The following is a 246532-nucleotide window of genomic DNA, read 5'->3' as shown; positions in this document are numbered from 1 at the left end:
GGTTGCATTTATTTAGGTGTCCACTTGTAAGTTGTTAATCATGAGACAGGGACACACGTCTGTGGCAACCTGGTTTGTAGCAGGAGACCTGCCCTTCAATGGCATAGTTCTGCTTGCTATTCACATTTACTGGTTACTCCTTCATTCACAGATAGTGCTGTCAGTGACAGATCGAGGAAGAGACTCCAGAAAGACATTAGGAGAAAGGCTTGTACACAGCCCCCTTAAACCCATGCCATTAACCCCTTATTAGTAGCCCTGTTTATATTTGCAACAATTCAAACGAGCATGCCTTTACCATTTTAGTTTACATATACAAACCTAATACATGTTGTGGTCCCAATAACACCCTCATCCAACCTGGCAAGGTGTTCTACACAGTAGCTTAAATTCCCTTACTGGCTCATAACTTATTAGTAAACTACTATTAGTAAACTGCTGCCTTATGTTCTAATCCTGTTACCGATACTGCTGTAACAATGCGTTATTTATTATCTCGACAATGATAGTTGGCACAGTGATACACACTCATACACGTGGCAGATGTCCAGTGTCTCCTTGCTGCTAATTCATCACAGCCCAGTAGAGCATTACACATATTTATTAGGTTTCATTTATAAAGCACCGGCATTCATATTTAAAGCACATTGAACACATCATACAACTGTTCACAAGCCCATAAAACACCACAAAACTAGGGCAATAGCATTTGGTATAACTAATGTTTAGTTGTGCATTAAGGGCCTGTAATTCCAAATTTGAACAAATGAAGAACTTAGGTGTCTTGTGAAAAAAGTCTGCTTTATTAAGATAAACTTTATTGTGAAAAAATGTGATGACATAAGAATGCTTTCAAAAATAGACATGTTAAAAATGTATTTTTATCTTTTAACAAAATGCAAAGTGTGTGAACAGAATATTTGGTGTGACCACCCTTTGCCTTCAAAACAGCATCAGTTCTGCTAGGTACACTCACACGCAGTTTTTATTAAGGAACTTGGGAGGTAGGTTGTTCCAAACATCTTGGAGAACTAACCACAGTTCTTCTGTGGATTTAGATCGCCTCATTTGCTTTTCTCTATTCATGTACTCCTAGACACACACGATGATTGTGACATCAGGGCTCTGTGAGGGTTATACCATAACTTCCAGGACTCCTTGTTCTTCTCTATGCTGAAGATAGTTCTTAACAATTTTGCCTGTTTGGGGTAGTTGTAGTGCTTCAGGATAAATTTGACCATTATTCTAACTAAATCCCCAACTCCATGTGCAGAAATATAGCCCCAGACTTGCAAGGAACTTGCACCATGCTTCACTGTTGCCTGCAAACACTCATTCTTGTACTGCTTTCCATCCCTTCAGGGAACAAACTGCCTTCTGCTTTCTGCACCCAAGTTTCTGTGTTTTCGTGAATATTTGATTTGCTTGGCTTTATTTCCACGTCAGAGTTATGGCTTTTTGGCCGCAAGTCTTCCATGAAGACGACATCTGACCAGACTTCTCCAGACACTAGATTTCAGGTGTTTCAGGGTCCCACAGTTTTCTGCTATGCTGAGGTGAGGGCACTGCCGGACATCTCCTGATTGCGAAGGGAAGGAGGCATGATGTGTCTTTCATCTGCTGTACTGTTTCCTTGGCTGACCACTGCGTCTGTGGTCGCCAGCATTGCCTGCTTCGTTGTGTTTCTTCAAAAGTGCTTGGACATAATACCTGGAAACCCCTGTCTGCCTTGAAATGTCTACCTGGGAGATATGCTGCTGATGCAGTATAACTACCTTGTGTCTTGTTGCTGTGCTCGGTCTTGCCATGGTATATGATTTTTGACATTAAACTGTCTTCAGCAACCTCACCTTGTTAGTGAGTTTGGCTGTTCCTCACTTAGTTTGATTCCTCCTACACAGCTGTTTCTGTTTCAGTTAATGATTGTATTTCAACCTACTTATGAAGTTGATGATCATAAGCACATTTTTGCTATAATTGTTTAATCTATATCCCTACAAACTCCCTGACTTTGTGCAAGTGCACCTGGAAGAATTGATGCTGTTTTAAATGCAATGGGTGGTCACACTAAGTATTGATTTGATTTAGATTTTTCTTTACAGCATTTTTTCACAGCTGCCATAAAACTTTTGTATGTATGTATATATATATATATATATATATATATACTAATGCATCTCATTATTTCAAAAAGGGTAAAAGGGTCAACTGCTTCCGTCTTTATTTAATGAATATTATAAATTCACAAACAGAAAAACGATCGTATATATATATATATATATATATATATATAAAGATGTTTTGTATTTTGTTCTACTGCGGCCAGCAGTATTGCTATCCCTCATTTTATGAACCGTTTCTCCCAAACGTTTATCGTTGAGATCTATTGTACCGTTCAAATGAAGCAGAGCTAAACCCATAGAAGACCGAGAAATATCAGTACGGATACTGTCGACAAATGAACGTATATTGGAAAAGGAGGGAAAGTCTTCATTCCGTGAGCCCATGAAATGCAGGACGGGTTTTATGTCTGGCCTCTTTAAAAAGCTATTTTGCTGCCAAATCCTGTCTTTGATTCTTGTTTTGGAATGTCAAACCATCAGATCAGCTTTTCAGATCCGCCAACCCCCCTCCCTCTCTCCGTTACAAAAGCTCCCCACAACAATTACTATGCTTGTGACGGATAACATTTTTGTACTCCGTATAGACGTTAACGCTGTACAATCCATTACACTTATATTGCTGAATTCCCTTTGAGTAATTATTCATTAGAAAACATTTAATGTCGTTGTGGATTTCACAGTGAGCAGTCTCCTGACAAAGACTCCGGGTAAGCCCATTACAGCGGGATCAAGGCTGCTTCTTTCGCTCAAGCTCTCTCTGTCTAACTCTGAGAAAGTCCAAGAAGCCAGAACCCACCCTTCGCAAGGTGGGGAGGGGGGGGCAGCCCAAATTGTGCAGTTAACGGTCAAAGCACCCCCTGTGTGATCTGACACTCATTTCAAGATGATGAGGAACAATAAGGAATTGTTTGGAGCCTTCCTTTCTTGTTTGGTGAAGATACAGACAGGGAGACAGTTTAATACAAGGGGCAAGTTATAGAGTACTAATCCACCTGCCAATAGTTGCCCTCCTTCTCAGCTTCCACCTCTCTTATGTAACGCAAAGAGACAGGTGAAAGCGTTCATTAAAAGAACACCCTTCCGGGCGCCAAAATGCATCAATGTCCTGGTAGTCCATGACTATTCTGAATATGTATATATATTGAGAAAATCTGATTTTTTTTTTAAAGTTTATTTGCAAGAGAGTTGGGTTTCACCTACTTGACTCCACTATGTATTATAAAGGACCAGTCCCGATACGGTTTCACTACAAGAAGAGTTTGTATAGCTCTGTATAATGTATAGTTAAAGAAGGGACATTTTCTCAAAGTCTCCTTAACTTTTGAAATATACATTATACAGGGTCAGCTCAACCCTTAACATCGAAGAAACCTATTAGTGTCGGTCCTTTATAACAAATAGTGAAATGAGAGAGTTTAAGCTACAACTCTCCTGCACCCACCACCTTTAGTGAATAGAGACAAATAAATTGTAAGTATGCCATCAAAATGGAAAAAACAAAATAAGAAAAAAGATTGTATCTTCTCTGTTCTAATTCATCAAGTGCAATCACTGTAAAACTGTATTGTAAAAGTATAATAATCAATTTTACAATTTTAGGACATTTAGGGAGTGCACATTATACATAATAATAAAAATAAAATGATATATGCAAAGTTTTTACCGGGGATTTTATGCTAAATGAAAATGAATGATTCGATTTTTATATCTTTAAGGAGAGAATAGGGAATATATTACAGGTTTTAATATACCCGAGGAGTATTTCAGTAAGAATATTGCCAGGAACGGTTTCAGCCGTACCGCTTTAATTGGTATAGCAAACACGTTAGTGTTTTTAATCTAGAAAAAAAAATTCTGACATTTTCCACAGAGACAGGTAACAGACAGTGAGAGTAACCCTATTACTGCCAATTTCACAAAGGAAATAGATGGCACGTTTATATAGATGAAACTGTAATTTATATCTGAACGCTATTTTCTCAAAAAATTCTGAAATTACATATACAATTTAGATTAACTTTATAATTTGCACATATTTTTTTTTTACTATGTTTGAATTGCAGAATCCTACAACTATTGGGGAAATTAAAGACATTCATTCTTCAACTATATAAGAACAGCATAGCCAACAAATATAAAAAAAAATGAGTTGCTATTACCTGCATGCCCAAAGAGTTGACAGCCAGAGGTGGGATCCCAGCAGGCAGCACTGTATTAAGAACTCATTGCATGGTCCGTATGCCCTGTCCTCCTTCGCTAAGACCTCTTAATAATTAATACTATGAGGCAGTGGCTCAGCCCTGTGGCTACATCCTGCTACACAAGTAGCCTGACTGCTGTGTAGATAAGAAGTGGTAACTGTACCTTCTTCTCGATTGGGTTTCAGCCATTCTTGATCCTTCATTAGGCCTGTTTCATTACATAGTAATTACTTTACTAAGGCAAGCGTAGAAGGCTTGCAACATAATGAGGGGTATGGTGTCTCAAACACCAACTTCACACGTTAGTAAAATGTGCAGCGTTATGCCACTTGTTCCACATCTCCACTTTACATTTCTTTTTTATATTAGACCACTTTTGCCAAGCCTCATATGTGACTAGCCCCAGCCCTGTTAGTGTGGTGGTGAATGGTCCATACAGGTTAAAATGTGGTTTGTTGCAACAGAGTAATTTGCAATATGCAGAGTAATAAAAGAAAATGAGCCTCATGTGTGAGGGTGATCCTTGTGCTCAATTTAAGAGCCGCAACGGAAGGTAGAACCCCAACCTCTTCTGAGGAGGTACTTCCTGTGGAGATATGCCTCTCCTTCCTCCACTCCCAGACATCTACGAAGAGATGAGAGCCAGAAGCGTCAACTGTCTCTCCCACCATAAAGCTGCGATCCAGCTCCACTGGGGCATTTCCAGTGTCAAAACCATTTGGTCTGTGCTACATCTTTCAGTACTTAAAAAACATATAAGGCCCCAGCCCTTCAAACGGTATAAAAATGTTTTCCTCACTAGGCCCAAAAGGGCCAGGGAAAATAAATCCATGTGGCATCTGGGTGATCTACGTGCACTTATTTGCTCCCCACAGTGATGAGCCCGAAGGGGCTCGAAGAAGGCACCTCGGGCTTCCAGCTTCCTCTGCCTTAAGGCCAGATACTGACTAGATTTTACCCAAAAGGATGAGAATTTACCCCGCTAATTAACATCACAGGTGAAAATATAGGTACAGAACCTAGTTCCTTACCATAAATAAATAAATACCCCAAACAATACACAAGCAATCCTGAGTCCCAATTGTTTATAATAAGATACCATATTAAATTAAACAGCCACAGTGTGAGTTTACAACTCGATCCAGGTGTAAGCAGCAGCTTTTCAACTACATTGCAAGTATTGTGCTGTTTAAAGTGCATCTATATTAGCTTTAGTCATGGCTTCCATCTTTCATAAACAACACAGGGTATTCTGAAATGATTTCAAATGTGACAGATGCCATTCGGAAACATCTGAATTAATCTGGCTTGGAAATGGGTCAGTTTGTGAGGTTATTTTCTAAAGTTAATAATGTATATTCCCCAGCATTAAATAGCACTTGTCATGTCTTAGTTTGGACACCGCATGAAATTTTTAAGAAGCAGACGGAGAACAGTGGGTAAAGCTTGTGTTTACAAGACATCAGTTTAATATTTCATGTACGTCTGGTATCATACCAAATCCCGTCCACCTATAAAAACACTTTCAATGTTTACAGCCGCCTATACATTATATTTGCAGTATATAAAAACAGCTTCTGATGTGAAGCGGCCTGAAAAAAAGCCCAGTAGGAGATGGGTGACATGATGGAAACTCAGACATAAAAATGGGTTCGAGGTAGAGCAGAAAGAAAGAAGACCTATAACAAGGGGTCATGCACTGTCCTTGGACTGTCTAGGGGAGGGGGATACACAGAAAAACTACTACATCCACTGAAGTGGACTAATGGGAGAGTCTTCATGATGAGTGGGGGGGTGTAATAAATTCTGCAAAGTTATTATTCTTACAAATAACTAATTAAAAAATAATATATTAGACCACTAAGGATCATATGGGATACATAGGGGAAAAAAGGATCTTTAGAAGAATACAGTGAGATGTTTCTAGTTTTAAAGTATTACAGCAATACAGTTACAAATTTACATAAGTACAAATGACACTCCAGCGCTCAATGGAATCAGTGAGTGTTTTCTGAGCATGTACAGGGGGGTCTCATTAGACCTGGTGCAAGTATGGACTGGCAAGGAAGGAGGCCTAAAACATTGAGAAGGTTATTGAGTCCGCTATGAAATGCATTCAAGTACATATGATAGTTGGAGTTCCTTGTAACAATTATTACGGTGACATTTTGTTGCTAAATACATTTTTTAAGAATTTCAAAACTGATGTTTTCTGGAAGAGTGTTCCATTATTGGGGAACACTGAAAAGGAACCTACTTGAAATGTGGAGCCATGATTAAGTTGCAGAAAGTGAATTAGTGGTTGTAGGAGGTGTAGAGATTCGCTTTACAGAGAAGTGGTTGTACGCTAAGGCAACTAATGAAGGATAGGTATTTATTAATTGATTGTAGGATCATTCTACCCTTGCTGGCCTTCCATGACATGGACTGCTTATTGCAAGCCTGATGCTCCTGAAAGAGGAAAGCACAGGTGGCTCAATGGCTTCCCAAAAATAAAATGATAAAAAAAAAACAAACAAAATAAATGATTGCCCCTTTAAATTTTCTTTAAAGAATTGGGCTAGGGTAGATGTACTGTAGATGTACACATTGTGTGACACTTTAATCTGCATTCATATTGGTGCTTTATGCTGAAGCGTGAAATGAATTGTTACTATGAGATGAGTTAACAATGAATACACAGTGAGCCATCTCCAATATTACACCTGTATAATTCACACAGCGAGGTTATTTACTGTATCAGGTTGCTGCTATTGTCGTTCTGTTTGTGAATAATGTACACAGAGGGGTATCACTTAACTGACATTGACACAAATGTTTAACTCTTTAAGAGAATGGGCCTGTTTTGCAGATAGGATGATGCAGCTACCAGGACATCCAATTTTGGGGCCATCACTGGACATCTCCATGCGGTCTGTATAAAAAGAAACAATTTTTTTTAAATAATTAAAATGCAACCCTTGTCAAGTTGTCAGCCTGGTGTGACCCTGCTGTAAATGTTTCATTTTGTAGGATGTAAGTTTTAAATATTTATCTTAATACTTTTTACCCATACTGTATTTATTGTTGTTACAATGTGCACATAAAAATGTCAATGGCAATATAAATGCAGACGCCTCCATTTAGGGCATTGGGACTTTATTGAGTCTTACCCGCCAGAGAGCTGGCTAAGACTAAGAATGACACTTTCTCTAGATATATATATCATAGCCTACAAACAAACTATATATATATATATATATATATATATATTGTTTGTCCAACCACTCCTTCCTACTACTGTATATATACCATATTGTACTGATCAAAATGCCCGTAAATCTGTGCAACAGAAAAACAGAAATATTTCAGATGAATCTAGGCGTGTTTGGGTGTGTTTGGGTGATCATTCCTTGTTTACTACTAACTTGTTTTAACTGCCAATATAAAAAAGTCATATTATTATGTGTGTAAGAGCACTTAAGAGTAAAAAAAAATTTCAAATAAAATAAAAAGGATTATTTGTACATCCTAAATTGTACCACATATTTAAATATGGCATGAAGATTTTAATAAATTTTTGTTATTTGATGAACTCTTTTTTATAGTATTACATGAAGTTTGTCTTTAGGAAAGTAACTTTTTTAACAAGCCCTTTAGAGTAGGTTAAATTGGCCACAATCTTTAATGATCTATTTTTAGCATGTTTCAAAAGGGTGGCTTGGCCTTGGGAATGTTCCAAGCCATCTCCTTTTCAACAAGTCATATCTCAACAGCGGAGTACAGACAAGAGAAGGGTGGCAGCATTCAGCCCACGGGGCAAGTCTATTGCATTCTGTAAGCCAGTGCTCACAAAAAAGGGAATTTATTGGTAAGAACCAAACCGACATAGAAAGTAGCACATAAGGGATCTAATCGGGATTTAAACTGTCTAAAGAAAGTAACTGAATCTTATTCTTGATCCATGGATGGTGGCCCATATTGGATTCATAGAAGCCCATTACTCCAGTCCTTGAAATGCTTCAAGGTGCATTATAAGGGTATTCAGTGTTTGTCGTATATCTTGCTGTTGCTTACCCCTGCTTTCGATATTGTATGCTAAATCCTGGTTGCCCTATCCTTTTATTGATCACCAGTGAGAGAGCAGGACAAGTAAAAGCTATAGATGCTGAAAGTCTTATGGAAATATTCTTACAATCAACATCTGCCATGATGAACAACAGACCTGGAAGATCTGGAGTCCTTCTACAATTATACAGTTTTTTTTTAAACAATAGTATGTACAAGTATGAGTTATGTTAATTAAGTGCCTTTTGCTACTGCAACTACTAAATGTAACCATCCCACAAATGGGGCATCTCTTGTGTCCGGGTTCAGCTGCGGCGTTCCACTCCCTGCATATTCTTTGGTTTGTGGAATGACATCAGCAATAACTTTGGGTAAAATGCTCACTGGGATCCAGTCTGCATGGCTAATAATAGGCTTTTCCATATGCAAACTGGTCAATGTTTTTTTTAAATTTAAGGTGAAAAGTTGACTTCTGTCTTATTATTCTTCTTTCCTGCCTTAGTTTACTGATACAGGCAGCAAATGTACAGTAGGCGCAGGGTAAGTCAGTTCATATCGCATTGAAATCAGCTGGAGTTCAACTTGCATACTTTCAAATGCATGCCACTCAACTCTCAACAATGAGGGCTCAACTTCCATTTATTTCAATTGGAGCTCAGCTTACATACATATTCTTTAGGCAGACATGTAGTAATGCGCATACACGGGCACCATGCTTAAGTAAAAGCAGGCATTTGAGAAGGAAAATGAGATATAATTCAACTCAATATAAAAATATGAACATGTACGTCTGGGAAATGCATAGGAATCCATGCAAAATTACAGTCTTTAGTCTTGCCATTTGCAGCAATAGTTTGCCTACCCCATCTTTTAATGTTTAGTGTGAGCAAAATGTAAAAAATAGATACTAGATAGAAAGAAAGAAAAGATAGAAAAAAAATCAATATTACAACCCCCCCCCATCTTTACCCTAGGGACAGATAGAGAGCTAGCCAGGCTATAATAAAGGGTTAAAATGAACAACTACGAGTTTGCTGCACGTCATCCGTGAAATCTTATTCCCTGCGAGGCAGTGTACACTTGACTATGCTTTGATTACAGCGGATGAAATAATTCAAGAGAAGGTTGGGACTTTATCTCTATCATGGTAATCAGATATCCAAAGGAAAGAGCTTGTTATCATCTAACCTAGCAACTGAGCCCAGCATCTGCTTGCGACACACCAAGCTACCATTATAAACTGTAATGCACTATACCTTAACACACTTTTTAATCAGCACAATCTGCTATATTTACACATAGCACTTCCTTATGCCTAGTTTGTATAGTGGCCATTTTTTTATGTTGTTATTTTGCTTAAACTTTACAATTAAGGAACCTTTTCTGATTATAGATTTTCAAAGAACAAATTATTCTACACAAAACTCAGCAGAATGACCGTAATGTATGTGAAGTGAATATTTCATTTGTATTGAGCCACAAAATGATAATTGATTTTACTAAAAAGATAATAAATAACATTGTAATAAAAAAAAACCCTTAAGTAACTGTTTATTAATTAATAATTCATAGCAGAAGTATAACCTGTAAGCTAATGCACAGCATAGTATAATTACAGTAATATGTTAGCCTTAATATAAACTGTAATTCTTTTATTATAAGGTCCAGCAATTTATTGCCTAAGGTCCTCTGATATATTTTTATATAATCATTGTTGCTGCGTATGTTGAGGCCAGACATGTATCTGTCGTAGGAGACTAATGCATGTTGTGTATAGTTCAGTTCTGTGGCCCAATTAAAAATAATGAGGACTGTCCACAGCTGTCGGCTCCCATTAGAAATAATAGTTGCTGACTGGTTTTGGGTGGAGGCGGTTTTTGTCACACAGGCAACGGGCCTAGCAGGGTATATAGGACAGAATAGCAGTGTCTTGTGGGTCGTCCGGCTCCAAAAACACTCACATTGTCAAAGACTTGACAGTGAACTGGTGTTAACATGCAATAAATTAATTTAATTAAGCCATATTCCGGACTATGACACATCTCAACATTTTTAAGTTATTTCGTAAGTGTGGTTAGTGGGGCATTTGTTGGTAAAGGCACAGGCATTAGGGACTGCTCGTGTTTTTAATAAATGTTTATCCATTTCGGTTGCCAAAATAGTTTGTACCACCATAGCTGATCATAGGTAGCAACTGTCATTACTTGTCACAGCTTGGATGCGTAAAATACCTAAAAATATGTTTTGATTTATTAGTATTATTATGTTTTTATTTAAGCATTAAAATGCTTAAGCATTAAAAGCTTTTGTTAAGACTACAATTTTTTTTTTTTAACATTACTTTTGGGTGACTTCATGTTTGCGGCTGGTCAAATATTACCTGAAGACTACAAAAATGTTCCGCCTTACATTTTTTTAAAACAGTAAGGCGGAAAATGGAAAGCACTCTAAATTTCTACTGTATAAATGTTTTTTCAGCAACATTTTCCAGAACGTGACAGCCACGCCAAAATATGTGAATATGTGGAGCAAAAAAATTACCAGTAGCGGTATTGAACAAGAGTATGTATTATGTCTGTCATCTATAATATTAATCATTTGATCTCTGACCCATGTCAAGCTTGCTGGTGGGACACAAACTGCTTATTACATTCTTGGGTGTTGATTATCCACTATAGTCTTTGGAGATAGGCTGAGGTTCTCATCCATCCTGCTCCTCACCTCAAGGCCACAGTTTCTCCCAAAAACACTTCTGCCCACCCTGTTACATTGTATCTTACTGAGTGCCAGCAGAGGATGTAGCATTAGTAGAAGGGAATAGTGAAAATGAACAATAGTATTAAGGTTATTTGTCAATATACACATTTGACAATAACATTAAGTTTTGTTAGGACAACACACGCTGCCTCTTGCCAGTGAATCCTGGCATATTCTTATTTGGTAAGGTCCCCGGCCACGAGTGAGTGAAGCTGTGACATTAAACTTGCTGGTGGACCACATCATATATTATGTGGCAGAATGTTATTGAAACGTTCTTACCAATGGAACACTGCCAGACATAGTTTATGCAATGTCATAGTGATATTGCCAAGTAACAACTGTGTTTATTTTACTAAGTAAACCTAATGAATGGTGTTTACAGATTAAAATAAGAAACAAATACACCTTATACTGTATGTATACCATGGGGAAAGGTATCTTATTAACTGACTTTTGGATCAGTGGGTAGGGAAAAGAGAGAGAACTTCAGGACAGGAAATAAATCAGATAATGTAGGTCCTGCCACAGGCTGCCGCTTATCTTAGCTACCATTAAGTAAATGGTAAAGTCTGCTAAACATGAAGCAAATCTATAAGTAGCTTCAATGAATTCATTTAGTTATGCTGAAAGCTATGATGGTTCCCCTTTAATCTTATGTTTTATTTCTATTTATGTTTTCAATCACTGGCATTCTAGCTTCTGTGCAGTGTAACTCTTATACTTATACTTTGAGAGATGGAAATTCACAGCCACATCGTTTTGGCGAGCAGTGGGTTGTCCATCCATGCATGGGAGGTTGGCCTTCGTTTCTCGATCTTCTGAGCTGTTGTCTTGGCTATGCCTCATTCTTGCTCTATGGAATTCCTTTGTGTGTCTTAAACTGTACTGTAAACTGCAGGCAGCTTGTCTTGTGACAGTACTTTTGTGTATATCTAAAACCTAATGGATGAGTAACGCCGCTCCCTATCAATGTTGCAAAACATTTGTTTACCTATTGCTTGGGTAAACTAAACTTAACCGACACCAACTACGAGTGCACATTCTTCCTTACTAAGAGGAAGATATTTGTTTTTTTCCTTTCCTAGTGTGGGTAGATGTTTTCTGAATGTATTCTCCTGCCCATTCAGAATTAATCCACTGTTTACATTTTTATGCAAACTGAGCCTTCCTAGGCATTTAAGAATAATGCTTCATAGGTCTAGTGAAAGATATAAAATGTGCATCAATTTTTTATTATTTTTTTATAAATATTCATTCTTCCCCCAACCTCCTTGTGCTCTTTCTACTGAACCCAACTGCCAGGCAGAAATGCTTTTGGGAGCCAATGCTCCATGGCTTAATTTTGATGCAAAGGTAAGCGCCGGCGGGTGGTAGTCGTATAAGCATAATATGCAACTACACAGACCTATGGGGCTCCCATGAAGCATGGAGGGGGGTTTCAGTGTAACTCTCAATGTTACATCAATAAAATGTAATAAAATAGAATCTGTATTTCATTTTCCAAATGTATGTATGATTCGGATCCTGGATTTTCTTTACACATTTTGTTAACACCAATCCAATATTATGACATAATAAACATGTTAAATCAACATCTAAATCGTGGTTTGTTAATCCCAACGGTCACCTCTTTTTGAACCAAACTTGTAAAGCATTTCTTGGTGTTCCAGTTTTAAGTCAGCAAAGGAGAAAATTTTTCCTGTTTTCAAAGCATAGTTCCCTGGTTCAAGCATACTTGAGATTGCAGCCTATTCCATATTTTTAACCATTATTAAATTACCTATGTGTTCCATACCTAACTTCTTGGAGTATTTTAGGTGCTTAAATGCTTGACCACAGATAACGTGTCTAGTCCATCATTGTTGCTTCTATCCTATCCTCTGTACTTGAAACTAGAAATTTATTTAAATGTATTTATTGAACTATACCTACATTCTGTGATGTTAACAAATGTATTCGATTAAGTTGGGTTTCACAGGGAAGTCCAATGCTTGTGAGGCTATTAATGTTATGTGCTACATGCAGAAAATGAAGGAGAGGACTGGCAAGGATGGCATTTGTTCATGAGTTCATCTAATTGAATGACTTTGGGCCACTACCTGAAGTATTTTGGATTTTACATCCAATTCCCATGCCCATGTCCATGCCTCTTTAATATGCCAATGGAGCTTCAATTTAAAGTTTAAATATTAAGTATTTTCTGTGGCGGTGACATTTTTAAGTAATGGATATAATTCACCAGTATATTACCAGCCTGACTGCCACTGACAGAAATTAACATGCTTTAATTAGCCATCATATGTTTACGATAGCTGAGCTGTCCCTTTAAATTCACATGATGCCTCCCTTGCAAATGCATAGGGGGATACTGCAAAAACCCCCATAAGCATTTGCCCCTCCAGTTAGCTTCAAGCAGCCAATCAGTGGTAAGAATTTTCGGACCACAGAGATGTAGGGGAGCTGCAGCATCTCCCTAAGGTGGGTGATTTATTTTTGTACAAATGCATACTCATAAAGTACTTTAATATGCATTCTTCTTTAAAAAGGCTGCCAGGGAGGGTAAACAGCCCCTTTACCTTAATCCTCATTCATGGTATGCTGTAGGTGGTTAATTAGGATGACATTTTAAAAGTATATTAAGATTGTATGTGGAGGTTTTTATTTAAGTACCTGCCACTGCCATGCTCCAAAGCAAGACAAATATGTTTCCAAAAGTATAGATGTTCAAGGGGTGATAAAAATGTATACATGCCTTGAGTTTCAAAAACGGTGACAACATTGCGACATTGTAAATTAATTATTGTATATTATTTATATATGAATACATTCACAAACTATCCTGTTTTGAACAAAAGCTCTACATACTAGTAAAAACAACTCCTTTTCAACACCTGATGAAGCTGGTTTGATATACTAAGGTTTAGGGGTAGTAATGCCTTTATGATTTTTTTTTTCCAGAAGAAGCAAAGAAATGAAGTTGATTCCGCAATGATAAAATGGCTCAGGAAAATATCCATCCTATGCACGTGTAATGCCTGTTGCCATAAAGAATATAATAGTTAAAGTATTCAACTATTAACTAAAAAAATTAAGTTAGCAAAAAAAAACATGTATGAATGAACAATTATATGCTAAGTAAATGTCAGCAGTAATATCAAGTATATCTCTCAAAGTAATCAAAAAGTCTGAATTCAAAGTTTGTTGAGTGTTCCACACAGTGTATGTTCACAATATTGAATGCATACTTTAATAAAACAGATTTAATGCATAAAAATTAGCTTAATGAAGAAATGGCCAAATTCTATTTATATTCTAGGTTTTCTAAGGTGAAACACCCCCCCCCCATGCACAGTGTTCAGGTTTATCTACAACGTTTTTTTCTCTTCTCTTTCTTGTCAACTTTGAGAAAGTCTTCAGACCTTCTTTTCCATGCAGAAATCAGGTTGGTCTTGTCTGGAAGTAACCCTCAAAAGCTGATCTATTCATTGGGGTTTTTGAACCTCAAGGCCCTGTAGGTCACTGAGCAAATCCTTCCCTGCTGAATTGTTGACAGGTCTTTGCAGGGTTCCTTACTAAACACCAATACTTAATTGACTGTCTTCCCTCTAACCATGAAATGATTCAGAAAATGTTCGTTTCTAAGCCTATTATCCATCACGATGAATAACTCAGTCTGTCCCCATGACGGTGTCTGTGTTATAATTACTATAAAGAGTGCAGAAGGGGATGAACAGATTTAAATGTTATCACGCAGCAGCACAATGGCCCTTGCCTTATCCAAACTCCTTTGTTTTATGGAGGCTGCAAATAAAGAGTTAAGTTTGCTTCTCCATTAGCACAGAGGTCAATGAGCCCAGTCTCAGTAATTACGCAGGACAAAACGAACTAATGTCACTGATATGATACGCAGGTAAACGACTGCCATGGAGGATTGCTCCATAGAAATAAAAATATTTAAGCATTATTAGGCATTTAACTAGTGTATTCATCCTAAAAAATAAATAGAAAAAAAACTATTACAGTTCAGAAACATATTGACACTATGATTGGCAACAGACACTGGCTGTTTCATAGGCAAGAGCTCAGATCTTATGATGATTAACATCTTTAATAGGTAATGACATTTTAAAGTATTGTTTTTAAGTTGGGTTCATTCCCCAATCATAAATACACAATGCTAGAGTTAGGATACACCGGAACACTGGAAATGGAGCAAATGCCATCACAATAATGAAAAAAATGCTTAATGTCTTATGTATTACCGGAGAAAGGGAAATGAAGACAGGTGGGCCAATAAGGTTAACCACAGTCATCTTACCAGCCCCTGTGTTTTACCATATGAAGTGTAGCAAGAGGCTGGCGATTTAACACAAATGAAGTCATTAGTGATAAATCAATTTTATGTCGGTGCCAGACCCGTTACATAACGAGTAATGACAAGGAAATTCATTAGCGAGGATATAAACGGCCAGCTTGACTTCTGCCCCCAAAACTCAGCCAAGCTTGATTAGTTCAAGGATGCCTTTTTTTTTTTAAACCGTGGTATGTTTTTGTTTTCCCAACACAAAAAAGACTCCAGGCTCATTGTTAAAATTTTGCAGGGTTTTCCCGAACCTGGAAATCCTAATGTTAGAGGCCAGCTGTAATTTTGTGCCAATGACTAACGTCAGCTTTCTGGTGCCATATTTGGTTTTATGCAAACTTCACTACCCTTCCGTTTCCATTTCTCACGACAAAATATTTTCTGCGGCTGACTGGTTTTGTAATGTGCGAGCTGAAGACGAGACAGAAGATGTCTGTGTGATAGGACGTTGAGTAATTTGATAATGGCGGTTACGGACAAGGCGCTGAATTTAATTTAGTAGAAAGAGGTGATGAGCCGTCCCAAGTATTCTAGCGTACAGTACACAGCCTGCCAAGCAGACATCCAATGATTCCATCCATTGGCTTTTTTTAATTGTATCCTTGTTAACTTATACTAAATTTGGAGAACATAGTGAGATATGTTCTATATGTATTAAAAATATATTAAGTTAATTTATCATAAATGTATGTACAATAAAGGAAATGAACCTAAACAAATCCATATTTCCCTGGGGTTGGTGGACCTTATTATTCCTTCTTTGATCCTGTATTTATGGTAAATAAGCATTGTCTGTAGGACACCGGAATGGGGATTTAATCCTCTAATTGAATAAACTGGGAAAAAAAATACTTAATGTTCACTGTCCTAGAAGTAGTTAAAAACTCAAAGCATATCAAGAAACATTTAAGTTAACCAAGTTATCAAAAAGAATCCATCTGTAAAGGATATATAATATTGTGAGTAATGGCCTTAACGTATTTGTAATGAAAGTATTAATCCCTGTATCTGATGTATAACATAAGGGGTTAAACCAGCACATTGTGAGAAACCGATGCTGAATTGTACCATGTCCATGTAACAAATTGTACTTAAAAACCATTTAGTGTGAAATTACAGATAGATCTCTCAGGGATAAGGGGCTGTTCCACAATGATCCCCCCTTGGGACACTACAGATGGTGCAAGTTAGTTTTACAATAGGCACAATCCAATGATTAAATAGATGGATGTAACGGAAAAAATCCAGTAAAAGAGAAAAAAAAAACCTTTGGGTCTTAAAGCCTGCAGAAATATGGTTCAAATGATGCACTAATTACCAGCGTACTTGAAAGAGCTAGAAAATTATGACTTTTTGAAGAAAAATACTCTATTCATCACATAAATTGCCGTAGCAACACGTATGTCATGCTCAATAAAGCCTTACAATCTTGGGAAACCTGGCTTTCATTTCTCAACTAATATGAATATGGTGATTTTAAAACCAACACACATATAATAACGAGATTTCGCCATCCATATATTGATATATTTAGAATTTGTCTAATGTGCTGCGCTAAGGAATACGATGGAGCTTTCTTAATCAATAAAAATAAAGGGACAGTCATGCCTTTTGATTTGATGTAACTGCTCAGATTTTAAAACATGAATTTAAAACATAAAAAAAAAGGAATTTAAAAAAGGAATTCCCGCCATCATTATGTACTTTAATGCATGAGACCACTACAGGGACCCTTTACATTTTTGTGGTGCTTCTTTTGTAAACGCATGAATCCCTCCATATGGATTTGCCTATTCCCCCACCCCAGAGCTTTTTTGCCAAACACATCTCATTGCACATGACATACTGACCCCAGTATGCATGCGCAGCAAGTGCTCTTACTGAATTTTTTGGGAGCTCTTTCCCGCCAACAGGGCTGCAGCTTCTAGGTCAATGAATGTGAAAAACCAGTTCAACAAAGGTTCTTCTTACCTCGGGGGCCACACTCCCCGAAGCGATATGTGACCCATTCCTTCCCTCCTTGGCCAAAAGGCCTACTTTTTGGTGCTATCCCTCAAGGAGAATTGACCACTGGAAAAGATTTTTGGTGCCGTTTTCATTGATTTATAAAGTCAAGTTACAATGCCAGAATTCCGAAATAATTTTATTTCACAACAAAAAAAAAAAAGCACACAGGCACAGCGAAAAAAAACAAGTGCATATACCAGAGATAAATATATCGCTATTAATAAAAAAAAAAGGCCTATAATTGTTTGCTGTGATAAAAAGCATCAGTTTTTCCGGTGCAATCTGAGGATTTGCTATTTAATTGCTTGTGATGTGAGTCATTGTCAACACTAAATTCAGTTCCATTATTCCACGAATATAAATCTCAAATCCCAGGTGTATACAAATATGTACGTATTTAAAATAGTTACACTACACCTTTTGTTACTATGTTTAACCCCTTCATGACCAGGGGTTTCACTCCCCTATGTGACTGGAGCTTTTTTGCATTTCTGTTTGACCATGTGTACCCACACAAATTATATCTTTCCCCCCCACCACAGATTCAAGGATAGGGCTTTCTCTTAACATCACTTATTTTTTGTATAGTCTGACGCTTATTATTAATAACTACAAAAACAGCAAAACTTTTTTAAACTTTTCTTTGCAATTTCACTTTATGATTGAAGTTCAGCAACATCCCGAGTAGAATAATACCTCATACATTTTAAAATTTTATAGGGGAGCAAAATGCTCCTTTACATACTACACTATTTTTTTATTTTTGAACTTTGGATTGAGGGCAAGACAGGGTTTTTAATTTATATTTCTTGTGGGAGGGACAAGTTTGGATCCTTGTTTTTACATGTTTTAATATTTTTTTCTATTTTTATTTTTTTAGCGCTCAGGGCTGCATTGAAGCAGATGGCAGCAAGGAAGAGATAGAGGGGCGCCCCTCTCTCTGCCCTGTTCCCTGGCATCTGAGCGCTATGCACCCCGCACTCCCGCCTCGGCCCTGTTCCCTCTCATTCCCCACCATTGACGTATGTCTCTGTAGAAGCACATGGGCTGTAGTCCTCCCAGTGAAATCAGTAAGAGCTGAGTTTCTGCAGAAGCTAATAGGAGCAGGAGTAGCCAATCACATCTGCCAGCTGAATGCCAACATGACCCACTGTCTGCCCACTTCATTACTACATAGTCCATGTGTTATGTATTTTACTGAACATTCATGGCAGAACTGTTGCAGTGCCTTGTGGTTTTTATATCTGTAAATATTTTTACACGACTTGAAACAAAAATAAAGAAGGCATGCATGATTGAATAGCTACTCGGTCACTATGGGCTGTATTCCTTTGCCTGTAATATTATGAAATGTTAGAAATACAGATAATAGATAATGATATGGTTCTCTTTCCTTTGATAACATTCACAGCTCAAATGGACAATCTACTGCCCCAAACTACCTTAGCAATGATGGATGTCTATCAAAGTATTTAGTAAGTAGTTTAATGTGAATTATTTAATATGGCACTGCAGCTCTAGGGCTGCAGAATAATGCCCCCTCCGTTCTCAGTCATTTCTTTAAAATATAAGGGGACACTCACATGTATTAAAGCCATTATGATGGCCGGAGTGCCCCTTTAATTTATTTTACACCTAACATTAAGAATAATTGCCATTACTGTTGTAAACACTAATTAAGGAATTCCCAACAAATAAGTGATCTAGTCTAGACCGGCTATTTGCAAGCACATGCAGGCTTTTGCCAACCTTCAGTTTTATCTCCAGTATGTAAAGCAGGGGCACATAACAATGTGACCTGGTTGGGCAATGGTCTCTATGTCATATCTTCATCACACTTCAGGTAGTCAGATCATGATCACTGAAAAATCTAGTGAACCATATTTTGCACATAGAAAGGTGTAGCAAAATGCACGATGAGGTATCAATGGTAGACTCTCTTCTTGCTCATTCTGTAATTGATGTGGTTAAATATATAAACGTGTTGCAAGGACACACAATATTGCAACATAATAATATAAATAAATAGAATTTACAGCCTTTATACATATTTATGATTTAGGATGTAGCAGATGCAATTACATGCCTTAGAATGTTGCTAAAATAAATAAATAATAAATGGGCCATTTTTTCATTTATTTTTTGCCTTTTTTTAACAGTGCTCCATAAATTGCCTCAATCAGACAATGCTTTTCAAAGCTTTTGCGCCACTTTATGCAAAACCTCCATGGAATCTTCTTATCAGCCATAACCATACCTAGCAGGCCTGGCCATGTGGGCAAATGCTTGCTGGGCCAGTGGTTGATATGATCTTTAACTTATATATATGTCTGTTCCAGCGGCACATCAGGTGCTGCAGTGTGTGGCCCCTGGCTTGACATGCGTGACTGCATGTTGTGTTTCGGCATAAAGATGTAACCTGCGTCCGTGGAAAATCCTAGGAGTTCCTGTGCATCAGAGCCAGACTGGGGGTAACTAAACAGTCTTGGCACTTTAAGGCCGGTGGTGGCCAAGACTGCCTAGTCACCCCCGGTGCATGGGAACTCTCAAGGTTTTGCCCCGAGTCCCAGGGTAAATGGGAAGATTCTTAGGATCCGTCTGGAGTTGACTCCGTCGCATTCTGCTCTTATCTAATCAAACCAAAGGATCCCACCCGCTGCTTGGGGAGAATAAAGAAAAGAGAGTGTTAATACAATGTATTAACATATTAATAAACAATTCAACTGCTTGCTGGTCTAATGCTGTACATATTGACTATTGTTATTTTTGGGTCCACCATTTGTGAGTCACTGTCACAGAATATTTCTCCAGGACTTACAAAAGAAACTCTAGGACTCCATAAAGTACTCAAATTATTCTTTTTTTGCTCTCATTCCCTAAAAAAATGATGCAAACTCCAGCACAGCAAGTATAGTTTTAATGAGCACTTCAGTCAATATAAAAAAAAGAATCATCTCTATTAATTTGAACCCAAGACAAGTGAAAGGGAATGTCTACAAATCACGTGTTTAGTAAGACTAATTAAACAAATAAATCACGTGCAGTTATAATAGTAATATATATGCCCGGGTATAGTTATTAGCAATCGGTAAGAAAACACCTCCCTGTGTCGTTAGACGGGACCTGCGGGAAGATGGTGTCTCTGTTATTATAGTCAGTTCCCCGCAGGAGACAATAGGGGTTTAATTATTTGTTTGTGTGAGCGCCGCCCGTGCCTCCCTCCAGTCTCCCCCTGCCGCCATCCCAGCAGCCTTTCCCGGGCTGAGGCGCGGGCTAAGCGGCGGGCATGGACAGCGCGAGCCAGGCGGGCTCACTGAGTGGCCAACGGCTATGCGTGTGTGAAAGAGGCAGAGGGAGAAGAGAGGAGGACGAGGAGGCCACACGGCTCCCGGACACAGACTGAGCCTGACACCTGTGCTGAAGACTTTATCACGACAGCCGGGACTGTATACGGCAAACCGGGCTCTAAGCCCTGCATCGCTCCGGGATGCTGCACCGACAAGCCGGGAATATTTAAACAAGACGAACCGGGCCGGCAGCTCCCGCCGCTCTGAACTCAACTTTCAAAAACGCAACGGCTGTCAGCTTGCTGTGGGCACGTACCACCCGTCAGTCGCGGGAGGGGGGCATATTTTTTAAAAAACAGAATCTCGGGGACCAAACGTCACCTCAGCCTTATTGCGCGAGAAATTAGGGGTCATCGGCGTGGCGCAGATCGTTCACCCCCCTGGGAAGAAAACACTTTGCTCTACCAGGAATGACTGACTACTTAATAGCGGCTGATGCTACAAAGCAACTCAAAAGAAGCAGGTGTCTGACTTCTCAGGATCTGCAGCTGGAACGCTTCTGGCACTCCTAAATCCGAAAACCAGCCTTCCGGTAGCCAACACAGGCAAACCTGCATCGGCTCATACAAAGCCCCACCAAACACAAAGTGCCTAAAGAGAACCGAGACCCCGTGCCGTTAAAACTAAAAAAAACGTTATTAAATTCAGTTTGTCGGTATTTAGAGGTAAACTCTCAGCTTTTCATCTGAGGAGACAATTAGTGAACCAGGGGCCACGGAAAGGGTATTTTGAGCGGGCACAAAGAGAGATCTGTTGGGGGCAGGGGGTTAATAGGGGAAGGGGGAGATAAGGAGCACAGCAGCAGCAGCAAATCCTGCCGGGGATGAGGGACGTAAAGAGTTGGCCGGCCCTGCCCCGTTAGTGACCCAGGCGAGCCAAGTGCGCATGCGCCGTGCTGGACAGCTCCTGAGAGGGAAATTTAAAAACGGTTTGGGGATCAGAGACACATCATATTACAAAGAGGAGAGCTGTACCCGGTCACCTGCCAAGCTGCTCACACACCGCAGGGACCCATCTGCACTCATCAAAGGTATACGTCCCTCTAGGACACCTAGGTACTTCACCATGACTCATTTTGTTTATAACAGTGCTTATTCGAATTATAACCCTAAACATTGTACCATTATTTGTCCTCTATTTATATATATATTATATATATATATATTATATATATATGATATATAATAATAATATGATATATAATAATAATATACCAGCCTTTTTGTCTATGTCTAGATATTATTTAAGATGTAAGGTATGATTTCTTAAGGTTTTATTTTTTTTTTTAACCAGGACAGGTAGTGCATATATGTTTTTTATTGTACATATACATCTATATGTGTCATATATGTAATTTTTTTATAATAACCAAGGGAATCCCAAGGTTTTTTTTGTCTGTTTTCTTTACAACAGCCATGAAATAAATGTAAAAAAAAAAGGAAAAATAATAGATCAGCCTTGGTTATGCAGTAAATAATACAGTTGAAATATAACATCAATAATATAATAAAATAAGAATCTGTATTAACATAATATTTTCTTATTCCTCCCCCCCTCCAAAAAAGGAGATGATAGACAGTGACATCTCAGCTATTATGTCTGGAATAATCAGGACATCAGAACAAAATCACCATCCCCCGAACCAAGACTACAGGTACTTTCCATTGATTTGTGTTTTTTTTTTTGCAAGTGTGTTAAATTGTGAAATCCTGATGGCTTCTAAAATCTGAAAAATAGGAAATTAATTTTGCTTTTTTTTTTTGCTATTTCGGATAATCACTAATTTATTTAAAAAATAGTTTTGGTGGATGGCAACTGCGGTTTGGTTTTGTAAAAAAAACAAAAAACTGCTTTATTATATATATATATATATATATATATAAATATTCATAAATGAAAAAATCTGATTATAGCGAATTCTTGATCTTATGTATTTAGAATTCTTATTATGTTATATTGTCTGGTATATTCAAATATTATCTAAATAAGCAAACAATTATTTTCCTACGTTTTTGATTTGAATGATTTTTGTGTTATAACTCAGGAGAAAATCTGGCAATGTGGAATATGTCAGGAGTGTCTTCCAGAATAATTTTCTGAACACTTGTGCTAAATCTCATTTTAATCCCCAAGGATCATGGGAGTTGTAGCTAGCATAACACATCTGCCAGTCTTTACAGGTGTTAGCTTATGAGTCTCCTTCCCTGCAGTATGCTTTCATTCTGTACTTTGATCGTTGTAGGTGTTTTACCCAGTGGTTTCTGGGCAGGTATACAGAATCAGCTTGATGAATTGTTTTAATTGTAATCATCATATTTATTTATTTCTAAATCCAGTTCTCCTTCTGTTGTCGCGCTTACCATTGTACAATATTAAGTGATCATGTGATGTATCATAACCTAGTATGTGAGCACCTGTATGTAGTTACAGGCATGCGCATGAATCTAGTTTGATTTCAGCAAACACTTGGTTTGAGTAATATTCAAGATGAAACATACAAGGATCCTTCACTCACTCTCGTTATTCATTGGTCAGTATTGGGTTGACCAACTGGGAATATCATAAATACCGGGAGAGTAAACCATAATTGCCTATATTGTAGTAACTGAATGGGAAATGCCATAAGGCCTGATGTTTCACCATGTCCTCCAAAGGTAATGACTTCAACTTGGGCTCCCTGAACCCGAGGTTCCCCCGGATTTACTATCATTGTGTTGTACACTAAGCTACCATATGTTTGTACTTTCAAGGGACCCCAGCAAGATAATCCCCCAAATGTCCGTAAATTGTGTTTGTGGATGTCCTGAAATTATACTTTCCAGTAGAAAGATATAGGTTTATCTCAGCCACTAGTGATCACCCCTCTTATGCTATGGTCAAGAGCTGCAGTGCGTGCCCCAGTATTTTTTGGCTAGTTGTATATGCTCAATTGATAAGGGCCTAAGTCTCCAACTGTAGGTTATGTTAACTTTTTACAGGTGTCAGTTTATCAGTTATCTGACAATCTAGTATAGAAACTGTTGTTGAAAGAAAATAAATGTACTTGCATGGGTTCCTGTACATTATGTGCCACTAATTAAATATGCTGTATTGTTTCTGATGCCGGTTGTCCAAGTTTTCTTGCCAGAATGATAAATATGTTCTATCTAAATTTGCTCTATACACTGCCAAATTTGAACTATACATGGGGGCTTAACAATGTTGGCCTGTAACATTGGGTTAACATTATATGATGCATTTGCTGCAGCTATTTTGTTCCTGTTACGATGTCACCCCTCTAACCCTACTGACAGACTTTAGCAATAGATGCTATTCCACCATGGTCCTTTACAAATAAAGGTTCAAAGCGCCCCCTGCTGTGCACGAAAATAATCATTCATTATCATCAATAAATTCATTTTGTTAGAGATACTTCAGTGATGTTTTTTAATATTAAGAATTAAGTAAGCATTTGTGATTTGTTACCAGAGTGGTTGTTTTTGATTAACACAGATGAGAAACAGCTGCTGGCACTCTGTAAATGAAATTTAACGTACATTAGAGAAATGCCCGGGTGCCTTATTACCAGAAAGCGAGACACACATGGATCTTCTTCACAATAACGCTTAATATACTTACTTAATTTTCTCTATAAACTCTTGGTCACAGCCCTTTTTGGAGTTGTAATTAAGTTCTGGCTCTGCAGGTCTTGTCGGGCATCTTTGCCATACCGAATACGAAATGTTCTGCGAGGTCGTCATGTTTCGGGTTCTTGTTCTCTGATTTGGCTTATGGAGATCTGGGGTCGTCTTAAAAATGATTCCATTTTTGAAAGATGACTTGTCTATTAATGTAAATATTAACCCCTTAATGACAAAGCCCGTACATGTACGGGCTCAAAATGCATTGTTTTCAATGGGTTTAGGGACCGCCCATTGTCCTTAAGGGGTTAAATGTTGTAGTTCCAATGCAATTTTTTTCTCCTTTTTGGAGAATCTGGTAAATAAATGCGTGCCTTGTTGAATACTTATTGTGTGTCAGATATGACATGTTGACGTAATATTTCACAGAAGGTCATTTGTAATTGATTACAAAGTAAATAAGGATTTAGTTATTGGTGTAGTGAATTTCCTATCCAGTTCCTATATTATTCTATAGGCACTCGGCATCAGTGGCATTTATCGCTACATCTTTCTAAATATAGAATAGCATAGGTTTGCTGCCTCTACTGTTATTCATATTCAGAATGGGTTAATTTAGACACATGTTACACGGCTATAAGAATTTGGCATCCCCAAATGGGAGTTTAAAGGGTTAATCTGAGAAGAATCTCCCCTAACACACTTACAAACGTTTATACAGGATTCCTTAAGTTAACCTATAAAGCATATTTATAATTTGGAACTATTGTGTGAATTTCTAAAAGACATGAGAAAGAGCTATATTACATAAATTACGGTTTATGTTAAACACCATGAAACAGTAAGGGAATGCGCTGGTTCTTGCCATAACACAATGGTTATTTCACATAGTGGGACTTATGAATAGACGATCATTCTGGTACAAGGTTTGAAGAGTGGCCTTATAACCAGTGAAATGATCCAATCAGCCGACCGTTTCATTGTTAGCAGCGGAATCACTCTTTTTAGTACGTTTAATTACGTTTGCCTAAGGCTTGACTGTCCGTGTAATCGGAAGCCTGCGATGGAAGGTCCATGGCATCCATCCTGAAACAGTTACCTTTCCATTTCCCTGCGCATCATCTCATCTGATAGGCACCCTTTGCCTTTTATTGTTTTGGTTGTTGAAGCTACTGCTCGACAATGTGCTTAAGCAAATGTATCAAAACACAATGAGAAAAGTCTATGGGAGTCCCTTGTCTTTGGCTGGCGGAGCCGTAACACTGTGACCATGCTGTGATAGAGATCAATGCGCCAGATGGTTCAGCGACACAAAATAAAGCAGTAGGCCATGTCCCCTAAAAGGGTACTATGTAAACATTTCCCCCGTATTTATTCATTTACCCCAGCATTAAAGGAAATAAGTATTAGCGGCTAACAGCCACTACCCATAATGGTTCACACCCCACGTATAGACGTAACTTTTCTATAATACCGCTGGCAAACTAAGATTGTTAGTTATGCATGCAATGCAGTGTGCTTTTTTATGTTTGATTTATGATTAAAGAGAAATTGCTAGTAAGTATTTATTTTTAATGTTATAAACCACCGTCATCCCATGATGTTACTTTATAGAGCACCAGCAGATTACTTTGCGCTATTACAATAGGGGGGGGTGAGAATTAAAATGTTTACAGTTACATTGGCACGCATTAAAACATAAGCTTACAACCTATTAGGGGGCTGGTGGGGAATAAGACAGAGTACCTCTGTAAATTTCATGGAAGAACGGCCATTGTTACACCTTACCGGCATCTCAGCAATAAAAATGAACTAAAATTTGCCAGATTCCCTGGATTGTAACCCTGCACACTATTTCAGGATACGAGCTGCGGTGTATTTACAGTACCCAACAGTCAACCATTGTAGTACTTCATGAGAACGCCGCTTAAAGAATAGGAATTGTTTTCTTTTTTTTTCATTCGGTCCGACAGAGAAAAGAATGGAACTGTCACTCTGTATGAGAGCTGTTTATACTTGCCCTGTCACTACAGCACATGACATGATCCCGTAGTCCTCGGGATCACTGCGGGAGTGCAGGGCAGTCCCATATAACAGGGGTAAGAGAATGGCTCCCAATTAGAGGGAGACAGGGGCCGTGCGCATTTGTCTATCTGCGGTGATGTGTTACGGAGCAGAGACTTCTGGGAGCAGTCAAGGCTGATTTAGGGTACATCTAGTGACGACTTGCTCCTTTCAGTTTGAGATAGGAACACTTAAAACCAAAGTTAAATGAATGAGGTCAATTGTGTACCAATACACACACATATAAATATATTTATATACCGATATATTATATATATTATATATATATATATATATATATGTGTGACGTGTGACTATATCTAGATACAAGTGGAATATAGTAACAGCCTTGTTTAAGTTAAATAGAACTTGAATTTGTGGCTGCTGCCAAACTAGTGTATTCATGAATATGTCCTGCCATCCGGAAATGTCACATTTATTACAACTTCCTGGCTATTTTTGTTCTTCCTGTGGTGAAGACCAATCATTTATAAAATCTGTTACCATTGGCTACTGACATGGAATGGGGGTGCCTGTTAGTCAAACATAGCAATGACTATGAGAAAATATAAGGCATGCACCAAGATACTGTTAATGGAAAAGAACACCCGTTTTCAGGTTTTATGAACCATAGTTTTTGTGAATTAGTGATTTTATGGATTACAAATCACTAGATGTCAATGAGATAACTGTGAAAAAAATTAGTTAATAAAGATCGTCGATAAGACTCTTAAGCAAAAGAAGAGACCAGAGAAAAAAGCAGTACCTGTTCACGTAAACGCACTAGGATGTCATATATGTTCTTATATTCCACAATGAGATCTCAGAGAGTACCTTATACAGTCCATGTATAGATGGAAATAAAGGATGTGTCGGCTTAACAATTATAATCGTACTATTAGTGAATACCGTGTACCAAGACGTGGAGCAAATGTTTCCAGAGTCACAAAGTGCCGTTCAAGCTATTCAGAATTAAGTGTTTTGGTCACAGGCATTTTGCACAAAGTGGTTGCTAAATACCCTGCCTTGTGTCTAATGATTTATTCACTGTTTGCGCCCACACCAACTCCTCCCATTTCCTACAAACCTGTTTACATTGGGGTCAAAAACTCTTTTTTTTTGTCAAGTGCCCCATAGCTCAACCAGTTATTGGCATTGTTACAACCACTTACCTACACAAGTTACATTATTATTATTTTCATTGATGTGGTTATATTTATGATATGTCATATATCTTTTAAGTTACTGCATTAACCCTTGTGTCTCCAGAATACCATGGGAAGACTGCTATGTTAAAAAAAAGCAGCAGGTAAAATAGGGTTGTGGGGAAGAGTTAAGCTGCTGCTCCTTCCTAAAACTGGTGTGTTTAAATGTTAACACATAGCATTTGAGGAGTCTGGATAGAGGTATGACCAATAACAGGAGGTGTGCGGGAAGGATTTGACTCTTAACACCCCCAATCCGACCTTTCCATTTGTTATAGAAAAGTCCTGAACTGCGCCTTTCAGACCAGTAGACACCAGGCGGGTGGCAGATGGCACTTTTTTTTGTACGTTGCTTGTCTCCTGTCATTTGGATAAATTAATGCAGGATCTGCAGGGAAAAAAAGAGGGGGTGTGGATGGAGCACGGTGAAGAAAAGAAAAACAATTAAGCAAAAAAACAATAGAGGCACGTGTCAGCCGGCTCTGGCCGTTTGCACACACAATGAGGCAATCGTCTTTCAATAACAGAACCAACTGTTGCAACCCCGCTAGGCCTGCCCAGCTTTCAAATGATGGTGTTTGATCCTGTTTGTTTATGATTCAGCCAATGGGAGAGCTGGAATAGGGGTCAGCTGTGCCCTCTCCCCCTCTATTACAATCCTTTACCCTTCAATTTCAGACAGAGCCATTGTGTGGAGACCCACAAACCTACCGCTCCGGCGCAGCTGGCAATAAAAGACAGTTACTCAAGAGCTTAATGGGTTAACGCTTTTTTGAGGGCTATGATGGGATTTCTGTTGGAGAAAGTACATCATTAATATTAAGAAAGACACAAAAGATTACAGTTACACAAAATCTGTCCCTGTGCAGGTGGTTACCTACAAATACTACTGTATAAAAATACTACCTAAGAATACTACTATATAACAATACTACTATATAACAATACTAACATACACTACTATATAACAATACTAACATACACTACTATATAACAATACTAACATACACTACTATATAACAATACTAACATATACTACTATATAACAATACTAACATATACTACTATATAACAATACTACTTAACAATACTAACATATAATACTACTATATAACAATACTACTATATAACAATACTAACATACACTACTAAATAACAATACTAACATATACTACTATATAACAATACTAACATATACTACTATATAACAATACTACTATATAACAATACTAACATATACTACTATATAACAATACTACTATATAACAATACTAACATATACTACTATATAACAATACTAACATACACTACTATATAACAATACTAACATATACTACTATATAACAATACTAACATATACTACTATATAACAATACTACTATATAACAATACTAACATACACTACTAAATAACAATACTAACATATACTACTATATAACAATACTAACATATACTACTATATAACAATACTAACATACACTACTATATAACAATACTAACATACACTACTATATAACAATACTAACATATACTACTATATAACAATACTAACATATACTACTATATAACAATACTAACATATACTACTATATAACAATACTAACATACACTACTATATAACAATACTAACATATACTACTATATAACAATACTAACATATACTACTATATAACAATACTAACATACACTACTATATAACAATACTAACATATACTACTATATAACAATACTAACATATACTACTATATAACAATACTACTAAATAACAATACTAACATATACTACTATATAACAATACTAACATATACTACTATATAACAATACTAACATACACTACTATATAACAATACTAACATATACTACTATATAACAATACTAACATATACTACTATATAACAATACTAACATATACTACTATATAACAATACTAACATACACTACTATATAACAATACTAACATATACTACTATATAACAATACTAACATATACTACTATATAACAATACTAACATATACTACTATAAAACAATACTACTTAACAATACTAACATATAATACTACTATATAACAATACTACTTAACAATACTAACATATAATATTACTCTCTAAGAATACCACTATATAAAAATACTAACATATACTACTACTATTATTATTATCTATTGTTTTATATGGCGCCATCAAATTCTGTAAAACAATACTACTTAACCATACTAACGTATAATACTACTATATAACAATACTACTTAACAATACTAACATAAAATACTACTCCCTAAGAATACTAATATATAACAATACTACTTAACAAAACTAACTGCTCCCTAAGAATACTAACATATAATACTACTACCTAATAACATATGATACTACTATATAATAATAATAATAGTGTATTTAATTCTATATATTTTGTGTTTGTAGGTCACTAAATATTACTTAATAGAACAATTATTTGAACAATTAGAACAAAAGTTTGACATGAATGCAAACTGTCTGTTTAAAGTGGAGCCACGCTTTACTTTTGTCCTATACATACGATGCCTACCATAACCCCTTGATTAGGATTGCTTATGAAGGATGCACCGTGTGGGGCATCAATGCAGCCATTCAGCATACATATGAGAACGTTTAAGCTTCACTTCTAGTAACTGAGGCAAATGCCTGTTTAACTAGGGTTACCGTCTAAAGAAAACCCCTATGAATTCTACATGAAGCAGGACAGTTGTTTGCCAACAGTATGTAGAGTCCATGCGCTGGCATCATTTCAAGTGTAGGAATTCTGGATGCTGCTGGACTGTGCTTTCCAAAGACTACCCTGCTGCACGGAGAATACCTTCATTCAAATTCTCTTAATTAACCAAACAACTGACAGCTCCAATTAGAAATACATTTGCCATACAATGATAATCCAACTGTGTTAGATAAATAACAAGACATTTCCTAATGAATTGAAATCCGCAATAACTAAGGATGTTTCTACCCACAGACTAATGACAACTGACCCTTCTCAAATGCGAGATGACGATCTCCCCAATGACCTGCAGTCGCTTTCATGGCTGACGTCTGTGGATGTCCCCAGGTTACAGCAAATGAGCAGCGCTAGAATGGACTATAGTGTCACCTCCCAGAATTCAGCTTTACAGCAGCAAGGTGAGCCCTACATTCAGCCCAGACTGGGGGGTACTTCACAATCATGTAAAAGCCGGATCAGAATCGCAAAGAACAGGATCCATGAACAAACAAAGATCATCTGCTTTTATTTGCTTCAACTCTGGTTTTAATCATTTCAGCTGACAAGTACCAATCTGACTTACTCCTGTGAAGTCAGAAGTCTCACTGATTGCTCAATGTATTGTCCAGGGAAAATTTGTTTGGGAAAAACTCACCAGAGCTGTCCTGTAGCGAATTTATTAAGTTAAAATGACCTGTCTATAAACATACAGTTTAGTGAGAGTGCACGTGAAGAACTATTATGTGTAAAGTAACCATCTGTAAATCTTCTGATCTTAGGTCATATGTCAAGTAATATACACTCCCCTGGAGCCATGATGCATGTACCAGAAGGCATGCAGCAAGGGATTCTGGGTCTAAACAGCATGACGTCTCATGGCGCTACTGTAAGTTTAACCTGCAGCATACTGCTTAACAATGACATACAAACATAACTGCTAATTTTCCATAAGTAACTTTATTAATATTTAAATCATGACTTTTCTTCCCACCAGATTAGCCAGTATAATATGGTTGGACATATTTCTCCATCTGTCCAGTCGCAACAGTCCGTGTACCCATCTCATACCCACCAAGTCTATGCACTTTCTCAGGGACCCCAACAGGTAACATACTTTACTTATTAGTGTTTTATTAATTCACAATTAACCCCAAGTCACTTGTTTGAACTGTAAATGTGACATACGGCACTTGTTTCTGGCCCATATATGTTGGCACAGAAGATGGAGGAAACCGAAGTAATTGTAATGACAAAAAAAGATTGCCTTTTGTGTTTAAATCCCTTTTTTAGAATGTGAAAATGTGACAAAAATGTTTCCAAGTTCCACGTCTTAAATTAAAATGTACTTTATGAAGAAATAAGGTCAAATATAGAGTGGGGAGGCAAAACATTAAGTTGCACATAACAAATAGTGTTTGAGGTTTTTCAGGCAGCAGGTAAAATGCAGACAAGACGAGATAAGTAATTCTTATCTCACGATTTCCTTCATTACAGTGTTCTGCTGCTGGGTTATACAGCAGCTCATACCGAGCACAACCTCAGTATTCACAGCCGCGTCTGGCAGCTCACTCTACTCAGGATGGACATCACAAGAGCTATCCCAAACCCATCTACTCGTACAGGTAACTGGCTGTCTCTCATATGGAAATGTGTATTAGATGCTCTCTGGCTCACCAGTGCTCAGCTGAACCATTGCAAGAATGTTCACTTTGGTACCCATTTAAACCCCCATTTTGTATTTTTTCTATGACAGTTGCCTTATTGCCATGGCCTTAAAGAACAGCAAGACTGGTAGCCTGCCTGTCAGCGAGATCTACAGCTTCATGAAGGAGCACTTCCCATATTTCAAGGTAATCCATGCAGTGACATAACAGTCTAACACAGTGGCGCTTAACTGTTTAAGGGCTGCATTGAGGCAAGGAATTTGGTGTATCTTTGCATGAAAATAGGCAATTTAATGAGCTTTTAATTGAGATGCCTGTGCTGAAGCTGGGATAACAAATAATTGTGGCCCTTGATGCATGGAGTGGAACACTACTGGACTGACATGTAGGCAGCGAGATGCATTTCCCATGTTTTATATCCCAATGTTATAATTAAATTATAAAATAATACAAGCCATAAAATGTTTACAATTCATCCCTATGTGCACCAACCTGTAAAGCACACTGGTTTGATCCTTAAGACATTGATTTGATCCTTAAGACTATTTTTGTGTTAGCAGCTGCTGGATAAATATTAACTTCACTTGTGCCTCCTTGTATGGGGTAATTATAGGATGCCAGGGCATTGTGCATAAAGCCCTTGAAGTGAGAGGTCTGTTTTGAGCAATTCCCAGTTATAGACATTTTCCTTAGCATAATACTGCAAATAACTATATTTGATGTTAATAAAAACACCATAACAATTCTGAGTAACTTGACATTCTAAACAGACTTATTTAATTTGTCAGCATCAAAGTCCTTATATGTAATGGTGATAGTATCTGTGTGTCCTGTCCATTTTTTAGACTGCACCAGATGGCTGGAAGAACTCTGTTCGGCATAATTTGTCCCTTAACAAGTGCTTTGAAAAGGTGGAGAACAAGCTAAGTGGGTCTTCCCGCAAAGGCTGCCTGTGGGCTCTAAACCCAGCAAAGATCGACAAGATGGAGGAAGAGATGCAAAAATGGAAGAGAAAGGACTTGCCAGCCATCCGCAGGAGCATGGCCAACCCTGGTAAGAAGATTTACTCTTACCGGGCTGTATTTATCTTACAATGAGTAGAATTTATTTAAAATCTAATGAGTTTCATGGTTGTGCCTTTTTTAAACCATGATCCTTGAATGCATTAGCACCATATCAATTATGTACAGACTGGTCTTCGCAGGAGTTGATTCTCTATATTCTGTCGGTTGTGGGTGTAAAGTTTAAGCAGCTACTATTACTTGACACACACGTCTTCAATGTTGTATTAGTCCCACAAGTGCAAATAACTTATTCTTTTTGTAGATGAGCTGGACAAACTTATTATGGACCGGCCAGAAAGCTGCAAGGCTCCCAGCAAAATGACAGATTCTGACCTGTCAGTGATGAGAAACATGGGTAGCATCCATGGAAGGATCCCCATCAGCCAGCTTCAGTCACATCCTGGAATGACCTTGTCTCTACAGTCCCTTCCACTACATAATCAGATCCAAACCCAAGCAAGAATAGCGTCGGGTTCGCCAGCTCCAGCCCAGAGCCCTCCTCTCCACACAGTTCCAGACATGACCCACAGTCCAATGCACCACCACATCATAAGCAGGGCTGCTTCTGACTTCCTCAGCCTCACCTCAGATATGAACACAGAGGTGGATTCCCTGGATCCCAGCATCATGGACTTTGCTCTGCAAGGTGATTAGGGATTGGTGGGTAGAAGGTCAAGCTGCATAAGATTGTTAAAAGGAACAATTCTTTACAAATCTCTGCATGGTGTTTGCATGATGAACAGTCGGTAGTCATCATGACGGTTTGAGATCTGTTCTAAAAAGTATTGAAAATGTTATTACCATAATATTCTTTCCTATTATCCATGGGCGTAAAGAACCCCTCCAGCTAACTAGCACAGAAAATGACATGTAGACACGTTGATGAGTCTATATGTAAATGGACTGTAGTTAAAAACAAATCAATGCTTTATATATAATGAGTGTATCGCATACCAAGAGTTTACTAATCACATGCTTTGCCTTTTCCAGGGAACATATGGGAAGAGATGAAGGATGAAAGTTTTAACTTGGAGACTTTAGGAGCCTTCGGCACTTCCCCTCTCCAGCTGTCCGACTATGACTTGGGGACAATTGGTCTAACACCAGTGTCTAGCAGCAGTGACCACTCCTTCTCAGACTTGCAGGTCACCAGCCTCTATACCACCTATGCCACAATGGACAATGTGCCTCCTTCTCAGTGTGTGGCAGGACCTGGCAACAAACCCATTGCTCTGCTATAGAACGTGATACATCTTCAACAGAAACCAGAGATACCTGAACTGGAAATGCATACACCAGGACCCGGCTTGTCATGGGCGAGAACTGCAATTGTATCCTGGTAACAAGCTCCTTAAAGCTACAGTTTAGCTTTATAAGCATAACCCAAAAGTAAGCCACGATTTCTTGACACCTAGAATGTTTTTGGAACTTTTGTCATCAAACTATTCAATGAAGGATCATCCTTGAAAGTTGATCCTTATTTCTAGTGCTGCCAATATTTAAATCCACTTCACGGACATGGTTTTGTGAAACCAACATTGCTTAATTTAAGGTGAAAGAGCCAATGTAGAATCTTGCATCGCATTTTTTTTTTATCAATTCAAGTATGATTTCCTGAATTTGCAAGGAGGATTAACTTATTAAATCGACATCTGACAAACCAGTGAGAAAGGATATTTTTTCATTCTTTTTTCTTCTTTGTTTGTACCGCAGATTTAAATGTTGGTCCAAGGCTCAACTGACAGGGTTGATAATATTCTACGATTTTAATTTCGCAAAAGAAAAGCCAAGATATCATGAATGTATCAATGTTGCATCACGTGTCAATAACTTATGTTACCTGTTTCCAGGAAGTTGACCAAACAACGTAGCTTTTTTTTTATGTGTGCCAAAGAGGAGTTTTTCCTCCTCGCATGTTGTTTACTCTTACCGGCAGGGCTTGTGTCCTGCTACCACTTCAAATATAAGCACTCATTCTCTTTGCTAGACCTCTTCCTTTCAAAGAACATCACACAAAAGCCTTGTGTCAGGCTCCTTAAACCGATGCAATACTATACTTTTTAACATTCTCCAGTAATATGGAGCTGGTAACACTTTAGAGCTCCATAAATACACATAGATCACCCGAATTTCACGTTATCCTGTATTAGTAGCCAAGCAATTTCTAGTTCCTTGAATTTATGTGCTTGGAAATAATGTTTTCTTCTGAAAAGATAACAGCGCCAGGAGAGGTCATCAATAAAATACAGGGGGTCAAAGAGAACTCGAATCTGAATTGTGGCTGTGTGTGAACTTGTGGAGGAATTTCGCCATTTTAAAATCTTGCTTATGATATTTCAGGTATTTTCAGAAGGAATTGTCACCTTCACAGCATTTAGCATAACTACGTTTATTCATTCCAGGTTACCTGTACCAACGTTTTCTCTCTAGTTATCATTCCACGCTTGCAAAGGCTGCTTGAACCAATCATCAACAATCAGCAAACTAAAAATAGGGGATAGGAATCATCATAGAGTTCTTCAGAACATGTAGTTAAGATGCCTGCTCCCATGGTATACACATATGGTAATATTTTAATGTACCAAAATATAAAATGTAAGATTTGGGAAAAGTGACATCTGAATATTTTAGTTGTATAAATGTAGTCATAAAACTATACGATTTTTAATACAACACAATAAGCGAGCGTTTTGGAGAAGTCTGTAGTAAAGAATTTTAGCCGACCCTTTGTTAAACTTATTATGCTTTGGGCATTCAAATAACTTCCCCATTTTTTACGCCAACTTAAGAAAAATGTAAACATTTTTTATATAGCATCTAGTCAAGAAGAGGGAGGTCAGGTGCACGCTGGCATACATCCGTATGTCTCAACAAATATTAACATCTTGGAAATATCAATGTGTTGGCACAATACAGGTTGTTTCTGAGTGCTCTATTGATTAATGCAAATGTTTTAGGTGACAAAATGATTTTAAACAGTTGCCAATTTTAACACTTGTATCCATAATCCACAGTTTTCTCTGAAGTGGCTGATGCACTGTTTCTTTAAGTTACAAATGATTATATAGGTGATTGAACAACTGAACCAATGCTACATTTCTCACATTCCCTGTAATTCAAAATAATTATGGTTTATAATTTATTTCTACAAGAAAACACTAAAGGCCTGCTACTTTTGCGTAGTTTTTCGCTGCGGCCAGTTTTTTTATGAATTTTAAATTACTGTATAAAATGTATAAATGACAGTTTTTTCTATCTGAACTTCCATTTGTAGTTTAATAAGATAGCACAGGTGTACTTTCTTTAATATATTTTTAATATTGTACTAGGCAGTATTATATGTACATGTTATTTATATTTATTACTGTGAAAACTCTGTAAATTAAGCAGTTAATTATTTTTTGTCAAAATGTCTTATTTGTATGTTTAGTAAAGGCATTATTCAGTTGGCATGGATTGGCATGATATATGTTTATTTTAAAATCACAATATGGAGACTTTACCAGTAAAGCCGTTGGAACGTACAACCTGGAGAATCCTGACGATATTCAGCCTGGGGTCAAGCTCATCCAATTGGAATAATAAATCAGTCCCAACCACATGCGGCAGACAACACTGAAAAAGTGTATTTTCCAATTCAATGCTGTGCACAGTGTAAATTAGCAGCCTTTATTGCGCCTACCCGTCCCCCTATGAATGAGCAGCCTCCCGCACTCCAACCCTCACTGCACCCAGTATGGAGTATGGGCTTAACTAGAAACCACAGGGCCCTCCAACTACACCAAGGAACATGTCCCATAGTGCCAACTTTGCCCCAGGCTTATTATTATTGCCATCTTATCCCTAACAGCGTGTCTGCCATCTTTGGTCCCAAACAGCTTGTCTATGCTATCTTTATCCCCAACCAAACAGTTTGCCTGTGCCCCTTCCTCTGTGCTGTGCGAAGAATCAAGCATGCAGGAAGTGGATGTTCTCCATACTCTCCATGCCGCTAGCTGCAGGTATTAGTTGCAGCTACTAGCTTTAAAGTTGCAGACAAATGGGGCAAGTAGTCGTTAGGCCCCCTAGAGTCGCAGTTGCGACCATGAATGTTCGTCCTCTGATCCTGCCAGGAGCACCTTCAATTTAACCTTCACCAGCATGGACGACAATTCCTAGGGTGATAAGGATATTATTCAGTATATAATTTGCTTTAAGCCAAACTGTTCTCATTCATTCACCTCTATTTGTACACACAAAAGCGACATTCCTCAAAGGCCTTTAAAGAGGCAGGAAGGGACCATGGAACATACCACTTGAAGCTGGGGGATGTGTAATCTATTCTCAGTTTTACCTAACCTCACCTACCTTATCTGCCTCTAATCATATCCTGACATATCGGTCTCTGATATGATTTTCTGTGAGGAAAGGGGACAGCTGTCCCTTTTGCCTTGTGGTAAATATGTCCCCTAGTTGTCCTGTGCACAAAGCAACTACTTGCAGTTGCAATTACTAAGTTATGCGTCTTTTACCTGCATTATCTATATAAAAAGGCTCTGGAAAGAAAATAAATTCAAGAAATCAGAAATCATACACATGATAATGTATTGTACATCGTTACTAGGATTATACTTCTGCAACAACTCAATAACAGATCTAGGCACATCCATACAGATTTTTTAAAAGTCTTTTTTAAAACATTAGTTCCCCTTTTAATCACTTCATAGCAGGTCTGACGGATAGAAGGGTCTGGTAAGACTTCCATTCAGTCCTGAGAGCCGAGTAACAAATAGCAATTGCCTCGTTTCCTCTACGCAATCAGGCTAAAAAGGTAGAAACTGCTTCCTGAGGTTTTAACGAGGACGAAATTCTGACATTCTTAAGGTATTGAATAAAACAGTGGTAGAGTCCTAACACATTCAACGCGACATTTCATTTGTGCGTATGTATCAGTTCCCGGAGCTTCATAGCCCTTAGACACATAAACTTTACAAGCACCTGTGTATTCTGGAGGTCATGATCTGGTTGAAAAGTGCATTAAAGCAACAATACTGAGTTTATAATAAGACTATACTCCTGAAAGGAAACTATTTAAAACAGCCAGTTGTTTAATGACGATATAAAGAGCGGGAAGCCAGTGGTGACCGTGTGGCAGCTAGAGAACAAGACACTGAGGGGTGTTTGGTTGGTCTTTATTAAGGCACGTCAGCTTGGTATATCGGTGGGCGGCTGTCCCAAGAAGCTTTGTGTTGATCACTATTAAAGTTCATGGAGATGATGCAACTGCTGTCTCTTCTGGTGTCAGCTGGAAGGAGTATTGTCCATGGTGGCTAAAAGCGTAGCCAGCTGGGCTCTCTGTGCTGGGGTGATCTGTTGGGTCATTTGTACGATACAGTCCATGGCTACTTCAGGATTGGCTTGGATTAAACTGCAGAAAGAGGACAGAAGTGAGTTATATAGCGAACGTCCACTTTTTTTGTTAGTAGGAAGGCATTCTGTAAGATAAAAAGGTTCCTAGAAAGAGAAAAGATCCTTGACGTATATACCGTATTTGCTCGATTATAAGACGACCCCGATTATAAGACGACCCCCCAAAATCAAAATATTAATTTAGGAAAAAAACAAAAAGCCTGAATATAAGACTACCCTATAGGGAAAAAGTTTTACCAGTAAATATTAATGTAAATTATTTTCATGTTTAATAAAAGCTATGATTGAGAAAAATATATTTTTTAAATTTCCTTTTATTTGCCAACCTGCCCCCCCAGTTATGCCACTCTGCCCCCAGAAATGCTTTATACCCCCCTATTTGCCACTCTGCCCCATGATATGCCTTATACCCCTGTATGCCACTCTGGCATATAGGGGGTTAAAAGGCATATCATGGGGCTGAGTGGCATATAGGGGGGTATAAAGCATTTCTGGAGGTATATAGGCATATCATGGGGCTGAGTGGCATATAGGGGGTTAAAATGCATTTCTGGAGGTCCAGAAATGCATTTTAACCCCCTATATGCCACTCAGCCCCATGATATGCCTTTTAACCCAGCATGTACTGGCTGCCTTGGCTTGATAGGAGTGTGATTGCTGTTAGCAGTTTGATATATATATATATATATCAAACTGCTAACAGCAATCACACTCCTATCAAGCCAAGGCAGCCAGTACATGCTGGAACCTGGGGATGATAGCAGTGGGATTACAGCCTCCATATGCCATGCTACAACCCCCACCCCCCTTACACATCCATGCTATCACACACACACTCACACTCATTCACAAACATTTAAATACTCATTCATTCCCTTAATCACACACACTTCACACATACTCAAAAACCCTCCCCCACCCCCTCACCTGAACTGCAGATCTCCCACTCGCAGACTTCTGCAGGGGACCGGCTGTAGCAACTTCTCTGGCCCCGCCCCCAGAGGAGGGAGGGGGGAGATAGAGTTCTGTGAGGACGCTGCAAGCTTCCTGCCCTGCTTCTAACAGAAGAGACGCTGCTCGCGACCGGTAAGCAGCATGGCGCCAGCATTTTTTTGGGGTCTGATTAGAAGACGACCCCGATTATAAGACGAGGGGTATTTTTCAGAGCATTTGCTCTGGAAAAAACCTCGTCTTATAATCGAGCAAATACGGTATTGGCTTATTCTACAGAGAGAGGAGGCCCTGGCACAGAATGGTCAAATCTGCAAATATTTCATTGATTTTGCTGCATGCGGGTGTCTCCTGTTTGGTGTCTTATTAACATGTACAATGCTTTGTAAATGGGTTTTTACACTCACCCTCGAATATGCTTAAGGGCATAGTCTCTCTTCAAATACTTTATATTCTCCCGGATAGCAGATCGTGTTCCATCTTCCTCTTGCAAGTGTTTCTCGAGCCACTCCACCACCACCTGGTTATTGTCCCACAAATAAGCCTAAAGGAATGAAGTACATGTCTTATTCGTGACCTATTACACAGTAACACAGGCTGAAAAAAGTTCAGCTCTTCCCACGTCTGTTAATTGCGGTTGATCCAAAAGAAGACAACAACATCCAGTTTGTAGCTCTTTCCAATCTTGCAAAAAAAATAGGAAAAACAATCCTTCTTGACCCCAGAATGACATTCAGATCTCTCCTTGGATCAAGAAGCCATTTCCCCATAATTTAAAAAATTATATCCCTGAATATTATGTTATATCAACCTATTCTATTTCATTTCCAAACACATCTTCGTCTCAAGTCACAGTACAGACGGAGGGTGATATTTTCAATCTAGCAAGATGCTGTTTGACATTTATAACTTAATGAGACCCAACAATATTACAACAAACGCCACCAGCTTCTGTTTGGACAAAGGTGACAATCACAATTCATCACCGTTGCATGTCATGAAAATCCTAATAGTATAGTGAATGTTGAATTTTTTTATAATTATTATTATTATTATTATCATCATCTTTTATTTATATAGCGCCAGTTTACGCAGCGCTTAATACAATACATATATTCAAGGGGTATGACAAGATGAGAATTGACAGACTAAGACAAACTGATACATTAGGTGGAGAGAGACCTGCTCGCAAGCCTTCAATCTTTAGAAAGATTATAATCACAAGTGAAAATGTGAGTACCTTTACAGCCCCCTCTGTTTCCATAAACCATCGACGGAGCATAGACTGGATGTGGATGTCACTGAGTTCACTATTGGCATGAAGGATCTCTCTTTTCACTACCTCTTCGAGAAGAAGGCGCCTTAGTCTCCAGTAGAGGAAGGTGCGTGCATCCTTCCACTCCAGGATATCCTGATGGTACAGTCACAGGACATAGGTTCTAGCGAGGGTGAACTATGCTGAACATTCTCCAAACACTTTGCATTCGCTGCTTTTTAAAAGCAAGGATATATCCTATACATTTATACCACATAATAAAACACACACAATTTTGTTGCTATATTACACACACACCAAACAAGAAAGCACAATTAAAAATGTGTACTTTACTACTCAAATCAGTAAGTTACTTTTGGGTGACATGTTTGGGTCAGTCACCAAAGCAGCCAACAAAACTATTGTAATAGCTCTATCAGAATCCCCCCCCCATAATTTTATGAATTAATGGTCATTAAATGGGTATCTCTTAACTGTGATGACTCCTTTTTCCTGCATTCTTCCCGGGGTATCATGTAAATCTGCAAACTTTACAGCTACTTGATGGTATATGGGGAGCAGCATCTCCTCACGGGCCTTTAGCTTCATCTCTAGCTGCTTGCACTGTGCATTGGATAGCTCTGGAGTGCCTGAAGAGAGAAAACAGACTTAAAACAGGACTGGTGAAAATTGGGCACACTTTCTGCCATGGCATTTGTAGAATGTGAGATTCTTAATTGTTAGATAAAAGTGTTATGATAGTTGATGACCCATACTCACCCAGCTGTTCCACAATACTAGCATAAACAGGGTCTATCCTCCTCATTGTTTTAATTAGGTCTTTTCTTCTGAAACGGATTTCCACTGTGCCTTCTGCTTCCAAGACCCCACCTCTGCAAAACAAAATGGAAGATGGGACGTTTAAAAAGCATGGTAGGAATGGGTCCCTTCAAGCTGCACTATTGTTCCGCCAATGCTTTTTTGCTATTCTTAAGGAGCAAATGGGTAGAATTGTCAAACAAGACACATCAGATTTTTTAAAATAATCTTTGTAGTTACCTCTGTGAAGCAGACATAAAAACTAACCTGCTTTCTTTGTCTGCATAAAGCTCCATGTAGAGAGGATTAATAGTGGGGTCAATAACAACCCACGATCCTCCTCTCAACTCAGCATAAGGTGGGATGTATACCAGCACAGGCTGCTTGAACTCCCTAAGGCTGTCTACAATATACGCCCCAAACTTCAGCACTTGGTCATACATGTCTAGAAGAGAGAGAAGCAAGTTTTGTAATTTGCATCTACACATTGAATCCATCAACATATGTACTATTTTATACACGAGTAATGCATTTCTTATTAAGTTTGTTAAAGGCACACTCTATTCATACGCACATATGCTTTCAATAAGATTGCCACATAGTTCAGCTATATGATAGGACCGGCCCTGCTTACCCTTCATGCCTCCAGAAAAGCCTCTCCAGTTCGCAAAAATAAGGAGAGGCAGACGCTCTCGGTTGAAGTCCTTTATTACCTGGGCAGTTTTGAAGGCAGAGTCTGGGAACCAAACCTGTCCTGCCTGTTGAATTATCTATAAAACAAGTAGATATAAAACAAAGTGAGTGAGTGAGTGACTGAGAGAGAAAGGGAAGGGAAGAGAAAAAGATGAGATACATGTTAGACAACAGAAGACTTTATGAACTACCATATTACCTTAGCTTCTGAATCCAGATTGGCAGGGTCAGCAGGTACTGCTATTTCCACACTCCGGGTTTCCACAGCAATAACTCCCACTGGAATTCCACCCAATCTGAAAAAGGAAGTACAGTATCTCAAAAAAGCAAATTCTGGAAAACCATAGCCTTATTCATATTTTAATTATGCTCTTATTTTTTGAAATTATCTTTTTCTTTTAGGGTAGCTTTCTAGGGCTTACCGTGCCCGTCCCACTACAACAGTCTGGGCCCAGCGTTGCATGATTTCCATAAAGCTTCCGTGATCAAAAAACCCTTTCTGCCATGCCCCTTTCACACCTGCAGAGAAGAGGCACACAGGTTCATTCTCAAAAGACAATCAAAGCATTAAAACAGCCAGAGACTGACATGACATGAACAGTTCACTTACTTGGATGAGGTCTTCCAGCCAACAACCAGCGGGGGTCATAAGGAGCTTTGGATGGCATGAAATCAATCTGTCTGTCGATGGGGTCGGTGGGTGTCATGACTGGCACCGGGCTGTATTTATCCTGCAGTAATCAGTTAAACAATGATTTATTTGTAGTGCAGAGAGGGAGAGGAAAGCATACATGTACTTTTTATACAAATATGCAACTGTTACTATAATCTTATCATTGGAAGAATGGTACAAGAATCAATCAACAGCAATGTACCAGACGACAAGCAAAAGATATATTGTAAACAGTTCATCAGATGGATTTTCATAGACTTGGAACACTACGATGTCCAGTCCAGTAGTGGGCCCAGACTTGTACATTAAAAGCTACAGATTATTGGGCCAGGCCATGAGTGGGTACTGGATACCCACGACACAACAAGAGCTGAATTAAAAAATAATTCTATGGAGAATGTACCTTTGGCATGTAGGAGAGCCATTGAAGAATAGTATAAACTCCCTCAAAATCATCAGGCACCATAGTGTGGGACACGCCATTGTTGCACATGATCTGTACCCCTCCTAGCTGGTTGTTTGATGTGTACACTTCACGCCCCAGGACCTGCAGCAACCAAACAATATGTCATTAGTCGTCCCGTAGAGGTGCTCGGACTGCATCCAAGGCCAAGAGAAAATACAACATACTTTGTTCAAAGCACTCGCTCCAGTCAGTATTATATGGGAATTTTCCACTTGTATAACACGCTGACCCAGCCTCACCAGGTAGGCTCCAATCCCAATTGCACGGCAGGTTACCTAAAAGTGAACACAGGAATCACTCAATAAACCAACAATGAATGCGAGGTGTGCACAGCTGGAAAGCTCTGTAATATCACGGTGAGTAGAAGATATATATAGATATGCAACTAGTGGACAGACAGAGCCTCTGACATGGAATCTGGACACTTTTAAGTCTTTGCTGTGTAAAGAAGATGTTAAGCATACCATGCTTATGGTCACTATCTCATCGTATGCCAGTGACGATTCTCCAGCTATTGTCCCCGATCCTCTCAGGTTCTCCACTCCAATTCCTTCCTCCTTTCCTATAATGTCAGTCACTACATACCTGTGAACGGACATCAGAAACCGATCAAAAGACATATTGCCATCGGCCAAGAAAGGAGCACATTTATTAATGACAGTAAAACCATTATATTTTCTCCTGGCTTGGAGGTTCAAGTTCTTTATATGTATATTACCTACAGAAACATGTTCTAACCATGTGTGGGTGCGTGGCGGTGGTGGCAGGGATGGAACAAGTTAAACAGTTCTGTGTGTGCAAATAATTTAATAGGAAGATTAATCTGTATAAATCATAATTTTGTGTGATCCAAAAGAGAGATATTTTCAATTAAATCAATAATGAACTATTGAAAAGTGTATGAAGGACACTATATGGGTTACCACTGACAGTTTTTCAACATCATGCATTAACAAGATAACACAAATCAATAACTTTTTAGAAATACCAAGTGTATACGATAGACAAAAGGAGAAGCCATGCTTGTAAAACACATTCAGTACATCACGGCTGGTAGATAATCAATGCCACTGTACCTCGATTCGCCCTCATCCTCCACATGCTCACAGTGTACCGAGTTCATAGAGCTGATTTTCGTATAATCTTGGGGGGTCAGGTACAGATATTTGAAACCCTAAGAGGAACAAAACCACACTTTTATACGTGTTGGACCAGTAGAAATAATCTAAATACTGGTAAAGGACTGTCAGGACACCTACAAAGTCACGCTACACCTGATAGAAAGTCCTTCGAAACTGGGACATCCATATGAACAGATGGCTATTGGGGCAAAGTTATGCTGTTGCAGCTCTCCCAATAAAACCAGGACTGCTGGCAATTATGAGCACAACTAATTTCATTTTCAAGCAAAACCATTTAAAGTGGATGTATAAAGGACCATATGTAATTTGTAACATCAGCCAATAAGTGTTGAACTAGAAATGTCATAGCATCCAATGTTGTGTGACATGGTGTTTGTAACAGCAGGGCAGCTATATGTGGGTTGCTTCTGCAATATAAGCGATATAGTACCTTTCCATTAATATATTTATTTTACGTTTTACCTTGTAAGGGTCTGTAGGGTCATTCCAGGCAACCTGAAACATGTGCCGGAGTTCCTCTGCCAGTCCTATTCGTGCACCACTGTTGGCGGCTATGTAGATTCGAGGGATCCCTTCCTTTCTAGCCAGTTCTGAAACTCTGAGATAAAGCAAGTCTTCTTGTGGTCCAAAGGAGCCAATCTTATAAGTGATGTCATTGCAGATTACGATGACATCACGACCAGATGGGTATTCTGGGGTTTTCAGATTCATCTTGAAAGCCACCATCCCAACCTAATACAAGTGCAAAGCTCAATTAAATTATGTAATGATTATAGGCCTATAATAAGCAACTTGAGGTTTGTCATGGAGTGGGGATCATCAACTAATATTTTAAAGCTAGGGAGACAATTACCGCAGCCGCCAACCGAATACAGGATAAATGGTTGCTTTTGTAAATAAAATGCTTCAGCTAAAAAGTTGATAATATCAATGTGTAAAAGGTTTGAAACACATGAGCTTGACAGCTACAGGCTGGCTTACTGAAACATGCATTGGAGACGTAGTTTTGTTAGTGTTATTATCAATAACCATTGTGGTACTGTAGGCTACTCTATACACTGTTTGTTGTAGATCTGCCATAAGTGGCTTAATAGGGGTGGTCTGCAGCAGACACAAACATGTAGGAATCACCATTCCATTTTGTGTCACTAGTAGATTTTGGGACTAAGGCTCACCATTTTTTTTCCAAAAAAACATATCACATTTCATTAAAAAGAAACATATATAAATAGTAATATGTATAGTAAACATTTACAAACATGTCAGGAAAGAGCAAAATTTAAATAAACTGGATCAATAAGAATATGTTCCCTACCTCATTACCACCAGGCAACCTGTTCAGCTGCACCAGCTGTCCCTGGGTGTCTAAAACCAGCTCAGTGTAGGTGAGAATATCTTTGGGGTACGTTTCTCCTGACCGCCATAGTTTGAACAAAGCCTTCAAAATGACAATATGTACCGTTACTGAAATCATGTTTAACTTAACAACATTTAAAACATACATTTTTTCACCTGCTAGTAGAACTGTCTACCACTGATTAATGGTTACACCAGATTTTTGCATTACTTAATTCATGAATTAAAACAACGCAACTTGTGCTTCATGTTTGTTAATCAGTCTAATTATTTTGGTGATATTTTGTTTAAAAGTTCTTGGAAGCAGAGAATGGTGGCAGAGGCACGGTTAGCTAATACTTTTTCTGTAGTGAAGTTATTACTGCTCTCCTCACCCACTTTTAAAGGCCACAGTAACAACAATCAGAAACTTGACATTAGGAGAGAAATAAAAGGAGTAGAAGAAATCATACATCTCCTAAGAAATAGAAACATATACACATAAGGTGGGTTTTGTATTACATTATATATATATATATATATATATATATATATAATTTGAATTGCTAACCACAGTTACATGACTTTATTTACTATATGGAAATACAGGTAGGTAGGATTTGGGACAAGTGACAGATGCGATCCCACTCACGTAGTCGATTAAATTAGCACTACTAATTACCAGCAAGATACCAAATTAAGGAGTTAAATTCTATTTCCTATTTATCCTAAGGGGAAAAAAATCAAGCTTTTCTTACAAAGCAAACTCCAAGCCATACATGATCCAAATCATCAGCCTCACCTGTCTGAACATCTCAGGGAAGTCGTAAACATATGTGGTCCCCAAGGACTGGGCCTGAAACCTCTTGGACTGCAGCAGATCTTTGGTCACGTATGGCGTGTTGATCAGCATTCCATGCATGTGTCCATGTTTATCTCCATAAGAATGGAACATGATCTGTGAAGACAGAGTCTCATTAGCATCCCAGCTGCCAACTTTATTTCCTAGGGGCCTAGAGATGAGGATACCCATATTTATTGAATAATTGACCTGTGCATGCAAATAATACCGTAATAGACAAATATTGATTAAAGAAAATCTAGATCTATTCTAATTTCTGTTAGTACAGTGCAAAGGCCCCTCAACAATTAGAAATAATGGTAATAAATATCACTGACAGCATTATTGTCTGCCTGGTTTCAATTTATTAGCAATGTCAGCTGTGGTACAGATGTTTCTAAGGATATAAACTTGGGAATAGTCAGATATTAGCATTTGATGAGATTTCCACATGGTACCATAATGTTAGATGCTTTATAATTTCACCATAAACATAAAACAAACTCGGGCGATACTCTTTGTCCATGTTGCCTAGTATCTAGCGCTGTGATCCCTTCCATTGTCAAGCTTTATTCAACACAGCTGTCCCAGTCTTTAGTCACTTTGTCATTTGTCTCACTGTCAAAGGGATCTAAAGTCACCATGATGATTTGTTCAATGGGTCATTACCGACATCACCCAGGAAGCCTTAAGGTTGTGTTAGATTTACTGTGGCAAGACAATAAGCTAATATCCCTTGAGTCTTTGGAGAGCAGAAGTCATCACAAGCTGCACAACATAACAGCAAGATAACAGGGGTAAATGTAATGGCCCTTCTTCCTTACACTTGTAGAATGGAAGTTTCCTTCTTCAACGGGACAAGGATAATATATGTCTCTTCTAAAATACATACTAATACTAGATAGAAAAAACTAAACACTGCTTAAAACCTGTTGTGGGGGGTCCATAGTTTTCTTTTTGTGACATTGAAAAAAAAAAAAAAAAAAGATAGTTAAAGCATTTTCTTACTTGTCTTCATGAAACCTAAATCTGCACCACTGACTTTATATCCACTTCTCTCAGCTGTGAGTAGAAGCATTGGTGCTCTTAAATTGGTCTTGGTTCTCAAACCCATATGATCTCATATCCATTGCCATATGAGGCCAAGATTTTCAACAACATCTATAGCATCATGTGTGTGTGTATATATATATATATATATATATATATATATATATATATATATATATATATATATATATATATATATATATATATATATATATATATATATATATATATTTAGTCTTCATTTGTAACTCTTAGAACATGGGCTAACGATTGCATTACTCACATGCCCAGTGCTAGGATCTGTCACTTCTTTGTAGAGGCTGATATCCAGATAGTATCCAGACTCATTGGTCAGGAACAGACGGATAGGTATTGCTTTCCCTGTAGGTGTTAAACGGATGTTTATCTTGACTTCAGCTTGAAGTACACGCAGCTTCCACAGGCGGCTGCCATATCGCATAACCATAGAGCGGACGGACTCCTCTATCTACCGGGGAGAAGAAAAAATAAAACAAACGAAATGAAGGTCAGCAGGAATTTAAAGGAACAAACTTTTATGGCTGGAGCAAAGACAATGCAATAGAGAGGTTTTCATCTTAAAGTAGGATATATATTTAGACTAGACAACTCTCTACAAGAAAGTTGGTCAGGTTTGGCGACAGCTAGATTTTGAAAATATCTTACTTGATCCAATTCTCAAGTGATTTTGAATACTTTCTGCACAATATCATACGAATGGTCCTGGGACATGGAATTATTAGATTTATGAAACATATGTACCTTGGAAGGGTCCATAATGACCGTGGGGACAAAGTTTAAGAAGATATGATTGCAGTCGGTGCGGACGCTGGTGTTGTTAAAAGCAACTTCTAACTCATCCATTGCCTCGAGCAAAAGACGCTCACCTTCGTTCTGCAAATATTCAAAAGAAGCCTCCTGGAAAGAGACAATTCAGAGAGAGGAAGGGATTAAGTAATCACACTGACTTGTAATTCCTAAATATTAACCTAGAAATCAACAGTGAATTATGAATCTGCTCCAGGGGTACAATCCAGACACACACAACGTGCAGGCAGGAGGTAAATACACAATTGCATTACTCTGATAACGAGATGATAAGATAAGAGATGACCCTACTCAATAACTCAACACCGTCTGACCCTGTCCATTTAATATGAGGTCAGACATGTCATTTTGTGAATCGTGTGATATAGCAGACAGACACCCAACACTCATATTTAGTAAACCATACAATCTCCTAATGTCTGAGTTATGACACCATTACGGTTACAGCAGGATATCGTTACTTGGTGGGAGTTTTACCTTTGTGATGAGATCAGAATGACGGATAATGGCTCGGACAAAGAACCTGTAATCTGTCACTTCTACTCCTGCTGCTACTTTTGCTGCACCCAGATAAAGATGCATTTTGTGGTTTGCACATGGCACCGCATTCAAGTCAAAGTTACGCATCCGGTTCAGCTCCAGCTGGAAGGCCAGAGCGGGTTCAAGGTGTCTGTATATACGATCTTCTGCAAACTGAACACGCGAAAAACAAAACACCTTCACAATCAACACAGATACATAATATAGTATAGGAATATAACAGTTGCTGTTTTGGACAAAAGAAAAAGCTGGTGTTTTATATTTCCAAACAATTAGTAGGTTTTTGGGTTTTTTACCCAACTTTAGTGCATCGATTTAATACATGTACATTTAAGTTGCGAAAATGAACTGCATAGAAAAAGAAAAAGAAAGGCACATAGGACAGTGAGAGGAAGACTTAAAGAGAGAAGAAAAAGAGAAAGAAGAATGAAAAAAAAGAGAATCAAAACCAAAACAAAAAGACGTGAAATAAAGCAGGTTAATCATTTTTTTGAAACTCCATAGAATATGAAAAATGAAGCAGCTATACCTCATCTCTCGCTCTGAATGTGAAGAACTTTGGAAACTCTCTCTGAAAGTTAAACAAATACAGGGAGTGTATTTTAGATTAAGGTAAAGACTTTCATCATGTCTTTAATTATATTAACAATATAATTATTTATACCCCATGTTGGACATCTATCCACCCCAGGATTCACATAACAAACCTGCTGGGCTATCAAAAAAGTGATTCTTCTAAGACCATAGTCCACCAAGATGTTTTTCTGCAATGAAACAGAGACATATGGATTAAGAACACACAATCCACAGGAGTCCTACCTGCCGTTCAGTATCAGATCACAATGCTTGTATAGGAAAATGGTTGCATTAAGTGTGCAATTCAAATCCTTTAGCTCTAACGAAATATCTAGTTACTTTATGACAACAGCATACTCCATGTGGAACGGCACTTGCGTTACTGATATACAAACCTTTGACTGAGAGAACGTTCGGAATACGGACACCAATTCTTCATCTTCAACGCGCTCGACAGACTTTATAGCCACATTTAAAATGTGGATGGGTTCCTCGCGGATGCTCTGTTGGAACATAATTTGCAAATTAAGTTTACCGTACAGAGCATAGTTTAACGCTCTTAAAGCTAGAAGGTGCGCAAAGTACTTTAAAGTAAGTTCCTCACCAGGGCTGTACAGGACTACACCAGAGAGCTGTTCTCAGGAAAATAAATATACAACTCTACATTTACAACGGAGTTAACCAGAGTAGTATACAAAAAATTAAGCGCTTAAAAATGCTCATTTTTACTCCTACATGAACACTGGGACCCGTTCTTTGATTAGTTTGGGCTACTTATATCTGGAGATTACTCTATGAAGTAATCTAAATTTTAACGTTTACAAACATTCCTCAAGTATTGTCCTTAAAACTACATTACCTTATCCTAAAAGCCATCCTCTGACCTGTAAGCTATAATACTCTCTTCTAATGTCTTCTCTTTACCCATAACCCTTATCATAGGACTGTTTCTAAAATACACAGCATTGATAAAAGTATGCGGACACCTGCTGAACATCTCATTCCTAAATTAATATGGAGTTGGTGCCCCTTCTCTATTATAACCGTTACCTCCACCCTTCCATCCACAGCTGGATGTATAATGGTACGTGGCAAATATAATTTAAACAGGTATCTGCCCACCTTATTGTCTTCTTCGTCATAAAAAGTGGACCGTGCCTCGCTGAACAAAGGGCTGTCCAAAGGAGGGTCTGCAAAGCAGGAGATGACCTCGTCAAAGTTCCTGGAATGAAGAGATATACACGCTGCCACAGTTTGATCACAAATCCCTTCCTTCTACTCTGATGAGGCCCACAATATGCATCAGGCATATAATGTATTTAAGAGACAAGAGCAGGGTCAAATTCTTCTTTAAGAAGGTTCTGTATTTGCATTTTTTTTTTAAATGATTGAGGGACAAAAGTGTTGGAGCAGCCTATTTTAGATCATTTTGAAGATGATTGAGTCTTGTCCACATACGACATGAAATGTTAAAAGGGACACACAAGTCATCATATGCAATTTAACGCATTTGATAGCTGATTGGGTGCATTAAGCCATGGAGGAAGAGGGCTGCTGCTGCAGCAGGGCTGCAGCCTCTGTGTCTGGTGAGATTTTTGTTCCTTTGGTTTCTTTTATTTCAGAAGGATACCCACGGTATACTTTAATATGCATTCTTCTCAAAAGGGTGTGTCAGGGACATTAGCCCCTTTACTTATCCCTAACAGAGTGCAACACAAATGACACACAGCAGGGTATTCAGGTTGCCCTGAACTAGGCCTGACCCAGGTCAGCACTCCCATGTGCCCACAGGTCTTTCCTCTTTACCCGAGATACTCCTTGATGAGTGCCGGGATATGATGTTATATCCAGGCAACTGACCTCAGAGAAATGCACTGCACCAGGTACTAAAGAAGCCCAGCTAATATAATCTGATCTCCCCAATTAACCCATGGAGCAGCAGTACACTGGGGAGCCCGATTGGCCATTAGTAAGCATAGACCAATATAAACTGCTGCTGATCCAAATATACACATTCTAAAAATAATATAAAATGGACTAAAAGATGGAAGATCATGCTAATGAATTACCTTGTGAAATCCTCAAACTTGTCAAAGGCTACCATAACCCCCATCCTCTGGCACAAAGGGGAGAAACCACTGTCCATGAAGAGTTCACTGCTTTGACGATTTAACTCTAGGTGTGTGGCACTGACGGGCAGAGACATCCTGCAGAAGAACAAACAGAACATGAGAGTCAAGCGGCACTGTCTACCATCTGCTTGTTAAAAAAAATAAAAAAAACAGTTCCACATCCATGTAAAAGAATGTCTGTAAGGGTATGCGGGGGTTCTCCATGTGGTATTTTTATGCCAAGGTTTGCCAAGCACTGCTATACCACCAGAAACTTTCTTGTGCAGCTTAGGAAGCATTGCCCATACCAAGTTGTTTTTGTCTAGCAAGTACCGCAGGAAACACCTGCCACTGCATGAAAGCATGTCTGTTTTGGTACTATTTAGAAAAAATGGTTATTTGAGACAAATGTACTGTAATGATCTGATCTGTCGAGTACTGGTAACACCCTTTCCTTGCTGCCAGCAATACTCCAGCAATCCCCATGCAGCGGTGCTGGCTTCTCAGTATATGTCCAATTTAGGCAAAACTTTATTTTTTTGTTATTTTTAAAAAACGCACTCTTACTTTAACCTTAGCGGGCAAACTGAGACCTATTCAAATCAACACAGAATAGGTCCATGAGATATAGAAAGCTACAATATGAGGCCTGAATTGTGTGGCGCTTTGATTTAAAAAAATTAAATAATAATGTAAATCAACCTAACAAAACTTTAAGGGATAAGTAATATATATATATATATATATATATATATATATATATATATATATATATATATATTTGTATCCTCTTACAAGGTTGATCTTAAACATAGAGGCAAATGTTTACCCTTTCGAAGAAAAGAGAGTATACTAACTGTACTGATACCCATGAGACAACATAATTGTATACATAAAGGAACATGACATACACTGAATTAAAAATTAAGAAACAGCATTTGGGCAACTACAGAAAGCGCAAAATAATTTAAGTGTATTAATCAAGCAATCGGAAGTACAAAAGAAACTAGTCTATCGTAAACAAAGTCTAATGCTTGTGTACATCATATCCATGACACAGGCTATTTTAATATTATTGGGCCATATAAAAACCTATAATCTATAAGAAAGACACCCAAAGTAGTCAACTTTTCAATGTTCTTGATAAGCTGTGGCTATCTATACCCCTAATTTGTAAAGCACCTTCCAAGAAGCAGGCAGCTGTCATCAGTAAAGAGAACAAAAATACTAAGACCCCTGGCAGTTTTCACCTATTCATAGAATAATCAGATATGGTCCCTGATCAGTACAAATAATTGTTTTAGCTTGTAGTAAAAGCACTGAATGAGAAGACCACTTATTTAGTACTAAATAACATTCCCATTAACACACTGTATTTTCTCTTCACTGCCAGAACGGTGATTGATGGATTGCCAAACCTTTAGCATCGAGTGTGAGTAGCCAATTTAATGGAGTTTTTTTTTTCTGGCAGAGAAGCATTTCCATTGCATTTGCTATCGAGGATGGAAAGAGCAGCTGTTAGAGCAACACGACTATATCAGTAAGGGGCAAACAGGACACAGGCCATTAGGAGATACACTTTTAAAGCGGTTTGCCAGGAGGCTTAAGGATGTCCACAGAGAGCTGAAAAGGCAAGAGACGAAAGCACAAACGGCAGCAAAATTGGAAGAGATTGCGTTTTGGATTAATGGAGATATTGTCCATGCTGTAGGATAAGAATTCTGCACTCATACCTGCTCAGTGTAGGGCTGATCTCTCTGTAATTAAATTAGCAGATAACAGGACAATGAGTGAAAAAAGAAAGTTGTGCAGTAAATCTACATTTCCTAAATACTCATTTTACATAATCCGCAGTAGGCTTCCCAGCTACGGAAACACTCTCTCCACAGTTATGCCGTCTAGTAGGCTAACACAGTCAAGCGCTCTATTTATCCAACGTAACCTGCAAGAAGAGCCAATGTCTGGAGACCTAAAGAAGATCTTACGTCAGATTTGTACAAGGTTTATAAGGTGTTAATCCTTAATAGCTGTACATGGTTTATGGACATCACCTCTACCGGTACTCATACAGGGTTTCCCTAACAATGGTGCCAAGGAACGCCAATGAAAATTGTCCCTGGCCCTGTAACATGTGTGCTGCATACAACGCTCTTACACTCCATCAGTGTGAGGCTGCATGTACCCAGCCAGATGATGCACACCAAAGCATCGGATCGGCTTCACGAGTAGTGAAAATTGTAAGTAGTGAAATTTGTCCCACTTCCTCTCTTCACAAGACGAAAACAATACACATTTCATTTGGAGAAAACTTTCTTATTCTTTCTGGAACCCCCATAACTTAGGCGGCACTATCGGCCTGCTTATTTGCCTCAAGTGATTAAGTCTTGTACTACCTGATGTATTTACATGGCTTTTAAATTAAACTTTTTGGCCAGCATCAGCATTTTCGCAGTATGATATGAATAATAAGTGTCACTTCAAAGCTGATGAAGCCCCTTCGTATCTAAATTGGTGCTGCCCAAAGCACAAAGCTGGATTCCATGCAGAGATCAGAGAAACATCCTATTCTCTGACTGGCAAACACAGCTCTCAATACAGCACAAAGCTAAATGGAGCAGCATTGGACTTTGGCTGAAAAACACCAAAAACAAAATAAAATCCTAAACTTTACCTGTTGGGATGAGAAGAAGGCAACATAAACTGGAACTCCACCACACGTGTCCCATCCTGGAGCTGGTGGTGGTGTAGGCTGTTTAGTTCATATGCAATGTAGCCCCTTCTTACATACACCTGGAAACAAATGAAATACGTTGAAGTCCAAGACCTGTGTAGAACCTTACATCTCCCACTAAAAATATCACCCCTTTTCTTATTTTCCTACTACATGACATTTCTTCAATGTACAACGTGACCAAGAAATCATAATTATTGCTATTGGCAGAGAATAGGCAGGTTCCTCTGAAACAAGCATGTTAAGTGTTGAACCTCAACAAGGGGCACATATCGTGATGTATACACAATTAGACTTTGTAGCTTGTTTTTAGTTTACTTTTAGACTTGAGTTTGTATAGCCTATTCAGGCCAGGTTCAGAGATACAACAGAAACCTATAACAATAAATAAAATAAATGGAACGTGCATTATCTATGACAAAACAAAAAGGAGTGTATAATACCATCATATTATAATACTACAAGATTTACAAGCACACATACATTATTCCTGGTTGTTATTGGTAAATTCTTAGGCAGTAGAAGGCAGTCTTTTATACCTTAAAGTTTACAAAAACTTAAAGTTGTCCAAGAGAAGTTACTTCTTGCCACAGGATTTAATAAAGATTGCAATGTAACAGGTAAAAATCTAAAAATAAAACTCAGAATGCGGCCAACATATAACATATTTTTCCTTTTTCTAGTTACTTTACAGTTAAAAGCACACGTAGCTGGAAAGGAAACCATTTACTACTGGTTCACAGGTCATGAATCTACACCCAACATGAGGACATGCATCAGTTATACAGGTATCTGGCTACTTTGAAGAACATCAGCTCTTACCTCTAAAGCAGCCATTCGAACCACCTGTTTGACGTGATAGAAGAAGTTTGGGAGGACATCAAAGATTGATGTTTCTGAAAGGATGAGTTTCTGAAATAAAAATATGGATTTCAGCAACAGGCATAGACGTCCAGCAGCGTCGATCTTCTGATAAAAATGTCCTGGTTAAAGAGTGGTTTAAAACCACAATGGAAGACAATATACAGAGTGAACAATATCCAGCTGCATCTAACACAGAATCAAAGGGAACTGCACAAGAACCAATAAAAGGAATACTATTGACACCCTGGTTATATTTGGAGATATATTTGGAAATGTAAGGGCCGCAAAACAAGACAGGAAAAAACATTTATGGCAGAGACCCAAAGTCTTCTGATCAGAGAGGACTGGAGGGGACTGGTCAGCCATGTCCTAACTACAATTTACCATATTTTAGTATGTTTTGTTTCAAAGGATCCTGCAATAAAAAGTGCATTAAACTGTCAGTTATTGATTACATTTTACAGGCTGGAGGGCTTTCCCCGATGTTACCCAAGAGCAGAGGAGATATTACATGTGATCAAGTACAATGTATTTTCTTGACAATGCTAGGCATAGGAAAACAGCTCCTTAACTTTCAAAATCTTACCTTTAGGTTCTCTGGACAAAACTGATGACCGTAAAGGTCTATGGCGGAGAGGAAAATAGATTCAACCTGATTGTGTCTCAGTTCGTAAGATGGGAGGTGAGAGGCAATCAGGACCTAAAGTGAAAGACAGCTTGTGAATACATGCAGCTTAACACAACATTATTTTATTGGAGCTGCTACCAGGAGGTTGCATGCCAGCTTAACAATTTAGCACCTGTTAGAATTGATAATAAATGCAGAATTCCTGAAACCTATTTCACAGATTCAATTATGCAAGAAACCCCATTTCTTGTTCTAGGAGATGCTTACTGGGTTTGGCCCTCCATAATACATATTGAAGACGCAAAACTTTTTCACTCAAATGCATGTTGGTGCCCACCCTAGTGTAGAGCAGTGTTTTCATCTTCCAAACCCCCATAACAAATACAAAAGCATTTACTCACACAGCTTGGCATATACATACATATATGTAAAAACCTTGCACCCATCCTATTTAATCTTATTTTATATACATATATGCAGATTAATCAGGACAGGTGCAAGGTGTCTGGTGGCTTCTCAGGTGGAATCCATGTGCTACTGCTGTCACTGTTTGTCACCTCTCTCTCATTATCTCCCCTTCTCTCCAACTCACTCCTATCTATTTCCCAATCTCCCTCTTTTCCTACTATCTCTCCTCTTTCTCACCATCTATCTCTCCCCTTCTCTTAGATTTCTTAATTCCTGTGGTGGGAGCAGGAGGTCTGTTCCTAAAGATCTCTGTTTCACTGCTCCATCATGGTGTGCACGGCTCCAGTGCTGGGTGGTGGGATACGACTTCATATACCATTGCTCAGCATCAATAGCCAACACGCTGCGCAAGGGAGCAGAGAAATAGGGCTCTCTATAAACAAACCCTTTATTTATAAAAGTTAACCAGTGAGCCGGCAGCCTGTTTTTTAGATAATAAAAGTTATAATGTTATATAGTTATAAATAGGAAACTTTAGAGATAAACAGTAAATACAAATGTTTGAATCCCTATGTCTCAGATAGTTAAGCTTGTTCTATTAATTGTGCTGTATGAATTTTCCTGGTAATTGTAATTTTAGAATCAAATTCAACTACACAAATAAAATGAACATTATGTCTACCGGGTTATTAGGACCTGGGGAATACACATAATGTTGCTTCAGAATGTCACACTTTAAAAGAGCATCTAGATCTATAGACTCACCTGTCTCGCCCTCAAGGCGACTTTGGAATGTTCCGTTTTGCTCAGCTGTGTCAGTTCATTGAGTATGGCCATTAATTCATCGGTGAGCGTTGGGTCGCGCCCACAAAGCTGGTCCTAGAGGAAATTATACTGTCACGGGACAAGGTTTTCTGATAGCTCATTCATGCTTTCCATAAAAATATTCTTGAGGTTTAAATGGAAATGATCACAAGATACTGTAATCTTTGATAAGGGAAAATGCCCGTCATTGGTTCTGCATACAGTTTTGACGACATGCTGATTTCCATTTAATTTGTCATCCAATCTCATTGCCATTTAATAATCTACAATGAAGCTTGTTATTTCTTTTTCTGTAAGACGTGCATGTACATATATAGTCAGTATAAGAAGGCCATTAGTATACTTGATGTGTCATACTTACAATCAACATGGTGACGAGCACGTTCTTCTTAGCCACCTGGGCATGTGAGAAGATGCACTCTAGCACAGGGGTCATGTCTGGCTTATATTGTTCCCTCAGGTTAATCACACATTTGTCATAGTGAGCTTAAAGAACAAAAAATACAAAAATGTGTCTAGATTGTAAAATTTATCACGTGCACAAGGTTAGAATAACCAGAATGCCATCTATATCACAAGCAGTAATGGTAAGTATGTGCTCAGTGGTGCCTCCTATCCTCATAGAAACGTCTATAAGAACACACAGCTTGTAGAGAAAAATAAACAGCTCCCAGTGCCTTACATTGCTTAACAAATAGATCCATCACTAAATTGCATATTTATCTAATATAAATCTGGTTTTCAGTAGTTTCTCAGCAGCAAACAATGAGGAGTAGCAGTAAGACACGGGTGGGAGGAATGCAAGATGAGGAGTCAAAGACATAGAACCTTCTAGAAAAGATTGGCTACAGTCCAGAAAACCTTACTTCTTTACTTACAGTGTTGGAACTGCGTCTCAACCTGTAGGTATCTTCTAAGTAAATCAAGAACAACCGACTTCATATAACCACGAATGCCACTGCGGTATCTGCCAGAGAAAAAGAACACCGGTCATGTATGGACAGCAAGGATTGTATAAAGGCACGTTCATGTGGATAACAATATTTCTTTCACAACAAACAAAAATACTATGCTTTGAGAGTTACACAATGGTCCAGAATGGATTATTTAATCTCTGAACAGCGTGTATGGGTTTGCAGAAGTAAGGAACCCATTACCACCTTTGTGGCCGTGCTACATGTCCTGCAGGCATCCAGTCACAAAAAGGTTTTTCATCACAGAATACATAATGAATGGCCTTCTCTAGTAAGACTTCATAACGAACAGGTTTCAAGCTAAAATCAGTTTCCCCCTCAATCTCACCTCTGCACCAGCTGCACAATGCTCTGAGTGTTCATAAAAAACACTTCCCGGTCTGCTTTCCTCTGCAAGGTGGCCGCATGGCTGTCTAAAATGTTGGCAATCTGAGGATAAAAAGTCACATTCTGCTCACTTTCAGTTCACATACAAATTAGAATACCAGTTTTTATTGAGAGATGGAAAACGAAAATCAGCTCTTCAAGTTGGTGCCGTCAGTAAACCCACCTGCTGGCTTGGGAATTGGCACAGTACAGAGGTAATGTTACTGGCATACTGAGCCATCACTTTGCGTATGGCTTTCTCCACAGAAGGTGGAATCCTGGTGGACACACTGGTCATGATCTCTTGGAGCTCGAGGAGAGGAAGGGATGGATCTCGTAGGGTCTTCATCAGTGTAAGCACCCATTCCTTCACCTGTATTGAGGAAGATGTGAAAAAGTATATACAGCATAAATAAAACCAAAAACATATTTTGGTACCGTGAAGCAATTTCAAGTAGATGTATTTGATATACTCATGCTACTCCCATGTTTAAAAAGTGTCACTCTGAAGCACGTGTGCAGACACGCTAAAATACAACAGTCACATGGAAAAGAAAGAAGATGCGGTAGGAGAATCAGGTTCACCTTACCTTGTTAGTGAAGTAAGGCTCAGGCAAGCAGTATCCATTCATTACATTGATCAGATTGTCCAGCACATTATGAAAAATCTGATGAAGTTTTTCTCCAATAATGGGAAGGGTCTGTTGTGGAAGGAGGTCTCCAGTGTACAGCTCTGCCTACATAACAATACACTTATTAATATCTGTACTCTTGGGAGGCAAAACAAAATGTCTTGTGCATCAGAGAGTCAATGTTTTAAGAAAGCCTGGTGTGTTCTTTTGGCTCCTTACACCAAGGTTAAGAAATTCTGTTTTGGGGAAACTCCACAGTTCTAGATGTACTTGCTATTGAAGTTTCATAAAAAACATACACAATCCATAGATGCTACTTTTTATCTATCTTAAGTATGTCATCAGAAGAGAAGTGGTGATAACAGTATTCACTAACGTGCAGTGCTAGTAATTACAGACCCCATTTAAGAACATATTAATACAATACCTGGTGGACCTTCGAGGGGTCATCTAAATCAAGACGCGCCACCACGCACCCAGACTCCAGGACAGCTCCAGGGCGCTTCACATAATGGATTCGACCAGGCTCCTGTACCACCAAGGCCATCACCATCTTCATTACCTGCAGAAAGAGGATTACTGTGTTTAAAACATCAAAGGTTTATCACTGTTTATTACTACTTAGATACTAATAGAAACAGCATGACCCTTCAGTCTGCTGCATACTAATACAATCCACCCCAACCACTGAATCAGTCAACATCAAAACCGCAGATCAGCCAAACAAAGTATTAAAACCAATAACATGCACTACTGTTCAAAAGTTTTTTAAAAAAACCCTCTAAATCAGTATGGCTAACAGACGAAAACCTGAATTCTGCTTACAGGCCTCAACAACATTATTGAGCATTTCTTATGTTCTTAGTTGTACTCCTTCGTACTATTTGTTCTGGATTATGCATAATGTATATGGGTGCGCGCATACACAGGCACACACACAACAGGGTCCAAAAGTCTACAATCTGCTTTTTGTTTCAACATTTCTGAAACAAAATTAATAATTTTCACCAAAAAAAACATATTAAAGTATTTCAACTAATGTCCTTCTTCAAAGGTCCTAACAGGAGCAATTGGAGGAGCATTAGTAAAACCACTAGCAGGACTGTATTAATAAAATGGATATCCAGCATTAATTAAAACTCACACGTGTGCCAGAAAGCAAATGGGGCTTGAAGAGGATAGTCATGTCAATGGCAATGTTACATAAAGATTTAACAAAGGCATAAACAAAGTGATTTGCCTCAGTGTTAAATAAATAAAACCAGATGGTGATAGTGGACAATAGGACAAATTATATTATATATATACACACACACATACATATATACATACATATATACATATACACACATTTACTTTGATACAACAGACTGTCAGAAGAACTCCCTAGATTGAGTTCCCATCTGCAATGGACATTTCAGCTTTTGCCCTCATTGTTATGAAAACCCCGAGGACATGACGTGTGGATAATGTCCTATTGTCAGTTTGCTGGGGACTTGACAGATGTTCAGTGTAACATCTGTTTTGCCAGCAACAGTTTACCAAAGTTTTCCTTTCGGCGGTCATTTTTTACCCCAGACAAGAGCAGCAGCCCCAACATACAATAATTCAAGTCACTAAATAAAAGTATGTCATTTCACAAATCCTGCATCTTACGATATACCCGTTGTACAGCGCTATGGAATTTGATGGCGCTATATAAAACAATAAATAATAATAATATATATAAAAAAAATGTACATAATAATCCCCTAAACAAATGAGAACGAGAGTAATACGGACACATAGTGGAAAGGTACCTCAATTTCAGCAAAGCACTCTCCTGCACAGACATGGCTCCCATCTTCCACCGTATACTGGAGCAGTTTGCCAGTGGAGGGAGAACGTAATACTGTTGGGTCTTTCTCCTTCTCAAACACACAGGTTTTGTTTCCTATGGTTATTCGGTACCTGTGGAGAAGTGAAAATTGCAACGTTTCATTACAGTTGGAGAATCAGAAATTTTAATTTTGGTTATTAGGAGAAAGAGTTGTTTTAATGAAAATATTAGCACACATAGCTGAGTCATCTATTAAATCTTTGCTAAGGATGGCGATTAATACTGCGTAGGAATTTATAGCCTTATAGGCCTAAAGGCTAAACATTAAATACAATCTTTGACACTATCTCAGTGAGTATACGTTCTCATCGTTCACCAAATCTTCTCATATTAGCCCAGGCTGAGAGCCAATAAGCGCTGAACACTGTTTAAGAAAACCGAGAAATGTGTTTCACTTTCCTCCAATAAAACTATTTTCTTCCAGTTTTGGAAGAGTCATGGTATACTGTTGTGTGGAAATAAAATAAGATTCACACCCATCTGGGTAAAAGCATGACAGGATATGCACAAAAGAGGGATCTCTCATAGTCCATACAGTGGCTCAAATATACAGTAGGATCTAAAGGATTGTCGACAGAAACCCATTCATACCTGTCAACTTCCTCCTTCATGTAAGTGGTGTAGCTATTTCCATCATAAGACAGTAGAAGCCCTCCGTCACTCAAACGGTGAACATCTATCTCTATGTGAGAATTATTCATAATGATTACATACGTGGTGAGGGACTGTCGGGCAACCTGGATCAGGAGGGAACAGAAATCAGTAACATGACCTGCTTGTGTCCATCATCATTTAAACCATATACTTGCCAGGGAAAGCTCAATGCACTTGTAGGATTTCAATGTATAGGTTCACATATAACAAAAGCAGCAGCACCGAAAAAAAATATTGGATTAACTAAAAAAACTATTTCCACTAATCAAATGTCATAGGGCAGTGATGGCGAACGTGTGGCACGCGTGCCGCTGTTGGCACGCCGAGCCGTCTCTGTGGGCACGCCGTGACCAGGGCCGGACTGGCCCACCAGGATACCGGGAGATTTCCCGGTGGGCCGGCAGATTCGTAGGCCGGGCAGCTGCCCGAAATCTAATCTAAACGGCCGGCGCTACTTCAATTCTTTTTTTATTAAAGTATTAAAGCAGCGCCGGCCGGCGGCATCAGCACTCAGCGGCCGTGTGCGATGGCCGCCTACTGATGGGAGCAGCGTGAGGGGTGAAAGCCCCGCCCCCTCGCACTCACCTTTCACCCCTCATGTTGCTCCCATCACTATGGGGCCATCAGATTAATGGAAATTTTATCGAAACGGCCGATGCGTGCTGACACCGCCGGCCGGAGCTACTTTAATACTTTTTTTATTTTACTTTATATGGCAAGCCGATCCAGCATATTCAATTTTTAAAAAAAAGAATTAAAGTAGCTCCGGCCGGCGGTGTCAGCACGCATCGGCCGTTTCGATTAAATTTCCATTAATCTGATGGCCGCATAGTGATGGGAGGAGCGTGAGGGGTGGAAGCTCCGCCCCCTCGCACTCAGACTGCTGGAGCACCAGATGTCCTGTCACTGACATCCTGTATACATAGAAAACGGCGGCCTGCAGCTACCAGAGGACGGAGGCCAGGATGAAAAAGCCCCAAAGTGGAAGAAGTAGAAGGTAAATAAACAAATTTATTTTTTTTAACAAACTGTATAATATTTTTTTATATAAAAGCCTTATGCCCCCCATATGCCACTCTGCCTCCCTGATATGCCTTATGTCCCTTATATGCCACTCTCCTTCCAGAAATGCCTTATACGCCTATATGCCACTCTGTTCCATGATATGCCTTTTAACCCCCTAAATGCCAGAGTGGCATATAGGGGCATAAGGCATTTCTGGAGGCAGAGGGGCATATAGGGAGTTAAAAGGGGGCAGAGTGGCAAGCCTGGGGCAGATGTCTGGCACTCCACCAGAATCGATCTGAGTTTGTTTTCTGGATGTACCCTGCAATACGAAAAGACATCAAATTCTACTAACTTAATCAGGTTCTATTAACTTAAGTAATTGAAAGCTCCTTGACATGGGGCTCTGTGCAAAAGAAAATAAAAAGGTGGTAGAAGGGGCTGTTGGTAACCCTATTAGAGGAACGGAAAGATTGCATCAGGTTCTGGGCAACAGCGACTCGCGTGATATGCCTTTTAACCCCCTATATGGCAGAGTGGCATATAGGGGGTATAAGGCATTTCTGGAGGCAGAGGGGCATATAGGAGGTTAAAAGCAGGCAGAGTGGCAAGTCTGGGGCAGATGTGCATAACTGGGGGGGGGCAGGTTGGCAAATAAAAGGAAATAAAAACAAAAACAAAAAACGTCTCAATCTAAAAATGTTTGCAGTAGTAAATGTTTTGATTCCATTATGTGTAATATATTTCGTTTATTAGGGCCTTTTAACAGTTTTGCTTTCTGGTATTTTAATAGAAATAATATGATAAAAATAATGTTTTATAGTTATTTGTACGGCAAATAGTGTGACTCCGGTATGTATAAGGGGTGCGTGTGGGTATAAGAGCTCAATCGCGAGATAAACTATATGGGGCTGCTCTCCAAATGTTTCCAGGGCTGCTTTTCAGTCCCAGTCCGGCCTTGGCCGTGAGTACAGTCATACACTGTAGTCACGGTGTCGGCTCCCGCGGACTACATCTCCCACAGTTCTCTGGGGAGAACCCTCCCCAGAGAACACTGAAGCCATGCCCCCCGCTCTCAAACATTCAGGTTTAATTGCAGTGTTGGCAGTTTTGGTTCGCAGTTTGGGCTCAAAAAGGTTTGCCATCACTGTCATAGGGGCTGCAGAGTATAATGTCAAAAAAGCTTTATTACCTTTAATGAGTATTTCACACCCTCTGAGATAAGTTCCACATCAACAATGTTCAACAATGTGGCAGCAGGGAGTACCTGTCCTCTGAACAAGGGATCAAAAAGTAGCACAGGTTATAAGAGCGACTGCAGGCTGAAAGGGCCACAAGTATAAAGGAAGATGTACTTGTTAATGCTTTTTTATGTATTAGCTACCAATATGACTGTTTAACCTACGTACAGAAACCTTATTTACAGAATCAGCGCTTTGCCTACAGAAGGGTCTATACCAGCATGATAAGGTCTAATATCTGTACTATATTAAAAATAAAAAAAGGCCAAAATATTACAAACAATATAAGAAGAAGCCACAGAGATCATACCTTTCCAGAGAGTGAAGAAATTCATTCATACAAGTCTGGAACAAAGCATCTGCCACATTTAGAGCACCACAGACCACTCCAAGCATCGTGTCTGGTTTTTCAGCCTTTGAACAATAATGTAAAAAGAACAATAGAAAATGGTAAGCAAAAAAACCAAAAACCTTCTACAAATAGACAAACCAATAAAGTAATATAGTACAACTATATGTATAAATGCATTGGATAATGTACAAGGGTGTAGGGTTTGACAATGACTAAATGAGCTGCTTACCTGGACCTTCTCCGCAATCAGGTGGTCCAGCCACCCTGTATCAATATCATTGTTCTGGAAGCTCTCTGTTTCCAGTAGTTTGATGAGGTATTCCACTGTAGTCCTGAAATCTCCCCGAATAGAAAGCTCTTTAAGAGCCATAACCATGTTCCTGCAATACATGCATGGTATGGAGATCAGATACCATATAACACATTGAATTCAAAAAAATTGCCAACACTAGTAAACAAAAACACATTGCTATCAAACTACACAGGAAGAGAGGGGACGTTTGGCATTCATGCATCCAAAAACGCAGACAATTGGCTCTTTTCTGCCATCACTAAGTATTCCTCTATACAAAATTTAAATAAACATTCAACGACATATGTCAATATATGCATGTGTCACTGAAGTCAACTTTCCTAAATCTCATTTGTTCAAATAGATTACATCGCTAAAGCAAAAAGTTAATTCTTTAAACTTTAACTTTTTATACATTTTTGGAAAAAGTGAAAAAAAAAGAAAAGAAAACCCTACCTTATTACAATAGAAGTTAACCCTTGTAATATAGCCCAGTACTTACGAGATGGCTTCTTCTCGGTTTTCTCCCCATGAGAAGCAGTGTCCAAATTGTGAATCCGCAAACTCATGCAGGCCGCCAGCGGCTGCTACGCTGAAGTATCCCCATACATTCTTATTACTGCGAAAGTTCAGCTCTTGGACTGTCCCTGAACTGGGCTTAAAACCCTGATGGAAAAAAAAAAGAGTGGTGTGTATTAAAATTCAGTAACTGGGGCTTCGAGATTAGAGAAAAAGAGAATTCCCTGGCTCCTCGGCTATGTAGTGAATTCTATTCCAAATAAAGAATAGAAACTAAATTATATCAATTCTTAATTTTCATTGCAAGTACAAATAAACATTTTCTACTAAGATATTAGCACAAGATAAAAACAGGAAAGAACAAAAAAATTAAATAAAAAAAAAAAAAAAAGAATCAAAAGGCTTCAAGTAAATGTATCCTAAACAATAAGATCTGTGGGCTGTGGAGTTGTTTCTGGGTGTCTCTGTGGTTAGCACTTTTCAAATGCCAAGATATTTACCAGCATTTGGTAACTAGAAATGGCATAACACATTTCTTAGAAAGGTTAAAGGCTATGGATAGTTGTATTCTTTTAAAATATTTGTTTTAAACTTTGCTTTCCAAGAGGACAATGTTACAAGGAAGACATGTAGATGTCCTGTAGCAAACCTTTTACTTTCCACTTAAGCCATCCACATCTCACCTCATCCGGATTCTCACTGGTTATCCTGGCAGCAATGACATGACCTCTTGGGTGAGGAGTATTCCCTGGGTTCTCAAAACTAATTGGAAAATCTCCCCAGGGTGTCTCCCCATACAACACCCGTATATCCTTTATTCTGTACAAGGGAATTCCCATTGAGATCTGTTGGTAAAATATGACGAGATGAGAAAACAGTAACAAACATAAGGTTTCATTCTTATTTCCATCAAAATAAAGACCTTTATTTGTTGTTCAAACTAATGACTTCCATATTTGCAACATGTCCACGCCCTGCCATTTCACCGAGGCTGTGAACTGAGATTTTAAAATATGTGTAGATTGCCCTACAGAGCAACCAAAATCAGGCAAGGGACAGGTCACAATCAGACACATCTGCCAATTGAAATATTTTTGTGATGAGATTTCTACACATTTTGTTTGAGACATTTTAGATGGATACCATCATATCAAATAAGCTGTGAAGTGTTCTTGTCTCTCATTTGATTTCGGTGGCCTGCTAAGCCCCATCATATGACTAAAAGATATATATATATACACACCAGTCTTCCATAAAAAAAGCAGTCTAGCAAACAGAAATTCAACAAGAAGAGCAAGCCGCGCCACTGTACCTGTAACTGAGCAGCCGGGAGGTTGACATCGCAGATCATTTCAGTACAAGGATGTTCAACCTGAAGCCGAGGGTTAAGCTCCAGGAAGTGGAAGCTTCCATCTTCGCTGTACAGATATTCCACTGTGCCAGCACTCACGTATCCCACCATCTTAGCCAGACGCACCGCACACTGCTCCATGTACTCAAAGACAGAAGGGGCAGCCACAGTGGCAGGCGCTTCCTCTATTATCTTTTGATGTCTTCGTTGGATGGAACAGTCACGTCCAAAGAGAGACACAGCATTGCCATATTGATCAGCTAATATTTGGACTTCCAAGTGTCGGGCGTGTTGAGCCAGCTTCATTACAAAGACAGGTGACCCAGGCACCTCAGTCTGTACCTAGGAAATAAAAAGCAATATGCTCTATCACCTAAACAAGTTATACACGATATTGCCATGTCGTGTACTAAAGAAATAAATAATTTTAAGACGCTTAAAGAAGCATTTAATTGTGCATGGCAAATGCCGGAGAACACTCACTTGTCTAAAGAGGTTAGGAAAATCCTCAGCTCGCTCAGACATGCGAATACCTTTCCCTCCACCGCCCTCAGATGCTTTTATCATCACCGGGTATCCAATTCTCTCCGCAGCCTTGATTTCAGAAGGAAAAAGTTGTACATCAAATATTATAGAAGTTGCAATTTACAAGAATACTCAAGGATCTTTGGAGACCAAGTCGTATCTGACTGGAGGTTGACTATGATGAGGCTGAATCAAACTCTGTAAGAATGTGTGTATTTTCCATTTGTTTCCAACATTTGATGTCAAAGATCTGCACGCTGGGGTTTTTTTGCCTTCTTTTGGATCAGCAGCAACAAATTAACAGATATAGGAAAGGCTGAACTTGATGGACGCATGTCTTTTTTCAGCCTATATAACTATGTAACAATTACAACCGTATATACTAATCCAGGGGTGTCAAAACCTGCAGCCCTCCAGCTGCTGCAGGAGTACATCTCCCATAATGCTCTTTCAGCTAAGGGGCTGGCAGAGGAGTATGGGAGATGTAGTCCCGCAGCAGCTGGAGGGCCGCAGGTTGGACAACCATGGATTAGAATATATGGTTGTAATTGTAATAACCTAGCGTGCAGATCTTTGACATGAAATTCTGGAAACAAATGTTATTAACACAAGGAACAAAATTAACTCCAGGTTTCTAGGGCATATTACTAAACAGGTCTCTTTCTTAAATTAGTCACAGAAACATATCAAATATCTCACCCATAACAAATGCCCTCTAAACGATTACCTCTAAACCTTCATCCACATCTTTCACACAGCCTCGGGCATACACATCAGCAGGGACACGGATGATACTTTGCTGCTGCGTATCTTCTGAATCATAGTCCAACTTCAGTCCTACAGCAGACAATATAAATAAGAGTAGCATCATTGATTGTGGTACAAAAGGACAACACTTACCTTTTCTCTTAACCAACTCCCCATTGCACAATAATTGAACCCAAACAGTTACCGTCTCCACTCCATGAGAGCGTTGGAATTCCCACAGTCTGAGCAACAATTGTAGAAGCCACTTTGTCACCTAATGCCCACATCGCTTCACTGGGAGGACCTAGGCAAAAATATTTCACATTTAAGATTATTATTGCCCTGCAATGGCAAGTTTCATTCACCTGTAGAGCCAGAGGGGCCAAAACAGTGATGTCTGATACCCCAATAACAAAAACTCTCATGCTACTTTCCATATAATAATATTGCATATTATTCAGGACCGAAAACATTACCCATGAATGCAATGTTCTGCTTCTGTAGGAGATCTGGCAGCTTAGGATTTTCAGAAGCATGACCCCATCCAGCCCACACGGCCTAATAAAACACAAAAAAGAAACATTTTACATATTTGAAGCAAAAAGAAACATTTTAAAAGTTAGTAATGTAATCAGCTTGAAGCAAGGTACTAAATCTGACACATTGATATTTCTAGATCAGGGGTGTCCAACTGCGGCCCTCCAGCTGCTGCAGGACTACGTCTCCCATAATGCTCTATCAGCTAAGGGGCTGGCAGAGGAGTATGGGAGATGTAGTCCTGCAGCAGCTGGAGGGCCGCAGGTTGGACACCCTTGTTCTAGATGTTCCCTTCACTCTACTATTAAAGCTATCTGTAAAATATATAAGCAGAACAGACACAGTCATGGTCAATGACACACTGAGGACACGCATAAATTCATATCCAAGCAGTAAACTAGCAATGAAAGTCATGTGTATCGTGTATCCCAGTGATACGATAACACTAATCATATGATATCTGTGCTTCCTCTTCTTTATTGGGGTGAGAAAAGGAGTTTAGTGCCATCTTCATCTATGTAAGCTACACAAGGATATCACATAGCTGGATAACACAAGTTATTATACGCACAAAGTATCACGATCAGGGTGATTCTAGTTCAGTACTCAACCCAGTGAACTTCAAGTTTACCTGCACTGGTATACGCTTGGCAATGTCAACAATTAACTCCACGTTGGCATAGTTATTATTGTTTGGTCCCCCTGGGACTGGTACGTAGTGGTCAGCCATCTTTATGTATTCTGGGTAGATAAAAGTAGAGAGAGCCTAATTAACAGTAAGGCTTGGAAAACAACAATAATTGAAAGCTACAACCCATAAAAGCAGATTGTAATAACATGCAATATATCTTTTCTATGTTGAATAATACCATGTAGGGTCTGATCTCAACAATGGATTTATATTGAGAAGCAAACACTTCTAGGGTGTGTGCACTAAGTCTACCATGCCTTGATCTTCTTTGTGATCATATATTTCTTCGTGTGCCTGTTGCAAAATATCCAATTCTAGATTTGTATGAACGCAATGGAACAAGTTCCACAAATTGGACAGGGCTTGGAACGGTCTGCATGTCATCGAGACATCAAGATACATAGGAATATATATATATATATATATATATATATATATATATATATATATATTATATTATATATAATGGACAAGCAGCTAAGCATTCTCTCCAGGCTGTAGTATTTGCCAGTTGTCTGAAAGCAGAGAGTGTTATGGCTGCTAGGAAAGAAGCATGATGGGGCATCTTTGATGAGTCAATCAATACAGATTGATGGTGGAAAGAATGTCTTTAAAATTTGTAAATGTGTTACATTTCCAGAACTTTTTTTTCTTTTACTATGGCAACCTAACATTATATACTGTACATGTTTAAAAAAATGTATATTAAAACACAACAATGTGAAATAAAGAGAATGCTGGTAGCAAACAAAATGCATATTGTTTAATAGATAATAAAGTGTTATTGTGGGTATGGAAGTAAAGCGAGAGATTAGGCATTCAAACGTTCATTTATACCTAGAAACGGTACAATATCTTGGCACTGCTCCCAAACAAACCTGCATTAGCCTTGAGGTCTTCTGGAGTAACCATAACCACAAAGCGTATGGCTCGCTCGTTCCTAAACATTTCATACGACCACCTCCGGATGGAGCGCATGCACTTGACAGCTGCAATGCCATTGTTAGCTATGAGGACCTGCCAATGATATAAACACAGAAAACATGTAAGTTCCACAAAGGTGAGAAAACCAAAGATTCTTTTCCTGGGAACCAAAATAACTTAAAGGTGTAAAACAGTAGAACTTAATTTGATTTCCATATTAACCTTTGCTGGCAGCACATCGGCAACTGATCAGCCAGGCAACCATGTTTCAAATTGCCAATTAACCAGACATGCCAGTATTTGAGTTTAGAGTCCAGTAGTTCTGGACTCTAAACTCAAGTTCTAAAAACGTACCTCCCAATTCCATACTAGCTTTACTAAACAATCAAGAACATGGTCTCTATATTCAAGCTTTGGGATGGTCTAACTCACACTCACAGTTTTTCAGAATCTCAGTGATACTTATATACCAATACACAAACATATGGCCTTTTGACTGTAAACGGGATTGTCCCCATTCAGATCCTCGAAAAGTGTTGTCTCTAGTAGACAGAAACTTGTACCGGTATATGTGGGGTCCTGCCTGGGTCTCTAGGATCGGTAGAAAGGTTATTCTTACCTTCTCAATAATGCGATTCCCCCCAAACCGAGTCACAAACTCAGCAGGGGAGGCGACAGTAAAGTCCCGATGGAGATCCAGTTTTTTCTGTTCTCTGCCTTTCTTTACAAGATGTAATCCAGACATGCTGGGCCTGGGGAAATGCCAAAGACATTAGCGTCACATTGTGACTGGACAGAACATTACATAAAACATATAATAAATAAAAATAAATATCAAAATGGATATCATTTTATAAACACCAATGAGACAGCAGGAAGTAGAGCGGTGATACCCAGCTACTGTGTCCTGTAACCACCATCACAACTCTTAACAATGTCAATGTAATGGTATGTACACAGACAGATGTTTTGAAGGCAAATGATCACATCTGGCCATCACACACACACACACACACACACACACACACACACACACACACACACACACACACTAGCTTTAGTTAGCAGGGGTCCTAAGCTCCACTCCTAAGAATTCACAAACAGGTCAGGGTCTAAAAAATTACAATGTCCAACTGCAGATGGCTGCTTCATTGATGTAGATAATTTGATGGATCTATCTATGGGGTAAGATGGAACTATTGGACGCGTATCAATGTCAACACCAACTTTTACATACAAAAGCAAACTAAACATTTTAAAAGAAAATGAGGGGTAAACACGATCTGGCCGTAGATTTTTATGGTGATTTTTGGTCCATAACCTGCAATATCCAAACGGCAAGAAGAGTGCACTTGTTTTGATTAGCAAATTCTTCACAATGTTGTCATTTGCTTATAGGTATACAGACGATGTGAACACACAGAGTATCCAAAACTACTCATGGGTAGCAAACGTATGCAAAAACTTAACATACTAGAATGCAATATAGCCACGTCGGTAAAACGCAAACAGTGAAAGGACATTTCTGACCTTGGAAAGCTATGTAAGCATGGAAGGAAATGTCAGCCATGCAGACTGTGTCTACAACATGAAGAAAGTATGATTGTACAGGAATGCTTTCCTTCTCTGCAGAGTTGGGTTAGAAAAATACCGTGAAATCTGTAAGGGTCGTTTTCTTGGAATTTAAACATCCCTTACCAGATTATAATAATGCAGATTGATAGATAACTCATTAAAAAATGAATAAATAGGTTTTCGTTAATTCATTTTAAACAAAAATCTATAAGGGTTAAAATGAAGACCAACAAACTGTTTAATCTACAGCGTCTTATTTACAAACACCCTTTTAGTATTACGCCAGGGTGGCAGGACATCATATGCACTTTAGTGCATACGATAGCAGAGTGTCACCTAATGCTGGGAGTTCTTGTCATTGAACACAAAAGCAGACACTAACATGTTGTTACCATAGAAACTGTTAAGGTTCTTTAGAGGTTTATGCGTCTCTCTACGTGATTAAATCTTCAAAGTAAAATGTCTGTTCTGCTAAGATTCATCTTCTTTGCTTTACCAGAAAGTAAGTGGAACAGAACCTTCAAAGCAGGAATTACCAAAGAAACTTTGCACTGGTTGCTACGGCAACAGCCAGCACCGTTTAAAAGGATATGTCGGTAGGCAGTACCGGTATTGCCCCCACAATAAATGCCCTAAGGTAACTTATCAAAGGTAAATGTCCACCTATCCACCTTTGGAAGGCAATTATTTTAGTAACCAGTCAGTACACGGTCTGTTTCTAGGTTCAGATTAACAAACCTCTAGCCCAGGGCATTAACAACACAAAAATCTTCAATTGTCAGTCGGCTAAAGCCCTGGGCTCAATCTTAACATAACAGACTCTTCAAGGGTTAGGAGATAAAGGTAGATGATAGCACCACCCTGACAGTCCCGTCTGATGACTTTTATGCTAATTGCTATACTTGGAAGATATCTGATATTTTTCACGGTGTCTAATTCATACTTTTTAATTAAAAACCAAAAATGGAGATCTTTGTTTCCAATGCGTTCTGCTGCTTTACTCTCAGAACAAGGTATAGTGGAGAATTCTACCTTTCTATATCCATGATTCTCAAACAAGTGTTACTTTGCAAAGCTCTAAACAAGTCGGTGAAAACAACACCATCTCGACTCACAGTGTCATATATCAGGAACGCAAGAGCAAGATAGCAAGATAACATGGCGAACAAAAATACGATGTATAAACAGCCAGACAGTTATTTTGTTGGTTGTACTTTGTACCACTGTTTCGTCACGTTTCTGCGCACCGTAAGCACAATGACTCTGTGCTGTTCTCAAATCTACATACATGGATCACACGTGCTTGTATGCTGCACGAGTGACATCTAAAGAGACTAAAACAGCTGGAACTCTGCTTCATAGCACCCTATACTAGATATGTATAAAGCAACCAGAATATGCAAACAGTGGAGCCAATGTGTCAGTGGGGAAGGACCAAAAAGTGACATGTGTTGTGCCCTTATCTGCATGTCTCCGCCTAGAATTCCTAGAGTGCTTTGGAAACTTTGGACATTATGGATATAGAACAGGAACCCCACTCAGTAGCAGAATAACAGTGCTTGTGTGACACGCTGAAAGTTAAAGTGCCAGCAACCGAGGGGTTAACCAGACACTGCTTCAAGCCAACCAATAGGGGGGCTGACTGCAGGCAGTATTTCTGGCATCATGCAAAACCTTCTACCTTTGACCTCAAGCCCTGGCACTTGCCCCTTGACTGTTTCTATTGTGGTTCAGCTGACTGTAAGTAATGTCACTGATTCCTCCCCGCTTGTGTCTCAAGGCACAGCTGTACCCTAACCCTAAACACTAGATTAAGGAGGTAAGACACTGGGGCTCCACTGACCTCTTCATACTGCCGAGCCAGCGGTTGTCCTCCTTCTCCATTCTGGAACATGTCTTTGTACTTTTATATGTAAGACCCTCCCCTTTCACTCCTCCTTCATTCCTCCTCCTCCAGCTTCACACACACACACACACACCACCACCCCCTCCTCCTCCTCCTCCTCCTCCCCCTCCTCCCCCTCCTCCCCCTCCTCCCCCTCCTCCCCCTTGCTTCCCTGGATATGGCCTCATGTTGTTTGCTCTCTAGCAGCCCCATATGGTGTAACAGTAATCGTGAAGACACGTGCCCTTATACATATAGCACATAACTGAATTATTATTATTATTTATTGTTTTATATAGCACCAACATATTCCACAGCGCTGTACGATCTATATGATACGAGCCACATAAGGAGTAGAAAGTCCCCTTGCGAAGCACTGCTAAATCTGTGCTAGAGGGTGATGCATACAACCAGTTTATCTCGCTTGTTGGCGCCCCTCTTTTCTAGGAGCCCACCAGCTATTGACATTTTGTAGCCTAGGCCCAGGCCTACGGTAGCAGGTGCTGCAAAACAGGTTTCCCTCTCGGACGATCAGGACCCCCAGTGTCCTGCTGCTCAATGGGCCGTTTACAGGGAAGATCTTTTATCTCCCAAACGCTGACCCATTTAGTCGACAGATGCCGTCCATAAACTAATGCTGCGTGGCTTTAGGATATGATGTATCCGGGCGCTTAGTATCTTAAGGTGTGTGTACAAACTACCAATCAACATATATTTTTATACGATGCATTTACTAGAACAATATACTAAATCAGTTTCCCTCCCTGAAGAAAATTACCCTGACGTTTGAAAAGCATAAAAACTGCAGATAAGATTTTAAGAAGCCTTTTCAGCTTATAAAGCAACAACCAATCAGGGCCTGCATTTGTGTCAAATAACAATTAAGCCTTGTTAGCAAAGTTAGTGTCAGGGATATAGAAATACAGAATGTCACAGCAGATAAGAACAATTTGGCCCACTTAGTCTGTCCATTTTTCCTGTTTTAAAGACTCAAACCTTATAGCCATATGCTTATTCCATGCATGTTTAAATTCCCTTACCATATTAACCTCTACCTTAACCTCTGCTGGGAGGCTGTTCCACTGATCTACCAACAAATCAGAAATGCAGAAGCACGATGAACCATCCCGATCTAGTAAAATCTCTTCCCACCAATACTGTGTAAGATAGCACCTTGCCGTATACTCTGTATCTTTTAGTAGGATGGCAAACAATGTTATTTTTATTCATTCACTTATAAAGCACCATCATATTCCACAGTGCAGTACAATGGGTTAACAGGACATGAGAAATGGTACATAACAATTTTCACTTACAGGTAAGGAAAGTATGGTCCTGGTCAAACAAGCTTACAATCTAGAAGGATTTAGTGTGCATCACACAAGAGATAAAAGAGATATAAACACTGGATGGATGCTTCCACGGCTGGTTTTTCCACAGAGCAATGTAGAGTCTAACCAGTGGCTCATTCAACAAAAGCCTGCGTGGCGGCTTTAACCAAAAGACTGAAACAGGGAGATGAAAAATGTGAAAAAGAAGCCAAACCAGAAAAACCAGAAGCTCGACTTGACCTGGGGACGCTTCCTAGGACCTGGCTAAATCTCAGCAATTGAATAAACACAGCTACTAAGATTTTACAGCTGGCAACTATTTTTTTAATACGCGTCATAGATAAATTTAATTTCTTATCTACTAAAACATTTTCAATTGTTGTCAGGAGAATTTACATGGATTGGTGATTTTGACTCCACTATACATTGTGATAGGCCAACACCAGCTCGGCTGGCCCTGTATAATGCATAGTCAAGTCAGAAAGATTTCCCCAAGTCTTCTTGCCCATGCCATACTTACCAACTTTTGCTCCAGGTGTCCTGGGACCAAAAGGAGGTGTGGCCTAAAGTAGGTGGAGTTATGAGACACAACATAACCCCACCCACTTTAGGCCCCTAACATCTCTGTCTCAGGGTATCGGGAGCTTATTTCAGACAGATACAGCTTAAACCTGATGCTGCCTGTACACAGTATAATGCATTGTACATAGGCAGTCTTTATAGTGGGACAGTTGGCAGGTACGCCATGCATTATTTAGGGCCAACTTAGCCCTTGCTGGAGAAACTTGCCGGTGTTGGTCTTTCATAATAAATAGTGAAGTGAGGGAGATGGAAACTGAAGCATAAATTGTTGGTGCTATATAAATAAAAGATGATAATAACTGTGACTGCCATTTGTCAATATATCCTTGTGGTTGAATCCTAAATTCCATATATATTGGTCCGGCTGTGGCTTGTGGCACAATTTCAGGTGGAAATGGTCGTAAACCATGAGAGCAATTCTGGTCTTCAGAGCATCGACAAGCACATGGGCACATCCAGCAACACGTCTGAGTTACTGGTTACTATGAAAGATGAACGCTCAATAACATGCTTAACGGAAATTCTGGCTGTGTTTTCTTTACACATACAGAACATCTGTGTTCAATTACATGAATACCGCCACTGTACGAAATAAACCTACCATGCCTTCAATTTCACTAACTAGGGAGTTTCCAGGAGAGTGGAGCCTTTCAGCTCTTTAATTTAATCACTATGCATTATGAAGGGACCGACCAAGTATGCTTCTCCTACATTTGGCCCTGCGTAAGGCATAGTTAAATCCGATGGAAGACTTATCCTCCTATTAACGCACACAGGAACAGCTCAGCCCTTCTTACAAGAAAACCCCAATGGGATTTGCTCTTAATAATGCATAATGATATAAAAATGCTACAAAAACAGCATCATCCATACTAAATATTTTAGAATTACCATAATAAACACAGTGACATAAAATCACCCCTGGCTATTTAGCTGCTATTCAACACCGTTAACTCTTTACGCAAAGCTGGCTGGTTGAGCCAGTGCGGGTTCAGGCCTCATGATTGGCTTGGGGTGGCTCAAGAGTAAGAGGACGGCTACCCAGGGCTAGCTTTAGTAAACCTTATGCCTGCAGCCCGGGGTGTGCCAAAGATGGGAGTTGGCCGCTCATCCAGCTGGGAGTCTGGCGTGAATCTGACCCTTACCCCACCTGTTCTACAGGTACAATGCATCTGATTTTAAGGATAGCTTTGGAACTATAGCTTTAGATATACAGAGTTCAGCCATCTAGTCAGCCTGTATTACTGTGATTTCTATGGACAAAAGCAGCTCTATAAACGGGTGTTTGTGGTATATTGTAGCCTGGGTAAGCTGCTTGTATAAGCATGCCACTGAATTTGTTATAATGCATACGTTTCCTTTATCCAGTGCTGTTGCTGTTGCGTTATTTAATACATGTGCACAGTTTTTCTTCTAGTTAACATCTACCTATGTTATTGCAATATGATCACAAACACGTAAGAATACATTCTGTGCCCTAAACTATTGCTATTACCAACAATTACCTTAATGTGCCCTTAGAATGGCATTGTAAGGACTCGGCCTGGGGTTGATAAGCCGTTTTAGCAGGCACCCTGGACAATTTGGTCTTGTTGGGACAGGAGTATGGAAACACTGGAGAACGTTTGGGGAGCACTTGCACAATGTGTTATCATTCAGAATACATTCTTTAACAAGCCGTTCTCATGATCATCTTAGAGAAAATGTACTTGTAACATCCAATATCAGAAAAGGACAATCAGTCTGCGTAGGGCAGTGGCTTCTAAACTTCACGCTTCCAGCCAACAGTGCAGGTTTTGTGACTCTCCTCGTCTCGGCACAGGTGGATCCACCATAAAGTCTGAGGCTCTGATTAATCCTGTGTTTGTAGAGATCCGGAAAGCCTACGCTTTTGGGATTACTTAAAGATTGCCTTTACTTTCAACTTCAGTCCTTCTAGATAGTTTAATACCTAGGTGTACGAACCTGCTAGCAAACAGGACAGGGCTTTAGCAACACTTATTTATTTATTGATTGGTCTACTTTATTAACACTGTTTAAAATATAAGATGTTCCTATGCTTTTAGAACTTTAGAACACTGTTATACACCTATACACAGAAAACATTCTGCTGCTCTAGATAAGAGGGGCATCAGAGGAGGAAAAAGTGATAGAGGAATGTGGTTCCCAAACAAGGACATTTGGAGATCTGGACATGTTACATCTGAAACTAATATCGAGCTCTAGATCTCAATGGGGCTTATTCACTAAACGGTGAGTTCTTTCCGCTCCTTCAACTTACTTTACATTACGAAGGTCCAACCCCAGTGAGCTTCTGCTGTGGGAAGAGCTTGACTGGCCCTGTATAATGTAGTCAAATCAATGAGATTTCTCCATATCTTCTCAGACTTTAAATTATGCATTATACAGGGCCAACTCAGACTGACCTTCTGGAGAAACTTGCTAACAAACAGATGTCATTTTTTCAAATGTCCAACACGTCAAAATGGGTAAGATTTTAAAAACAATATCTATAATTTATTGACTTACCATTCAAAAATGTCTGTTTTCCACAATTGAGCGTCCAGTACTATGCTGTGCCTGAATCTCCTACACTCACTGAAGAGATCACCTTTGCTACTTTAGTTATCAATGTGCCTTGAAAATTGGTAATTAAATTTACTGTACAGTACATAAACAAGCACTGTTTTATGGCAATAATATATATTATCTAGTTGCTATGAACTAAAACATATCACTATCCAGGATTCATGGCTACAGTGGAATTTGTTCCTGGGTGACATGGAGCAAGACGTGCCTGCTGTCCTGCGCAAACAAGGGCTCTGTACGATAGAACAAATATTTGATACTCCTCAATCTTGATGCAGGTGTTTGTAAAAAGCCCAAGAAGCTGTATAACCAGATGTTAACTTTTATTGGGGATGTTTGCTAAATAATGTCTGTAACAGCTGTAGTGCTAGAGAAATCGATGTAAATATGAGCAAGAAAAAAATCCTTGGGAACTGGTTCATCAATCAAGCCAAAAATAGCACAAAATAGCACCAGTGAGTAAATGAGTGAATATATGTAAGTGTTTAGGGGCAGAGATGGCACAACCAGGCTGGTTAGGCATTAGAGATGGCATCACTCAAGCCAACTTAAAACCAGCACAAAACGATTGTCATCAGTGAGTAAGTAAGTGACTATATGTGTTTAGGGGCAGAGATGGCACAGGCAGGCTTTTGAAGGGGCAGAGAAGACACAAGCAGGATGTTTAAGGGGCAGAGGCGGCACAAGCAGGCGGTTTAGACGTTAGACATGGCATCATTCAAGCCAACAGCACAAAATGAGTGTTTAGGGTAAGATTTGGCCCAGGCTGTTTAAGGGCAGAGGTGGCAGAGGTAGGCATTTTAAGGGGCATGGATGGCACAAGCATGATGTTAAGTGGCAGAGGCGGCACAAGCAGGGCATTTAAAGGGGTTAGGTGGAACAACCAGGCTTAGGATAGACAAGTTGCTTGGGGAAAAAGACGTCACAGACAAGCTGCTTGGGAACAAAGGTGACACTGTGAGACATGTTGTTTGTGAAGCTGGTGTGCCAATGTGGTTTCTAATTACGCCCCTCGTGTGGCATGTGAGCACATGAGCTTATATGGGGCTGGTGTCCAAAATTTCCTGGGCTGCTTTTCATTCCCAGTCTGGCCCTGTAACTGGATCCAAACAATCTGCTCATCTGTGCAAAAGAACAAGACTTCACCCTTAGCTTGTTTTGGCTTTAGACCTTGTTACGGTCTATATTAAGAAAACAACAACCATTCTTGCTTTTGCTTGATTGCATGACCTATGTTGCTCAACCAACAAAATCCTGAGTATCATGGAGGTCCTGTTCAACACCAGCTAGTTTGCAAAACCTTATCTTAATGACAACTTAAAAATAATGTTTCACCTTCACAGAGCTACAAAAGGGAGTCCTCCCAGAGTTTGGTTTAAAGCTGTTTCTGTATATACTGTACTGTTTTCCCTCCTTTAATGTTATGAAGACTGTGATAATTATGAGAAGTCACCTTGGCAAGCTATTTCTTGTACGTCCTTACCTCATGGTTGTGGTCAGGGTTTCAGTTTCCGGGAGGGAAGACAGAGAAGGAGTCTGAGAACCGAGGCTGGTGAAGCTGTTTCTTCTAGCAGCTTTGAAAGGCCCGCACTCATCATCATCAGAGTTGTCCTCTGAGGAACCCAAGATAAACCTGGATAGTGGTGGGTTTCTTGTCTTTTGGCTCTTAGGTTCTGCTTTACTTCCACGAGAGGGGCCAAATTTCAGCTGTTTCTGCTCTGTTCTTGTTGCAGTAGAAGGAGTAGTTGGAGGTAGAGACCCACTGCTGGGGGGTATTGAGTCTTGCGTACGGACGGGGGGATTCCTATGACTTTCCCCTAATACAGCGGAAGAAGCAGCATCTGCTGACTGGCTGTCTCCAGGTTGTTCCTTGTCAGCTTCCATGATGTGACTCCTAAGATGGAGAAATGCTTGGAGACGCCTTCCAGCTGTTTTACAAATTGACCATACTGCAATCAGCAATGATGACAAGATCCAGAGAATTATCATAGGAGGACCTGTAAAAAAAAAATGTAAACATTAAAAAACAAATACTATTCATGAAACACTCCTGACCTCGACTGGATCCTCTCTCCTCCAACATTATACTTTTTCTTCTTGTCCTTAATGATTGCGGTATGTATTGTGATAAAGTATTTAAATGTATATTTGAAAATCAAAAATGCATTAAGGTACGTAGTGTACAGAAATATCTGTCAATGCAATTACTAAACAATATATGATAACATCATATAGCTGCACCATGTATTTTATATACTATTGAATAAAGATATATACCGTATTACAAAAATAGTATTCTGTTGTATTCTGTCTTTTGTAAAGGTGGTGCAGGTTTTTTACTGTTAAACTATGAACTTTCAATAATTTTTAACTTTCTTTTTGACCATCTTACATGCCTGGTAAATCAAAATAAACTAGAGAATGGTTGTTGGAAATTGACAGTAAACCGATTGCATGCGATCATTAAAAAAATCCTCTATGAAAACACAGTGCAATGCAAACGATAAACATGGAAACAGAATTTAACAGCAGATAAGCACTATTCGGTCCCATCTAGTCTGCCGTGAGGCTGTTCCACTTATCCACTACCCTCTCAGTAAAGTAAAATATATATGGTGGAAATCATTGGTGTTTTGATATGACAGAAGGTAAAAGGAAACAACACTAAAGCTACTGCATTAGTATCAGTAGTTTTTTTTTCTTAGCATATTACTGTGCTTGGTTTGTTGTCCCAATGAACCTTTTCTTTTGAAATGGGGTATATATTTACTGTCACTGATTCCTGTTCAACACTAGGTGTCGCTGTGTAATAAGGTGTCGGTAAAAAAACTGTTTTTGAATGATTTCTCCTTAAAGCAGATTTATTTTGCGCGCACACACACACACACACACACACACACACACACACACACACACACACACACACACACACACACACACACACACACACACACACACACACACACACACACACACACACACACACACACACACACATATATATATATATATATGTGTGTGTGTGTATGTATATGTATGTGTATATATATATATATATATATATATTTCTATATGTATATAACAGGAGCAACTATAAAATCCTGGATTGCTGCTAGAATAGTGATGACCAATAAATACACAAAACAAAGAAAGAAATCAGCGCATAACCCAGTGAATACCCTTTAACCCCTTCAGGACCGGCACTTTTTTTTTAAATAATTGAATTCCGTGCTCGTGATTCGGTGCAAAGCGATCACGTGCACGGAATTGAGTGGGAGTGGCTGCTACGGATCGCTGGGGACACCCAACGGTCAGTAGCAGCCACCCCTCGCAATCCCAGCGTCCATAGCGACGCTGGGATCGCGCATCAACGATGATGCACCTGGTACGTCCCTGTCTGCCGGTGACCTTTGACCCGGAAGTACCAGGTACGTCCCGGTCTTGAAAGGGTTAAAACACCTATCCAAGACATAAACATTGGTGATTCCATCTTACCATATGTGTGCAATTTAAATCCTTCTCTGAACACCGCAGGTGCCTCATTAATGGAGTCCGGAGTAGAGGCTATAAATTGGTTGAGAGTCACGTTTGGGTTAAAATGCACTGCAGACCCACCGATTCAGCATCTTAGTAAGCAAAATAGCCACGAAAAATTTGATAGGACTCACCGAACTTGGGGTATTTGGAGGCCTAAACAATATACAGCAATAAAGTGTGACGGAATCCCCAATATTTATGCCTTTGATAGGTACGGTATTTTTGAATGGTATTCCCTGGCTATGCCCTAAAGGTCTACTTGCAAGTATAAGAACTTAATAATTTGGTCTTTACATACCCTGTAATTCTTTTAGGGAATAAATCAAGCAAAAAAGCAATACTGATGCATGTGTTAATAAATTATGCATTTACATGGAAGGAAACTATAGGCAAGCATCGCTGTTTGGTAAAGGACTTGCCTCCTGCTCACATAAGCAGTACTTTGGGGTAGGTTAGTGAAGCAGGGAGGAGGAATTGGGACAGATATTGTGGGGCAGCTTCACTTTGTGGCCAAAAAGCCTGGTTCTGCTGCGATTTCACCCGGAGACTACATGGTAGGTCTGTATTTATTACATTCTTTTACAGGTTTCATATTGGATTGCAAACTGTGGCACAGTGGTGTCTTAGAGTGGGCTACTGGGGTTGAAGCCCGGAATCTAAACTTCATAGTCCCGAATGGAAACTCTAGGGCTAAACTATGCCTTAGCTGGTAAAACATACTTGAGCTCCAGAGTCTCCATTCAGGCCTATGGGCCGGTTGTGGATACCATAGATTCCCCCCCCTAACCGGCCCCAAATAAAGAGAGTGTGCCGGTTATTAATGCAGAGCGCTGGGATAACATTGGGCAGCATGAAGAATTGGGGGGGGGAATGTATTGGCTCGCTGTCATCAATATCAATTCCGATGCCAGGAGTCACAATAAATGGGGGCATTTCTGACTCTAATATATTTGGGGTACCCAACATTGGTCATGGACAGGTTCCATACACCACATAACAGCAGGTGGAACCTACACATCAGCGTCATCTGACACGTCAGATTTTGGCTTCATCAGAGACGTAAAATGGAATATGCTTTTCTTTTGTACCGTGGAAGCATTCTATTTTAAACTTCACAAAAAAAACATTTATTTTTCTTTTTTATATATTTATTTTTCCATCCATAAACTTCACTTCCTACCCAGTTCCTCTTAGCCACATTACTAAACTACCCTAAAGGGCGTAAGAGGCTGCAATATAATATTACACACTGTAGCCACAATGCCCTTTCTCTCTACCCCAGACTACAAAGATGGAGGAGAGGGGCAGAACATCTGCATTAACAGCGATGCGATCACATGACTGCATTGGCCGCTGATTGGTTCTCACGTGCCACATGAGGTGCGCATTAGAGCGCACCGCGGGATTTTCTATTGGATGTACCAGGTACATCCTATGGACACAAAGGGTTAATACTGTATTGGCATCCATTTGGTGTGGGAATCTAATTATTAAATGCTCTACTTTTCTATAAAAGGTTTACCTAACAACCTAATAATATAATGCCCCGGGACTTCAGCACATGAGGCTTTACTGTATAATACTCATTCCTGGGAACTTCTGGGCTCCGGCTACCCAGAGCCTTCCCTTGCGGGACACGGCCAGGACTGCCCACTGACGTCAACGGGCGGTCCCGCCGACGTTGGTGGGCGGTCCCACTGACATTAATGGGAGTTCCCACTGACGTCGGGGGCGTTCCTGCTGATGGCAGTGTGAAACACCCCAATTTAAAGGAAAAATGGGCGGGGAGAGGGGCTTGTCAGGACCCCGCTCCTGCGACCTGGAGGATTTGAGTCTTGACCCGGAGAACCCGGAGAAGCGGCTCTCACCCGGCAATCTCCGGGTCAAACTGAGAGAGTTCCCAGGTATGATAATACTTTAAGAACTCAACTGTTTATGAGGTTAGATTTTGCATTCCCCCCCTACGGAGGTTACACGTGAAGAGGAATTTCAGTCGCTAAAGTAAAAGTTGTGGTTTCAGCTTTCACATACCAACATTAGTAGGTTTCTCCGGCATTAAGGCCTATAAAATGCAAAATTCAATGCATGAGAAAGTTCACTGATTTCACTATACATTATACAGGGCCAGAGAAGCTCTTCCTGCCACAGAAGCTAACTGGAGTTGGCTCCTCATAATGTATAGTGGATGCACTAAAATACAAACCCCTATGCCAACTCTGCCTTTAGTGAATAAACCCATAGGCCTAGAAACCCTTTTATTTACTTCACCGTATTCAAGGAATAAGGCTGGCAGCCGGCGGTGCTGTAAGTTAAGAGGCTTAACGGAACCCTTCTGGGCGCGTGTTTCTGACAGCGGGTATAAGGTTCATTTATTAACTGGCTTAAATTTCAGTGTTGACTCTTGCAATGACGAGAGTTCTGCTGAGGACAGACTACATCTCCTGCCAGAACATGGTGTACAGGAACGCCACACCACCGTAATTAGATTAAAAGAAAGAAAACAACAGTGTTTACCACCCTGAAAAGGCACAATAAAAAAAAGACCAGCACTAATACAACTTGGAACCATTGGTTTTATTGTTAAAAGCTCTAGTTTTCTAATACACCGTTTTTTTCAAGAATACCAAGTGGCAACAAATAAAGTGACGGCAAATCCGGTAAATCACTGAGATCCATTCTTTGCATACCACACATTATGCACACAATTATTTGTATTTATTGTTTTATATAGCGCCATCAAATTCCATAGCGCTGTACAATGGGTGGACAGGATACAACAAGTAGTATCATAGTATAGTAGTATCGTAGTGTCGTATAACAAATTGACTTACAGAGACAACAGGTGACGAGGGCCCTGCTCAAACAAGCTTACAATCTTGATGACATAGCTCAATAGTCATTTCAATGCCAAGTTGTCTGCGTCCAGTAACCTTATACTTCTGGAAAAGTAAAGAATTGCACTAACATTATATTTCATAAATAAAATCCAACAATAAAAACACTCTGTGCAAGATATAAAGTAGATACTCCAAATTCTTAGCTTATGAATCAAGATCAGTTCTCGTTAGTAAAGGATCAGAACCTCACAAAGAAAAAAAATGGAAAATAATAAAAAATAAAAAAAAATGTGTATATATATATATATATATATATATATATATATATAATTTATTCAGCCCTACCACTATAAGTAAAAAAATAAATCACTGCCCCCAAACCCCATAAGCTAATAGTATAAAAAATACGTCATATGGGGTAATATGTAAATCATGGATGTGGCCCTTTTGATCATAAAAAAATGTGTTTGGGGTATGACTGTAATCAGGCGATGTTGCTGAACATAAAGAGGGTCGTTCAGCTGTGTCACCTATGATATAGGAGAACATGTAAGCAAGATTACAGAACATGTGATTTGGGTCTGTTTTCTATTTTAGTAAAAAAAAAAATATTTTCACAAATATGATCATATTTTATAGAAACAGTAATTGGCAGGGCGCTTAAGGAGTTAAATATATGTGAACCTTGTTTGGAAATAGTTCTTTATAGTGTATGTTTATTTTTAGATACATTGTTTAATGACAGAAGATGTCTTAATTATTAAATTGTTTTACTTTTCTAGATCCTGCCTTGTACTTTTTACATTTTTATATGTACGATTGCTACTGTCTGGGTTTACATATTTAACTCCTTAAGCACTCCCACAAATTACTTTTTCTATCTTTGTTTTATTGTGTGCATAGAGAAGCCACATCTTTGGTGTTTTAAGGCAGTGGCTACGTAACCCTACCCGAGAAAAGATCCCCTCTCTCCCTTCACTTACTATACATTATGTGGTTATGTATTTCTATAATTTTAACAGAAGGTCCTACTTCTTCTGAACAAAATGATGTATCATTTTGTGCGGGTTCATCAAATATGGAAAAGGGGAATTATGGTTTCACAAATAATATGGTAAAAATGACAAATGTTGGTCCTTAGGTTATGAAAACCCCTGGGGAGTGAAGGGGTTAATAACAAGTATATTACACTCTCTTCACTCTTTAGTGAGCAAGTATACTCCTTACTGAGGATGCTGAAGTAAACGGGGTTTATTACATAAAAGAAGTACATAAAATACCTTACAATTTAAAACAACGGGACAACTCGGATCCCTACTCCCAAGTCCTTGAAGCCGTCTAGGTATAAAGCAGTAGGTTTAGGATTGGATGCCCTTGATGCTCTCCGGCGACGCGTTTCACCTCTTGCAGGTTTCTAATATGCTCTATTCTTGTTCTTCCCTGGCTCCAATAACGGGGATTTCACCATTCACATCCTAGTTCCAATCTCGTTGGTGTCATAGTCTCGCAAGATCATCCTCCTGCAGTTCTCTGTGTAACAGGATCCTTGTCAGTGTGTTCCAGCTTGAAAATTAACTCTTTGTTCTCTCGATTGTGTTAGCCTCCTATCATAGCGTTTGTGTATCGTTAAGTCCATAAAAGAATCTCCAAAAGATAATATAGCTCATAAAAACAATAAATAAAAAGTGACAAAAGGAGAACGGAAAAAATGCATATTTATCACAATACAAACAAAACAGTGCAAATTAAAATGCACCATTTTCGTCATTAAGGTAGCAATCACAGGATTTAAAAAAAAAAAAAAACTGGTGCTAAAAATCAGCATTGAGTCCATGTGGGGATAGTGTTTAACTTTTATCGATCCATTCCTTCTCTAATTTGCCCAATTCTTTGATTGCGTCTCCCCGGCTCTCCAGTGTTTTCTACCCTTTGCTATGGCAATAAAAGCCGTTTCTTTGGGGTTGCTAGAACATGTTAAAAAGTGTTTTGGAGCTCTATGATTCTCTAGTTTGCGTTTAACATTATTGCTGTGTTCATTAACCCTCTTCTTCATATAGTATATTACGCCAGTAGTTTCACAGGTCCCAAAATCCTTTAACTTATATTCAGCACCTGTGATTTTAAAAGTAAAAGTGGTTATTTTTCTTGTGGTTTACTTGGTTCTTTTACACGCCCTAAACCTATAACATTTATAGAACTCTGGCCCCTGTATAAGGAACTTTTAAAATCCTTAAATGATGTGCCCCTCTAAACACAATCTTTGGTTTATCAGGTAAACTATCGTCCAAAACTTCATCTTGTTTTAAAATGTGCTAATTATTTAGGATTTTTTTTTGTGAGGATTTTTTTTTGTTCACAAGCTCTGGCAGAAGAACCTACAGTCTATGGAAGGAAAAGTACTAAAGGCTCCGTGCCAATAAGAAAGCGACGTCCGCCAGTGTATGAAAGAAAAGCAACTTACGATATGAATCCTGAATAAAACCATAGTTAATAATATTAATATAATAGGAGCTTACGCTGCGGCAAATTGCTCAACTACGTGTATAGTTTACAAGTGATCTCCTGGAAGCCGTGTCTAGAAATAGGAATGGAATGCCGTGTATTTTTCGTGTCGGACTCTTTCGTTGCCTGTAAAGCAAGCAGTAACCTGCAACGCGATAGATTCCAGATCATGCGTTTTTACAAAAGACCTGTTTGCTGGAAGACTTCAGCTTCCATGAAAATAAGACTCGGGAACAGAACGCAAAGGACAGGGAGGTTCGAGATACACATGCCAGAAACTGTTTACGCTCCAGGCTCTGCACCGAGTGCCAGCGTGTTTCCAAAGTATTCCCAAAGCGAAGAACCCAATCAATGTATGGCAAAGGTCGTCTGCCTCGTGTCTCCTTATCTAGGTGACCATAGCTATGTCCTACAACGTAACTATTTCAGGTCTATGACAACACGTAATGAAAGAGCAAAGTTAAAGCGGACGTGACCTTAACCGTTAGGACACAACGATGGTTGTGAAAACCACCAAGAGCACGTTATTTCCTGATTACTTTTGCTTCAACATTTAGCGTGGAAATGAAAATAAGTATCCCAGGCAACTTGTAAAATCTAAAAATGACGGTAGTATTAAAAGACAACATAGTGTTACCAAGAGAGGACACAAAACCAAAATAAAGGCCGTTAATAAAAGGGTAGGGCTTTTACGCTGTCCTGTTTATATATTAACAATCTCGCCAAGTACGGCAGTCATTCTTTAGCAGAGACGTATCATCAGGGATGTCAACTGGTATCGCTAAAAGGTTCAGCAAGGATATCCAGTTTATTTATTTTCATATTTCCAAGACACCTTGGCATAGGTGTGCATTCATTTCCTAACTTTATACATCAGAAGATGGCAAATACCTATATGACTTTCTGAGATATACAGTAAATACAAAACGTTGATTCTGATACAAAGTTTGGAAAGTGGTCGCCAAAGCAACCAATGAAATGATCAAGCTGTCTGGACCATACCATCGGTTGTTGTAGTGATAAAACCACTTTCAAGCTTTCTACCAGCGTCACTTTTTTATCACACATCCTGCATATTTCACGCCTGTCATCACTCCGCTGTGGAAATTTAAACCGACTTTAGGTACCGCCAATTTAAATTTCAGAGTTAAGTTCCTGCTGGAATGACAAATTCACCAGTGACTCCACCAAGTTACCCAGAGAACCAAAAGAAAAAGTGCCTAGAGAAAAAAGTTCCCTGCGGAATGTAACGGGATACACGGCCAAGATGCTTCCCGCACAACTTGAGAGTGTCATGGAATATATTCATCCGACATACATGACACTCACACAACACAATAAAGTGCTGTCTAATGAACACACACATTGCAAACACTTTTATGTGGAAAGGTTCAGGACTTTGGATAGAATTACTGTTCAGGTAACCATCTCGTTACTATAGCAATAATATGAAGATAGTTATGGAGCTTGGAGTCCCTCTGGACCCCAATACTACCCCCATATATTTAGATATAATTAAAATAATATAACAGGAGAAGTTGTTCCCACATATGAACCCATCACACAGTTCGCTCTCCTAGAACAAGAAGATTTCCATATTCTACAAAATTCGTCCTGCTCGTTATCAGTGATGGTCTCTTACCGATCCATCCCAGGGCGCCCGAGGCCGTCCGTCCCGATTAGATTGAGGCAGCTGTTTGTGCTGCTCAGGCATGGCTGAGACTGACAGCACCAGTCCCCGCCCTCACCCCGCGGAAGCACCAATCACAGGAAGCAGCAGCTTTGGAAAACCAGCCCACGTTATTATGACAATAAGGGAAGAAATCCGCGACAGGCGTAAAGCAAACTAGCCGAAAGCGGCCGTTCTAAAAAGGGTTACCAGAACGGAAAAGGAACAGAAAGTTATCGGCGGGGAACACGGAACTAAACGCGAGGAGGAAGCGGTAGCCGTAGAGTGAAGCTGCCGTGACACTGGAAGTTGAATGGCTACATGCTGCTTCTCCTGCATGGGGGGGGGGATGGGGGGGTGACGTCTGTATTGCTTCTTTAGTATTGCTTCTTTAGTATTGCTGGGGTCTGCTGTTTTTCCATGAATGCCGTTCCAGGTCTAGACCGGGAATGGCCAAACTTGCTTACCGTCACCCAGCACCTGTCTCACAGTCAAACAGTCTGCCACCTAGTCTCAGAGTCATACGGTCTGTCACCCAGCCACATAGTCTCACAGTTATGTCTGTCACCCTACCCCTGTCACACAGTCATACAATCTGTCACCCAGTCTCATAGTCATACGCTCTGTCACCCAGCCATATAGTCTCACAATCATACAGTCTGTCACCCAGCCACATAGTCCCACAGTTATGTCTGTCACCCTGCCCCTGTCACACAGTCATACAGTCTGTCACCTAGCCACATAGTCTCACAGTCATACGGCCTGTCACTCAGCCCCTGTAACCCAGCCACAGTCTCAGTCATACAGTCTGTCACCCAGCCCCTGTCATACAGTGATACAGTCTGTCACCCAGCCTCACAGTCTGTCACCCAGCCCATATCACAGTCATATAGTCTATCTTTTAAAGTCACAGTATGTCTCTGCAGTCTCTCTGTCATGCAGTCTCTCTCAAAGTCCCTGCCCCTGTCTTTGTCATAAAGTCTCTCTTACAGTAAAAATCTTTAATGTTAATGACCATTTTTGTGTAACAGCAGAAAATCATTTTTGTGATGTTAATATGTGGTGGTTTTGCACATGTATGAGATTTTTTGAGTCATGTTATTCCTGCTTCAGTCCTTACTCAGTATTTGGAGTTTAACATGCTCACCGTGTTGTGGCCTCATAGGTGCTTCTGCCTCGATGCTGTCATAATTCTCCCAGTTATATTATTCTGTGCATGCTGTTGTATAGTCGATAGAGATCCGATGTGTAGAAGCAAGATGCAGCTATATGTCTTTATTTTTATTATAGGAGCACTTTTCAGTGTGTCTGAAAGCTCTTACCTTGGAGGTAAGTATGTCTGTTCTTACAGAGAAAAAGTGCATTTTTTTTTTCAATAATTTGGCATCCGTGGCTTATATAGTTACCAGTAACATTACAATGTATGACTTTTATATTTTCACAGCACATTCTATTATAAATAACTCAGCTTCTTTTGTACTCATCTAAAATAGTAGTTTCAAAAATTAGGATAAGATGTGTAATAATATGTACCTTGAATATTTCATGTTCCTTTAATGCTAATAAAATGCAATGTTTATTCTGTGAAAAAATAAGATGTCAGTTTGTTCTCATGTGGAACCTTTATTGGTAAAGTAGGCATGTCTTAATGATAACACATTATCAATTGCTAATTTAGTCCATGACACTTAAATTGGGGTTAGATTTACAGAACAATACTGCTAGAAATAGATGCTGCCCCCATAGTAACAATGTTCCCGCTGATTGTTGCACCACTTAACACTTTACACAAACCCCTCTTTTGTCTGATGTAGGTTTCTTGCTTGATTTTCCTACAGATTGTAGCAATCGCAGCTGTCAAAACATACAGTTCTACAAATACTGTAATATTTATGAAACGATTACTAGAACTACAACTTTTCTACAAAAACACATTTTGTGAAGATTGTTTAGATGTTTATTTTATTACAGAAATAGAAACACATGGCTCATTGAAGCTTTCATCCAAACTATCATCCATCACACAATAAAACATTTTCTAACTTTACAAACTATGTACAATTTGTTATTTACGTGTAATCGTAATGTACAACCACTTCTCAATGCAGAAACATTCTTTGTAAAAAAGAAGTTACAACAATAAGAGAGTATTGCAATCCCAGTGAATTCAGGGGTATAAACCAAACCAACAACCCCTCTATCTTGTCAGTATATTTTTACTTTTAGTACAAGAGGGAATCCTGAACATTACATATTTTCTGTTATATTGCATACTATGCACGATTTCAGGCAATATTAAACCATAAAAATGCAAGGATTTAATATTTGAATCTCTAGCATATTTAGTGCCCCCCTCCATTTTTAAAGCTTTCTATGAAAGCTATTGTGCCCAAATTACTTTAGTGATAAATATATAGCTGTATCAGCCTCATTTTACTTTTCAGGGCATACTTTAACTCATTCAGAATGTATATGGAAGGATATAAGCGCTTAAAGTTGTAAACGGTGTGGAACTATGAACATTATTGGGATGCTGACACACTTAACAGTTAACAGGAGCGTTATACACATGCCTCGCTAAGCAGGCGTTCAGACAGTCTGCAGCAAGAAGAAACTGGAACATTAAAATGTATTGGCCGTGCCATGATGTGGGAGACGAGTAAAAATAAAATTGCATCTCTAACATTCCCGAACAAAAATAACAAAAAACAAGAACATTTCCCTAACATGAGACAATTGTGTCACATTACACAGGAAATGCGCCAAAGGCAGGCTCCAGGAATGGGCTTTGATTTGACAAATATACCTCATTGACGTTGCCCTGGAACACGAACACTTCTCCATATCGTGAACTCTTTTGCCAGTAGTCCCAGTAATGCAGTCTTGAATGATTCTGGCAGATATCACCCCAGTCCCGTTAAAACTTTATGAGACTTCATGGTTTTCACAGAGCTTTCCAGTCAATAGGTTCTTTCCCCAAGTCTTTCAGAAATGCATTTGTTTTAGAGAAATGATGACAGCCAAAAAACCCTCTGTGTGCCGATAGAGGGGAAGGGTGAACAGTCTGAAGAACGTGGTGTCGTTTCTGCAAAAATGAAAAGATGGAAAGCCAACATTCACTTACTGTATACCGAAAGACAACATCTCATAAGAAAAGAAGAGGAGAAAAGGGCACGTTCAAGGCACAATACAATATACTTGGCAGTCGGGCCAGGCTTACTCTGTCTATATTGCAGCCTTTCTTCTGTGCATAAGCTCCCCAAAGCATGAAGACCAATCCATCCAGGTTCTTGTTCAGCCATGACACCACAGAGTCAGTGAACTGCTCCCAGCCACGGTCCTTGTGGGAATTTGCATTATGAGCCCGGACTGTCAGAACCGCATTCAGAAGCAAGACCCCTGACAAAGGAGTTAGCAGATATTTACACTAGAGAAAAGGCCTTCTCTACTTATGTATAGTTACATCGTTATTTTCAATATAACAAATTATTCGATATCTCAAATCACATTTCCTGTCCGATATACAATGTCAAGAAACACTAACATTTACTTTTACTTATGCACAGAAGGCGGTGTACATTACATGATTTAGTAAAGTGACAGTCTAATAGAGTTCATACTGGTAAATTTCTCACCTTGCTTGGCCCAGCCTGTTAGGTCACCATGCCCTGGGTGTACAAAGCCCACAATATCAGTTGTCAACTCCTTATACATATTCTCCAAGCTATAAAAGGAAAAAAACACTGTATTCGTGGATACATTTAATCAAAAGAAAAAGAAAAGCTTTAATCGGTTCCGGACAAGAGCAATTGTGTTTCGTGTTTCATGTCTGTTAATAAATTTACGGACACACTCCACAACATATTATAAAAGTTGTAGCTCAGACCTGAAGCTATTAATTAGCATATACAAAACATGCCTTTCCATGGAACAGCAATTATAAAGCACTGCTGCACTCCCAGCTGGTTTTGATGACTACTTGCAATTTGGCCCACCTTGAAAATGGTGTAGTTGCCGAAACTGGTCTGGAGTGCAGCAGTCCTTTGTAAATTACTGTTCAACGATAGATAAATCACACACCGTTTCATTTTTTTAAGAAAGAGAGACTGTTATGGATCGGGACAACTTTGCTTTGTAAACACTAAGCAAAGATAATAAATTACAGATTTGTTCTTCAAGAACCATGGGCTATTATTGCTCTTGGACACCAACAGCATCGGCTTGTATGGTGCGTATTTTAATGTTTACTGTGTCTCTGTTCAACTGCAATTTCCTTTTTCCTCCAGTTATGTACAAACACAAATTATATTTTTATCAACATTTTTATTCTAATAAAGTAGTCAAACCATCGTAACAGTATTATTACACTTTTTTTTTAATTCCAACAATTCCCTACAATGTATAGATTTCCATTTGGGGGTCTCTATTAGCACAGTAGAACCCATACGTAACACACCAAATTGCATCTTTGGTTGTAAGGTTGGGATAACTAACAAAATTATAATTAGAATAACAAGTGCAACATGAGCTATTCTAGCAACGACTTTCTGCTTTAAATCAGCACTTATATAGGTGTCCTAAACAAGATCAGTTCTCTGAAGCATCTGAGAAGGTGGCTGTACCTGGGTGGAGGTGGGACAGGTTTCTGAACACTGAAGCACAGTCCATGAGCCTGGTTGGGTCCATGATATGGATCCTGACCCAAAATAACCACCTTCACCTAAATATCAAAATGATCATTTAGCATATCCCATTGTGATTTCAGACAATGCATACAATACTGGAGGCTTTTTACACTAAAAAAACACATCAGTATTCACATATAGCATATTATATATATATATATATTATATACACACACTACAGAAGCTAAGATACCCAACAGTTGGGTGATCACTGTGCCATCTTAAAAGCTGCAATATCTAAGGGAATACATTCAAGCATTAAAAGGTCTAATGTTTTTTCCAGACATGTGTGATAATTACAAACTATACTCTTTATACAGCTTCCTACGTGAAATTCTAACATGATTTCCTTCACATTTCTAAACCATAGAGACATAACTTACATAATATATAAACATATATGTATGTGCCCTCATCTTCCTTTTATAGCAAAAGAATAGCAACAGTTTACATAAACAAACCTGAAAGCATCAATACATCCCATAATAAATGTTTGTGTTGTATCCATTATATACAATCAAAAACAGGTTCTAGTAATCAACGTCTGCACTCACATCTCTGATATCACACATCTGCGTCCAGGTAAACACCTGATGTGGTGGAGGATATACAGTGTACCGCTTTCTCTCTTCTGTAACAAATGCATTCAGCTAGGAGTAAGAGAAAACAAGATGTTAGACGGCTGGAAGGGAACGAGCAAGAAACCGATCCTTGTCTAGTATTACATGATGTTGCATTCATGTATACATATATAACAATAAGATATAAAGAGGGACATCCCTAACAGGCAGTAGGGCCTCTGCATCAAACTCCATGGGAAACAGTGGAATTTAAACTTTGCAGCTGATTGTTCAGGTGCTGGGAAGAATATCCCATTGTTGGTACAGGCTTTTAGAGGCGATATATTATATGCTTTAGACTTGAGAAAGGGAGAAAAGCTCCCGAAAGCTTGCCATTCCAAAATTCTGTTAGTCCAATAAAAAAGGTATTATCACAAGATACTTATTCCATCTGTTATTTAATATTGACACCACTGGACTAATACAGCTATATATCAGTAGAAAAAGAGCTTATTTGGTAAAAGATGATTATCTTTATTGGCCAAGTTTCACTGGTTGCAACCTCTCTCATTGCTTAGGATTATTATTATTATTATTTTTTTTTTAACTCCCATGCCACATGCACTTCAGATTAAAACAGTATCTCGAGGTGGAATGAGGTACTGTTTCTTGCTACAAAGCCAGTGCTCGTCATTACCTTTACAAAGTAAGGTTTTGTAAACTCGGCAAGCAGTTCCTGCTTCCAGCTCTCTCCCACTCCCTCCGGCACAAGGCGGGCTGCAAGTTTCTGCAGCGCAGCTTCCTTATTCTTCTTAATACGGTCCAACTGTTCGGGGCTGAGAGGAGGGGACACAATCTTCGGGCCGTCTTCATCCTCGCTAGGTTTCGGCTTTTTCACTGGTGTTGTCTGAGGACCAGAAACAGAAGACTTCCGGGAATGGTAAACTTTGCACATATTTTTAACAATAAGGAAAACACTAGGCTGGCCATTCTTTATCCTACATAAAAACAGCATGTTCCTGTATAAGGTGAATTTACTACTTTCCTTAATACACCCTTTCTACTTCCGGGTATCCTAACAGCTCCACGCTTCTTTTCCGCGCCAAAACAAAGTGACGCGTCTTACTGTTCGCCCGCCTATTGGCTTCAACTCCCTAGGTCATGTGACAACCACGATAGAATTATGGCTGTGCTCTGTTTGATTCACGTGGCGAATGTGTATTTTTTCGCCATATGTCGGAGCCGCAAGCGACCTGAACGATCCAGCTGACTCGCTGCGAGGAAACGGGTCGCCAGGTAATCCGTGTGGTTATTTCAAACTGCTAGCGCTCGGGCCCCGATCTCATTCATCGGACACATCGTACTCGAGTTATTCATGCAGTTTATACGCTTAACTGTTTCATTGCCATCGGGTGTACAACATCCCACTATCGAGAAAAAATATGTATTGTGCTGGCTCTGCGTGTTTTATTTCATTTCACACGCCCCCTTGGAGTCATCCGGCTACCGAGGGCTACTAACGGTATCAGCCTTTGTGCATAATAGAACTAACGTATGAGAGGAACTGGCCGTAATATGATTATATATACTGCCTGGGCACGCTTGTCCAGCTTCGTCTCTCGCTGTGCACGTTCGACATAGGAGAAAATAATTAAACCGTCTTCCAAAACCGTGTGCAAAGTCTTACCTCTTGTGGACACACGGTTTTATCATCGCGATCCTCGGACGCGAGCTTTCTCTTTTTCGTTGCTGGACCGAAAAACGAACTGATGGTTCTCTGGCCGATCATCCCTCCTTTGTTTCTGTGAATCTTGCCGAGAACTGAATGTGTCTGTCAGGATCCTCGAGTTGTTAAATATTTGGCGCCAAATATTGTAAAGAGCGCGTTCACGCGAAGGGTAGAGGAAGCGGTACCGGGTTGTCATGGTTACTGTGGAATCGCGCATAGAAATGCTTACCAAGTCAGATGTTCAGCTTTATTCTTTTGCTGACAATTGAAATAAGGAAAAAATGATGCAAATATTATTTCTCTTTCATTTTAACTTCATTGTATACACTCAGGATTGTTGTGTAGTAGTATTTTAACCCTCCTGTATTGTTGAAATAAAAATCACCCAAATTAGGCTGCAGTGTTGCATCTTAACACTCACCTTTACACAGAAACTGCCATCTTTTGTTTAAAGTTATGCGCAGGACTGGTGAAACCATATTTGCCGGCACATTTTCAGTATTTACCCAATCACTGGCAAAAACAGTGCCATCTCGATCCTCAAACAAGAGCAAAACAGCAAAATGCTGTCATGTTTATATCCAAACAGCTAATCAGTGCCAACCTAATCCCAAAATAGCTAAACAGTGTCATGTTTGTCAACAGTTTAACAGTGCAATGTTTGTCCCAAGATTCCCAGTGCCACATAGAGGACTATGGGAAGCTATTTAGTGACAAATATGCTTATGGGAAACTGGGGACCAACTCCCATAGTGCCCATATTTACTAACTAAACAGTTTCCCATAGTCATCTTTGTCACTAAAAAGCTTCCCATAACTATCTTTGTCCCCAGCCTCCCATTGCCAACCCTGTCCCCAAATTGCCAACTTACCTGACTGTAGACTTCGCTTGATCCCTCCAGTCCTTCACACACCTTGCCATCTTGCTGGGTCCCCACTGCCAAACCACGCACCAACCACGAAAATGATTGAGCCGCGCTGGCTGGCTCAATTCTCTTTCAGATAGACGGGGCGGCTTCTTAAAATGCCACCCCAAAATCCACGTCTACGGAGAGCTGCCTGGGACGCAAGACTGTCCTGGGCAATCTGGGACGTGTGGTCACCCTACTTTATAGACCCAAATCCCTCTGCCACACTTCCTCTCCCTTGTTGCCCCCCTTCAAGGTGCATATGACCCACACCCTCCTCAACACAGGGCTGATGAAATTAAGACGTAAAATCCCCTTGGCGTGATAAAACAGCGTATAATGAAATACAGGTCTTCCAAAGACCAAGTACACTATATGGACAAAAGTATTGGGACACTAAATACATAGACGGTAATATCTAGTTGCTCCCCCTTTGCACTCTTCTGGGAAGGCTTTCCACAAGATTTCGGGGTGTTTCTGTGGGAATATTTTGCGGATGTATCCAGTAGTTGCCAAACTGCAGATGCCAAAAAAAACCTGGACTGTAATAGAGATGCATTCTCTATTCTGTGCACAAATTCTTGGGAGAGGGCATGTGAGGGTTCTGCATAATGCAAAGTGTGAGCAGATTTTATGATCTCTCCAATGCAACTATGAATGGCCAAGTCAGCCTTTGTTGCAGCAGGAGCTCACTGAGGTTGGTGCTTCATAGAGCACAATAAAGCAGGTGAATTGAAATGTTCCATTTTAAGTGTACACTTAAGAAAAAAAACTAATGTCCAAATAACCTAAAGGTAATGGAAACCTACGCCTATAGTCTTCTGTCAGGAGTCAACGTTACCATCGATATTACCTTGCGGGAAATCGTTCCTCCTTGTACAACTAGGTAGGCCTCAGCTGCTAGCAAATTACACTTCTTCAAACCATTCAAGAGCTTTGGCTCACCTCTACAACTAATTATTACCTCAGGTTAGTATATATCTGTTGATTCTGGCTCCTTCTACTAGCTGTAGAACTTTTAAAGATACTAACCGCTATAATTAGTGCACCAAGATTTGTCAATGTTTTTTAAATTTATTTTTACAGAAAATAATGGATGCATTTGTAACTAAGATCTCCCGTAAAAGAAAAAAGTTGTGCGATGCAGAAGAAGCCATACCGAGCAAAAATGAAGATGGTGGAATACTGGCAGAAGGTTTCACATGGAAAAAGATCAGAGCAGAGAGTCTGAACTGTGATTATACGCTCCTGTTCAGAAAGGTCGAAGCTGATGGGCTATTTCAACAACTAGAAAAGGAAATTGTATATTTTTCAGGTATTGTTTTGCATACACCTATTACCCCCTTAATGACAAAGCCCGTACATGTACGGGCTCAAAATGCATTGTTTTCAATGGGTTTAGGGACCGCCCATGTTATATATAGAGTATTACAAACATATTGTTTTATTCAATCTTAGGGGATCTGAGTAGAGTCCAGGTGTATGGAAAATGGCACAGCGTTCCCAGGAAGCAGGTTACTTATGGAGACGATGGGTTGACCTACACATTTTCCGGACTCTCCTTGTCCCCCAAACCATGGATTCCGGTGCTGAACTGTATCAGAGACAGGGTGAAGCTAGCCACAGGGCACACCTTTAACTTCGTTCTCATTAATCGGTAATTGTATCTGATGTTTGGAAAATCTAAAAGAAAGTTGCGCTTTCCGATAGAGCACTGAAACAGAGTTCTGTAGGAAAAGCCCTTGCGCTCCCACCAGAAGAATTAAGAGATGGGAGAGAGTAAGAAAATGGGCAGATAATGAGAAATGTAGAGAAGAGCTAGAGAAACAGGAATATATTATGAGAAGGAACAGAGATGGGAATAATGGGGAGAGATAGAGCAAACTAAGAGAGTTTATCTACATTTCACACAGCATGTTTGATTCACATTTTCAATTTTTATTAACCATACCTATAATAACCTAATTATAGAAGGGTTGCTAGTATCGAAACTGAATGTGTACTATATATATATATATTATAGGCAAGTCAATCTGGAGTTTTTTGTTGCTGATTGTAGTGGTCACGTAGTTGGTATTAGTGCATTGATACCTAAGCGATATAAGATGTATTTTAATGCAATTGGAATGTTAGAAATTGATCTTCACTTGCGGCCTGATAATTAAAATATTACATTACATGCAGTGAAGCTAAATCAATGGTTTACTTTCACTGGTTGATATTTATTCCTCTGCCAATGTCAAAAGGTTGGCATACTATGGTGCCATTCATGTACCAGTTAGCCAATAAAGGTATCGGCATGACTACTTGTTTCCTGTATTTGCATGGCTAACGCGGTATAACTCTCCTCTTGTATTATGACCTAAATCTCCCTCTTATGTAACATGACTCACTAACAATAAGACTGGTGTCTATGAACTGGATTAGACTGTTAAAAATGTAGAATTATGTTGCATTGTAAAACCTTATTTTATTCTACTGATATGATTATCCTCTGATTAAGCTCTTGATGTACTTTTTATATTTAAATCTGTAGCTATTTTTTTTCTGCCTCCTCTTGAAAGGTACAAAGATGGGAGTGATCACATAGGTGAACACAGAGACGATGAAAAAGAATTGGTACCCCAAAGTCCTATCGCTTCAGTCTCTTTCGGGGCATGCAGAGATTTCCTTTTCCGTCACAGGGATGCTCGCTGCAAGAACGCTGTACGTCAGATTGAACCGGTAAAGGTGGAACTTTCACACGGCAGCTTGCTGATGATGAACTTCCCCACCAATGTCTACTGGTATCACAGCCTTCCAGTGCGAAAGAAAGTACTAGCTCCCCGGATAAACCTAACCTTTAGAAATATTGTTCCACGTGTCAAGAGATAAAACAGCTTGAAAACTCATCTGGAGTTTTGTAAAATGGTTTTGTGTCGGTATTACCCCAAACTTAAACACTAGGCACTTCCTTGTGTAAACCTGGCATGTTAATGAAAGGCTAAACTGCATACAGTCATATTATTTAATGCTAGTGTCTTGCCCTGCAAATCATAGGGGAAAAAATGCATATGTGTATAACACACACCGATCCTCATGCTGACACAGGACTGTTATTCAGAATGTTACTGTGAATACAGGTGATTGGGCTTGTAGAAGGGCCAATACCCAGGTAGCCATAGTTCCCAGATTTCTACCATTTCTGTGCCATTTATACCCTCTGTGAACATATTTCTGGGCCCTGACTTAACTTGTGGATATCCCTGTTCCAGAAGATGGTAGATCCACATCTCTTCTAGTTGATATTGGTCTGAACTGTTAGCAAAACGAGACCGTAAACTCCAACAGAAGCTAATTTCACGTTAGAAAGACACCACAAAAAGCATCGCAGGGCTTACCACATCCCTCTACCATTTGCTTTGGTTTTTACCCTTAATGTGGCTAGACATTTCATCAATACCCCCTTCGCTCTTTACAAGGCTTTTCAACAAAACATCTTTATTACCATTGGTGTACATCATATTAAAACAAATTACATATAATTTAGTACATTTTTTCCAGATAAGAATAAATATCTCTTATGTACATTTATTTACACAAAAATCCTTCCAAAAACAGCTCCATGGCACATTACATCTGAGGTTCTAAATTGAGAACGAAAATACTGGGTTCTATTCACTAAAGCTGGCATTGGGGAGAGTTGCAGTCTCTGCTGAAGGAGGGACCGACCTAAGATTCTACTGTGAAAAGCAACTGGTCAGCCCTGTATCAGGCATAATTATCAGCAACATTTCTTTAGTCGCCTCACAAATTAAACTATGCATTATGCAGTGAAAGATCAACTTATATTGCAGGAGAAACACACCTTTTATATTGCAGTGAGAAATAAGTGGTTGACTGCAACCCTCAGACAAGCTCATTTTTAGTGAATAAACCACACTTTGTAACTAATGCAAAGGGACATCCTGTAATCACTTGAGTTAGCTAACTTGGCAGTGCTCAGCAAATGTGGGTGATCTTAAAGAGTAATGATCATTATATGAATCACATTGGTGCTTTATCCTCACAGTCCTTAAATTATTTGTCATTCATTTTTATTTTCAGATCAATCATTTTATTTTCATTTTGCTTAGATTTTAAAATCATTGAATGTGATAATAGGTCTCTCATGCCCACTGCCCTCAGCTTTAAAATAGGTAATCTCTGGCAGGATACATAGAAAGAGAAGCAGCGGCACAATCAACATCTTTGGTACGTTCTTTTACACATGCACACAAAAACAAAATGAATGAGCGTAACCTTACATTATTATTCCTGATTTAAATCACTGTTAAAACATGTACGAGATCTCTGGTGGATATAATAAAGTTGATTAGCATGTGCAATATTCCGATAACATAGAAAGTAGACAAAACAACTGAATTAGCGCAGTTTTTAAACAAGCCCTTAGACTGCTAAAAGAATTTCAAGATAATCTTGTCCTTTTTAGATAGACACTGATCAAATGCGTGTGAATGTTTCCTGCTTTAAAGTTTTTTTTTTTTTAATGGCCCCACTTACTCTCTCGGTGGCTTTACTCTTCTGAGCGGAGTACTTGATCTGGACTGTGGGGCTTTGATTGGACACGCTCATAAAAGAGTAGGTAAGCACTTGAAGAAAGGACCTCCTGTAGACTGGCCCTGCGCACAATGTCATCTGAAACCCACAGCCACTGCTGGCTAGAAGTTTTCACAGGAGAAGGGGAGCGTCGGTAGGTCACAAAATGTCCAGAGTGCATGTCGCCATGATGAACTATGACCGCTGTAAGACGGAAAAGGTATGTAGGGCGCCTGGAGAAGGGAGAGGTATTACAAATTCATTCAAAATAAATTTAGATGAGGTTAGTGCTAGTAATCTAGCTTTTTTTTTTTTTTTACAATTATAGCACAGATGACTAGTTAAATTTGGGGGTATATTCACTGCACTTTCAACTCTCCAAGGTCACTATTCATCATGAATTTTTAACCCACTGGCTTTTTGTTGAGACTGATGTATAGCTAAATCAGAGGGATTTTTTGAAGGTCACTCCCCTGATGGAACTATGCAGTATGGAGGGGAAAATTACCTGGGGAGCGGTGGTCATCATGCATACTGATGTCAGGGAGTTGGCTAATAAGTGGCAAGTGAGTTGACATAAATTAAAGCCAGGTCAAAATCTAGCCAAGGCACCATCTTGACTTTTAGGATGCAATAATTAAAAAATAATTTCAATGATTAATGAACTGTTGCATCTGACATAACGGTATAAATGAATCCAGCACTGAGGTTAACTAAAATGTTTTGCGATCACAGCCACATTTAAATTTTGTTAGGCACTAAACAAAAAATACTTACGAGCATTCAGAGTATGAGGTCAGTTGATTTGTGAACGGATGTGAGAATGATGATGTCGAGGAGCAGGTTCCATTCTGGAATTGTGCCTTGGGATTATGAAAGTCAACAGGAGCTGCGGAAAGTGGAGTCAGTGAAAATGGATGGCGCCAATCAAGTTTATATTCAACATCCATGTAAAGGGACACTCCAGCCATCACATGCACTTAGATGCATATACTTATCTGAGCTCCCTTTAAATTTATGTGGTGTGAAGAATGCAAAAGTACTTGCTTAATATGCATTCTTTCTTAGTGGAGCTGTCAAAGACTTAGACTGTCCCTTTAAGGATAAGACAATATTTTCTAGGTGTATGCACCAGTCTGTGAAGGTCAAAATGAAAACACATATACATTTAATTTGGATTTCATTGTTGTTTAAAGATGGACAAAGGGAGACATAGTTAGAAAACAAATCCACTTTCCAAATACCTAGTGTTAAGCTAGTAATGGTACATGGTCTTCAGTACAAGGTAACAGAATTTACAAGGTCACGCTAGAGGTCTACCACAGACATCTGCTTTATCATTATAGCTGAGTGAACCTTGAAACAAGTTCAACACCTGGCTCAGCTTGTCAATGTCCTGTGATTTGGTCCTCAACAATGGAAGAATTCACATTGGGTTCTTCCCTGCAAGAAACGGAGTCTGTGGTCTGGCCATTTTTCTACATTCATTTGTGTGAACTTACCTGCTTGCACGTCTGCTGTTCCATGTGCCACGTTATCTTGGTGACTAGGTAAATGCCGCTGGGCATTTTTGTTAAGCCGGTACTTGTATTTGTCTAAGGCCAGGAACTCTCCAAACTGGACATGCTCGTTGCGTTTCAAGGGGCTACCCTGATTAGACCAGCTAAGACGCTGCAAGTGGATGCACAAGCACTGAGGGAGCTGCGGGAAACAAACACCACAATTACCTCAGATCACCCACCTACTAGCCCATACCGTACATACCTCTCTGACTCATAACAGATTTAAACACACACTCAAAGCAAATAATTAGATTTTCATAAAGTCTAAAATCTACTGCCCAAGGTTCGCCGGTAAATAATATCCCACCTTCCCCAGCTGAAGCTGCTTGACAAACGTTGTTTTCCGGTTTTCTGTTACTTGCCCGTTCTGCCTCTCCCCAGCTTGAATCTAGAAACAATCAGAAGAAGGTATTGTAGCGTCTGAATCGGTAGCTTCTCAACGTTGTGTACACTCGGACTGGCTTGTGACATTTAGTTGCAATATTGTACAACAGTTTGGTCAGCAGTGAACGGTTTCAAAACACGCCACGAGGTGATTATGAAACGATTATGCAATCTCTGCCTTTGGTCGCTGGAACTATAAGTGGGGAAAGGGGCAATTTTGTAGGGGCCCCTGAAGGCTATTGGACCCTGGACAAGCTGCCCCTTTTGCACTGTGGTAAACACAGCCGGCTCATTTTGCTTGTAACATCAATATGAACCTTAATCTATAACCCCTAAACACATTTGCCTCAACATCCCAAAACAAAAGAAAAAAGCAATTGAAACTATTCCGAAAATAATAAATTTCCTGCTAGCTACAGATATCTGTTCACATTGCCTGACAAATTGAACCTTATTTGAGCGTTACAGTTCACACGGCACAATGACCCAAAATTGCGGAGCTTATAAGATATTACAGTTTAAAAAATAAACCTTCCAACGCCTCTTAATCATCTTTCTGCTCCAAGCTCCATGAGGTCAGCATAGAAGCTTCTCCTAGGGGTTCATTTCCCTCCCTCCTCTCCGTGACATTAAGCAACGCTGATTGATTGTGTTACGTTACGAATGTATGTGGCCAGTGTTTTATTTCGCTTTGTGTAGTATCGGTATTTTTTCAATGAAATTGAGTTTCTTAGACTTATTATGCAGAATCGGGACTTTAAAAAGAATATTTGACACAGTTGCTTTAAGTGTAACCTTTGTGTCTATGCTTCTTCATAAGATAGGAACACTAACACATGCATTGCAAAACTGCTATGATGAAAAGATGTCTGCAACTTACTTTGGTGCAATTTTCACAGACAACATCCTTCACCGATTCAGTGGAAATGAAATGCTGCAAGCAGCGATCCAGCGTCACAGCGCGACCCTAGAAATAAGAGAGAAATTTTTACTGGAAAGCATTAGACACAACGGGGAAACTAGAACGGTCTACCTGACAAACGCTGGATACACTGAAATAAAAAAAAATAATTAAAAAATCCGAGCGCTGGCACCACATCTGCCTCCTCCAAAACAAAGCCTTACGTATGATACATACATGCTAGATTCTAGTGAACGGCAGTGTATTAACCCTTCTGCTCCATGGTAATTCCAGGCTTAGATGTTAGGTTGGGAACAATACTTAAAGCTGGAATTTCCATTGCCGTCACTTTTTTTTTTTTTTTTAAAGGATAAGAGCCACAAACATTACAAACGTTTTCAGAAATTATGTTGTAGATTTAAGAATTAGGTGTGAGAGTAATTTGATTAAAACATTAAATAAATGACAACATATGACTTGAAAGGAAAATAATACGGTTGAAGATGATTAAGTAACGCAGCATAGAACTACGAAGATGAAAATAACCTAGTTCCAACGCCAGGTTGACAGGGCAAGTGTCCACACATTGGAGAAGTCAGAAAGGTTACAGTGAGTCAACTCGGGTGATTTCGTAAAGCTGCTAAGCGCCTGTACAGCGAAGCAAAATGAGCATTTCATTTAATGTTCCTGAATACCACCTAGTTTTAATGTGCTTCTACATAAATATTCCATCTAACCAATGGGTTCACATTGATGAACAATGTCATAAAGAGGTGCGATCGGTATCATGATGGTAAAACTTACCCAGGTAGCAGCAGGAATGCTTAATGAAAGGCTGTCAAAAGTGTCATATCTCATAGGACTCTGGAAGAAATAAATGTGTCAATTATATTATTACTAGTATATCACTTCCCCATCTATCCTGCACCTAGAATGTGTACAACACAAATGGCTTTCCCCTTATTGTTAAACTCAACATAATCCAATAAATACTCAATTTTCTATCATTTTTGCCAGCTTCATCAACTTGTCATTCAACTGCTTAACTGAAGTGACAATACAGGTTCAAGAGAGTAAAGATAGATTGTGCGTATCACTGACCACAAAAAAAGTAATGAGTCCGGTCCCCCTGATCTTAATGACCCCCAACACAGTGACAGCCTAATCTTACCTGGTGCTGGCAGTGCTTGCAAACCATGTTACTGGTAAGTCTCCCGTGGAAAGGGTGTTGAGTTTTCCAATGATTTGGAATGGGGTGAATTACTCCTAAGCAGGAAAGACCAACACATATTTTTTAATGGTGATAATTTGGCCTTTGCAAAATTCTACTTATTACATTGGAATTGTCACCAATAATAAATGCCTACCTCTTGTTCTGCAATGGATCTGGCTTTCAGGATTCTGTGGGAGCTGCTTGGAAGAATAAACACAGATAGGTGTAATTGTACATACAGGCTCTTGAGTTAGAAGGTAAAGTGGTAACCAATAACATCTCCTTGAAGATATGGTAACACAAAAGGCAGTATTTATGTATATATGAAGCAGCAGTATGTAAATGCCAGTGTAATCCATTGCATCACGCATCTCGGTGCTATATAATAAAATGCTGGTAATATTAACAATTACATCATATACACACTGCACAAGCACTGCTCATAACAAAGATATATTAATTCACATATAACACATAATACACTAACCTCTAAAGACTGCACATCAAAGAGGTGCGTCACATGAGACTGACGATCTTTCTCATCTTCCAGTGATGATGTCAACACATGGAAGAGTTCATGGGCATCCTGTTGGTATTCATAAAAAACGTTCAGTATGTTTTCAAAATAAAATTTAACTAAAAAAAACTACTTCCTGCACACACACATACATGTTAGTAGCCCAAATGTTTAAGGTAATTGGGATCTATACTAAAACAAACTAAAAGAAACAGCAACTCTGCTTCAAATGCATTACATATTATAGAAGTGAAGAAGTTTAGTGCAGATTAGCATTATTCTATACAAAAAGAATTATGTAGGTAGGAGTCCAAAGTGATGGTAAATATTTTATGCTAAAGTTGCTATAGACAAAGTCCACCGGTGCCCCCTTTTGGTGGAAAATTATATAGGCAATCCAAAAGAAAAAAGTCAGGCGCACTTAGCTTTTGGTGTAAATGCAAAAAGCACTACATTTATTAAAAATATAGAGCAGAGGCACACATGACCCCTTTGTCAATGTGCAAAGCCAACTAAGTGCGCCTTATTTATTTGGATTGCCTATAATTAATCTATATAAGACACACAGTTGTTTTACTGTAATCCAGTAAAGACAAGCCAATTTATTTACCTACACAAACAGAATAAAATGGGAAACAATGAACGCATATGTGGGAATAAAACAAATGAAACTGACCAGGCTGACAGGTCTGATGTATATATTTTTAGGATCAAGGAGGTGGTAGAGATCAGACAAATGACTCTGTACCTTATTTTAACACTCGCAGCACAAAATGGGATCGCAGCACAAATATTCACTAACCTGTTCTTCAAAAGAGGAAATCTGCCACCGGTACATGCGTAGCACCTCCAGAAGGGGGCTGGCATCTAACACCTCATCCTCTGTGGTCTCCTGGTTGGATAACGCTAAAGGAACAAACATAATATTGTACACAGACTATGCCGAGGCAATAATCCTATAAAATAATTGTACTTTACAAGAAACAGAAAGGCACATGCTGTTTGTTCAAAGATATTAATTGCTGCATTGGTACCATTCTGTGCTCTAGAGGCTGTTTAGATAAATGATTGCTGTACAGGAATCATTCTGTCTAGGGCTGCAACTAACGATTATTTTAATAATCGATTAGTTGGCCGATTATTTTGTCGATTAATCGATTAATCGGATAAAAAAATACATTATTTTAAATTGAAGAAAAATTGCAATAAAAAAACGTACAATTTACACTCTTTTCATCTCTTTATTGCAATGGCCTCTCTCTATTCACCTTCTTATTTTACTGACATAATAATAAAAGCTACAAGAACCCAAACACAGTGCTTCTCAAACTAGGTTTTAATACAAAGTTATTAGTAAATATTAATTCATGTTAACTATTTTTCATATTTAATAAAAACTGAGAAAAAAGCCTTAAGTTTTTTTATTTACCAAACTGCCCCCAGTTATGCACATCTGACCCCCAGCTTGCCACTCTGCCCCCATATATGCCTTATACCTCTTATATGCCAGATTCCACTGTGCCCCCTGATATGCCACTGTGCCCCCTGATATGCCTTATACTCCTTATATGCCAGTGATATGCAACTGAGCCCCCTGATATACCTTTTACCCCCAGATTTGTTTTATGCCCCCCTGATATGCCTAATATCGATGTCTTATACCCCCTATATGCCCCTGAGCCCCCTGATATACCTTTTACCCCCAGATATGTTTATGCCCCCCCTGATACGCCTAATATCCATATGCCTTATACCCCCTATATGCCCTAAAAATTCATAATACCCCCCATACAACACTATAACTCACCCATACACCACTCTGGCTCCTCCCCTCCCATACACCACTCTGGCTCCTCCCAAACACCACTCTGGCTCCTCCCCCTCCCAAACACCACTCTGGCTCCTCCCCCACCCATACATCACTTTGGCTCCTCCCCTCCCATACATCACTTTGCCTCCCCCCCTCCCATATACCACTCTGCCTCCTCCCCTCCCATACACCACTCTGGCTCCTCCCCCTCCCATACTCCACTCTGGCTCCTCCCATACTCCACTCTGCCTCCCCCCATACATCACGTTGGCTCCTCCCCCTCCCATACATCACTTTGCCTCCTCCCCCCTCCCATACTCCACTCTGCCTCCTGTGAACCTCCGTTTCTGACAAGACACCAGGGATCCGGGTAGAGAGGCAGAGTGGCGTATGAGAGGGGGAGGAGCCAGAGTGGTGTATTGGAGGGTGGCTCCCATACACCCCTCTGACTCCTCCCCCCTCCCATACACCGCTCTGCCTCTCTACCCGGCTCTGTTACTGAAGGCACTTTCATTGCAGCTTCATAGAAGCCACAGTGTAAGTGAAGGGCAGTAACGGAGTCTGTCTGTGCGATGCAGACCCTCACTGGCTATCAGAGAGGATGATTCTCTGTCAGCCGGTCTGCATCGCACAGACAGACTCCGTTACTCACCTTCACTTACACTGAGGCTTCTATGAAGCTGCAGGGAAAGTGCCTGTCAGTAACGGTGCCGGGTAGAGAGGCAGAGTGATGTATGGGAGGGGGGAGGAGGCAGGAGGCAGATGGGAGGGGGAGAGAGACGGAAGTGAGAGACCGGCCGACAGTGAGGGGAATCCAGGTCCCCTGCAGCGTTGCGGGGGATCTGGATTCCGGTGTTATAATCCGATCTCTGTTTGAGGTCGGATTATATAAAGAGAGGAGTTTTTCAGAGCATTTGCTCTGAAAAAAACCTCTTTTTATAATCGATAAAAATCGATCCGATTAATCGATGATGAAATTCGTTGACAACGATTTTCATAATCGATTATTATCGATTTTATCGATTAGTTGTTTCAGCCCTAATTCTGTCTACACCCAGTAACTGCATCCATATATCAATCCACCACCTTTTGCACCGAACATACTGTAGGTGCTCAGGCAACCCTAATATAATACATAAGTGGTAGCACGTAAGAAGGTGGCAGATAAAAAATTTTTTTTTAGTGAATTACTTTAATAAGGAACATATAATTCATCAGTTTTTGTTTTTCAAATGAGAAGTTTATTTTCTTACATCACACAGGATAGTTGTTCAACTACAATTACCATGATCCTTAACCAGCCTGTTCCCAATCAACTGGGAGCTGAAGTTCAGCAACATGGTCAGTTACATTACTGATTTTATATAGATCGAAGGAAGCCAACAGCATACCTCCGCTGCAGATAGTCTTTGTAATATATCTGTACCATACCTTTTAAGAGCTTCAGCAGCGTAACAGAAAGATACTGATTTTCTGTTGAGTTCTGTTCTGTCGTATATTGTGATATGAATTCCTCCAACCACTTAATGAATGACGGACAAGCAGACAAGCCTTGGAGCAGAGAATTCATAAAGCATGTGTTTCCCAAATTTAGAAGGCCTGGTACAAGCCCTAATAAACACAATAGAGAAAACGTAGAAATGTTTAAGATTGCTTTAATAGTTACACAAGGGAAATACAAAGTTGATCCCAGTGTTGGTGTTTGATGTCATTAGGAACCATTTGACCCAACTAGTCTTCCCATCGTTTCTATAATAATATTCATCTATAATGAATAATGCAAAAAAACCCTACCAGATTAGTGTTGGGAGTTTGGGCACAGTTTGCAAACCATATACAGCACTTTGTGCAGCTCTACGTTGTGTAGCCATTTGGACTGATGTATGTTACAGAAGATTTTTTTAAATTTAGGATGCCAAAAAAAAATAAGGCTATAGAGGGGGGACACGTTATCTGAAACCTTGAGCACATATACATAAGTATTAATGTACATTTACATATGTACAATGGTAAACTGGCATTCTAAACCCTCGTATGTAAACGTATAAGGACAAACCCTGGGATTGTTTAAGTAACAACCTACAATAGTTGTGACCAAACAGATCCCATACACATCTGCTGGCAGAAATGCCATGTCTACAATATTTTGTTGGCACGTCATTTGCCTCAGTACTTACTGTTTGATGAATGATGTTTAACATCTGATAAACATGACAAGTGCCATTTTATATTGACTACTAATTTATATAGAGTGGCCACAACTTACTCTTTCTACTTACAGGTTGTGGGTTAGAGCAGTCAAAAAAATCTTTATGAATTTAGTAAATAGGTAAGTGTTTGCTTACTGCATTTAATATTGGACTTATAAAACATATTATATATTGATCCTGCAATAACAGTGACATCTCCTTTTCCTACCTTTTTTTCTTTGCTTTCTGTCAATTATAGGACCCCATAAGACATATATTCCAGCTGCCAAAGCTGCAGCAAAGCCGCCAATCACACCCCAGTTCTTCATCACTTTATACCTAAACATTATTGAAAACACAAATAATTAAGAAATGGTTTTTGTGCTGGTTTCGCTTGCAGACAAAACATCTAAATGAGTTGGATGCTGCTCTTTCAATTCACCCAGTTCCAGTACCTTCAGCTGTAAAGTATTTTAACCCGTCTCTCTCAATAACTTTGTCAGCAGGAAAGGCTCATGTAAATGACAAAGTGTTACACTCTTATTGTGTTATAAAGTGTAACATAAATGACAACTGCAACTGATTGCATGCATTTAGAATACATGGAAATGCACTAAATGAGTGAGGTTAGGACTCAGCTGGCAGTAAAGCTGGGTTCATAGATGTCTTATATTATATGCTATGACACCGACTGCTGATCTGAGCATCACAATCAACCTTTGGTTCGATCTGCCTTAAATCCACGTCTTAGATTTGGATTAAATATCTTGAGCAGCCGCCTCGACAGACTCCAGGTGAGGCCTGCATAACCTTCCTGCTGCCAACAAAGCTGAGCCTTTCAGAGACTATCCCCCCCTTCAACTCCTACATATAGTTACTATTGCCTGGGCCCACTCTTGACCTGACACCGGGACCTCTCCTCAAGAAAACTCCCACGCTCCTGTCTCCGGCCCGGGTTGCGCCGCTAAGCATTACGCTCGGAATGATCACCAACAAACGGAACCAAGTTACTGCACCTAGCGGTGGCCAACTGAGACAGCGCGCCGGAAACTAAAAACCGGAACGCAAGCGGAAGGAATTCAGAGCGCACTAACGCTAGCGTTTGCGTTATTGAAGTCATATACGTTTATGTGTAGCAAAGGCATGAGAATGCATTGTGAATTGATGGTAGTTATACTGGAGAAGGGAAATAATATATTTTATATTTCCCATATAAGGTTTCTTTTAACAAAGGCGATTAAATGTTTTTTTCCTCACAAAGGTAAAATGAGCATGTTTTAAAAATGAAGTTGGGGACATTTTTAATGCTTAATTGATCTGGTTTCACCAAATTATAAGCAAAGTATCAGTCTAGTAGCAAAGTATGCATTGTATACATACCTCCCAACATTTCAAAATGTGAAAGAGGAACTCACCGATACAAGCAATTGCACTTTACAATGCTGCACTCGCATTGCCACTTAACCCCTTAATGACAAAGCCCGTACATGTACGGGCTCAAAATGCATTGTTTTCAATAGGGTTAGGGACCGCCCATTGTCTAAAACATGCTTTGTTTTTGTCAGCACAGTCATGCATATTAAAAATAACCAACACATTGAATTGAATTCCCATGAGGCTCAGCCAGACATACTACTTCCATGATGCTGGCTGAGCGTCATGGGAAGTGCAGCAACAGTAAAGCTGCAATGTTAGCCTCCCTCCCAGGACCCTTTCACACTGCCTTTAAACACACCTGCCCATAAACACACACATATATACACATACACTGCCCTTACACACACACATGTACACATACATTGCCCTTACACACACACATACACGTACACTGCCCTTACACACACACATATCCACATACATTGCCCTTACACACACATATACATACATGTACATTGCCCTTACACACACATATACATGTACACTGCCCTTACACACACACATATACATGTACACTGCCCTTACACACACACATATACAAGTACACTGCCCTTACATATACACGTACACTGCCCTTACACACACATATACATGTACACTGCCCTTACACACACATATATACACATACACTGCCCTTACACACCAGCTAACAAATACCTATACTGCTCTTACACACACCAGCCCATACACAAACTTACATACACATACACTCCCCTTACATCCCTTTCTCTCCATCTCTTACCTCTTCCGCCATCCTTCTTCCTTCAGCCTCTATCCTGTATCCTGCATCCTGCATCCTGCGGTGGGAGCTTTACTGCTCCCTCTTCACTACGCCCGGGCTATTCCTGTGCTCATTATTATATTCCGGCGCGTAGTGATTAGGGAGCAGTAAAGTGTAGTCTGAAGTGATAGACCTTGCGCTCCCTAATGTTGAGCCGACTAGAGGGAGATCGTGATCTCCCAACTAGTCCTGCAGGCTGCAGCTGCTGATCGGGCGTCTGTGCCCCCCCCCCCGCAGCTGCACCTGAGGTGAGTATCACTCTCGCCTCCCCCTTCCTCTGCCCTGCAAAGCGGGACAGAGACCGAAAATCGGGACTGTCCTGCCTAAATCGGGACAGTTGGGGGGCATGTTGTATATGAAAGAGGAAGTGGAATCAATAATAGCCTTTGCAAATGCACAGATCGGGTCAGCAGAATCCCCTGTATGCATCTATATACCCTCCCCCCAAATGTCATACACAACTAGCCACCTTTCTGGTACGGTCAGGGGATATCAGCTGGGTACAATTGTACCCACATTGGCTGGGTACAAAAGATGTCCCAAATAGGACATGGGCGCATATTTGAAATAGCAATACGCCAGTTGTACTTATTGCCCTTTAAGTTGCAAAAAAAGCAAAAAAAAAAAAACATTGGGTATTTCTAAACTCAGAACAAATATCAGAATCTATTTAGAATGTTTTTTTGTTAGCTTTTGTACAGGAGTGTAACTAGAAACCACAGGGCCCTAGTGTGAAAATTGCCCAGGCCCCCAAATTCACGTGTCTGTGCCTTTGTTGCCCCCCCTTCCAACATACACTCTGGCACACATATGTAAACACACTTACCCATACTCACTAACACATACTCCATTTCACCCACTTGCACATACACAAAATTACACATCCATGCTGACACACACAATTACACATCCATGCTCGTATATACATATTAACAATTATTCTAGTCCACCATCATTTCATACCTTATGGAAATAAAGACCAGCCCTCCCTGCACTGCTTTACACCACTGGGTTAATGGTATTTTATATTATATATTATTATTTTTATTAGATTTATTTATATAGCACCAACAATTTACATAGCGCGTCTTACAATATGTTTATTCATGGGGTATGGCAAAACTAGATATATTAGGTATTAGATTCCATCTTAGAGAGACACAGTCCTTGCTGCTGCTATTACTTCCTACATGAGTCAGCTTGGTGATTTATACAGTGATACTACTTATAGAATCTATTTTAAGCAGGTGGGACCTCTGGCTGCTCTACAGCTCTGGTGAGTTTTATCAATCAGCTCTGACCAGCCCTGCCTGCATGACACTGCTAAGCTGCCATAGGTACAATGAAAAGCCAATGAGGACATGCCCTGCAGCAACCAATCTGGAGAGGTGTGAGAAGCCAATGGAGGGGTGGTTTAGATGTGAACACAAAGGAGGGGCTCTGTGGCCAGCTAGTCTGGCGAGGAACCATTCCTGAAGCCTGTCGCATCTGCTGGTGCTGGGAGCACCCAGGAGCTGTCCAGCTAAGAGACCTCCTGAACCCTCAGCACAATGTGACGGTCTATGAGAGCCCTGAGAGCATCTCTATCATACACAACACAGAGATGGAGGATGATTTGTTCCAGCTGAGACATCTACCGTGAGTAGAATGCAAAGAACCCCTAGTCTAGCCTGATTGTTCACCATCAATGCATGGAGCCTCCCTTCCTCCCAGATCCTGCATCTTCTGTAGGGAGCCTGCCTGGATTTACCATTCTAATCATATGTGTATCTGCTTTATTAATGAATAATTCTAGAGCCTGCCTGCTATGAATTATTCACCACTGAAGCAGAATTTAGAAAAAAAAATGGCATCATTGCCTTAACCCTTTCGAGGCTCCCCAGAGAATGAATTTTAATTCTGTATCTGTCAGCCAGCAGTTGTCATGACAATAAAGACCTGTTTAGATGTAATTGGAGTAAATAGATCATTTGGGATAGAGTCTGTTCTCTCTATTGTGTGAAACGTCTAGTGTTTTCATATCCAGCTCTCCTGATTATAGTAGTGAGCAGCGATGGCATAATATCCACATTTTGATTGTGTCATAGCATCTGGGGCTTTATGGTTCATTAATTTACAAGGAATAACCTCAAAAACCACATAGTGATGACAGCTGCAATATAATTAAGAAGAGATCAAGAAGCTGTGTACTGTAAAATACATATTAAAAATGTTAATCGAAATCAGAGTTTGCGGTTTACGGTGTAACATTAACACTTAGGGCACTAAGTTATAGAATATTCATTTTTATGGTAAAATAATATGCATTCTGGGGAAAAGGAAGCGGTAGCAGCACACAGGCCATTCATAACCCACATGGAGCTAATGGGTGCCTATGTAGTGTATAAAGTATTTTCCATTAACAGGGTAGTTTAAAGCTAAATGGTCTCCGTAAACAATGTGAGGAACACATTTATAAAGAATGCAACGCCTGGCGAGTCCATAAATATACTGAAAGTCATCCACAATCAATGTTGCATGGAACAGAATGGCTGTTAAAGTTATTAAATGTACTGTGTTATGTCTACCTTATGAATGCGCTGATAACTTCTCCATGCTGCATGGTGACAGCTATCATTATACAAATGGATATGAAAGCTAGTGATATGCTGATACGCATTAATCAATGATTTTACTACAATCTCCTTAAAACAGCCCATTGTAACAAGTCCACACATTGTGTATTTTGCGAATAAAATCAAGTTGTCGATTACAGTGTTTTCTTTTTATCATTCTGCAATCTCCCTGCAGCTTGTAATTGAAGCTTATTACTTTGCCACTCTAGTTGGCTTCTTAATAAATGTATTTTTTTAATTGATCAGAATCATAAAGCAGATTTGTCATGTGACTCAGTTAAGAAAAGAAGGATATTATAATCTTTACATCCAAATACATGATATTAACAGCCCTAACTTCATAAGGAAAGCAAGCACACCAACAAGATCAAACCATTTAAGAAAAACATTGGTTTTAGATTTTGCTTAAAGATTGCAAGATGTTTATTTGTATCTATATTTCAAAGCAGATAGAAACATAGATATTGACTCAGAGAAGAACCATTTGGCCCATCTAGTTTGCCCGTTGTTCCTGATGTAAAGACTCAAACCTTAATCAGCCCTTGGTCTCGTCTTAGATTCAGGATAGCTTTCAAATACTCCATTCATGTGTAAATCCCCTCTCTGTATTAGCCTCTACCACTTCTGCTGGGAGGCCGTTCCATTTATCCATCTACCTTTTAATGTTAAAAAGGCTTATTAATTGAAAAAAGTAGGCAGTCATGTGATAAGCCCTGCTATCTAATGAAGTTGCTTCCACTATAGGTTTTAATAAACACGCAATCTCAGATATGGTATTGTTTGTCTTAATGCAGTATGATAAGAACTTGGTGTGTTTAGCTAGAAGACAGACTGAGCCATTGAGGTACCTTCTTCTTTTCCAATCTCATTCATAATGTATGTATGACTACTCTACCTATTACACAATGGCACTTACTATACCTCCCTATTATACTGTAAAGTGCCAAGTATGCCTGTTAATTCTAAATAACTAACAAAATATTCATACATATTTGGCAAAAATATATAAAAAAACACATTATGTAAGATCTGGCATTGCTTTAAAATTTAAAATCTTACTTTTTTAAACTTTTTTTCATTAAAGAAAATCAGTGGTGGGAGCTCTCCTTTAAGGAGTGATCTGTACACCACTACATTCACTTAGTAGCATTGAACAAACAAGGTTTGAGATTCCGTACGAAGATGAAGGGGGCCTGGAACTTCTCCTGAAAGTAGATCACAATTAGAAACTCACAGAAACTTAAATATAGGTAAATTAATTGATAAATTTACTTAATACCAAAATTGATATTGGTGCAGCATCAGTGTTAATCACCACAACAATAAATATTAATTACATACACATGATTATTCTTCTAACCTATAACGCGGGTTTAATTTTGGCTAATACTGACAGTTGTCTTGAAAGCTTGTAAGACAATTACATGTATGCTGCATTTCCATGGATAATAAGGTACCACTTTCCATCTGTATCCCTTTGTTGCCTAATCAGCATATCCAGAAGAATGCAAGTGCTATACTTATCCTCTGTTTTAGCTTTATTTCTTTCATTAAATAATTGAATAATAAAACTAGGAAAAAAATGAGAGAAAACATGGGCTGCTTGTGTATTCTCAAGGAACACTCCATATGCACTTTATTGCATATGCACAGTACTTTTAATGCATTCTTATTTCAGGAGGTTGTCTACGAGACTGGAGCATTCCTTTAATTTGTCCTGTTTGTTTTATATATTAGTTTACTCTGATAAAGTACTTAAAACTACAAAGTATTTTTAAAAACTCTATATTTACACTTTAGTACATTGCAGCATCCTGTCTTTTTTCTGGAGCTAGTTGTCCAAAGTGTCGCTGCCTAAATCAATCCACTTCTACCAAATTCATTGGACTATTGAGGAAAGCACTGATGTAGAAAATTACTATTTTTCCATATAGCTGCAACCCCTCTGGCATAGACATGAGGATCAGCTGCATTGATTTCTCTTCAAGTAACCTGCAGGACAAGACTTTAGCGCAAGCTAATGTGTAATATTCAACAAATGCTTCTGAGCAGCAGCAAGGGTTTGATCAAAACCTGTGATCAGTTCCAAACCCTTTGACAAGGACATTTGGGTAAAGCATGGATTCATTATTTAAACATCTACACAAATCCCTTTAAATTCATTGAGAGCAAATGATGTCTCATCTAGCAGAAGTCCAATAATGCCAAAGGCTCTGGGTCTTATTAATTCAGCACGATTTATGTGCATCCTCCATAATATCAAAGTCACAGATATCAAAATAGTTACAAGAACGCCCTAAGCTAAATGCATTTAAACGCTAGCCGATCAATGTCCAGCTACAGCCTCTTCTTGAAGTACAGTTTCTTATTAATGTCCTGGGCTGCCATAGAGGAATTCAATCAAGACACGGATCATAGTAACATAAATACAATGAGAAAAAGGATAAACAAAGCCACAAAACAGGAACAAGAAGAATTAGAACTCCAATTTCTTGTAAGGATGCAATTTGTATTTTCAATGGTCTCAGTCCACTTAATCCAACAAAAAATGCTCTTACTTCTTCATCACTCAAACATTACTAGTCCCATTGATAATTTGATTTTATATATATATATATATATATATATATATATATATATATATACTCTGTGTATGATGAAATGTATGTGGATACCTGACCATCTAATTTAAATGAGTTTGTTGGACATCCCATTCCAAAACCATAGCCATTAAAATTGAGGTGTCCCCGCTTTGCAGCTATAACAAAGTGCTATAAAAGTGGGTTTTTTGTCTTCAGAATAATCTCACAAAATTTCCAAAATGAACAAGTTAATGCACTTAATAAGCACTGACTGTAGTACGTTCACTAAGCACACATTATAAAAAGCAATTGCTTATTGCACTTCCATTTTTTTATCAAACACCTGTTATTAAGGAACAGTTAATTAATCTTAGATTAGATGACTGAATAATAGGAAAATTACACTTGAAAAATGAAATGTATTATTTAAAAAAAAATCAACTCATACATAAAGATAAGGTCTGGAGCAAAGTGCTAAATGTAGAGGAAACAGCAAAGCATTTTTATTGGTTGCTATGGTGGTTGCTTCACATTTAGACTAATTGCACTTAATAAAAAAAGGTCTATGTTCTTTCTTAATCCTGTAATGTTGGCTATACTGAGTACCCAATTTCTGTCCACTGAAATGAATTATTATTTAAGAAAAGATATTGCAAAAACAAAAGCTGATTCCGAGGAGTTGGGTCATTGAAAGCATTCTGTAGTATTGGCTTCGCTGTTTCTGCTCTATTGCTAGACTGTTGAAGAAGATGCTGACCGTAGAGCTGGCATTTAGAAGATTGGCAAACTAGTTGCTTTTGAACACAACCTTTCCACGTCCAAATATGAATCATGTAATTTTCTTTTACTGCAACCCAGCTAGAGACTTATGTGTGGTACTCAAGAACCATCAGGCTTTACTGACATCAGTATAGCGGCTTGCTCTGGCTTGACAAGTGTTGAGGAGTGTGAGTGCTAAGTCAGTTTTAAATTCCTCCTCTCGTTCAGGATTTCCATCCTTCTGTAGTGCATGAATGTGGATTCAGTTACTCAACAGATGCTACCAGCCAGCTTACCTTCATCATTTTTACAAGCCTGGCACCATATGCAGGCCAAGAAATGCAGAGAACAAAGACACATTCATTCCTTTCTTTTATAATTTTCCCTTATATGTAACTTAATGTTTCTTTTTCTTGTAAAGAGATGCTTAGGTCTCAAGGTGTCATATATCTGATTTTTTTTTTCAGCGTTGTAAAATTTCGACGGACAGGGGAGAGTTCTAGATCAGAAGATGATAACATTTCAGGAGAACATGAGATTCAGATCGGACCGGTGCAAACCGATTTGGAAGCAGTGGAGTTGGAAGATGGAACCACGGTGCCGAAGGAATTCGCCAACCCAACAGATGGTACGAAATACCACTTGACGTTAGACCTATAGCTGAAGGTTAACCTATATGTGGTAGAGACTATAATGGAAGCCAGAGTTGGTAGCTTCACACCCCTTCTGGTGTGGACTGCAGTACCAATTATACATGTCTCCTCATGTAGTCTACCACAGCTGGAGTAGCATATTGTGTGGTCAGGCAGCATAGGAAGAGGTAATAGAGGTGCGGACACAAGGAGGAGCATTCTCAAATAAGTAGATTTTAGTCAAACTATTTTTATGTAATTCTACATTTCCATGTTTGATTTTATAGCTTAATGGGATCTGCTTTTATTTTTAACTACAATGTGCGCTTGTGTGTATATTAGAGTTAGGACTAGCATTACAGAGCCTGCTGGAGATGCTTTAATTGCATGCTGCTAATAACAGTTATTACACACAGAGCTCATGACACATAGAGATAGAACAATAAGTACATGCAGCTTAGTTCTCTGGGTACCTCCTTCACCAGTGAGCCAGCAATGCACAGTAGAGCCACATGAAAGCACTCATTTGCATTGAGAATCAACATAGCTTGAAGAGTCATAGCATAAAGTCCATATTCTACAAGTCATCGATACTTAATTCATAATAAATCCTAAAATGAAAATTGAAATGTAGAACACTTAACTCCACATTTACCATATTGTAATGACTGACAATGACGGGCTATGTGGTTGAGATGATGATACGTGCGAGGAGCCCAATAAATAATAGTGTAGTGATACTATGCAGACTCCAGATATATAGGACTGATTTTTTTTCTTACATCACCTTGCAGATACATTTATGGTGGAAGATGCTGTGGAAGCCATTGGTTTTGGGAAATTCCAGTGGAAACTTTCTGTCCTCACTGGCCTGGCTTGGGCAAGTAATTCTGTTCTTCACATGTTTACTTGCAGTGTGTGAATATTATGGCCCTTACACAGGGCCAGCAATAGGGTTTCTAGCTTCCTAGGTAAACTATATTCCTCACACTCACACCTCCTGTGCTCATCTGCTTGCTAATGAACCTTGAGGTGGCTTCCTTTAATCACCCAGAACCCTAGAGAGCAGCCTATTTTCTTTATATACTAGAAATCAAGTTTTCCCAATTTCTCATCTGTTGTATGCATTACCTTCCTTGGTCTTGCATTGCCCTGTTTGTCTTCACATCTTGCAGCCTAGCTTTGGCTTCACTTGCTAAACCATAGAGGATTATCCATTAGACACATGAACTCTGGCCGGTCTTGGTGTGCTAGTGGATAATTTGCCATTGCTTTCCCACCAGCCACATAGCAGTAGCTGCACCGAGCAGCCGGGGGGTTCTTAATACGGCACTGCTTGCTAACCCCCTCCCCCGCCTTAACATTTCAGCTGAAAAAATCCCGATCTTATGTCTTGCCATGTAACATTTTAGGAACCATTTATACATGCAAACTTTACAAATCTTTCACTGGAGCTTATGCTCCTGTTTTCCACGAAAGGCAACCTTCTAATGCCATCTACTACTGTTTATTTGTACTATCCTACCATATGCTTCACTCCTATCTGCCCTCGCTGACAATTTCAACACCCCTTCTTTTATACACTGCTCACTCATAATCTCTCTTTCTTTTCTCCTGGTGACCTTGTAGATGGCAGATGCCATGGAAATGATGATACTTAGTATTCTGGCCCCACAACTCCACTGCGAGTGGCGGTTACCCAGCTGGCAGGTGGCACTGCTCACATCGGTAAGAAGAACAATCGCTCCCCATCCACCCAAAGCTTCCAGGTGTTACTTTGACATAGCTATCTGTCCGAGCAATTGTCTTTATGCTGAGTAAGCACAAGTTTGGGCAGAGGTAAAAGTAGAAGTGAAGCAGCATGGCTGTGAATGTATAAAGAATACCTATGAGTAATTTAATAATTTAGGGTCAGCACTGTATTCTTTGACATAGAGCCAGATGTGTGTGGGACTGTTGTATGTGTCTGTAAGCGTCCCAGCTGACTTAATGGGTTTTAAGTAAAGCTAGAAGGAAAACACATGTGGAAATTGGACCCATTGTGAAAGATAAGAACCATTCAGCCCATTCAGTCTGCCCAACATGACGAAAACAGAAAAACAGCAATTATTTAATATAACAGTACAAAATACTCAATGCACCAAACAAAATGAAATAAAAACTTTACAGTATTGTTTGCATCACAATAAACAGAAAAAACAGCATCTGTATTGCAGGTGAATGATGTATGTATGATATTGTGTAAACTATAATAATTAGAATGGTTCTGGACAGTATTCATAAGGTTTCAATTTAACAAACAGACTCCATACAATCTATTTTGCTTGTCGCAGTTTGCTTTATTTAGTTTGATATGTGACGGATGTTGGCTATATTTAATTTCACAGAAAGCATCTACTGAATTAAGAATAACTCCAATCTGGCTCAGATCCAGACTGCTCATTTATTTGATTAAAAGCACATTTAATCCACTATTTCTATATTTCTTAATCTTAACCAGCAGTCATAAACTGCTTTTCTAGGACCTTATGGAAAATAATATTTTCATGCTGTTGACGGTAAAAGCGTAGCATTATGAAGCAGCTGGAAGAATATTCAAACCTTTTCTCTTGTCTTCTTCACAGGTTGTGTTTATTGGAATGATGTCCAGCTCAACTCTCTGGGGGAATGTTTCTGACCAGTATGGAAGGAAGACTGTGAGTTTAAAATCATTATTTAAGCCGAAAATAGTACAAGTGATTGGGCATGCTGGGATTTTGACGCATCCCTGGACTGAAGACTGTATATCTGTTTTTGGTGCGGTTTTAGTTGATGTCAACATCAATGGGTTAATTCCATTCCACTTTAGGGTTAATCATTGAGATAATTAATTGTAGTGCACAGATATTGATTTGTCTTTATGTCCTGTATTATAATCGAAAGGAAATATTCACTTGATTAGAAGTTTTTGAGGATCTGTGTGCTAGCAGACATGACCTGTAGTAATATAAGTTTATCATCTTTGATAAGAGTATAAGACACCAGGGCACTTTACGGATGTCAAATGTGTGTGTACCCTGTAGTTGCTGTTTTATATGCCATGACATCAGTATATCTTAACTGTTTGGAGCATTAACTGTATAAGTATGACAAGTAATTTACTTAATGGGTCTGATATTTTACCTTTAAGTGTTTGTCATTAAAAAGACACACATACGGTAATTTCATGAGTAGTGGCCTTATATACACACCTTGAAATAACTCATTTTTTCCGCATGTAGGGCCTGAAGATCAGTGTGTTCTGGACCCTTTATTATGGGATTCTCAGCGCCTTTGCCCCAGTCTATAGTTGGATTCTTGTCCTCCGGGGGCTGGTTGGCTTTGGGATTGGAGGTGTACCTCAGTCGTAAGTTTTTGCACGCCAGGATTTTTTATGTGGTCTTTTTTTGCCATAGCATATTGTATAGAGTGATAATACAATGAAGTAGTATTTTAAATTGACACTCAGCATATCTCAGTGGTGAATAAAAGTTAAATGGATAAAACAGACAATGAACTGTCACATATAGCTCTTTAAAAGTAGACAAAATGTTGTTTTGAAACTGTAGTTATTCTTAGTAACTGGTAATTTGCTTCACACTCTGTCTTCTTATTGGGATAAGTACAGAGGATGGCCTAAATGCACTCCACTAGCGATGTGCTAGCTATATGTTATTTTTGTATTACGGGTGGCATATGTTCCTTGTTCAGTTATGTTAATCGAGATTATACCTCTGTGTTAATATGGTTATTATGATCCTATCAATAAATGATTTTCATAAAGCAAAAATAACATTTTAGAATACTGGCAGATGCCCTGTAGGCTGATAGGGTTGCTTACTTACTGATACTACTACTACAGCTGCAAATCAGTTGGTGCAATGTGTATAAAAGTGTAACGTGGATGCTATTACAATAATGATTTACAATATAATGTACCTAATGCCACTTGGTCCAGGACCAGATCATTACACAATATAACTTTATTAGGATGTTATGGGTGGCACGACAGTTATTCCATCCACAACATGTTTTTTATTTTATTCATGTTATCTTCTCTCCTTAGAGTGACTTTATATGCAGAGTTCCTACCCATGAAAGCCAGAGCTAAGTGCATACTATTGATTGAGGTAAGACTATGCTGCATATAATGCTCCACGTTGGACCACAAGGAACTTAAAGCCCAGAGACAGCGCCCCAGTGCCTGTGGGGAAAAGAGTAGCCAAATATTACATGGAATGGGGTCCCTTCTACCATTGTACAACCCTGATTGAACCCTTATTTAATTCATTCACGAGTTGTGGCTGAGTTCACTGAAGAACCCTGGAAAATGACCTTCTAGTATCTACTTATGCTTTATGTAAGGGGCATTTGGCACAGGAAAGCTTTCCAGGGTTGACCTTGGCTATCATTTTAGCTGAGACTGTTTGTAACCCTGAATGTCTGCCAATCCCATGTTTCCATTGTAAATTTGGTAGTCTCACAGAAATACTGCCATAATATATCATATCCTAGCCAGTGACTCCTCCGTACCAATATAGGTAACAAAACCTGACTTTTGTTTTCCTTGACAGATCTTCTGGGCTATAGGCACCGTGTTTGAAGTGCTTTTGGCAATCTTTGTGATGCCCACTTTGGGCTGGCGTTGGCTTCTCATCCTCTCAGCCCTGCCTCTTATGCTGTTTGCCATCTTGTGTTTTGTAAGTGGTTGCACAAAAAGTTAAGTTTCATTGACTAACCTTACACATGTGTAAATATATATATGTACAGAAATCCTACAGTAGCCCAATCTAGTTTCCCCAAAATATTTATTAAAATATAATGGATGGGTCATAGGACAGGGGTTGTGTCCCAAACATACATACATACATACATACATACTGTAATGCTTTGTTATACAGCTCAGTTTATTATATTTTTATAATATTGTTTTATTTATATATTTATGTATTTTATTTTTTTATATTATTATTATATTTTTCTAGGACAATGGTGGAACATTAAAGAGTCCATCCATTTCCTTTTTTCAATTCTTTCTAGCAACATTGTACCATAGTGTATATCCAATGGTGTACCTTTAATGAAAGCAGTGCCAGTATGAAATTTGTTATCATTCAGTCTATGTTTTGTTCTTCTTTAGTGGTTACCGGAGAGTGCTAGATATGATGTCTTGTCTGGCAACCAAGAGAAGGCCATTGCTACATTAAAACGCATTGCAACTGAGAACGGGGCTCCCATGCCTCTGGGAAAACTCATCATTTCAAGGCAGGTCTGTACCTTAAATACGTTTTCACGGTGGGAGATCTGGGTGAATCATAAGATTGTGCATGATTAAGGCATTGAAATACAATTTCTCATATGACATAAAATAGATAAGATTAAATAAAACATGACGCTTCTAAAACGCTCAACCCATCAACATACCTGCTTCCACACACAGTAGATATGTAAAATGTCATATGCATTTTTGGTAGGTTATTCTGTTTGTGTTATTCTCTTTGTACCCGATACAGTAGAGTGAGACAGGTGTGGACTAATACCACACAGGGCCCCGGGGCAACAAAAAGTAATGGGTCCCTTGTGGTGATGCCCCTCCCTTAACCACACTGTTTCACTACACTTATTTTTGGTCCTTTGTGGTTACATCCCCACAAATGTAATTTTTCAGTATTTGTAGTAATAAAAAAAAGATAACTTTTAAACAGTGGGAAAAGAAGTGGTTTTCACTCTACATTACAAAAATACAGTTCTTATTAAATATATATTAAATAATATGGGCAGCGAGGTAAAAATAAAAAATATTGCACACATAATCTTAAATACATAAATCATATACAGAAACTCAATCTGAAAAATATAAAAGTAAATATATTTACTTTGACATCATATTCCAGCACTCAGCATCAGTAGCCAGCACACATTGCAAGGAAGAGATCTGCTCCTCCAGCACTGGCAGACAGGCCCCCCAACCTTTGCGGGCTCACAGTCCATAAAAAAGCTGCAATATGATGTCTACTTATACATCTTAGATTGTTTATGGTCTTATGAACTTATGGTGGTCCCACTGACATCGGTGGGCAGTCTCGCTGACATCAGAGGAAGTCCTGCTTATGTCAGGAGGCGTTCCTGCTGACATCACAGGAAACACCCCCATTTAAAGGGGAAATGGGCGAGGAGTGGGTCCTGTCAAGACCGCTCTCCCGCGACCCGGAGAACTGGAGAAGTTCCCAGGTATGCTTATGAACTGTTATGAAAAGATATCAGCATATGGCTCCCCACATTTCAAATGGACATGAAGGGATAACGAGGGATGCATTTAGAGGCTTACCTGGAGTTCAAACTTTGACAAATACTTTTTCTAGGATTATGTGACCTATTTATAGCTACTGAATTTATGTAATTGATTAAAGCATTAGGGAGAAAAATAATTATATATACAGAATTGTGAAATGTATAGCTGTAGAACACCGGTATACACTCATGCCCACTAAACATTCTGACCTCTTACATAAGAGCGTCATGCCATCACGTGAGGAGCAGATGGGTCTTGGCCCAAAGTGGGACGATGTTAGCCGTTAAGTAAATCCAGGTTCTTTGTTTAAAGTTAATTTGCCATTTATTTTTTAAATAATATAAAATACTAAGTATGCAAAAGAAAAAAAACACTTTTATTCTAGTAATTACATTTTTTTCATGTATAGGAAGACCGTGGTAAAATACGTGATCTTTTCTCACCTCAGTTCCGACGTACAACTCTGTTACTTTGGTTTATATGGTAAGTAATCAGATAATGACTGTATATGTCAATATTATGTTTGTGGTGTCTTTTAATACGACACATTTAGTAGATTCTCACAGATTCTCCAGAAAATGTTGCCTACCCGGTATAAAAAATAAGGTGTTTTATAATCTGACACTTGGTTCTAGGCAAAAAAAAAAAACTGTGCGAATATGTTTGGGGAGTGGGGGAGTGTGCTAAGAAAGCATTCTAATATAAGTATATATATATATATATATATATATATATATATATATATATATATATATATATATATATAAATATACACACAAACCAGAACCAGGTGCTTAGATAGGAAGTCCTTTTCTCACACACTTGAGACAAAGAGTTTCTCATAATGATCTTCTCACTAGAAAACTAGATCCGTGTCCCTTAACAACATTGTAACACTGCAACACCAAATACGCTCCTAACCGACTTTTCTCTGCTTCTCGCCTCAACCATTATTAATTCATTCCATATACATCTTCAGGATTTTGCTAGGCCTGTACATGTTTTCTAGAATCATTTGTCAGTCTGCCTTACTTAGTTTGATTTTAAAATGCTCACCAAAAGCCCACTTCTTCAGAGAGCACGCAATCTATACTATAAATACCCAGTTTTCATTCTGACAAAAAAACATCATTTCTGCCCACTGTTAGAGGTGCCCAGTTCACTAATGTCGCCGTATGACCATCACTACAAAATGTTCACCCAAAAATTCCCTCACCTTCTGTCTTTGCCTCTGAAGCTCCTAATAGAACGTAAGCTCACGAGACCAGGGTCCTCTTCTCCTTTTATACACATATTTCTTAAGGCTGTTTTAATGTTATTGGTGATTTAGCATTCTTGTCTATTGTTATAGTGCTACGGAAGCCATTGTCTATTGTTCTTTATCTCCCGTTTGGAAACAATGAAAGGGAACCTCTAAATACCGCTTTATGAGAATGTGATCGATGTGGAAAAGCTTGAATAATTTCTGTTCTAACGTTTTGATCTCCTACATGGACTTTTAGTAAAGTTTAACTCCCTTTAATCCCATCAAGGTTTTCAAATGCTTTCTCTTACTATGGACTGGTCCTGCTAACAACAGAACTGTTCCAAGCCGGAGATGTATGCAGCAGTAAGTAATAAAACTTTACATTACGCCCTGCCATAGTATTTACGCTTTACATGCTGTTACTGTTTTATTACACTGAGTGTATATATTATAATGTGGTCTTTCCACTTCAATGGGAGATATCAGATTGTATTATTGATAAGGTCTTTTTTTTGGCCATGAGTGCAATGTTACATTACATTACCTTATAATATATTTATAAAAAAAAACATTTTCTTAGTTTTCCATGATGCATATATAATAACATGAAAAAACTTAAAATTAATTATGTTGCGGATAATAAAATAGGAACCAGTGAAAGTTCTTCCTGTGGAACATAAGGTCTCCAAATGATCACATTATAGCAGATCTAATTCCACGGATTTTGTGCAAAGATATCACGTGCCATAATGCTTTTGTTCACATTTACAGTTTCTAACCGGAGGAAAACAGTGAAGCCAAAATGCAGTCTTGCCTGTGAATTTTTAACTGGTGAAGATTATACAGATTTACTATGGACCACTCTGTCTGAATTCCCAGGTCAGTTGAGATATAAGGTACATATGATCACAAGAATATGGCTAATTTGTGATTCTTTAACTCACATTTCTTGAATGCAAGTTCGAAAACAAGGGGTTGTAAAGACAGGTATCTTAAGTGATAATAAACTGTCCGTTATACATATAATCAGTCTACGAGAAACAAAGCCATTAGTGAGATACATACACATCCATGTTTGAAGTAATCTTACTCAGATGTAATGATTAATGTTTTGTGTCTTGTTGATGTCAGGGGTGTTGGTCACCTTATGGATCATTGATAGAGTGGGTCGAAAGAAGACTATGGCCATTTGCTTCTTTGTTTTCTCTTTGTGTTCCCTTCTCTTACTCCTTTGCATTGGACGGTAAGTTCTAAGCTTTCAACAACCGCCACTTGGCAGTAGCTATGATCATTTTAACGATTTTAACAGGGCTATGACAAACCTGATGTCTTCAACAAGTACAAACATTCGTAGCTCTCTCCACCTAATGTATCGGTTTGTCTTAGTCTGTCAATTCTCGTCGTCATACCCCTTGGATATATGTATTGTATTAAGCGCTGCGTAAATTGTTGGCTCTATATAAACAAAAGATAATAATAATAGCAGATTATTAGAAAATGTAAACGTAATTTTTTGTCAGGCAAATTTTCTACTGATTAGTCAGAGGATTCATGTACAGTTAGCGCTCAGATGGAGCAGCCAGGAGAAGTAAGAAAATGGTTCTATAATGGTTCTATAATGTAACGGAAACAGATGGAGGAGGAAAATACACAATGAGGAAAAGAGATGGCAGGGGTGGAGGTCAATATAAGACATGAAGGGCTGAAAGAAATGGCAGGCATGGAGGAACATGAGGTTGTCTTATATTCCTCCATCAGACAATGACAGCTTGATCCTTCTATTAAGCTTTTGCATCAGGTTTCTCAAACCTTTGGATGCATGTGCTTTATGTGATTATGTCCCTCGCCTTCAGGAGGACACTGTTGAATAGTGGTGGAGCATGATGACTCTTAAATAATGTCCTCCCCTGGAAAAAAATTTGCAGACGCCCTTGTGTTCAACTGGCCACCTCTCCATGTACATGATATGACTACTGCCAGTCAGCTGTCCCTTTATAAATAAAATTCTCCAATTTATGAACCCACTGTATGTAATGTTGAGTGATACCCGTTCCCTGTCACCTACAGGAATGTCCTCACAGTCTTACTCTTCATTGCAAGAGCCTTCATATCGGGTGGATTTCAAGCAGCCTATGTTTACACTCCAGAGGTAAAACTGTAAGAGCTTGCACTTTGGTCATGATTCTACCCTAGAAAACAATTTATCAAAATGTTTAAAACCTAGAAGCAAATTATTATTACTCTTTTAAGTTGCATCTACTTTATAGAAGAAAAGTAAGTAAGAATCAGATCATTTACAGCATCAAGGGCAGCAGAGAAGGAGAGAATAAAGAAAGAGTATAGGGTCCCATTTGTAACAATAGCTCCCCTCTGTCTTGTTGCCAGAGTGTAACCTTTGTGCCTTATTGTGCTTTAGTACACACCAAGAGCCTTGTTTGTTTTACTGTTCCAGGTTTATCCCACAGCAACACGAGCCCTAGGTCTGGGAACATGCAGCGGTATGGCTCGCGTCGGGGCATTGATTACACCCTTCATTGCACAAGTAAGACTGAAGGAATAAGATCTGTGTAGCTTTGAGCTGCTGAGACATCTCTGCTGCATTTGCTTTTGTGCAAAGAATATGTCCTAAAACATTACACTGTGATCTACAAATATGGTTAAACTTGTAGTCTGTGTATGTGCTGTTTAGGCGTTCTGTTGCATTGTTGTCCAGTCTAACCATGTGATCATTTTGAATTGAGAAGCAATTTCATTCACCGGTGTCAGGGACACTGAAGAATGTATATTGCTTATGTGCAGAATGGTGCCTTTGGGGGGGGGGCTTATTAGAGCGAGTGAAGGAGGTCTCATCCGATCAGGAAAGACTTCTCAACTCTCCTGATTGTCCCTCCACATGCAGCCAGCACCAGATAAGAAACCCAGTGGATGTGATATGTGTGTATGTGACTGTGTCTGTTTGTGTTGCTGTGTGTTTGTAATGTCTGGTAATGGAGGGGGATAACTGTCTGAGACTGCTCGTAGCTGGTAATGGAAGGGCTTAATTGTCTGAGACTGCTCATGTCTGGTAATGACTGTATGTATATTATAATATAAAGATGATTGTATGTATATTATAATATAAATATATTATTAAATCTAAAATCAGTATGGTCCCCAAGGCCTCCTAATTATTTCTGTAATATGAAATTTATTTTATGTGTATGTGACAGTGGAATTCATTATTCTTTAAAGCAATCTTAATACGTCTTGCGGGATTACTGTTGATTTAGGAATCTTTGACTTTTTCAGGTGATGTTGGAGTCATCTATATATCTTACAGTCTTGGTATATAGCGGCTGTTGCATTTTGGCAGCTGTGGCCGCCTGCTTCCTACCCATTGAAACCAAAGGCCGTGGCCTACAGGAGTCCAGCCATAGGGAATGGGGCCAGGAGATGGTGGGAAGAGGACAACACAACTCTGGAGTCACCCATTCCAACTCTGGCTCTCAAGAGTGATCAACATTTCATTTGCACACTGCACATACACACATACACCATTTACATGCAGGAATAAGCAGGATGACAGCGGAGGCCAAAGCACTTTACAGAGAAAGAGAGCAGTGGTACTGCTTCCGAGTGCAGGATACAAAAATGATTATGGTGACTAAGTAGGGTTGTATTTTATTACTTCATATAATAACAATCTCAACAGAGATAAGGAATAATGTCTATAGCGCTATGCTATCAGGATAAAAATGCAATATTCTGATAGCGAGCACAGCATATTTTTTATTTGGTAAATAAAAAAAAACGTAATACTGAGATCTATTTTAGCACTAACAAAAAAGGTCCCTTATACTAAACCATGTCCCCACTGATGGTCAGTTTGTATGCATCAGTGCTTCTTAGTACCTTGAGTAAGATCCAGAATGTTCACAGTGGACAGAATTGGAGAATAAGCGGGGAATCATTATACCCTGTCAAGTGCAAGTAAGGCAGATGATTCTAACTAATAGGCTAACTAATAGTCATGTGATCCTAACAAAAGTTTACATATACTGAACACATTTGAAATTATTTATATCATACTTCTGCCATTTGACACATAGCTCTATTCTCCTACGCAACAATAGCCTTATAATTATAAAACCTGTGACACTTAGATTCCCAGGTGCGTTTTCAACTCACAGTACAGAACTTGCGTTATTTACCAATCAATGAAGGCTATAGACATTGTGTCATAAAGGAAAGGTTCGGGGCAATAAACAGAAGAACCAATGGGATATATCTTCTGACTGCACCAGAATTGTTTTTGTTTAACTTTGAGAGATAAGTCCCAGTGTTTTTAATCTGTGAGTAGGGCAAAGCTTTCTGTGCTTAGGAGTTTTAAAAGCTGTGGAAAAAAAGAAACATTTAATCGTGTTGAATGATATTTCACAGGGGCTGGCTTTCTAAACTGATATTCCATATAACTTGTGTACCAGTGTCTCCTCGCAACAAAAGACAGCCCTATTGTTTGGAGTGCCATTGGCAAACAATGCCTTCAGTGTCACCCTCTTCCTTCTAACATAGTGGAGATCCTGTTGATGGTGTTCTCGCCAGCCGACGTAGCTGTCAGTATGGTGCAGCTAGCCCTGCTCCCGACCAAAAAGCCTAGGTTCTCAAATGTTTTGCTGTGATCAGAAAAATCAATTTTTGTACCTATAATATCTTTTTCTAAACAGTATATGGACAATTTTGGGACACTTGACCATTACATTAACAATGAATTGTATGACATATCATTCTAAATACATAGACATTAGGCTATCCACAATACTTTGGAGTGCTTCTGTATGCCGATGGGACATAACAAGACAGTTTGGACAGTGCAATGCTTCCAACTTTGTGGGAACAGTTTGAGGAAGGCCATTTTCTATTCCAGCGTGACTGTACCCCAGTGAACAAAGCCAGGTCCGTAAAGACATAGTTGGATAAATTTGATGTGGAAGAACTTGACAGGCTCCCAACCCCACTGAACACCTTCGGGATAAACTTTAATGGAGATTGCGAGCCAGGCCTTGTCTGCCAACGAAATGCTCTACTGGATGAATGGGCCAAAATTCCCATAGAAACTCTTCAAAATATTGTGGAAAGTCTTCCCAGAAGAGTGGAAGCTGTTATAGCTGCAAAGGAGGGACAGCTACATAATAATTTCTATGTATTTAGAATGTGAAACCCTGTTTGTGTAATGATCAGGTATCCCTGATATATATATGTAATTTTATCCTGTTTCAGGGTGAATAGGAAGCTATGTGAATGTATTGATTAGGAATCCTGTTTTGATAGACATTTGTACATTATGTAACTTAAACTAGTCATTTATCATGAACAAGAAGCAGATGCTATTACAATTTGACCTTATTGTTAAGTGCAAAATACCACTCCACAATTATCTCAGTACTCTGCAGATACTTTAATTCCAGTAATGTCAGAGTAACACACCAACTAAGAGTGCAGAATTTAATCTCTACTGGTAATGACAGGGTTAACAATAAATGATTTTTTTTTATTGGTCATGAGAAAGACACAGTTGACCATCTCATCTGCAGTCCAGTTGTATAGTCGAGCCAAGATGAGACAAGAGTTGGACTAGGATCATACCTATATATATTTTTCACTGAGTGGCAAGTACTACAAGTACTAAGCAGCAGCTGCAACAAAGCAAAATGTCTTTGTGTCTGAATGTACAGACTTCTCACTGAATGCATCTCAATGTTTGAACGTCTTCGTGTAAGAAGCTTGTTGTATGATCTCCTCTTCTGTCCACAATGCCTTGTTGACTTAGATTTTACTGTACATGGAATAATTTATGTGGAATAAATTTTTTTACATAAAACTAACTAATCTCTAGTTTGCCCTTTGAAACAACAGCTGTAGTTACAGCATAGTATATGATAACATCATAGGTATAATAGGGATGGTGGAAAGGAATTGTAGAGATGTTGTGGTCAGTGAGCATGTTCAACCCAAGCGCTAGCAAATAGACGTACGCTAGGATTTATAGGAAGAGGCCTGCCATGTGCTCTTTTGCGGCACGTAAGATAGGCTGACGCAGAGGTCCAAAATTCCCCACTCATGGAGAAGGAGGCACAACAGGGTCACACAGCACAATGTCATAGGTGCTCATATATTGTTCGTATGGCAAGTAGCCATAAGCATACCAGGGAACTTGACAGGTGAGCACTGGTTCTCCGTGTCAAGACCCGAATCCTCCGTGTCGCGGGAGCGGGGTCTTGACATGCCCAGCTCCCTACCCATTTTTCCTTTAAATGGGGGTGTTTATCACTGCCGTCAGTGGGAACTCCACCGATGTCAGCGGGAACGCCCACCGTTGTCAACGGGACCTCCCACCAACGTCACGGGACCACGCGCTGACGTCAATGTGCATTCCTGGCCGTGTCCTGCAAGGGAAGGCTCCGGGTAGCTGGAGCCCGGAAGTTCCCAGGTATGGTCATAAGGAAGCATTCAAGAAAATGTGTGAGACTCACTCGCACGGCCCTTTAACTCCTGACGGCGAACTTACGGATTTCCGCTCCCGTTAACCCCTGCGATGCTGCGTAGATAAGGTAGGCTAGATGGGGAAGGGGCCAGGGAGATAGGTAGGTTTCCCCGCTCCTAGAGTTAAAGGTCCGTACGAGCGACTCTACTGGTCATTCGTACAGACCTTTAACTCTTGGAGCCAGGATTTTAATAGTCTGTACAAGCGACTCTATTGGTCATCGGCAGGGGGCTTGTCTGCCATCAACCAATGGCAGAGGAGCTCCCTGCCGGCGACCAATAGAGTCGCTCGTACAGACCTTTAACTAATGGAGCGGGGAGACCAATGGTCTCCCCAAGCCAAGTTCCGCGCCAGGAATTCAAAGGCCATGCGACCAACTCTATTTTTCGCCTGCAGGGGCCCTGCCAATGACCAATAGAGTCGTTCTTATGGCCCTTTAACTCCTGATGGCGAACCTACGGATTTCCGCTCCAGTTAACCCCTGCAATGCCGTGAAGATAATGGGAGCGCAAATCTGTAGGTTCGCCGTCAGGAGTTAAAGAGCTTTAACTCTTGCAGAGGGGAGACAGGCCGTGTTCCCCGTCAGGAGTTAAAGGGCCGTGCAAGTGACTCTATTGGTTCGCCTGCAGGGGCCTCCTTTGGCATCAAACAATGGCTCATCTGCCATCCACCAATGAAGTACAGGTGCACTTCATTGGTTGATGGCATAGAAGGCCCCTGCAGGCGACCAATAGAGTTGCTCGTACAGACATTTAAAATCCTGGTGCCAAAGGTGCTGCATAGTGCATACCACGTTAACCCCGTATTAACCCCTTCTACAAAAAATTTAGAAGAATGTACACGAATACTCTCCTGAACCGAACACAGTTGGTCGGCACTAAAGTCTATGGAAAACCATATGCATATGGCTGAGCAGTACATTGTACACGTAGGCAGGCAGCCAATAGACTCACTCGCATGGCCCTTTAACTCCTGACGGCGTAACTTGGCCTGGGCCTGCTCCAAAAGTTAACGGTCCGTACAAGCGACTCTATTGGTCGTTTGTAAGGACCTTTAATTCTTGGAGCGGGGAAACCAGTGGTCTGTCCCAGCCAAGTTACAGCACCAGGATTTTAAAAGTCTGTACGAGCGACTCTATTGGTCACCAGCAAGGGGCTTGTCTGCCATCAACCAATGAAGTACAGGTGCACTTCATTGGTTGATGGCAGAGGAGGCTCCTGCAGGCTCGTACGGACATTTAAAATCCTGCTGCCAAAGCTGCTGCGTAGTGCGTACCGCACACGAAGAATGTACACTAATATTCGCCCGAACCGAACACAGGAACAGGCAAATATTCCTGGAATACGAAGATTTTCCCCCCCACGAAGACGAACACGAAGAGTTGGCCGGCGCCCAAGTCTAGTTGTAACATTACTACAACTGTACATTACTGTAACATTACTATTGACAACTATTACACGTACATAGACTGCTGAACTATAAAATGCCTATACATATACATGTATTATATACCTATATATACTTATATTGTCTCATCCTCATTTAAGCACGTTTTGTGTATTTTTAGTTATATATTTAAATATTCTCATGCTCTCATATGGGCTCCTCATTAAAAGACAACAGTTCAAAATCAAAAATTATATATTGTATTTATTCTAAAAATCCTAATTATTGCATCTGAATATGCATGTGATAATTAGCCAGTTGTTAACCAACAGCAAGACCCCATTTTACAACCTTAAGACAAGTTGTAAAGCTTTATTTTGCTTCAAGGCTGTATCCCAGTAAGAAGATTAGTGTCTATTAGCTTTTGTCTCTAGAGAGTCACAGTACCATGAAGATGTATCAGTTATTTTACAGGTAATGTGAGCCTTAATGAGGCTCGATACAGCAAGAACCTATACTCCAGCCATATTACGCAGTGCTTCTTGGGTCCATATTACAGAGAAGACTTGGGAGTCCTTAATTTCTTTTCCTCCACAATCTGCCCAAATATCTTTGCTGCTTCCATCGCACAACCCCAATGAATGGTGAGACCGAAACCACCATGGCCATAATTGTGTATGAGCTGCAGAGAAAAATGTTTGAGTATTAATAGGTATTATTATCATCACCATCATTGTTGCTAGTAAATATTCTAAGACCTTTAGAAAATAAATTGCATTTGGAAAACATCTATCCTCGGCATTTACTGGCAAATATTAGAGGGTACACATAACTTTTACATACTGCAATTGCTTGATATCAGCATCCGGAGAATGCTGTTCTAGGGTAGCGGCTGTGAAATAAGGGCAGTATTGTGATTTATTACATTTTTGGGGTAGAGGATTGTTCACCAAATATCACATTTATATAATTATTCACTATACTGTTTCTACTGGTACCCTGGTGCTAAAATTGCCACAGGGCCCCCCAACTTTCCCAATCAACATGTCCCACAGTGCCACTTTTGCCCAAAACAGTGCCCCAATGGGGTCCAGGTCGGAGGAGGCCATTCTAAACAATTTTGAATGGGTATGAGGAGACAGGAACAAGGTTGTAGTTAAGCCACTGAGTAGATTAAAATATCTCCACGTGAGTTATATATAAAATATGCAAACCTCGCTCTTCAAAGTTCCAGACACAAAACGTTCTCTCTCCAGCCTCACTTTGCTTCTTACAGGCCTCAGTCCAGTCCAGTCATGTATAATCTTTGCGTTCTATGCCAGAAAAAAGGGGGAATAGAATACGCACACCATCTTAATGCAGGAGTGATTTTCAGTTAGCAGTAAATAAGGAAAGGGAGGGCCAGATTAATAAAGAGCAAAACCTCTTTAAACCTTTTTAAAGTACTGTTTAACAATAAAATACACCGATATTTAAAGGGGTAAATTAATGACTCAAAAAAGGTTAGCTGTTATTTTTTTCAGAGATTATATGCCACAGCAACCTAGGTCTCATGGGCCTCTCGCTTGAAAACATTAATTAAAACTGACTTGCCAAACTGAAATTCAATTACAGCAACAATTCAAAACTAAGTCAATACATAGAGAAAAGAGCAACTAGCAAAAGAATGATCACTTAAACTGTAAAAGGTTTAATCCTAGTAATACACTATATAGACAGAAGTGTTGGGACACCTGACCATTACAAAAACATCATGGTGTTATGACATCCCATTCTAAATACATAGACATTAATATGTAGTTGGTCCCCCCTTTCCACTCTTCTGGGAAGGTTAGCCACAAGATGGAGAGTTTCTGTAGGAATTTTCATTCAGCAGAGCATTTGTGAGGCCAGGCACTGATGTTGGATGCCTGGCTTGCAATCTCCATTTTAGATCATCCCAAATGTGTTCAATGGAGTTAAGGTCAGGGCTCTGTGGGGGCCAGTCAAGTTCTTCAACACCAAACTTATCCACCATGTCTTGATGGACCTTGCTTTGAGCACTAGGGCACAGTCATGCTGGAATAGAGAAGGGCCTTCCCCAAACTGTTCCCAGAGTTGGAAACATAGCATTGTCCAAAATGTGTGAAGGGGACATACTAAGATATGTAATGGTCAGGTGTGGCAATACTTTTGTCCATATAGTGTACTTGCCAATAGCAGCACCTCTTTCAGCATTGTAATAGAAATAAAGAAGGCAGTATTCGTATTTTTTGGACATTTTAACAGAAAATACAGGAATTTACCTTATATAAAATTACACCTCACCTTTAGACTAGGTAGAAGCTCACAACATTGTTCCCAGATCCATCCATTATCTACAGAGGTGCTTTCTTCATTCCAGTTCCCCAGCTGGTAAATCCCTCCCAAGGTGACACTCTGAGACCTGTACACAGGGGCAGGAGGGGGAAGCAAGAATAAACCACACTGGGGGGTAAACACTGCTTGTTTACTATACACACAACCGTTTTTATATAACTGTTCTTTTAATATAAAACACTAGTAATAAGTGAGACACCTCCATAGACACTTACCCTGGAATGATGTATGGTGTAGTGTAAACGCCTGTCTTCAGATCATGAGTTAAAATGAAATGTTTTACCCATGGAGCATGCACCTGGAAAAGAAACATTATCAGAATCAGATTTCACATGATCGATTACTTCTCCTATGCAATACATGTTCAAAAAATCTACTGACTCACACAGAGACATCATAATCCATAGCGCTGTACACTATTTGATCTCAATGACTTTATGCATTGTGAAGTAACCAACACATGTGAGTTTCATCTGTAATAAAGGGATCCACATTACGTAAGAGCAAACTGCCAATTCTTTCAGAAGAAGCTTAATATATTAGACCTTAATGTATAGTACAATGTGGCTGCCATGATGCAGATGTGTGTGACTGTATTTGTTTACAGCAGAAACAACCGCATCTGGAAATGTCCACAATAAACACAATGTCCACCAGGAGTCACACTGAGATAGAAGCATCCGTGTCAATGCTAACATTGGCTTCTATGCCAAACCCAGGTACAGAAATACGTATGTGCATGAGCAGTCTACATATAACGTAATAGAGTTCATTACTGCTATCTGGACAATCCCAATCAGGATGTGAATGTCTGGGAATTCTGAGGTCAAAATAATTACTTTTTAGGCAAGGCAAACATCAAAAAGTAGCTGTTTGTAACGTCTGGATCATTGGCTTTCAATTCCCTTGTATTAAATTCACTAAGTACTAAGAAACCATGCTAACTTCAAAAGAGAGATCGCAGATCATGAGCACCTCATAGCAATCACTTTGAGACAGATTATGCATCAATACAAATAAACGTGCTCCTTTCCAACGTCATAGATTTAGTGTTTAGCTCTTACGATAGAACAGAAGCTATAAAAACACGCATCACACCCACTTTCCCCAACTGGCTTGGACGAGATCCACCAAATAGTGTTAGCATCATGTCTTAAAGGTGTTTTGTCATGGTGCACTGTTGTTAATTTTGTTTTACAACTTTTATATTCAACATAAAGAACTTTAATTTTAAGAAACATTGCTTCAATGTCTGTTACATAACTACTTAAGCACTTATTTATTCTTTGTCATGATTGAAGTTCTGTTCCACCTATTCTGCTGGCTTTCAACCAAATGAAGCATTTAAATATAATTCTTAGTACCATTGAATGTCCAAATCCTTCCCAGAAATAATTATTTAATTTTGTTTCATATGTAACTCTTTCTGGGAATACCTAATTGTAACGTGACACAAAATGTTATTTGCATGTGGTCAAACCTCCAGAAGAAAGAATAAATTGTCAGATTTGCTAAGGTTTATTTGCTTAATGCGCTATAGAGCGCAATTACCTTTTTTATTTAAGCGGAGCAGCACCTTTAAGGTAATGTGACTTCACATTTTATTTTATTGGAAAAATGATGATAGTATCGCTGTTACCTTTAGGATTTGTCCTCGACCTGGCTTTAACTCAGGATCTGGCTGTAGTTCTCCTGAACGCACCCCTGTGCAGTTAATGATAACATCTGCTCCTTGTGCAGCCAACTGTGGAGTAGTTACACAAAGCAATATTTGTAAATCTTTGTTTAGTGCAGGGTTGGCGTCATTTATTCACTGTGTCATTTGACAGTCAATCGACATGGCGACTAACTTACTTCTCCAAAATTTTCAATCTTCCTTTGAATAAATGTGACTCCTCGTTTTAAAAGACTGCAAGAATAAATGAGAACCACAGGAATTTATGGCTGAATTTGACAATATACAGTACATATATATATATATATATATATATATATATATATAACTGTATTAGACATGAATCAGTGTGTGCACTCATTGACTCTAACGCCACCAAAACTTTTGCGTGAACACTCACCTCTTGGTCAGCCATGGTAAATAACTTTTCCCCTCAATCATCAGTGCAGTGTTAAACCAACCATAACTAGAAAGGAAAACATGAACAAGGATAAGTGTTTGGCTAGACAAATTTTAATGGTTGCTGACAGTGGTTTCAAGGACAAAACGCAACAGTATGGTCGCTCAGTCTAGAAAGATCTTTGATAGTCTGGCACACTCATGAGGAGGAAGGTTTATGGAAACTTGAATGTGCAACAGGATGAGAAATTGTCATAATGAGAATTAAACATTAATGATGGAGTCCATGACTGGTCTTTCCCATATGGGGCACGGTATACGCTTTGTAGGCATTGGATCTGAATCTCTCATGTAAAGGCTAGCCCTCGTATCCTACAGATACAAACCTGTATCCAGGAAAAAGCTTAAGCTCTTCAGGGGTTAGATGGCGAAATCCAAGCACAACGTCTTTCCATGAGGGCTCCTGCAAAAGTAAAAACACTTGTGTTAATCTGAGGATTAGTGAGGTTCCACCAGTTAGGCTTAAACAGTGAAAACTTAAAAAAATAATGACATTAAAACTATACAAGTCATCATACTTTCATAGGGTGAACAAAAAACTAAAAATGTTTAAATAATTCAGCACATATTGACCCTCAATTTCAGCATTTTGTCGTTTTACAAGTCATGTAAACCAAATGCGATACATATTGTGCTTCCTAGTTTATGTATGATTACTGTTAGAATGACGTACAAATAAATCCTATTTTCTGGCATGGTATTATATTAATATCTGGCCAGTGAAATCTGAAAATATTTAATTGTAAAAGTACAGAAAAGTTTCTTACAGGGGCTGGGTCTTTCAGTATATTGTAGCCAGACTGCAGGAAAATTCCCATGTCCTGTGCCGCCTCTGAGTTGACATATTGTAGCAGGTAATCAAATGTCTCTTTGTTCCATTTTCTGCAGAAATATCACAGTGAAAACTGAAGAAATGCAAAAACATGATATATTATATATATATATATTATATATATATATATATATATATATATATATATATATATATATATATATATATATATATACGTAGTTGTTATACCATCTCTCGTATGTTCTTTCTATGCTGTGTTACTCTGAGTACATGTATGTCTGCCATAGTGATATACTTTAGATTCTGTACCCCCCATTTTAAAAACATTAAACATTAAAGTAGGAATTTAAAACTATATAAGCAATGCTTTTCCTTGGAAAGACTCATATTAAAACTTCCTTTTTATTGTGCTGACTATATCGTAAATCACTTATCTACATCGCAGATCCTACTGAGCCCACACCAGCTTTTGCACATCCTTATATACCCTATACATACCCTATATTAAAGAAACTAAGTAAAGAGAGCTTACGTCTCTTGCGTATTTCCCTCATCATAGAGGTATGGCTGCCACAATCCTGCTGCTCCATCGCTGGTAGTGAGCGGGGTGAATTTATCTGCATATATCTCGATTTTTAGCGGCGACACGCTACGGTGGTACTGCTCATGGATACAGAGTGCTGTGGACAGTCCGATGACTCCAGCTCCTATCACTGCAACATGCATTTTCCTGAAGGATATGTACCTGTAGGAGAAAGAAATCCGCACCATAACCAAAATAATTCATCTTTTGGCAGTATTTAAGGAATTATACCCCTAGTGAGAATCTGTTTGACTTATTTCAGGGATAAATCCTAAACTGAAGTCATATAAGGACAGTGAGGAACTGTACCCTTTAATGCAGACGCTTGCAAAATCTAATAATGTTAATAACAATAACATAACAATAAAATATAAGGGAAGCTGCTCATCATGATATACAACATAGTAATATCTTTATAAAATTCAATAAAAAAAAAAAACTCATAGTGTTGCTGACTTCAACTTCAGCCCATAATCTGCGTAGCTCCTTGGGAAAAAAAATACAAGAGCTCCTTAAATGTTCAATAAAGATATCAAGATCTGAATTACCCCAGACATGCAAGTTTGAGTAAAAGTGAAATCACACGCATAAGTCCATGAACAGATTTGGGCTGCTCGTAAATGCACACGTTTTACAACTGGCCCTAAGCACCAAGAAAGGGCCCATCAACGGTACTGACGACAATAGCAGCATTGACTTCAAGTCAGCGGAGTGGCTCGTATGGTTTAAGTAAAATACTAGGGGACAACAGTTTGCTCTTTCCCAAACCTCAACACACCCTTGCTCCATTCATTCTTGGTCCTATATGATATGATATCCATATGATAGTACCAGGAGCAGATTGCCCCTTAAATCAGGAATGCTTATGAAACATTTATATTACAGGGACTTCACTAACATTCTCTGTCTTGCATGGTGCATTTCAATAACATTTCAATGGCTAACCGTATAGTTCCACATAGACAAAACAGTAAAGGCACTCTTCAGAATGTTAATAAACTTGAATCCATCTTTCATTTAATTTGTCCATTTTAAAGCTTGATCACATAAAAACAACACAGAAATGTTTAAGAGGCATTTAAGAAGCAACAACCTATCAGCACCTAATTTTCTGTCACATGGAAATTAAGTGTTCCCAGACAAAATTTCATAAGAAGAAATACATTGTATATGCTTATATGTTAGCATAAATGTGCATGTGTTTGTGTGTTGGCATTAACATATATATTTAAGGGAGTGTGTTAGCATGAGTGTGTATGCATAATTGTGTGAGGGAGGCAGTGTGTTACCATTAGTGTGTATTAGGAATTGTGTGTTAGTGTAAGTGTGTTAGTGTGTTATGTGTGTAAAATCGTATAAGTGTAAGAGTGTGTGTAAATATTAGTACTAGTGTGTATGCAAGTAACTGGGGGGGGGGGGCAAGTGGCCAGTAGGGCCTCTTTAGTTTACCTGCCCCCAGGGCCAGAAAGTGCTAACCCTCCCCTGATAAAAGTAGCACCTTTAAAGGTGATAAAATATAATTAGATATATCTGCATACATACATACAGTAATGTATATGACCTAGATGACTTTTTAACAAAGGAGAATATACAAGGATATAATTTGTTTTAAGGACAGGATCAGGTAATGCTTGTTGATCCAGTGAGAAATCAGGAATTTTTCTCCTTTTTGAGGCACAAATCTTGATGGGTATTTCTTTTTGCCTTCTTCTTCTGTAACACAAATTACATTATTCTGTGATTTATATTTACTGCAATCTGTTTTCATGCAGTTGTATAAACCGGCACTTAGTCAAAGTGTGTGGATTACATTACAAGTCATGTAAAACCTGTACTGACAGTTTGCCACGTTGCACTCATCTCACGTTTCCTTATAGAATTAGAGAATTACCGATTCATTTTTTTCTTTGTTTTGTTCTTTCATTTCATTTAAACTGGAAAGACATGCAGTTGCAACTTCATTTATTTTCTTTTACACAAAACATTTAGTGATCGATTCAGGATAGGCTTTATGTCTATACCATACATGTCCAAATTCTCTCTGTGTATTACCACTTATGAGAGTCTGTTCCATTTATCTACCACACTCTCAGAAAAGCAAAACTTCCTTACATTGCATTTAAGCCTCTGACCGTCTATGACCGCTTGGTCTTTCTTGATCATTTTTATCGCTGCTGGCAAGTGAGTTTGCTAACACAGAGCCTAGGGTGGCATATGAGAAGGTGGCCTATTGTGCCCATTACACAGTGTCTGCTGCGTGGACCTGCTACAAATGTGAATGGCTGTTACATTTGTAGTGAAGCACATCTGCTATTACACAATAAGAGTAATTCTAGCTCAGTGTGGTAAAAAAAGGGTGACTGCACTACCAACAGAGTCAGGCTATCCGCTGATTTCAAATGACGATATGCTGTAGAAGGACACATTTTCAGACAGACAACTGTATAGTTAAGCGACGGTTACTTAAAAAAATTATTGTACCGGAAAAAAAACCTCCATATGGTGCCTGATGTGAAAAATGGGTTCATCTGGTTTCTGTGCTCTATTAATCAAGCGGTATTTTATTTCCATAGAAGACAGTATATGTTTTGAGAATGTAAGGACTTCCATTCTTAGGTGTAATCGATGATAATGCAACAGCTCTTTCACCTGTACATGTCATTATGGAATCCATCACAAACAGTTTCAGGTACGAAAGAGAAATATTAATATCCAGGAAATGGAACAGAAGGATCTGGCAAAAATCTTTACCTTTTAGTGTAAGTCACACATGACTGGGCTCTTCTGAAAAACATGGGTTCGAGGAAGTAAGCATTTCTCTCAGAACGCACACTTAAGAAGGCATCACACCAGGAAGTGAGCGCAAGCAGTTTCATTTTCTGTTTCTAATACTCTATGGTAAACGTGTGTGTGCTGGGAAGCTGCTGGGACGGACGTCTGCCAGTGTTTCGGAGAGTTCCTGTTTTATGGATTGCTGATACATCTGAGTTTAACTCATTGAACACTAACATGAAAAGAATTCTATTTTACAGAAAGGGTAGTAGATACCTGGAATAAACTTCAAGTGATTCAAAAGGGGTAGATTATTAAGAACAATTAGTTATTTTCTGCTGTCACTATGTCATACCCTCCAGCATTTCAGGTGTCCTAATCAGGACACCTGCGATGGGTAGTATGACAAGAGGTAGTGGGTGAGATAGACCCAGGAGTGGTCCGGGCAGACCTTCATTGTATTTACACCTCCCTGGTTGGGTCTTCGGAGATGTAGGTAGTGAGGCAGCTACAGGGGAGGCTGGCAATTTCCTGTTCAGCAGTGGCCCCCAGCCACAGACACCCCCTAGTAACACACACTAACATACTCACTCCACAAACACACTAAAATATACTCATATATGATATATTTGTGGAAACTAGACATCCCTGTGTATTTACCTAGGGGCACCGTGGCATATTTCATGCAACCGTCTCCGCACCAACATGTGGTTTAGAAAAAGAATGTACTTTTCATATATATTTTGCAATTCCTGACTGGATGTGAAGTACTGGGAAATCCCTGATTTGTATTCAACATCCCTCAAGTCTCACATGCATTGGTGGACCTTTATTTCGTTTTAACTCTACAAAACTATAGATTTTTGAAGATTGGGCAACCCAGGGTATTTTAGTAGGCACAGTGGCATGTGTCATACAACTGTTTGCACGCCAACGTTTTCCAAGGTTGGTGGTTTTTTTTTTTTAAAAACATATGCATTTTCTCATGTATTTTGCAATGTTGCCCTGAATTCTCACTTGAGATTTAACTGCAGGATAAATGGCTGACTTGTGTTAAGCAACATTATATACATTGAGTATAGCAATATTATACAAATTAGTACGTTTTGGTGAGACCGTTAGTCACATAGTAATCCAGGCATACCCCAATTTGCCCCAAATACCCCATAGGTATGTATTCTGCAGATTCTTTATAACATTCCAGGTACATACAGGGAAAAAATCCTTTCCCTGAGCTTTTTAATCATTTGTAAAGTAGCAGCTTTGCCTAGCAAGTAATTGTTACTGTTGCAGATTTCAAGACAAGAAGGCTGAGCACCTGGGGAGCTGATCGTTTCTAATTAAACTGTTATTTTACGGTAAATGTTGCATTTTAGAGTTCTTAGTACCTGCTGCCGTTGACATTAACAAAGAACTCCTATGTGGATTCATATATACGGAAATCCTTTATTACGGTAATACAGAACCCTACTGTTTTAATTATATATTAATAATGGTATTGTTTACGATCTTGGGGGGAAGGGATCAATAGCAAGTGACTGGTAGGGTAACTTTAATAAATATCATAAATGCAAAAAATAACATACATTATAAATACCATAGTAAAGGTAATCAACTTATAAATTCAACTAATAATCAGTTAACTTAGAAATGGAGTGTTTGTGCATCATTTTGGTTGACAGTGGTCTATGGGTTTGTGCGTCAGTTTGGCTGAAACGGTGAGGGTTTTGAGTGCATGTGGTTGTAGTAGTGAGTGTGGCAGCAGAGTTCTGGTGCGTGAAATAGCTTGACGTAGTGTGCTCCTGAATGCTTTGCTTGAATGATATATCACTAAGGAGTAGCAAGTGATTTTTTTACCTTGACTAGTAAGTCTATGGGATATTTTTCCGGTTTTGAATACATATATACACGTGTAAGATCTCTGATCTCCCGACTGGCCATAAAAACATCTGACAGCAGATAAGAACTACCTAGTCTACCAGTTTATACTATGAGGGAATGTGCCAAGTCAGCCATCCACTATAATATGCAATACCTGGCACCATGCAACTTTAAGAGACAGAGTGCTTGGATATGATGTCATATTCTGGTGCTTAACAGTGAAGAGTATGGCCCCACCTAAAGTAGCTGTCCTGAGTCAGGCCTAGTGTAGCATCCAAATTAAGTACACCACTGACTGGAGTTCACTGGTGACAATGGCAGAAGCCAAGATGCCTTATGTCTCCTCCGGAGTACACACGCTATTTAGATTTTTGGTTAAAATAAATACATTCTAAAAGTAAATACCTTGTATGGAATTCCCCACTGACCAATGTTGGTGCCTTATGCTGCCCCTGACTAACCACCCATCCAAAATCACCAACCAATCCAAATACTAACTAAAACAACTTTTAAAATGTCAATTTAACCAGCCCTCTTGAAACTAAAGATTACTAAAATGTCACAACATTTAAAGTGCTGTCCTACAGTATGTGAGGAGTGTAAACTCACAAAAATGCATCAGTTACTGTTATATTTCCCACATACTGCATGGCACCGCTTTACATAAGCTGATCGCCAACATGTGAAATGTACACATGCCCTGGAAAAATGGCTGAATGTGAGTAATCTCGGCAGGAAGGGCTTAAAAGAATTAACATGTAATTGAACTAGAAGAAGGATTGTTTAATAAATGGAAGATCTATGGATATTGATATTTGGATTTGCCACTTCCCAAAGTGTTCATTTGAAAGCAATCATGTATATATAATGCACTTCTGTAGGCATAACACCCACAAGACATGTCTGGAACAGGGGCAATAAACAATAAGCAAAGAATTTACATTAAGGGTAAATCACTCCTGCTAATAGCATGGCTAGATTAAAAAGATAATAAGTCATGAAGCAGCAAACATATTTTATAATATAAAACTAGCAAAATATTTTTCAGCCACAAGTTAACCACGGCTTTCTTTAATTTGCGGGGGAGTTTTTCCTTTACTCACTGGCATTATACTTAGTAAAACTGATTAAACAGTGTAATGAATAAGTTATACATTAACAACTCACCACTTATTCCAGGAGAAGCTGTCTGTTGTGGCCCTTCGTAATATAGAATATGTTAAGAGTATTTTAGCTCACCAAAATGTAAAAAAAACAAACAGGTTATTAAATAAATACAAAAGCAAATCACTCAATTTATTTTCGATCAGAGTGCAGCATCCCACACCGAGAGCGAGTCCTTACAAAATGCATCTTTAATCACGGTATGGGAAGTTATTCAACTCCTCCCTGTTCATGCTGCAATCTGATATACCATGCCATGGCACATATCTGCCTTATAAATACATTTTAATAATATAAAATCATGTCCGAGAGAGTTCAGGAGAGAGAGGAGGGCTATTAAAATGGTGAATGGTTTAAAAACTATCAAAAAAGCCTATTTGAGCTCAATGTGTACAGCTTGGATGAGAGAAAAGAGGGGACATGTGATAGAAACTTTGAAATACTTAACATGTTTTAACAAAGTACGGGAGGAACGTTTGTTTCAAAGAAGGAGAAATGTTATAAGAGGTCATAATCTAAAACTAGAGGCTTACATGTAATGTAAGGAAGTTTTACTTTACTAAGAAGGTGGTGGATAAATGGAACAGCCTCCAATCAGAAGTGGTAGAGGCTAATACAGTGTGGAAATTTAAACATGCATTAGATAGGTATAAAGCTATCCTGAATCTAAGACGAGACCAAGGACTAATAAAGGTCTGAGTTTTTATATCTGGAAAAATTGGAAAACTAGAAGGTCCATATGGTTTTTGTCTGCCATCAGATTATTTTCTATTAAATTACATTATCTGTTTATTGTTTAAATCACCTTGATATTTCATATTCTCACACAAAGATATCTCAATGTGATATTGCTGCATTACAGAGGCTCTTTGCCTATTTATATGAAAATCTTCTTTTTTATTTATTCATTAGGAAGGTGTGCAAGTAGTCGTGGAATATGTATGGGCAAGCCTGGTTGAGCAAGACTACAAGGTATGAGGCTGGTTTTTCCAAGGCACTCTACTTCCTTTTGCTCATGTAAAATCCCAAGTTCTGTCTAGACTTGAATAAAACTAATTGTTTTACATAAGCAGTGTCTTTGATGACACAGAGGGTGAAATGCAGATTCCTAGTGCAGATATTGATTGATTATTCACGAACTGAGCATACATTATATACAAGGTAAACTGTGATGCAGCACAGAACACAAACATCTGCAGCTTAAGCAGGGATATACAGCGATAGCATCTGTATACTGTGAAAACACACATACATCCATGCTCACACACACAAACAATTACACATTTCCAACAACAACAATTCCAGGGGCGCATAAATAGGGGCTTTGCAGCAGGAATGACACCTGGGGATGGGAGATGGTGGGAGGAAGTGGGTTTGACAAAGCTATGCAGTCATGGTAATAAAGCACACCAAATGGGACAAAGGCATAGCAACAAAATCCCATGTTGGCCTTAAAATATTCCCCCCAAAAATAACATATATATCCTGAGAAACCTGGACCTAAAGAATAAGCTAATTTAAAGTGACATACCAGCCATCATATGCACTTTAGTGTATATGATAGCTGAGTGCTTCCTTCAAATTTACATAATATCCACCATGCAAATGCATGGGGAGACTGCCCCCCCTTGTTTCCCGTGCAAAAGATGTGATTGGCTGAACACATCTCTTTTCACTAGCTTATTATATTACACATAGGTTGCTTATTACACATTACATTGGTTTATTTAGTGTATAATGTAGGATACAGGAGAAGTGACAGATCTTAATGCTAAATACATGCCAGTTCTAAAAAGGCAATTGCTAATTAAACTCCATTCCCTCTTCTTCCCAATGGTTGAGTAATAAATAAGTCATATTTTCTTTAGTCCCAAGTCTACTGCCCCAGCTCTTGGCTGGAGTTGTAGAAATAATTCCAGTGGCCTAGCTACAGCCTGCAAACACTTGTTCCTGTCTCTCTTTTTCTATCATTTCAAAATTGCTCAGAAAGGGCCCTTCTGACCTGGACCATGCTGGGACATAAAGTTGAAATGGCTCATAAACAAACCGGTCAACTGAGTAACACATGTGAACCCTGCATTGTGGGTATAGATCAAATGAGAACCATATGGAATCATAGAGATCGTTTAAATATCAAGTGCAAACCTGCAGGTATAGATTAAACGAGACCCACATGGAAATCCAGCATTGCAGGTATAGATCAAATAATAACCACATGGAATTATAGAGATCAACTGAATATTACACACAAACTCTGCAGGTATAGATCAAATGAGAACCACATAGAAGCTTGTGGGAGGGCTGATAAGCTTTACTTAGCCTCCGCAGCTTAGTGCAACTGTATCTGAAACATGCAGATAGGAGTTATATTGTACCACCATCTGAGTCTGGCTCAGTATATAGTGATGGGAGTGGTGTATCACTGTCAATGTCTGGCTCAGTATACAATGATGGAAGTTATGGTATCCCAGTAGAGTAGAGAGGGAAGGAGAGAGAGAGAGAAAGAGAGGGGTTAAATAAAGGGATTTAACAAAGTAAATGAATGAAGTTTATTTTAAAAGGAGGAGAAATGTTAGAACAAGAGGCAGAGACATAATGCGAGGAAGTTTTACTTCATTAAGAAGGTAGTAGATAACTTAATCTCTTCTCTATAGTTCTTTTTACCATCCATAATTTTTCTTAACTTATTTTTTTTGCCCATTTCCTTTACATGGACTTTGTACTATCGTTTGGACATCCTGTTTTTGTGTATTTAATTTTGCTATAAAAATGTGAAATTACTTTCTCCCTCTTTTTATGATGGACAAAGTTGAAAAACCAGACTTCTCAACTTTGCCCATGTGAATGAAAAAGCAGACTGGGAACAAATGCCTTTGTTTAGAAAGCATGATGTGGATGTCTTCACTCCTCCAGTCTGTAAACATTGCTCCTACAGTTCCTGGATAACACTGCACTGGTTATTATAAATATGCACAAAGCTCGTATTTATCTGTCTGTTCTGCGTAACTGCATTCGTTTTTTCTAATACGATTTGGATTGTTAAGGTTTTCTGCGAATGTAATCATAGTCTGACTGCTCACTGAGAGACACTTGATATACGTAGGTAGCACAGTGCAAACGCATTAAACAAAGGTAGGATAGGAACAGTAAAAATCAAAAGGACATTATCAAAAAAGAATAACAAGGTCAGGTGCAAACAGAGGGCAGAATCAAAGTGAAAGAGCAATCAAAGGCTACATGTCATAAAAGTTTTTTACAGCAATGATATTAAGCAATCCAGATTGCATGTTATTTACTCGTTCCACTTGAATGGGTGCCACAGCTGCTATAAATTGGTGCTAATTGCATTGCCATAAATTCTAAAATGTTAAATTGGTTTTACGCAACTCTAGATTTACTTTAGTCTTGCATTTTCTCATAGCCTTTTTTAAAGGCAATTTAAGCAGATTAGACATTGGATTTTACAGTACAGTCTGATGATTTCTGTTGATGTATATTGTTTCTATGTTATAGATTGTAAGCTTATTTGGATGTCATCTTGTTATGTTATATACTAATTGGTATGTCCTATTAATATTATTTATTATTTTATATAGCGCCATCAAATTCCGTAGCGCTGTACAATGGGTGGACAGGACAAAACAAGTAGTATGTAACATAACAATTTGACTAACAGAGACAACAGGTCTCTGATAGGGATCTATAAAACAATAAATACTACTAATAATAATTTTTGTAGTTAATAATAATAATAATAATGTTTTAGGAACTGATCTGTCCAGTCAACCCTAGCCACCCATTTTGGCCTGAGCTCATACCAAATCATGGAACAGATCAGATGGTGAAATATTTTCTGGCAAAATGATCATACCACAAACACCAAATATTAATAGCCACGTAATATTAGAGATAACTGAAAGGTACATCCTAGCCTTATACTAAATTTAACACGCAAGTTCATTTTGCATAGAATCTAATTCATTATGCTGCATGGAAATTGCCGCATGTGTTCTTCTGTTATTGGGGTTGGAAAACAAACTTCTGGCTCATTTCCTCCCTGCTTCTTAAGTATGCTTCACACGTGTTCTTTGCTCACACTGAAGTCAGCGATCGGCTAGCTAGCATCTATGCAATTCATTTGCCACACACGTAGTGGTTTGCTGTGTCCACAGCGGGACTCATCTCGGGCAATTAGTGTCTTCAGTATCCGCTTTGGAAGAATTTTACGTTTTTAAGCCAAAATACAAAAACGTTTTCTTTTTTTTTTCTTCTAGGGAATCTGCATTTCAGAGCTGAAAGGAGTGTTTTTCATTTACTTTTATCTCTGTAATTTATGGCCAGGCACTGACTACAATACAAACTGTATTCAAGCTAAGTGTCAAATTTCAGTAAAAATTAAAAAAAAATTGCAATTTCCACAACCTTTGATATCACCTATTGTAAATGAATTATGGAGGAGGAATGATCTATCCAGGGGGAATCAGTAGCGGTATGAATGAAAACATTAACAGTTACTTCTTTTGAGAGTTGTTATTAATTGATTTACATAGCACCATCATATTCTGCAGCGCTGCACAATGTGTGGCTCATTGTGCAGGGTACTAAACTTTGAAAAGAAAAAAAGCTTACCGTAAACATATCACAATCATCGGAATTCTGACCTTTAAATTGTTTAAGCTGAACACATAACAGCTACCAACACGTTCACCATCAGTTTACATAAAACATACATTTAGCTGAATCTTGTACAGTGGAATGAGTACGGTATGTGTTCTCTGCTCTCTTTTCTCATGTTTCAAAAATACGTGCAACATGATTTAACATGATAAGGTCAGAGGGCCGATCACTACATATTATATATTATAGAATGTTATATTTGTCACAGCCTTAATGACCGAGACAAAAAATACATACTCTAACTACAACCTATATACAGAAGGCTCAGCTGCCTTCCTCTACAGTAGGAAACATCTATTGTATGTCTCAGTCATTAAGGCTATAACTTTTTTTGCTGATTTTTTTACTAAAAGCCCACGGAATATTTGTAGTCTCCACTCATTTTTCTTTATGAGATACACAAAAAGGAGGATAAGAGCTCACCTGTACACAGTGAAACTGGAAGTGGTAATAGAAGGGCAGCTGCAGAAGGTTGTGTACAGCTACAACCCGGTTCCCTTTATCAAAGGTTGAAGTATCACAATGGGCAAAGGTTTTCCTGCTCACGTGACTGTGTCTAATATTTATACATTACAGTGGTACTTGACTAGATGGATCTTACTTTGTCAGCTATATTGGGTGTTGTAAGGCTTATGTATTAAATTAACTTGCTTAGGTTGCAACTTTATAGAGTTACGGCATTATGAGATTGTTTGTACTTTAGTGCGGAATAAAACCATTAGATATGTGGAAATAAAAAAAAAAGTCATGGGTTTTTACTGTTATTGCTATAATTCTTCTATAGCTAAGCAACCCAAGTGGCTCCTGTAGTGGCTCTAGGTTTTATGGGGCCCTATAAATCACAATGTAAAGGTGCACAAAGAACATTAATTGCACTAGTATACGAAACAAATAAAGCTTAAAAGATCTGTCATTTTGTTCCTTGTGAGGTTAAATTACTTAAAAAAAAAAAAAAGCACTAAACTGTTAAAGAAGTTTTTTTATAGAGTTTCTATAATAACAATGTATTGCCTGATTTGGTGTCATGTGCCCAGTGTTTCCAGTAGTGATGGGAAGTTCGGATCATTAAAGTGAATCGGATCATTTCGATTCGTTCACTGAAATGATCCGATTCATGATCCGGATCTTCGGATCACTCAGTGTGTCTGCACGGAGTTACTGTTTTCCAGTAACTCTGTGCAGGCACACTAACGATTGGCCCCGCCCCTTTCATTATGAATCCTCCCCCCTGCCTCCAGTGATGTCAATGAAGGCAGAGAGTCGTTCAAAGATTCGGATCTTACAGGGATCCGAATCTTACAGTGATCCGGATCACTGTAAGATCCGGATCATTGTAAGATCCGGATCATTGTAAGATCCGGATCTTTGAACGACTCTCTGCCTTCATTGGCATTCTAATCATTCAGAGAATGTCACCATACTGTTATAAATAAATACATTAATAATCACTGCCCCCAGGATTTACATTCCCCTTTACCTGCAACTGCACCTTAAGCTAACTTTATTAAATTAATTAAATTAACCCTCACCATTAAATTAACCCTAAACACCCCATCAACCATGACTGCCCTAAAATTAACCCTTAACACCCCATCAACCATGACTGCCCCTAAAATTAACCCTTAACACCCCATTAACCATAACTGCCCCCAAATTAACCCTAAACACCCCATTAAGCATAACTGCCCCTAAATTAACCCTAAACACCCCATTAAGCATAACTGCCCCCAAATTAACCCTAAACACCCCATTAAGCATAACTGCCCCCAAATTAACACTAAAGACCCCATTAAGCATAACTGCCCCAAATTAACACTAAAGACCCCATTAAGCATAACTGCCCCCAAATTAACCCTAAACACCCCATTAAGCATAACTGCCCCCAAATTAACCCTAAACACCTCATTAAGCATAAATGCCCCTAAATTAACACTAAAGACCCCATTAAGCATAACTGCCCCCAAATTAACCCTAAACACCTCATTAAGCATAACTGCCCCTAAATTAACACTAAAGACCCCATTAAGCATAACTGCCCCTAAATTATCCTTAAACACCCCATTAAGCATAACTGCCCCCAAATTAACACTAAATACCCCATCAACCATACCAATTTATTAGGGTTAATTTCAGGGGCCGTTATGGTTAATGGGGTCTTTAGGGTTAATTTCAGGGGCCGTTATGGTTAATGGGATCCTTACGGTTAATTTCAGGGGCAGTTATGGTTGATGGGGTATAAGGGTTAATTTTATGCTGATGATTGAGGGTTAATTTAATTAATTTAATAAAGTTAACTGTAGGTGCAGTTATAGGTAAAGGGGGGCAAACTCATGGGAATCTAAATCCTGGGGGCAGTGTGAACATTATTAATGTATTTATTTATAAAAGTATGGTATCAGTAATATTCTCTGAATGATTCGAATCTCTGTAAGATTCGGATCCTTGTAAGATCCGGATCCCTGTAAGATTCGAATCATTCGACTCTTCGGTTCATTCGACTCTTCGGTTCATTCGACTCTTCGGTTCATTCGACTCTTCGGTTCATTCGACTCTTCGGTTCATTCGACTCTTCGGATCATTCGACTCTTTGAACGACTCTCTGACTCTATGAGTCATCGTTCCTGTGAGAATTAATGAGCTGTAACCTGACCCCAGAGTGCTCTGCAGATGACTCACAGCTCTAGGATCAGGTTACAGCTGCATGATGATTCACAGACTGAACCGCTACAAACGAATCGTTCAGTCTAGTGAACCGACTCATCCGGATCACTAAAAAGAACCGGATCAAATGAACGATTCGTTCATGATCCGGACATCACTAGTTTCCAGGAGATATGATCAATGAGGCCAAGTGTTACTTGATAAATGAATTATTTCTGGGAAGGACACTCTACAGTCCTCTGGATGATGTTGAATTCAGCAGAGTAGATGGGAGAGCACCTTTAATAGGGAAGTAAACTTAACGGGCTGCCGGCTTAGCTACTCATTATAAAGGGCCAACACTGAAAAGCTTCTCCTGCAAGAAGGGACGTGCTGGACCTGTATAATGATTTATTCAAAGGAAGAAGAGACTAAAGAAACCCACTGATTTAACTATACATTATAAAGGTCCCGCCAAGCTCTTTCTGCAGCAGAGGCTCGCTTGGGTTATGTCCTCTTAAGTAAATTGTGTTGAAACACTACCAATTAAACCCTGTTCATTGTAAACAAACTAAGGGATTCATTAAGTAGCTTAACTATAGTTTAGAACACAACGAATATCTAGGGCAACACTAAATGGGTTAAAAATGATGCACTTGTTTGTGTGTGTAATAGCAAAATCCAGTGCAAAAAAGAGGAATTAAAAAGGTAAATATATCCAGGGCCCGACTGGAAATGAAAAAGCAGCCCTAGACACCAGCCCCATATATATGAATGCATGGTCGAGCTCATGTGCTCACAGGCCACAGCAGGGGAACTCCAACTTCACAAGCAACATGTCACACAGTGCCACCTTTGCCCCCAAACAACTTGCCTGTGCCATCTTTGCCCCAAGCAGCTTTTCAGTGCCCCCAAGCAGCTTTTCTGGCCCCTTAACATCCTGCATGTGTCATTCCTGGCCCCAAACATTTGTACATTCATTCAGTCACTAATTAATTCACCCATTCAACCTCCACACCCCTTACCTCATCTGCGGATTTCTCTGGTCTGGGGGCCAGCTGAGCACCACTGGCGTTGATATCTATGCCACCTGGCGACCACCTAACGTGGGCCTGCAGCTTGTGTCGCGGACCAGTTGGCCCACCAGGTGGGCCATTTAATGAATGAATATTCATTAAACAAAGTAGACCCTAAGGAACTATTTGCCAGCCCCACCTGAACATGAATGCCATGTTGTTGATGAACAGTTAGTATTTTATGAACAGTAAGTACATTTAAACATGCATGGGGTAGGCATAAAGCTATCCTGAATCTAAGACAAGATCAAGAACTGATTGAGACAAGTCTTATTTCAGGAAAAATAGGCAGGGTAAATGGGTCCTATCTGTTGCCAAATGCTGTTTCTATGTTTAACTTCACTCTTATTCCTATAGCGACAAATAACATAGCTGTAGGTAATAATGGTATTCCCAGTAAGTACCACGATTTAAGTAAGTGGAGAGATGGTCTAAAATAAGTTAAAATGCACATTGTAAATATGTAAATGAACACAAGCAGCTCCTCTTATTAGTTAACAGGCTATACATGATGAGTTGGCATAAAAGGCTTTATCCTTTCACCTACCCAACAGAGGCTGATGTTTCCAAATCTGTCCCCAGCATAATACAGTCAGGTAGCAGCGTTAAGAGAGTTTACGACGCTCAGCTTCGTCTTCGCACATTACAAAACACACAAGAAATAACAAGGCAAATTTAAATGACAATGACTTTCCCATGTCACTGGAGGGCGCCAGTCAATTGGATTTTTTTTATGTTTTCTTCCTGTGAACAGTGCAGGCAAAATAAAATACACTTATATATAGAGAGAGGTGTCTAAAAATAGTACACGCGCCCCAAAACACCACATTTTTTATTTCTGTGAGCAGGGAATAAGAAAAAGATACTAGTGCCCTTGCCATCTGAAGGACACCACAAGGCTGAGCTCACATGTAATTAATGTGCACAAACCAGGTCAGTGCTATAAAATATCACTATAATAAATAACCACAAATGTCCAAATAATAGTGATTACGAGGAAAAACATCAAAAAAAAGGAAGCAACCCTCAGAGGAGTAATGCCAGTAATTTTCTATAATGCATTTAAGAAAGAGATAAACATGATGATATCCACATTTGTTGTGGGTTATAATAAAAAAATAACACTGTTTTGGAGGATCTGTCATTTTAACTGTTTAACTTCTTACACAAAGTAAAGGGGTAGTATATATATATATATATCTATATAATAGATGGATAGATGAGATAGATAGATAGACGCAGCTGGGGCACTAATAAAAAGCCAATACGGATGTGTAAAGCATCCATAATTTGGATAAGGGCAGCATTGTGAGCGTCTATGTTGGATCATGCAGAATTAAACAGATACCCATTGTCCATAAGGCCTATTAATGTCAAGGCCTTGTTGACAGAGTACCAATTCAGGGATGAAAAATGAATGTGATACATGTCAGCACTTGTGGGAAACAGCCCTAATTTGGTGATTAGTGGCTTTTATTTAGCTGTCAGGATGTATAAATAAAAGATGGCATACAAGATATATTGACATACATTAAGAAATCACGTTTTAAATGGACAAATTAGCAGCACTGATAGAGTTACAATGTGTTTTGAAATCGTATTAAAGACAACATATGACCTTGGGACAATCTTACAGTGTATGTGGGGTAAAATGCAAATAAAAGAATTTATATTTATTTCACAAACACACATTGTATGGATTATGAAAAGCAGCAAGTAGGAAAAAATCATCACTCGGAAATCTTCTAGAAATGAAGGTTATTAGAATAGGGAATTGACTGTATAACACTGCATTTATAAAGCACCAAAGCTCACAATTTTCACAAAGGCATTGGTAAAATGGACTTGTCTTGTTTCTAAATAGGCTTTATTCCTCTAACTTCTTGTTCAGGTTATCTTTAGTATTGTCCCCAAACTCCCTGCTAAGCTTTTAATCATCTGCAGTTCTTTCATACCAATGGTGATTAACATCTACTCATTTCTCTTATCAGGAATACCGTATTTGCTGGAATATATGATGAGGTTTTTCTCAGAGCGAATGTTCTGAAAAATACCCCTTGTCTTATATTCAAGCTCGTTTTATAATCTGACCTCAAATAGAGGTCTGACTATAAAACTAAGATCCAGATACCCGCAGCACTGCAGGGGACGTGGATCCTCCTCTCTGGCCGCAGGTGGACATCTGCGTGATGCGAACAGACAATCTCCGCTGCTGCCGACACTTCTTCCAGACCTTCTAGGACTGAACACAGGCGTGACATGACCTTCAAGTGCTCAGTCATAGAAGCCCCGGTGGAAGTGCCTGGTAGCAGCAGAGGATGTCTACGCACATTGCACAGACGTTCACTGGCTGCCCCCACTAGACACCATGGAGTCTGAAGCACAGGGGGCAAGTCTGGGGATGCATTGGTAAGTCTGGGGTGGGCAAAGTGGTATATAGAGGGGTATAAGGCATATCAGGGAGGCAGAGTGGCATATAGACGTTTATAAGGCATATCAGGGAGGCAGAGTGGGATATAGGGGGGTAAAAGGCATATCTGGGAGTCAGAGTGGCATGTTGTGGGACAGACGTGCATAACTGTGGACCAATGCCAGTAGAACTGATAGGATCCTCTGGGTGATACCCTTTCTTTTTGGTTTGATGTTGTCACTCCATTTTCTTTGGCAAATATTACATCATTCCACTGTCTCAACCCTCTCATCTGCAGTTTATTCTAAATGCTGCTGCTAGGCTTACCTTCCTTGCATACCACTCTTCTTCTTCTGCTTCCTCACTCTGTGAAACCCTCCACTGGCTCCCTGTTATCTTAAGAATTAGATTTACAATCATTGTACTAACATATAAAGCCCTCCATAACACTGATCCTCAATATATTTCTACCCTCATAAGCAAATACTCCCCTACTCAATCTTTACGTACTTCCCATGGTCTAAGGCTCTCCTCCTCACTTATCACCTCGTCCTCTCCCTTGTGCTGCCCCATATCTACTTCCACCGAACCTTCAGCATTCACTCTCCCTCCCAACATCTAAAAACCCACTTCTTCAGAGAAGCCTTATCATCTTAGCTGCTAGAACGTCGCTGTCACTGACACAACCCTGCACCACATCTCACCTTTCTCTATTCCTTATATTTGTCCTCACCCCATTCCTTTAAGATTGTAGGCTTGTGAGCAGGGCCCTCTTCACCTGACATATCAGTGTGTCTTTGTCAATTCTAGTCTTGAATATGTGTATTGTAAGGAGCGCTGTGTAAATTGTTGGCGCTAGATAAATAAAAGATAGTAATACTAATAATCATATGACCTGTCTTGTTTCTGGCTATGTACACTTCATGCTTTAGGCTCAAGTCATGTTCTACAGCAAAACTTGGATTCCAGTGGTGGGTAGGAAGAAACCATCAGTATTAAAGGGTTCCAGTATGGTTATTTGAAGTTTGGAACTATGGCATTCCAATATGTGTTATGGGCTTAACCAAAGAATTATGCTGGTCCTGGTATCACTGACTTTTAAATTTGTCTTCACACTGGAGATTCCTTATGCACAAAAAAATTATGGTCCTTGAATTTTTGTGTGGTCACATATAATTATCCATCCTTGTTTTACTTGGGCCATTGAAGCCCCATTTTCTCCTGATGTTCTGCACAAAGCTCCATATTATTTATATCTAAGATACCTCAGATAGTAACACACTTTATGTCTCACATACATTACTTTATTCCTGGATCTCCAGATTTAGGGTTTGTACCTAAATCAGTATAATAAGTAAAATAAGTGCACTTTTCATGTCCTGAGGATTAATCCAGATTTATACACTCAATTTCTTTACGACTTGCTGGTACAAGTTTTCAGAGCTCACATCAATATAAAAAGAAAAAAAAGATATGAATTCAGATTTCTTTTATTTATATGTTTTCCGTATGATCTAAATTGTATTTAGCGCCTATATCACTTAACTAAGGAGAATTGAAAAGCCCTGTCTCTTCATGGCCTGGGAATAAATCAATTTTTTAAAATTCGAATCCCTTTTCCACAGCATCACATCACTTCTCTTCGTGGCCTGGGGGTTAATCCAGATTCGAATCCCTTTTCCACATAACCTGCTTCGCTTCATGGTCTCTGGGTTCCTGCAGCTCTTCTTTCCCCCGTTGCTGAAGCCTCCATGTTATGGTCATGTACCCACGTTCCCCGTATAGCTGACCCCGGATAGCCCTCAGCCTCTGGCCGCTGTATGAACCCCCTCCCCGGTAGGAGGAGCTCGGAATCTCCCAGGAACATCGCGAGCGTGGTGTGGCTCACCGGGGGACCGCCGGTACCGGTAATCACCCTCACCTCCTAGCGACCGGCATCATAGCTACCGGAAGCTGCAGGACAGTGAGTGCTGCTCAGAGATATGCGCTCAGTCCTGGTACCGTAAACTTACCTGAGCGGCACCGTCTTATGCCGGCTCGGAAACAGGCGGCACCGGAACCTGCCGGGAAGCAATGATTAGGCCCAGTTTGTAGACTCCATCTGGACTTCGCACAGATTGGTACCGAAGTGATTAAGACGAAACCTACCCGGTCTCTATACCGGCTTCATTAAAACAACAGAGAACCGACAACCGATAACCATGGCCCTAGTGACCCTGCAGCGGTCCCCGACCCCCAGCGCTGGCTCCTCAGCTAGCACGAGTGAGGTAAGACCCCTTTCTCTTCCCACCATTAGGGCGCAGGAAACACCGGGGATGATGCAGCGAGCGTAGGCCGGAGTAAGGAAAGCCTGTGCCGGCTGGGAATTCAACGCATAATATGCGGTGTGACCGGTGTGGAGGAGAAGCACCCTCTACGGCCAGGGATACATAGCTTTTCCACGAAGTACATGTATTGGCCGATTTATAGGCAAGAATAAATGGTTAATGTTCCGCACGGGACTCTTGGCTGCCCCCTAAATAAAGTAGTTGTATTGGTAGCATTAATGTGTACGTTGTATTTTAGCAGTGATTCTGCATGTAGAATGGCATTGGTGTAAGAAAGTGGTATAAATAATGAAGGGGAAAAAGCCGACTTTCAATTGTCTAAAAAACCTTTAAAAAAAAAATAAAAAAACACCTTTTCTGACTTAAAAAACAGGTGCCTGTCTTCTAACTGGATCAATGCTATAGTCCTAATTAGCATTTCTGAAAGCGCTGTAGGCAGTGACTTGTATTCTACATCATTATCATCGGGCTGGACTGGTGGTACATGGGGCACGTGCCTGGTTGGCCACTGGCTGATGGCGCAGGATATTTCTTCATACACTCCTGTAGATATGCTGCATATGTTTGGCCATATGAAAGCGTAACTTGCAGCTGATGGCATTAAAGTGCCAGCGCCACTTTTCACCCTTGGGGCAATTTCTGCTGCTTTAGGTGAAAACTAAACAGAAGATGCTCCGACTATCAAATGCACGCGATAACTGTGCCCCCTTATAATTGTTAGTTTTTTTTTTCTTTCCTCCTTAGAGAGATTCAGCAGAATCCCCCTCTGTGTCTTGTCCTCTTTCCCCACCTACCAGTTCCTTTTCTCTATGGCCGAGGTGCCTTCGGCTAAACAATTCCCCTCAGGAGTCTTATACTTCACACCAGCTGGCGGATGTGTAAATTCCAGGGGATCTTCCAAGACCTTCCTTGTGTACTTTTTGTGTTTTTTTATTGGCCCTATATATATCTATATAATGTTTTTATATATCTGCTAAGATGCCTTTTTTGAGTGTGAACAACTGCAGCTTTTCTCCTCTTTCTTAAGAATTAAGCTCTTTTGATTCTGTTTATTATCTGGAAAGCTGACTTAATATTTCATGCACCGCAATGTTCTTATGAATAGATATGAAGAATTATGCTGCATATTTACAGTGGGTGTAGCGGATGCGGGACCTTTGTTTTAGGACATTTATTGAGACTGCAATTTTACATTGACTTGCAGGGGTTAGGTTATAATATTATTTTGTTTTTACCTTTGTTTCCTTTCTATGTGTACGGTCTCACTACTACAAAGCCTATACAGCATTTGCTTGATTATAAGACAAATGTTAATTTGGAAAAAGAAAAAGCCTGAATATAAGACTAACCTATAGGAAAAAGCCCCTAGAATTGTCCCCTGTGCTCCAGACTACCTGGTGTCAAGTGGGTGCAGCCAGTGGACCTCCGCTGCTACCCTGGACTTCCGCCGGAGCTTCTATGACTGAGCACCGGAAGGTCACATCACGCCGGTGCTCTGTAATAGTACCCCCAGTGGAAGTGTCAGGTAGCATCGGAGGTTGTCCATGCGCATCGTGCAGATGTTCACCGGCTGCCAGAGAGGAGGATCCAGGTCCCCTTTAGCGCTGCGGGGGATTCTCCTCTTTGGCAGCCGGTGAACATCTGCGTGATGCGCTGATTATTCTATGTAGCACCATCTATGTGCAGTAGGTAAATATGTACAAGTAGTAAATAACATAACAATTCAACTTATAGAAACAAGAGGTAATGAGGGCCCTGTTCAAACGAGCTTTCATTCTAGAGCAAGTTGGGGTATTTTACACAAGAGGTAAAAGTGCCTCTGTTAGGGCCACACCAGTATAAGTATTGTATAAAGGCAGGTGAGGGACTAGGAAAGATCTGTTAAAGGCAGAGCAAATAAAGTGTTAACGTGTTAGTTTGTAAGCATTAAGAAGTGGGCCTTGAGGGATTTTTTGAAGGACCCAAGGCAGAGAGAAAGACTGATAGGCCGGGGAGGGCATTCCACAGGATAGGGGCAGCCATTGAGAAATTTTGCAAGGGTACATGAGAACTAGAAATCATAGCAGAGTAGTCTTCACGTCATTACATGATAAGCACATATGTAATCAATGTAAAAATGCAAAAAGATGTATTGGAGTAACAGGTTTTTTATGTTGCTTTGTCTTCTCTTGCATATGTCACCATATCACCCTGTAATGGTATCTGCCCAGTTAAGTTCTTAAAAATAAATAAATCTGTGAATCAAGTAAGGTTGAGGCTTACACAGAGCTTAAACAGACAAAGCTGTGTGGTGGTCCAAGAGATTATGCGCTGTTTGTTTCCATATCAGAACGCCTGCGCAGGCAACAAGTCCACCTTGTAGAGAGCAAACTGCTATGTTGTGATAAACCAAGCTATTCACATGTGATTTTAAAGATATAAAACATTACATTTATCACATCCCTTTCATTTGGTGGAAGCTGTATTTCATAGATCATTTCTGTAGTCCATAGGGCTTTTCTTTACCTAATAAATAAAAAAAAAAAAATTGTTGTCTAGGTCTGGCGAAAACACATCTTCTAGTTTTATAATGTATTTGCAATTTAGCTACATTTGCTTTTTTGTTTATGAACTAGAACTTTGCTCTAAAGTAGGACATACAAAGCTGGATATAGAATGAATGCTCCGAGCATTACCTCTTATCTCCGTTTACATCACGATACCTGTTACCTTACTCTACAAAACTTCACCAAGGTTGTCCGATTCAAGCAGACTCTGATGTGAATCAAACAAATACATCGTGACATTTTGTTTCCCCAAGTTGTTTTAAAACAAATGTCGCGTTTTGTGACTATTTTCTTGCTCTTTTTTGTGTGTGTGTCCCGATACTGAATTTCACTTATGTAAGTTTGGGGCATTCTATATTTAGGAGTTATATGATAAGATATTTTAGCTCATCTTAGTAAGTTAACATTGTTTTACATGCACTTAAATACCATTTCTTTTTCATGCAGGAGTTTGGCAATGATGAAGATCGTAAAGCGAATGTGAGGTAAGCAATGCATGGAGAAACACTCTTATTTACTATTTAACTAATTTTACTTTTAATACTTTATAAATTGGCTTATGGCTGTAGAAATCCTAGTTCCAGGGTTTAAAAGACATTGTCTGTATGTGGGAACTGGAGTCAGTTTTCTTTTTAATTATACACAGTCATGCTACAGACAATTTATGCCTGTATAATAAATAAGGTTAAATAGACTTCATGCACCATATTACTTTAATGCACACGATAGCTGGTGGTCTCTTAACGTTTTCATGTGGTCCATTTTGCACATGGGGGGGGTGATTCAGCAGAACACCCTGCAGAAGATGCATTTGGCCGAATATACTCCCCTCCAGTCAACTCCGGTGCTGGCTCTGCTGTATTTGTATAAAGTCTTCCAATTCATTTTAGTTGGAGCACTTTTCTGACCGGCCATACTGCCATTGATTCATTGGATGTACTAAATGCCACTTACTGACAGCTGAAGCAGCCAATCGGTGACAAGAAATTTTGGATCATGGAGAAACAGAAGATTTCTAGCTGGGCTAACATAATTGTGATAAAAGGCCTCTGTACGCCTATGAAGATTAAAAATCCACCGTTTCTAGCTACAATAGTCATTTTTTATTCCTCTCATGCTATTTTAATGGACAATAAACACATAGATCTTAATTAGTCATTGGTGTTGTCCTAGAGACAGGATAGCCTCTTGCCTCTACCATGCATGTTTAGATTCCCTCACTGTATTAGTGTCTACCACTTCTGCTGGGAGGCTGTTCCATCTATCACTAGCTGTATAGATATGTTACAGTAATAGGAATAGTGTTTCTAATGCTGTGTCTAGTTGTAAAACTTTTAAATTAAAAGTGCCAAATACCACATTTTACTGGGAATAGTAAAGAGTTAATACTAGGGCTGCAACTAATGATTATTTTCATAATATCCGGACTTGAACTCTTCACAAAATGACTATAGTTCACACAACCGTTTAAACGTTTGGGGTCACTTAGAAATTTCCTTATTTTTGAAAGAAAAGCAAATATTGTAGGGCTGCACCTAACGATTATTTTCATAATCGATTAGTTGGCCGATTATTTTTTCGATGAAGCAGACAAAAAAATAAACGTACATTTTTTATTTATTTAAAATAACTGGATGTTAAGAACAAACAGCAGAATAAAAAAAAAATGCATTTCTTGTTTTTATTTCCTGACCTGCGCCCCCAGTTATGCACATCTGAGCCCAGGCTTGCCACATTGCAACCCAGATATGCCTTATACCCCCTGTATGCCTTATACCCCCAGATCTGCCACTCCACCCTCCCCAGGTATGCCTTATATCCCCTATATGCCTTATACTCCCCTAATATGCCACTGCGCCCCCATATAGCCCTTATACGCCCTGATATGCCACTCTACCCTCCCCGGATATGCCTTATACCCCCTGATAAGCCTTATACCCCTTGTATGCCTCATACCCCCTGATATGCCTTATACCTGAGATATGCCCCTCTGCCCCCCCAAATATGGCTTATACCCACTATATGCCACTAACCCCAGATATGCCTTATACCCCAGACATGCCCCTCTGCCCTCCAAATATTCCTTATACCTCTTATATGCCACTGTGCCCCCCTGATATGCCACTCTGCCCCCCAAATATGCCCTTCTGCCCTCCAAATATTCCTTATACGCCTTATATGCCACTGTGCCCCCCTGATATGCCTTATAATCCCAGGTATGCCACTCTGCCCCCCCAAATATGCATTATACCCCCAGATATGCCACTCTGCAACCCCCATACTTACCCCCCATGCTCCATACTCTTTGGTGTCTAGTAGGGACAGCTGGTGAGCACCTGCACGATGCGCGTAGACAAACCTGTGCTACTGGCCGGCACTTTTGCTGGAGTTTCTATGACTGAGCACCGGAAAGGTCATGTGACGCCGGTGCTTCATCATAGAAGTCCCAGTGGAAGTGCCGGCAGTAGCAGAGGTTGTCGGCGCGCTTCGCACAGATGCCCAGCGGGTGCCAGAGAGGAAGATCCAGGTCCCCTGCAGCGCTGCGGGGAATCTGGATCTTAGTGTTATTATACGACCTCTGTTTAAGGTCAGGCTATAAGACACAGGGTACTCATGTTAAAATCTACCTGTGCACTGCAGGGAGTGAAATGGTGCTTTCAATTGAATTTGTGCACGCAATACCCGGCACATAGGTGTGAGTGTCTGCACCTGACCGTCTTTGAGTGACACCTGACAGGTACACATTTCAGCCATCATGGCGTGCACTTGCTTCAGCGCTCCTAGACCTCGCACAAGCAGCAAAATAATATTCACACAGTTTGTATTTGGCTGGGCGCTCTTGTGTGGCGGATCTGTACTTTCTGTCTATGGGTTCCAGTTATACCAGTCCGTCAGCTGTAAAACCTACAAGGTGATGGGCCCAGTACTTGCTGGGATAGGGCTGGCGTGTTTAATGATGGCAGACTTTACTGCCATACGAGAGAAGAGAAGGAGGGAGTTAGGAGACCCGTTGGATCCAGATAGACGCTTCCTCTGCGGGAAAAGCAGGCAGCTTGCGCAGTTCCTAATACTTGGGATCCTGTTAGTGGCTTGAGGGGTACTAGTTAGTATCCCAGGACTTGTGGTACCAGCCTGCAAGCCAGTATCCAACACAGGCACAACCCCTAAAGTCTGTAAGGCTAGCGTACTGCAGATAACCACACTCGCACTAATCATCTTGTGTTTCTGCTTGGCTGCCTGTATGAGCAAATACCATCCGGCTGGTGACTGTGAGGAGGACCCAGAAGTCTCCAGAAATCAGCCAGTTCCTGAAACCGTGGGTGCAGCAGGACATGATACGTCAATGAGCGAGGACCCTCCTTCCTACAACAGTGTCCTATTTCAAAGGGGCGACCATGAATACAACGTTCCATGGCTGTACGGGCCGACCGTAGGATACACCGACGAGTGTTGCCCATTGGAGCCACCTCCAAGATACGAGGACATATATCCTACTCAGCCGGATCCTGAAGAGAGTTCATTATCATCGTATTACTCTGTTTCAGAATCATTGGAGTCGAGCGACTATGACCCTAAACGTGGAAAGTCTGAACTATTGAGGGGGGGGGTTTCTAACATTTCGACTCAGTACAGTGTTTGAGATGGAAATGTCACCCAAAATATCACATCTGACAATATCCAGGTCTGCAGATAAAGGACTGAAATCAGACCAGGTTTTTTGTCAGTGCCAGCACCGTACAAAACAGAAATGCCCCCCCCTCCTTTAAATAACGGATAAATAAAATGACATTGTTTCATGGTTGCCTCTCAAACAGTATCTGTGCGTGTTTGTGTGTGTGTGTTGGATATACCGTGTGTACCAGGTCACATTATCGTATGGAATCTATAACATTAATCTCTTACATGTGAAATCAATGTGTTATCTATGGCTTAGAACCACCTCCAAGATACAAGATATTAGGGCTGCAACAACTAATCGATAAAATCGATAATAATCGATAATGAAAATCATTGCCAATTAATTTTATTATCGATTAGTTGAATCGATTTTTATCGATTATAAAATGAGGGTTTTTTCAGAGCAAATGCACTGAAAAATACCCCTCGTTTTATAATCAGTTTCATTCAGTGTGACTCACAGCAGTTACTACTTATAGTCCCTCCCTGCAGTCACTCTGATGATTGGCCCCACCCCTTCTTTCTACCAGTCCCTCCCTGCAGTCACACTGAAGATTGGCCCCGCCCATTTCCAGTAGCGTCCACATGGCTCAGCAATTCATCTAACTGAGTATAAAATTAATATTTGGGCTGCTTAAAGTTAGGGGAGGTGGGGGTTAATTTAGGGGCAGTTATGATTAATGGGGTGTTTAAGGTTAATTTAGGGGCAGTTATGGTTGATGGGGTGTTCAGGGTAAATTTAGGGGCAGTTATGGTTGATGGGGTCATCGGGGTAATTTAGGGGCCGTTGTGGTTAATGGCGTCTTCAGGGTTAACTTAGGTGCAGTTATGATTGATGGGGTGTTAAGGGTTAATTTAGGGGCCGTGATGGGGTGTTAAGGGTTAATTTAATAAGGTTAACTTAAGGTGCAGTTAGAGGTAAAGGGGGGGCAAACTAAGGGGAATCTAAATCCTGGGGGCAGTGAAGATTATTAATGTATTTAATGAGTCTGTGAATCTGTGAGGGCACTATAGGATATCTGGGGGTATAAGGCATATCAGGGGGCACAGTGGCATATCAGGGGGTATAAGGCATATGTGGGAGGCAGTGTGGCATATCTGGGAGGCAGTGTGGCAAGCCTGGGCTCAGATGTGCATATCTGGGGGGGGGGCAGGTTGGGAAATAAAACGTTTTTTTATTATTATTCTGCTTTTTAACATCCAGTTATTTTAAATAAATGAAAAATTTACATTTATTTTTTTATCCGACTAATCGATTATGAAAATAATCGTTAGGTGCAGCCCTACAATATTTGCTTTTCTTTCAAAAATACCCCAAACGTTTATATGGTTGTGTGAACTGTAGTCATTTTGTGAAGAGTTCAAGTCCGGATGCTCAGGCCAACCACGTTGATCTAAAAGGGAAGCACATCCAGTTACAGCTTTTACCACAATGTGGTAGCAGCGAGTCAAACTGAGAAAGAAGGACTGGAGCTGTCATATTTATCCGCCTGGTCTCTTTAGCATATTTGTTAACGTTTCTTATCATGCGAGCGTTTGACAAGCCTGCTAGTCACTATGAGCCATTACATGAGTCACAGCTGGCACATTCATATGTTTGTGATATGGGAAATGACAAAATAATTGTCTAAAAGTGAAAGAAAAAAAAAAAGAGTACTTTTAGCAGGCGACTCCAATGTTTTAACATGTAATAATAATAGTGGATAGAGTTCCAGTGAATTTTACAAATGAGTCGTTTCCACCATTTTAGAATACCCCATTTTCACAATTACCTTTTTTTTTGTACCGCTTAATTTGTGTTATGAATTGAGGGGTGCTTTTGTTTGTGTTGTGACTCTTTTTTGTTGTTGTCTTAAAGTCATTTGAAACACTGCAGGGGTTAATTTACCAGTACATTTATGTAGCACATGTTAAATAAAATAAAGAAAAAACAATCGGATACTGAATCATATCCTGATATTGGGATTTCAGGAGGATGTGGTAAGAGTTTTCCTGTGTAAACAAGCACCGTACTATAGGCCTCTCTGCTCGAAAACCTATACTAAATATCATTTTATGCCTATATAGTGCTTTATTTTCACATTCATTTCCTACCGATTGACTTCTGCAAATCCTATAATGCTATCATCTTATTGCAACTCTATTTAACAGCACTGGAACTCTCCACTTCTGCTTTATTGTGTAGCTCACATTTCCAAAAAAAAAGCCATGTTGCTAGGTTTATGCAACATTCAATAGTCCACGTCATACAGGTGCTTTCACACACACAAATATATATAATATATACAGCAAATCCCCAAAAAATGAAGTCCAACATTCAGGTCCATATTAGTCCTCGGCCGTAATAAACTTTCAGGACATGACGGGTTGATGAATAAATTGTATTGTGAGGGAAAGTACGGCCGTCTTTGGTAAACCATGGTCATTTAGAGGTTAATGCTTAGTGGTCTCATTTTCCTTCTCAACTAAACATCAGACATTGTGCCCCCCCATTCAAAAGGTCATCCTTGCGGATGAGTAAGCCTGACGGACAATGAACTTAATTTCTTGTCTTTAGAAGAGAGGCACTCTTTATAATTGTCAGCTGAAGCTGCTGACTCATGTAAGTGAGGGTGACAAATGTGGGGCATCACCCTCCGTACCAAAAGCCATATATAGGCTAATGGATATTAACCCATTCAAGTAGGGGCAGGACATGGAACTTAGGTCCCCCAGAACCATGTTTCAATTCTTTGAGGTTTTGTGAAAAAAAACATTTTGGCATGGTCCATCTCATATTAGAAATAAAAAAAAAAAAAAAAAAAAAAAGTCAATGTTTACGTGTTGTAGAACCTTTTTTTTTTTCAAGACCCGTTTTTATATGTTTTAAGAAATGGTGTCTATGGACTCTTGGCATCTTACCCTCGTTTGTCATATAGAAAACAAAACACGGGTTTTTCTATCATATCAATCATTTAATTAAAGGAGAAAGAAGATTAAAAGGCTTACCAGTACACACGTATAATAAAGGTAGTCACAACTGTAGGTTTATAAAGAGATCGTATATGTATAAGCTATTAAAAGAAAACAATATGTGAAGAAAAAAGAAAAGTGAAGCATAGAAATGCTTTGAATGCCAACAGCTCTGAAAGCAGTGATGGCTATTTAACCATCGCCCTTGCCTACTAGTCTATGAGCTAATGCATCACAATACATGTATTACCCGCCAGTGAAAATGCATCGGGCCGGGTCGGCAGACGAGGGAATGTGGTATTTGTAATTCTGAAAGATGAGTTCTAGTCTTTTTGCCTTGGAGCTAAGTGTGTTCATGCATTAATATAAATTAAGATTGATTTTCGATTTGATCATTCCAGTTTTTAGTGCGCTGTGTCTCTATTCTCAGTCCTCTCTTCCGTCCTGTCTGCTTTTTATTGTATAACTGAAAAATGTGTAGGAAGAGAATGGTCAGCTGTTTCCTCCCCACCATTGGGGCTTTGACATATTTCCATTCGCTATATCTTGTTTGCCAGGACACTGCTCCCGTTTGCTTTAACCAGATAGCTTTCTGTTGCGGGGACCTCTGTAAGTTTAATTACTGATGATATTCAATGCAATGATAAAAAAGCCAACGTGCAGGACTTTTAGCCGGGAGATAAAGCAATGTAAATTTACGGACGTTTGAGTAATCCGCGATTGGCAAAGAAGTAATATCTTTGCAGCAAACGAAGGGGTCACTTGGGGTCAGAGGAAATGTGAAAGCGTGCTTTATAAAAATGGATTAGACAGGATGTAATGTTTTTCACACGGTCTTGCAAAAAAGTCTTTCTGACATGAGTGGGTAAACTAATGAGCAGTGCTAGCTGGCTCTTATATAACCTGGATCAGGGTGTTCAGGGAAAATGCCATTAAATGGGTCAAGCATGAAAAGCCAGTTTAGGATTATTTGATGATGTATATGTGACTGTTTAGGATGTTACCTTGTTAGTTAAATTTACAGTGAAATTTTCCAGTGTTTGGAGTCCGTCATGTCTTACATTCACAGCATATTGTAGAACAGCTTTCATTTGGTCGCTGTATAGACTACTTGAACGTACAAGTTAGGACACTGTCCCTTTCACATCTGCTCCCGATGATCACACCGTATTTTGGCTAATACAGATTCTCTCCATTACAACCACTTTTTCCCGCTATCTATGTTGTGCAGCAGCACTGGCGCTGCCAGCCCAAAAGTGACCTCATGATTTACAGAAAACTGAAGTCATCTTTCCCGCATAAAGAGAGCTATGTCTAAAATGGTTCTTGCCAGAGAACAGTAGTGATTAAGAAAATCACCCAAAGGAAGCTTGCCACTTTTACATAGGCAGTGCTTGCTGAATGCGTGGCCATGCAGAAGCTGCCTGAACGCATAAAAAAATAAAACGTACGTTGTTTCATCTGTCATCTGTCTTGGGAGAGATTCTATTAATACTGGAGAGATCCAATTAATGGTGGTCCGTCACGGTTCTTCAGAAGTGAACAGACGCTGCCTGGGACCATTGAAAGCCAACCTGGACCCAGTGTAGGTGTGATGCTCTGGTGAGACTGGGGCTCAGATAGTCCTTAAAATACACATTTATTCTTGAGTAGGATTCCTACCAGTTTCTGGGCATGTGGGAGGAAGTGATTTGGGTATGGAGGATGTTTTTTTTTTTTATGCGTTGATGGCAGTTTATAAGTTAGAATCGCCATAGGTTCTGCAGGAACGGTTTATGGTGCATGCCCTGCAGTGTTAGATTGGTGCGCTTCATAAGTGATTTTGTTTGGCTTTGGTGGCAAAATATAATTAACTCTACAATTTTATATTCTATGACAACACAGAACATTCCAGAACCAGACATGTGGTCGATATTGGGTGCATATAGTGTCCTAGTCATCTCTCTTTACTCTAAAATTGTTTAGTTCAACAGCCTTTATTACCGGTTCGGATTATGAATGGTTTGATATAAAACATTGAAATTGAAAAGCTAAACTATGGGAAGTATTAGAATTTGATTTATATATATAATAGTTTTTATGTTTAAATATATCTGCTAATGCCTGCCTATTTAATGTAGGTATGATTATGTGTGGCAATATGGTGTCTGGGCAAAAGTTGAGTAAAAATGTCTCTTGTTTTTCAGCTTGAGTGACAGTTTTTTCATGGTGAAGGGAGCTGCCCTCTTTTTGCAGCAAGGGAACAGCTTCCAGGGGCAAAAGAGTCTTCTTCACTTGCACAAGAATGCTGGTATGCCATGGCTGAAGGGTTAAATGCTATAAAATGGGTATACACTTCTCTCATGAATTCCTGTACCATATAAATACTCACATGCTTTCACATGCTCTTAAAGCTGCCTCTCCCATATAACATAAGCTAAGGAAATGCAGAAGCTATTGTTATTAGTTGTGAAATGGCTTGTGTTGGCTGCATGAATGAGTTGTCTTTTCTGTCAGTTTATATGGGGTTATATGAGGCTCATACACCACAGCCTTATATTTGTAGGTTGTATCAGTTTAGGTGAGACTGCAAGTGTCGGTATCTGCGTGGCTATGCAAGACTGTAGCGGTTTGACACGCAAGCATGTTTAAAGCTATAGCGCTCGACACAAGTAACGCTGTAAGCACGCAAAGCTGGAAGGCTGTAGCTGCTTACATGTAGCAGTTGGCGCGTGCAAGGCTGTGGAAGGCTCTTGTAGCACTCTGTAACCAACCTATATGTTGGTAAGCAATCATAAGTCGGCATGCATGCTATTTCTTCTGCTCCTCTTACACCTACTGATATAGGTTGAGAAGTGTACTGGGTATAAGGATGTGTTGTAGTCAGTAGGCCAGATTATGACATTGTTTTTTTATATTTACAGGTGATCTACCCCAGCATCTCCAGATGATGATCAATCTCCTCCGATGTGAAGATCGTATTAAACTGGTAAGGGCTAGCGCACGGCTGCAGTTCTTTTCACTATTCTGTGTTTCATATGGCAACATTATGGCTATTTATTGTTGCTCCTTCTCAATTGCTGTGAAGAGTTCTGAGCCGTCGACCTCCTCAAAACACGAGTGAGTTTGTCCTCATTTCTGGAGATCCAAAGCAGCCCTTGTCTTGCCTCTCTCCATATTCTTAAATATATCTTCCTCCTTTACGTCTTCTACTCATTTCGTATTTTTCTGTATCATAGGCTGTTCGCTTGGAGAGTAGTTGGTCTGACCGCGTGCGTTACATGGTGGTTGTGTACACTAATGGACGTCAGGACACAGAGGAAAACATTTTACTAGGGGTGGATTTTACTAGCAAAGAAAGGTGGGCCCTTGATTATTGTGATCTGTGCAGCATTCACTCTAAAGAGAACCTGTTCCCGTCTAATCCAGGGGTGTCCAACCTGCGTCCCTCCAGCTGCTGCAGGACTACATCCCCCATAATGCTCTTTCAGCTAAGGGGCTGGGAGTCCTGCAGCAACTGGAGGGCCGCAGGTTGGAGACCCCTGGTCTAAGCAGTGAGGTGGCTTAACTGAATACTTCTCCATCAATTGTGATGCAGAAGTTCAACTTCCTCTGTGACTCTACAGCAGTATAACTCTGTATGTGCTCATAAAAAGTACATTTAGACCATATAATGTACCATAAAGCCATTTTGGCTTTATTTTTGTTGAATACATCATACAATCATGTAATATATCACGTGTTGCTGTTCATCTGAGGTCGTATTTATCTTATTCCTAGACCTGCTAGGAACAGGTAATTATTATGTCCTGATATATAAAACCATATAACTCAAAGATGGGGGTACTTTCTTTTTCACATGATTGTAATTCATTTGTATATGTTTCAGCAATGTTCTCTTCATATTAAAACATATTGACTCCCTATCATTACTTGTAATAAATGGGCTCAGTCTTAAAGTTTTTCTGTACCCGTTGGAAAATAATTATCCAAATCTTAAATTAGAAATAAGTGTTGCAGAGTTGATCACTTTAATTCTTGTTTCTTCCAATAAAGATTATTTACTTTCATGTAGAGGACTGCATTGGGAGGCAGTTCCCGTGGGACCCGCGAAAAAACTTGCGGGCGGTCTTGCTGGGGTTGCGGGCGGTCAGGCACTGTACCTGCGGGTCCCGGTAATCCTGCGCAGTCCCGCAAGGCTGCCTTCTCGCTGCTCCCTTACAGTGTTTCCTCTCTTGCTCCGCCCAGGAACAAAACGGAGTCACGTGATGTCACTTCCCGTGACTCCGCCTTGTTCCTGGGCGGCGCAAGAGAAGAGACGCTGTGAGGGAGCAACTCGAGGGCAGCCTTGCGGGACTGCGCGGGATATCTGCAGTTCAGGTAAGGAGGTGGGCTTGATTGGCCTCAAATGTGGGAGTGGAACACCCACATTACGGGAACGGGCGGGAGCGGGATTTAAAAAGCCGTCCCGCGCAGGGCTCTACTTTCATGTTCGTCTTCATAAATAATGTTGACACAAAGTAGTGAATAAAAATCCACCCAAGTTGCCTCTACCTAAAGACACGAGTCCATCTTTATCAAACTTCCATACGTGTTATTTCATTAACAATACCACACTATTCCTTGTCTCTTTATTTGTCTCTTACGTACTCAACTATTGGAAGATACTATGTATCCAAGAGAAGTCTACCTATTGTCTGTGAGCAGACACCAGGGTGGATTTTTATTCACTAGTTTGTGTAACTTTTATTTATGCACACAAAGTTAGACATGTGGAGGTGTCTTTGCGGCACGTAAGTTTATGATGTGGAAATTAATATTAACCCAGACTTATCCATTATTTTTGGGCTTATAAAACACCCATGCACTTCTGCCAATTTGCACATAATGTTGGCCCTCAAGTAACAAAACGAAGTATCAGGGAAGCATATAAATAGTGTAAGTGAGGCCGAAATTCTGAAATAATGAAATTAAGTTAGGTTTTAGTTCTCTTTGAAGCACATAAGTTGGTCTGTGATGTAAATCTGACACATTTTAGGAGATGACAGAACTACAGATAATATAAGGACCATCTAGTTCTGATTTTATTTGCTCTTTCTGATTTTAACTTGTCTGTCTGATCTAGCAAAAACTGCACAATCGGAATGGTTCTGCATTTGTGGAGTGACACCACTATCCGACTGGATGGAGATGGGTAAGAGTAAAACATTCTGTGAAATAGCTTGACACCGGTTCAGAATCTCTTGATTACGTTGTATCGTAGATATGTTTTGTATGCAATAGAGGGTAAATGCAGTTTTAGTACTGTGTGATAAATCAGGACCTCAAGGCCTTGACATCTTCTAACTCAAAAGATAGCCATTGGATTGTATATACTTCTGTTTATCCATGTGCTTCCTCCAGATCCTACTGAAACTTAGTTGTTCAGTGCCTGCCCACTTCATAATTATAATAGATTCTCAGAGCCTGATGTTATGGGCATGACCCTTTCATTATAATTCTGTAAGCAAGGACATAGTCTGGTCATCACTAGGGTCTTTCATTACACATGACGCTCCTTTGTGTCTAATATTACTATTATAAGCATCGTCCATATTGCACTAGCCTGATCTTGAATATGATTGAAGTGCAATTGTGTTTGCTCCTGAATACTAACATCAGTTGTCTGATTTTTGCAGGGGATTTAGTGTCAACACTGCAGGGAGAACCCATGTATTCAAGCCGGTGTCTGTTCAGGCCATGTGGTAAGCCAACATAGCCAATAGTGTGAGTTACTGGCGCAAACTGTTGGGTGAATACAGTGTGCATGTATGTGGCATAATATCTGGTTCTCAGGGTCAGCATGTGGTAATTATCTTACTAGACAGATCCATTCACATGGATGGATGCATGTTTAGTAGATCGTTGAGAAATCTTCTCAATAAACTGAGGACTCATCAAACTTAATATACCTATTTTCTTTCTTGTGTACTAAAACCTAAATCTTTAGGTCAGCTCTTCAGATTTTGCACAAAGCCTGTGAGGTTTCCCGGCGCCACAATTATTTTCCAGGAGGGCTTGCTCTTGTGTGGGCCACGTTCTATGAGAGCTGCATCAGCTCTGGTCAGAGCTGCATCAATGAGTGGAATACCATGCAGGACTTGGAGTCCACAAGACCAGACTCGCCTATCCTCTTCATGGAAAAGTCAGTACAGAATAATATACCGGTATTGTGTTACAGCACATTCAGCTTAACATTTTTTGCCAATTTCTAGAAATGACCCCATTATGAGTCCCAGCTGTTTTGTAAGCACATAGTATATTGTCATAGCAGACCTTATTCCAGAAAATGAGTGAAATTGTCACTTGATATTTTTTACTTTGTGCAGGCCAAATGAAGGGGAGAAAACTGAATTGGTTATCAAGGCAACACTTCGGAGCATCATGATGATCAAAGATTTGGAGAATGTGACTTGCAAAGAGGTGTTTGAGACTATTGATTCTTTTATACTGTGCAGCTATATCAGGATTTTTGTTGGACCAATACTCCCATCAGCCTTGGTGATCTGAAAGGCTAACTAAGGAAACGAGGAACAAGCCATTGACCACACTTGGTCAGCTTTGTACTAAATATTCTCTGTTTGCTGTAAAGCATCACTGACCTTTTGAGGTTTTTCTCTCTGCCAATGAGGTGATGCTTAATGAAGTAACATTTTTGTTTTCTCTATCATGATTATTTTGTTTCCTTTTGAATAGATACACTTTAGTCAGACGTGATACCTGTTACTAAGCCAACATAAGAAAAGATATAGAGTCATAAAACCTTTGAGACGTCAAAGGTCTCTTCTTGAGATGGTGTTTCTATATTTGTCCCATAAAGGGCATCACCCTCAACCAAATGCATTTCCTTCTCTGACCAACCAGCGTATAGCCATTTTGCTTATTTTCAATTATTAGTGGGTTAGTGGAAAGTGAGTGACCGATTTCTCTTTTGTGTCTTTGTAAATGTTACTCTACATTTTTGCATTGTCTGTGTGAACGGAGAATAGTTGCTAAATTTGAATATCGTGGCATCTTTTAGATCCGCAATGAGGTGGAAAAGAAGTTGAGCTGTAATCTGAAGGAGTATAAGGAATATATAGACAATGAAATGCTACTGATCCTTGGTCAAATGGATAAAGCCTCTCTCATCTTTGATTATTTGTATCTGGTGAGTAAATCGAGAGACACTATATCATTCTAAATGTAGTTATTTTATTCCTAAAGAACTATAGCTGCATTAATTGTATAGATGTTTCACCCAACCTATTCTCAAATATTTATATTGTACATTGGTGTCTGTGATGTTTCTTGGCAACCAGTGAGTATAAAAACTTATAGAGAAAATGTTCCACGTTAAAAGGGAACTGTCACTTATTCTAAATATATTTTGAACTCGTTTTCCTAAGAAGTAAACCGAGGGTACACCCATTGCTGGGAAGAGCCTTTCTGAAATGTTTATTCAGCTGAAATGGTACATTCAGCCTTAACATTTTAGGACGGGGTACGTATACTAATGTTTGTTAATGAAGGGAACAAGCGTAACCCTAAAATGACTGTCCCACAAAAAGAAATAAACTGCTATGGGTGGTCTCCGTCCCAAGAAGTGGCTCTGTTGATTTCAAAGTTCCTACTTTTTTTCTTGGTATGCTAAATAAATCTGTTCAATGGTGTTTACTGATTTAATAAAGATATGTAGTATTTATGGATTTATTACGTGTCCATCTCATGGAAGTACCTATCTTAATTTACTGCTTGGGTTTAGTGTAAAAAATGGAAAGGACATTAGATCCAAAAACATTTGATAACTTGAATGTTGCCACATTTTTTCACTAACCCCATGTCCGTTGAGGTAAAAATACACCCTGGAAAACAATCGCAAATTGAAAAACAAACATGCAACCTCTGATTTATTAAACAAATTCACTGGTGTTGATGTTTTTATATTCATACACTTACATAACAGCACTGTTGTCGGATTACAAAAATTCTACACATTTTGTACTCATATAATTTAGCCTTCAATCTCTTTGCTTTGTTGTTTGTTTGGGTTTTTGCCTTTATTTTTACAGACCGTTTCACTGCCAACTTTGTTCCTTTGGTAGACCTTTAACATTTTAGTAGAATACGGGTTTGTGCAGAGCATTTTAAAAGCCTATGGTATATTTTAAATGTTGAGCGCCATTGTCAGCGCTGTTCCAAGGGATGCTGTTTCGTTTGAGGCTTGTTGTTTACGGTCACAAGACACGGCTGTATGACAGATGCGCAGTATCCTCATGTAAATGTGTTGTGTATGTTTCAGGGTTCTGAATGGAATGCATCAAACATTGAGGAGCTGCGCAGTGCAGGGTAAGTATGGTACACTTTTATAGTGTCTCATACACCCCAGCAGTGAATAATGCGTATTTAAAATACTTGGTAAGCACTTTAATATGTATTCCTTACCTGTAAAGGAAAAAATCCCAATTACCTTTTAGAAGAAGCACACCACCCTCTCCATGCGCTCAGGGGAGTCTCGTTATAGAATAGGGCAGAGTATGGCAGTATTATAGACTGTGACAGAATATGTGTAGGAAATATATTTGTGTTACTTACATTAGTAGGAAATATTACATGAAATAAATTACCATGAAGCAGGCACAAATAGAGATTTCAGATGTTTTATTTGTATTCCGATGACCTTTTTGTGACAAGCTAAGATTATGCACATGGCAGTTAATTGATGCCCACATTTACATCAGTGCTACAAAGGCTTGGTTGCTATGCTGTTACCAATGAAAGATGAAGAACCAAACATTTTACGCTCTTATAAAGAAATATCTTTTTGTTTTATTTATTTTTTTAAGAATCTCTGGGTGCAGACTAGTTCTCGTTCCAAGTGGTATCTTTGTAAATATGTAAATAAAGAAAAATGTAAATGAATGCTTTTCTTTCATTAAGTAAATGCCTGGTTTACTTTAACAGTGTTTTCTCTTTGTAGGATTGGCTACATTCTAAATGTGACCAGGGAAATAGACAATTTCTTCCCTGGCCTTTTTGCCTACCACAATATCCGCGTGTATGACGAGGAGACCACAGACTTGTTGTCCCACTGGAATGAGGCGTACCATTTCATCAATAAGGCAAAGTTAGTTTTTGTATATACATGTTAAGTCTAATCACTGTGGCTGATAATATGTAATTGGTAATCGAGCGAGGTGTTCTTATATAGTTTAATGTTTTCAAAGTCACTCGTGACACAATACTCTCAACAAATCTAGATTACTGGTTTCTGGGTGCGTAAACAACATAGACATCTCATTAACAGTGCACTTGATGTTTCCTCACAGGAAGAACCATTCCAAGTGTCTGGTTCACTGCAAAATGGGGGTTAGTCGCTCTGCTTCCACCGTCATTGCATATGCCATGAAAGAGTATGGCTGGTCTATGGAGAAGGCATACAGCTACGTAAAGCAGAAGCGCAGTGTGGCTAGGCCAAATTCAGGGTTCCTGCGCCAGCTGTCCGAGTATGAGGGAATCTTGGATGCGAGGTAAAGGAGTTTGTAACACTATGGGTATGATTGTGACTTACCAGTTTTATTTTGCCAGTAATGAGTAATGTCAACTACAGTTCATTCTAGCTGGTCAAGAAAAGTTATATTAACCTTTGATTATATACAGTTATTGGGTAGCCACATGAATCGAAGCTGCAGGAATGTGACAAACCTGTGGGAAAGGCATACAGGATTGCCAGTTTTATTGCTAGAGGCATCAGTAGCAAAACAGAGGGAGGTGTTTTGAACAGTACTGAAAAACATTTCCAGAAAGCCGTGAAATAAAAGCATTTAAAAAAAGACCCCCCCCCCAAAAAACAAAAAAACCAAACCAGACTGTGGTCTGTAATCGTGTAACATTTGCAAAGGTATACATGGATACGTTACATACAATGTAATCAAGAGGGCATTTGGTAAATGTAAACTGGAGGGACAGTGGCTTAGATCTTCAATAAGAAGGTGGTGGATAGGTGCAATGGTCTTCATGTAGAGGTGAAATAAATCACGGAATTGACACTTGCATGTAGTAGGCATCAAATTAACTTGATCAGTAAGATTTGAGGTATTTCATTAGGAGAATAATGGAAAGAATGTGTGGGCTGTAACGTTCTTATATAATCAGGAGCTGATAGGAGATGTGCTGTCTGGGGCAGCTGTTAAAAGCTTTGCAGGTTGACAATGCCATATTTAAAATAGTTTTTAACCATTTGTTCCTTCTGTGTTTACATTTAAAATTGATTTAGAAAACATAAAATATAACCTTTTTGGGGTTCTAGTGAATCTGAGACCATGAATCTGAAAGGCCCATCCAAGATAATGGCAAAATGATGAAATTTTGCTTTTACATGCAAAATGTAAATGTACTTTAGTTATCATAGTCCTTTTGATTTATAAAGGACCAATCATGGACAAGTAAGGGTAAAACTGTTTTCTCCTTTTAGTAAACAAAGGCACAACAAATTGTGGAGACAACATGTGGAAAGCGGACTACCACCAAATGAGTTTGACTTATTTCCTGACACATTTCAACCAGTTAACTTAGATGGCGAGTTGAACTGCAGACTAAATGAGGATGATATGGGCCCTAAGATTCTAACGGACAGCAGGTATTTTAGGCATCTGACCCAGTCTCATGAATTAATTCAGCCATCAAATGTACTTCTGGAAGTGGATGAACTAGAGCGAGATGTCCTCTTGGAAGAGGTTCCTTACTGTACTGCTGAAGCCAACGAAAAGGACCAACAGTGGAAGGGAGGCGAGCTGTTGCCAGAAAATTCCGACTTGAAAGACAGAGAAGTGAGGAAGAAATTGGTTTTTGAAAACACCATGAAGCCTAAAAATCTTGAAGATGATTTCAAGGCCACAGAAAACCGGAGACAAGAACAAGTGGCTTCTGTCTCTACAGAGGCTCACAATGAGGATGTAGGCACTAACAAAGAAAACACAAACAGTAGTAGCAAGAGAACCTGCCCTACGGACAGTGAGGTTGGTTTGATTTTCTACTAATTTAGAGTTGTCTATGGCTCAATAATTAATGGATGTAAGGTTTTTTCCCCCATTGGTGGTCAAATTTAGGTTTGGTTTTGGTTTATAGCAATAAATGCAAATATTGGTGAGGTGGGCCTAGAAGTTATTGCCCTTTGATATTTACCTAAAAACATGTTTCTCTATAGTAGAATTGTATATAGTTGTAAAAGGACAAATGTTTAAAATGTATTTAGATTTTGTCTCTTGCACTCTGTGTTTATTATTTGTGGATTTCACTTGTATTGGTAGGTGTGGGACTACCTGGGGGTTTCTGGCAGCAAAACCCAGTGTATTTAGCTCTTACTGTATTATTCAGAATCTTATATGACTAGAAAATGGGTTTGGGTAACATAGCTTAGTGTTATAGGTGACTGGACTGAATATTATAGAAGGTTTGGGCTGGATGCCCTTCTATGCCATTTGAATCTTCCCTATGAAAATATCAAACATTAATAGTGATGATGATATTGCCAACTCATTCCAGCCAGAATAATTACAACAAAGTAACCTGTGTCATATTTCTGAGGAATGGTGCCCTGGAAATTTTCTTTTTATTTTGCTAGTTTGATTACTGGAGTCCAAGAATACATTATACATACAAAAAAAAAAATGAACATCACGATACCGTATTTAAAACTGTGTTTGAATAAATTTCATAATAAAATCCCCACACTGTCCATCCATCACCCATGTTTTCTTATTGCCTCTAACATTCTATCATTTACATATATCAATAACCATAATCATGCTTTCCACAGACTAGAGAGTCAGAGGCTTAGATGTAATGTGAGAAAGATAGGGTGGAACAACCTCCCAGCAGAAGTGGCAGATGTTAATGGATTGCATAGGATAGGCAAAACGACTAGCGATCTAAGAGGAGACCAAGGACTGACTCTTTAAATCCAAAATAATGAGCAGACTAGATGAGCTTTGGTTCTTATTGGGCGTTTATATTCCATGTTTTAATGTTAAATAATTCTCCTTCATAACAAATGTTCCTGTAGTTACAAACAAATAGGATTAGATACGTTCATAGAAATATGACAAGACAATCGTCTTAATTAAATACTTCTTAAAATTATGTTTGGGTTTTTTGTTTTTTAATGTGATTTTCTTTTTTTATTCTTTAATTCCAGGATGATGCCATTTTTGGAATCCTTAGCAAGGTGAAGCCTCCATACCCATCATGTGCAGACTGTATGTACCCGTCAAAAGAGGAGCCACAGATGTTGAATCCTAAGCAAGCAGAAGATTCTCCAACTATCTGCAGTCAGCCTGCATTATTACAGCACATGACTTCGGCTGTTTTGGACAGAATGCAGAGGCGCCCATGGGGCAAAGAGCTCACGTCGTCATGCCCTGCACATATGCAAAAAGGTTCCACTGGTTTTCATGTAAAAGCCACCGACAAGCATTTCAGTGACTCTGATAAGCCACTTGTTGGAGCTGCACCATCGGAGTCATGTACCAATCAACGTTCTGCATCTAAGAATGATCTGAAAGAGGCGAGCGACTCTAAATACTTTATTTTTAGTAAAGAATTTGAAAAAACGACAATGCACAGCTACTTAATGCAACATCAAGAATCCATTATTCAACTTCAAAAAGCTGGCTTGGTCAGAAAGCATACCAAAGAACTGGAACGTCTCAAGAGTGAAAGCTCATGTGCCAAAGAAAGTTCTTCAGAAAAGACAGATTTTGTTGCATCAGCTCAAAGCAAAGATGTAGAGGCTCAACAAGAGATGGATATGGGAGGTTGTGGTCGAAAGCCTAGCATAGAAAAAGCAGACGATCTTAGCATTTTAGATGGGATGTTTCAGAAGACCTCTACTCCATGCCTTTTCAAGATGGATCTCATCAGCAGTTACACAAAAGACTTCCTGAAAACCATATGCTACACACCAACCTCATCCTCACTCAGCTCTAATCTCACTCGTAGCTCAAGTAGTGACAGCATCCATAGTGTCCGTGGCAAGCCGGGGCTGGTAAAACAGAGGACTCAAGAAATTGAAACAAGAATGCGTCTGGCTGGTCTCACGCTTTCTTCCCCGCTTAAGAGGTCTCATTCTCTTGCTAAACTGGGAAGTCTCAATTTTTCTAGTGATGACTTATCATGTGACATGGACAGCTTTCAGAAATCTGAGTGCAAGAATGCCAAGTTAGTAGACAGCCCAGTCTTTACGGACACGCTGTCCTCATCAGCGACGATAGAATCTCCTTCCAAACTCATGGAGACTGTAGCTACACCGTAGAAGAAGGAGCACGTTTTTTTTTTATTATTTTTCGATCCCTATTTATTTGTTGTTGCCAATGTCACTTTTACTGTATCCCTGAACTAAACATGAAATGCACAAATCTGTATGGGAATGTTTAGATTTTGTTGGTTTTTACTACAGTGACTAAAGTCTTTGCTCCCAAATTGAGCAGGTTGAGAATATAATTATGCAATTATTAGTAATGTTTTTGTTAACTTTCTATGATGCAGTGTTCTTTTTTTCTTTTTATTGTTGCTGCCAAGTAAGGCACTGTCTATTTATATTCTTTGTGTTGAAAACATTGCTAAAATCTGTAGAGCTACAGAAGATAAACATTTAAATTAATGTATGTACATACTTGCAAATATGTGACATTAACATTCCTACCTCCATTTTTTTGTACATAATAGAAGCTTGAATATGAAGTTACGTCAGTACTGCAGTCCTGCAATCGTGTCCTAAAGGGTCAATGATCACCTGAATTTTAACCATTATTTGTCTGAGTGCCATTATGGTGGGGGGTAAAGAGAAGTTGGCCTTTCTGTAAAGCCCTAGCTATTTGAATATATATTATGGAAGTTGCGGTATAAAAAATATCAAAGTTACAATTCTCCCAGAAATGAAGAGGCATATAGGTTGCCAAGTACAAGATTCTGATAGTAGGGAACACTGGAACTGGATAGTTTCATGTTCATGGCAGGTTACAAACATTTTGTGTTTTGATTTGTCGGCACCATTTGTTGTGTATATACATATAGTTTTCTAAATTATGGTTATCGTGGCTTGTGAAATTATATGCTGAATAGTCAACCATAGTTGGATATAGCAGTCTAAGGGTCTTAAAAGGGTGTTGCAGGTTCTAAAAGCTGAGTTTTGTGGTTAATGTAGTAGCAAGACACGTTAGCTGCAAATACCTGTAGGACTTATACAGTTCTCTCTTTCTATGCAGTCTCAAAAGTATTTCCCTTGCAAGAAATGTGTTGTGCCTGTGGCGTTGTAACCGGTAGCTCTTGGTTGCTAAAAAAAAAAAAATGCTAAGGTTTTACGTCTGTTTAAGCTTAATTTCACAGGTCACCAAAGGCAGCGATGAACTACAGTAAAGCCAAATCTCTTTTATAGCATGAAGTATTCTACGTAAACAATTTTAAACAACTGCTTGTGCTATAACCTAATCTTGAAATTCCAATGACAGCATGTAATAGAAGTAGAAAGAAAACCTATCACAGTACACTAGTGTCACTAGTGGCATTTATCCAGGAACAAGACCAACATTGGTATTCTTCTTGACTAAATGTAGTGACACTAGTGCTAGTTTTTTGTACTACTGTTCGTATATCGATTTGGTGACAGACTGACAGGCCTTATACGCAAAAACCTGTCGCAGAGAAGAGTACTAGATTATTGATTTTTAGATCCGCAGACAAACTACAGGAGTCCTCATCCTTGGAGACCCTAAAACATGTTGCTGAGGTTACATAATTCGCTTTATATGCTTAGAGTGAAATGTTCGGACGTGCTGGTATCAAGTATATAATCTATACAATCGGACAAGGAGATTTTATTCATGTTTCGCTTTTTCTTAGTTTTACTGGCTTGGAAGGAGTTTGATGTGCCTTAAAGTCTTGAAAAATGCTTTTGTGATATTTCACAGCTCATACTTTTATAAGACCGGTTTTAAGATTGTTTTTCATCATACACAGAAGAAAAGATTCTCATGTTGGTCAAGCGTAACCATGTATATGACATATCTCTAATTGCAGTATGCATATCTCTTTCTGAATGCCCACATACAGGGGGGATGGGATTTGTTTAGTTAAATTGGCATCGTATGACAAAATACTATAGTGTGATTTTATATAGTCTTCTCTTTCAGCTGAATGGCAATTGAAATAAACTACCACGGGGCATTGACCATCATCTTTCTTTTTATTGGCAGAGTAGAAATTATTCCTTAAGATGTTCCTCTGTAATAGGATATGGATAGGTACTATTGAGGGACTATATGTTTAGAAAAAAAAAATATGGTGTTGCTTCTCTGACATCTAGAGGAATTTAACATGTAAGTATTTACATTTTTAAACATTAATATCCCTTTTAGGTTAAAAGCCTTTTTTTTTTATACAATTGAGCAAAACCATACTAACACAGGCATCTGTACTGCCCCTAAACAGTCACTTCATTTTTTTTACTAGTAATATGTTATTCTCACTAATGTTTGTTTCTAATGTGTATTAAGCCTTTAAACATTCCCAAAATGGGTTGTACAAGTATGCGTAGAGAGAACCATCTTCCTTTCCGTACTGTTAAAGAAAAAAAAAAAGAAGAAAAAAAAAAGGGGGTCAGGATTCGTAGTGTGTGCGCATGTGTGTACGTGCTTGCTGCTAAGAATTGCCATGCCGCTGATCTGGCCCATCATCCTCTAAATGTTAACCTCTTCTCTAATGCTTATATCTTTCCTTTACATGTGCTATTTATTTCTCCACATATATGTATGTACAGATACTCCACTCCATTGTAGTAGATGCATAATGCACTTTTAGTCCTTGTCCTTGTTACTGTATGTATGTATTATATACAACATACATGTATAGATTATCCTCCTTGTAAAGCAAATCTACATACGTATATATAATATTTTTTGTTTACTTATTTTGTTTAATGGAAATTAAAGACTCTGGAAAGAAAGCTTCAATTGTTGCTGTCTGTTCTTGTTGTGCCACTGTCAGCAGTGTGATGAATTCTCATGATGGTGTTCATACAGAGTGGATATTTACCTTGAATTGGTTCCTAAATTGAGGGATGTTTTTCAGATTTACAATCTTCTAAATGCTGGAGATGGATGGAAACTTTAACTGTTTTCCAGGCTTAATTCAAATATAACAGAAGAACAGTAAGTATTGCGGCAAGTGACGCTCTAAACTGCAATAGGTTTGCGTCATGGATATCAGGATGGGCATGACTTCTTCTTTACATACTACGCTCCCCAAGACATGCATTGTACCCACCTGCCGATTGGTCTAAATGTACTGCTTGGTGCCAAAATTGCTCTAGCTTTCATCATTGCCAATATGTGGAATAGGTGGCCTGAAACTTAGGCTTGTGCATTTGGCTGCCTTTCTCACCTACAAAACAAAAATGGCACCCTGGTTAACTCGCATCTGGTTGGAATAGGAATACTAATGTGACAGCAGGTGGCAATGAAACACATCAAGTCCTCTTACTAAAAATGCCCCTATTATATTCTCTTCTGCATGTCTGCAAAGCACTATTCAGCATTGTAGGCTTTCTGCTAGGATGAACTCTTTGGGGCTAGTGTTATGTCCTAATATCCATTTAATGTGGGCGGTGAAAAAGGCTAGAGAACTTGACCATTTAAGGACAAGGATTTATGCTGTATTTATAATGCTCCCATATTAATACCGAAGCAGTCTGAACACCACACGTTTCAAACTTCAGTGTCAATGTTTACCTTGGCCAAAAAAGGCTGTCATAAAGTAGTTTTTTTTTCTTTAGTTCATATGAATAACCCCTTCGGATCCGCAGGGGGACGTTACAGTCTGTCCTGGTGGCACTGAAGTTTTAACCATATGCCCTGACGTGATGTCTGAACATTACTAATTTATCTAATATAGAGTTAACTCTATACAGATGTTTGTCATTTGATTTATGTATAGTGTATAATTATTATGGCAAGTGCCGTTTCGTTGCTACACAATGAGTTAACAGAGGTTTTGATATATAACCTGTAAATCTACTTAATTAAGAGGTGTGTGTTTAATTTAAATTTTGTGGTGGCCTTTAGTTTAGTTTAGTAAACCTATGCAATAATGTCAGGAGTGGCACTAGGTTTTTAGAGGTTCTACATGAAAATATTCATGGATTCATCTAAAGAAAAATAATTGTACATAAACTATTGGATGCTGTACTTATGTCCTGCTTGTATTGGTCTCTTCCTTCAACTTCCAAGTGGCCCTTACACCACCAGGCCATAGAAGCTATTGAAATTGGACTTCAGCACAACTCCATTGTGGCCAGGTGAGAGTTGGATGATTGGGACTTTGCTTTGTGATGTCCCAGCTGATATTATCTCCAGGTTTAACTCCTCGTTTGTCTGTGCTAGTTTAGTCTTCCTCGGCTGACCTAATTAATTCAGATTAATGTCGATGCAACTCTTTGGTGAGTAAAATAGCTATTTTTCTTAGCAAAGTCAGCCATGTACCAGAGAATAAATTATAAAACACATATTTATACGTATATATTTTTTCCAATAATTATATGAACTTTGCCTAAAATCTCCATTCCAAAAAGAAAGGTCAATCACAGCACGGTATATTGTTTTGCTTTTTTTATTTTTTTATATTTGAATACTACACCCCTTTCTTTTTTTCTAAACTCTTATTCTCTTTTTCTGAGAATATAGTGTTCAGTTGTGATAATGTTGACACTTGGAAATTACTGGAAAAACAATGCTCACAACTTGTTGTTCTGTAATGTATGAATAAGGTTCAAAGCACTCAAAACCCCTTTTTTATACCGAAAACTACAGTTTTGCTTTACCATTTAATAAGGAAAATGGCTCATGTTCACTTTGATTGTCTATATGTTTTCTTTACCACCTTTGAACTTCTGTTTTGACTTTGTTTTGAAGGAAGCTGGATTATTATCCCAGTTACGCCTTTCATTTCTCGGTGTTTACCACACGAATATTTTTATAGCTCGTAATTCACGTAAGCAGCTCTTCCGTATGCTTCTAACAGTCGGCTGTTTGCTCAGATCTCGGTTACCAAACTCTGCGTTGTCTCCTAGAAAGTAATATTGCCTATCTTTGCGAAAGGTCTTTGTAACAGTCTTTTTTTTTTTTCTTCATTGGATGCAATTAGAGCCTCTGTTGATGGCGCTTCTTATTTCTTCTAGCTAGCCATAAATAAATAACAAGATGCAGAGAGTGTGTTCTACATGGAGCAAGGACAGTGAGGACTTACTGCAATTGGAGAAGAAATAAATGTACCGGGCCTAAAGTAGTCTTTTTTTTTTTTCTTCACAAGCGGAAACCAGATCGACATCATGGATCCAATTAGTTCTAAATATTTAGTTTCAGACCACAATAATAAATTCAACAGGTCAGCTCAGACTGCAGAACGAGACATGCAAACGCAGGAGGTGGATTTCAGATCCTGTCATGCGGCAGATGCCAGTAGAAATATAAAAAGGTTTCATGAGCCGAGTAATCATGCGCCTGCTTTGCTGTCTAAATCTCCAGATATTGGAATATACGAGAACAGCATCTTACAGATCCATGGTACACCCGGCGAAAACGCAGAAGCATCATTTTCCAAGAAACGTATGACCTTCCAAGCTTCTGAGAACTTGGAGCTGTCAGGAGGGAGCGATACGTGTGTATTGGAAACGTTTAAGGAACTAGGTGAAAGCAAAGAAGACTGCGCAATATCGAATATGGAAGGGCATTCTAGGTCAGGAAATTGGTTTATGAATACACCAAGAAGAGATCTTACTCAGAAAAGAATACGGAAAGTAGATGGGAAGGAAGAGAATACCGGTAATGTTTCAGCAGAAGTTTTAATTAAAGACAGGAGTGAGATGATGGAGGCGCAATTGGATTTGAGATTAGATGAAAAGAACAAGAATGTGATTTTGTATAGAATGGAAGAAGATGAGTCCAGAATATGGAGTGGAAGAGAGGACCTTGCTTGTGTCTATCTTCTTGACAACAAAGAGAAAGATAGAACAACAGATCTTTCAAGACAAGAGCCTGGTACTGTGAGCAGAAGAATTAATAAAGTTAAATTTTACAGGAGAGCTGAAAGTGAAAACCTAACCTGCTATCTCCATAGAAGCGTGAGGAAATTAGAACGTTCTTTTTCAGAAGTCGGGATGGGAAATCGACAGGTGACAAAAATTACTTTGAAGGGCAATATAGGACAATATCAAAGTGCAGAACATTTGGATAGGTGGGAGAGACGAACAGAAAGTGATGTGAACAAGGGTGATATAGCACGTACTGGTAAGCAAGGGGTGCAGTTTGGATACAACAGAGAAGATGGCACAGCTACGAGAAATGAGAAAACCAAGGACCCAGACAGAGAACATTTTGCATCTGCTGAAGTGATCTGTATCTCTTCCCAAATTAACCTTCTTCAACCTTCTATATTGTCTATGGGGTCTTTGCTAGAAAATAGGAAAGATGTTGATCACCCTGCACTGCAATCTGCGAAGGAAGATATTGGTTCTGTAGGAGTTAATGAGGAGGGGATAGTCTTGGAAGCAGACCCTCTTGAGAATAAATCAGAAGCTGAAGCAGACACCCCTACCAATTGCAGTGCCAGAGGGGTCTGTGCGGGGACACTGAATCTCCAAGTGGTTCCCACTGCCCAGGAGACCAGCCAGCAGGAAGATGAGGAAGAGAGGTTCCTTTCAGTGGCAGATGTGAGAAAAGCTTTTGAGGCATCGAATACTTCAAAAGGCAAGGCGGCATTACCCGGCAAATCCAAAAAAGGTAGGCAAGGCCAGTCTCAGCTTTTGGCATTCATTTTTTACTTCCCTCTCCTGGGCACTGTAGATGGTAAACTCAGTTTAATTAACAAAATGCATTAATGATACAATTTCACGTTTTCATATAATCTCCAGAAATACCCTTTTACATATTACAGACACACATTTAAAGAATCTGTTTATTATATTTCCGCAGAATACATCTTCTAAATGGATGTGCTCAATATGGGGAAAGGGAATCTTGTGTAATATGTAACAGTGTTTACAAATTTAAATGCAATGGACACACGATAATCCCTCCTTAATTCTATACATTCAGTGTCAACATTCATCTTAACCTTCGGGTTCCCAGAATTGGCAAGATTATTACTTCTAATGGTGCATAACATCTAAAGGGAGAGATGGTTTCAGCTCTGTCAGCCCACTATTCTTTACAAACACTGGCAAGTTTCTTCAGAAAGACGTGTTGATCTGGCCCTGCATAATGTATAATCAAATGGGTGACTTAGAAATTTCACTGATTTTAAATATGCTTAATGCAGAGCCAGCCAAGCTTGTCCGGCAGGGGATGCTCACAGGGGCTGGCCCTTCTTTACAATCCCTAGGAAAAGAAGCTATGGGCGTATCTACCCTTTTAATAATTACAGGACATATTTTGTCCCAGGATTATGTGCATCTTGAAAATTTAGGAGCTATATTTAAAAATTGCTAATACTATTTCAGCATATCTAGAGTATTAGTCTGTTCATTTAATGCTTACTTAGTGGTTGACCTGACCATTACGGTCAACCTAATTAATGTCAGCACCGTATATGACACCACTGACCAACTGGGGCATTAAGTAGATTGTGAGAACTGTTGACATCTATCTACAGGCCCCATGCCCCCCCCCCAACATATCAAAATTGACCACAAAACAAGGCTCTGTACCACCTAGGAATCCTGGTAACTTGGTATCTATCCATGGGTCATATTTGGTAATAACGGGCCAAAAATATTCACTGAGAGTCTTTCTAGGAACATATAACTTGATGACACATCACAGCCTTTTGTTCCATATAATCTGCCAGATTCTTCTGCCTAAACCACAAACCTTTCTTGGTCCATGTATTATGTAAACTTTTGTCCGACATACTTGCAGTAAATGTTGGTGGAATAAATAGTGGAAAAACATGTAATGGTGCAAAAGTCTGAAGCCCCAATTTAGCACCCTGCTAAGGAACTTAAGCTTTGCTCCAGCATGTCCTCATATTCCCTTGAAAAAGGCAACTTCTACCCTCACCGTATTAATTTGTTCTTTTGTGTGCTATGGCCCACCCAACCATCTGCACCATTTTGACTGTGATCCATACGCTCAAATGTCTCAAATGATTGCAATTTATTAGCCAAAAACCGTAACAGGTGGTGCCTCCAGGCAATGACTCTTCTCCAGGGCTCTCATCTAAGAGTGGCCAGGAGAGGTCCTTCTGTTCCTGCACTTTACATATGAAATATAACACCAATCTCTTACGGGTTCCCTCAACCTTTGACATTTATTCAGTCTGTTGTTTTCTCTAGACTCTTGTACTGTATAGCAATGACCTACATAACTAAAAGGCTCACCCCCAATCCCCTGATACATGTGCCACATGAATTCCATGGTACTAGATTTCTGTATTCATTTCACGATCTTTCCGTCACGATCTGTACAGAACAAAAATAGCCCCAACCCGCCTGCCCTGTGTGACCTCCCAATTGCCATAGCATCTGTATTGTTTTCTTGACTCTGTTGATATATCCCCTTTTATTTGACATAAATAAAAATATCCCACAAGATAGAAAACACAATTTTCATTCTATATATTCCCCCAGCAAGTGGGGCTGCAACCAGAGCCGGCCTTAGGCGTTGTGGCGCCCTGTGCGGACTACTCCTCTGGCGCCCCCCCTCACTACCCCCCCCACTCTGCCCCTTCAAACTACCCCCCTTCAAACTACCCCTCCCCTCTGCCCCTTCAAACTACCCCCCTCTGCCCCTTCAAACTACCCCCCCCTCTGCCCCTTCAAACTACCCCCCCCTCTGCCCCTTCAAACTACCCCCCCCTCTGCCCCTTCAAACTACCCCCCCCCTCTGCCCCTTCAAACTACCCCCCCCCCTCTGCCCCTTCAAACTACCCCCCCCCTCTGCCCCTTCAAACTACCCCCCCCCTGCCCCTTCAAACTACCCCCCCCTGCCCCTTCAAACTACCCCCCCCCCCACACTTACCTTGTTGCCGGAGTCCTGCGGTAAGAGCGGGAGGCATCCGTCTTCTCGCTCTGCCGGCATTTCATGTTGAGCGCCGGTATAGTCCGGCGCTCAACATGAGATGCTGGCACCGCGACGGAGTCACGGAGAGTAAGGGGCGCCGAGCGGTTGCCGAGAACTTCACGAGCAACCGCTCGGCGCCCCTGACCGGGACTTAGATTAAAGCATCGGTTTTTTTTTAAACTTTATTTAACATCAATGATGTTAAATAAAGTTTAAAAAAAAACAAAAAAAAAAAAAACGATGCTTTAATCTAAGTCCCGGTCAGGCGCCCCTGCAACCATGGCGCCCTGTGCGGTCGCACAGGTCGCACACCCCTAAGGCCGGCCCTGGCTGCAACTTACCTATAAGGGGACACTTCCCATGACATGAGTTGCTATAGTGTGATGTTCGAAATCAAAACTGACTTTAATTTTTTCCTTACTCCCATCACTATAAAATAACAGGAGAATGGAAACTCATTTAGTAATCTCAAGTGTAGTTATAGATTATATATATAATTTCTGCAGGTTTTTTTTGTTTTATTGTTGCTGGCGGCTCTTTGGGGTATCTGCAAATGGTGCACAATCTGTACTGTATGTGTCTGACAATCTGATCAAATTCTGACCTCACAAATTGTCAGAGTTACAAAACAGATAAGAATCAAAAGCACTTAGTTCTGCTTTGGCTAATTTGAGGTAATAGTCTTGCTCCTTCAACCCTTTAAGGAACAAGACTTTTTTACACCACTGGACAAAAGCAACTTTTGTGTTTTTACCATGTCCCTCTTATCTCAACTAATGCACCCACGCAAATTATGTATGTATGTGTATATATATATATATATATAATATATATATAGTGCAAGTATGTTTTTTTCTAAATCATATTCATAAATTATTTGTGTATGATTGAAAAATGGCAATTTTTCTTGTACAGTAAATTGTACATAGCTAGAGCCAATGGGGGAAAATACCACAAATTGAATTGGAGCCCACCCTAGAGGCTGAGGATTTTTAAATATATTGGCCGTTATATGGCAAATATTACTAGTTATGCATCACTTTTTTTTTAAAAAGTCTATAACTTCAATAGTGCTCACAGATCTGAAAACCACCCTATAAGCCATATGTGAATGAAAACAAGACATCCCTGGGGTATTTTACTAAGGCCAATTTGACATTTCTTTAGGAGGCCATAGGATTACCCATCTCTTTTAAAGTTAACGCTAACTCATTCTTCGTAATTCTGTTTTTTTATTTTTTTGCCGTTTAAATGGGCAACGTCATAAACAAATCTTGTTTTACATCCAGTAATATCCCTTAATTTAGTTAACTACACCCCAATAACACCACTGTATTTTTATTCATATTTTTTAAGGTAACTGGGGAGCGTTGTAGGTGGGTGGTAAAAGGATTTTTAAATTTATTACTCGGTTAGATGGGGGATTTTTTTTTTTCTTAAAACATTTTTTTAATTTTTACATTTCGCTCAATGTATTGGGGTCTTTTATGACCCAATTGATCTCTGTTAGCACAGGGGACCCTGTGACATCACTGCTAACATGGGCAAAAAGTCCCTGGTCCTTTAGGATCACATTTTTGTGATGTAACCCCTACCCTCTGATGTTGGTGGGCGGTCCCACTGATAGGAAACACCCCCATTTAAAGGGAAAATGGGCAGGGAGCGGGCGTGTAAGGATTCGGGTCTTGACCCGGAGCAGCTATGCTTCACCCGGGAAGTTCCCAGGTATGCACATCACCCCAGAACACCATACCCACAGTGAAGCATGGTGGTGGCAGCATCATGCTTTGGGGCTGTTTTTCTTCAGCTAGAACCAGGGCCTTAATCAAGGTGGAGGGAATTATGAACAGTTCCAAATACCAGGCAATTTTGGCATAAAACCTTCAGGCGTCGGTTAGGAAGATGAAGTTCATCTTTCAGCACAACGACCCAAAGCACGCATCCAAATCCATAAAAGCATGGCTTCACCAGAAGATAAGCATTTTGGAATGGCCCAGACCTGAATCCAATTGAACGTATGTGGGGTGAACTGAAGAGGGCTGTGCACAGGAGATGTCCTCACAATCTGATGGATTTGGAGCGCTTTTGCAAAGAGTGGGCAAATATTGCCTAGATGTCTAGATCTGCCATGCTAATAGACTCCTACCGAAAAAGACTGACTGCTGTAATAAAATCAAAGGGAGCTTCAGCAAAGTTTTAGTGAAGGGTGTGCACATGTATGCAACCAGGTTACTGTGAGTTTTTCCCCCTCAAAGATTTCAGCTTGTTTTGCAATTGAATTGTTCATGTTATAGGTCACATTAAAGGTGGAAAAACCGTCACTGGTCCTGGATAATGTATACTAAATTTAACAAGATTTCCTTCATGTCTCCTTGCACATTGAACTATGCGATATACAGTGCTGGCTCCTGCAAACTCTCAGCATTAGCGAATACACCCCAATGGACCCAGGCCCCTAACTGCTGGCATTATTTAGGTGGTTCCAGGTGGAAGGAGGTCATAGATTGTACTAGGAAACTGGCTCTTTTCGTCCCCTTGGGAGAAGCCTGCATACCTAAGGATTGAGGGGACTACAAGAGCCAGTTTAGTGATGAATGACACTCTCACTCTCATCACATTCAGCCAGGGACAGCAAGCCTGTCACTTTTAGTAAAAACAGCTCAGCTGATATGGGAAGAGTCCTTGAAAGCCATGGCACCAAATGAACTGCGCATTATGCAGGCAGTTGTCTTACGGGAGGCTGACTCTTCGGAACGCAGTCTTATTTGGTAGATGACGTTGATCTACCCAACAACCTCCATATTTAGTGAATTGTCCCCCAGACTCTTCACCTCAGAGCTGCCAGGCGGGAAATTCTAAAACTAGAGCATCTGATATACTCGCTGTAATTAGCCAAGCCTGGTGGCCACAGCTATCAGCAACGTCTGTTTTTCTCAGTACTGGCCATTATGTACACACTGGAAGGATTGCCATATGCCACCGAACATAGCAGTGAGCGTCTCTGAACGGCACACCCATCAAATATCCATACATATATGTTTCTTCAATTCCATGCATTCATACACCCCAGGCTTTGCTTTTTTCAGAGTAATTTGGAAAAATATATGTTTATTATGAACGGTCCGTCTATTCTGCAGCGCGATGCTCTGACCGCTAACCGGGAGAACGAGATTTCTCGCACACGACACGGACTTATGCTCAAGGAACTATTTTACGTTACCTCCCTAGTGGACTTCTCACGTGGCGGAAGGATTTGTTAATTTAGATCCAGCTATGGGCGCCGCCTGCTCAGCCCTTGCTGATCGGTCATTGGTGACTAATCTTGCCAGTCAGGAACGGCGGGAGTAGGGCGGATTCTATGCTAGCGCTTCCGGCTGCGAGGCAGGCACCGTGCAAGTGAGCAAGGAGGCGGTGGCGAGATTTGGTGCGAGGCGAGCATAGCGTGAATCCCTCCGGGCAGGCCGTCAGACACAGCCCTTCCTCCGCCAAAATACAACAGCAAAGGAGGCAGCTCGCAGGAAGACATTCAGGAGAATCTCTGAGTCAGGTAATAGGGCTGTGGTGTAGAGAGGGGTGAGAGAGGGGTTGAAATGGTTATTATTGTTATTTGTGAATGCATTGGGGCTGGGACGCTTTGCAGCGATGCAGCATGATGAGGGCTTGTGCGAGCCAAATGCACTCGGCTTTGTGCCTATCACGTTTGGGGCTCTTGCCTGCATTGTGGTGAGGGAGGAAGCTGCCTTTTGGAAGATCCTTATCGCTATGACGTGGTGTGTTTGAGGGCACAGTATTGTGCATTATTGCTGCAATAGCATGGGGGGTCGTCTGTGTTAAAAATGTCTATTTGGGGGTATTTGTGTGTCTTGCATTGGCTCCAGTAGCGTGCATTTGCAGTGATTCATGCTGGTTCTCCTGGAGATCTCTCCTATCAGGTGATCGGGGTGGAGGTGGACTTGCATTGCTGTGCGGAATGCCAAGGAGTCCAGGGTGGAATGCGATGTGTGATAGTACATTGTATTCTGCTCCTTGCCTTAAGTATTTGTAGCGTGAATTTGTGTCCTCGAAGGAGGGGGAAGGTAGAGGGTCTATGTAGGGTTATAACATCACTGACATCATTACTTTAGGTGTGAAAGAATGAAGAGTGTGTGTATATATATATATATATTATAAATGTAATATGCTCCACTGGGCATTTACTCGTTAAAAGAACGGTTTCTGATGTTACCAAATGCATCTGCCTGCAATGGCCATTCGTCACTGTTCTTTATGGCTGTTGAATCCAGGGGTGTAATCGGGTGTGGGGAAGGGAGGCCTTTCAATGGAAGTGGATTCTCAGGATTTTATTTCGCTGTTATTTTGTGTGATTATGTAGTTTGCACCCCCCCCCACCCTTGACTTCAAACCCCCAAAAGGAGGGGTGAGATTGCACCAAGTGTGTTCCTTATGACTACGTGTGTTAACCCTGTCAGGGCTGGGACTTGAGTGTGCCGAAGGTTTGTTTGGGAGAATGGCGTCATAACCCTTTATGTTTCAATTTTGAAGTGTGGTGACTGCTGGTTTAGCAGTTTTTTTTTCTCCTTCTAGGTTCCTTCGAAGACTTTGATCTTCATTGTAGACTGGAAGGCAGGGTGTATGCTAGCAATGACTCAATATACATAGGGTGTGTTTCTGATCAATAACCTTGGCGTGCACGGTGCTGTTATACATCTAGGTGCGCAATCTGCCACACGGCATGCACTTGAGGGTGTGTGTGACGGCGGGTCATGCCCCCGCAATCCTCACCTGCAGCCATTTAAAGCGTTTATTGGACACTTGTGTTAGTCTGTACATAGTCTGTTGGTACAGTGTATGAATGGCACACTACACTAGAATGTCTATTTGGAGTGTCATATCTACACGCCTGTGTGTATCTGTAGCAAATAGCCATAGCATTGCTCTCTGTTTTAAATGCATTTATTGGACGGATGTGCGAGGCCCAGTCTAGTATATTTATTTGGCCAGTAAACTGACGTTCCTGACCTAGGCTGTATATGAATTATGCGTGTGCTTTTTATGCATGTGTGTATGTGTGCTCGGTTTTAATTCTGTTTAAAACTTGTTCTGTGTGGAGCGTGTTCATTGCTTTTGCTGCGATGAGGGGGAGATGAATGTGTGTTTGCAGGAAGGCCCCACTGCTGACCAATGGATCTGGCAAGAAAAAAAGATGGTAGAAGAGGAGGCCTGCTGTCCATTCATTCTCCCTCTTCAATGCCACCTCTTTCTTTGTTTCATTTAAAGCAGTTAGTCATGTGGCTACTGGCCTCAGAAACCAATAAAGGTAGATCATTATCAAACAGAAACCTTAAAGATGACTCAGAATAAGATTAAAAACCAGTATTGTTTGAAGGCACATCTTGCCATGGATGTATGGTATTTGGAGTTGTCATTTTTTGTACATATTTCCTGGTGATATGAAATGCAGTTTAGCTGTTCAGATTTTCCAAGTGCTAGAGCGCGCATGCACGTATACAATGTATATGGGTGCGCCAGTAGATGTGATCTGCATGCCCTGGCTGTATTTGCATTGCATCTGAAACTTTTTGCGATGGGAATTTTACAGGCACAAACAAAGAAGCACGTTTTTGCCGTTTTCCCTTTTCCACATCTGTTGTCCACCTTGCTGTTTGTCATTTCATATTACATAGCCAGTTTTATTGAGCCATGTGTTTCCTTCATTTTTTTTCCTGTTCTTGTCCTACTTTACAGATTATCAGTGAGCACCATAGGCCTGTGGGGATGGGGGGTGGGTTCTGGCTGTGTTAAATTGGTGATGTCATCCTAAAGAACAGAGGGTTTTTTCCATTCAGCCTGGGGGCTGTAACAAAAAGCATCAGGCAACTGTACATTTAAACATAGTTATGCACATCTTTATATGGGTAACGTGTAATGCGTGGCTTTACATCAACACCAAAACGTGTCACAGTATTTCATCGTAGAAATATTACAGCATTTAAAAAAAATCACAGAACGTTAACCGAGTGAGCTGTGGGAATTGGTTGTAATGGATAATTTATAACTACAGAAAGTTGGCACAGATTTAAAGGCTTGATGCTGTCCCCATAAGCTTCTTGATTTTTAAAGGGACATCCTGGTGCCCCAATGCACCCTCCTGAAAAACATTGCAGTTGGAAAAATAGGAAAACCTTCAGGGTAAGCTGCAGTACGCTTATCCCTCTGTGGTTTGGTTTTCATGCTGGTTTTTGGACTGTTAGTAGCCAATCATTGGCAGCAAAGTATTAAAGTATTCCTATAGAAAAGAGGTCGCTCTTATCAGACCCTCTGGACATCTTGCTGGAGCCGGCTAATGGTGAGTAAAGTGTTGATACGCACTGGTAAGCAGGCGATGAATTTTGCTGAAGATTTTGACCCCAGAGGGAACGGTGTACTGCCACTCTGGAGCTGCAGCTTCACTTAAAGGTAAGTACCTTTTTTCATTTCAGTGCAAGTTAGAGTGCTTTTTAAAGTACTAACAACTTATTTTGATATGAAGACTTCATTGGCTTTTAAGAAAAGTTAAGAAGACTTAACTTTTTTGCTTGGGGGTCTTCATGCATTAGAGATTTTACTGCAGGCCAAACTGACTCTACAAAAAGTCTACACAGTTCTGTACATTAAACCCATGCAGTGATGCTTATAGATTAAAAGCCATTTTAAAAGAACCAGTGTGTGTGTGTGTGTGTGCCGGCGGAACTGACATCTTCATTTCCTCAGGATCTGCATCACTTTTTCCTCCCCTTCAAATTATTGCTCCTCTTTGGAAGCTGATTGGTTTCAGCCACCTTTTGTAAGGGTGGGGCGAAAGCATGGGAACGGAGTTTAGGACAGGAAAGCCGCAAAGGTGGTGATTCCCTTTTTAAACTTTGTTTATTTCTTCTTACATAGGACTCGCATGATGGGGGGGGGGGTGTTGCAGTCACTGTCATCCCTTCTCATCCCGCTGACATTGTGCTGCTAGAATATATTGCGCTTAATGTAGCTGTGCATAATAAATGGATTATTAAACCATTATACTGTTGAATTATTCCACAGAAGCTGCCTGTGAGTTCTTTATATTCATGGTTTAGTTTGAGACCCCAGAATAACTGCGCGCTGTGATGACCTATTAAATGCGTTGCACTGTTTAGCTGGCCACACACGCTACCTCCTTCTGACTGTCTGGCATCAATGCTGGGATGGGAGTTTGGCCGCAGAGTACACATGACTTAAGCTGGAATGAACACGCTGGCCATGGAAAATGCTGGTCTTCTGACACAATCATCTGGTTTCAATCCTGTCCCTCTGCTGGGTGAACAAAACCAGGAAAAGTTCTGCATCACAACAATCCGTCTGGTAACAACGTTTTACTCTGTGCTGGTCATAGCGGAGATGCCCTGTATCATTGTGTTAAAAGCCCTTCATAATAACATCCTACACATGTAAAGGTGGTGTGAATCTCTGTGTGCATCTCTGTGTGCATATGTATATAACGTGTGATTTATTTAATAATAAACACATACTTGCGTTGCCAAAAAGCTGCTTCTTAAGGAAAAGGCAGGATTCTCCCTGCAAATGTCATTTGTCCGAAAGATCTGTAGTATGACATAGCATTGTGCGTATGGGGTAGTATTTTAATTTAAAGTGGACACTCGTCTGCCATAGGTATTCTAGTGCATGGGAAGGCAGGAGTGTCCCTTAAACTTTTGAAAGGTTTGTATCATACTTAATGACATTACTTCCAGGTTTAGTTTTTTATTCTACACCCCTTATCTAGTACACTATTATCATGGTTTGGCCTTGGACTAAAACATAACTTTGCCAACCCCATGTTACCCAATTTCTATTCTAAAATAATTGCGCGGCCGAGTAACCTTCGCATAAAGCTACACCAGGTAGAGCCTGCTTTTTTAATCCCGCTCCCGTTGATCTGTTGTCCAATCCCGCCTGCTCCCGCAATGTGTGTTCCGCTCCCGCAACATGTGTGCCCGCTCCCGCCACAAATCACGCCCATCTCCTTACCTGAACTGCAGATTTCCCCCGCAGTCCTGCAAGGCTGCCCTCGAGTTGCTCCCTCACAGCATCTCTTCTCTTGCTCCGCCCAAGAACAAGGTGGAGTCCTGGGAATTGATGTCACATCACGTGACTCTGTTTTGTTCCTGGGTGGAGCAAAAGAAGAGACGCTGCAAGGGAGCAGTGCGAAGGCAGCCTTGCGGGATTGCCGGGACCCACAGGTACAGTGTCTGACCGCCCCGCGGTTCCCGCCTCCCATTGCACCAGGTAAAATGCGGGGTAGTCACCTTTTAGGTCCAAGAAATGGAACATTGTCAGCCCGATTAGGATAGTCCCCTAATATACGCTCTTATTGTTAGGCTATGATTCAAGACTTCTGAATGTTTTTTTTGTTTTTCTTTCCTGTTACAAAACCGCAATGTTTTGTGAGTTCTTTAGATTGTGTGTACAACATTCCCCCTGCCTGCTCACATAGTATCAGTGGACAGTGATTAACTTATCTCGGGATAATTTCTGATGTGTTTTGACTTGTTGAAATATTCAGCAGTTGCGCCTTTCACTTCACAGTTTATTATTGGTACAACTAAAATGATTTCGTGTTACAGGGTAGCCTTTATGCCTAGGTAATACAGCTATGAAATGCTACTGAAGAACCTACCGAGCAGGTAGATGGCAGCAAAAAAGGTGGTGATGGCCTGGACAGAGCCCTGCTCTGATAGAGCTCTGCCCTTAATCTAAGGTTGTGTTGTCCTTAGCGGTGATCTTGAGAGCTGAATCGTTGTCCTATGTGGCACTTACCAGTAGTTAATTCATGTTCTGGAGCTGGCTGCATTTGTTCCAATAAGTCCCCTTCTTGTTCCATTGCCACATATTTCACTGTAAAGCATGACGCTGTAAATGCTACTTATAATCAGGTGCATTTTTCTTCCGTAATGTATGTGATTGGTAAAGAAACTGGAGAAATTTGGGTATATTATCTATACATTTAAAGCCAGTCAAGCTCATCTTGCTACGGAAGCTCGCTAGGGTTGGACCTTGAATAAAGAAGTCAAGGAGTCGAAACCACTGCAGTTCTCTAGCCAGTTCTCGCTTTAATGAATGAACCCCGGAGTGGTCCTATTATGGGGCCTTAGTAATTCATCACACATGTAGATATCATTTAAATATAGCTGATTTCTAAATCTGGTCGGTTTAACAGAGTGGTGTGTGTAAGAATTGAACCTTTTCTAATTCGTATTGAAAGCTTGGCTTTGTGTCTGTGTAGGAGAAAATGTCCAGTGTATCTGTTGGCACACGGATGTGATCTTGGATAAACTTCAACATGTAGGATGGCCCCGCTGATGAAGCTCACCAGTTGGCCGTCCGCCAGATACTCGCCAACCCCCGGCTGCCTCGTTTCTGAGGCTGCTCTTCAGGGACATGCCATGCTTGTTTGTGATTTCCCAAGGGTGCTCTATCCCACGTATGACACAACTGCACTTTCACTTATACTGGGAAGCGCACAGTTAATAGAAAACGCAGATGTTCTAAAATACAGCGGTGGAATTGTGATGCTACGCGCTTCTAAAGAATGTCCACCGTGCCCCGTTCGTGAAAGGCCTTTAGTTCTTTTAGTCATTTCCCTATCTAGTGGCCCTTCTTTTCTGAGAGGAAATTGTTCACTGGAGATAAATCGCATGTTTAACAATACATCCCGTTTCCTTTGCTCCTAACGTATCTGGTTGCACTGCATTTTTCATTGTGAGATTATATTTATATCGCCTTGAACTCAGTTTGTACAAGCTCGTTTTGAATATGTTCTGGGACCTGTGCAAACCAGGTTGAAGCCTACTGGAAAAGAAGAATTCTGAACGTTCTTCAGGTGTTTTTAATGGTAGAAATAAGATGTTTGCAGAAATTTCTGCAGCGTCTGTCCATAATCTGAAACTTGCTTGTCCGTTCAGCAAGGAACCTAATAACATTACAAAGCCCTAGATACAAACATTGACACTAACAGGTATGATCAGAATTTTTCACAACAAACTGATACTTCCTTGACATGCTGGAGTCTTAAGTTATCTACCGGAAGCATAGAATTCCTGGGGGACAGGGGTCATGAGAATGCAATGCCGACCTGCCAAGTCTTTGCTTCTTCTGCAGAGGTTTCTTCCATCCAGCGTGGAGATCTGGTAGAATGCTACCGTAGATGGCAGTCTATGCAGCTGTGGAAACATATTTTTGGCCTTATAAATGTGTGTGGATGTTCATCTCTAAGTAACAGTCTGCCAGCGCTCCGTTTATGTTACTCACGATTAGAGCGTGCATGGTATGTGCCGAGCCGTAATGCCATGGAAATGAGTATTTTATCAGAAAGCCATCATGTGGAGCGCTCGCACCACCAGAGAATCAAGCAGTTCCTGCGCATGGGGAGCTGTGTTATTTCCCAATTAAATTCTTCTGTGTATTACTTATCTGGAGTTGGAAGCGTGACTTATTTTGGCTTTTCCTTTTTTTCTTAAATATTTGGGTTTGTTTTTTGTCCAACAATTGTAAGCGGTTTCCCTTTTGGTAAACTAAAACTGTCAATTTGCCTTTACAGATAATTGTATTACTGAAGCCTAAAAATGTTGCTACATGTAGGAGCGACTGCAGTACAAACGATGTACAAATATTATTGCTGTTAAGTTGCAATGAGGAGACGCGCTACTTACATTTAAATAGCGTGCACAGCCTGGACAGATGTCGACTGATATATTTTCTCCTAAAAGTTTTGGCTTTACGTTCTAGTGATTGATCTCAAGAGCTTGCAATTGATAGCTGGCGTATGCTGATCTGGCGTAAGGAGCTACATAGGCCGTTGGTATGGAGGAGGTTACCTTTGTCTCTAGGTTTCTGGACTAAGGCCAGTATATATTGGCTACACCCCAACAGCTGGCGGTATCTTTATTTTCATCATTCCTTTGAGTGTCTTTGGATAAGTGATGTCATCTTTGCTATGTGTTGCTGAATGGTTTTAAAAGCCATATCTATCCCAACATGTTCCTTCACTTAGTCTGTGCGTTTGACCCTAAATACATGGCAACATTTAGTTTAAACTCCTTGTGTGTGGAATTATCTTTTGGTACAATATACCAAATATTTCATTCTGCAGCATCTGCATGATTGGGATAAGTTATTTTCCTCCCCCAGAGTTTTTTAAACAGTCATATTATTAAACAGTTTATGAATCCTTGTGACTTCTGTTACATTTCATATTTTAGTTCATGTACACCGGGGAACAGTGACTAGTGTGGGAATTACCTGTTTGTATTGTCACACGGTTCCAGACGTAATTTGCTTGCAGCAATATGGAAACAAGCAGTCCCTTGTCATGCTTGCCAGGTACAACAGCAGCATTGATGTGTGGTGTGCACTACTTATTTTCTCGCTAGTGGTGTATTGGCATAGTCTATTATTCTTATCATTATTATCTTCTTTATATAACAGTTTAATACATGATACTGAACGTGTATATGACTGTTCCTGCCTAACTTTATCATTTGCTCTTTCATCTTTCAGAAACTATGAGGCGCGTGGTGCGACAGAGCAAGTTCCGGCATGTCTTTGGACAAGCGCTGAAGAATGACCAATGCTATGATGACATCCGGGTTTCCCGTGTCACCTGGGACAGCTCCTTCTGTGCTGTAAACCCCAAGTTTGTTGCAATAATCATTGAGGCAAGTGGAGGTGGCGCCTTCCTTGTTCTTCCTCTCCAAAAGGTAAGAAATGCACTTTCAACACCGCTTCTCTTAAAGATGGTCCTTCCGCTTTTGATATTGGATTATTACAGTTAAGACTGAGGGCTCACAAATGGGATCTTTCTTTTCCAGTCCATCATTCTTACCCTCGCAGCTTTTATTTTACTGATCAATCTACCAAATCATTCATACATACCGCTATACCTAGCTGAGAGGCGCATGATATGGTCTTCTAGTTAATAGTGGTGGGGGTGCTCCAGTTGGGTTCCTTCTTGATGTGCACTAGGACCCAAAGAGCCAGACTGAGCGAGAGCTTGGGCTTAATCGAAAACTGCCTCACGGCCCTAGTGTGGCAGTGACAGCCGAGCAACATGAGGTTCATGCAAGGCCTTGCCTAGGGTCACCAAACAGCCTTACACTATCAGCGTCAGCCGATTTTTATTTTCGGTAAAGTAGATGAATATCAAGGAAGGTTGTGTACTATAATTCCCATTATGCGTGTGCAGGTGTTATACCATAACCCTCATCAGTGTGCAGACATAGATATGATGCAGTACCTTCTCTGCCGACTCCTTCCGTGTCCCTGTCTCCTTTCCCTCAGCTCCGCTTCTTCTATTGCTTCTTCTTGCTCTTTTGTCCTTTTTCTTCCTGTGTCTTTGTCCGCTTCTGCATAAACCAGGCCTCATGGTGCAATTCAGCCCTTTTGTGGAGATGCAGAAAAGGAGACTGGGACACATAAGCGGTCGGCGGAGAAGGTAGGGAGACTTGGCAGTCTTCAGCCCTTGCGATGCACCTCTGCTATTCAGATCTCCCAGGTGCGTTGCAACACACCTTGCACCACAATGCTGTACAGTCTTCTTATGAAGCTAATCTACACAGATTCTCTGAGGCGGGAGGATTTGGAGTATGTAACGTAATCCGTGTCTCGACTGTGGGCCCTAAAGGGTTTGTGTACTTTACTTTGCCACAGTAGGCACTTTATTAAATACCAGCAAAACTTACAAACGGTTTCCTTGAAGCTCTTTGAAGATCATTCCATGTGCTTGTGGTGTTGCATGAAGCCTATCTGGGGAAGCTATGTCTTACGAGTGGCACCTCTAGTGGAATTGTCTCCTTTACACACTCTGGTAGGCTTACACATTCACTAGTTAACTGGATAACCGTCTTCCATTAGCCATAAAACTTTATTTAGCCAATCATCTCTACTTCTCTACAGTTATTATTTTTTTATGTTGATTGAAAGCTTTTAAGACACATTTTATGTGCCTTTCTAATCCGAATATGCTATGTTGGCCAAAAGACACGGGCCTAACCCCTTTCAGAATACCCCTCTGGGGCTTTCGCCAACAACTCAACCCTAAATGATTACACCATATGTGGCAGTGTTTAGAAGTCAGGCTTTCTGTCTGGAGTCCAGTTTCTTGGCTGTGATATGCAAACTAAGTGATAGAGACATTCTTCTTGGAGTAACCTCTTCTCTTCCATGTTCTGCATGTTTGAGAAGCTCTTATAGCCTTTCCAGGAAGTTACTTTGCAAACATTAAAGATGGAGGTCTTATTTGAAAAGGGCTGCATTTTTTTTGTTGTTTATGCCTATATATATATTTTTTTTGTACTCATTCAATGCAGGAACTGCAGATTCTCATTAGAATTCCACTTGCTTAGCCTCATACGTGGGGGATGAGTCTGGTGATGAACTCTGAGAATTCCCACAGGCCAGCAGAATGAATAACCCAGTTAAAAGAAAGGTCATGATGAGCTAGGCCGGAGCCATTATCGTTAATCAATACTGTGCATAAAGAGTACTTACATCTCATCCTGCTTCTTCAGAACTCCTCAACGTATATAGCTGCTGTAAAACTAAACGCTATGGTAACAGTGGAACACGTTGTACATATATATAAAAATTCCTTATCCAGTTCTTGTCTATTATTCCAAATGCCAAAACATTTTTTGGGTACACATGCAGTTGTGCTGTTACCCTTACTAAATTCTTTTGTATCTCCATAAGACACTTCATTTGTAAAGTAAATTCCTCTTCTAGGGCTCTGGTATACTATTAGCAAGTCTTGAAAGGTTCTGGTGGAGTTCTTGCTGGCCAGTGCTCATTGATATAGTTCAAGGCTTTAGTAGCCATAGGCTTTTTTCCTGTAGAGAGCCAACTGATGAATTGGTAAGAGATGACATAAGCTGTAAAACTTTTTTAGCAGCCCTTTCATATACCCAGCTCATCCCCATTAGTCACTTCATGCAACAACATTAGTATAAATATTTAATGCAAGAATGCATTCTCTTGGCCCGTCATAAAATGGAAAATTACACCCTTCTGCAGACTTTGTATACATAACTGTAATTGTGTAGAACCTGATCAGTTGCAAGTACAAGGCTGCTCCCCCTGGCACTTTAAACGATTACACACATCGCAGCCTAATGAGTCTGCATAGTTTACTCTGTCTACCATTATCTCTTAGGTCTCTGGTTGGAGAAACTACATGATTCTAATATTATATATATATTCTACAGAAGTTGCTATGTGTTAATAAGGGCTAACCCCAGTGAGTGATTTCTCATTTATTCTAAGTTCCCTTTAGAGCATCTCACCACGCTTTGCATTCATTGTGCAGGGCCTGCTTGGCCCAGTTACTGGAGTTGACCCTATATTGTATAATGAAGGGGGTTGAAATGTTCGTCCTCGCCGAATTGCACCTACGAGTCATGGCTTTCTGGAGACACTTAGCGGTGTGTATGTAGCGTGTGTATTAATGATTTTGCATGTTTTATAAGCCTAGATAGATAAGATATTTACATTCAGAACTACCTGCTCCTTATACTCTGTGGAGATGCTTCTTTAGAAACAGACTTTTGATGGCTCAGAAGAACCATTGGTCCTTCTGCTCCACCCAATGTAATTCCATAGGTTCCCTCATAATTGTATATAGTAGCGTATGTTAAACGTACTCCCCCCCCCCTGCTTTTCTGTGAATCTTGGTACTACTTACAAATGAGGTTATAGAATATAACTAGGGCTAGGTAAGGGTTAACATTCTGATACAGATTCTTTTCTCCTTTATGAAAAGGGGGAGAGGAAATTCTCAGTGGAGGGGGGTAAAGTGTATATATGTTGATAGGAATCTATAGCAACTACTGTGGTTTGAGAAGCTCTTGCGCTAAAATGAGACATAGCTGGTTTTATGAATGTTCCTTCTGCCTTTTGTCTCCGCTTCCTCTGGCTGTACAACAAAATTTATTGATCACGTGTTTTGTGTAGATTTGTTTGCTACAAATATGTTTTGTTGGTCTATTTTACATTTTAACATGCCTTTTCTCTTTTAAAATGTTTGACTTGCAGTTATTTTGTGTAGGAACCTGATTTCAGCGATCTCGCTTCCTCTCTTTCATGTTGGGCTTCACAGGGGAGTTCTGCTTTTTTGTGTATGTGGGTTAAATTCTGCAAGAACCAGATGAGTGTTTGGCCAGTTAGCGGTGTTAAAGAATCCTGTTTCTGCGCAATACCCGGTGTAATGTTTTGGGAAGTGACTGTCTTAGGAGAAGCATTATGTAATTTAATCCATAGTGCTGTTGGATTTCTTCTTTGCACCAACATCTAGCTGTGTCACAGTGCAAGAAGTCACATTAGATAAAGGTTTCTTGTGTTGGGGCATTCTTCTCATGCTAGGAGCTACTTCAGTATATTGGTGCAATGTGGCGAAAAGAAAGCCTTGGTGTGCATGATTGTATCCCCCACTGTTCAGATGTAGATGTGACCGTGTCGGTTTGTCTTCTGTGTATTAATAGCGGCACCTTCTACTGCTATTATGACTCCCATGCCGGTTACTCTCAACGGATGTATAACGCATCCCGTAGCAGCGTCTTGCTTGATATATAGGTTCTATGGCCTGCTTCAGCACCCAAAGCGAGATTAATGTTAAAAAAAATTCTCCATCCGTGGATTCAGAGATAAAACCGTTTGGCAGCACACTCCAAACCCACATTTCTCACTACGTTGTAGGCTCCCTGCTCAGATGTCTGCAGGCTTTCTTTGATCAGCATTAAAATCTTCTGGGGATTAGAGGGTTAAATGATCATGCCTCTGTCTGTGCCTGCACAGCACACACCCTATGATTGTCATCACAGCCCAGAGACAATGCAGCCAATGAGCAGGCAGCGCAGGAACAGGAATTGTACGCCTGTCAGGACTCAAATCATCCATGTCCTTATATGGTAACATTTACAGTCTCAGCACAGGGGAAGCCAGCCCGCGGACAGGAGGGGAGGGCTGTGCGAGTGCTGCGGGATCCTTCACAGAGTGCCTATTCAGATGGGGTATATACGTGTGTCCGGCATAGGATATAGTGCTTGTGGAGAAAGTTCAATGAACACTGAATCCGACCTCTGCTTAAACATTGCCATTTCCAACATTACACTTCAGCCCCCGCAAAAAAATCGAGCCCTACTTCTGTCCATCATGCATACTGCTGTGAAATTCTGAATTGTTCCCTTTTCACTGACCCCATTCAGCGGCATCTAAATTAGAGCAACAATTTAACACCATCGCATTAGCTCCAAGTAAGATTTACGTTTAGCATCAGTTCACCGTTAACCAATGAAACTAAGAGGAACCGAAGTTTACAATTGTGGCTCAGACGTGGCAAAGAGCAGATTACCCATGTAATGTGTTTTGCAGTCGGTGGATAGTCTAAATTAGGGGTAATTCATACATTGCAGATGAAATTGTACATTAACTAGTTAACTATGTTCTCTAAACTTCAGCTTGCTCTTCAATGAAGCAGATCTGTCACTTCCCCCGTCCCCTGTATTTTACAGTTGGATGCGTGGAAATAATGTTATGTAACAATGTTTACAGATTACGTGATGCCGTGCATCCCTCCACATGTGTATACCAAACCCTGCGACAGATCTCTAATTACTTTAGGTAAACTGTGGATCTAGATATCTCCAAAATGATTTAAATAGTATGAGCCATTTGTATAATGTCCAAGAATTAGTGTTTTATTTTTGTTTTTTGAGGGCCCAAGGAATTGTGCTCTTCCTCTGTCTACTACTGTGCAAGTGAAAAAAGGGTGATCGGTGCCCCTGAAGTGGTAGGGCCACAGTAGAAGCAGAGTCCCCAGTCTTCATCTTCTTGGGCTGCGCTCCCCCAAAGGGGGATATACAGCCCCTTCCTTCCCTCCCAGACATAAGCCTTGGGTGGGCTGGGTCTTCTAGGATATTCCACTGAGAAGACCCACTGAAGTCTTAGACTAATCCACCACACACACACACCCCCAAAACCTAACTGTCTTGGACACTCGGTTCCACTGTGAGTTTTGGCAACCCAATGGTGCTTAAATCACTCCAAAACCAAAAAGCACATGTGCACTGAAACCCCCCAAAAATGAAGGTGCAATAAATTGGCCGATGTCTTCCACGGGCCCCAGCCGTACGGTTGGTAAATTTAATAAGTTCCCCGAGCTTGTTAGTGTCTCCAGCGGATCAATGCTAGGGGACACTATGACAACCTCGGCCTCTCTGATGCAAACCCCAGCCTTAGGGCCAGAGGACCAACCAATGTTTCCCTCTCACAGGTACCAATAGGCCAAGAAGCTTAGTACTTTTAAGCTCATGGCAAATGTGGCACATTTTTTATTATAATCCTGTTTTCAGTCATTCCATGCAGTCTGTTACTAATGGCAGAACAGAATGTCTTGTCCTTTCCCATCTTTCCCTCAAACACATTGTTAGCTTCTTCGCTTTTAATGGCAAGCTCACATTTTTGTAAAAATAGATAAATAAAAGCATCTCTGTAGACACAGCCTTTGTTATATGTATTCTGTGTTCTTCTGGTTCACAAGGGGAATTGATAATTAGTCTTAATTTGACCGTGTTTAAAAGTAGAGCTTGTTTTGCGTGAGGCTGGGTGGTAGAGAATAAAACCCTGCGCTGTGGTGTGGGAGTCTGTTAAATTAATTATTATAGACTTAGATGCAGCTTTTCTCATAAATGCCTTGGGGTAGTGGTTGACCATATATAACTTTGCCCACTTAAACCAAATATTGCTGTTTTTCTCATACCTTTGATGTTAGAGGCACCACACCTGAGACTTTTCCCTGCAATTAATGCCTCCTAAGTAATCGTGAGGTCCTAACTCACAGGTGCAAACATGGCAGGATTTGAAATCCTGAAATTGTTTGTTTATGGTGCAATTATTGGATGCGGTGTAACCCAAGGAGAATAGAGCTCTACTTCTGATCATTACAAGAAGTCACACTGTCGGGCGTACAAAAAAATCCAGCATTTACATGCTATGTCACCATCAGCTCACTATATATTGCGCTCATAGGACACTATTGCAGACCACAATTAAATGCTCTGCCCATTTGCTTTTGCTCATCTTTCAGAAAACGTATTTCACTTTTTGTTTGATTAAATTAATGTGACCAATGCACCAGTGGAGTAATATAATTGTGGTGATTGATACCTAAGCACATGATGCGCTTCTTCTGTGTCAGTAAGCTGTGACTAGAGATGGTCCTATCAATCTGGCCTGGGTAAAAAGCTTGCGTGGGTGACGTTTGTTAAAAACAAATCTGCACACGTTACAAGCTGCAGAGCTCTCTAGATCAAGAGCTGATTTTATAATAAAAAAAAATATTTGCCAGGAAAGCGTTGTGCCTGGGGAGTCTTCATTAGCCCACTCCACAAAATGTGTTTCTTTTTTTCATGGAAGATGCTTGCTTAACAACGTCCAGTAACGGTAATTGTTTACTTGTTTGTAGTTAAAATAAATTCGATTTTTATGACGCTAGCATATTTCTTAAATTTTCCAGAATTCCCTGTGCTGTTGCTCACATGCGCCTGGCAAAAGGTTCCTGCTTGTTCGGTTTCCACATGGCAACGAATGTTTGTTAGTACAAACAGTACAAAGTATTGTGGGATATTTTTTTTTTTTTTTTTTTTTTTTTTTTTGGAAGTAGGAGAGGGAGTTGTTTTTTTTTTTTTCCTTTTCTTAGAAAGATATTATGGACAATGCTTCTGATACCAGAACAGAGAAGTCTTTCCATATAACCTATCCATTGCCTCGCCATAACCAGATATTACCCAGATATCGTTGGCTGCCATGGCTGGCAGCACTTTTTGATCTCTGTCGGCCATGGAGTGGCAATAATTGGGTGGAGTGACGCTGGTTGGCACTGTCATTGCGTTCAGCATGTGGCTTCTTATGGCAGCTGCTTCCTGGCATTGGACGCAAATGTTAGATGACTTACAATCCTTCTGTCCTGGTTGTGACTGTCTTATTAGAATCCATGATGACTGAGAGAGCAGTGATCATGACTTGTGTCAGCAGTGATTGAATGAGGTGACCTTCCAATGATCCCTCAGCCAATTCATCTCTTGTTTAAGATTCTGGCATTAACACTACACTGTCTGTAAAATAAGGATACGGTCTTCTATTGTGTGACATCCCAGCCTCTTCATTTGTTTTTGTCGCTGGTTATCTGTACATTACGCTTTATGCTCCTTGGACAGAGGCAGTGCTGGAGCATCGCGTCTCACCGCAGGGAATGCTGCACAGAGACTGCTCTAGAGAACTAACCTCCATTCCGCCTCTGGAATTTAATCTCTTTTCACAAGCCAAGGACACCCTGCTTCTTCCTGCAAGTTCAAGCCTAGTCATTCTGCAGACTGGCTCATTTCTTCCTTTTCAGTCATGCGATGGAAGAAGCCCTCCGATGCTTGTCTGGTTACAACTTGTATCAGAGGTTCATAGCCCTTGTGTTACAGTGGACACCAGGCTGCAGGTCCCTAGTCAGTACAGCTACCCCGCACCCGGATCCATACCTCTGCTGCTATTTTGGCTTGCACTTTAATTACAATGTTCAAGTAAAAAAAATTCACGACAATTAATTTATCTTAAATAAACCGTGATCGCCACTGCATACCCTCAGGGGATCATTCACGTCTTCTCTCTGGCTGTTGCCTCCTCCCTTACTCTTAGCAGTCTTGGAAGGAGCATCTGGGACGGTCACAGCCTTTGCTCCCTAATTGTCTAATCAGATCCTCTAACAATACTATGCCTGATGGTGGTATACAGATATGAGAGATACATCTGTCTTTATTATACTAGGAGTGTAAATGAATTGCCTTCCCTACCACATGAACTTTGCAGAACCTTTGTGAAATGCATATTGTAGAAACACTTGATGCGTGTTGGGGGAAACAGACAATTTTCTTTTAATACAAAGAATGACACCTAACCACAGATTCCAGACGCAAGAGTTATGCTTTAGTACCAATGACTTAGTCTAAACCATATGTAAAGGGTCTGCATGCAAGGATAATCCTAGGAGGAGTTTGCTAGATTTTATTTTAACGAAAGCAAGAAGAGGACAATATGCCTACATATTAATACGTGCCAAGGCCAAAAGGAGGTAGTGCTTTAGCATTCTTTGAGCCATGATTAACACAAATTTATAAATATTTTAAATATTACATTTTTTTCTTTTCATCGTTGGGTTTTGGTGTCTCCTGCATGCCCTTATAACCTTCTCCATGCGTTACAGCACAAGAGACCTCTAACCATAGATCATCTTGTTTATTCCTCTTGATTGTACTTATCTGGAAGAACGAATCCAGTATAACATAAGTTGGGGATTAAGGTATATACTGCGCTTCAATAAAGTAAAACTAGGTCCAACTTGTTTAGTCTGGGAGGCATGTTTTTATTTTGGAGGCTATAAATGGTACCCTTAGAAGCCCCTGGCTCACAGTGGTTATGTCTAGTAGGAATAAACAAAGGCTCAATGTGGATCTCAGCAGAAAGTTATGGCCCTCTTCCCATAATTTGGAATTTTGTGATCCGTTGTTTATATGCTAATGTTCACTGCTGCAGCAATCCTAGCTATGTTACTTCATGTGGTTAGTAATGGCAGTGTATTGCATAGTAGACATTTGGTGCCCCCTAGTGGCTGAGTGGTTTCTTAGTTGTGCTGCTTGGTTGTGCATATAAAAGACTTGGAGAATATTCTGGAGTACCGTATGATATATATATAGTAATCTGCTATTGTAAATAAAAATGTGATTCTTCATTTGTGTGTGTGTATGTATATTTTTTTTTTCTTAACACCTTTTTCTGTGTCTGCAGACGGGAAGAATTGACAAGTCCTACCCTACAGTGTGTGGTCACACAGGACCTGTGTTGGACATTGACTGGTGTCCGCATAATGACAATGTTATAGCCAGTGGCTCTGAAGACTGCACCGTTATGGTAAAACACTTTTTAAATTTGTTTCCTTCTTCTGTCGTCTTAACTTAAATAACTTTTATTAAAGTATAATTCTGTAAATGCCAATGTATAAATATTAGTTTCTTCATGAGCAGATATTTTGTTGAATTTGAGTAGAATTGTTAGTTTCAAAATATATTTTCTAACCTATGGTTTGCTTTTTAAATATTTCTGGCCAAGTATATTATAACATCATGCAATGCATCATATGTCTTAATTGGATATGTTGCAATTCATTACTGGATCATTTATAATACACAGGCACTAAGTCTGGTGCTAAAAATTTAACCATTATCGGGGAGCCTTACTGTGTCTCTAGGAAACGGTCTCCAGCGCTGGATGTGGGTCATGACAGTAATTGTGTTCTTTCAGGTGTGGCAGATCCCAGATGGTGGGCTAACCTTGCCCCTCACCGAGCCTGTGGTGGTGTTAGAAGGACACTCCAAAAGAGTTGGCATTGTTACATGGCATCCAACTGCTCGTAACGTACTGCTCAGTGCGGGTGTGTAAATGCTTTCTTGCTGTCATTTACTTTAATATATATATATTGTGTGTGTGTGTGTGTGTGTGTGTGTGTGTGTATGTATATTTATTGCTCAATGTGCATTTCTCTTCGTATAGGGGGTGATAATGTCGTCATTATTTGGAATGTGGGCACTGGAGAAGCACTGATTAATCTGGAAGATATGCACAGCGACATGATCTACAGTGCTAGCTGGAACCGGAATGGCAGCTTCATCTGCACGGCCTCAAAGGACAAGAAACTGCGTGTGATTGACCCTCGCAAAATGGAAATAGTAGCAGTAAGTATTGAAAGGGGATGAGAATGACACGGCTGCAAGATTTCACATTTCTGCTTTGGATTTCTAACGCTCTTAATTGTCTGTTTATTTCTGGTTAGAGCGGTGCTAGTACACATTTTACATCTAAATGCCACAAGAGAATGGATTTCAAGGCTTTGACCCTCTAAATTGAAAATGCGCTCGCTAAAGTGGTGCAGTTCTTTTAGATAGAAAACAAAATTGGCTGCTTCATGTCGCTAGAGACTTGTTTTTTTTTTTCAGGCATTTGGTGTTTTCACTTCTTACGCCTTGAAAACCGGTTCTATCTAATTGTCTGAGAACGGGCCTGGTGCCCATAGAGCTGCCATATGCATAGTAGAAATACAAACCCCTGTGTTTTTAGTTGCTTGTTCCCACCCATTTGTCCTTACACTTCCGGTCTGTATTGCTTGGGAGATATTACCAGCATACATTTCACCGCTTTCTATCTGCTAATATGATAAAAAGAATGTGCCTGACACCCCTGTAAGGAAGAATGCATATTACAAGTCCCTGTTGGTGTAATGATCAGCTGTCCCTATATATATAGATAGATAGATAGATAGATAGATAGATCTCATATACATTAAAGTGCATGTGATGGCTGGAGTGTCCCTTTAAGAGATCACATTTTTCCTCTCTACTGTGAGTTACATCCAGTATGCAGACAAAACAGATAATGTTTTGTCAGGAATGGCCACGCTTTTCTTATAAATATAATGGGAATATTTAAAATGTATTTTTAGACTTTCATGTTGTATAAGCAGAAAGCAGTATCCTTCATGAATACAAATACTATGTTTATCCTCGCATCAAGTCAATGCAGGGTTCACGACAGACATTTTCTAACACAGTATAATGATGTTCTTTTGTAGTCTTTGTAAAGTGAACATTTGTGTATGTTATCTCATAAAAAATTCATTCTGGGGGAATCATTTCTTTGGACATTAACAGAGTAAACCCCCTACCCTTTTTATGTCTGCTTTCTCTGCAAACAAGCAAACTGTTTCCATCCGTGATCTAAGCAGTGACTTCACATCTATCCTTTTTGTTTGTTTTTAGGAGAAGGATAAAGCTCACGAAGGTGCCCGACCCATGAGAGCAATCTTTTTAGCAGATGGAAATGTTTTTACTACAGGGTTCAGTCGTATGAGTGAGCGTCAGCTAGCGCTATGGAATCCGGTAGGTAGCCATGCAAATACATTCGACTTTTGATGAATTGAGCAGCTTTAACGATCTGAGGACCTTGCTGGCCTTTCTTTAGCAGCTGAATACAAACATCGTTTCCTAGCCTCTATTTTGCTTGAACGATTTTTTTTTTATTTAAATCATGAGAACATTGATCACATATTGCATTAGTGATGCAACGGTCGGAGTGTGAAAAGATGACACGGATCAGTGGTTGCTATAGAAAGTAAAGGATTCTAGAGTTTCTATTATTTAAAAGAAAAATTAAATTGACTTTGCCAACCAACAGAGGCTTTGTATAACATACCAAGTCATAAGGCGTCCCAGCATTATTTCTTTATGGAAGGCTACTCTGTGTTCTATGCTGCTACCCTCCCATGAATTGTCTAGGTGTCATGTTCCTCTGCCCTCAAACCCCAACATCATAATAATGTTTGTAATTGTAATGTGTATTTTGGGTCAATATATTTCCTAGCATACCAGTAACATCTTTAATTGTTTGTAGAAAAGTATGGATGAGCCAATTGCACTACATGAAATGGACACAAGCAATGGAGTCTTGCTACCATTCTATGATCCAGACACCAATATCATCTACTTATGCGGAAAGGTGAGGCACTTTTGCCGTTTGAATAACTGCGGCTTTATGGGATCTTTTTATTACACGGGCAGTCTGTGCAAATGTAAAGAAGATGGAGCCACCACAGGAACTGATGCACTTAAGTGATCCAGGGCATATTGCTTTCGAGCGTTCTGTTACTATACTTCAAAATGAAACTGTCGGACTTGGAGTACTGAACTCGCTGTTAGTTTGTGGCTAATATCACTAGGGACAGCTAACACACAACTGTGCTAGTGTTCAACAAAGGCAACTTGCTAAGCAGATTCACTTAGGGCATTTACTTAGAGTCCTCACTCACTACTTCATTAGTCTTTTTATGCATTCCTCAGTGTGACCATGACAATTTTCACCTTGTATGTGTAGGAAGGTATAAAAGTTTAGTCTGTAGGCACCCGGTTTCACGGTACCAAAGCCACACCCACGGCAAGTTTTCGATGCATGATAATGAATACGTATCTTTGGTGAGCAAGCCTTCAGACTTAATGCACACCGGTTCTTTATCCGGTTTTGTCCACTACCACAGTAAAAAATCTTGTTGATTTGTGTGTTTTAAGCCCTTAAGCAGGCATTGTATGCATTGTATACTCTTGAGGGTTTTACAATGCTGCTCATACCCCCTTGTTTAAATCTTAATGCAGAAATAGGCAACTCGCACATAACGTATGCCATGGCTTCACAAATCAATACAACCATAACTATGAGCGATTTTTGAATAACCTTATCCATGATCTCTTTACAGGGTGACAGCAGTATTCGGTATTTTGAGATCACGGACGAGTCCCCTTATGTTCACTACCTCAATACGTTCAGCAGTAAGGAGCCACAACGAGGGATGGGTTTCATGCCAAAGCGGGGGCTGGATGTCAATAAGTGTGAGATTGCCAGGTACGGTGCCGCATAGGGACTGACCAAATGAAGATCAATCACACTTCACTTTCCCGGGTTCTGTTCGTTAAAGTTATGAACAGCTCTAGATCTTAGTGGCCAAGAGTAAACGTTTATTTTGGTGTGTCTTGAACTCAAGCAAGAGATTGAAGTGTACACCAGCTACAGTATGTGACGTGTATTCTGCTGCTATTTCTGTTCAACTATTTGAATGGCTGGATTACAGTGCCACGTATGTTCACAGCGTGTAAACAAATATTCCGTGCAACGCGTCTGCTCACCGCACATCGTATACAAGTGCGTTTATCTCATTATGCCTTCATTCCTCTCCCATATTCCCTAGACTGGCACTGGAGTCTAATAAATGTACTATACGTATATGTAATGGTTTAATAATTATTGTAGTGCAGCACCACAGAATCTTCATTAGTTTATGTAGAGATTGCTTTTCATGAATAGATTTTTCTGTTTAGACCCTGGGCATGGAACTAGATGGGATGGTAGGGCCACATGTTCTTTACATGTTAATGTAGGGATATTTCTTGGTAATGGATGTAGAGAACAGATGTGTAGTAGAATTATTTATAAGGTACTGCAGTGTGAGCACTTAATGCTGCGATCATTGTACCGGGAGGGTTGTGTCCTCGGCTGACCTTCCCATAAAAGCATTGTGCCTATCGATTGGCTTTTTACATTTCATATTGACTGCAGCCATCAGCTCTGCAGGCAGTCGCTCGTGAAGCACAGGACAACCATTCACCATATGGAGGAGTAATCTAAGCTTATCAGAATAACAGCTCAGTCCGTGTTCTAAGTAAGACAATACCGCTAATGTCGCTTACACATTAATCTTTTGCATGGCTGAGTGACTTAGCTCTGCTTTGTAGCCAAGGCACTACTGAGAGAAAACGTCTGAAAGTATGGCTGCCTTTGTAGCCATAACGCATATCTGATTGTCTCGTTATAGGGGATTTACTACGGAAATATTTTTCTTCTTGGAATACGTAAAATACAGTTCTTTATGTGCTAATGTGGATTAACATTGTGCCGTTAAACTCCATTTATCTGCAGCTCTTGAGGCTGCCAATTTTTTGATTTTTTTAATTTATGGTTGCTTTTGTCACCATCTATTCTGCTTTACAATATAAGAATAAATGTATCTTCTTCTTGTGAACCAGTATTCACAAAGTTTTTATATTACATCGTTGATCCAATGGTTCTGGTTTTCCCCCTTTTCCATAGGTTTTACAAACTACACGAGAGGAAATGTGAACCCATCATCATGACTGTGCCCAGGAAGGTTAGTTATCAGGGTGATAGAACATCTGTAAACTAAAATTAACATTCCATTCTGCCACCAAATTTTGCATTTTCGATACATATTTTCTGTCGGTCAAATACCAATAAGATTGTGTTTGTTTGTTCTGAAATTTCCTGCCTTTGCAAAACTGTGCAGTTAGTTGTGATTATAGCAAATAGCATCTTTTCGGCCCAATGGTTGGAAACACCGTCTTTTTGAATTCATGTGTTATTTTGAATTCATGTATTGGATGTAAAAAATAAAACATGGTTTTAAAATTAACATTCTAGTAGCCATTTATATTGTATGGTGTAAGGATTTTAACTTAAAATAATTTTATTCCTTAAAATAAAGTGGTGATCTCAAAATACCGCTCTTTCGGAAATGGCTGCAACATATTGTAGAAGCTGCATCTTGGTGCTGTTTCAAATGGGTACCATTCATAGTGGTCATTCTACAGATCAATGATACGTTCCTATTGATTGCACACTATAAATACGCTCTGAAATTCTTAAGAGCAGTAAACCCTCTTCCAAACATTAAAGGCGGCTATTTGGGAAATTGTAATAGCATCTTATTTGAGAAATAGAAGCCCTAAGCTGTTCACGTGTGTACCCTTTTGGCATTTTATTAATAGTGTATATAGTAATCCCCCGTTTCCTTTTATGTGAGAGATATGTGTAAATGTCTAGCAACAATTTGCCTTATTTTAGCTGTAACGATAGTCAAAGGTGCCTCACCTGCTAAATAGACAAAAGCCATTTTTATTATTTTAATTATGACTTGCCCTTTCTTTCAGTCTGACCTCTTCCAAGATGATCTGTATCCGGACACAGCTGGGCCCGAAGCCCCCATTGAGGCAGAAGACTGGTTTGATGGGAAGAATGCAGACCCCATCCTAATTTCCCTGAAGCATGGATACATGCCAAGCAAGAACAGAGAACTCAACGTTGTCAAGAAGAATATCCTTGGTAGCAAACCAGCAGGCCTGAAAAAAGACTCTGCCAGCACCCCTAAAAAGGCTGCAGAGGCAGCAAGTCCTGTAAGTAAATATAGGATGTCAAGTCTGGCCCAAACACACTTCTACACCGTAATGAGAGATGGCAGTAAATGCAGAATATGTTGAGGTGGCGAGGAGGGGATGTATCTTCCTTGCCTTAGTTCTAGAAATGTCCTTCTTCCATAGACTTGCATCAGTCAGAGGGTCACCTGGGGTAAACAAGACTGAGCAATTCTATTGTTAACCCAATTTACAAGACAAACATATTGAACTCCATGCTATACGTCTTGTGGTAAATAGCTCGTGCCTATGGCTAGTACAGCTGTCTGAAAACTAAGTATTAGAATATTTTTACCACAAAACATTTATTTTTAATGCTGTTCTTGTAATACATTTACAGGCCACCTATGTTGAGTCTCTGCTGTTGTGTGATTTAGTACCCCAAACTTACCGTGCAGTAGCATATCTTTACCAGTGTTAAATCTTTTGAGAGGTTTTGTTCTCTCTGTGCTCCCATGCATGCACTTACAGTGGTTTATAATGAACAGATCACTGCCTACAACATAAGTACAATATTTAAGTTGACTGCTGGTCTATATGGCCAGGACGAGTGGATTAAGGTGGCATAGTATGTAAAAGAGCAATTTAAAGTGCTAACTTGAGCAGACTTCAGATACACAATGTTGTCGTTCACTGCCAGGTCAAAACCATTGCAAATTCTGCAGCGCTCCATAGACTTAACATTGAATATTGCAGTCTTGTCACTTCAGTTGTGCATCTAAATTGGCTGCCTATTTTACCATTGAGACGGTACTTATCACTAAAGTGTTTTTTTTTGGTTTTTTTTTAATTTAAATTTTCTCCTGTCTGGTTTTCCAGCCTAGTGATGGCAAGATGGATGAGCTGATGAAGGAGGTGCGATCGATGAAAGACACCATCAGGTCCCAGGGTGAGAGGATCTCAAAATTAGAGGAATTAATTGCCAATCTCACCAACAATGACGAGTCAGAGGATTGAGTAGCCCATGCTCCTGGTTGAGCTGGAGGTGCCCACTGCCAGACCACATTCCACTCATCACTTCTTCCCGGGCCCAAGCGATGATCAGAATACCAACACAGACTGTAACCATCACTCCCAGGTTAACACAGAGACTTTACACCAGCCCCTTCAACCAGGTGCCTCCATGTAAAATACTTTTTTTGTGCCATTTCAGGAGTTTAGTATGCTGCCAGTAACCCAACTCCTGAAGTGTCACAATCGACTGATTCCCCAACACCATAAGTGAGCCTCACAGGGGAGTGCGTTTAAATGAAGCCTCTGGTTAAAACCAACAAACTTTAATTAAAAGCCAAGATTTTTACCCTCATCGTTCAAGTGTTACATGATATTTACCAGTTTCCGAGATCAGTACAGTACTATTTTCCCCTTTTTTATTTTAACATTTTGTTTCTGATATTTTCCAGAGTAAAAGGGGGGGATGGAAAGGATGGACCAATGCCACAATTTATATTATTTTTTGCCAAAAATGTGTAAGGTTGCAATATTGGGACCATGCATCATATAGTATTTTTATTTTTAATGTAAAAGAGCAAGCACTGTGTTACACTGTCTGGAATCGCAAGAAAAATAATTACCCATAAAAGCTTCATGAGTTTTATATAAATCTTTTTCCTATCATTGTGCAGAAGAGTTTCTTTTAACTGAGGGGGATGGATAATTTATTCCCAGTTAATGTGGAATCGGCAAACCAAAACCTAGTTGTGTTTTAAACATTTTTAAAATCTAAGAGCTGTGGTCGCCGGAGGCCTGTGTAGGCTTTTTCTCCAGCCGGAAGACCTCCTCGTTGTACTGACGTGACCAGACCTCGGGTGGAACACGTAACCAAATGGTTCTACTGGAAAAATGTCCAGAAAGCCAAGTTTGAAGTGTCCTTAAAATGGAACATTCCAAAAAAAAAATGTATCTGCTATATTTTATTTTACCAATTACCAATGAGGTGTTGAACCCCACTAACACTCCATGTGCCACAGCGTACTATTTCTGTTAGAAACATTATCCTTATTCATTAAACACACTTCTGTCTGCTTTAACTGGCATCTCAGGTGCCGGGTGATAAGAGCGCAGACACAAGTCTGCCAGCGCCTGAATTGAATTGTGGATATTGTCATTTAAAGGGAAACGGCACGCGGCGTAATCATAGATGACCTTCTGATCTAATTTTGTGAATTGTATCAATGTATCAGGGCATTGAATCCTGTCTGGAACTGGACTTTTTGATGACATAGCTATTTTTTTTCTGTATTAAGTTTGTTTAAACCAAAAAAAACATTTCAATGATGGCAGGATCCTATTGCGCAGCGCTGGGGATGTCTTATTAGCGCTGCGAGTTGTGTATCTGTGGGTAGTTGTCTCTTACTCTAGACAGACGTTTTCATTTTATTTCTTTTTAAGAGCTCAGTGTTTTCCGTTAAGTTTACAGCGAAGTACAAAAATCCAAAATAGCAGCTTCTGTCTTTGGTGTCAAACCGCATCTGTTGAGAGTTCCTCTTTAAGATCTCTATTCAAAGGGCTGCTGGCATCTTTCATTATAAATATTCCTTCTTGTGTGCAAGTCATTTAGATACCAGGAACATGCGGGGCATTTGTTTAAAGGACAGTAATACCCGTTTTTGCCTGTTTGCTTCATAAAGGTGTTACGTGTCACTTGTTCAGTATGCAGCCAGCGCCAATGGGTCCAACGCTCATCCGCAGGCATTGGGTGTACGCTCCCAACGCAATCCCCCTGTAGTGATGGGGTTCAGGATTGCACTTTGGGAAGAGTGGGGGGCAGGAGAGACCTACTAATTTTATATTAAAAAGGTACATTGTGGTTACATGGAACACACAGCCTATGTAAATAGAGGCTTGTTCTTAATGGGTTATGGCTTTTATAAGTAGTAAGGTAATTGCATAACCACTGGACAATAAAAAAAGCATTCAAGCTTTCAACAACCATGTAAAAACGTTTGTAAATAATGCTGATATTCTGTAACCTCATAATGTGTTTTTTAAGGTTGCTTTTAAAAAAACAGAATGTTGCAGAATCTTGTAATACCTTTTTTATTGGACTAACAGTATTTAAAATAATAGACGAGCTTTCGGGAGTCCTCCCTTTGTCAAGTCAAAAGCATTTCTGACCAAGCAAGTGAAAAACACAATTTAAAACAGTTTAAAACTGACCAGTACATGTTCTGATACAGGGTTAAAACAGGGGTTAAAATAACAAGATAGAGAATTTGCAGACAAAAAACTAAGAGGGTCGTAAATAGTAAATAGTGGCATATACTGCACAGATAAGGCTGGGGGGGGAGCAGGGGTGAGCATGTAGGAGAGAGAGGGAGAAGAGAAAAAAAAAAAAAAAAAAGGCACAGGTTAGAGGAAGTTTTGATAATGAGCTAAGAAGCACTGGACTAATACGGCTACCCCAAACTAAGGTTGCTTTTAGAAATTTTGGTAGGGTGGGTGAATGACCTGATTGCATATCTTTCATGTTGCTCATTAAATACACAGAAACATAATGGGTTATATTTAATGAGTAATTCCCACTAGTAAAAGGTGAATGCACCCCTTCTCCCATAATCCTTTGAGTAACACTGTGGATTTTTGGTGGATCCTGGCTCATTATCTGCCCTTGTCTCCAGTTAGAATTGTGGGAAACCTTGGTTCATGGATAAGTTGCATAAATCCATGTAGCACGAATAACCAGAAAATGCTTCATGATGGGTTTAATACGGCGATGGAGCCTGTAAAAGTCTAAGCCACCCAGCATTATAGTGGGAATGAACAGACATAGTAACAAGGATGTAACCGAGATGCAAGAAGGTATAGGGAAGACACTTATATGGATAATTACATCACATGCTTACAACGCCACATTTACCATGATCAACCTATCAAATAAGATTAAAAGTTACATACCAAGACTCCTGGTTTCACTACAGATACTATCACACTATTAAAGACAATATGCTATTTAGAAATAGATGGCTGATTTCAACAAACTATGATCCAATTGTCATTGTGCCTTTGCTTGTATTTTTTTCAAAGACTAATTTTATTTTTTTTAAAAAGGCTTCGAAAGTCTTTCTTGTGGACATCAACAGGCCAAATGTTCTTTAGGCCACGTTAAACCCATTCTGCTCCTATAATCACTGTAATATTATGTTTAGTGTTAAGATTTTATAATCCGACATCTACACGCTAACTCCACAATAAGCTCACGTCAATCTCTTTGTATTAACCCATCTCATGTTTACTAGAATGTTCCATTTGGCTACCATGCTTTGTGTGTCTCCTTTTCACCATTATAAAGGACCTAAAATGGACTCGTATAATGCATAATTCAATGGACGAGGATACATAGAAATCTCACTGATTTAGCTATACGCTATATAGGGCCAAGCTCTCCCTGTAGCAGACGCTCACTGGGGTTGGTTCTTCATGTATAGTGAAGTCTAGGAGTGGAAAGCACAACTCTTTTATGATCTAATGATTTTAAAATGTAAGGAAAGCTAATGTGCAAAGGCTGAGATGTTTTACCTATTTCCAAACAATAAGGGTGGGTGTACTTGGTGTGGGGGCCGAGCAGTGTTATTGTGCTACTCGCCTCTAGGAATTGGGTAGTCGTAGTATGCAAATCTTTATGTATCTGGAGTTTCAGTAAACAAATTGGATCCCAAAAACTGCTTTCTGGCAACCTATCTGCAGGTATTTAAGTTTACGTGAGCATTGGAGAGTTCATTGGTGTTAGGCAAGATATTTAATGGTCCAATCGTGCTTTCTGTGGATCATCTTCCTAGACTGTCTTGAAAGTATTTCAGATTTCATCTACTTGCTTGCAAAATGAAGAATAAGAAGACAACTGCCAAGATCTAATGCATCCTCTGCTTCAGTGAAGCTTGAGATCTCATGTATGTTTGTATATTATAAAACGTACACAAAGCTGTGAGAAGACTGCTCCTATTAACATTCACATGTGATTTTAAGTACTTTGCTATCTTGTGGGTAGACCTAAACACAAACAAATCGCCCAAAATGGGAATACTCAAAGAAAGCATGGCGGTCCTTTGCCTGAATCTACCTATTATATTAATAGAACTGAATACAGTAGGAATGTTTCTGATATAAAACACAACCAAAAAATAAAATAAATCTTCATTATGACACTAAACTGCGATCTTGTCCCAGATTCCACTTTAATACAAATAGGTATAATATTAAAGTGGAAGTGGGGCGGGAGTTCTGGGAGAGGAACATTTAACAAAAGCATGATGTTTTGTGCTGTTTGAAACAACTACACTACATTTTGTGTATGTTAAATATAAACATTTTTGTGGATGAAAGGTTTGCTTTGGAAGAAGCTTACAGCATGGTACATATGACTTGCAGACATAGTTACACCTGTGTGGATCGGAGCCATCCTAAACGTTTCATATAGAAACAAAGAATTTTCCGGTCACTAATAAAAAAAAAAAACATTTTGCCCTTCTAGTCTGTCTTTTCCATCCATAAAAACTCTGTGTTCAGTCCTTTATCTTTCCAGATTTCCTTTAACAATGCGCCTATCCTATGTGTTTAAATTCCAGCTATTTGGAAGGGTTGGGATGAAACTCTGGGGGATCAATTCCAAGGGGCTTGATGTGCCTGCCCAGTGCCCTACTGCTGCTGCTCCATTGTCTCCTTCCTTAATATAGGGGACCAATTCTTTTATGTTTTATAATATTAAGGAAATTCAGCCCAGGCCCAGTGACCTGTTTCGCTTTTCCTTACCTGCTCCAGGGATACATTTCTTCAATATCCTGGGATATTCAGTACAATCAGGATGTGTGTATGGCAGTGCTCACCCTGTGCCCTGCTCCTCAGGGGGGGGGGAGTTAAGTCGTGTGGCATATGGCTGGATGTGTCAGTTAGCCAGTGCCTGCCCTGTGCCCTGCCTCTTCTGGTGCTGTGGCTAATTCTCCTTCCTTACTCTGATGGAAAAATTTTTTTTTTTTCTTCTAATTTGGGGGGTAATTCAGTCCCGAACCGTGTGCCTGGGCGTGTCTGTCAGCCTGTGCCATACTAGTGCTGCTTTATCACCTTGGCCCAATTTTTGGAGAAATTCAGTTTCATAACGCGTGTGGGAGCGTGTATCCGTTGATGTGGTGCTGCAATGCCAAATCAAGTCTGGATCTTTTCCTAAACGTTGAGATGCTCCTGTAAGTGAATGATGGCTCTGGACTGTGGAAGGAACTTACCCCTTTGAAAATACTCCTTCAAAAGTTCATCCGAATCCAAAATTTGTTGTCTGAAGGGCAAAATTGAAATGAAAATGTAATCATTAATTTTGCTTGTAGTGCACAAGCCTAATATTTACCTTTGAAAACAAGGTGCGCCTTACCTAGTGCACTAGTTTTGTTTTTAAAATCCGGATTACAAAAGGCAGATATTGGAGTATTTTTTGTGGTTAGTGTTTTGAAGCATTTTTTTTAAAGAATACAGAAACAAAACACGAGTCAAGAAGAGGAGGAAGCGAGATAAAGGCCTAAAATACTGGTAATTTCAACAGGATGTAGGCCTGAGAAACAGCAGAATAGATTTTGTGGTCAGATTAGTAACAGTCTTAATGGGCAACTTGAACATTTCTGATAATTTACCAAGCTATTTGGTTTCTGAATTATCACCCTCTATCTGGGGGGTTAGGTGGGGCAGGAGAATAACAGCTATGTACATCTACAGCCTCTTACGATTTTAGCTCCTCTCATTCCCTGAGATTTTCCTTTATACTTTGTCTTTTGCCTGATAACGAGACTGTATGAGTGAATCTGTACGGTACTACATGGGCTGGCTGGCCAAGGGGACTGGGGGCAATTGGTGGTCCAATGTTCTTAAAAACAGCCTGTCTGACTTGGACTAGCCCACCCGTGGAGACAATGTGGTGCAAAGCTGTTCGCATAAGATGTGTGAGCAGCTAGAAAGAAGGCTCCAGGCAAGGCATCCATACGAGAGTGAAACCGTAAGGGAGGGAGGGACGGAATGTGATTGTGTAAGCGTGTGCCAGTGCATTTATATTGGCATGGTGCCCCTTGACATTGCCTGCCCCAGCAGGACAGAAGGCACAGGCCCTCCCTGGTAAGAAAGTCATTATTATGGTCAATAAGGCTATTACAAGTTAGTTACAGTTTTCTAAACTTTGTTCTGATAGTAACACTTTTTACACTTATTTTGCATGTTAGAGGAGAAGTCCCATGGGGAATGTTTTTTCTCCTTGTGCATAAAATACAGCGCTGTGTACAGTAATTTAGGTTGGCATTGACAAAAACCTGGTTTTGATGCCAAAGGATATTGTAGGTGACATTCCCTGCTCAAATGCCACAATGGAGGGGATTCTTTATGGCTATGCAAATGAAGTCCATTCCTTCATAGACATTTATTAGTCAGAGTGTCTGGCTGGGTGATTAACATTAGCCATTCTATTGTTTACCACGGTACTATGAGTTAGAGTGTTTGCCTCGTATACTGGACACATTTTTCCACATTTCAAAAACTGAAAAAGAAAACTGCACAATATTTTTGAACATTTATTTTTAGTTTGATACCAATGTTAAAAAAAAATCACCATTAGCTTTAAGCAGTCCAGTTTGTAATATACTATTTGGCAGTTCAGAGTGTTCGACAGGTTTGGGATGAAACTACGGGGAAATACAATCCAGGCCCAGTGCCCTACTGCTGCTGCTCCTCCGCTATCTCCTTCCTTACTCATTTATTTTTTAATATTGGGGAAATTCAGTCCTGTAAAATATGGCTGGATATGTCTGTCTACCCAGGCCCAGTGCTCTGCTGTTATTCCTCTCCTTACTTTGGAGATTCTTTTTTTTTTTTTCTCTGTGATATTTTGGGAAATTCAGCGCAATCAGGATGTGTGTTTGGCAGTGCCTACCCTGTGCCCTGTCTCTGTTCCTCTATCTGACCTCTGTTCCTTACTCTGGGGGATCAGTTCTCATTCTAATATGGGGAGGGTGAAGTGTGTAGCATATGACTGCCCTGTGACCTGGTTAACCCTGAAATATGTTCATATGTACTATTTTAGGATTGATGGAGCTATATAAAACAATAAATACTAATTGTTAATATGATGACTACATACATATAGACACATACATATAATATATATATATATAATAGTGTGTGTGGTATATTTATATACCACAACAGCTAATGAATTAAAAATAAAATCTATGCACATCACACCTTTTGCTGAATTCCAAATTAAGATATTGGTATCTACGAGTTGTGTGAATTATGTTTCTCAATTATTAACAACGTTTACAATATAGCCTCCATGTTACTGTTGCTATACGTAAATGAGGCTTTAAAATCACCTTAAAGTTTGCTTCGGTTGTAGGAACTTTGCAATGACCCTTTAAATACCATTAAGAGAAAAAAAATTGCATCTTTGCATGGGTCCGTAGGACACTTGCCGTTAGGCTTGTGATATTTGAGTGAAGATTCCTACACATAAACAACGATGCTAAAATTGCAATATCTTTTCCCACACTGACAAACTGACAATTCATTTGTTTACCACAAAACCGTATGATAAGGGCTTAGCGTCTGTTAGTTTGAGGGTAAGATTAACGTAATTGAATATGCAGCTGTTATATTTTAACAACATTGTTTAGACAATATATTGGTGATACAAAATAAGTTCTTTAAATTAGGTTAGGTCAGATATTTAGTAACTCTTGACAAACATTGTTTGCAAAATACACACAGTCATAGTCTATTTCTTTCTGCATTGCTGTTTGCATGTTGCAAGGATGCTCTGACTTTAACACTGATGGTTTTATCTTATATCGATACCTAGCACAGACACGATACAACAAAATTATTAAACAATACATTTATTAAATGGGCATTGAAGTGTCTGATGCAGCCACACAAACAAGAGAATGCATATTCATTTGGAAGTATTTTAGTATTCATTATTTAACTCTTTAACAGTTCCAGAGCTGCAGCACAATGCCCTCAACTTTGTTGTGTTTGTGAGCTTTACCACATGGGCACAGACACCAAAAGTGTTGTACAGCTGAACACATGTCCTGCAAACCAAGTAGAGGGTGGTGGGGGAAAGGATATGTGCATATGGCAGGAACTCTACATGCATTTGTAATGGAACCAGCTATCAAATGCATATGATGGATGGAGAGTCCCTTACGTACAGGTATGCTTAACTCATAGTATCTGATTCACATGTGAACCCCTCACTGCCTGCTGTAACCCCTTGTTTTCACCTGGTATGTCTCTATCCAGCCATGTCTCCATACCCTGCTGATTTTAAAGGGTTAACTTTGGTGCCCTTTTGTCTAGCATAATTGCAGTTGTTAAGAGATGGTGTGAAACATCTGCATCCTATATGCAATCACCTTATTTGACCTCTTGTGAGTTATACCTATAAAATCTTAGGCCTTACTTGGAAATGTGCAATCAACAGCCATCAACCTAATCAATCCATCGGACCGACCAACAACCTCGTACTGATCACATGGACCCTATCAACTCACCCCAATCCAAGTAGTCTTCTCCTACTGTTCCACCACCCCTTTAACCACCGACTAGATTGTAAGCTCGCAAGAGCAGGGTCCTCTTCTCCTTTTGTACAAGTTTTATTGTGTGACAGCTCCATCCCCTACAATTGGACCATGCCCTGGTTCTACTCGGACGTGGGCAAATTTGTAAGGGAACACCAACTGGAGGGGGTTAAACCAGACCTGTGGTTACCCCGTGTGATCCACAAGTTCATCAGAGCCAAAGACACTATCGAGAACATCCCAGGGCTCCCCGACGCCACAGCCAAGACTGTCTGGGCTAACGTGTCGTCGAGCAGGCTAACCAACAGACATAAAGACATGGCATGGATGGCCATTCAGGGAGGCCTCCCCCTAAGGACATTTATGCATGCCAGGGGGCTGTGCAGATATAGACACTGCCCACAGTGCATTGTGGAGGAGGAGACTTCCCTCCACTTGTTCTGGCAGTGCCCGTTTGCACAGGCCTTGTTCAGAGCCCTGGAGCTGCATCTCAAGGACTCTATCGAGAGAAAATACCTGTCCTAACATTCGGTACTTTACGGACTTTTCCCAGGGACACACACGGAGAGCGCCATTGAGGATGCTTGGCGCCTCATGTGCTGCGTAAAGGACGCTTTATGGTTTGCCAGGAACCGCCTGGTGCTGAGGAGGGAGCAGGTCACAGTCCGTGACTGCCGCAGGCTTATCCACAGCCTGCTGAGAGACTACTCTCTCAAGGACAGTCTAGAGGCTGAAGACTAGCCCCGTTCTCCTCGGCCCCCCTCTCCCCCCCATTTCCCCAGGTTATGTTCCACTAAGTGCTAACCATATGTGTCACGTCTGGGAATGTAATTGTACACTGCTTCTACTGAGCTTTCCGTAAACTGAAGTCGTACTGTAACGTGTATTGCCCTGCGCTGCGTCGCAGTACTGCTTATCGTCTATCTGTGCTAACATTACTGTCCTATGTATTCCTGCTAAAACAGGTTGATGTCTGTTTTATCATAAGCAGTTTTGTATAATAAACTTAAATACAAAAAAAAAACAAGTTTTATTGTGTGTGATTTTAATGTATTTCTATAATTGTAACAGCGCTACTGAATCTGCTGGCGCTATATAAATAAATGTAATGTAAAAGAGAAACATGTTTTATGTCTATGTGGCTGTTGTAAAGTCCCATCCGCTGCACTTATACATTGACACAATTAAACTGATCACTAAACTTTAGTTGAGGTTATATGGGAGAATTAAAAAAAAAAGTAATATATATATATATATATATATATATATATGGGGCATTTATATTTAGTGGTGCTTCAGTTTTTAGCAGACATATGGCTGTTATTAGTTTCTTTCTGTCTGTGCATCAGCTGGTTATTGTGGCTTCTTTTCTGTCAATCTTACCGCTCCTTTTTTCTAAAATACATGGTTTCTTACAATAAAAGGCAGAGCAATTGTATAATAATTTACGGTACATTGTATGTATATTACATGTATGTATATTTGAGAATACCACAATGTATTTGTAAACTCCAGGACTTTGACAGTACTAAGAAACAGCTGCTCGCTGCTCATAGCAACGGAAACCGGGGTAAATATTTTAATATCATGTCTATGTAAAGGAGGAGGATTCAATGAGAGGACGTTTTGCACCACAGATCTCTATTCAAGCCATTCAAGGAATTCATGAAGTTTTTGAGCGAGAACCGGTAATTGTTGGTTCTCAGTTTCATGATTTAACTATACATTGTACAGGGCCAGCCAATCCCTTCCTGCAGCAGAAGCTCATTGGAGTTGTCCATTCGTAATGTATAATCAAGGAGCTGAAACACAGCCCTCCTGTTTCATTTGTTCCATGAGGTTGTGAAACTTCGTACTTGATTGTGAAAGCTGAACATCAAGCAATGCAACAACCAATACACACAAACAACACACTTTGACGTGTTGCCAAGGAAATGGGGGGAGCAGGGTTTGACAGGATATGAAATTGCTAATGTACAAGAGGGACTTACAAGACAAAATAAGTTGAAAGTTTTAAAGGTTGACACATAGTTATTCAGCTAGTGATTCACCATGATCCGGCTGTGAATTATTAGCCGCCATGTAAATATATTTATGCTCTATAATGCAATGCGGAGTACAATGAAAGGATTTTTCAGTTACAAATCTCTTTTTCTTTTCTTTCTACGTGTTGCGATGTGTCAGTAAAGCACCAAGATGAGAGTTATGAGAATTATGTGTCAATGGCACGGGTTTGGGCCAGGGAGCAGGCAATGGTATAATGCAAAATGCTTGTTCCCACCTCTAAATGCATCTATGCCATTTTGGGTCAAAAATTGCCTTCATTTTAGTCGCATCCAGGTCTGGTCCTAGACCAAGTGGCACCCTGCCACCAATCTTTTACATATATGGTAGAAGGATCAAACATTGAAAAGCTGTAGAGAGTAGGGTGCAGGACATTTTTTTATGGGGGTTGAGCCAGGTACACATGGTGCATCAAACCCAGGCAGAGGAAATAATTGCTCTGCCCCTTAATCTGTACAGCTCCTTCACTGGCCGGTGCTCTGCTCTCTGGATGTCACTCTGTGCACCACCTCCATGGATTATATAATCTAACATTATATGCAAACACACACGCATACTCAGTCTAACACCATATACTGACACTGAAACAATACACTAACACACTGTTTGCGGACACTCCACCCAGTCTTATACTGTATACTGACACCCCCTACACACACTCACTCTAACACTATACACTGACACCCAACACAGTCTAACACTATGCACTGGCACCCCATACACACTCATTCTAACACTATATGAAACACAGACTCAGTCTATCACCATATGCTAACACACATTCTAACACTATATACTCACACAATGCACCAACACACTGTTCAATGCACAATGCACCAACACACTCCCCCCCCCCACAGATACACAGCCACATGCTTACTGGCTCCTTGCCCTAACATACACACACTAACGAAATACAAGCACACTCTTTCTCTCCCCTTTCTTAATACCTCTCCCTCTTTTCTTTATCGCTACTATTCTTTATCTATCCATATCTCATATTATCTCCCATCTCTTTCTTTTCTCACTGTCTCTCTTCTTCTCATTTTCTCCGTTATGTCTTTTTGTCTCTCCTCTTTCTCAGTATTATCTACTCCCTTTCCTTTTTTCCATCTTAAGCCCTGGAGCTTCTAAGTAACTATCCTTTATTACTGACAGCAATACATACAGGTAAATAATTTGTTGAGGACTATATATCTATTCTCAATAGAGTAGTTTCTGAATATACTCTGACATACCACATGCTCTATCATTTATAGCAGATTAGTAAATTATGTTTTGCTTAACAGAACAAACAAAATACAATTTTGAGTAGAGAACCCTTATTCTCGGTGACATTGGGGCAAATGACCCTTTGGCCTCTTTGTTAAAAAGACACTGGAGTGTCCATATAAACAACATGTTGGTCTCAGACGTCTTCATAGACACATGAAAATTTACAACCAAAACCCACTTTTCTTAATCAATGTCTCAAAATGTATAGATAGCATACAGGGCTTCCTGACCCTACTCTAGATTATATACTGTGTACAGCGTTAGTTTGCAGGAAAGCCTTATGCGCATACTCCGTCCATTGCTCTTTTTTTTCCAGTATTTCTAGATGGGCTGAATGTAGATATTGATGTTATTTATTTGAAATAAAGAATCGGTTAGTAACTCACAGCTGTAAGATACAGTAAAGGTCTGGATAATTGCAGATTTTATCTAGGAGCTGTTCAATTTTTAACATGTAAAGTCATGTCGACATACTTCGGTGTCCGTAAAACACATAGCGTATGCCTCTTTCTTTGTTAGAGGAGGCATTTTTTTTAAACTTCCTTATCAAGGTCTTTTTGGCTGTCACCCTGCTCAGAGCATTATTTCTTTCTCTCTTTTTTTCTATCTTTTATTCTCCGCCTCTCTGAACAAAACCACAGCCTGCGGTGCTGTTCTTCCCTATTTAAGAAACTCCACGCCCTCCCCTATATTTCCCGTGCTGTGCAGGTATATTGAACACATCTTCACAGCCTTGAAATGCTCCTGGGTAGGAAAAGGCCAGATCAACCTGAAAGGTTCGGATGCTAATCCCCAGCTCGGATACCCATTAGGAAGCTGCCAACACTTTGTAAGGTAAGATGGTTAGAAAGCCCTTTTTACATGAAGGGAAAAAACAGTATGTAACGTTTGTAGTTAAAGTTTTAATTACATTTATATTGTGTGCTGTAAATGTGTGGTCACTAGCCATTAATTGCAAAACAGCTAAAATCTGTGGGGGGTTTTTGAGTAGGGTAGACGTCCAGTAACGGGGTAGCCAGAGGTTACAACATGTTGACCTGACCCAGCCTAGAGATTTGCATAACTGCTGTCCATTAGTTATCATCATGGGAGATCAGTGATCTCACCCACCACATTGCAGAAGATAGCAGGGCACAGAGGCATCTGTATCACAGAGGCAAAGCAAGGACAGCATTGTCCACAAAGCAACTAAGCTCTAGGCGTTTGATTATTTTTGGAGCACAGTGAGCGGCGTGCGGGTACTGGTGTAAGGAATACCTAGCCCACAACTACGTATATGCTGCCTATTTATAAGTGGGTTTTACTCACTTGCCATCTATGATCCCAAACAAAAATAAGACGTACAAGTGATTTTTTGGACTGCAGATCTGGTGACAAGCCCACATTCAGGAGACATAATGTGTTTCTTAAGAGTGTTCATCCGACATTCAATAGCTTAACAGAGCTTCACGGAACACACTGATAACACCCAAGCCACAGAGAAGATGAATTTCGAAAGCCTACATCATCGAAAAGATATTTAATAAATGGTTGTGTATTATATATATATATATATATATATATATATATATATATAATGCCCTAGGCACTTAAAGGAAATTAAAAAAAAGAAATAAAAAGTACCTCATTTAGTCAACTAGAATACTGTTGCCCGCTGACACACTGGAAAGTGTCATTCTAAATATATGGCTGCCTGTTGTGGTATTGGCCTAGTTACATTTTACTGCTGATGTGGTAAGCAAATGATGGTTTTTCCTTTACAGGAAGCACATGTTAAAGGTCAAATTTTACATTTTTTTCCAGCAAAAGTCTTTGCATGCGCTCAACAAAAGAGAGACAACAATGGGCATCTGCAGGTTTTTTTCCCCAGGGATGATCACCCCAATACCTCCTCCTTATTGCTTACCTTTTGTTGGCTCAGGAGAGAGGTTTCCTGGTGGGAAGCAAATGTCAGTCACCTATTAATAGGAAAAAATAAATGACCATGGTAATAGTACCATCATGAACCTGCGTAACATGAGACCTTTGGTTTACAATAGCTGGGGTGCTAAAGATTGACCACAACTACCCTCGTCTAGATGGTAAGCTCGCGAGAGCAGGGCCCTCTTCTCCTTTTGTACCAGTTTGTTATTGTGTGATTTTAAATTATTTTACTCTATAAATAAATGTAATTTAATGGTGTGAATATTATTGTAGAAAAAGTCAACAAATGTTAGCGTTTGTACTGAAGACTTATTCTAAGTCTAGTGCAACGTTTTGGTCACTCTCTCTGGGCTTGCAATACTTGTAGCGGAAGCATAAGCTTCTTGCAAATAAAGCAATACAATGCATGATGTATTATTATTTGGGGACATATTAGCAAATAACTAGTCACTGGAATGGTCATGAAATCTTCATTGACAGTAGGATAGCTTTCTTTGGAAGCAATGTTTCATACCTTGATTTTAACCAAGTAATAACAATAAGTGTTTTATTTGATCTATTGCTGTAATACGGATATGGTTACTCACCCGTATTTCTATTGTCACAGGCAGTATGTCTTTGTTATGGACCACTCTCCTGCTTTTCTACTTATTTCTCTTCTGTACAAATTGTTACAAGCTTCCATTTTGGGAACACTCACAGCTGTCCACTTTTAACCCTGAATCCTTAGAGGACCCAAAACGTGATTTGCTTGCTGATCCAAAACAGAGGGTCGACTCAGAATGGGGCACACAGGAACAATTGGAAGAGTTATCATCTAGGCTGCTCCGTGTGCAAAGGGATATTTTCCTCAATAACAGTAAAAAAGCCCCAGATGCTGTTACAGCTAGTGAAGAGTCAACACCAGAAGCTCTTTCAGATTCCACCCCACATGTGACCCAAAACTCTATCACTCTACAGCGCATGACACCATCTCACGAGCATACTCCAAGCATTGAGTTGCAGACTGAGAGCGAATCTACTACTTTGTATTCACATAAGCCTCACTTTTCCTTAAGCACCAAGCCCAGTCCACATCTAACAGAAGATGAAACCACTCCTTTGTCTCATACGGATCAAACAGACTCATTGGAATTAGACACACACAAATCTAAAAATTCTTCAGAACCTCTGTCAACTGTCAACAAGTCCATTGTGTCTACAGAAGGCCCCACTCTTCAGGAAAGTACAATGATTGAGCAAGTCTTATCAACCAACAGTGCCCACACTCAAAACACAGGAAATAGCACTGGCAACCTGATTGATGATACAACATCTTATACACCTTCCAAAACCTCAGGAAGTACACTTTCAGAAGATACAATAACTCCCAAGAATCCATTACATGGCACCACTGGATTGATATCAGAGCCCATAAGTTCACTAACAACTACAAAAGAGGTGGCACACACAAGTTCATTTGCAGAGCAAGTACCACCGCTGAACTCCCTCATGAAACAATGTATGTTGGCTATCATGATTCTGGCTGTGATTTGCACCATTTTTATTATATGTACCATTGCATTGGCTGCCAAACTTTCTACTCTGAGGAGTAGGAATAAAAACACGCAGCTAGGAGTCAGCTATACAGAAATGAGATGCATATCATCCCTCCTGCCAGAGAACAACCAGAACAACAAAGCGAGTCAGAAGATGAAGACATTTACCTCCAATGTGGAGGATAGTGATGGTGATGATAACACCACCCTCAATAGCTTTCTGGAGCACTAGGTAAAAGATACCGTCACATACACTGTGGCCAAACAATCAATGAGACAGCAACATGCTTATCCTCAGTGCACATGAGGGTCTTGTTATTTTATAAATGAGGTCTATACATATTATTGAAGATGTACATATAAAATGCAAATGGTGCATATAATTGAAGATGTGTACTTTAGTTAAGCAGGTCTGTTTTCAATATAATATTTGAGAATGCAAAGCGATGGAAAATTAAACAGGGAAGACCGGAAATAAGGATTTATGAACTGGACAGGTAAATGAGTAAATGGATTTAGATCAAAAGCAGGGGAAGCAATAACGTTACATTTGAAAGGTATTGGGTATGTTGGATGATGCATGAACACAAGTCTAATAATAAATACAATTACTGGAAAGAGGGGAAACAAAATGCATTACAATTGTGAAACAATGTGCTATAGGGGGATAACATGTATATAACCATAGATAGTAAGGGAAATGTTGGTTACATTACCTATTGAACGTACAAAGCTTACAAAGCTACCAAAGTGTTTTTGCGGATTCTTAAGGCTGACTTACCCGTTCTCAATTCACCTGTTTCCTGGCAGGTTTTTTTTTCATCTTTTAAGGGTATTCTAACAGAATTCAGTAAAAAAAAAAAGAACAATCCTTTTGGGCAAAAAAAGTACTATGCATAACACAAGTGTTTTTTATTATTATTACTTATTACTTATAGTAAGGTTCAGTTTTTATTTAAATAATAGTTTTTGAGTTGATGACGTTTATTTATGAGAACCTTCTGGGCCAAAAAGCACAAAAAGAAGTGCAAGATAATTTGACATAACATCCGCAAAAATATGGTGTTCACCTTCAATAGCTCACTAGGCAGAAAAAAATTGTTGCATATGCTGTAGCCAAACAAACGATGGTGTCGACTCCATTCTCAGTCAGGCTGCAAGATAATTTCACATGCTATACAAGGACGGCCCTGCTTCACTCCCCCTTTATTTTAAACATCAGTCTAGGATATTGCATTGTTGCAAATTGGGGAACCACGTTTACTGAACACAGGAAAAAGATCTTACTGTGAACATTGCTTCATTCACCACAACCAGTGCAAGCTGTGGTGCTCCTAGGTCATGTACAGCTGACTGAAGTGGAAACCACCTTGTAGAGCTTGACATTGGGCATTAAGGTGGTAGAGCGTGGGGCCCTGGTGATCTCTTAGGTATCAATATAATGCACTTTTGCATCAGAGGGTTGTCTTTTCATATATCAATCTAAATGCAATTTACATTATTTTTAGAACTTAAGCAAATAGTTCTGTTATACAAAGGAACAGGTAAAACCATCTACATGTCATCTCCAAGCATCATAGCAAGTAAATTTGGATAGTAATATTTGGACAGCAGTAAAATATGTTGGCAGGTTACCATCTGTACATGGTGTGGGGCCCCTAAGATAAATAGTAGGACTGTAGCACCCTATCTCATCCTTTTCTCACGTTGCCTTCTCCTGCTCTACTCCATCTTTGGTATCTAAATGATTTCACTATAATTTTTGTGGGTTTTTTGTTATTTAATTAATGGGAAATAAAACAGTTCAGTGAAACCTGCTAATATAATTTCATACGTTTTCGATGTCTAAAATGTATTGTTTTTCTCTAATTAGATGTCTCTAATTATTTATTGTTTTATATAGCGCCATCATATTCCGTACCGCTGATCAATGTTCTCCCTAGGAGCCCATTTTTCTTGGCGTTTATGTTCCACACTCAATAATATGTATATAAAACAACTACGTTAATTTATGTAGATACAAAAACCCTATTCCATAATACCAATTACAACAAGTATTTCAGGTGTCCAAATCGGGACACTTGTGTTGGGAGATGTGGCTAAAAGAGATAGTTGGATCGGCCATCGGTGGAAGCCGCGACAGCTGGAGGTGTGAGGACCACCCAACTTACTTAACAAGCTACCTAAGGGTTTTCAGCTGCTTGACCCAGTCAGGGGAGATCAGAGGATCTCGCCAACTGTTGGGAGATGCTCACCGCCTGAAAAGTAGGACTGCTGTACAGTGCCTGAAAATTGGGACTGTCTCGCGAAAACCAGAGTGTTGGGAGATATGCTATTCCTTTTTCTAAATTACTTAATCAGTACATAAATAGCCATAATAGGTAATATAGTCACATTAAGTCTTAGTAAATCCCCGTCCCTAAGCACACCTCCAAAGACCCCAAAAAACAAACCTGTTTGGCCCCCTGTAAAATCGAGGTATGCATTTTTTAAATTATATGGGAATGTGATAACTAAGAAGAATCCAGACTTTTGTTCCATGAAAATAGCTATAAAGGAAAATACGTAATTTAATACATAAAAACAGCTGTCCCCAGCTAGGTGATTAACCCAAATGTATAGTGTGCATGGTTTCCCCTCTTAACCATCATATTGTGCCCTCAAATCATGCGTAGCAGCCCAGGACATTGAAAACGTAAAACTACAGTGGTTCCCCTCATTGGAAGAAGACGATCCAGCCCTTCCCAGATAGGGAAGGAAAGGACTACATAACCCTTTGAGGAGTGTGAAGAAGATTGGCGACCCAGTGTTCTCCTGTGGCCCTACAATGGCATGCCTCCCAGTAGCATATTTTAAAGGGGGGTGATCGGTGAGGCTGCCCCGGGCGCACAAAGATGCGGGCACAGTCACGTTAGGCCGCCTCCCCTGGGCCGTTCATCAGGGCCATGCTGAGGCAGGTACAAGGGGTCACTGCACCCAGACACAATGAGCGCTGGTCTGGGTTGCAGGCGGCCATGGGGGGACCCACTGCCCAATGAACAAGGCTGGTTGGGGAGATCACAATCTCTAACTGGCCCAACATTAAGGGTGCATATGTGTATAAATGGGCAGTACATATGTGCATATATGGCCAGTGCATGTGTACATGAGTAGGTGTGTGTAAGGGCAGTGTATATGTGTGTGTAAGGGCAGTGTATATATATATGTTTGCGTGTGTGGGCAGGCGTGTGTAAGGGCAGCTCATATATATGTTTGCATGTGTGGGCAGGCGTGTGTAAGGGCAGTCTATATGTGTGTGTAAGCGCAATGCATATATAGGTTTGCGTGTGTGGGCAGGTGTGTGTAAGGGCAGTCTATTTGTATGTGTATATATGGGTCGGCATGTGTGAGGGCAGTGAATATGTATGTGTATATATGGGAGAGAGCGGAAGGGGGGTACCTGGTGGGTGCACAAAATGTTATTCTGCCCCAGGCGACTGTAACTCTGGTAACGACTCTGATGCCCAACTGTCCCACTTTGCACAGCACAGTCCTGATTATGGAACTCTAGCCCAGATCTTGGACGCTGGAGAATGACCTGTAGGTAGAAGTTGGGAGGTATGCAATGTCACAGTCAACCGTGCCATTTTCACCAATGTGGTTAACTTCAATCACATCTGTATGCACACACCCAAAAACACTGTTTCTTTTGCAAATAACATCTCTATTGTTTTGTGATTGCATTTCACATGTCACTGAAGTAACTAGAAGGGTTAAAATAACCCATCCTCAGAGGAACTCTGTTAGATCATTCTGTACAAGTATTTATTCAAGTCAGAACAGTGAAACTCTCCCTCCAGGAAAATCCGTGATCTCAGATGAATGTGTCAGAGCACCGATTCCAACCCTTAATTTACATTTCTGTCCTCCGAATCTCACATCTTGATTGATAGCTCACCTAGAGGCATGTCAACTCTGCAACTGAAATAGCTGTGAAAGTTGCAGAGGTGAAGAACTGTTTCAATGGCTGTAGCAGAATATTTTATTGGCATAAAGAAATGGGCCTCCTAATCTCTCATCACAGTTCTATTTTTTTAGTAAAACAAATGCCTGTATATTGTGTCTTTTTAAAACAACAATCCAGGACAGACCATTTGTATACAATGAAAGTAAATCATATTTGTATTTGTACATTAGAACCTGATACTCTCATTGGTCAAACCGTAGGCCCTCAAGGAATAGCTAATTTGGAACACATTCCTTTTTATTTTTGCAATGGTCAGCTACTTACCTTTTAAATGATTGCAAAGATGTTTTAGGTCTCAACATTCAGTTTGACACATGTGTATAGCATCATTTCCTTTCATGTGCAACTCTTTGCCCCCCATATTTTACTTGTAATACTCAGCGTGACGCTGAGACACGTCATATCATTAGTGCATGGAGTCTAGCTTAAGGAAACATAGAATTTAGCAGCAGATAGGAATCATTCTGCCCATCTCGTCTGCCCATTTTGTCTGATGTAGTGACTTAGACTTTAATCAGTCCTTGGTCTTGTCTTTGATTAAGGATAGCTTTATGCTATCCGGTGCATGTTTAAATTCCCTTACTGTATTAGCCTCTACCACTTCTGATGGAAGACTGGCCCATTTATCTACCACCGGCTAGGTAAAGTAAACCCTCCTGACATTACATCTAAACCTCTGATAATCTAGTTTTAGATTATGATCTCTTGTTGTAACATTATGGTGTATATGCCCCACAATGTAACCTTGCATGGTTCTTAAATATGAAGCAACTTTGAAACAATAAACACAATGAAAACCGAGGATTGTGGCAAATGATGTCTCTTTAAAAACAAGGAGTCCCCGTATAATGAGGCATTCCCTCTCCCCAAGGACAGCTCCTGAGTCGCCTTCCACCTCCCCCTGAGAAACTTAGCGAGCTGGGCCAACCTACCTAGCTACTATCACGGAGGATCAACAGGGCATTATCAGAACGGCCCTCCCCATCTGCACCCTTGAATGCCTCTTGCAAAAACCCCATTTAGGCCTGAGAAACAAACCTGACCACAATGTCAGTGCTTGCAATTGAAACCGTCAGCGGAGGGGGTATGTCTGCACCCAGCCATATGCCATTGCCAGGCCCAACCACATAGTCAGTGCGCAGTGCTGGCCCGAATCGAAACCAGATTCGAGGGTGTTTGTTAGCAACCTTGGGAGAAGGGAAGGCTGCTTTACCGCCACCAAACGTTTCTACCAAGAGCTACCTACTTCCTGTGCGTCCTGTGTTTTTTGAAGATTATGATGCCAAGAAGTAGCTTCTTGATGCTCAGGTACCATATGTGCAATTCTTTATTCTAATTTCCATTTTAGTAGTTCCACAAAAAACTAAAGCACTATATTTTGTGTATGCCACATGTATTTGCTAAAAAATGTCATTGCACTGTTCCCATATAACCACCAGAGGGCAGTGTTGTACACGGCATGCTACAGAAATATTAATTTCCAAAGGCACAGGATTACTAAATGGATTACCTGAGCTGGAGAAATGTGTAGGCACTGATGTTTTGAATTGGAAGTCTTCAGTCATACATCAGATGTACAGAAGTAATGCTAGCCATGAAGCATTTTAACAAATGGAAAACAGATTTAAAAATGCTTAGTGTAAACACAATGTCACTCTGAACTAACTAACAAAGCTTACTGTGAAACAAAAAAACGTAAAGGTTGAGCAATAACTTCCAACCTGTGGTCACAAATCTGTTTGTAAGCATTTTTGGGCAACACAAATTCTGGGATGGTAGTTAAAATCAGCACCATAATATACTTTGGTTCAGCAGTTCTGCTACTAAAGTCAACAGAGTAGGGTGAGGGTCAGGGCCTTGTGCTGAAAACATTTGGTTAGAGCCAATTCAAAGGTAAACTTTTACTCATAAAGGTGACAGCTTAGTTACTTGACATTTTGCAAACCCACAAAATGTCCTCAGTTTAGCCTTCTGCCAATCCACTGTTTTTTCCACTTCACATTGTTTATTTAATGATCCAGCATGTCATGTTTCAGGCTGCGCTTCAAATATTTTTTTGTTTACAGGGAAAAGGAAATATTTATATTACTTTAGCTAGATGTCAGCGGCCAGGCATCTATAGGCCACAGTTGCCAATAGATGGCCAGAGATACTTTGCAGCACAGCTATCAATAACATACATTAATTTTAACTTAATAAATTGACCACACCAACTTCATCAAAGATACACCACTCTGCCCAACCCACATAATTTGCATAATTGAGCTCTGCTTAGTTATCATGGTGCAGATTATATTGTTACAAGAGCTGCAGTTTTGGAGATGCTCTGACCCAGTCATCTAGCCATTACAATTTGGCCCTTGTCAAAGTCACTCAGATCCTTACGCTTGCATATTTTTCCTGCTTCTAACACATCAACTTTGAGGACAAAATGTTCACTTGCTGTCTAATATGTCCCACCAACTGACAACTGCCATGATAACAAGATTATCAGAGTTATTTACTTCACCTGTCAGTGGTCATAATGTTATGGCTGATCGGTGTATACTGAGCCAGACCATACCTCCCACCACTATATAATGAGTCAGACGTTGACGGTGGTACACCACAACTCCCATCACTATATATTGAGCTAGTCACCAGAATCAGGAATCTGCACACACACCACAGGAACTCAGGTGCTTAGCTGTGCCAGGAAGGGCAAGCTCCCCAGTAAATCAAAATAGAAAAAGGCTCCAGGCACTCAAGGGTTCCACTCAGGCAGGTTTATTGAAGGAGAAGGACAACAACGTTTCGACCTCAGAATGAGGTCTTTATCAAGTTGATAAATTCAATAAACCTGCCTGAGTGGAACCCTTGAGTGCCTGGAGCCTTTTTCTATTTTTATATATTGAGCTAGACATTGACGGCGTTACAGCATAACTCCTTTCTCTCATCATCATCACTTTTGTTTGCCTTTTGTTGCTTCCTTACTCTCACACACTCTTATTGACACTCTCTCAAGACTCTCACACATCCTCTCTCACAATGTCACTTTTTCACACTCTCTCACTCAGACTCTCACTCTTGCTGTCATAGTCTCACTCACGCTTTCACTCACTCTCTGACACTCTCAGGCTCTCTCACTTTCAATCTCTATCTCTTACTAGCTCACTCACTCTTATTAGTGTTCTCTATCACCTACTCTTTCATGCTCTCTTATGCTCTCTCACACTGACTGTCTCATGCTCTCTCACTCATGCTCACTCTTTCATCCACTCACACCATTACGCGCTCTCTCAAACTCTCACTCATGCTCTCTTGCATGCTCTCACGCTCTCTCACATCCTCATGCTCTTTCACACATGGTCTCACTCTCCAATACCATACATTAACACACACACACTAACTCTAACATCTTACACTTACATATACATACAGTACATACACACACTCACTCTTTCTCATCATCACTGCAGCTTGCCAGCTCTCCCTCCCTTTTATCTTGCACAGAACCCTGTCTTTACTGCCCTGTTTACATTACGTGACCCACAGAGCGAGCGTCTCAGTTACTAGGCACCAGGGTAATATGGACCCCTTGACAGGTCCTTTAGCACGTCCCTGCAAAATATCATTTGACTGCCTCCAGGTCTGCAGATATAGAAAGTTTATTGGAAAAAAAGGATAAAAGAAAAAAATGATAAAACCAAGTTTCTGCCAATACTAACTACATTACTGTATCCCCCGCTGTACTTTATGCTCATAAGATTTGCCCTTTAAAAAGCAAGCCTATGGTGAAATGCTTTAGAAGAGATCATTGAAAAAAAAATATAGCAGTAGGGAGAAGACAAGCAACTGGACAGCTAGGTTCTCATGGGAAATGGGTAGTACTGACAGTGATATCCATTTACTTTATTTGTATGTACTTGAACTCTCAGACATAAACTTGAAAAGACATGAAGTGTTTGTTGTTTTGTTTGGACTATACACTATATATAAATTAGTTAGCAAATGTTTAAGTAAGCACATACTTTACTGAGTGCTTCAATAACACAGTCAGGGATACTGACCACATTTGGGGTTTATTGTACGCAGCACTTCAAACTATACAGAGCAACATAGGAAGTAATTTTGCATTACTTAGCTGAACCGTTTCTTGCTGATCTGTCACAATTTCCACGCGTGCACCAGGTAGAGGAAGTTGAACTTAGGTCAGGAAGTTGTCACCTGCTGAGTACTGAGGATGGGACCGGACACCAATGAATGGTACAGTTCTTTAGAAGAGAGATGTTACATTACAATTTGTGGTTTCAGATTTATCTTTTATGCCTTTTCCCTCAAACATTTATATGGTCCAGATGATATATTGTGTAATGCATAACTCTATCTACAGAGTAGATGGGTCTGATGGCTCTTATTTGTTGGTTGCCAAATTGTATGTTTCCAATGCTCAAATGTACCAATAAATATATATATAATATAATTAATAATTTTATTTACAGTTGTTCTTTTACCTAGCTCTAGTGCATTTTATAAAAGGGATACATATACAAAGCTGCTACATTTTTTCCTCCACTTTAAAGCCAAATGACATAAGTGCGGGTGCCACACACGACGTACCCAATCTTCCATCGTAGAGGCTGAGTCCAGACCTGCATTTACTGTTTGATTCAGAGCAAACCCAACCTCAAGAGCCCATTGGGCGTAAGTGATTCTTCTCCGTGTCTTCGGTTCACCATAGAGAAATTCCGGGTTGCAGGAGCAACGTGGCGGCACACCCCATTCCTTGCCTGACTGTAACATGTTTTCCTGCGTATGGGGCTAGCCTGGCACACAACGTCAGCAGACCATCCACCAGTGCCAGTGGGACTGCCCGCCGATGTCAGCGAAACACTTACCCACATCCAGGTAACTGGATCCTGGATGTTCCCAGGTATAGCGATTGGAAGATGTAATGCAGTGAATATATATAAATTACTATACCAAAAGTGCTGTAAAATAGGTCAAAAAGATGTTCTTTTAACTAAATTTTTTTTTTGCGGCTTCTCTGGTTCTCCGGGTCAAGAGCCAAATCCTCTGGGTCGCGGGAGCGGGGTCTTGACCCTTTAAGTGGGGGTGTTTCCTGCTACTGTCAGCAGGAACTCCCACTGATGTAATCGGGAACGCCCCCTGACGTCAGCAGAAACTCCCACTGATGTAATCGGGAACGCCCCCTGACGTCAGCAGAAACTCCCACTGATGTAATCGGGAACACCCCCAAATGTCAGCAGGACCTCCCGCTGACATCAACGGGACCTCCTACTGACATCAGGGGACCTCCCACTGATTGCTTGTTCAACCAATGAGACCAGTGTCGTCCATTATATTTTACTAAGCGACAAGTATTAATGCTAAGTATTAATCCGGGAGATTTTCGGCATTGACGGACCAAGGAATACCCATTGGCCTTGTTTCCCGTTACGTCCTCCAAAAAGGTCAGTATCCAGCAGGACTGAAAAAGAATGAACGAGTAGCTACGCTAGTGGACCTCGACAACAGGGGAGGAGGACCTGCTAGTTCTCCCAGAGGAAAGTCGCATCCCAGCTCCAACTCCTCGTCGTCGGCATCCCAGAGTGGACACGATGAGCTCTACCAGAGGGTAAGAGAATGCTTGGCTTTCTATGGTCCAAACTCTTTCCCTGAGGTGGTTAACTGAGTGATGGATAGGGCTGAGAAGAAGAGATATGCCAAGCTGGCCATAAGCCAAGTCACAGCTGTGGGCAGTATTCAGGAGGATGTACACTCCCAGCTGCAGCATTAAGGTAACTCATCAAACATTTAAGACTTTTGATGATCACCCTGTGGACATTGATGGGTATCTGGATTACAACAGATCAAGCTGGAGCAACTTTTCCCTTTGCTGCTAAGATTATGGAACTGAGTAAGAGATCACGACCTTTGAGTAAGCTGCCCAGCTGGTGGAAAAGTTTAAAGGCACTTGGCCACCCCAGATGAGGCCATGTCAACCTTACCCGTCTCACTCCGGGGCTCCTCCACCCCCTCCAACCTCCACAGTCCTGCCACCACACTGGCCTTTAGCAAGGAATTCTCACAGGCAGTATAGTTGCCAACTGTCGGGTCCCTCTGCTACCATTGCCGCCAACCCACGTACACCTTAACTAGGGCACCAGGGAGGGCTGCCGAGAAGTGGGAATCATGCCTGGGCTTCCGACGGATGTATTTCTAGGAAGTGACTTGGGCTGGCTGGAAAGTCGCTTCATTCCCAATGCAACTAAAATCACATCATCCATTTGCCTGACGGTGACCAAAGCTCAGGCTAGACAACCACTCGCTTCCGGGACACAGGTAAGACCAATGCCAAAGAAACCCTTACTGACTGACCCTATCGCCCCCCCCCCTCCAACGACTTCAGTGACAGGTAGATTTTTATTTAAAGTTTGGGTATTATAGACTATGAATTGCTGCAGATCTGTAATTAAAATGTTAATTTGTGGTTGAGTTTAAAAAATATAGACCATACCATACAGAAAACCTGGTGATGTAGGTTGTGCATAAAAAAGTGATTTTGGTGCAAAGTTTTAAACTGGTATTTCTAGAACATACTTCAAAATCAAAGAAGTATTAATGTGTTCTAAATAAGTACATTTTCTAAATAAAATGTCACCATAGCACCCATGAAATGGTATCTCAAACTCTTTTTTTACAATTCGTTGAATAACCATTATAAAAAATATCCTATAATTACATGCAGAAATACAGTTAACCCCCTAAATTTATCATAGCTTGTAACACATTACTTTTGGGTTAAACAAATAACAGGCAGAGTTTAAAACTCAAATTATAGACAGCAGTAACTGCACAGCTTCTGTCCCAAACCGTCATACATTCCACTGTGCTATTTTAATCCACTTCAAAACCCTGTGGTTTGAATGCAGATGACGAGGATGAAAAAATATCTACGTTTGCAAGTCGATTTCTTCTTGGTGTTTTAACCCCTTCAGCACCGGGACGTACCTGGTACTTCCTGGTTACTGGTCACCGGTAGACCGGGACGTACCAGGTACGTCTCCTCCAAAAAACGCCCCCACATCACCACGATCGCGGTGATCGTGGAGGCGCTGCTGCTACTGTCTGCCCAGGAGTCCTGGGCAGACAGCACAGCCTCTCTAAACCCGCCCCCAAGCCTACGATCACTCCCACGGAGTGATTTTGTAGGCAGAAACAGCGATTGCAGAAAGATCTGCAATCGCGGTTTCAGCTGCCACAGGCAGCTTCAGGGAAGGGGGGGTGTTGAATGGGTCCCCACACAAGTGTGGGGGCCTGATCCAACACCCCCCTGCTGCCTGATCGCTCCATGAGAGCGTCGGTGCAGCGTTAACCCCTTCAATGCCGCAATCGCGGCATTGAAGGGGTTAATTCCCGTTTTGTAGGGGGCTCTGCTGCTGGTGGTCTGCCTGGAAACCCAGGCAGACCAGCAACAGCAAAAACGAGCCCCCAGAAGTCCTCTGATCAGTCCTATAGGACTGATCAGAGAGACTCCTCCCCTACAATCTCCAGTCTGTTGGAGATTGTGTCCCAGCTGCCAGAGGCAGCTTCAGGGACAGGGAGACAGGGTTCTTTGGTCTCCACATGAGTGTGGAGACCAGCCCCCCCACCCTCACCCTTCCTCAGTTAACCCCTACCCCCTCTTCCTCAATTAACCCCTTCAATGCTGCGATTGTGTATGACCCCCATCGCAGCATTGCAAGGGTTAATATTAGTCCCCACAAGCTTGTGGGGACTAAATACCAGTCAATGCTGTGCTTCAATGGAGCATCAGCATTGAAAGAGTTAAAAAAAAATGTAAAAAATAATAATAATAAAAAAATTAAGAAATAAATTAATTTAAAAAAATTAATAAAATAATAGTAAAAAAAATAACAGCACTGACCTGAAAGTCCAGGGTGCTTCCAGGTCAAATGCTGGGCTGATCAGATCGCTCCTGGCCAATAGGAGTGATCGGATCATTATGGCAGCCCACAGATGACCCTGCTCTACAAAGAGAGAGGGGTCATCTAGGGTAATTATGAAAAAACACAAATTATTAATAAATGAAAAAATCATAATTATTACCTGATCACTTGTCGGTGACATTTTAAGTCGCTGATTATTGATCGGTCTCCCTGATTGATGTCAGCGGCCTAAACCTGTCACTTACAAGCAATCTGATAAAACAAATATTTAAAAAAATGTAAATGCACATGTTCCAGTTTTGCCCTCATAGCTTCCTCAAAAAATGCATGAACCATGCATGTGAGGTCTTGTTGGACTCATGGGATGTTGGTGAACAAAATGTGGTACTTTCTTCCACTGTTGCACTTATGGTGTGCAAGAAATTCAGTGCAACATTGAAATGTATGCGTTAAAAACGCACTAAAATAATTTCCCTGTGAAGTTTGGCAGACTTCAGTGAAGAAATGGCTGGCTGAAAACTGTCAAAACTACCCTAGTTGAACACCTTGACTTGTCTACTGTTCATAAATATATACTTTTCTGGGGTAATTTACATTGGGGGGCTTCCAAAATGTCCCAAATGGGATATGGGCCCAGGAAACCAATTTCTGAAAATTCCAAATGTGAAAACGAAAATGCGCATGTTCCAGTTTTGCCCTCATAGCTTCCTCAAAAAATGCATGAACCATGCATGTGAGGCCTTGTTGGAACCGGGGGATGTTGGTGAACACAATTTGGTGTTTTTTTCTGCAGCTGCACATATTCTATACAAAATATAATATAAAATCTAAAGCAACATTGCAACATATGCAAAAAAAACAAAAAAATATAAAAATACCTCAAAATTTGGCAGCAATTGGCGATAAAATCCCTGTTTGAAAAGTGTCAAAATGACCCTAGTTGTACACCTTGACTTATCTACTGTTCATAAACATATAATTTTGGGGGGATAATCAGTATCTGTGACAACTATTGCAGTTATTAGACTACCATGCCAAATTTGAAAAAAATTACATTTCAAAAACGTAATGCATGCCTTGCAATATTTGCCCTATACTGGTCAAAATAGATGAAAATCCTGGCCATGTTGGGTGGTTTCCAAATCAGGACAACTTAATGAATATATTTGGGATAATTTTTTCCCATTGGTTCAATGTGTGTACAATTTGTATGTATACAAAACTGTAAAAAAATGCGTTTTTTTCATTTTTCCCCCACTTTTTCCAGTTTATTTCAAATAAAACAATGTACTACCCAGCTTAATATGGTTTCAAATGAAAGCCCTACTTGTGCTGAAAAAAACAATATATGATTTGTGTGGGTGCACCAATTGAAAAGAGAGAAATT

General features: G+C 39.8%; 10 protein-coding genes across 17 annotated transcripts; 6 read left to right on the top strand and 4 right to left on the bottom strand.

Annotated features, from left to right (window-relative positions):
• Positions 1–21709: 21709 nt before the first annotated feature.
• Positions 21710–34876, top strand: FOXN4 (forkhead box N4). The gene is made up of 10 exons (XM_053469137.1): positions 21710–21878; positions 22414–22502; positions 30728–30891; positions 31252–31358; positions 31467–31577; positions 31967–32094; positions 32226–32322; positions 32982–33189; positions 33463–33846; positions 34191–34876. Exons 2-10 carry the CDS (start codon positions 22417–22419, stop codon positions 34439–34441), a joined length of 1536 nt encoding a protein of 511 aa, XP_053325112.1. The 5' UTR covers positions 21710–21878; positions 22414–22416; the 3' UTR covers positions 34442–34876.
• A 2891-nt stretch (positions 34877–37767) lies between these two features.
• Positions 37768–88590, bottom strand: ACACB (acetyl-CoA carboxylase beta). Of its 3 annotated transcripts, XM_053469113.1 has the most exons (53): positions 88533–88590; positions 79498–80011; positions 70672–70804; positions 70007–70145; positions 69069–69178; positions 68377–68458; positions 68106–68204; positions 67881–67990; positions 67112–67222; positions 66590–66970; positions 65961–66122; positions 65261–65424; positions 64696–64846; positions 64425–64528; positions 64066–64147; positions 61806–61951; positions 61135–61285; positions 59763–59897; positions 59294–59440; positions 58888–59076; positions 58666–58766; positions 58242–58330; positions 57725–57849; positions 57304–57417; positions 56089–56202; positions 55461–55550; positions 54579–54697; positions 53641–53664; positions 51866–52003; positions 50919–51018; positions 50192–50299; positions 49928–49984; positions 49750–49791; positions 49158–49373; positions 48615–48770; positions 48118–48321; positions 46746–46901; positions 45924–46046; positions 45071–45340; positions 44543–44640; positions 43931–44051; positions 43631–43741; positions 43404–43547; positions 42938–43058; positions 42750–42846; positions 42527–42623; positions 42269–42404; positions 41902–42079; positions 41596–41708; positions 41311–41465; positions 40801–40971; positions 39968–40104; positions 37768–38607 (listed from the first exon to the last, which is right to left on the bottom strand). In XM_053469113.1, exons 2-53 carry the CDS (start codon positions 80001–80003, stop codon positions 38481–38483), a joined length of 7254 nt encoding a protein of 2417 aa, XP_053325088.1. In that variant the 5' UTR covers positions 80004–80011; positions 88533–88590; the 3' UTR covers positions 37768–38480. The 3 variants fall into 3 exon arrangements, with proteins under 3 accessions (XP_053325088.1, XP_053325093.1, XP_053325099.1); XM_053469118.1 differs by lacking the exon at positions 53641–53664; XM_053469124.1 differs by lacking the exons at positions 79498–80011; positions 88533–88590 and adding an exon at positions 73471–73570.
• A 2780-nt stretch (positions 88591–91370) lies between these two features.
• Positions 91371–95668, bottom strand: UNG (uracil DNA glycosylase). Of its 3 annotated transcripts, none has more exons than XM_053469063.1 (7): positions 95492–95668; positions 94502–94732; positions 93799–93894; positions 93182–93279; positions 92195–92283; positions 91780–91958; positions 91371–91644 (listed from the first exon to the last, which is right to left on the bottom strand). In XM_053469063.1, exons 1-7 carry the CDS (start codon positions 95591–95593, stop codon positions 91504–91506), a joined length of 936 nt encoding a protein of 311 aa, XP_053325038.1. In that variant the 5' UTR covers positions 95594–95668; the 3' UTR covers positions 91371–91503. The 3 variants fall into 3 exon arrangements, with proteins under 3 accessions (XP_053325038.1, XP_053325046.1, XP_053325056.1); XM_053469081.1 differs by having other exon boundaries at positions 91372–91644; positions 94502–94711; XM_053469071.1 differs by lacking the exon at positions 95492–95668 and having other exon boundaries at positions 94502–94966.
• On the top strand, positions 94985–99332 carry ALKBH2 (alkB homolog 2, alpha-ketoglutarate dependent dioxygenase). The gene is made up of 4 exons (XM_053469105.1): positions 94985–95100; positions 97528–97756; positions 97900–98098; positions 99006–99332. Exons 2-4 carry the CDS (start codon positions 97534–97536, stop codon positions 99313–99315), a joined length of 732 nt encoding a protein of 243 aa, XP_053325080.1. The 5' UTR covers positions 94985–95100; positions 97528–97533; the 3' UTR covers positions 99316–99332.
• A 572-nt stretch (positions 99333–99904) lies between these two features.
• Positions 99905–110603, bottom strand: USP30 (ubiquitin specific peptidase 30). Of its 3 annotated transcripts, none has more exons than XM_053469002.1 (13): positions 110497–110603; positions 109825–109934; positions 108838–109017; positions 106399–106502; positions 105567–105665; positions 105234–105276; positions 105038–105132; positions 104671–104730; positions 103846–103932; positions 102889–102969; positions 102522–102720; positions 101797–101908; positions 99905–101252 (listed from the first exon to the last, which is right to left on the bottom strand). In XM_053469002.1, exons 1-13 carry the CDS (start codon positions 110565–110567, stop codon positions 100997–100999), a joined length of 1497 nt encoding a protein of 498 aa, XP_053324977.1. In that variant the 5' UTR covers positions 110568–110603; the 3' UTR covers positions 99905–100996. The 3 variants fall into 3 exon arrangements, with proteins under 3 accessions (XP_053324977.1, XP_053324982.1, XP_053324991.1); XM_053469007.1 differs by having other exon boundaries at positions 110474–110578; XM_053469016.1 differs by lacking the exon at positions 110497–110603 and adding an exon at positions 110051–110178.
• A 2656-nt stretch (positions 110604–113259) lies between these two features.
• On the top strand, positions 113260–129661 carry SVOP (SV2 related protein). The gene is made up of 16 exons (XM_053468992.1): positions 113260–113451; positions 118237–118397; positions 119196–119281; positions 120031–120129; positions 121026–121097; positions 121662–121786; positions 122486–122549; positions 122994–123119; positions 123560–123688; positions 125121–125194; positions 126244–126320; positions 126729–126836; positions 127089–127200; positions 128025–128106; positions 128410–128499; positions 129246–129661. The coding sequence occupies exons 1-16, from the start codon at positions 113417–113419 to the stop codon at positions 129450–129452; spliced, it is 1647 nt and encodes a 548-aa protein (XP_053324967.1). The 5' UTR covers positions 113260–113416; the 3' UTR covers positions 129453–129661.
• A 4448-nt stretch (positions 129662–134109) lies between these two features.
• On the bottom strand, positions 134110–150803 carry DAO (D-amino acid oxidase). Of its 2 annotated transcripts, none has more exons than XM_053469053.1 (11): positions 150649–150803; positions 139681–139893; positions 139123–139237; positions 138682–138758; positions 138297–138362; positions 138076–138130; positions 137861–137965; positions 136437–136519; positions 136171–136288; positions 135078–135176; positions 134110–134545 (listed from the first exon to the last, which is right to left on the bottom strand). In XM_053469053.1, the coding sequence occupies exons 2-11, from the start codon at positions 139872–139874 to the stop codon at positions 134417–134419; spliced, it is 1041 nt and encodes a 346-aa protein (XP_053325028.1). In that variant the 5' UTR covers positions 139875–139893; positions 150649–150803; the 3' UTR covers positions 134110–134416. The 2 variants fall into 2 exon arrangements, with proteins under 2 accessions (XP_053325028.1, XP_053325019.1); XM_053469044.1 differs by lacking the exon at positions 150649–150803 and adding an exon at positions 142483–142573.
• A 7347-nt stretch (positions 150804–158150) lies between these two features.
• On the top strand, positions 158151–181378 carry SSH1 (slingshot protein phosphatase 1). The gene is made up of 15 exons (XM_053468982.1): positions 158151–158618; positions 161672–161709; positions 170041–170144; positions 170758–170822; positions 171073–171194; positions 172959–173027; positions 173512–173577; positions 173823–174017; positions 174202–174295; positions 174894–175022; positions 176154–176200; positions 176832–176978; positions 177181–177381; positions 178326–178869; positions 180048–181378. Exons 1-15 carry the CDS (start codon positions 158553–158555, stop codon positions 181161–181163), a joined length of 3003 nt encoding a protein of 1000 aa, XP_053324957.1. The 5' UTR covers positions 158151–158552; the 3' UTR covers positions 181164–181378.
• Positions 181379–193321: 11943 nt separating this feature from the next.
• On the top strand, positions 193322–218487 carry CORO1C (coronin 1C). The gene is made up of 11 exons (XM_053469025.1): positions 193322–193507; positions 201523–201722; positions 210844–210966; positions 211357–211486; positions 211606–211787; positions 212868–212987; positions 213499–213603; positions 214355–214500; positions 215743–215800; positions 216600–216842; positions 217680–218487. Exons 2-11 carry the CDS (start codon positions 201528–201530, stop codon positions 217815–217817), a joined length of 1440 nt encoding a protein of 479 aa, XP_053325000.1. The 5' UTR covers positions 193322–193507; positions 201523–201527; the 3' UTR covers positions 217818–218487.
• Positions 218488–230371: 11884 nt separating this feature from the next.
• SELPLG (selectin P ligand) lies at positions 230372–233591 on the top strand. The gene is made up of 2 exons (XM_053469035.1): positions 230372–230581; positions 232278–233591. Exon 2 carries the CDS (start codon positions 232283–232285, stop codon positions 233438–233440), a length of 1158 nt encoding a protein of 385 aa, XP_053325010.1. The 5' UTR covers positions 230372–230581; positions 232278–232282; the 3' UTR covers positions 233441–233591.
• The last annotated feature ends 12941 nt before the right edge of the window (positions 233592–246532 follow it).

The sequence above is a fragment of the Spea bombifrons genome, chromosome 1 (assembly GCF_027358695.1).
Source record: "Spea bombifrons isolate aSpeBom1 chromosome 1, aSpeBom1.2.pri, whole genome shotgun sequence".
Lineage (NCBI taxonomy): Eukaryota > Metazoa > Chordata > Amphibia > Anura > Pelobatidae > Spea > Spea bombifrons.
Note: the sequence above shows the minus strand (reverse complement) of the source record. Positions and strands in the feature narration are given on the sequence as shown.

Bases quoted from the DNA above. Each gene is read 5' to 3' on its own strand.
- DAO (XM_053469044.1), bottom strand. From the start codon at position 142,526: ATGTTTTTCAGAAGAGCCCAGTCATGTGTGACTTACACTAAAAG. The intron at 137,966-138,075 runs GTAAGTTAGTCG...ACTACTCCACAG, and splicing joins AGATTGAAAATTTTGGAGAA to TTGGCTGCACAAGGAGCAGA. The intron at 135,177-136,170 runs GTGAGGTGTAAT...TTTCTGGCATAG, and splicing joins AGCTTCTACCTAGTCTAAAG to AACGCAAAGATTATACATGA.
- UNG (XM_053469063.1), bottom strand. From the start codon at position 95,593: ATGATCGGCCAGAGAACCATCAGTTCGTTTTTCGGTCCAGCAACGAAA. The intron at 92,284-93,181 runs GTACAGCCACCT...TTCCTTTTATAG, and splicing joins CCTGTCCCACCTCCACCCAG to CTTGGAGAATATGTATAAGG. The intron at 91,645-91,779 runs GTAAGCCTGGCC...TCATTTTTGCAG, and splicing joins AAGGCTGCAATATAGACAGA to AAACGACACCACGTTCTTCA.
- ACACB (XM_053469113.1), bottom strand. From the start codon at position 80,003: ATGATAATTCTCTGGATCTTGTCATCATTGCTGATTGCAGTATGGTCA. The intron at 59,077-59,293 runs GTAAGGTGAACC...TCCTCAATACAG, and splicing joins AGCCTTACTTCACTAACAAG to GTGAAGGAATGGGTGCTTAC. The intron at 52,004-53,640 runs GTATGAGTGCAG...GTTCTTCTGCAG, and splicing joins ATCAGCCCTACACTGAGCAG to GATGTCTCTGCCCGTCAGTG.
- CORO1C (XM_053469025.1), top strand. From the start codon at position 201,528: ATGAGGCGCGTGGTGCGACAGAGCAAGTTCCGGCATGTCTTTGGACAA. The intron at 212,988-213,498 runs GTAGGTAGCCAT...AATTGTTTGTAG, and splicing joins AGCTAGCGCTATGGAATCCG to AAAAGTATGGATGAGCCAAT. The intron at 213,604-214,354 runs GTGAGGCACTTT...ATCTCTTTACAG, and splicing joins TCATCTACTTATGCGGAAAG to GGTGACAGCAGTATTCGGTA.
- FOXN4 (XM_053469137.1), top strand. From the start codon at position 22,417: ATGATAGACAGTGACATCTCAGCTATTATGTCTGGAATAATCAGGACA. The intron at 30,892-31,251 runs GTGAGCCCTACA...TTCTGATCTTAG, and splicing joins TTCAGCTTTACAGCAGCAAG to GTCATATGTCAAGTAATATA. The intron at 32,323-32,981 runs GTAATCCATGCA...TCCATTTTTTAG, and splicing joins AGCACTTCCCATATTTCAAG to ACTGCACCAGATGGCTGGAA.
- SELPLG (XM_053469035.1), top strand. From the start codon at position 232,283: ATGTCTTTGTTATGGACCACTCTCCTGCTTTTCTACTTATTTCTCTTC.
- SSH1 (XM_053468982.1), top strand. From the start codon at position 158,553: ATGGCCCTAGTGACCCTGCAGCGGTCCCCGACCCCCAGCGCTGGCTCC. The intron at 173,578-173,822 runs GTAAGCCAACAT...CTAAATCTTTAG, and splicing joins GTGTCTGTTCAGGCCATGTG to GTCAGCTCTTCAGATTTTGC. The intron at 175,023-176,153 runs GTGAGTAAATCG...TGTATGTTTCAG, and splicing joins TCTTTGATTATTTGTATCTG to GGTTCTGAATGGAATGCATC.
- USP30 (XM_053469002.1), bottom strand. From the start codon at position 110,567: ATGCTTAGCGGCGCAACCCGGGCCGGAGACAGGAGCGTGGGAGTTTTC. The intron at 103,933-104,670 runs GTAAGTTTTACC...TCTTATTTCTAG, and splicing joins GCATTCCTGCTGCTACCTGG to GGTCGCGCTGTGACGCTGGA. The intron at 102,721-102,888 runs GTGGGATATTAT...TGTTTCCCGCAG, and splicing joins AGCAGCTTCAGCTGGGGAAG to CTCCCTCAGTGCTTGTGCAT.
- SVOP (XM_053468992.1), top strand. From the start codon at position 113,417: ATGGAGGATGATTTGTTCCAGCTGAGACATCTACC. The intron at 118,398-119,195 runs GTACGAAATACC...ATCACCTTGCAG, and splicing joins ATTCGCCAACCCAACAGATG to ATACATTTATGGTGGAAGAT. The intron at 128,107-128,409 runs GTAAAACTGTAA...TTACTGTTCCAG, and splicing joins CCTATGTTTACACTCCAGAG to GTTTATCCCACAGCAACACG.
- ALKBH2 (XM_053469105.1), top strand. From the start codon at position 97,534: ATGGATGCATTTGTAACTAAGATCTCCCGTAAAAGAAAAAAGTTGTGC. The intron at 97,757-97,899 runs GTATTGTTTTGC...ATTCAATCTTAG, and splicing joins GGAAATTGTATATTTTTCAG to GGGATCTGAGTAGAGTCCAG. The intron at 98,099-99,005 runs GTAATTGTATCT...TCCTCTTGAAAG, and splicing joins AACTTCGTTCTCATTAATCG to GTACAAAGATGGGAGTGATC.